The 288,358-nt window shown below is 40.5% G+C and overlaps 2 protein-coding genes across 5 annotated transcripts in view; both read right to left on the bottom strand.

Annotated features, from left to right (window-relative positions):
- The window catches only part of COL14A1 (collagen type XIV alpha 1 chain), a 232,589-nt gene extending 162,925 nt beyond the window's left edge, over nt 1–69,664 (bottom strand). For 2 of the 3 annotated variants that reach the window (XM_081214279.1, XM_081214277.1), the window contains exons 1-9: nt 69,243–69,663; nt 53,690–53,815; nt 43,705–43,821; nt 40,598–40,741; nt 36,425–36,514; nt 14,098–14,253; nt 13,065–13,184; nt 11,364–11,528; nt 8,880–9,041 (exon numbers count right to left, since the gene is read on the bottom strand). In XM_081214279.1, the coding sequence (XP_081070405.1) occupies nt 8,880–9,041; nt 11,364–11,528; nt 13,065–13,184; nt 14,098–14,253; nt 36,425–36,514; nt 40,598–40,741; nt 43,705–43,821; nt 53,690–53,777 (1,042 nt within the window). In that variant the 5' untranslated portion in view covers nt 53,778–53,815; nt 69,243–69,663. Of the gene's footprint in view, nt 1–8,879; nt 9,042–11,363; nt 11,529–13,064; nt 13,185–14,097; nt 14,254–36,424; nt 36,515–40,597; nt 40,742–43,704; nt 43,822–53,689; nt 53,816–69,242 lie in introns of all 3 variants that reach the window. The other variant, XM_081214278.1, reaches the window with a different exon arrangement.
- A 5,642-nt stretch (nt 69,665–75,306) lies between these two features.
- DEPTOR (DEP domain containing MTOR interacting protein) lies at nt 75,307–278,558 on the bottom strand. Of its 2 annotated transcripts, XM_081214281.1 has the most exons (10): nt 278,340–278,558; nt 240,043–240,221; nt 238,897–239,020; nt 208,358–208,536; nt 178,306–178,491; nt 176,171–176,305; nt 171,111–171,181; nt 168,990–169,094; nt 94,031–94,077; nt 75,307–75,456 (listed from the first exon to the last, which is right to left on the bottom strand). In XM_081214281.1, exons 1-10 carry the CDS (start codon nt 278,459–278,461, stop codon nt 75,450–75,452), a joined length of 1,155 nt encoding a protein of 384 aa, XP_081070407.1. In that variant the 5' UTR covers nt 278,462–278,558; the 3' UTR covers nt 75,307–75,449. The 2 variants fall into 2 exon arrangements, with proteins under 2 accessions (XP_081070407.1, XP_081070406.1); XM_081214280.1 differs by lacking the exons at nt 75,307–75,456; nt 94,031–94,077 and adding an exon at nt 125,400–127,951.
- Between the last annotated feature and the right edge of the window lie 9,800 nt (nt 278,559–288,358).

Genomic DNA, 288,358 nt, shown 5'->3' with positions numbered 1-288,358 from the left:
CTATGTAGAGAATCTCCAAAAATCTAGAGAAAAACTCCTAGAAATAATTAATAATTTCAAATAATAGGGTCAGCAGATACAAGGTAAACATACAAAAATATAATTATATCTGTATATACTAGCAATGAAAATGAGAACACCAAAATTAAAAATACAACTAAAATTTCTCAAAATAAAATTAAATACTAAATATAAGTAGAACAAAACCTATATAGAACTTGCATCCTAAAAATTACAAAATGCTGATGGAGAACTCAAAGAATATCTAAACAAATGGAGGGATTTGCCATGTTCATGGATTAGAAGAATCAACAGATTAAAGATGTGAATTATTCCTAAGTTGATATTTGATAATTGAAAATTGATTTAATGCAATTCCTATCAAAATTCCAATAAGACTTTTTGTAGAATAAAAATTATTCTAATATTTATATTAGATTATTATATAAATTAAATATAGAATATTATATAAATATTATTCTAACACTTAGATGGACGATAAGGAAGTATAATAGCAAAAACAATTTTGAAAAAGAATAATCAAACAGGAGAACTCAGTCTATCCAATCTTTTTTTTTGTTTTGTTTTGTTTTTTTGTTTTGTTTTTTTAAAGAAGATGTTGGGGGTAGGAGTTTCTATTAATTAATTTATTTATTTTTGCTGTGCTGCATCTTCGTTTCTGTGCGAGGGCTTTCTCTAGTTGTGGCAAGTGGGGGCCACTCTTCATAGCGGTGCACGGGCCTCTCACTGTCGTGGCCTCTCTTGTTGCAGAGCACAGGCTCCAGACACGCAGGCTCAGTAGTCATGGCTCATGGGCCTAGTTGCTCCACGGCATGTGGGATCCTCCCAGACCAGGGCTCGAACCCGTGTCCCCTGCATTAGCAGGCAGACTCTCAACCACTGCGCCACCAGGGAAGTCCCAGTCTATCCAATCTTAACACTTACTATATAGCTACAGTAAATCAAGACTGTATGACATTGCAAGGGGTTTAGACACATAGACCAAATGGAACAGAAAAGAGAACCAAGATATAAACACACACAAATGTCTCCAACTGATACACAACAAAGCTGCAAGGTAATTTCAATGGCAGAAATACAGCCTTTTAAGCAAGTAGTGCTGGAAGCTTAAACTAAACTTCAAATCCTTTGCAAAAAATTAACTCACATCATAGATTTAAATGTAAAATATAAAACTTTTGGGAAAAAAATAAAAAGGAAAATCCTTGGGAATCTAACACCAGGTAAAGAGTTCTTAGACTTGACATGAAAAGCACTAATCATAAAATGGAAAACAGATAAACTGGACTTCATCAAAATTTAAAACTTTTGTTCTGCAGAAGACCTTGCTAAAAAGATATGCAATAGATTGAGAGAAAATATTAACAAACCACATATCCAACAAAGGATTATTACCTAAAATATAAAGAATTCTCAAAGCTCAACAGTTAAAAACTAACACAAAAAACAACCCCCAAAAAAGTCCAGTTAGAAAATGGGCAGGGGGGGCACTTTCAAGATGGTGGAGGAGTAAGACGTGGAGATCATCTTCCTCCCCACAAATACATCAAAACTACATCTACACATGGAACAACTCCTACAGAACACTTATTGAAGGCTGGCAGAAGACCTCAGATTTCCCAAAACGTATCAGACGCCCTCAGGCGACCTACACACAGAGGTGGGGCAAATCCAAAGCTCAACCCCAGGAGCTACGCAAACAAAGAAGAGAAAGGGAAATTTCCCCCAGCAGCCTCAGGAGCAGTGGATAAAATCTCCACAATCAACCTGATGTACTATGTATCTGTGGAATACCTGAATAGACAATGAATCATCTGAAAATTAAGGCAGTGGACTTTGGGAGCAATTGTAGACTTGGGGTTTGCTTTCTGCATCTACTTTGTTTCTGGTTTTATGTTTATCGTAGTTTAGTATATACAGCTTATTATCAATGGTAGATTTGTTTAATGGTTTGGTTGCTCTCTTCCTTTAATTTTGTTATATATATATATATTTTTATTTTCCTTTTTCTCCTTTTGTGAGTGTGTATGTGTATGCTTCTTTCTGTGATTTTCTCTGTATAGCTTTGCTTTTGCCATTTGTCCCAGGGTTCTGACTATCATTTTTTCTTTTTTTTTTTCAGTATAGTCTTTAGCACTTGTTATCATTGGTGGATTAGTTTTTTGGTTTGGTTGCTCTTTTCATTCTTTCTCTCTTTTTTTATTATTTATTATTTTTTATTTTTAATAAAATTTTTCTATTTTAATAACTTTATTTTATGATTTTTTTCTTTATTTCTGTCTTTTTCTCCCTTTTCCTCTGAGCTGTGTGGCTAACAGGGTCTTGGTGCTCTGGACAGGTGTCAGGCCTGAGCCTCTGAGGTGGGGGGGCTGAGCTCAGGACACTGGTACAGCATAGACCTCCCAGCCCCTCGTAATATCAAATGGTGAAAGCTCTCCCAGAGATCTCCATCTCAACACTAACACTTAGCTTAATTCAATGACCAGCAAGCTACAGTTCTGGACACTGTATACCAAACAACTAGCAATACAGGAACACAACACAACCCATTAGCAGAGAGGCTGCTTAAAATAATAATAAATTCACAGACACCCTAAAACCCACCACTAAACAAATGAAGAGGTAATAGGCAGGGTACCTGAAAAAGAATTCTGAGTAATGATAGTAAAGATGATCCAAAATCTTGAAAATAGAACAGAGAAAATACAAAAAACGTATAACAAGGACTAGAAGAACTAAAGAGCAAACAGACAGTGATGAACAACAAAATAAATGAAACTAAAAATTTTCTAGAAGGAACCAATAGCAGAATAACTGAGGCAGAAGAAGGGATAAGTGATCTGGAAGAAAAAAGAGTGGAAATGACTACCGCAGAGCAGAATAAAGAAAAATGAATGAAAAGAATTGAGAACAGTCTCAGAGACCTCTGGGAAAATATTAAATGCACCAACATTTGAATTATAGGGATCCCAGCAGAAGAAGAGAAGAAAAAAGGGACTGAGAAAATATTTGAAGAGATTATAGTTGAAAACTTCCCTAACATGGGAAACAGTCAATAAATCCAAGGAGAAACACAACAAGACACATATTAATCAAACTATCAAAATTTAAATACAAAGAAGAAATCTTAAAAGCAGCAAGGGGAAAGCAGCAATTAACATAAAAGGAAATCCCCATAAGGTTAACAGCTGATCGTTCATCAGAAACTCTGCAAGCCAGAAGGGAGTGGCAGGAAATATTTAAAGTGATGAAAGGGAAAATGCTACAACCAAGATTACACTACCCAGCAAGGATTTCTTTCAGATTAGATGGAGAAATTAAAACCTTTACACAGAAGCAAAAGCTAAGAGAATTCAGAACCACCAAACTAGCATTAAAACAAATGCTAAAGAAACTTCTCTAGGCAGGAAACAAAAGAGAAGGACAAGACCTACAATAACAAACCCAAAACAATTAAGAAAATGTTATTAGGGACATACATATTGATAACTACCTTAAATGTAAATGGATTAAATGCTCCAACCAAAAGACATAGACTGGATGACTGGATACAAAAATAAGACCTATATATGCTGTCTACAAGAGACCCACTTCAGACCTAGGGACACATACAGACTGAAAGTGAGGGGATGGAAAAAGATAATCCATGCAAATGACAATCAAAAGAAAGCTGGAGTAGCAATTTTCATATCAGACAAAGTAGACTTTAAAATAAAGACTATTACAAGAGACAAAGAAGGACACTACATAATGATCAAGGGATCAATCCACGAAGAAGATATAACAATTGTAAATATTTATGCACCCAACATAGGAGCAACTCAATACATAAGGCAAATGCTAACAGCCATAAAAGGGGAGACTAACAGAACACAATCATAGTAGGGGATATTAACACCCCACTTTCACCAATGGACTGATTATCCAAATTGAAAAAAAATAAGGAAACACAAGCTTTAAATGATACATTAAACAAGATGAACTTAATTGATATTTATAGGTCATTCCACTCAAAAACAACAGAATACAATTTCTTCTCAACTGCTCATTGAACATTCTCCAGGATACATCATATCTTGGGCCACAAATCAAGCCTTGGTTAATTTAAGAAAATTGAAATCATATCAAGTATCTTTTCTGACCACAGCGCTATGAGATTAGATATCAATTACAGGGAAAAAATCTGTAAAAAATACAAACACATGGAGGCTAAACAATACACTACTGAATAACCAAGAGACCACTGAAGAAATCAAAGAATAAATCAAAAAATACCTAGAGACAAATGATAATGAAAACATGACTACCCAAAACCTACGGCATGCAGCAAAAGCGGTTCTAAGAAGGAAGTTTATAGCAATACTATCCCACCTCAAGAAACAAGAAACATCTCAAATAAACAACCTAACCTTATATAAAGCAATTATAGAAAGAAGAACAAAAACGCTCAAAGTTAGAAGAAGGAAAGAAATCATAAAGATCAGATCAGAAATAAAGGAAAAAGAAATGAAGGAAATGATAGCAAAGATCAATAAAACTAAAAGCTGGTTCTTTGAGAAGATAAACAAAATTGATAAACCATAGCCAGATTCATCAAGAAAAAAGGGAGAAGACTCTAATCAATAGAATTAGAAATGAAAAAGGAGAAGGAACAACTGACACTGTAGAAATACAAAGGACCATGAGAGATTACTACAAGCAACTATATGCCAATAATATGGACAACCTGGAAGAAATGGACAAATTCTTAGAAAAGCACAACCTTCCGAGACTGAAAAAGGAAGAAATAGCAAATATAAACAGACCAATCACAAGCACTGAAATTGAGACTGTGGTTAAAAATCTTCCAACAGACAAAAGCCCAGGACCAGATGGCTTAACAGGTGAATTCTATCAAACATTTAGAGAAGAGCTAACACCTATCCTTCTCAAACTCTTCCAAAATATAGCAGAGGGAGGAACACTCCCAAACTCATTCTACAAGGCCACCATCACCCTGATGCTAAAAGCAGACAAAGATGCAACAAAAAAAAGAAAGCTACAGGCCAATATCACTGATGAATATGGATGCAAAAATCCTCAACAAAATACTAGCAAACAGAACCCAACAGCACATTAAAAGGATCACACATCATGATTAAGTAGGGTGTATCCCAGGAATGCAAGGATTCTTCAAAATAAGCAAATCAATCAATGTGACACACCATATTAACAAATTGAAGGATAAAAACCATATGATCATCTCAATAGATGCAGAAAAAGCTTTAGACAAAATCAACACCCATTTATGATAAAAACCCTCCAGAAAGTAGGCAGAGAGGGAACTTACCTCAACATAATAAAGGCCATATATGACAAACCCACAGCCAACATCATTCTCAATGGTGAAAAACTGAAACCATTTACACTAAGATCAGGAACAAGACAAGGTTGCCCACTCTCACTACTATTATTCAACATAGTTTTGCAAGTTTTAACCAAAGCAATCAGAGAAGAAAAAGAAATAAAAGGAATCCAAATCAAAAATGAAGTAAAACTGTTACTGTTTGCAGATGACATGATACTATACATAGAGAATCCTAAAGATGTACCAGAAAACTACTAGAGCTAATCAATGAATTTGGCAAAGTAGCAGGATACAAAATTAATGCACAGAATTATCTTGCATTCCTATACACTAATGATGAAAAATCTGAAAGAGAAATTAAGGAAACACTCCCATTTACCACTGCAACAAAAGGAATAAAATACCGAGGAATAAACCTACCTAAGGAGAAAAAAAGATCTGTATGCAGAAAACTATAAGACACTGATTAAAGAAATTAAAGATGATACAAACAGATGGAGAGATATACCATGTTCTTGGATTGGAAGAATCAACATTGAGAAAATGACTATACTACCCAAAGCAATCTACAAATTCCATGCAATCCTTACCAAATCACCAATGGCATTTTTCACAGAACTAGAAAAATAAATTTCACAATTTGTATGGAAACACAAAAGACCCCGAATATCCAAAACAATCTTGAGAAAGAAAAACAGAGCTGAAGGAATCAGGATCCCTGACTTCAGACTATACTACAAAGCTACAGTAATCAATTACAAAGCTACAGTAATCAAGACAGTATGGTACTGGGTACAAACAGAAATATAGATCTATGGAACAGTATAGAAAGCCCAGAGATAAACTGATGTGCATGTGGTCACCTTATCTTTGATAAAAGAGGCAAGAATATACAATGGAGAAAAGACAGTCTCTTCCATAAGTGGTGCTGGGAAAACTGGACAACTAAATTAATTTCTAAACAGTGAAATTAGAATACTCCCTAACAGCATACACAAAAATAAACTCAAAATGGATTAAAGACCTAAATGTAAGGCCAGACACTATAAAATTTTTAGAGGAAAACATAGGCAGAACACTCTATGACATAAATCACAGCAAAATCCTTTTTGACCCACCTCCTAGAGTCATAGAAATAAAACCAAAAATATACAAATGGGACCTGATAAAACTTGAAAGCTTTTGCACAGCAAAGGAAACCATAAACAAGACGAAAAGACAACCTTCAGAATGGGAGAAAATATTTGCAAATGAAGCAAGTGACAAAGGATTAATCTCCAAAATATACAAGCAGCTCATGCAGCTCAATATCAAAAAAACAAACAACCCAATCCAAAAATGGGCAGAAGACCTAAATAGACATTTCTCCAAAGAAGATATACAGATTGCCAACAAACACATGAAAGGATGCTCAACATCACTAATCATTAGAGAAATGCAAATCAAAACCACAAGTGGTATCACCTCACACCGGTCAGAATGGCCATCTTCATAAAATCTACCAACAATAAATGCAGAAGAGGGTGTGGAGAAAAGGGAACCCTCCTGCACTGTTGGTGGGAAGGTAAATTGATACAGTCACTATGGAGAACAGTATGGAGGTTCCTCAAAAAACTAAAAATAGAACTACCATATGACCCAGTAATCCCAGTACTGGGCACACACCCTGAGAAAACCATAATTCAAAGAGTCATGCACCACCTTTTTCATTGAAGCAATACTTACAATAACCAGGACATGGAAGCAATGTAAGTGTCCATCGACAGATGAATGGTTAAAGAAGATGTGGCACATATATACAATGGAGTATTACTCAGCGTTAAAAAGAAGTGAAATTGAGTTATTTGTAGTGAGGTGGTTGGACCTTGAGTCTGTCATACAGAGTGAAGTAAGTCAGAAAGAGAAAAACAAATACTGTATGCTAACACATATATATGGAATCTAAAAAAAACCCAAAAAGGTTCTGAAGAACCTAGGTGTAGGACAGGAATAAAGACGCTGACATAGAGAATGGACTTGAGGACATGGAGAGGCGGAGAGGCAAGCTGGGACGAAGTGAGAGAGTGGCATGGACATATATACACTACCAAATGTAAAATAGATAGCTAGTGGGAAGCAGCCACATAGCACAGGGAGATCAGCTCAGTGCTTTGTGACCACCTAGAGGAGTGGGATAGGGTGGGAGGGAGGGAGATGCAAGAGGGAGGAGATATGGGGATATATGTATATGTATAGCTGATTCACTTTGTTATAAAGCAGAAACTAACACACCATGGTAAAGCAATTATACTTCAATAAAGATGTTAAAATAAATAAATAAAATTAAAATTAAAGAAAAGAAAATGGGCAAAAGATATGAACAGATGTTTCATCAAAGAGGATATGCAAATGCAAACAAGCATGTGAAAAGGTGTTCAACTTCGTTAGCTATCAGGAAAATGATAATTCATACCACAATAAGATAGCACTCTACACCTATCAGAATGACCAAAATAAAATATAGTAACAACAAATGTTGGTGACAATGCATAGAGACTGGATCACTTATATATTGCTGGTGGGAATGTAGAATGAGACAGCCACCCTGGAAAATTGTTTGACAGCCTCTTAATTAAAACTAAGCTACACATGCAATTACAATATGATGGAGCAGTTGCACTCCTGGGCATTATCCCAGAGAAATGAAAACTTATGTTCACAGAAGAACCTATACATGAATGTTCATAGCAGCCTTTTTTGGTAACAGCCAAAAAATGGAAAGAACGCAGATGTTTTTCAATGTGTGAATTGTTAAACGAAGTGTGCTACATCCATACCATGGAGTACAATGCAGCAATAAAAAAGAAAGAGCTACTGATACATGCAACTACTTTGACAAATCTCCAGGGAATAACCCTGAATGCAAAAAGCCAGTCCTCATAAGTTACATACTGTATAATTCCATTTATGTAACATTTCCAAAATGAAAAGTATTTAGAGATGGAGAACAGATTAGTGGTTGCCAGGGGTTAGGAAGATGTTGGGGGAGGGAAGGAATGTGGCTATAGAAGGATAACAGAAATGGTCCTTGTGGTGACGTGAATGTTCTGTATCTTGTCTGTATGAACGTCACTTTCCTGACTGTGATATTCCGCTGTAGTTATGTAATATGTTACCATTGAGGGAAACAGGTAAAGTATACATGATATCTTTCTACACTATTTCTTAAAAATTCATGTGAATGCTCAATGATCTCAAAATCCAACATTTAATTAAAAAACAAACATGATGGTCTAAATGCAACACCATGGAGTTATTATCTAGTAATTTAAAGTATCACTCCCTCCCACAAGCCCATGGAACCTACCAATATACTCCCTTTTCTACTCTGATGATCCCTGTCTTGAGAGCACAAAGGACTGTTTAGTAAGTCAATGTGAAAAATGATAAGAATTTTCATAATCCATGATAGATTGTTGCACAGAGTAATACGCATATGAGCAGAGCAACTGTGCTCTTTCATTCATTGTACCTTTGATCTCCCTGTCCTGTTCTTCCACCCTGGAGCAGAGAGTCCTCGTCAGACTCTCCACAACTGTGTGCATCAGGTCAAATTCGGCGACATTGTACACGTGAGTGTTGTCTGGTTCAGAGGCGATCTCCTGCAATTCATTTTCATCCGCGTTCTTCACCCCTGGCATTGAGGACAACAGGGAGGGTCATGACGGTCATGCCCCATTTGAAAAAGCAACTGCAGTGACCCCGACCTGCACCCATCAGTCTCCACCGCAACCAAAGCACCTGTACTTTAAAGAGGCACATCTCATGTCAGATTGTTTTTTAAATTCACTTTCAAAGTCATTTTTATTTTACTTTTTACTTTTTATTATTTTTTGGCCTCACCGCTCGGCATGTGGGATCTTAGTTTCCCAACCAAGGATTGAACCTGTACTCCCTGCAGTGGAAGGGCTCATCCTAACCACTGGACCACCAGGGAATTCCCTCAAAATCATTTTTAAAGGATTAAGTCTTAATTTTGTTCAGTACATCTTAAAGGAAGATGTATTGATGAAACTAACTTCTGTCTTTCATAAATATTGCAGAAGCAATAGTAATTAAACCAGTACTCTACACTATCCAAACTTCAGCTTTAAATTTTTATAAAATTAGTTTACTTAAATTGAGACAGAAAATCCTTGGCCCTCTTGGAATTTTCTAGTCTATCTTAGCCATGGATGCTAACAATTAGAGTGTGCTTACTATGCCCCAAGCACTTCAATGTTTTCTATATATTAACACATTTAATCTTCACAACCAATCCTATGAGTTTGGCATTACTGTTCCTCCCATTTTACAGATGACTAAGCTGATGCACAGAGAGGTTGATTCACTTGCTCAAGGAAGCACAACCAGTAAGTATACAGCTGGGGTTTCACCCAGGTAGTCTAGATCCAAAGTCATATGCGCTTAGCTACTATCTCAAGCTGCCTCTCAGAAGATTACACATTAAAATGAGTAAATATTTACCAGTGAAATTAGAAATAGAAAAAGGAAGGCACAGGATTGGGTTTCATGGGTGTAAAGGTAGATTTCTCTTCTCCAGGCTTCAGTAAACAAGGAGCATTTCTTTAAAAATCCCAGTCATTGCAATTATCTAAGGATGTTAACAAGAGGTACTATGGAAGCAAGGAAGAGAGATTACCTGGGGCAACATTAATTACTTCTTAGGTGCCCAGCTGTGCCATTTAATTTATCTGCCAACCTAACAGATTGAGTAACAAAGCATCGGTTGTTTCTGAACTATTTGCTTTAGGGGGTTATAAGATAATAAATACTACTGATTTCCAGGTAATTCCCAGAGAAAAAGTCCAAATCACACCTGAATGAGTTCACTTAAACTCATCCATTCATCATTAAGGAGGCCACAGAATGGAGAGTAAACACATAAATTAATCCCTTATTAGCGTAAGTCTTCTGCAGGGATTTTCTTTGTTGAACAAAAGGATAGCAAAATAAAAAATAAAAATTAAATCAATCTCTCTAATGTTCCTTGTCTGACGGACCTCTACAATAGATTTTAAAATGCATAGTTGGATCTGTGTCCACAATAGCAAAATAACAGTGCATGCTGAAGCAATGAGCTTAATGTCAATAATACTTTTCATGGCATTTAGTTAAAACCAACAAGTTTGGATCATTTAAGAATATTCTAGAGAAGATAAACCCCAAATCTCTCTTTCTCTCTCACCTTTCCAAACAAAACAGTCTGTTGTAAAGAGCACAGAAAAGTGAGGAAATGGTAATCATGACTTGGGTGGAATTTGTTTTGTAAGGATTTTGCCTTGTTCATATTTATGCTCCAGCACCCACCAAAATGCCTGCCACCCAGCAAAGAAGCAAATACTTCTCGAATGAAACATTCTATAAACCACATTTTGAGTAACAAATCTAGAAATCAGTCAGAGGAATTGTCTCTATTTTTTTTTGTCAGTCTCTACTAAATAGAAGGCCTTCTTATCACCAAAGAAAATGTAAATAATATAATCAAGAGTAAAATTGCATCAACTAAATATTTTGCAGTTATTTTGAATGTGTGCCATACATATTTCTCCCACAAACTGATACCTTATAAAAGGTTATTTTCAAAGAAAGAATACTGCATATCTACAATTCTTTGCTTTCTTAACTACAAGACCTTAATTCCTTGAAAATGATAAATTGGTTTCTCTCTACACTATCAGAGAAGAGATAGCTATAACGTGATACTAAAGAGAAAAGTCTTGACTAATTAAATGGTAATGAATATGTACCTAACCTCTGCTCTTTATGCTTTTCACAGCATTTTGTGTGTGGTATCTCACCTAGAGATCCTCACACCATAAGATCCATCAGTTCCATCACTTCCATTTTTAATGTAAGGAAGTGGGCTCAGATCAAATGACTTTGCATCATATATAGTTTTAAGTGGTTGTGTGTGTGTGTCCATTGTTGAAACAGGACCATAATTAACAAATACCTATGGCAAACAGTTCTACACCAGATTCACGAAGGTTTCTGGATGGTGGAATAATATCATCTTGGGATTTTCCGTCTGTGATTAAAATGCCAATTTTGGACACTCCAGTCCTTGCTCCCGCTTCTGGTTTAAAGCTGTTTTCAAAGACGTAGTTCAAAGCAAGACCTAGGAGGAAACAAGAAAAAGATAGATACAAACCAACCATCTCTAATAAAAAGCTTTCCAATTCTGCAAAATGTAACCACAAGATGAGTAACTTAGGAAGTTAAAAGAGTTTTTATTAGATGTGAACTTTCATCTTCATTTTTACAATAAACTATTCTTTGACAGATCCGACGAAAAACTAAAATCCACCAAAACAGAGGTAATAAAAAATAGTTGAATAGTGCATCATTTCAGAAACTAACATTCATAAAGAACATTGAATTCATATCAAATGTATATTGCCAGATATGTGTACAAGAAAATCTAAACCTTTATAATTAAGGATGAAGCAAGAATACCCACACAGAAGCAAATGTCCCACATATCACTACATTTTCAATTTTGTTCATGATGATCTAAAAAAACCCACAAATTCTCTTTCTCTGTTTTATGGAGGTAGAAGGGGCATGTCTAAAATGATAGTTGAACTCCTGCCTTTTGAGTGTGACACTTATCACCCAGAAAAAATAAATACCAAATATTGTTATAGGATTTGTGCTTAATAAACTTTTGTTGTATTAACAAAAAACTTGTTAGATTAAACCTCCAATTGGCAAAGCAATTATCAGGATTTCAGTGGTTTACTTAGAATTCAATGACAGCATCTCTGTTATTTAAACTGAGCATCCACATTGTGGGCCCACAGAAGGAAATGGCATGTATTAGGGTTAAAATCTGTGATAACCCTTTGTGGTTGGGTCATGGATAATTATAATCTAAATATTCTTACATTACAGTTGTTCCTTGGTATCCACAGGGGGATTGGTTCTAGGACCCCCTGTGACACCCAAATCCATGGATACTCATGTTCCTCATATAAAATGGAGTAGTATTTGCATACAACCAACGTGTATCCTCCCGGATACTTTAAGTCATCCCTAGATTACTTATAATACCTAATACAATGTAAATTGTCTGTAAATAGTTACCAGCATGCGACAATTTAAGTTTTGCTTTTGGGAAATTTCTGGAATTTTTTTCCAAATATTTCTGATCCCTGGTTGGTCAAATCTGGAGATGCTAAGGGCCGATTGTACTAATTTATCAAAAATATTGGTAAGCCAAAGCTCCATAAATATTTCCATGATAACTACTGATTGCAGAATAAAGGCAAAGAAAATATCTTCCTTGAAAATAGGTAGGAATGTGTTTTTATTTAACTGACAGCATGACTGGAGGAAAAACAGGTGAAGAGGAAGAAAAATGAACTGACAAAGGTTAAGACAGCTACTAAAGCCCGTCAGTGTCAGGGACTGCTCAGTTCTCTTCTAGTTCAACCAAGCCCTTCCTGGGACATTATATTCATATAGCAAAAGGGATGAGATGTCTAGGTTTTAACTCTTAATGCTAGGTTTGGGAAAAGAGCCATCTAAGAACTTTATATGCTAGTTTGGTTTAAAAATACTACGCTAAGACATGCAAAGTGGCAAAACAAGGTAATAAAACTATTCTTCAGCAAGATATGTTGCTAAAAATGTGGACTAAACAAAAACATACCTGTTAGTGTATTTCCTCCCTTGTATGGTAGATTTCGGACAGCTTCGATCACCTCATCTTTTGTGTTAAAAGCATTCAAGTGCCATTCTATTCTGGGGTCACCACTATACTGTGCAAGACCTGGAAAAGAAAGATGAGAAAGCCCACCCAAAAATGATGGGTTACTCAAAGATCTAGTGGACCATTCAAGAAACTAGAATGACGAAGGGCCCAATGTTTGCAACATTTTTTTCTCTGCTTATGTACTTTCAAAATGAGTTCTTGACATCAACTTAAGGAATTTTCAACATAGCTGGGGGCTGAAGGAATGTATATATTTTATAGCCATCTAGAAGTGAGCACCCAATCAAGTACTTAGCATTTTTTTAAAAGTCTGATCATGTTTGTAGATAAAAGGTCTAGATTTCTTTAATTTTTTTTTATTGAGGTAACATTGGTATATAACATTATACCAGCTTCATGTGTACAACATTATATTTTGACTTCTGTACACATTATAGTGTTTGTTTTTTGTTTTTATTCCCAAAGGAATGAGTTTTCTTTATGGCTATTTAGAAGGGAAACTAAGAGACTTTACAGATTAAAATGGATATGTTGCTCAATGATTTACACTTTTTTTTTTTTGCTTTTTATCTCAGCTAGAATTAATTTGGCAAAGATTATCTTGTACTATAAAACATTTTCCAGTTGTTAAACATTTCACTGGATTCAGCTGTGTTTTTTTAAATAAAAAGAAAACTTTTACCCAATAAATTCTTAAATGGCAACTTTAAAATTATTATTATTATTAAGCAGAGAAGATTTTGGCTTTCCAGAAAATTGAAATGTGTTCAATAATTAATTGAGTGATACTGTCATTAGCAAAAATTAGTAGAAATAAATATTTATTGATGCAAACTTGCCCTTTTGGGAATATCACTATTGTTAAACCTGTAATTCTGAAAACCATTTGGTAAAGAATCTGAAATTTCTTAAGAAGCTTCCTGGTGGTTTTACACTGGCAGCAGACTGCTGTTAATGGTAGAAGATGTACCAATTCGTGTCTTCTCAGAGCCCACGTCGAATGCTGTAACCAAGTTTTCCAAAAAAGACCGAATCAGTCTGAAGTTGAATCTTCCAATACTCCATGAGCCATCAACCAGGATTACAATATCAGCAATAGCTGGAGTTTGACAGAAAAATTTCACTTCTGCAAAGTACAGACCAAAAAGTATCTGTGTTACTGTTGGAACTTTTAAAAGAGTGAGTTTATTTGAAGTCTTTCAGATAATTTGGTGCTAAGAATACAATAAAGTTTCCATTAAAACAACCATATTTTTATAACCATTCTTTTAAATGCATTTTTACCAGGAAAAAAAATGTGGTAACAGCTGGCAGCGGAGCCAATGTTCTGGAAATAGCAAAACACTGGCAGGTTCACACCATCTTGGCAACTCAAGCCTTCTGCATATTTTAAAAAGTAGTGTCTGTGCAAAAGCATCCAGTTTTGGGTTTTAGTCTGTAGCTTCTTTCCAGGAAAGGTCTTAGCAACACCCGTGTAGGAGAGTCAACAGGGTTGGGAAGATAGCCAGGAAGCAGAGAAGCAGCTCTCCCATTCTGGTAAGTCTATGCTAGAGGAAGTCAGTCATAAGAGAAGAAAACATGGGCTTCCTGAATTCAAGGAAAAGGCAGGGCCGTGCATTTAATCTAAGAAAGGTACACAGACCTTTGCTAAAATAGGAAGGGTTTGTGGAAGAAGAAAATTGGAAAAGAGCCCAAGAATTTCCCCCAATTCAAATCTTTTTACATATTGTATCTATGTGACAGTAAGATTTTATCCCTAAAAGTCATTTAAGTAATTGATTTTTTAAATTAAGTTTCAGAATAAGGATCTAGAAAAGGATGCCTGGTGGCTGGAGTGGCACTACTGTAAGCTTTGCCCTCGGGGAAAGTCCTAGCCCACAGTGATTGCGGGCAAGATGTGAAGGGCAAACAGCTGGCTTTGCAATAAAGGGGGTGGGTCTGTGCTGGATGAGGTGAAAGCCACCACTTACATTCACACAGAGCCAGAATACTAAAATATTCTTAATGGGTTTAAGAATCCTTAAAAATGTCACAGTATTGTCAGCAGCTTTACCAGCAGTGCTTTTTACTGCAGTTTGTGCTTCCCAAAGGATGGCTTAACTTTGCTGAATTTTCATATTAGGACTGGAGATCAGGAATATTGTGTGTGTATATGTGTCCATGTCAACTTCTTGAAATGCCCAGTGAATCCCTACTTTGCTTTCTAACATTAAAATGACAATAAAACAGAATTTAAAATATAATTTATGTAGTGGAAAGCAAAATAAAGAAGTGTTCATAAATAAATTGAATATACTTTTTCCTGGGGGGGAAATAGTTGAACTACTATGTTTAATATATATCTCTGTACCTACTGGCCACATTTAGTTAAAACGATCTTGGATCTTGGTTTTTTTTCACATTCATGGAATACCTAGATCCTTTTACCAGATGGGGAAAAAATGTATTTGCCAAGGAAATACTCAGATACTCATTATGTAAGCTAAATAATACAGCTCAATCCAAAGTTTATATATTACATTTTTGGGCACTGAATCTCTCTTCTTTAATGACCAAATACAAAGCCACCACTAACTTAGGAGTCAGCCCTCTGTACCACACTAAAAAATTCTAAAACAGAACAATGCAAGAAGTTATGGGGTAGAAATTAGTTTGTGCTTTGGAAATAATCAGGGAAAATTAAAGTCTTAAGAAGCTTTAAGAATCTATTTCTCTCAATTTTTATGGGGAAACTTACCTGAAATGAAAAGTAGTTTTCTTTTTCTTCCAAAACTATTGGGGATATTATTTAACTTTTTAATTTTAAATTTTTTAATTGTTTGGATACACTGCAGACAGGGTCTTAGAAAGGGAGCAGTTTCTCTTTGCTTACTTAGAAGAGGGCTATGAAAACTGGTATTTTCCATTTTAAAATTGTTTCCAATAAAAATATTCTGTTAACTTAGCTCATTCGAGTCATTTTGACTTGGAGATAAAAATTCTAGATATCTCCAAAGTAAGACAGAAAATTAATTGAATAGAAATTAGAATACTGATAAATTTAGTGATATTAAATTTTTTTAAGTTGTTCATCAAAAGAAACCTTAAACAAAATAAAAAGATAAGTTATGACTGGAAGAAGACACGTACAATATAAAAAACTGAAAAAGAATCAGCATCAAGAATACATAAATACATAAAAAACCATGAATAGATACTTCACAGAATAGGAAATATATAATATGGTTAATAAATGAATGAAGAGACTGTTTAACTACATTGGTGATCACAATAATAAAAAAATCAAGATCATGATGAGGTACAATTGTATTCATTCAACTGGAAAAAACTAAATTTAATAGCATTTATGATTACTCCAAAGATAGTGAAATATTTAGGTATATACTTAAAATATGTGCAAGATCTGTGTGCTGCAAATTACATTACTGATAGAAGTCAAAGAAGACATAAATCAATGGAGAAGTCTACCATATTCATGGACAGGAAGACTGAACATAGTAGAGATGTCAATTATCCCCAAATTGATCTATAGGTTTAATGCAATTCCTATCAAAATCCAGAAAGGTTTTCTTAAGACATAGATAAGCTTATTCTAAAATTTATATGGGAAGGCATAGACCCCAGAATAGTTTTTTTAGAAGTCATGACAAAGAAGACTAACATGGAAGGAATCATTTTACTGGGTATTCACCCTACTTACTGTACATAAGTAATGGGTATTTCAGAGGGTTAGATACACCCATCAATGAAAAAGAATAGAAGAGCCAAAATAGACCCATACAAATATGCTCAACTATATGATTTTATATCTAAATATGATTTTAGACAAATGTTCAAAAGTACTTCAACAGATGGTGCGAGAGCAATTGGATATCCATGAAAGAAAGAAGAAAGAAAGAAAGAAAGAAAGAAAGAAAGAAAGAAAGAAAGAAAGGGAAAGAAAGAAACTTGACCTAAACCCTATACTTTATACCAAAATTAATTCAAAGTGGATCATAAACTTAAATGTAAAAAGTAAAATTATAAAGCTTTTAGGAAAAAAGTAGAAGAAAATCTTTGGAGTGTAGGTCTAGAAGAAGAGTTCTTGGAATCGACACCAAAAGTACAAACACATAAAAAGAAAGTTTGATAAACTGGACTTCATCAAAATAAAATACTTTTGCTATGTGAAAGCTCATATGAAGAAGACGAAAAGACAAGCTATAGACTGGGAGAAAGTATTTTCAAACCACACACTCAGCAAAGGATTAGTATCTAGGTTACATAAAGAACACTCAAAACTCACAATAAAACCAAACAATCCAATTAGAAAATGGGTAAAACCTGAACAAATATTTCATCATAGAAGGTATACAGATGGCAAATAAGCACATGAAAAGATATTCAACATCATTAACCATCAGGAAAATGCAAATTAAAAGCACAATGAGATTTCACTGTACACACCTATCAAAATGGCTAAAATAGAACATAGTGATAACAAATGCTGGCATGTATGTATAGAAACGGTGTCACTCACACTTTGCTCATGGGAATATAAAATGGTACAACCACTCTGAAAACAATTTGGCAGTTTCCTTAAAAAGTATACAAAAAATTACCATACAATCCAGCTATTACACTCTTGGACACTTATTCCAGAGAAGTGAAAGCTTACATTCAGACAAAAGACTGTATACAAATGTTCATAGCAATTTGATTCATAACAGCCAAAAACTGAAATTAGTCCAATTAATTACTTTAAATGAAATAAATTCTTTTTGCCGTCAATATTGTATTTAAAGTTAAACCAAAGGAGCAGAGGAAATGAATTCTTGAACTGTATTTTAATTCAGCTCTTGGCTTAACATGAACTTTATCTAAAATGCAATTCTGAAAATACAGGTAGTACAAAAAAAAAAAAAAAAACAAAGCTAGGCAGCTGACCACAATTGAAGGAAAGCACCCAATACGTGGGCTACATCACAAATAAAAGCAACATTCTGAATGTCACAGATTGAATCAGAAGGAACAATTCCCATTATGTAGTACACCAACTGTAGGTACAAGATAAGGAGGTCCAAAGAAACTAACAATTTCATATCTGAAAGTTATGTACATCATTAGATTAAACATTATGCCCTCTACACTTACCTACTGACTTAGTCCTCATAATAGTTCTATAAGAGAGGTATCATTATCAGTCCCATTTGTAGCCAAAATATATGATATACATGGGCTGTATGATTTGCCCAGAGTGCCACCCAGTGAAGAGGCAAAGCTTTGATTTGAACCCAGGTAATACATCTCCAAAATCTATGCTCTTAACCACAGGATATACTGACTTCAATAAGGTCCCTACATTACATCAAGTTAGAAAGCAGGGGGAAAAGTCTCTAATATGAGGCGGTGTTCCCCCAGCACTTGCCCCTGCTGTGTCCACAGGTAGTATGTGCCATTTGCAAGCATCACTGTCTAGATAACTTTTTTCCCTCCCAAATGTATGTACTTAGCACTTAAGTAGCCCACATGACGTGTCCCTTTTACTATAGTTTTACACCAATTTTACTGTGTTATTGACGTAATGAGAAAATTTTATGTTGAAAATACAAGTTAATTCAAGGAATCTGAATTAGTATAAATCAGTCTACACTAAACCTTTGTATATTAATTTCATATTAACTAATTTCCTGTATGAAATTTACTTATTAAAAATGTGTTTATTTAATATTTACTATATCCCAAGCACTCTTCTGGGCAACCGAGAATACAATTAAGTTCCTACCTTCCAGCTGCTTAAATTCTTAGTGAGAGGAAACAGACTAACAAAACAACATAATTTCAGATTTTTAAAAGAGTTTTATAGAAATAAACAGAACGATATAAAGAATAGTGATGTGGGGGGCCTTTGGAGGTGCTACTTTAGTTAGAATGGTATAAAATTACCATTTAAAGCCTTCTTTTTATATCATAGTATTCCTTTTGTTCTAATGGCATTCAAATTAAAGATGTAATTATAGTTAATAGAGAAATATTTATAATGTATTTATGGAGAAGGGTATTCACCAACTTAGTTAATTAAAATAGAAAAGGGATAATTGACAGAAGCAGCCTTTTTCTGCCAGGTAAACTCCTATTCATCCTTCAAAACCCAGGTTACACTCCACCAACTCCAAGAAGCTCTTCCAACAGTCCTCAGACGGGACTCATTATCTGTTCCTCTTTACTGTCTGTGCATTTGTACATGGTTTATTGTACTCAGAACACTGGGCTATTATAATTTGTTTCCATTTCTATCTCCCTGACTAGACAGAACTCTTTGAAAAGTGAGGGATTTGTGTCTTATGTTTTTATCCCCTTTGGCTGAGATCTCGGCCAATAGTACATCAATAAATAAAAAGTACATTGACTTGTCTTGTTAGAAAAGAATTCCTCTTTTCACATAATTCATACCTACAGCAGGGCACTAGAAAAATGAACCATGTTGGCTCAATTAAATGTGGTCTCTCCTCTTGCCCTGCCACCCTACCACACTGGAAAAGTGGATTACGGTTATTTAGGGATCAGGGAGATTGTATCAGGTTTGCCTGTCTTCGTCGATATTTTCCCAATGCCAGAGGCAAAGCTAAATGAAAGGGGAGCATATAATATTTTTACTCACATTATCTTAATATGCACTCAGAAAATCTCGTGATCATTTTCACCACAACTGGTCTGATACATTTAGTGGCTCTGAATTATTTTTCTCAGTGTCAGTAGCAAAATATCCAGCTAGGCCACTCATTAACCACGACATTTGCAGGAAAACTGTGGTCACAGAACAATTTCTCACTTAAGTCTCTGGTAAGGTTGAGTTCAGGTTTCCAAACTAAGAGCTTGCTTCCAAGATTGGCTTCAGCCACATCCCTGAAGATTTTTTTTTTTTTTTTTTTTTTTGCTGTACGCGGGCCTCTCACTGCTGTGGCCTCTCCCGTTGCGGAGCACAGGCTCCGGACACACAGGCTCCGCGGCCATGGCTCGCGGGCCCAGCCGCTGCGCGGCATGTGGGATCTTCCGGGATATGGGCACGAACCCGTGTCCCCTGCATCGGCAGGCGGACTCTCAACCACTGAGCCACCAGGGAAGCCCAGATTTTTTGTTTTTTAAGAGTTAACATCATTTTACATTTGCAAAGAGCTCAGTGGTTCTAAAAGGATTTTTCAGTACATTGGCATATTCTGATTCTTACAACATTCTTGTGGGGAGCCACGATTGTCCTCAATTTTCAGAAAATGAAATTGAGGTTCAGAGAGACAAGTGAACAGTTCAGGCAGAGCCAGGACAGGGCACTAGGTCTTGTAAAGGTTTGGTTGCCTCTTCCATCATACCATGCTACTAGCACCATAGAAGGTGTCCTCACCCATAATGCAACATGGATGGCCACTAGTTATCTGTCATATTAATGTTACAAGCTGTCCATCTATCAGAAGGGGAGGGTGTCCCTGGTGGCACAGTTGTTAAGAATCTGCCTGCCAATGCAGGGGACACGGGTTTGAGCCCTGATCTGGGAAGATCCCACATGCTGTGGAGCGACAAAGCCCGTATGCCACAACTACTGAGCCTGCGTTCTAGAGCCCGTGAGCCACAACTACTGAAGCCCACAGGCCTAGAACCCGTGCTCCACAACAGAGCCACCGCACTGCAACGAGGAGTAGCCCCCGCTCATTGAAACTAGAGAAAGCCCGTGCGCAGCAACAAAGACCCAACTCAGCCAAAAATAAATTATTTATTTTTTTTAAAAAAAGGAAGGGGAGCAGGGGGTTCATTTCAGTCGTGTTCAGAGTTGACATTAATCAGAGGGTGCTTAGTGTGCATTTAGCCCAGTCTTGCTGGAGATGTACATTTTAAAGCATCCCTGACAGATGACTATCCTACCTAAAACAGCACTCCCCATCACCCTCTTCCCTTATTCTGTTTTATTTTTCTTTGTAGAGCTTCTTACTTCCTAGAAATATACTAAATAGTGTGATGCTTAATTTTATATGTCAACTTGATTGGTCCATGAGGTTCGTAGACATTTGATCAAATATTATTCTTTGTTTGGGAGGGTGTTTCTGGATGAGATGAACATATGAATCCACAGACTGAGTAAAGCAGATTGCCTTCTCTAATGTAGTTAGTCCTCATTCAATTGATTGAAGATCTGAATAGAACAAAAAGAGAACTGCTCCTACCTGACTGCCTTGATTGGAACGTCAGACTCAAAACTGACACACTGGCTCTTCTTGGGTCTTGAGCCTGCCAGTTCTCAGATAGGAACCTACCCATCAGCTCTCCTGGGTCTCCAGCTTGCTGACTGCAGATCTTGGGATTTCTTAGCCCCCATAATCATGTGAGCCAATTCCTTATAATAAATCTTTTTCTATATTTATATATATCCTATTGGTTCTGCTTCTCTGAAGAACCCTGACTAACACATATAGTTATTTATTTATTGACTGCAGCATATACTTTTCATTGCTTCCTTTTTTTAAAAATAATAAAAAGATCTCCCATTTAGTGACTGCTTTTATCAGATGCTTTGCATATGTCTTTTCCATTTAAGCCTGATATTAATCCTATAAGACAGGTGTCCTTTTCACTCCATTGAAAAAGAAAGGTTAAGTAACTAGAACCTTTCTTTTTCAATAGAGTGAAAAAGACACCTATCTTACAGGATTAATAACTTGCCCATCATGACACACTAAGCAGGTAGAAAAGCTGGAATTCAAATCCAGGACTGACTCCAAAGGCTGAACCATTTAGCAATTGTGCTATTCAACTCCTATGACAGAAGAGAAGAAACGTATTTGAAAGGAAGGAAGCGAGAAAGGAAGGGAAGAAGGGATGGGGAAAGAAGGAGAGGGAGGGAGGGAGAGAAAGAAAGAAGGGAAGGAAAAGAAGAAGGAAGGAAGAAGGAGGGAAGGAGGGAGGGAATGAAGAAAGGAAGGAAGGGAGGGAGGGAGGGAGGAAGAAAGGAAAGATTGCTAAGCCTTGTCATTAAAGAAAGCATGAAATCAAAGACATACTTGTCTTATATCTTGGGGTGAATAACACCATGACAACTTGGAGGCACATGAAGCCCAATCCCTGAACCATAGTCAAAGGAACATTTCTTCTGTCACTCAGAGCTCTGCATCTTAAAAGTAAATGACAATCCTGTAAACATGACATTCATTACATTTCTCCTCTGCTCATAAACTGTAAGAGATTGGGAGAAGACATGACAGCTGTCTTCAAATACTTAAAGGGCTGTCATACAGAAGGGGGATTAGGAGTGTTCTGTATGCCCACAAGGAGACAGATTTCAACTCAACCCAAGAAAGAACTTTCTAACAGTCAAGATTTCCAGAGACCGCTGCCTTGAGAAATAGTGAGAGCTCTGTTGATGAAAGCAGATGCTCGTCAACATTTGATGATGTGGCTGAAGAGCCTCAACCTCTCAACTGGTCGAAATACATGGATCTTAAAGTTATCTTCCAACTCCAAATTTTAAGATTATTTCTTTCCTCCCCCACCTACCAAATTGAGCCTGAACTATTCATTGGGTTCTTCAAAGCTCTCCATAATTCAACTCCACTTCACCTGTCCATATTGAATTCTCACTTCATCCCAGTACAATTACTTTTCTTTCCCCCAACAACATTCTCAACTCTGAGACCTTTGTCTCAATTTTTATCCTCTCTGCCCCCCGCCATTTCTTCCTAACTAGCCTCTCCATACTCTACCTACCACAACTCCAGATACCGAGAACAGGTTTTATTTCCTTTGAAAATATACAGTCCTTTTAAAATACTTGTAGAGAAAGTCTGTCCTAAAATTTTATTTGTACAATGACTTGGTTATTATTTCCTGACTTTCATAAGTTCATGCTGACCCAAGAGAGGTTATTTTGCCTGACCACCTCTACTTAGACACAAAGCTTATTCAGGAGCTGGTATATTACATTCACATGTATTCTCAGCTCTGTATATAGTATTAGGTGATTTGGCTTTATGTTTACTTTAGTTGTTCATATGCACCCAACATAGGAGCAACTCAGTACATAAGGCAAATACTAACAGCCATAAAAGGGGAAATTGACAGCAACACCATAATACTAGGGGACTTTAACACCCCACTTTCACCAATGGACCGATCATCCAAAATGAATATAAATAAGGAAACACAAGCTTTAAATGATATATTAAACAAGATGGACTTAACTGATATTTATAGGACATTCCATCCAAAAACAACAGAATACACTTTCTTCTCAAGTGCTCATGAAACATTCTCAAGGATAGATCATATCTTGGGTCGCAAATCAAGCCATGGTAAATTTAAGAAAATTAAAATCATATCAAGTACCTTTTCCAGGCACAATGCTATGAGACTAGATATCAATTACAGGAAAAAATTTGTAAAAAATACAAACACATGGAGGCTAAACAATACACTACTAAATAACCAAGAGATCACTGAAGAAATCAAAGAAGAAATTTAAAAAATGCCTAGAAACAAAATGACAATGAAAACATGACAACTCAAACCTATGGGATGCAGCACAAGCTGTTCTAAGAGGGAAGTTTATAGCAATACAATCCTACCTCAAGTAACAAGAAACATCACAAATAAACAACCTAACCTTACACCTAAAGCAATTAGAGAAAGAAGAACAAAAAACTCCCAAAGTTAGCAGAAGGAAAGAAATCATAAAGATCAGATCTGAAATAAATGAAAAAGAAATGAAGGAAATGATAGCAAAGGTCAATAAAACTAAAAGCTGCTTCTTTGAGAAGATGAACAAAATTGATAACCCATTAGCCAGACTCATCAAGAAAAAAAAGGAGAAGACTCAAATCAACAGAAATAGAAATGAAAAAGGAGAAGTAACAACTGACACTACAGAAATACAAAAGATCATGAGAGATTACTACAAGCAACTCTATGCCAATAAAATGGACAACCTGGAAGAAATGAACAAATTCTTAGAAAAGCACAACCTTCCAAGACTGAACCAGGAAGAAATAGCAAATATAAACAGACCAATCACAAGCACTGAAATTGAAAATGTAATTAAAAATCTTCCAAAAAACAAAAGCCCAGGACCAGATGGCTTCACAGGCGAATTCTATCAAACATTTAGAGAAGACCTAAACCTATCCTTCCCAATCTCTTCCAAAATATAGCAGAGGGAGGAACACTCCCAAATTCATTCTATGAGGCCACCATCACCTTGATACCAAAACCAGACAAAGATGTCACAAAAAAAGAAAACTACAGGCCGATATCACTGATGAACATAGCTGCAAAAATCCTCAATAAAATACTAGCAAACAGAATCCAACAGAACATTAAAAGGACCATACACCATGATCAAGTGGGGTTTATCCCAGGAATGAAAGGTTTCTTCAATATACACAAACCAATCAATGTGATAAACTATATTCACAAATTGAAGGAGAAAAACAATATGATCATCTCAATAGATGCAGAGAAACGTTTCAACAACATTCAACACCCATTTATGATAAAAACCCTCCAGAAAGTGGGAATAGAGGGAAGATATGTCAACATAATAAAGGCCATATATGACAAACAACATTGTTCTCAATGGTGAAAAGTTGAAACCATTTCCACTAAGATCAGGAGCAAGACAAGGTTGCCCACTCTCACCATTATTATTCAACATAGTTTTGGAAGTTTTAGCCACAGCAATGAGAGAAGAAAAAGAAATAAAAGGAATCCAAATTGGAAAAGAAGAAGTAAAGCTGTCACTGCAGGTGACATGATACTCTACATAGAGAATCCTAAAAATGCTACCAGAAAACTACTAGAGCTAATCAATGAATTTGGTAGAGTAGCAGGATACAAAAGTAATGCACAGAAATCTCTTGCATTCCTATACACTAATGATGAAAAATCTGAAAGAGAAATTCAGGAAGCACTCCCATTTACCACTGCAACAAGAAGAATAAAATACCTAGGAATAAACCTACCTATGGAGACAAAAGACTTGTATGCAGAAAACTATAAGACACTGATGAAAAAAATTAAAGACAATACAAACACATTGAGAGATATACCATGTTCTTGGATTGGAAGAATCAACGTTGTGAAAATGAGTATACTACCCAAAGCAACCTACAGATGCCATGCAACCCCTACCAAATCACCAATGGAATTTTTCACAGAACTAGAAAAAAATTTTCACAGTTTGTATGGAAACACAAAAGACCCCGAATATTCAAAGCAATCTTGAGGAAGAAAAACGGAGCTGGAGGAATCAGGCTCCCTTATTTCATACTATACTACAAAGCTACAGTAATCAAGACTGTATGGTACTGCCACAAAAACAGAAATATAGATCAATTGAACAGGATAGAAAGCCCAGAGATAAATCCAGGTGCATATGGTCACCTTATCTTTGATAAAGGAGGCAAGAATATACAATGGAGTAAAGACAGCCTCTTCAATAAGTGGTACTGGGACAACTGGACAGCTACATGTAAAAGAATGAAATTAGAACACTACCTAACATCATACACAAAAATAAACTCAAAATGGATTAAAGACCTAAATATAAGGCCAGAAACTATAAAACTCTTAGAGGAAAACGTAGGCAGAACACTCTATGACAAAAATCACAGCAATATCCTTTTTGACCCACCTCCTACAGAAATGGAAATAAGAACAAAAATAAACAAATGGGACCTAAAGAAACTTAAAAGCTTTTGCATAGCAAAGGAAACCACAAACAAGCCGAAAAGACAACCCTCAGAATGGGAGACAATTTTTGCAAATGAAGCAAGTGACAAAGGATTAATCTCCAAAATATACAAGCAGCTCATGCAGCTCAATATCAAAAAAACAAACAATCTAATCCAAAAATGGGCAGAAGACCTAAATAGACATTTCTCCAAAGAAGATATACAGATTGCCAACAAACACATGAAAAGCTGCTTAACATCCCTAATCATTAGAGAAATCCAAATCAAAACTACAGTGAGGTATCACCTCACACCAGTTAGAATGGCCATCATCAAAAAATCTACAAACAATAAATGTTGGAGAGGGTAGTGGAGAAAATGGAACCCTCTTGCACTGTTGGTGGGAATGCAAATTGATACAGCCACTATGTATGGACAATATGGATAACAATATGGAAGTTCCTCAAAAACTAAAAATAGAACTACCATACGACCCAGCAATCCCACTACTGGGCATATACCCTGAGAAAACCATAATTCAAAAAGAGTCATGTACCATCTTATTCATTGAAGCACTATTTACAATAGCCAGGACATGGAAGCAACCTAAGTGTCCATCCACAGATGAATGGATAAAGAAGATGTGGCACATATATACAATGGGATATTACTCAGCCATAAAAAGAAATGAAATTGAATTATTTGTAGTGAGGTGGATGGTGTAGAGCCTGTCATACAGAGTGAAGTACATCAGAAAGAGAAAAACAAATACTGTACGCTTAAACATATATATGGGATCAAAAAAAATGTTTCTGAAGAACCTAGGTGCAGGACAGGAATAAAGACGCAGATGTAGAGAATGGACTTGAGGACACAGGGAGGGGGAAGGGTAAGCTGGGACGAACTGAGAGGGTGGCATGGACATATATACACTATCAAATGTAAAATAGAGAGCTATTGGGAAGCAGCTGCATAGCACAGGGAGATCAGCTCAGTGCTTTGTGACCAGCTAGAGGGGTGGGATAGGGAGCGTGGGAGGGAGACACAAGAGGGAGGAAATAAGGGGATATGTGTATACGTATAGCTGATTCACTTTGTTATACAGCAGAAACTAACACACCATTGTAAAACAATTATACTCCAATAAAGATGTTAAAAAAACATATAGGCTTATAAAACTTAAAATATATATAGATAAATAAAATAAAATGATAACTTCAGATATCTGAAAAAAATAAAAAAAACTAAAATGAGGACATTTGAAAACTTACTTAAGGAAGAGCTATATATTTTTTTTACCACTGGAAAATTCATGGGTTAAGAATGATAAAATTTGTTGGAGGCCAACAGAAGAGGTGTCAAAAATCCTTTAAAAATGTCTTATCAAGAGTGGTCAGAGGTAGCGGAAAGTCGGAGAAAACAGGCGGTCTATTGCTAGGAGAATCTCAGCCCCTTGCCCTCAGGGAAACCTTATAATTTTATGCACAGGTATCATGTACTTTGCAGGTGTTCAATGATTATTTTCTGAATGACTGATTCTGTTTCATGCTTTTCTGAGTTCCTGAAAACATGAATTTTAATGCTTTACATCACAGCAAAAACAGATATCTGCTTTCTGCTTTTTTATAATAAAAACATTCTTTTCATGAAAACAGTCTTTCTTAATCTTCTCTAAGGGAATGTGAACCTCTCTCCTTGAGTGTAAAACAAGCCAAATCCAAATATTCAACAAATAGTTATTGACAATGTAAGACACTCTGCTGCATTTGGTAGGCTAATATTTTCTCTTTGAAAAGAAGACACTAGAAAAAAAGAAAATAGAAAAAGAGGTGCAAACTGACATTCATCCCGTACCTGCTATGTTCCAGGTATGTCACAAACCTGATAGCATTTAATCTTCCCAAACCTGCGTACTCATTATGGCTATTATGCTCATTTTGCCAATGAAGAAACTGGAGCTTAGAGAGGTTTCTACGCCTTAGGTTGCCTAGGTAGGTAGGAAGCAAGGGAAGATTTCATTCCAAGGGATGTATGACCACAAAACCTGTGTGCTATATACTGAGCCACACTGACCTCAAGAAGTAACAAGGAAATTAAGGGAGAAAAAGGAAAGTTCAATAGGGGAAGAAAAAAGAATATTCTAACGAAAATGTTACTGTTTATCCTCTTAAACCTTGGACTGAAAAGCCACTCATATGATCTGATTTCTCCTCTGAGCATGGCTACTCAGACTCAGACCTACCATATGGTTAATGCCATGGGCTTGACAGACCACCTCTGCAGTTGCTTTGTGCTTCTAAGAAATGTTATGGAATGATTGGAGAGCAGAAGTGAGGAGAAACAGGGCCAAAATTACATTACCACTTCTGTTGGATCAGGGTTTCTCAACCATTTTTAGTAAATTAATAACTTGAATTAACATTACTTATTTAAAACAGTGCTTTTGCTTACTATGCCAAAGAATTGAAGAACAGACAACTACCCATAGCTAGATCTCCATCACTTAGAAATGGCTTCTACAAGTCTTTTGATTCCTCCTTCTTCCTGTTTTGTCTGTGGTCTCTCATCCTTCTCTTGTTTTGACTATTTCTATGACTTCAATAATATTGTTGTTTATTTTATAGTATTTATGTAATCATTTCATAATTGGAAATCATAGGATTCTGAGACCACCATATTTTTGTCTCATGACTCATAATCATGGTTTTACTTCTGTGTTTCAAAATTCTGGATTATAAACTCTTTCTGGCATTGCTTTATATGTGGTAATCTTTAGAATTAGGGCTGAGCATGTGTGCCTCAAAGGTGATTTTGTGTTTTCTTCTGCCAGGGACCCTACTTATACCAGCTTTGAGCAAGTTTAAAATTAATTTCTTGAATATTAGGACCCCAGAATATGTAAAGAGTATAAATGTGAATGCCTAATCTGTATGTGGTACAGGCCCATGGTTATAAATTCTCAAGGAGACATTTTTCCACTCGAGACACAGGCACAGACAGAGGGGCTTCCAAAAATTCTCCTTATGCTTATGAGCAGAGATTTTCTAGTTCACCCTACTGTTGCTGGTACACTATGTCAACTGTCTAGGTAATGATAATAATTATTATTATGAGAATAATGAGGAAGAGAAGAGGAGAATGAAATAGAAGGAGAAGATGAGGAAGAAAAAAAAAGAGGAGAAAGAGGAACACTTAACAGAGCATACTCTATGGGCCAGGCATCCTTCTAGATCCTTTAATGCATGAATTCCACCCACAACCTAACCCCAAAGTCCAGTTTATGACCAGAATCAATCCCTTCCCCCTTGTGTCTAAAAGTCAAGATCTAGCCAGAATTAACCTACAAAACCCATCCACTCACCTGTGCTTTAGCCAATATTTTGATTGCTGCATCCCCAGAATTAAAATTTTCTCCAGTCCCACCCTGGTCAAACTAAGCTCACAGTGCTGGGTTCAGCAAATTTAAGGCCCAGAATAACTAGTGGAAAAAGCAGTAAACTTTCAAATTGATCTCTTAATTGCAAGCCGAGAACTATAAAAGTATTATAGGAAGTAAGGAATTCCAGTAAGTGAAAATACACCTGGAGAATAATCATGTGCCCTGGCTATGCTCAACCATAACGATGTATACTTCAAACCTGACTCTTCCCCAAGAGAAGGCACCGGGTAAACACGTTGAGTCCCTGCTAGGCTATGTAAGTTTCATGAGGGTAGAATCCTGCCTACCATGATCACCAATTAATTCCCAGTGCCTAACTCAGTGTTCAGCACTGGAGGGTAATCACCAAATCTCTTCTATGCATTTACTGTTAAATCACTAACACAAAAGATTGGTCTTTGATGATATTAATTCATGCAAACTATACATTCTAATATTAATAGAAAATAACTATGTAGCACTGACTATCTTCTAGACACTATATGTATTAACTCATTTAATGTTAATTGGGAGAATTCGTGTTTCAGGTAGGGAAAAAAAAGCAAATGTGAGAGTATGAGAAGTAGAATCCTTTGAAGGCATATATGAGAGTACATCCTATGTAATTCTTATTGGAAATACCAAAATGGACAGCTGGCCTTAGAAAAGCAGTGAATTACTCAGTTCAGTGAGTAATTCTGTTCCAACATATTCAAAAGTTTTAAACATTCTAAAGCAAGGATTGGCAAACTTCTTCTGAAAAGGGCAAGACAGAAAATATTTCAGTCTTTGTAGGCCATCTGATCTCTGTTGTATCTGCTCAACTCTGATATTGTGCGAAAGTAGCTATAAATGGTATATAAAGAAATAAGCATAGCTGTGTTCCAATAAAACCCATTTACCCACTTAAGAAAACAGAGGACTGTATTGGCCCATGGGCCATAGTTTGCCAACCCTTAGAAAGAATAACTTAAGCTCATCTTATTTTTTCCTCCTAAAAATCAGAGCATTGGGACCCTCCCCTTACCTTCTCCCTGCAGAGAAAAATAATTCATTTAAAAAAACGCAAAGAGGGTCAGAGATCTTAATTTAAAAATCATTGAGGAAAAAACAAGGAAACCCTATGCGACTTTTTCCTTTCTATCTCATTATCTTTTTCAATCAAGTCCTGTATTCTTGTGCAAAACACCAAAAATAACTGGAGAAAGCTGTTTGGACAACACAGAAGAAATAGCAGCTACTGCAGATGTGCCAGTATTATGCTCCAAGGTCAACACCCCTTTTGTTTGGGAGTTGGATTTGGATTATTGAAGAAACACGTACAGTAGACAGCAAACAAGGAACTAACTGCACAGCAACTTCTGTTAACAGTCTTAGCTCTTTACATCTAAACTAAAATTCTAAAATATTTGAACTACGTCCAACTGTATCTGAGCCACTATCAATGTAGGCTCTTATACCAAAATACTGTAGATTGTAGGGAAAACAAAGAGCAGAGTTCAATGTGAATCATGGAAGTATCACATCTTGAAAGAAGGGCTATGGAAAGAAGTACATCAAGTGAATCGGTTTGCAGGGCAGAAATAGAGACACAGATGTAGAGAACAAACGTGTGGACACCAAGGGGGGAAAGTAGCGGAGTAGTGGTGGTAGTGGTGGTGGTGGGATGAACTGGGAGATTGGGATTGACATATATACACCAATATGTATAAAATGGATAACTAATAAGAACCTGCTGTATAAAAAATAAATAAAATAAAATTTAAAAATTCAAAAAAAAAAGTACATCAAGGCTTGGGTAGGGAAGACCTTTTTAAAATCTCCAGTGGGCCCCATTAACGCTCCCCCTCACTCTCCTGGTAGCCCTAATTCTGGCCTGAATTCTCACCATTGTTTACAACTTACTTCTTAAGACTCTTTGCTCATATCACCAGTGCCCTCAGAATCCTCTCTGATCCTTCATATACTTCATGGGAACCCTCACCTAAAAGAGGGAGCCACCTTTTATCTACAAAATTCCTGAAAGTTTTTGCCCTAACCCAGGTCTTCATCACTGCAATAAATATGTTGAAACAGCCCCTAGTGAAAGTGGCTCAGGAAAGGCCTCTCCATAAACATGTGTTTAGTGTGTAAAGCAAATGAACTGCTGAATGAAAGGTCCTTCTGCAGATGTCTGTGAGGATTTATCAGAACATATATTAACATTACTCTCACTTTTCACTGTTCTTTTCCCTGTGTTCAATTCACGTCACTCAAACCTATGTTTTAGAAGAGCAAGAGGAAGGTGCATCAGGGAAAAGAAAGGAGAACTAAGGACATTTTAGGAATATCTAGTTATAGCTAAATTCTGGGATCAAACTCTAATCCGTGGATGGAAGATAGGTTTCGCCTTGAGTGCCATTCTTTAAGCACTGCCTGGCAAAGAATGCTAAGCCAAAACTCAGCCGAGAACTTACACGTAAAATCCTCCATAAAAGTAGTTAGAAATTAAAAAAAAAAAAGACACAGGGAAAGTAAATCAGAAATTAATGAATTTGGTTATTTAAAGGTGGTGAGTAAAGCTGGGTGGAAGAAATAGCAGAAGTCATACTTCTTTTGAATATTACCCTTTTGTATACTTTTTTACTTTTGGAACCACATTAATGTTTTATGTACTCACAAATTAACCTGACTGTATTAAAAATGAATAACAAAACCACAGTGAACAGGGAAGAAAGAACTAACCCAAGATCCTTTTGAACACAGATATTTTATTATATACTTCACACTAAAGGCAAATATCGAACTCTAATCAACCGACTTTTTGCTAAGTGTATAAATTAGCAAGTTTGAAACTATTTCTATGATTGAGCATATAAGTAGGTGCATTTAAGATATCGGGAGCCATGTTACCCAACTCTTTTGAAGAGACAGTTGTAAATATGGAAAAAGAAATGCTAGAATAAACTCTGTGGTATGGATAGATGATAGATACAAGTTACAATAAGATAGAGGATAGAAAGATAGATAGGTAAATAGATAATGAACTGTGTGTGTGTGTGTGTGTGTGTGCATTCTCAGATAAGAGGGCCTAGAAACAATGACAACCCAGAAGCATAAACACATCTAGTAACCACATTTTGGTATCTAAATACCACTCTCCATGAAAAAAACCCAACTCCTTGAAGAAGTGGTTGATTTCAGGACAGGGCACAAAAACTACAAGAGGAGCCTGGAATGCAAGGTTTGTGTCAGAAAGTAAGGAAGAGCTTCAAGAATGATGGGGATATATTAAAAGGGCATAGGAGACACCTTGAAATAGCTCTCACTGAGCAGTTCTGGAAGAATTTGAGCATCAAAATACATGATAGTAATGGATTATAATCCATCACATGAAACAAAAATTCATAAAAATTATATAAATAAATAAATATGGAAGAAGGGAAAGATCTCCCTTACAGCAGAATGCTACCTAATAAATGTAGAATGAACAATGAAGTTAGAAAATTATCATTTCAGAAACATTATAGTAGTAACTGACTCAGGCAAGAATCATCAATGGATGTTAAAATAAGTGGGTAAAATGGTAATAAGAAAAACAATATTTACATAGTGTCATATGAATTTGTAACATTGACAAGCTTGAGCATCCCCAAACAAGAAATTAACATAAAATCGTTCCAATTTGGTAGCAACCAAGGGGCACCACTCTGGAGGTGCTGACTCCTAAACCATGCTGTGAAGAATTCCCACAAAAAAGCTCACAAATCAAAGTGACATGTCAAACAAGAAAACAAGCACCATGAATGAAAACCAGTAAAGAAAAGAAAAGAAAAATTTACCCCTAAAATACTTTAGATAATATAATTATTGGGTTCAGAATATAAACATGATTAAGACAGCAGAATAATTTTTTAAAAAACACTAAAATGGAACAATGTACCAGATAAATTGCTAGCAAAATTTTCAAAAAATCAAATATAATTTCTAGAAATAAAAGATTTACTCATTAAAAAGGACAGGCTAAAAAGCAGATTAGAAAGAGATGAAAGGGTAATTAGTATACTAATAGAAAGATAAAGGAAATTACCCAAAATGTCATTGATAAAATCAAAGAGGTAGAAAATTGCAAAAGTTAAGAGACATAGATCGTCAAAAAAGACTATCTATGATAATTATAATTTGAATACAGAGAGAGAAAGAGAGAAGAGAGAAAGACATAGGTAACTGAGAAAAAGAATATTTGAAGAGCTAAAGGTTGAGAATCAGTGAAAGTCATAAATGCTGATTCTGGGAGCACAAAGAGATCTATAACAAGACTTATTGTAGTGAAACAACAGAAAGCCAAAGAAAAAGAACAGAAAGCCTGAAAAGCATCCGGAAAGAAAAGAGAGATTACCTGAAAAGGAATAACGTTTAGATTGTCAACAGACTTGTCTTAAACAAGAGCCAAAAGAGAGTCAAATATCTTCTAAATGATTAGAGACAACAACTTTCAACCTGGTACCCAGCTAGTCTTTCAAAAGTGAGGGTGGGCTGCAGATATTTTTGTGTGAATAAAGTTAAGTTTACCACCACAGATCTTCTCTAAAGGAAACTGAACACATGCAGAAAATCTGAGATGCAAGGTGGATTAATGAGCAAAGAAATTTATAAACATGGGATGTTCTGGACAAACAATGACTGTTAAAATTATAATTACTATAAATATTACACCTTCATGAGGCAAAAACGTTAAAATTAATGTATTTGTTATGAATTATGTAAAATATAGAGGGTAGATAATTGAAGTTAAAGTACTATAAAATTTTGTATTGGTTGGGAAATGGTAAATATACTGATTAGTTTTAGAGTTTGGTTTTGTATGCACACTAAAAATTTAATTATAATCATACAAAAAACACAAAAGGATTAAATACCTGCTAGTTCAGTAGAGGGGAAAATGTATTTTTTAAAAAAGTGATCAATTTTAAGTAAATAAGGCATACAAGGGGAAAATGTAGCATAATAGGAAGTATAAAATAAATGGCAAATCCAAAATGTAAGTGGACTACAGACACCAATTAAAATACAGAGATTGTAAGAGATGATTTTTTAAAATCCAACTAAATGCTCTTTAAAGATTTACTCACCTTGAACCTGAGAACACAAATAGGGTGAAACTTAAAGGGCAGAGAATCAATATGTTATGTGACTATGAAGCAAAATAGTGTCTAAGTCAAATATTGAATTACTAAGAATAAAGAAAATTTTTACAAAATAAAAAGAATTATTCACTAGGACAATATAACAACTCTTATTTTACATGAACTTAGCCTCTAATTAAAGCAAAACTGCCAGAGTTACAAAGAGAAATGGACAAATCTCCCAGACACAGAGAATAAAATTTTTCTCAAGAACACATGCGATGGTTAAAAAAAAATTGACCACATTTAAACAATGTCTGAACAAATTTTTAAAAAAATATTGGTATCACAATGCAATTGTTAGACACCAACAACAAATACATATCTTTTTAAAAATCTCTGTATGTTTACAAATTAAATAATATATTTCTAAATAACTTGTGGATCAAAATAGAAAGCCTAGTAGAAATTAGAAATTATATAGCATGAACTACATAAAAATAAAACTACATATCAAAATCTATGTGATACAGCTAAAGCAGTACTTGGATATTTGTAGCCTTAATGCAAATAATAGAAAAGGAGAAATACTGAAAATTAATGAGATAAGCATTCAATTCAGGAAGTTAGAAAAAGAAAAACATAATAAGGAAAGAATATTATATATAAAAACATATAAAACAATAAGATACCATAGACAAGATGAACAAGGTTGAAGATATGCACACATTATAATTGAATAATTCAATATCTAGGTGTATATGCTAGAGAAATTCTACCACATGTACAGAAGGCAACATAAATAAAAATACTTATAGCAATTTTGTAATAGCAAAATAATGGGAACATCAGAGTAGAAGAGTTAAATATATTGGGTTATATTTATCCAAGGAATTCTACACAACAAAGATGAATAAATTACCTCACATAAGTCAACATGGATAACTCAAAAAATCTAATATTTTGTGAAAAAAAAGCAAGTTGCAAAGTATACATAGATTTTGATTAAATGTATAGAAAATTTAAGATATGAATTCATAATTAAAATATGGTTTCAGGATTCATATATTTATGTAGTAAAATGATAAAGACACATATTGGAATGATAAACACTGAATTCAAATACTGGCAGCCTCTTAGAAGGGGAGGAAAAGGAATATTCAGGGATATATAGAGAGTTCCAACTGTGCTGTTTTTATTTATCTTCTTAACTGGATAAAGTTGTTTATTACTTATTTTTATACTTTTTATATACCTGATATATTTAACAATAAATCATAATAATATAGTTAATATAAATATAAAACTATAAATTATTAGAAGAAATAGGAAAACTTTGAAACTGAGGATTTCAAATATTGGAAAGAGTGTACGTTTTAAGAATAAATTATTGAAAAAATTGTGTCAGTTTGGTAGACTATCAAAATTGTAAAATTTGCATATCCTTTAACCCTGCAATTTCATTTTTAGAGGTATGTAGTTTTTGCAATGTGTTCGTAAAGTTTTAAAATTAAACAGCGAGATGAAGAAGGAAGGAGATGAAGAAGGAAGAAAGGTTGGTAGGTCACAAGACTATGGGGGGCCTTGAAAGTCTTGATAAGGATCTGGACTCCATCCTAAGAGCAGTGGAAAGCCATTGAAGGGGTTTTAAGATGTGCGGGGGTCGGGGGGGTGGTACGTGGAGCATAGAGTCAGATGTGTTTTGCAAAGATCACTCTAACTTCTGGGCAGAGAATAAATTGAGATCTTGCTAAATAATACTGCACACCAGGAAAGAAAGGGGAGCTTAGCAGAGTATTGGCAATAGACATGGAAAGAAATGAACAGATTCTGTCAGTATTTCAATAGAAAATAAATTCACCAGAACTTAGTGATGTTATTAAATATGGAAAAGTAAGGGAGAGGGAAGTGTTGACAGTTACTATGTGTGAGGAAGGAAGGAGGGAATGAGGTGGGGCTGTGGGAGATTTTCATATTAGATCTGTACTCCTCTGATGGGACCAACGGCCAAGGATGTATGTATTGCCTGTGTTCTTAAGACAACTCAATCCCCCAAATAAGCAAATAAAAAAAAAAAAATCTGACCTTCTTCTGGTACAGATGGTTTATTCTCATTTCCTTTGTCCAAAACCTTGACTCGGGGTTTTGGTTCCTTTCTTTTTTCTAAATCCTTAACTGGAAAAAAAGTAAAAATACAGCAACATGTTAGGTTAAAGTCTAAAAGAAAATATTCAATGAATTTTTACTAAAACCCTTGCAAGTATTGAAAGTTTTAAGTAGAAATTAGCTCATGGTAGAATCTCATTTCAGAAGATTGGAGCTGCTATTTTTTTCAATTTTGTCATGGGAATGTGTGGAAATCACAGAATTACTTTGGTATTCACTATGGGCAGATGTATCAAATAAACTTAACCCTTCATAATTATTATAAAATCACAAGATTAGCCCCATTTCAGACATGAGGGAATGAAAGAACAACAGGCTAAGGAGCTAAGACTTATCTCATAAAACCAGAAAGTGTTGGCACAGGATTCAAGCCATGTCTTCAGATTTGTGGAAGGCCTGTGAGCTGGCCCCTGTTCTAGAAATATCTTAGCCATGAATATACTCATTTGGAGTTGGTCTATCTGCAATAGAAGATAAGGAACTCCACAATAATTTCCTTTCAAACTTAAAAAAAAAGTTTCCCTACTAATAAATAGTAGTATTTCTTTGTTACTTTCATTATGAAATATTCAGGGACCCAGAATGACCCTCGGTCCTTTAATACATTCATTCCTATGTACTCCAATAGCTTTACTTTTCACTCCACAGCAGCTTCCCTGCTATTGCTTGGCACCTGAAGTTGTCCTGAGTCATCGCTAAATGGCAGTGGTATCTGCACAAATAAAATACCCTGTGAAAAGGAGGAAGTGATCCCATGGCAAAATATTTCATTTAATTATTGCATTCACTTCATGGAAATCTGCAAACTTATTGGAGGGTTGGCTCTGTAGGGTAAGCAATGATTTCCTTTGAACAATCCTTCTTGCCTTCTTAGGGTATTATTCCATGAATCCTGTCTTTATCATCTCTTCCTCCTCTTCCTCTTCTTTTTACTGGCTTCCACCCCTTTGCTAAAAGGGTTTGAGACTTGCCATCTGCCAAGGCCGGGTTGCTCTAGTTCTATGATTCCTTTATACAAACCTTCCTTGGCTTTCTGGTACTTAGAGATTAAATTCCATGATTAAAAAAAATAATAAATACAAGATGCCTTAATCCTGCTATTTGCACTGATCTTCTCATTTTCTAAATCCATTTTTTAGACCACATCTTCTGACTTCTTTATAAGGCTTGGCCACTTTGGAACACCTCTTCCTTTAAATTCTTTTCTTTCTCAGTTTGTAAAAAAGCATTATCCCGGGTGTTCTCATATTCCTCTGACCCCTCCTTTACATTCTCATTCTTTGGATCATTTTTCTGATTCCATTCCTGAAACACAGTCATAAACTACATTTGCCTTGCACCCCTGTGCACCCTGCCTACAATTTTATCATCCCACAGTTTTAATTCTCACCCTTCCGTGGATAATTTCCAAATCTACATCTTCAACCCCACCCACACATAGACCATGGCCTCAAATTGCTTTCATTCTGTAAAAGAAAATAAGTCTGCAACTCTAGTGTGAGGAAAGTTGTGCTAAAAGTAGAAATAGATCTGGGAAAGAATAATTGTAGAGGTGGAGACTCTGGGAAACTTCACCAGGAAGGTGACATTTGGGCCAAACTTTAAAAAATTAGCAAGATTTTGCAGGCAGAGATTAGCAAAATATAGTTCCAAAGAGAAAAATAGTGGCCAAAAATTAAGTTTGCCAAAATAGGCCCAAAATCCATTCTACAGATGAACAAGAAAAACAAAAAACAAAAAAAACAGTCACTTTGAATTGGGCCACTAGGTCACATACAAGATGTAACATGTGTCATGCCAAGCTTCTGTCCTCCTCACACAGGAGGCAAAATCAATTAGAAAACAGACTGTCAAGAGTAAAGTGGTATTAATCATAACAACAAAAGCAACCATGCCCCTACTATGTGCTGACGTGAGTTAATCCACACAATAATAGGCACAAACCATCACCCCATTTGCCCATGAGGAAACTGAGGCTAGAAGTTAAGTTGCTTGGCCAAATACACACACCAGATTTGGAATCATAACAGTTCAGACATGCCTTTCTGTTTTCAAAATCCAAAGATTGTTCCTTATGTTTCCCTGTGTAGAAGATGGACTTTTGAAAAATTCAAATCCCTACACTAACTGCAAACCTATATCCACAGGATTTGTCTAGATCATTATTTTCCTGGATCCAAGCGTGAAAGGTTTCCAGGGAGGGGAGTACAGGCTTTAGCTCCATCTCACAGGGAGCAAAAACATAACTGAAATGCAACATGGAAAAGGAAACCATCCAAACAAAGTTATTTTAATTTCATTCCTATAAATTGTTATTTGGGAAGAACTAAGACCTCTATCCTGCCAATAAAAATAACGTAGCTAAAAAATATATATGCGTCCATATAATTTATCTAACTAACCAGTTGGACTGTTTCACTAAGATTATGTCAGCAGAGCTAAGCAAACTGAAAACAAATGCATTTCCTTTAAAATGTTTTGAGTAAATAGCTGTTGGCAAAGTTTTAAGGCTACCTGTGTTTCTTATGCTGCTAGTCAGTGGAATATTTGCAATAATCAGTCGCACAAAAGCTTAAGACTAAAGTGAAATGAATTGTTTCTCTTTGTCCTTTTTACTGCTTCTCACAAACTTTAAGGAAAGTTATTTCCCTTACTCATGTAGGAATGTCAGAGGCCAGAAACTGAAGCACAGCGCCAGTAAAATGAGACAGAAGGCTGATTTATATTGAAAATAACATAAAACCCTTTCCCAGAGCTTCCAGACACTGTGAATCTCAAAAGAATGTAACATTTAAAACATCTGTATGTCCTGCTGACAGGTGGATTCACCAAATGTTTCTTTGTTCAGAAGTTTCAAGAGGTAGCGGGTTAACAAAGTTTTTTTTTTTTTTAAGAAAAATCACAAAACGTGTCTCATAAAACATGACCTAGAAGAGAAAGATAAAAAGGAAGGGAGGGATAGAAAAATCCAGATAGAACATTGCTGTATATAGAGTTCTAGAACCCACAACTTCCCCGATTTGTGGATTAACCCTTTAAAAAGCTGTTATTTGAAATGATGTGTAGGATTTACTTCAAAATAATATGAGAGAGGGGAGTATGGGGTAAAAATGAAACAAGAGTGACCATGAATGGTTAATTGTTGAAGCAACTGATGGATATTTAGGGGTTTATTTTATGAATCTGCTGATTTTTAAAGTTATGTTTAAAATTGTCCTTAATAATGAGTTGGGTTTTTTAAAGAGTCTACCTTAAGAATGAAGTAACACAGAAAGATAACCAGGACAGACCTCTTCTGTTTGTATTCCTGATACACAAAACTCTGCCCTCCAATTAGATACATCACCTCCAGGAAGAGGGAGTTTCTGTAGTCTTTGGTCACTAGAATATAAGGTCCATGGGGGCAGGGATTTGTCATGTTCCCAGGGCCTAGAATAGGGCCTCACACTTAGTAGACATGCAATATACACTTGTTAAGTGAAAAAAAAAAAAGAATGAGTGAATGAATGAATATTTCCTGAAAGGCAAAAGAATCAGGGTCTTTGTGGACAACTTTTAAATTCAACATAAGGAAAAGCTTTCTAATGGAACAGCACAGACATGGATGGGGCTGCCTCAGAGCTTCCTCTCCTGCTTAGAATGTCTCTGTATGTCAAGCCTTTGCCCAACTTATTATTTGAGAACTGTATCAAATATGAAGACACTCCCATCCATTCGCTTCCTAGACCATTATGGAGGCAGAGAGAGTACCTCCCTTCACAGAATCCTGAAAGTATTTATTGAGCAGCTATTATGTGCTGGGTAGATGAGATGTCTGCATAAGGCTCAGTGGACAGTGTTAGGGAGAGCATTTGAGAACTAAAAGCTTTTTAAAGGATAAGTAGGAGCACCATGAAATGGGTAAGGGAAGGGACAGAGAATATTAGAGATAAAAGGAACTCATAGAAGATTATACTAAATATCTTTTAAGATCTTTTCAAATCTAAACAATCTAGGATTTTAACCTGTTATCGATACAATATTTACCACAGACTCAAACTCAGAGCTGGGACAGAGTCCCATGGCAGCACTTTATGATCTGTAAATACATACTTCTGAATTGACCTTGGGCTGGCTTGCTTTCTTTGTCTTTATTGTATGCAATAATTTGAACTGTGTAATTCTGGTCTGGCATAAGACCTTGAATAATCGCTTTAGTTGCAGTGTTCTGGAGATTCAATTGATTGGTTTTTCCACCTATAATAAAACAGAAAGATAAATCAGTTCTAAGAAGGGGGTTAACTGTGTACATTAAGAAATTTTATTAACCAGACTTTTATTAATCAAGACCAAATTTTATTAATCAAGACTTTAAAGGTGAAGACATTCAAAAATATGTATAATGCTATTACATAATACTAATTTTAGTACACTTTTCATTCTCATTTTCAGTTATACTCTTGCATTAGACAGTTGTCTAAATTAGATAAAAACACATTTGCAAAGATCTTTCATCATAACACACTGTTGCTTTTTTTTTTAACATCTTTATTGGAGTATAATTGCTTTACAATGGTGTGTTAGTTTCTGGTTTATAATGAAGTGAATCAGCTATACATATACATATATCCCCATATCTCTTCCCTCTTGTGTCTCCCTCCCTCTCACCCTCCATATCACACCCCTCTAGGTGGTCACAAAGCACCAAGCTGATCTCCCTGTGCTATGCGGCTGTTTCCCACTAGCTATCGGTTTTACATTTGGTAGTGTATATATGTCCATGCCACTCTCTCACTTTGTCCCAGCTTACCCTTCCCCTTCCCCATGTCCTCAAGTCCATTCTCTACATCTGCGTCTTTATTCCTGTCCTGCTCCTAGGTTCTTCATGACCTTTTTTTTTTTTTAGACTCCATATATATGTGTTAACGTACAGTATTTGTTTTTCTCTTTCTGACTTACTTCACTGTGTATGACAGACTCTAGGTCCATCCACCTCACTACAAATAACTCAATTTCGTTTCTTTTTATGGTTGAGTAATATTCCATTGTATATATGTGTCACATCTTTATCCATTCATCTGTGGATGGACACTTAGGTTGCTTCCATATCCTGGCTACTGTAAGTAGAGCTGCAATGAACATTGTGGTACATGACTCTTTTTGAATTATGGTTTTCTCAGGGTATATGCCCAGTAGTGGGATTGCTGGGTCGTATGGTAGTTCTATTTTTAGTTTTTTAAGGAACCTGCATACTGTTCTCCATAGTGGCTGTATCAATTTACATTCCCACCAACAGTGCAAGAGGGTTCCCTTTTCTCCACACCCTCTCCAGCATTTACTGTTTGTAGATTTTGTGTGTGTGTGTGTGGTATGTGGGCCTCTCAGTGTTGTGGCCTCTCCCATCGCAGAGCACAGGCTCCAGACGAGCAGGCTCAACAGCCATGGCTCACAGGCCCAGCCACTCAGCGGCATGTGGGATCTTCCTGGACTGGGGCACGAACCCATGTGCCCTGCACTGGCAGGCAGACTCTCAACCACTGTGCCACCAGGGAAGCCCTTCTTTGTAGATTTTTTGATGATGGCCATTCTGACTGGTGTGAGATGATATCTCATTGTAGTTTTGATTTGCATTTCTCTAATGATTAATGATGTTGAGCATCCTTTCATGTGTTTTTTAGCCATCTGTATATCTTCTTTGGAGAAATGTCTATTTAGGTCTTATGCCCATTTTTGGATTGGGTTGTTTGTTTTTTTGATATTGAGCTGCATGGGCTGCTTATAAATTTTGGAGATTAATCCTTTGTCTGTTGCTTCATTTGCACATATTTTCTCCCATTCTGAGGGTTGTCTCTTCGTCTTGTTTATGGTTTCCTTTGCTGTGCGAAAGCTTTTAAGTTTCATTAGGTCCCATTTGTTTTTATTTCCATTTCTCTAAGAGGTGGGTCAAAAAGGATCTTGCTGTGATTTATGTCATAGAGTGTTCTGCCTATGTTTTCTTCTAACAGTTTTATAGTGTCTGGCCTTACATTTAGGTCTTTAATCCATTTTGAGTTTATTTTTGTGTATGGTGTCAGGGAGTGCTCTAATTTCATTCTTTTACATGTAGCTGTCCAGTTTTCCCAGTACCACTTATTAAAGAGGCTGTCTTTTCTCCATTGTATATTCTTGCCTCCTTTAGCAAAAATAAGTTGACCATAGGTGCGTGGGTTTATCTCTGGGCTTTCTCTCCTGTTTCATTGATCTATATTTCTGTTTTTGTGACAGTACCATACTGTTCTGATTAATGTAGCTTTGTAGTATAGTCTGAAGTCAGGGAGCCTGATTCCTACAGCTCCATTTTTCTTTCTCAAGATTGCTTTGGCTATTTGGGGTCTTTTGTGTTTTCATACAAATTGTGAAATTTTTTGTTCTAGTTCTGTGAAAAATGCCACTGGTAGTTTGATAGGGATTGCATGGAATCTGTAGATTGCTTTGGGTAGTATAGTCATTTTCACAATGTTGATTCTTCCAATCCAAGAACATGATATATTTGTCCATCTGTTTGTATCATCTTTAGTTTCTTTCATCAGTGTCTTATAATTTTTGCATACAGGTCTTTTGTCTCCTTAGGTAGGTTTATTCCTAGGTATTTTATTCTTTTTGTTGCAGTTAAATGGGAGTGTTTCCTTAATTTCTCTTTCAGATATTTCATCATTAGTGAGTGTATAGGAATGCAAGAGATTTCTGTGCATTACTTTTGTATGCTGCTACTTCACCAAATTCATTGATTAGCTATAGTAGTTTTCTGGTAGCATCTTTAGGATTCTCTATGTATAGTATCATGTCATCTGCAAACAGTGACATCTTTACTTCTTTTTTCCCAATTTGGATTACTTTTATTTCTTTTTCTTCTCTGATTGCTGTGGCTAGGCCAAAACTTTGGAGGTAATTTTTAATTGTCAATAGACCAAAAGAACTGATACATTTTGAAACAGAGGTAGTGAGGTTTCTTGATAGTCTGAAAATTTTGCCTGAGGAAAACTATGGGGAGTCCAATAGTTATTCTTTAAATTTGGGGAACATCATTTTCTTGAGTAGAGGGTAAGATTTCAAGCTTCAAAGCTTAAATAAAACCAAAATCTTTCAAATGAACTTAAAGCAGCACTTAGCACAATACATTTTTAGTTCCCTGTGTGCAAAAAATTGCTAATACTCTAAAAAATACAGTTGAGTGTTTTTACCTGCAGCTGGAGTCACAAGAAGTTTGTATCCACCAAATTTCCCTCTCGGAGCCTTCCATGAAATCTGGATACTATCATGAGATAATACATTATATCTTAACCTTGTGGGTGGAGCCACTGAAAAGGAAAAACAAAAACTTTTTAATTTTGAAACTTTTAAACTTCCACTGTTAAGTTGAAAAGCCAAAGTAATGTAATCACAATATGCAAGACTTCATGTTCTTTCTACAGCTGCATTAATGAGTTGATCAGTTTGCAAAATAACACAAACCCAAAAGCATTTGTTTCTTACTCAGGAGATAAGCATTTGCCAAGTAGTACTGATCTTGTGACAAAGAACTATGACTTAGGGTTAGAATTTAATACCTTAGTCCAGCTTAATAATTGAAGCCAACCTTTAAAATGTTTTTATTATTTTATAAGGATGAATTTTTCTACTTGGAATACGTAAGCTTTTGTAATCTACTCTAGTGGGATCTGCTTTATGCCTTTAGGTTTTTCACTTTATTAACTGAGTACTTTTTATGATATGATAATTTAAGTTCATTACAGACATATTATAGTATTAAGATCTTCATTTAAAAACATTTTGAGAAAGAGATTGTAAAGGACCAAAATAAAATAATAATAATAATAATAAAAGATAATTGCTTTATAAACTTGGATTCATTCTTCACGTGTAGCTGATTTATACCTTTCAGAAAGACACACAGCACATGGTCATGAATCATCCTAGCATAATTAATCTTTCCCAATAGTTCACAAAATAGGTTGGTCTATATTACTTTTTGTGTAAGTCATTCAAACTTCAAAACATATTTTTGGAACTCTACAGGAATGCTCCAGAATTTCTAAAGAAATATTTTCATAAGAAGATTTTTACTATGTAATATATAAATTTGTTTGTCACAAAAGAAAATTTAATGCTTAACAGAAAAGTTAGCACTCATTACCCACTTTTATGCCTGGCCTTTCTTTCCCACTTTAGGACACAGAGTCTGGGGAAGGAAACAAACATTCTTTTTAGTATGTATGTAGCATAATATGGGGTTTGGACATTAGTTTGATTCCCATTTCTGTCACTTATTAGATGAATAAGCTTGAGCAAGTGATTGTTTCTTCCAAAGCCTTATCTTTAGAAAAGGTGACAGCAATACTTTCTGCACAGGATAAGTGAAAATGTTAAAGAAGATAACGGATATAATGCATTATGATAGGTGGCCAATAAATGTTTGTTCCCCTCCTCTTTTACTTCATCTAATGGATGATCTCAAAAGCTTATTTAATATTCACAAAAATACACTGCTATCCCAATTTTATATATAAGGGATACAAGGAGAAGCTAAGAGATTCATCCAAGTTCACATACTCGTGCACGACAATCTCTGACCTCAAACAAAATGCTCTGTTTCTTCGGGAGAAGATTTATATTAAGAAGTCACCCTTCACTTAGCTAGAAGAATGAGTAATTTAACACTACAAACTCTCCGCTCATCTGAAATCAGCGAGAACTGAAGGACACAATCTTAAGAGTAGTATTCTCTCTCTACTTGCCCTTTACTACCTCTTAGTAGAGAATGCTAGTCACACAAAACAAAAACACAAGCTTCCCATTCTCAATATGACATGAATGAAAGAGTCTACATTTCTCTGGCTTATGGGAAAATATGGATTTATCATAAGAACTGCTAAGTTGAACTAGAAAAGGAAGTTGGCTAAACCTAACATTTGGATGAACAGAGAAACTATTACTGTTTGGTTTCGACTGGAACTTGGGGAGAAAAATCTATTTATAGATAGGTTCTTATTACTTATGGAAGAAAATTAAAAATAAAAGTTTTTAAATGTTAAACAACACATCCAGTTTCTGAGCCAAATCTTGCCAGTGGGCTGGTAGACATCCTTGGTCAAGCTTATCGCAAGGTCCTCATTTTTGCGCCTTTTTAAAAAAACTGAGTACACAGTATAAAGGTTACTAAAGGCCTGACAGACGCTTCTGGTGTTTGTTTGTTTGTTTGTTTGTTTTCGGTACGCGGGCCTCTCACTGTTGTGGCCTCTCCCGTTGCGGAGCACAGGCTCCAGACGCACAGGCTCAGCGGCCATGACTCACGGGCCCAGCCGCTCCGCGGCATGTGGAATCTTCCCGGACCGCAGCACGAACCCGGGTCCCCTGAATCGGCAGGCGGACTCTCAACCACTGCGCCACCAGGAAAGCCCCTCTGGTGTGTATTTTTAAGCATTTCTAATGAGTTCTAGCTTTGTTTTAATTGAACTTAGTTTTTGAAATCTACTATTTGTATTACTGGGATCTGCATTTTTTTTTCTTTTTTTGGCCACACTTCACAGCTTGTGGGATCTTCCCCGGCCAGGGATTGAACGCAGGCCACCACAGTGAAAGCCCAGAATCCTAACCAGTAGGTCACCAGGGAAGTCTGGGATCTCCACTTTTATTTTTGATTTCTGCTAATTCTTATAAAGTATGTCAGGGGGTGGCAAACTACCACTCATGGGCCAAATCTGGCCCATTGTCTGCTTTTATAAATAAAGTTTTATTGGAACACAGCCATGCTGATTTGTTTACATATTGTCTGTGGCTTATTTCACACTGCAATGGCAAAGTTGAGTAGTTGTGATAGATACCGTATAGCCCACAATGCCTGGAATGTTTATTATCTGGCCTTTTGCAGAAAAAGTATGCTAACCTCTGAAATAAGTGTACAATATATATAAAGTGTGCAAAGTGACATTACTAGATAAACATGGTAATCCTGAAAAAATGGCAGTGTTGGTGCTGAAAGAGTCATTCATCAGTAGAGCAAGGAAGTCTAAATGTGATAAAGTGTTTAAGGAGTGCTAATGTCTAATGTTTGGAATTTAAGGCTGTAGAAAATTCAGATGCAAGAAACACCACGCTCTTCAAAGTGAGGCTCACTTGTTTGGAAAGGAATGAAACTTGACTCTTTGCATGGTCGCATAGTTTTAAAACACTTGGAGTTAATGACCATATTTCCAACTACTTCCTGCAACACATAGGGATCAGTTGGGAAGAAAAATTCTCTCTTGTTCTAAGCACTGGCTTTGTTATAATTTGTTACAGCAGCAATAGAGAATTAATACAGTCAGTATTAAAAGGTATACAGGAAACTAACTCTCTCCTCCTAATCAATCTAATGCACTTTACCTCTTAGTCTCTCCATGTAATTCTTAACTTTCCCTCTACAGAGAATGTGAACCTCCACTGGCCCAAATAACTGTTTATATCTGGATTATTCCAGTATTTTCTTTTCAAAACAAGTTATTAAATGAATTGGAACACAGAGAATGTAATGGTGTGTTGGCTGTAGGGAAAAAATATGTATAGCATGACAGAATGGTGGCACCAATAGCGTCTCAGAACTTCACAGTAAATCTATACTTGGTTCTAGCAGTGTTTGTTTTGGATGGTTACAAAAATGAACCACTAAAGATAAAGTAACTGTCACCTAAAAACTTCAAAGCATATACATTTGAGACTTTGCATAGGGGCTAGATTTCACTTTATAGAGGCCTCTGTGTTAACACATTTACCCATACTTTTTGCTGTTATTAGTAGTCAAATATATTTGGAAGTTTGAGAATATTTTCTTTACTGCTGTTTTCACCATCTTTGTAATAGATTATGAGATTATAACATTTTAAATTCTAAGCAAGATAAAAAGAACTCTCTAGCATATCCCAGAGTAAATTTCCCTCAAATTTTAATTTCTCCTATTTCTAAAACAATACTTTTAATACATTTACCAATACATTTAATTAAAAAATGACTGAGATAAAAAGTTAAGGTCTTCTGTTATTTGTTTGTGGTTTTTAAGACCACTTGGAAATATAATACAAATACTTCTCTGCTGTTTAAAGGTTTTTTGCTTAATAAATATAATAGTTTATTCCACCAGTATAGCACTCTAAACTATGTTTTGAAGGGGAAAACACTCTCACTGCCCATACTGCTCCATTTCTATCAGTCAGAGATTTTTGGCTGCAAATAAAAGAAACTTTCTCTGGCCAATTTAAGCAAAAAATGTATTTACTGGTAGATAATGAAGTAGGTCATATAATTATAGTAAAAGTTAAATAAGCTTTGAAAGTATAGGAATCTGGGAACACTCTGGGTAGAGTTTCTAGGAACTAGTGACCATTTTTTCTTAGGGCATGTCTTTGGAATGAAATGACTAGAGCTATTTTCCATCCTTCCATCACTGGACACAAGTTTCAGATTCTTGGGAGAGTTGGCCTGACTGGTTTGAGTCATTTTCTCACCCCTTAGCCCAGAGAGGAAGTCTGGTGGATACAGCAGCCAAGGCTCCATGTGGTGGGGGAGGGAGTGTTGTTCCTTGGAAGAAAACTAAGAGACTGTTAGAGAAGCAAGAGGCAGACTTCCCTGGTGGCGCAGTGGTTAAGAATCTGCCTGCCAATGCAGGGGACAGGGGTTCGAGGTCTTGTCCAGGAGACCCCACGTGCCACAGAGCAACTAAGACCATGCACCACAACTATGGAGCCGGTGCTCTAGAGCCCATGAGCCACAACTACTGAAGCCCACGTGCCTCGAGCCCGAGCTCCACAACAAGAGAAGCCTCCACAATGAGAAGCCCACGCACTGCAATGAAGAGTAGCCCCTGCTCACCGCAATTACAGAAAGCCCGCGTGCAGCAACAAAGACACAACTCAGCCAATAAATAAATAAATAAATTTATTTATTTATTTATTTAAAAATAAAGAGAAGTGAGAAGGGAGGTAATAGTGAGTAGGGAAGAACAGAAGATCTTCATTTCAGTGCTCCTTTGTAAAAAGTAGTGTTTCAAGAAATTAATAAGAGTATTCCATTAGAAAGATTTCAGATGAGCTGAACTGAAGTGAAAGAAAGGAAGGAAGGAAAGGAGGGCAGAAAATTAGTTGTTTAATATATATTCGTATGGTGAAATAAAATTTCTTAAGTACCTGGTAACAGTGAGTCTTTGACAGAAGACATAAACATTCTTTTTCTGCCTACAAGATTTGATTTCTATGAGAATGATTGCAGTGAAACTCTGAGTTTTTTAAATTTTATTTTATTTCTTTAACATCTTTATTGGAGTATAATTGCTTTACAATGGTGTGTTAGTTTCTGCTATATAACAAAGTGAATCAGCTATATATATACATACATCACCATATCTCTTCCCTCTTGCGTCTCCCTCTCACCCTGCCTAGACCACCCATCTAGGTGGACACAAAGCACCAAGCTGATCTCCCTGTGCTATGCAGCTGCTTCCACTAGTGATCTATTTTACATTTGGTAGTGTATATATGTCCATGCCACTCTCTCACTTCGTCCCAGCTTACCCTTCCCCCTCCCTGTGTCCTCAAGTCCATTCTCTATGTCTGTGTCTTTATTCCTGTCCTGCCCCTAGGTTCCTCAGAACCATTTTTTTTTTTTAGATTCCATGTATATATGTTAGCATATGGTATTTGTTTTTCTCTTTCTGACTTACTTCACTCTGTATTACAGACTCTAGGTCCATCCACCTCACTACAAATAACTCAATTTTGTTTCCTTTTATGGATGAGTAATATTCCATTGTATATATGTGCCACATCTTCCTTATCCATTCATCTGTCAATGGACACTTAGATTGCTTCCATGACCTGGCTATTGTAAATAGAACTGCAGTGAACATTGTGGTATGTGATTCTTTTTGAATTATGGTCTTCTCAAGATATATGTCCACTAGTGGGATGGTTGGGTCATATAGTAGTTCTATTTTTTGTTTTTTGAGGAACCTCCACACTGTTCTCCATAATGGCTGTATCAATTTACATTCCCCCCCAACTGGGCAAGAGGTTCCCCTTTCTCCACACCGTCTCCAGCATTTATTGGTTGTAGATTTTTTTAATATGGCCATTCTGACCAGTGTGAGGTGATACCTCATTGTAGTATTGATTTGCATTTCTCTATTGATTAGTGATGTTGAGCATCCTTTCATGTGTTTGTTGGCAATCTGTATATCTTCTTTGGAGAAATGTCTATTTAGGTCTTCTGCCCATTTTTAGATTGGGTTGTTTGCTTTTCTGATATTGAGCTGCATGAGCTGCTTGTATATTTTGGAGATTAATCCTTTGTCAGTTGCTTCATTTGCAAATATTTTCTCCCATTCTGAGGGATGTCTTTTCATCTGCTTTATGGTTTTCTTTGTTGTGCAAAAGCTTTTAAGTTTCATTAGGTCCCATTTGTTTATTTTTGTTTTTATTTCCATTTCTCTAAGAGGTGGGTCAAAAAGGATCTTGCTGTGATTTATGTCATAGAGTGTTCTGCCTATGTTTTCTTCTAACAGTTTTATAGTGTCTGGCCTTACATTTAGGTCTTTAATCCATTTTGACTTTAATTTTGTGTATCGTGTTTGGAGTGTTCTAACTTCATTCTTTTACATGTAGCTGTCCAGTTGTCCCAGTACCACTTATTAAAGAGGCTATCTTTTCTCCATTGTATATTCTTGCCTCCTTTATCAAAGATAAGGGGACCATATGCACGTGGGTTTACCTCTATGATTTCTCTCCTGTTCCATTGATCTATATTTCTGTTTTTGTGGCAGTACCATACTGTCTTGATTAATGTAGCTTTGTAGTAGAGTCTGAAGTTAGGGAGCCTGATTCCTACAGCTCCGTTTTTCTTTCTCAAGATTGCTTTGGCTATTTGGGGTCTTTCGTCTTTCCATAGAAATTGTGAAATTTTTTGTTCTAGTTCTGTGTAAAATGCCAGTGGTATTTTGATAGGGATTGCATGGAATCTGTAGATTGCTTTGGGTAGTATACTCATTTTCACAATGTTGATTCTTCCAATCCAAGAACATGGTATATCTCTCCATCTATTTGTATCATCTTCTATTTGTTTCATCAGTGTCTTATAGTTTTCTGCATACAGGTCTTTTGTCTCCATAGGTAGGTTTATTCCTAGGTATTTTATTCTTTTTGTTGCAGTGATAAATGGGAGTGTTTCCTTAATTTCTCTTTCAGATTTTTCATCATTAGTATATAGGAATGCAAGAGATTTCTGTGCATTACTTTTTTATCTTGCTACTTTACCAAATTCATTGATTAGCTCTAGTAGTTTTCTGATGCATCTTTAGGATTCTCTATATATAGTATCATGTCATCTGCAAACAGTGACAGTTTTACTTCTTCTTTTCCAATTTGGATTCCTTTTATTTCTTTTTCTTCTCTGACTGCTGTGGCTAAAATTTCCAAAACTATGTTGAATAATATTGGTGAGAGTGGGCAACCTTGTCTTGTTCCTGATCTTAGTGGAAATGGTTTCAGTTTTTCACCATTGAGAACAATGTTGGCTGTGGGTTTGTCATATATGGCCTTTATTATGTTGAGGTAAGTTCCCTCTATGTCCACTTTCTGGAGGGTTTTTATCATAAATCGGTGTTGAATTTTGTCGAAAATTTTTTCTCCATCTATTGAGATGATCGTATGGTTTTTATCCTTCAGTTTGTTAGTATGGTGTATCACGTTGATTGATTTGCGAATATTGAAGAATCCTTGCATTCCTGGGATAAACCCCACTTGATCATGGTGTATGATCCTTTTCATGTGCTGTTGGATTCTGTTTGCTAGTATTTTGTTGAGTATTTTTGCATCTATGTTCATCAGTGTTATTGGGCTGTAGTTTTCTTTTTTTGTGGCATCTTTGTCTGGTTTTGGTATCAGTGTAATGGTGGCCTCGTAGAATGAGTTTGGGAGTGAGAGAAGGAGAGAAGGATAGGTGTTTGAGAAGGATAGGTGTTAGCTCTTCTCTAAATGTTTGATAGAATTCACCTGTGAAGCCATCTGGTCCTGAGATTTTGTTTGTTGGAGATTTTTAAGCACAGTCTCAATTTCAGTGCTTGTGATTGGTCTGTTTATATTATCTATTTCTTCCTGGTTCAGTCTTGGAAGGTTGTGCTTTTCTAAGAATTTGTCCATTTCTTCCAGGTTGTCCATTTTATTGGCATATAGTTGCTTGTAATAATCTCTCATGATCCTATAAATTCTTTGAGTTTAAAGAGAATCTTCCCTCTCAAAAAATACAGCACAACAAAATAAAAATACCCCTGTACTTTCAGTAACAAGGTTAACCCTGCAGTCAAAGAATATAACAACTGGACCATCCTTGGTCTTCTTGCGAAATCCCCGTTTGGGATGTTCATATATTCACAAATGTTGTAATTGGCCATAACCCACATAGGAAGCCTGACTTTACTACACAAAAGATGAGTTTGTTGGCTCACTCTGGGTTCTTGATGTGTGCCAGAAATCAAGCTCTACACTTAATTTTTGTCTTTAAAGATTTTAACTGACACAAATTAACTTTTGAGTCAAGTCCATGCAAGCATTTATATTTATTACAGAGTTAAGTATATATATTGAAGCACCTCCTTTGTGCTTGCAAAAAGAAAAATCATGGTTCTGGTATTAAATATACACACATTTTTGTTCCATGAGATAAAAACAATTATTTCTCCACTGCACTTACAGTGTTTCTGTCAATCTCGCTGCCTTTGCTTTGGCACAAGTCCCAGTGCCTTCCATATAGGGAAAAAGGAGGTAACTTTGAAGTTCAAATCTGTGACCTCAGGCCTGTTTCTTTCTTAAGTAACATATCTTCTTTTCAGTGTTTTTCCCCTAAAGGCAAAAACCTAAAGGAAATATAAACTTTGTGTCTAACCAAGATTTTCTTTTAATGATTATAGAATATTTATGCATATCTAGGCAGTAGATGGGGTCCATTGATAAAAGAAAATGGTGGTATTGTTTTTTGCTAGTAGTTGTAATGGGACTGTAGTCATATAAACCATTTATATATATATTTTTTAAAGTTGAATATTGAAGGATTTGGTTGCTGCCTTTGCTACACACTTTATTTCCTCGAGTAGTTCAGTTGAAGCCAATGCCACTGTGGGTTCTAAAGCACCATCTGTGTTGTCTGGGCATGATCTGTGGTATCTGGGCATGGTCAATGTTATCTTCATTACTTCTCCTGGAGGTTTGAAAGTTTGGCCTATTGACTGAAAAGATGTTGTGGGCTATAAACTCAGACCACATTTAAAGAACAAAAGCCTGGATAGAAGGTGCTACAAATATTTCTAATCTTTAACCTAGGAATCCTGAATGTTGTTAACTTCTTTGCCCTCCTTGGATGTCAAGACACCTGGGGTGCAGATAGAATCAGTTGGCCCTTAGAACTGACCAGACTGAAGCCTCCATTCTGCTTCTTATGCTTTTCCACTCGATGCTTCCCAGGATGCCCACTTCCTGTCACCCAGGTATGAAGTGGCAGAAATATTTTGCTGACAGTCTTTTTTTTTTTTTTTTTTTTTTTGCGGTACGTGGGTGTCTCACTGCTGTGGCCTCTCTCATTGCGGAGCACAGGCTCCAGACGCACAGGCTCAGTGGCTATGGCTCACGGGCCCAGCTTTTCCGCAGCATGTGGGATCTTCCTGGACCAGGGCACGAACCCGTGTCCCCTGCATCGGCAGGCGGACTCTCAACCATTGTACCACCAGGGAAGCCCTGTTAACAGTCTTTTTAAGAGACAAGGCATGATCGAGATACATATATACACACCTTATAGGCCCTTATTAACAGAATTGATTTTGCAAATTTGACTTTGCTGATTAAATTTGTATGACATATTCAGAAGCACATTAAAAACGAGCTGTTTAACCAACTGCCACAAAATTAATATGCTCAGTCACTGGTGAGGTCATAACCTTCATCAAAGTTGTGGCACATTTCTACAATGTAAACAGTTAGTAAAACTGAGTAAAAGCCAACCTATGACCGTGCCTAAGCCAATATATGACCCTGACCAACCTATGACAGCTGAACCAGTGAAGCACTCTTAAGGTAAATAAAATAAAAAATGATAATCAGAACCAAAATGGCCAGACTCCCAGACCCTAATTATTATATTCAACTTTTCCATTACCTTGACCCTGGACATTCGTGCAAAAATAAGCAATTGCCAAAAAAGCTGGAAACAGCCAATGCTGAATCTTGCACTGAAAAATCTTCATTTTATTTCCTGCTTTTCACATGGGATGTAACAGTAGTCCTAGAAACAGAGAACACAGAGATATTTTGAGAACACTTAAAATAAATTATATGCAGTCATCTAAAACAAATAAGCCAACATGTATTAGTATTGTCAGGAAGTAGCTCATTCCTTAGGGCATTGTATACTTCACTCTAAAACGTACACTGATAAAAGAAAGATTTTTGAGAAGATGCTGTAAATGAAGAGAATTATTAGAAATATCTGGGCGAGAAATTCAGAAGGTATCCTGTGACTCTTTTATAAGGCAAAAATAGCACAATGAATTTCCCAGATGGATAAATTCCAAAAGTTGGCCTGAAATGAGCATTATAATCAGACAGTTACAACTCCCTTGCCAGTCATAAGTATAGATACACAGTACGATTCTTCTAGTGATCAAGGAGCATTTGAAAAACCACTTTGTGTGATTATTAAATCACCACTGAGCTTTCACTTCATTGGGCTGAATAACCCTTAATCTTTTCATCTTTGCTTATAATTTTTTTCTCCATATGTGTGAATCTAAAACTCTTCTAAGATCATCCTTTTCATTAGAGTATCAATAAAAGAAAAGCTCCAAGAAAAGGTGAAAGAAATGAAAAAGGGGGAAATTAAGGAAGGAAAAGAAGGAAGGAGGGAGGGTAGGAAGGAGGGAGGGAAAGAAGGGGGGGAAGTGTGAATGTTTGGGGTTAATTTAAAAGGCTAGTCTACAAGTGCTTGACTACAATTCTATTGCAAGCCATTACAGAGGAGAAATTCTGAGTCCTTACCTCAGAAATTAAGACATCTCAAAAGTTTTCTTCTATCCAGGGCATTTTTTGAAGTAGGTATGATTATAATATTGATTTACAGATAAGGAAAATGAGGCACAGAGAGTTTCCCCAAGTCACATAGATAGTGAGTTCAGGATTTCAGGATCCAGGATTTCAGCCCACACAGACAATCAGACATGGTAGAAGCATCTTAGGAAAATGCTTCTAAAGTATCACACTTCATATAACTTTCTTTCCACTTTAAAATATCTTTTCTCATTCTGATTACAAAAATAATGAGTTTAATCATAGAAAATTAGAAAATACAAGAAAGCACAGCAAAGAGTATGTGCAAATATTTGCTGATGACATAAATGTCCTGTTACAATATGCATGGCAATATCACAAATTATTTATTATCTAGCTTTATTTGGAAATTTAGATTGTTTCTAAATTTCCCTAATACATGTAACGCTGAAATGACCATCCTTATTCACATCTCTTTGAATACATGACTATTGATTTCTTTGGCTAAATTCCCAATTGTAGAACTGTTGGGTAAAACAAGATGTGTGTTTTAAAGGTTTTTAAAACATAGGTACATAATGCCTTATACTGATTTCCACTTCTATCAGCATCTTATATGAGTACCAAATCACATCACTTCCATCATCACAGGGGTTCATTGCTTTCAACATATCCTGACTTGATAGGTAAAATGTGATTATCACAATATCATCTTAATTTGTTTTTTTATAATCAGTAAAATGTAACATTTTGTGTTTGTTAGCTACTTACACTTTTTATAAAATACCTGTTCATATATTTCACCCATTTTCTCATTGATTTGTAAGAACTCTTTATATATTATTAATTTTAACATATATACTGCAGTATTTTTCAAGTTTGTTTTTGACCTTTCTATTTTGTTTTATTGGGTCAAGATTTTTTTTTTAATCAAGGCATCTGATTTGATCTTTTCCTTTATGGTTTCTGATTCAGTGTCATGGGTAAAATCATTTTTTCCATCTCAAGGTATATTTCTAGTTATCTTAATTTTTTAATTCCAGTTGTGAATGGAAACCTGGATTATTTTTTAATATAGAAAAGATAGTAATTTTTATCTATTTATTTTATAGTAGGCCACCATTCTGAACTCTTACTCTATATTTTTTCAATTTAATCTCTTGCATTTTCCAGGTTGACAACTGCAACCACCGTGTGTGTGTGTGTGTGTGTGTGTGTGTGTAATTATATAGGCCAGGAGTTTTAAAACCATTATTTTACAAGGAATGCCTCAAATATTTCATCATTAAGTATATTGCTAGTAGTTAGATTGAGATATATTGTCTCTTTCTGTTAAAAAATAAATTCTTGACTTTTTACTGGGCATTTTTTTTCAACCAGGAATGAATGCTGAATCTTGCCTTTTTGCTGTTTCATCTATGGAGATGTTCATGTTTTTCATCTATACCTCTTAGTGTAATTCATTACTTTCGTAGTGTCTAGTATTAATCTATCCTTGAAACACAGAAATAAATCCTGCCTGTTCATGGAAATTACTGTGGTTTTTTTTTAACTTTAATGTAATTATAATGGTTTTAGTTTTCAGCCAAGCCATTTTCAAATAGATGACAGAGTCATATTATTTCTTTCAAGAAGATTCTGTAACATTTGAGCTATTGGTTGCTTATGGTCTAATTAAACTCTTCAAACTGAAAGGATGGAAGCAGAATTGTTTGAAATAATAAAGACAGTAATAGAGCAAAAGAGTCCTTCTCTCTAACTCCTAAGGAACTAACCAAATGCAAGCACTCTTTGTTAAATGCTAATGATTTTTCAAATGTTTTAAACTGTAAAATACCTATGATTTTCTCTGTTATAGATATACGTCTGTGGTGGCAGAAAATAAAAGTAAATGAATTCAAGTTACCTATTTGCAAATTAAAAATGAATATAATTTATTGTAGGACTCAAAAATTGGATATTAATTCTTCTTGAGCAACAAGAGTGAGTACTATTCTAGGTGACATTTATCCCCAAATGGAAGAGTATGGGTTTTAAAAAATTATTATTACAGTGATATTGTATGCCACATTAAGTTTATCTAGTACTTTCATACTATTACCTCTTCAAGAACTTTGATATATCCAGATAAAACCCCTTCTGTAGCTTTGGATTATATCTAGTAGAGCTATCTTTTAGTTTCCAAAGCTTGGGAGGAGACTCTGACCCTTGTATGTTTTTTAAAGCATCAATATTGCTTATTTAATCCAAGTATTTTTAAAATTGCTATCATGTTACTTTTTCCCAATCCTGGCTGCTGTTCTTTTGAGAGATGCTACACTGGCACATTCTTTGAAACAACATATGTAATCTAGTGAAGCACATGTCAGCCAGGCTTTAGGCTGGAGCCAGTCTTGGGAAATATTTTTCAAACAATCCTGCTTCCATCCTTTCAGTTTGAAGAGTTTAATTAGAAAACTGCACTGAGTGAGTACTGGGTCCCATAAGAGTGAGTCCTACTATTCTCAGATTCTGTGAATAAAATGAGTAGGAGGATTAGTACAGCCTTCAGGTAGCAGCTATAGATGCTAAAACATCTGATGACCTACTTCAGTGAGCTTCCACATGTTAGAATCTGGTCTCTGCCATCCTTGGGGGCACCTGGGGCCTGGCCTTGCTAGCAATACCACACAGGGCTCTGAGGCTCAGCGATCATCTCTGGGTGAGGAAGTGTGAAGGCCACTGTAGATCTCAGTCAAGGCTAAGATAGTGATTTCTTTCTTTTCTATGTAAAATCATAGTTATCCTGCTTTCTTGGCTTCTTGTAACTCCCCCAAGGCCATTCATTGCTCTTGAGAGAGGATTCCTTTTTCAAGGACCCTCGCTCCTTCATGATCCAGTCCAGCACCATGTGGCTGTTCATCTTTTCATCCAGGGAATACTGGAAATAGTAGATGACTTCCTGTCAGGAATGCTTTGTTTCACAAAGGGCTTTTCGGCTTCCTTCCCAGTGCAATAGTTGGAAAATGGTCATCAGCTCTTGAAATAAACATGGTTGTCCCAGTGTTTAACTAACATGGAGTCATAGGCTTTGATGCAGATGCTGGAGTCATCAGCGCATCTAGTGTGCCTCTGATGCCGCAACTGTTTCCTGAATACTTTCCATAATGAATTATTTGGTGTGATCCTTCTAAAGGGCAGCTCACTGAAGGAGTTGACTGGGACAACTTCAGCAGCATCCCATCAGGCCTCAGCTCTACCTAAGCAGCACTGAAAATTGCCAAAACAGTGTCCCCCTGGGAGGGTCACATAACTCACAAAGGAAGGTCTAGGGGATGACATGGACCTGTAGACAACTGCAGCTTCACTTGGGAGTGCAACCCTTTGCTGCTGCTTGCTTTTCCAAAGTTCCTGTGACGCTGAGACAATATTGAAGTCTTCAGAGATGAGAGCCAGATCTCTCTGAGGCAAGAGCTGAGCAATGTAGTGTCTGAGGGATTTCAAGGTTATGTCCACCTTCAGTCTGCAATGTAAGCCTTCTGCAGAGTGCTCCCAGGCTTGAATTCTTGCAGTCCTGGACTGAGTCTGTGCAGCTCATTGACGCATTGGATTACCAAAGAATCCCTTTAACATCTGCCAATCGGACATTTTCCAGGGTCTAAAGACTCCTCAGGGCACCCTCCTCCTGGTCTAACTGATCTTTGCTGTATCTGCATATTATTGTTTTTATATCATGTCGACTTTGTATAGCTGCTTTTTTGGACCTATGTTAATAATCAAAATTGACTAAGAGTTTTCTTTTCTTAAAAGGTTTGGTGTCAAGATTATTCTAGCTTCATAAAAAAAAGTTAGAAAGGTTTCCATTTTTTCATTGTGCCATAATAGTTTAAGTAGCATGAGAATGATCTACTCTATGAAAGCCTATGAATAATTTGAGTGAGAAAATCATATGGGCCTATTCCCTTTCTGAAGCTAATTCCTACACAACTTTAAAAATATATTTTGTCTTATTTATAAATCTACTTAGCTTTTTTACTTCTTGGTTCTAGTTTGGATATTTTCCCATAAAGTTATTCTTTTAATTTTGATTTTCAAATTGATTAGCAGAGTTGTGTGATCTCTCAAACTACAATCTATCTTTTCTCGTTATAGCTCCATTATCAGTATTAAAGTGATGTGTTTCTGACTTTCTCTTTTCTCTCCAAAATAGATAAGCTATATATATTTGTCCAGATTGTAATTTTTTGAGAATAGTTTTTTTTATTTGCCAATATTATTTTTGATTTCTAATTTATTTAGTTCTGTATTTATCTTTGCTTTTCTGCTCTTTTTTTTAATATTTATTTAATTTATTTATTTATTTTGGCTGCGCCGGGTCTTTGTTGTGGCATGTGGGATCCTTTAGTTGCGACACGTGGGCTCATAGTTGCAGCATGTGGACTCTTAGTTGCATCATGCATGTGGGATCTAGTTCCCCAATGAGGGATGGAACTCGGGCCCCCTGCATTGGGAGTGTAGTCTTACCCACTGGACTACCAGAGAAGTCCTGCTCTTATGTTTTTAATTTTTGTTGTTCTTTTTGTTTATTTAATCCCTAATTAATGTAATATTCTTTATTTGAGGCCATAATTTTTCTCTGAATATGCTTTGGCAGCAACATACAAACTTTAATTTCCTTTTTAACCCAAGAGTTATTTCAGTGAATGTAGCAAAGCATAATTCTATGAATCTTCAAAACAATATGATTCAATATGATTCATGCACTTAAACTTATTCTGGTTTTATTCCAGAGTGATACAGTATATCCAGAGGAATAAATTAATTATATTCCTTCAAGCAATCATTCATAAAAAAATTTTTTTGGCAACCACTTTTTATAATATCCAGTGACGGTCTAGTGTGCAATTCTTTTGTATTGCCAATTAAAGGAAGATCCACATGCTTTGATAATCATAGAAATAATCAAGTTAAGATCCTATAAAAATATTAAAGAATGTATTCATTTGTATTTAGGAATCCAAAAAACATCTCCCCCAAACAGCCTACCATAGTTCCAAAATGCTAATTACTAAAGAATATTTTCTTAAATTAAGACTTTCACATACTGGAAGCCCCTTAAAATTCAATGGAATAGGCAACACATTGAGTGACTATTTTATATGTAATATATATGGCATTTTAGTCTGGATGAAGTTATTATTAATTTATTACAGATTAATAAACCAACTATTTGTCAGAGCACAGAAGAAATGGGACAAATGGAGAGTGAATTTAGATAAAATACAGGGGGAAAGGCCCTGAGGCATCTAGAGAACCCTAACCCCACCCAGGCAAGTAGAACAAGATCAGGTGGGTTATCCAAAGGAATGTGAATCACTCTTTTGCTCTTTTGTATACAGAAGGCTTGAATACAGGGGATTTGAAAAGATAGGGGAGTAGGCGTCAGCCCTATCATGATCAAGACTGTGATACCCAAAGAAAACCACAGAAGTAGAATCACTCTCTCAACTCAAACGAAATATTCTTTCTAAGATTTTGTTCCCCAAACATAACCACGGGTTTCATCCAGAACAGGGCAAAGGGAAGGAGAGGTAAGGAAACAATTTGTCTCTTTGGCATGCCCTTTAAGATCAGGGACTTTTATCAGATATCACAGAGTACTATGTTAACATAGTAGAGAAAGTCCTTTTACAAGCCACAGTCCGATAGTCTTTCTCTTTCTCATCAAAACACTGCAGTTCCTGTGTCCAGGTGTTTTGAAGCAATACTTAACATGCCACATTAGAAGTTAATCTGCATTTCACACAATTTAAATAAATAAATAAACAAACCGATGAATTAGTGCTACCCTAATCTTGGCAACATTTTTGAAAACTGTGTATTATTTATATGGAAAAAAAACTGTAGCCCTAGCGTATCTTTAAATTCTTCCTTTTTTGTTGTTTATTTTAAATTAAGATCAGTAATACCATATTGGGAGAAGTGGAATTTTCATTTTCCCAAGGTTTTCTGCCAAGTCTCTTTTTTGGACAGTAAAATAGGGACAAGAAAAAATCCCAATTCCTATTAAAGTGCCATGAGATATTTTAACATTTACCAAAATATCAAAGCCTAATTTGTTGAAACTTTGCCTAAAACCTTGCACAAATCAAATAACTTTGCCTTAATTTTTTTTTTTTTTTTTGGTTTAAAAACATGTTAGAAGTGGCTATCTAGCTCTAAGTTCGGAAGGTATAAACCCAATTTGGGGGAAGCTGATAATCTTTAGTACAAGTTTTCTCAGAACACTGTCATGAGATTATGTAATCAGTAACTTAAAACTATCCCCATTAGGACTAATTGACCCTTCCTCTACTTCATATGTTTGTTTTATTTAATCGCATTTATACAACTAAGTTTAACAAGGAGCAAAGCCCATTGTGCAAGCCAGTTTTATCAAAATCCCTTAAAATATTTATCCTAAAGTTTTTGTAAACTACTCATATAAACACACACACACACACACACACACACACACACACACACACACATACAGACTTACACACATATATACCCAAACCTTGGATAATGTTCTACTCAGTCAGTGCTAACATATAAAAAACCATAAACTTAAAAAAAATTGTTGCCAGCCAACTGGCACACCAGGCCCTGAGAGAGACTGATATTTGTAATATCAGAATCTTCATTCCAACAATCACTAATGAGAGTCCTACTATGTAACCAAAGCTCTCTACTCTAAGGGAGATACAAAATTTCATACCATATGATCCCTGCCTTCAGTCAACTCACAGTTTTATTGAAAAGAAGATTGCAAGCAAATATATTGCCAAGTTAAATGAAATAAGTATGAAATAGAACAAAGAGTTAGCAGAAACTGGAGGTATGAATAGAAAACTGGGAGCTAGGAAGACAGATCTGCCAATAATTTGCTAGGTGTCCTTGACTAACTAGTTTAACCACTCCATGACTTGATTTCTTTATCAGTAAAATGTGCAAGTGAACATCTGCCTTATAGGATGATTGTGATAATGTAAATAATGTACTTAGAAACTCAGGAAGCTCTCAAAAAATTCTAACTAGTAGCATGTTAGGAACAGGTTGAAAGGACACAAAGGAAAAGAGAATGATAATCATCAATGAATTTACTACTTGGGTAGATACTAAAGGAGGAAAAGACTCAAGAAGTCTTTATCAGGACTTCTCTGGTGGTCCAGTGGGTAAGAGTCCACGTTCCCAATGCAGGGGGCCCAGGTTCGATCCCTGGTCGGGGAACTAGATCCCACGTGCATGCTGCAACTAAGAAGTCCACATGCCGCAGCTAAGAAGTCCGCATGCCGCAACTAAGAGTCTGCAGGCCACAAGTAAGAGCCCGCATGCTACAACTAAAAGATCCTGCATGCCGCAACTAAACATGCCGCAATGAAGATCCGACGTGCCATAACTAAGACCCAGTGCAGCCAAAATAAATATTAAAAAAAAAGAACTCTTTATTTCCTCCATCTAATGAAGGTTGTGGGACTAACTTCATGTGGGCATAAAGGTTTAGGCAAAAACGGAAGATCCAAATAATGACAGAGGCACAATTATTTGCATGGGTGAACTACTTTAAACTTTTCTAATTACATCCCTATCCATTTTTTATCATTTTCCAGATGACAGCTCTATACAGGTTCAAAATAATCAACCATCTGAAGATCTGGAAGATTTGACTTAAGAGCAATTCATTGACTAAAAAGAAGACTTAGCAGTTTTACTTGACAAGCCCATGCAAAGAAGATTTGAAAGAAATGGGAATGATTAAGCATGATTTAAGCCTAGGAAAAATAAGAATCGGAGGCACATATTGGATGTCTTCAAATATTTGAAGGGCTTTAACATAGAAGATAAAACAAGATTATTTTGTGCAGCTTCTGCAAATAGTACTCGAATCAATGGACAGAGCCACAGAGATGCGGATTTGGATATAAAAATTCTCTAACAACTCGAATGCCTTCTTCACTTTTATTAGAAGTTCTGAGGCAGAAGCTGGCTAAGTTTTGCCCATGAGAGGTGTTATAGAAGAGATTCCTGGATTTGTGGGCAGGAGAACTGGACAAAATGACCTTTAACTCTGAACTCTTTCTGGACTCTACATTATTAATATTTTGATATCAATTTTATAGGAGAATTTTACAGTGAATTGATGATCTAGTTCATACGTATTTACAGATAAGAAAGCAAAGACTAAAAACAGGGCTAACGTCTTAGCCCAGTGTGTTGACATGTTTAGTACTCCTTATTTCATCTCTGTAGTGAAAATACCACCCTCCTTATACCCAGAATAACCAAAAGGGTCTTCAGGATTAGTTAATGAGGTCTGCTTAAAAACAAACCCTAGAGGAAGTCAGTGGTTATCACTCTTCTCTGTTAGCATCAGGACACAGGAGAAAACAACTCTAATTTAGAAATAAAGACCTAGTTGTGTTACTATTAGCTTGGTGACTAGCCTTTTTCCCCCTGTGCGAACTCCCCACTGTGCATGGCATTGTGATTAGAAATCAAGTGGAAAGCCACAACTGTATTAGCCTAAAGTGTCAAAGGGTCGAAGAGTTCAGGAATGCCAGAGACTGGAAATTGAGAAGGGGTGCGTCAGAAAAGAGTGAGCCACAAGTAGGGGGAATCAACTCTGCATAAAAACGCCTCTTGGGACTTCCCTGGTGGTCCAGTGCATAAGACTCCATGCTCCCAATGCAGGGAGCCCAGGGTTCAATCCTTGGTTGGGGAACTAGATCCCACATGCATACCACAACTAAGAGTCCACATGCTGCAACTAAGAAGCCTGCAAAGAAGCCCACATGCCGCAACTAGGAGGCCTGCATGCCACAACTAAAAGATCCCGCATGCCGCAACTAAAAGATCCTACAGCTGGCAATGAAAATCCCATGTGCTGCAACTAAGACCTGGCACAGCCTAAATAAATAAATAAATAAATAAATATTAAAAAAAAAGTCCCTCAAGTCCTGGACAATTCAGAATAAAGGGTCAATTAATCAAGAAAAGTTAACAATCATAAATGAGTACATGCTTAATAATAGAGTTTCAAAATAACAAAGCAAAAACTGATAGAATCAAAGAAAGAAATAATAAGCAAAGTTAGAGATGTTAACAATCCCCTCAGGAACTGATTGAACAACTAGACAAAATATCAGTAAGGATATAAAGATGTGAACCACTCTATCAACTAGTAATTGATATTTATTGAACACTACATCCAAAAACTGCAGAACATTCTTTTTAAAAAAAATTTCTTATAAAATCAGCCATATTCTGCATCCTAAAATGAGACAATAAATTCCAAAAGACTCAAAGTTTGCAGAGTATGTTTTCTGACAACAACAGAATTAAATTAGATATCAATCATAATAAAATATCTTTACAAATTCAAAATATTTGGAAATTAAACAGGATGCTTCTATTTAATCCATGGGTAAAAGGAGAAATCACAATGTAAATTTTAAAAATAGTTGTAAGGGAAAAAATATAAAAAGATAACACATGAAAATTTGTGGGATGCAACTAAAGGATTAGTGAGAAATATTTACATAAAAAAAGAAGGAATTTAAAAATCAATGATCTAATTTTCCACTTAAAGGAGCCAAAAAAAGAAGAGCAAATTAAAATCCTAATTAAGTTGGAAAAGGGATTAATAAAGACAAGCATAAAACCCAAAAATACATAAAATAAATATGAGTAAAAATTAACAAGGCCAAAATTTGCTTCTTTAAAATATTAATAAAATTGAAAAATCTTTAGAAAGAGTGATCAATCTCCAACAGACTGCATTGGCCTCTTGTCCCATTGTAACTCTCCAGCTAACTTCATGGCCCCAGTAACTTTACTTTCTGAGTCTTGGGTAACATAATACATCTAGATGGGCAGTTTGACCCATAATCAAAAAAGTTCAAAGTGCATGATAGTCAATCAATAAATATTGATTGATTTAATGATCAGTGATTGAATGACCAGAGCTGATGTGTACAGTTCACAGTTGACGCACTGCACAATTTGCAATCGGCCTAGGGCAAGTAATGCTTGAAATTAGCAGACACTCTCTCCAACTTGTATGAAAAACTGTTTTCCAGAGGAAAGTATACTGCTTTCTTCTCCCAATAGTATGGGTCTGCCCAGAGGTACCTTTTTCTAGTTCACAGAAAGACCCCATGTAGGATCATAGCAGCACAGTGAATGGCTCAAATGCAAGGGATATGTCTGCAGGTCACCCTCAGAAATGTAGCTGTTCAGTCTTAAACTAGGTTGCTGTAAGTCCTACATGACAGAAGGCAGAGCCACTCCAAAAGTATGGCAAACTGGAGACTTTCCTTGACTCAGGAATGTTCCATTACCCAGCATTTTTTTTTTTTTAAGGACTGACATAGCTTCTTGGTCAAAGAAATGAGAGTCGCTTTTAACTAAACTCTATCTACAAGCAGCATAAAGGGCAGCTGCACATCTCAGCATAAACATCTCACCCTTTAGGAAGGCTTCCCTGATCTTCCAAGTATGGGCCAGATGCTCCTTCTGTGTTTCCTACAGTAGTAATCTTTATTTTCCATTCTAAACCTACAGTAGAACATCATTTTTTGATATCGATTCAGTGTGCTCCCCTTTGCAAAAGCAGACAGAAAGCCATTGAGGAGGAAATCTTTATCCAGTAAAAGATCCCCTGAGTACCTCTAGTTATAGACACCACCTATGAAACTCAGAAGAACTCAACCAAGACTGGCCTCCCTCTGGATCAATTTTTATAAACAATCCAGGTTATGTCTGGGAGGAAAAAGACTAAACACTGCTCCCTAAAATTAAACGTTAGGGACCCTTGCCGGTGAGCTTCAACAAAGGCCCACTGGCAGAAAAGTTCTTCGAGAGCATTGATTTTAAAAAATTACCTTGAAGTATAAGATAAAAATTAAATTTTAAAAAATTACCTTGAAGAAATGTGGAGTCTAGACTCTAAGCCCCAACTTAAACAGACACTCAGTTCTCAGTATTTCCTGAGAATTTCCTGTGCCTTTCTAGTCACAATCCACTCAAAAAGCGGAGCAGAGAAAGAGAGAAGAGGAAACGTGGGAAGAAGAAAAAAAAAAGGTAGAAAGAAGGAAAAAGAAGCAGGAGACAAGAGAAACCAGTTTTGTCTTCCCGACTCTGTACTAAATCATTTTAGGCCTTAAAACATAAGGTAGCTATGTTATCCCTGTTTTCTAGAAGAGAAAACTGAGGCCCAGAGAGATTAAGGAACATGGGCAGGGGCACAGAACAAGCAAGTGTAGATTTCACCCACACCTCTCTGCCTTCCAGCCTCTGTTTCAGCTCCCAGACTTGTATGGCCTCAGTTGATGTCATCCATTTACAGTCACACACCCTTGAAGTGAAGGGTCACTTCACCCTTCCCCACCAAAGAAGCTGACGGAGAAATGGAGTCTGGGTTCAAATCTCATACAGACTTTTCTTAATCATGTATCTGGCACTTGCTGGCTTTGCAACCCCAGGTGAGGTAGTTTATATCCCCGAAGCTCAGTGATCTTACATCTAAAAGAAGGAGAATATTTACTTCCACAAGTAACTGGGGGCCTTAAACATGTTTCTGAAAAAGAAAAGGGCAGGTACCCAACAGGGACTCGAAACACATGTCAGCACTTCCTCGACTACATACACCCATCTCCCCACTAGAACAGGATAAGGCTTGGTCTTCACAAGGCTTGTTCTATATAGAAGAGTAACTGGGGCCCTGCCACTTTTTATTTAGTTAGTTACCAAAGAGGAGGAGAAACAAGAGGAGACTGTTTTCTTGCCATCTAGCACGATCAGGGGCAAATCTGTCAAAGAGGAAGTTTGTTTTTGTCCCTTTCCCTTAAACTTTCCTCTTCTCCCCTCCCCCACCCCACCCGTCCCGCTGTTCCTCTTGGTCATTTATCATCTGTTCTCTACAAATTGTCATAATCCCAGATAATTTGTTAGCTCAGTGGTGCTCAAACACCACCACCTCAGCCTGCAGCAATTCAGGAAGGCCCTTGTCCTTTAAAGGAACCTTGGGTTACACTCGACTGGCCTGGAAAACAGCAGTCATTTGGCTGAGTTTGGAGTAGAACGACAGCAAATGTGGCTCTAGAGTCACATAATTGCAAAGACTCTCAGCTTAAAACAGGCAAAAGATCTTTGTGTTTTACTAGCTGACACTAGGAAGTACTTAAGAGTCAAAGGGAGTGTACCCCAATGAGCCCTTTTTTGCTGTGCTGGGGCTTGTTCCGGTGCCCCTCAAATCATCCGAATTTGCTCAGCCCTTTCTTTAAGGCCAGCCCTGGCTGATTCCAAAAACCAAGACTTTCATGGAAGGCCCAGAGTTCTCTGAAATCCACAGCTGGACCATTAGCAGCAGGAAAAATGCCAAAGGACTCCTCCCATCAATCCTAAAGCCTGGGACCTGCCCAAAACTGCTCCAGGAATCCTGATGGGTTCCAAGGAATCCTTCCCAGGGAATTACTGAGAGGCCTCACCAGTGTGGTTCTTGTCCTTTCAAAGGGACCCCCAGGAGGTCAGGGATGTAGTGGAGGTTCAGGTCTGTCCTGGCTCAGGGCTCCCCAGGCAGAAGGAGGTGATGCCCAATGCTTAGTGAGAGAGTATCCTGTACATAATGGATAAACCTTGAAAACATTTTACTAGGTGAAAGAAGCCAGTCACAAAGGACCACACATATATCGTATGCTTCCATTTACATGAAATGTCAGCACAAAGTAGATGAGTGGTTGCCAAGGGTGTTGGGGGGGGCGAGGTTGGGAAGAAATGGGGAGTTTCTGCTAATAGGTACAGAATTTTTTTTTTTTTGGAGTGATAAAAATCTTCTAAAATTGACTGTGGTGATGGTTGCACAACTCCGTGAATATACTAAAAAACCACCGAATTGCACACGTGTGCAATTATATCTCAATAAAGCTGTTTCTTCAAAAAAATACTATCCCGAAGTCTATCTTACAGTAACCACACCCTTGGGACCAGGTTCAAAGGAAATCCATCCAAGCTGCTCTTCTGAAGCAACTCCAAATCCAAATGCTATCCATGCATTAATTCATTCACTCATTTTACATTTGCCAGTGAGTTCTCTGTGGGCAGAACTGGACGACCTTGTCAGAAACACACCACCAGCTCTCCCCACTGCATCCAGCTTAAGCCGGTTTGCTGGATGCGAGCAGGGCCTCTTTATCACATGCTGCAACCAGGAAGGGCCCCCCTTGACTCTCTGTAGCGGAGGAGCCCCGGAGCCTTTAAGAGGGGAGTTTCAGGAATACTCTTTCTCACTTCTGCTCCCCACAGAGCCACCAATGTCTTATCCGCATATTTCTTTGTTTCTGCCTCCTCCCACCCCCTTCTACTGCTGCAGGCAGCTGACTCTCCAAAATTTCCAGAAGGGAATCCAAAACTTCCAGAGGGAATGAGGCTCTCAGCTGTAGCTCCAGAAGTAGTTTTCGGGGGGTGGGGGGGGGAGGGGCAGACCCAGGCCGCTGTGAGAGCTGCACGCAAGCTCCATTTGCACAGTTGCCCTAAGGACAAGCCGAAAGCCTGAGCACAGTGCGCGACCCTGGGTCAATCCTGAACTTCGCGTGCCACAGGGCGGAGCCTCCCACAGAGGACCCAAGAACCCAGCTCCAGAATCAGAGTGCCCGTGTCCTTTACTTGCAGGCAGCGTTCAGACCCTTGCTTAGGACTAAGGCCACTCCAGCGGCACAACGCCGGCTCCTCTTGGCCGGGTCCTAACCCTGTCTTGACTGTGCGCTGTGCACGCTAAAGCCAAGCTCGGCCAGATGCACCTCCGCCCAGGCGCTGCGTACTAGAGCGCTTGAAGCCGCGGGCAGTTCAGAGGGATAAAAAGGGGCGGGTGGGGGGTGGGGGGGTTGGAAAAGCCAGGGCAGAGAAGACCCTCCAGCACCACAGTCTGGTGGTGCATCTGAAAGCTGCAACCTCCTGGGTCCAGACACCAAAGTAAAACGCGCGAAGCATCCGGGTTTCCTGGCGTGGACGAGCCATCACTACGTGGAAGAGCTATCACTACTGCCAACATCCTGCATCGAGGCACTGCGTTTGCCTGCTCCTCTTTTCGCGAGCACCTGGTCCCCAGCGCGGGTCACCCACGGGGATCTAGGTGAGTTGCGTACCCCATGATCTCCATCGACTGTTTTCCCAAGCGACCCTTAATACAATCTAAATAAAAACAGCGTGCTTTCTGTTTATATACAGCTCTCCAAAACAATCCCTAAGCCCCTTTCTCAATGGAATGGCCGCCCTTTACGAAGCCCCTTCTACTCGGAAATTCTGGAGTCTCCACTGTCTCGAAGTGGGGAAACCCGCTCTTTCCCGCCGAGCACTCACAGCGCCCAAGTACCAGGGGGACCTGAGAGCAACCCAGGGCATCTTACTGTCTGCATTTGCATCACGCAGTGCCACCAATCTCCCTGCCCAGTCACCCCTGCGAAGAGGCACACGGGTGCACCTTCCCATCGCACCTCAAACGTCCCCGGGCCATCCCAGGCGCGCGTGCAGAGAAGGTCCATGGAATTGCACGGCGTCTGCAGGTGGCTCGCCCTTCCCACTTTCCCTTCCTCAAGAATAGACTTTGCAAAGCCGACCCGAAAGAAGAGCGGAGAAAGATTGCAACTGACCTGTGCAGGAGAAGATTCCAGCCCAGGTAGGGGGCCTCTCCGTGCCTAGGGAAGATCCAAGTTCCGCCGCGAATTGGTTCTGGGCGGCGCACGGGTCTCGCGCGCTTCCCGCCGCGTGCCCCTTTCAATTAGCCTCTCTCCCTCTCCTCTACCCGCTTCTGCCCCCACTCCCGGCCGCTCAAAGCTGCCTCCTCCTCTCCAGAGCTTCCCTCCTGCTAGGCGCCCGGGATCAGATAAGAGGAAAGGAAGGCCCGCTGGCAGCCAATTATAGAGCGGAAGGTGGCTGCGGGGGGAGGTGGGAGGCAGGCCTAAGTCCCTAACGCACCCCCCCTTTCCCTCCTCCTCTTCTCCTCCAGCCCGGCCCCACAAGAGATGCTCTGAGGAGCCCGCCCAGCGCCGCAGGCGCGCCAGCCCCGACCTGGCGGCCGCCCCAGGTGCGGGCCGCAGCCGGGTGAACGGTGCCGGGATAGAGCGGCTTTTGCCCCTCCAGTCGCACCGAGGCTAGCGTGCGGCTGGCTGCTTTGCGAGGTCTGGAGCCCTCGCGGACGCAGGTGCTGTGTGTCCGCTTCCCCATTCCCTAAGACCAGCCTCGTCAGGGACCCCGCGCTCGGGAGACCGGTACCCGCTATAAAGGGGTAGCCTGCCTTGGGACTTCCCTGGCGGTCCAGTGGTTAAGACTCCGCGCTTCCACTGCAGGGGGCGCGGTTCGAGCCCTGGTCAGGGAACTAAGATACCACCAAAAAAAAAAAAAAAACACCCCAAAAAACCAAAAGAACAAGGGGTACCCTTCCTCCCTTCCTTCTTCTGAACCAGGGCTATAAAATGCCAAAGCAGAGATGCTCAAACTTTAATGTGCAGGAGAATCACCTGCGAAAGTTGAAAAAGACATTTTTGGTGTTTAAAAGGACGAATGTCGGCTGTGTCCGGTGGTTGGACTTCTTAAACTGCATATGCTCCCTCGCAGAGTTCCTGTTTCAACAGGTCCGGGCTGAGGCCAGGGACTCTGCATTGATTCAAACACCCTGGTGGTTCTGATACATGCAGGCCACCCTCCGAGAGGCTCTGCTTGAGCTGTGAAGCCCACGAGGCGCGCCAGAGCCCCGCGCCGGGTCTCCAGGGACTCGGCCCTGCGCGGTCATCCCCTGGGACCCCTTGGAAAGTCATCATCGTTACTCATTTTTTAACCTCACGAACAGCCTCCCTCCCGCGGCGTCTTTACAATCCAGCTTGTTGTGTGCCCACAAATGTTGGGAGCTGGGAGGTATAAAAACTAAGTGTTTATCAAGAAGCCACTTTTGTGAGAAAATACCCTCTCGCCTTGGAAAACTGCAGAGGGTATTTCACCACCGTTAAAGGCTGGTGATGGCGAAGAGAGAAAGGGCAGGCGGTGCTCTTAAAAGGTCCCCGAACCTGCTACCACCCTGCTCAGCCCAGAATACAGAAAGAGGGGCTGTGACCCATCCACCCCCTTTCAAGGGGGTCCTTCGGATATTCTAACCTTCCCAAGCCACCTCTTCTGCTTTCCCCGAATTTGCTGGTATTCGCATCCCTTTGTCCACGCTCTGAACTTCCCCGCTTGTCCTGCGATTGGAGTGCAAAAGGCCCTCTGCAGCTCCCACCGCCGCCCTGCGTCTGTCGGTCCCTTTCCGAACGGGCCTCAGGTCTGCCACAGGACAGGGCCCGAGCTAGGCGCCGTTTTGCTTCTGCGCTTCACAGAACGTGATTCTCCCGGGTCAGGCAGCCAGCGCGACTTTTTAGCAGACAGGGTCTAAATCCGAGGGTTCCATTCGCTGAGCTGCGAGCATGCGAGCGCCACCTGGTGTCTGTGACTGGGAGTTCGAGATAGGGCGGGAACTGGAAAGCTATCCATCCATCCTAGATTGACACGGAGGGACCAGAATTCCTGAAATTCAGTACTTATAGCTAGAGAAAACGACCACTTTAGTTAGATCTCCTTTCCTCGGCCCACCCCCAAACGAGAGTTAGGCTCCTTATACACAAGGAGCCTGACTCCTTGTGTACAAGAAGAGAGTCATTAATTATATCTCAGGGGATAGTCATGCAGATTAAATGACAGATGTGTTTATGGACCTAATCATACTAAATAATAAATGGCAACTATATCACCCAAATTAGGACTTTATCTCCCTTCTGCCCAAGGCATACGGCTCTCCTCTCTTCAGTAGCCCCTTACGGATAACTCTTGCAATCTGTCTCAACAGAGATGCTTTGACATTTTGGATAGGTCGGCATGACTGTCCCAGACATTGTAGAACATTTATTATTCCTGATTCCATCACCAAATTCCAGTAGCACCCTCCCCATCTCCTAGCCATGTGAAAACCAAAATTACCACCACACATTTCCTTATACACTCAGCAACAAACCATTAACTCTTTGCAGTTCTACTCCAACCCCTCTGTAATAGCCAGCTATGATTTTTCCTCAGCCTATCCATTCCCCCTTCCTTTGGTTACAGAAGGTTCATACTGATAATAATGTGCTATACCTATAAGCAGTAACCATGGCCCAGGATCCTGGCTCCACGTCCACACCCCCTCTTCCATGCTGACCCCCGGGACTCCTAGTATTTGCCCTCATCTTGCAACAGCACAGCTGGTAACGAAAGGTTAACTCCCAACAAATCAGAGAAACTTCAGGATCCTGCCCCCAGTCAAGGGCTGAAGTATCTTCTCACTGATTGATGTCCCTGCCATACCAGCTGTCAAATACGTTATTCTCGCCTTAGAGTAACAAAGACCTGACTTATTTTAGGAAAGTGCCTCCACTCCATTGGATGCAGCTGTGGCTGGGCTGTCCTTCGGAATGCTCTGTTCTCCTCTAGCCGAGTGTGGGCAGGAACCCGCAACTAGGCCAACCACACACTCTCTCCCTCAAATGTGAGTATAACGCAGTGGGACACAAGAGGAGGAAAAAAGTGCTAAATTTTTATCTCGATTCATCCTAGCAGTGAGGCCTGCAGTAACAATAAATAGCTCCTTAAATCTAGACATCCTGCAGAAACACACCAATACAGCTGTACCGGCTGTTAAAATATTGAAATACTTCCCTGCCAGTTGGTAAACAGCTGCCTCCCCACCACCCTGTATGTCCTCCCCACCATCCCCTTCCTGGGATCACTACGCCAGCTTTCCCTTTGATGCAGCAGCTCAAGAGGTAACCCCTGTGCTATGGTCTGAATGTTTGTGTCTCCCTAAAAGTCACATGTTGAAATCCTGACTCTCAAAGGTGATAGTTGTAGGAGGCGGGGCCTTGGGAGTTGCTTGCAACTCTTGAGGGTGGAACGCTTATCATGAACGCTTATCAGGAATTAGCATTCTTGCCTAGAGAGATCCCTCGCCCTTTCTCACTACAATGAGAAGTCCGGGACCCGCAAGCGAGCCTTCCCTCAGCCATGCTGGCAATTGCCTGAGCTTGGACTTCCAGCCTCCAGAACTGTGAGAAATATATTTCTGTCCTTTATAAGCTACCCAGACTGTGGAATTTTGTCACAGCATGGATTGAGACACCGTGTATCAGCTGAGTGCCGCTAGGTCTCTGTGTGGCTACTGGTATCCATTCCGATTTGCCTGTGCCATCTTGTTGTTTTATTGTTTGAATATCAGCCCTGCCCAGAGCTCCACAGTATCTTTGGCTCCTGGCCTTCCTGAAGCTTTTGTCTCAGTTCTGTAAGCTACCCTATTTTTGCCAAATCTGATTTCTTTTTCTGCTAACTGAAGAACTCCAAGTCCATCTTCATTTTACCAAACCTGAAGCTGCGATAAAAGACATGAGAGAGTTTGTCAAACTTACCTGGGGGATTAATGGCAAAGTCAACACTAGAATTCAAATGTTTTAACTCCCAGGCCAGAGCTTTCCCCACTAGAGTGCACTGACCCCTTTCCAAACAATACTAGAGATACAGCTTACGCTTGTATAGGATTTTCACTTTACAAAGAGCATCCAAGTACATCATCCCATTTTAATTATATCAGCTCTGCAAGGTAAGACTCATTCCAGAGGTTGAAATCATATTGTCTTATAATGTCCTTCGTGGTGCTGGAATCCCCTCTTTGTCTCACAATCACCTTTCATGTTCTTGAACCAGTGAGTAAGACATTCCACATCTTCTGGGCTCCATGGCGCAGATCAAAGTCAGGACTTTAAAAGCAACCAAGGGCTTCCCTGGTGGCGCAGTGGTTGAGAGTCCGCCTGCCGATGCAGGGGACACGGGGTCGTGCCCCGGTCCGGGAAGATCCCACATGCCGAGGAGCGGCTGGGCCCGTGAGCCATGGCCGCTGAGCCTGCGGGTCCGGAGCCTGTGCTCTGCAACGGGAGAGGCCGCAACGGTGAGAGGCCCGCGTACCGCAAAAAAAAAGAAGCAGCCAAGTTTCGCATGTGTGACAGGAACCTGTCAGTGTATGCATGTTGCATAAATAGGTCCTGTTCATAACATAATAGGGCTGGAGCAGGCCTAAGAGGTTTTATATATATATATATAAATATATATATATGGTAAATATATATATATATATGGTAACCCCTTAAACCCCTTATATATGGTAACCCCTTAACCCCATAAATATATATATATATGGTAACCCCTTCACTTTACAAATGAAGAAACTGAGATCCCATGCATTAAATCCCCAGAAAGAATCAGTGGCAGATATTACTAGATTCAGTATCATCTGACAATAAGCCAAGACTCTTTCCAATAATAATAATAATAATAACATAGAAGAAGAAGAACCTTTACTGATAGTCATTTGGATACCAAACTTTTGTGAAAGCCCACGTGGACACTTAATTTTTTTATAACATTTTACTAAAATAATTTATATATGTAATTTTAAACAATACTAAAAATGTGTTAAAAAATATTACTTCTGCTCACCAGAAGTAATCACCTTTGACTCTTTTAGCAGTTTTTTTTCTGACATTTTCAAATCTCCATATTTCTCAATATAATGTATGTACTGCTATGAGTTTAATAATCAATTTTACACATCATTTCTATATTTCCCGTTATGGTACAAGAGGATGTAGCTCTTTCAGGCTGCCATCCCTTTTCTCCCCTTTTATCTTCCCAATATGATGTTTACCTCCACATTCAGTGTTTCCATTCCTATGCTTTGCAAATATTCACATAAAAGCATCATAACGTATTATGATCATTTTCCTTCTACTTTTAGGTTTTCTCTGAAGTTAATAATTGTCTTGTTTTTTCCTTTGCTTTGTTTTTTGCTTATTGCTAATCTTTCCAACTACTTCCAATAACGTCTCAGTGCAATGTCCAAAAGTCACCGATATCAGGTAAAAATATTTTTAAACACCGCTTCTTCTCCAGGCAGGCTTTCCTTTAAACCTGCTGCTCAGTTGTCATCCTGGCCTTTGTTTTCTACCAAACTTGGAATTCCTTCTGTCCTTCTCCAAGATTGGCTTCCCTATTTCCGGGATATCATGCCTTCCTCTTTCTTAGTACATTCCCTTGTTTGGGTTGATACTTTCTCCAGGAGTTTTCTCTAGTTAAAAGGTGGTTCCACAGCAGCAGGCATGGTGCTGACAGCTCCAAACAGCTTGTCTCCTGAGTCTTGCTGCTTCCATCTGGATGGCTGCCCTTTACAGCTGGATTATGAATTATTTACACCACAGTCATTATTCTGGGGGTTCTCTCCTCTGCTGGATACTCTGTTCTCAATTTTGCACATCTTCTTAGATTGAATTTTACTCCCTCTTTTTTGTTGTCCTAATTTTTTCTTTCCGTTTTATTGAGATATAATTGACATACAGCACTGTATAAATTTAAGGCATACACCATCATGATTTGACTTATATATGTCATGAAGTGATTACCACAATAAGTTTAGTGAATATCCATCATCTCATATAGATAATGAGATGATGATGAATATTCCCTCATTCTGAGGAAGGACATCCTCTAATGGTATCCTAAGACAAGGGCATGGGGGGCAGGAAATCGATACATTTTTGAGACCTTGTATGTCTCTATGCTCAAATTTCATTACTAGTTTGGCTATGCATAGAATTCTAGCTTAGAAACTATTCTCCTTCAAAAATTTAAAGGTATTGCTCCCTAATTTCTTACCTCCAGTATTGTTTTTGTGATGAAGAAGCCATTCTTGATTTTTGGTGAAGTCCATCGCAGGCAGAATTGCCTTTCCCTCCTTTGAGCTCTTACAGTAATTATTGTCTACTTTTGCAAAGAACAAAAAAGCATAGATTACTTTGAGAAGGCTCTTTTATTGCTGTCAACTCTGGTTACTATATATATATATATATATATATTTTTTTTTTTTTTGCGGTACGCGGGCCTCTCACTGTTGTGGCCTCTCCCATTGCAGAGCACAGGCTCCAGACGCGCAGGCTCAGCGGCCATGGCTCACGGGCCCAGCCGCTCCGCGGCATGTGGGATCTTCCCGGACCGGGGCACGAACCCGCGTCCCCTGTATCGGCAGGCGCACTCTCAACCACTGCGCCATCAGGGAAGCCCCTGGTTAATATCGGATACATTTCTTTCCTACCTGCCCAGGGTAGAATGCAAGCTTCCTGGGAGGCAATATAATAGTGGTTAAGAGCATGGATTCTGGCACAGAGTTCTGGCACGATTACTAACCTTGGACAAGTTAATGAACCTCTTTTTTCCGTTTCCTAATTTGTAAAATGGGAATGGTAAAGGTACCTACCTCATGGGCATGTTGTGACTATTAAATGAATTAATTCATCCAATCTGATTAACCTATTAAGCCCTTAGAAGAGTATCAGGAACCCAGTAGGTTCTCACTGTTAGCTGATGGTAACTGTACCCTCCACTCTTTTTATTCCATCCTTTGTATAACAAAGTCCTAATATAAATGTGTGCATTTAAAATTTACTCATATAGGGCTTCCCTGGTGGCTCAGTGGTTGAGAGTCCGCCTGCCGATGCAGGGGACACGGGCTCGTGCCCCGGTCCGGGAGGATCCCACATGCCGCGGAGCGGCTGGGCCCGTGAGCCATGGCCACTGAGCCTGCACGTTCGGAGCCTGTGCTCCGCAACGGGAGAGGCCACGACAGTGAGAGGCCCGCGTACCGCATAAATAAATAAATAAATAAATAAATAAATAAATAAAATTTACTCATATAAAATGATATAGATAAAATATACCAGAAATTAACTATATAAGCATTTGCACAAAAGTGAATCCGAAATGTTCAGAAAATAATGAGGCAAAGATATGAATTTTTGGTTAATTTGTAAAATATGTATTTTTTTCTTGTCTCAATCAAAAGTGAACATCAATGAGCAGTGTTGGTGCACGATTCTGGTAGAACTTTAATAGCTTTAACATTTGCACTTGTAGAAGTACTCGGGTTAATACAGCTCTCCAAAGTCTATAATCTTATGCTGTATTGCTGTCCTGAATTATTTTTTCTGAGTATCAGATTTGCCATTATTTGAAGGTGAAGGATCAACACCCTTATGAAGCCCATCAATGGGATTAATCAGCAGCCTAGTGCCTTGACTGTAGTAGGGATTTGACAAAGTCTGGTCAATTTAAATTTATTTCAACAAGAATCAGAAGGGGGTGGGACTTCCCTGGTGGCACAGTGGTTAAGATTCCATGCTCCCAAAGCAGGGGGGTCTGAGTTCGATCCCTGGTCAGGGAACTAGATCCCACATGCATGCCACAACTAAGGAGCCTACCTACCACAACTAAGACTCCAGGCAACCAAATTAAAAAAAAAAAAAAAAGAATCAGAAGTGGGGGGGTTCCAACTGTCTGAAGAAGCCTTTCTGCTTTGGTTCTTCTTTGTAAAAATCAATTATAAGGCTTCTTCAGAGAAGCAGATGTGCCAATATCAACCCCCTGCATATGGCCTTACTCATAATAGGGGCTGGATAAGTGTTTGCTACATTGAATTGAATACAATTCATCAGTTATGCCTCCTCAATTCTTCCCATGTGGCTATCATCAGTTTTAAGTCATCCACCTAAATCCATATGTGTAGCACATGCTGGCTATGTGATTAAGGTAACAGAATCTCCAGAGCCATCCATTTAGTCAGCAGTCCATATTCATTCAGTCAGCAAATACTTATTCAAGCAGGAACTTCTTGGAACTTACTCATGGAGAGAGAGACAGAAAACATCATTGACAAGTGATAGAAAGAAGAATAAGACAAGGAGGTGGAAGAGGACTAACTGCTGTTTTAGGTGGGGAGGTCAGGGATGAGTCCCCGGAGACGACATTTGAGCAGAGACTGAATGAGGGCAGAGAACCAGTGGTGGAACTCACTGGAGGAAGGGGAGGGAGAACCAAAAATGCAAAGTCTCTGAGGACAGAGGAACTGCAAAGAGGCCTGTGAGGCATAAGAGAAATGAGCAAGATGGGCACAGTGAGGGATGAGATCAGAGAAGTCTCTGGGTCCAGATATGGTGAAGCCTTCAGGCAAAGACTTTGGATTTTACTCTGCTTGAGAAGGGGAATTGGAAACACAAGAGGGATCTGGTCAGATTTCACTTCCAGAAGAATCGTTCAAACATCCAGTTCTGTCTTTCTCATTCGCTTCCCTCATCCGAAAATCTTGTTGTTGTTGTTGTTTTAATAGATCTTTGCTGGAGTATAACTGCTTTACAATACTGTGTGAAAATCTTGTTTTTGACGGGGAGAAGAAGAAGAATTTTTATGGGATAGCCATTTTGCTTTCCAAACTTCCTGAAATAAACTATCATGCAAGATCTTCACCACACAACTCTGGTTATAGAAAGAACACACAGTATCATCCATTTAGAAAAATAAATGGAAGCATGAAGAAATCAAATAAGAAAAAGGTTTCTCGTAGTTCATGGCAGATTCCCAGGAAGCATTACCTCTTGAGGATGGGGTTTGACTTGCTGCATATTTAATTCGCTTGATCTCCTCAAACACCATGAAACGCTTCTATTTAGAAACCCAGAGGAGGGTACAGGAACATAAAGGTTAGATATATTCCTTGCTTTGAGGAGGTACCTGCACAGGGACCCTGTCTTAAACTGGGGGAGACATCCTGACAAACCTTCAGCTTATTCCAAACCTCCTGTGCAGTGAACTTGCCAAGTCTGATCTGTCAGCAGTTGTGATAATGAAGAAATTTATGACAACCTGTGATGATAGAATTGAACACGATTTCAAAATCTTTTCTTAACAACACAGGACAAAAATGCATTTTCATCTAAGAGGTTTCAAATCAATGATCAAAATAAACTATCCATCTGATCTTTGAAAGAAGTAGATTTACTCCTGGTATACAATGTATATTCATTTGTAACACTGTAAGAGCTTTCAGTAATTTTATTTAGTACTTAAACTCAAACACATAGAGAGGAAGTAAAAATTCTGGTGGTGAGGCTCTGAAATTCTGTTAACTCGAAATATTTTTCAGAAAGGAGTTCCCTTAAAAATTTTTAAAATAAATTTATTTATTTATTTTTGGCTGCGTTGGGTCTTTGTGGCTGGGCGCTCGGGCTTTCTCTAGTTGTGGTGAGCAGGGGCTACTCTTCATTGCTGTGCGTGGGCTTCTCATTGCGGTGGCTTCTCTTGTTGCAGAGCATGGGTTCTAGGTATGCGGGCTTCAGTAGTTGTAGCACGCAGGCTCAGTAGTTGTGGCTTGCAGGCTCTAGAGCGCAGGCTCAGTACTTGTGGCGCGTGGGCTTAGTTGCTCCGTGGCATGTGGGATCTTCCAGGACCAGGGCTCGAACCCGTGTCCCCGGCATTGGCAGGCAGATTCTTAACCACTGCGCCACCAGGGAAGCCCTCCTTTAAATTTTATGAATATATTTTATACATTTGAACTTCGCAATTAAAATGACTGTTGGTCATCCCCAGGTCTGCGGGGCTATCTGAAAGAAAACAGTTGACTTGGCTGACCTTCCACAGTTTTCCCTTTTTTCCTTATTTTATGATTCATGAAAGTGGAACTTTCCTGGAGTTTCAAGTGTATTCTTTTTGTTTTCCCAAACTTTGTCATTGTATGACAGCCGCTGCTTTTATGTACAGTTGGTCTTGTTGGAATGGCACTTTCTTGCACGCTTGCCCAGAAAAGGGTCTGTTATAGTGTCCCTGGAGCTCATGGTCTACTGATTTCCATACTAAATTTCTCTCTGTACACTTTTCTAGTCAATTCTAGAAAGACCCATTAACAAGATAGATTCTAAAAGAGTTGAAAGCTGTAAGATTCTTCATCTGGAGTTAGTTAAATGAGGTAGTAGGGGAAAAAAATGGTAAATCATTCCAGCCAGGAAACATTCATACAAAATGATAGACTCATCCACTGGAAAGCGTTTGGGGAATTAGCTCCTCTATTTTATGCTTCCAGGGAAGACATTATCTAAGTCATTTCACCTCCTCAAACTCCTTCAAACTTTTGGAAGATTCCAGTGAAGGAGAACTACCCTCGTCTGCTCCCTTTCTACCAACAGCCTCACTTGGGGCAAAGTCTTTCATTCCTAGAGACCAAATAGCTCTACAGAAGATAGGAGCCTATACCCTAGTGATTTTGCCCATAGGACAAAAAAATGTGTGTGTGTGTGTGTGTGTGTGTGTGTGTGTAAAGAGAGAGGGAGAGAGAGAGAGGCTTTAAATCAAAGCTGATAAATTATTAAAGATATTCAAAGGGCTTTGAAAAACCTAACACCATTCCTATTAGTTTTGAAATATTTCCATTCAGATTTATATAATTTTAAAAATAGTTTTAAAAAATATTTTTATCTAAATAATTCATGTTCATTATGAAAAATTACAAAAGGAAAAATAAAAGAAAAAAGAATCACCCAATATTCAACCTCCTAGAAACAACCACTGTAATAGCCACTAGGTTTAAAACTATTTCCTCTGTACATAGGGACCTCTGTGAATATTTTATGACGAGCTCATACCTTTTACAATTTGCAACTTTTTCTTCTTACTGACCATCACACCACCATCTTTCCATGTGTATAAATAGTTATATACATAATAATTTTAGTTAATTTTAAATGTATTGAATGTTTGAAAAATCACCTTAAACCTCCAAGGCCAATAGAGGTGAGACAGCCTACATATTCTTAACAAATTTCCATTAAAAAAACACAAAACTATACAACGTATTTATATAAAAGCTCTTAAAATACATTGTTAAACCAGTAAGAAAATTTTTTTTAATCCTTAGAAAGCAAAAATTAATAAAAGGCAGGAATCCAGAGGTGAGTAAGCACATAAGCATGCTTTGTCCTTGAGCATCTGCCAACCCCTGGAATCTGGTCTATTTTGGCAGACTTTCAAGCTCAAGGGTAGAGCCCCTAAAGAGAGAACTCTTCTAGGAGACCCTCACATAAAGCTGGGAACCTAAATGACTATTTCATCAATGAAAAGGAGATCCAGAAATAAACCCACTCTCAGAAGCAGACAGTAAAGAGTTGTTTGGCTTTTTTTTTTTTTTTTAATCTTGGAACTGGGTGAATGAGTGGGGAGAGATATTGCCTGAGAAATTGTAGCTCTAAAACAGCCCTCACCAGGTTTATGGCCTGAATTCACACTATCCGTGTGAATTAAGAAGCCCCAAGTCTAACTGTGGAAAACAGTATGGAAGTTCCTCAGAAAACTAAAAATAGAATTACCATATAACCCAGCAATCCCACTCCTGGGCATATATCCAGACAAAACTATAATTCAAAAAGATACATGCACCCCTATGTTCATAGCAGCACTATTCACAATAGCCAAGACATGGAAACAACCTAAAGGTCCATCAACAGATGAATAGATAAAGAAGATGTGGTACATATATACAATGGAATACTACTCAGCCATAAAATAGAATAAAATAATGCCATTTGTAGCAACATGGATGCAACTAGAGATTATCATACTAAGTGAAGTAAATCAGAAAGAGAAAGACAAATGCCATATGATATCACTTATATGTGGAATCTAAAATATGACACAAATGAACCGGTCTGTGAAACAGAAACAGAATCACGAACATAGAGGACAGACTGGTAGTTGCCAAGGGGAAGGAGGTTGGGGGAGGGATGGAGTGGGAAGTTGGGATTAGCAGATGTAAGCTTTTAGATATAGAATGGATAAACAACAAGATCCTACTGTATAGCACAGAGAACTATATCCAATATCCTATGATAAACCATAATGGAAAAGAATATTAAAAATGTATATATTCTATCATATATATTGTTATATATAACTGAACCACTGCTGTACAGCAGAGATTAACACAACATTGTAAATCAGCTACACTTCAATATAAAAATATTAAAACTGAAAAAAAAGCCTCAAGGCTAAGAATTGTTTTGAATTCGTCATATATTGATATTGTCCTTAAACATCTAGCAGAAGCAAATGGGGTCCTTTCTGGAGGAACTCACTCTAAATGGAGGCCTCAAATAATTTCACAGATAGAATTCCAAGGAATATGAATACATGGTCGAAAAAAATTGCAAAACACATAGGGAATAATAGGCCATGAGCAACAGCCAGCAGAAGTAAAATGAAGATGATAGAACTAGATCTGCAAAGACTTTAGATAGTGAAACTAATAAGCTAAGTTATTTTTAAATGCTTAAAAAGCAAAAGATGTAGTTAAGAATGAGTACTAAAGCACATACAATTTTAAAGATAGCAAGGTATAAAATTAACTTACAAAATTAATATCCTTCATATACACAAAATAATGGAAGAGTGAATCCCATTTACAGTAGCAAAACAAAAACCAAGATAAAATACTTAGAAATAAACTTAACATGAAATTTGGAAAATCTACATGAGGAAATGCTAAAACACTCCTGGAAGACGTATAAGTTTAAATGGACAAGCATCCCTTGTTCTTGAATAAAATGACTCAACATCATAAAGCTGTCAGTTTTTCATAAGTTAATTTAATAAATGTTTCATAAAGCCTCTGTAAAAATACCAGAAAAGCTTTTATCTTAAAATGAGATGTTAATATTAAAAATCACATGAAAAATAAACATGCAAGAATACCCAGGGAAACACCAAAAAAGAAGCGCCATTGAGGGACAGGGAGAGGCAGAAATCTCTATCAGACCATCAAATATATCAGAAAACCATTTTAAGTGCAAGGATGTGGGAATAATTCATGAATAGACACATGAATCAGAGAAATAGACTAGAAAGTACAAATATATATGGAAATGTAATGAGTGATAAAGTTGACATCTCCGATCACTGGACCAAAATTGGACCAAAATAACTGGAAAACCATTTAGAAAGAGATAAAATTGTATCCCCAACTCACACTGTACAAAAGGAAAAAACAACAATAACACAACAAATAGATAAGAACTCTAACTATAAAAATGAAGCCATGAAAATACTAGAAGAAAACAGGTGGGTTCCTTGGAAACCTGTAAAGAAAGACTTTCTAAATACATCTAAAAATTCACAACAAAAGAAAAGATTCATGAATTCAACTAGATAAAAATTAAAATATTTTTAAAGAAGCTTTGCATGGCACAAAACTCTATAAGCAAAGTCAAAAGGCAAATTACAAAGTGGAAGAAAATACTTAACAGCATATATTGCCGATAAGAACTAATATCACTAATGTGTAAAGAACTCTTAACACCAAGGTGAAATTGATCAAACCCCATTAGATAAATGGGCAAAAACCATGAAGCAGAAAGTAGCCCCCTGAAAAGATATAAATGTTCCTTATACTCATGAAAAGCTCTTCAGCGTCACTCATAATTAAATTCAAATTAAAAGGAGAAACACCGGGCTTCCCTGGTGGTGCAGTGGTTGAGAGTCCGCCTGCGGATGAAGGGGACACGGGTTCGTGCCCCGGTCCGGGAAGATCCCACATGCCGCGGAGTGGCTGGGCCCGTGAGCCATGGCCGCTGAGCCTGCGCGTCCGGAGCCTGTGCTCCGCAACGGGAGAGGTCACAACAGGGAGAGGCCCGCGTACTGCAAAAAAAAAAAAAAAAAAAAAAAAAAAAAAAAGGAGAAACACCATTTCTTATCAGAGTGGTGAAAATTAATAATTATGATATATTCTGTTGGCAAAGCTATAGGGTAACTACTATTCTTATACATTGCTGACCAATGTATAAGAATACTAGTGTGTGCAAAATGGTACACTCTCTATCCAGACATCGTGTTACAAAGACTGTTTCATTCTTACAACTATATTTATCTCCTAATGGTTCTGCTTCTTTGCACCCTGACTGATACAGAAGGCTCCACTAAGGAAGTAACACTTGAACTAAACCTTAAAGTCTAATGAGTTGGATTTCTCATGTAAAATTTGATAAGTTTGAAAATGTAAACCAATTGCCTCTCCTATCTTGTAACTGTTTTTTTTTTTCCTGCAATGTTGCCTTACAGAGATACCTCTAAGAAGATAAGCTCCCCTGTAACGCTACTGCCATTGGTCACGTTTTATCCATAAAAAGCTAACTGCCCTGTGCTTTCTGGTTATACTTGTACATCTCAACAGCTGTACCAATTAATGTCAGTTCACAATATTTATATCTAAGATGTATCAAAATTGTTTCCTGAGCTCATTTTAATTGTATAACATACAGATTAAAAATTTTGCATTTTGGGGGACAAAAGGAGGACTCTAGACCAGCTGTCTATCTTAGGTTCTCCAGTTGGGGCCCTAACAAAAACCAGATTAACAAGAAAAAAACAAACAGAAGTTTACTAACATGGGCATTGTGCATACACATGGGAATACCCAGTGATGAGTAACTCAAAGGAATGGTTAGAACTTGGTCTTATAGAGCATCTTACCAAAAGAACAATACATTTTTATAGAAGTGATAAAACAAAGAAAAAAGACTTTGAGCTTCTAGGGGTGGCAAACTGTGGGAAGAGAAATATATGAGGCAACTAACTCACGGTAGGTAAATGGTTAGTTTAGCAAGGTTTGTTAGGCAGATTCCTATGGTGCCACCTCGTGAGCTCACAAGGGACTAGAGTTGCCTCTGGTGATTAGCTTCTGCTCTTTATGGAAAAGAGGAGCAGGGAGGGACCCCTTTATAAATTTATATTCTGCTCTTAAGCGAATAAGGGAAAGGCAGGGAGTTTTTCTTGTACCTGCTTCTTCTCATTTGCCTTCAGTTCAAAAGCATCTTTTATCCCAAAGTGGCATATTTGGGGAAGGCATATTCTGCTACCCTTCAGGGAAATGACCAGACATTGTCTTTCACCAAATAATTCCTCAGCAAAAGGGGATGTTATAGACTACAGCAGAACAACAACGGCAGTGCTGTGAATCTCAACAGGTTGCATATAAAGGTTAGAGGGGAGAGGACGGCTAGGAACGTATATGAAAACTAGTTCTGAGAGAGAAGACCTTCAAAATTTGTGTACTCTTTGACTCAGGAAATACAGTAATTACACTTGTAGAAATTATCCTAAGGAATTATCATGGCTATATGTGATGTTTAAATGACAATCATAACAGCAAAACAAATAACTTATATTTTATATGCATGAAAAAAAAATCTGGAAGAATATATACCAAGGTGTAAACCACAGATTTCCATGAGTGGTGAGATAATGTAAATGTTCTTCTTTTGTTTCTCTCTGTTGTTAATGTTCTCTATAATTATTATGCCTTTCTTTTATAATTTTTACAGAGGTTTTTATTTTTTTTTAATTTGTGGGTGGGTCTTTTCTAGTTTGAAAGCATTTAAAAATGTTCTCTGCTCCAAGAGTAGAAGTTAAAATTCCAGGGAAGAAGAATCTAGTGGTAAACACAAGGGTTGTGGAAACATTAAGAACTTGAGTCTCCTTCCCATCCTCAGACTATCTGGTTTGATGTTAAGCTAGGTCTTTTCCACCCCCACTTCTGTCATGAAATGATTCCTACTGTGTCATGCAGACGGCTGCTAAAGGCCGAGTGAATCTATGCTTGGGCAGTGAGCCCGGAAAAATGGAGGGTACTGCCAAAAGGGAGTTCAGATTCCTCCCCAGTTTAATTGTTTTCCATTTCACCATGACTAGATGATCTCCTGGTCTTCTCCTGCCCAAGAATGTCCCTAAAAACTTGGATGCTTTGTCTGGTCTCAGGAATGAATCATCCGGAAAGAAATGATTCTGAGAATAAACATTTTCTGTACCAAAGATATGTCAGAATCTGAGTCAACTACTAGCCCAAGTCCCTCAACAACCTTAAGATTCTCCCAGGTGTAGAGAGAGTGAGAAAGATGCCGTGATGGATGATATGTAAGAACCAGGTGCAAAGGTCTGTGGGGTCCAGCCCATCATGGGTAGAAGTATGTTTGGAACACAGCCTCTAAGAAATGCATTTCAGTGATGTTTTGTAAGCATTAAGAGACATGGTCTTACTCATGAAAAGAAAATTCAGGAGACTCTCAATGTTTTCTACAATACCCTCCATTGAAGAGCAGCAAGAAAGCAAGCAGATTAGACTTAAATTCTTACAAAAATTATAGTTGGGTAAATAATTTGAACCTACATGTCTTTGACTCCAGAAACATTTTGTTCTGTTTTTTAAACCATGTGATACGGTCACCAAATATATCAGTGTTTTAAAAACCTTTTTCACCGCAATGAAAAAAAAATTACATCACACACACATACACTCTAACACACATTTACAAAGAAAAGCTTCACAAAGCAATACATACTTTTACTATGTGTAAGTAGATCATTTCTATTCTATCCTATTCTTTTTTTTAAGATTATCTTTTCTTTTCTTTTCTTTTGGCGCTGGTTTCAACCCACTCAATATATTTCACAACCCAATGATGGATCAAAACCTACCTACATCACTTACACAAGCTGCTTCAAGCAATTTTTTCCGCAAAATTAGCTCTTAAATTTTCATGGTTTTATTTTCTACACCATTACCACAAAAAGACAAGAGAGTTTGTTTTATGTTTAAACACATTTTTAATAAGCTCCTCATTCAGACAAAACCTTCTCAACCTTTTCAATTAAGTATTCTGTCTTTAGTTGCTTGGGTAGAATCCTTTTTGCATGAATAATACAGGCATTGCATGTCCAAGTCATTAATATTGTAGTGCTATCGGAAGCAAGTTCTCCAGGTAATTCTATATAAAGTGGGTTAGAATAACAGCATGCTCCTAAAATAAAGCACCCTACTTACTGTGTGATCTTAAAGAAGTTATCTAACTTCTCTGGGTGATGGTTAATTCATCTGCAAGATAATGTCATTTTATTGGACTATTGGGAGGTTTGTATTAAATAATCCAGTGAAAGGGCTTGACTCAGGGCCAGACACAACATAGGTTCATTTTGAGACATGAGCTAGTATTATTTTAAATAAATCCCTTGTGTTAGACAAGGTTCTCTAGGGAATAGAGCCTGAAGCAAGCATTAAGATCCTAATACTGTTTTGGAGTGAAAGCCCTCCTTCCTGCTCTACATTTGCCATTCTCTCTCACACACACACCTGTATGTTCTTCCCACCATCCTATTTAACCTGGCTATACACAACTGGACAATTTCTGGCTACAATCATGATGCCTAAGCCATCCCAAGCTCATCACATCCTGGCACACATCAAAGAAATTGATAAAGGTAAGTGGTGGTGTAGCTAGCTGCACCACCATCAGTGCCACCATTAATCCAGCCTTGAAGTAACAGTAAAGATGTCTCTTGAATTTCTAAGCTCATGAGAGAGACAATTTTTACAAAAATTCCAGGAGGTGAGTGGAGTCAGCCTGACCTGACACAGCTACTCCTTGAGAGAAGCAATTAGACCTGCGGACAAGGCCACATGTCCTTGGTGACAGTGGGTTACTATATTGGAACAAAGTAGATCTTGAAGAGAAGACCTAGTGAAATGGTGGGAATCTAGGGTCCAATCTATAAGACGCTGTTAAACATCATGAAACTTCAGGTGTGATTGGATTTGTGTGTCTGAAAGAGAAGCTTCCAGTCAGAACTGTCACAGATTGGAGTGGATGAAGGAGAAGTAACTGCTAAATATAATTCGGGATCCTGGATAGGATCCTGGAACACAAAAAGGGCAACAGTTGAAAAACTGATGATATTGGAATAAGGTCGACATTTTAGTTAATAGCATAGTAACGATTTTAATTTCCTGGTTTTGATAATCATACTATGGTTAGGTAAGGTGTTAACATAAAAAGAAGGTTATTTTGAGTCAGCTCTACCATTGAGAACCAACTAGAAAAGCTGGAATTAATTACTGAGGTGTAATTTGTATGCAGCAAAATGCACAAACTTAAGGATAGAGTTCAATGTATTTTTTTCTTTGATTTTTTAAAAATAAAAGTATAGTTGATTTACAATGTGGTGTTAGTTTCAGGTGTACAGCAAAATGATTCAGTCATATATATTCTTTTTCAGATTCTTTTCCATTATAGGTTATTATAAGATACTGAATATATTTCCCTGTGGTATACAGTAGGTCCTCGTTGTTTATCTTTTTATATGTAGTAGTGTATATCTGTTAATCCCAAACTCCTAATTTATCCCTCCCCTTTCCTTTCCCCTTTGGTAACCATAGATTACCACATGTTTTCTATGTTTGTGAGTCTTTTTCTGTTTTATACATTCATTTGTATCATTTTTTTTTAGATTCTACATATAAGTTGTATCATATGGTATTTGTCTTTCTCTGACTTACTTCACTTAGCATGAAAATCTCTAGGTCCATCCATGTTGCTGCAAATGGCAATATTTCATTCTTTTTTATGGCTGAGTAATATTCCTTTGTGTGTGTGTGTGTGTGTGTGTGTGTGTGTGTGTGTGTGTGTGTGTGTGTATCTCACATCTTCTTTATCCATTCATCTGTTGATGGACATTTAGGTTGCTTCCAAGTCTTGGCAATTGTAAATAATGCTGCTATGTACATTGGGGTACATGTATCTTTTTGAATTAGAGTTTTCATTTTTTCTGGATATATGCCCAAGAGTGGGATTGCTGGGTCATATGGTAATTCTATTTTTAGTTTTGTAAGGAACCTCCATACTATTCTCCATAGTGGCTGTACCAATTTACATTCCCACCAACAGTGTAGGAGGGTTCCCCTTTCACCACAACCTCTCCAGGATTTGTTATTTGTAGACTTTTTGATGATGGCCATTCTGACCGGTGTGAGATGATACCTCATTGTAGTTCTGATTTCCATTTCTCTAATGATTAGCAATGTTGAGCATTTTTTCACGTGCCTGTTGTATGTATGCCTTCTTTGGAGAAATGTCTGTTTAGGTCTTCTGCCCATTTTTTGATCGGGTTGCTTTTTTTTTTTGATATGGAGCTGCACGAGCTGTTTGTATATTTTGGAGATTAAGCCCTTGTTTGTCACATCATTTGCAAATATTTTCTCCTAGTCCACTAGGTTGTCTTTTCATTTTGTTTATAATTTTCCTTGCTGTGCAAAAACTTCTAAGTTTGAGTAGGTCCCATTTGTTTATGTTTGCTTTTATTTCTTTTGCCTTGGGAGACTGATCTAAGAAAGAATTACTTCGATTTATGTCAGCAAATGTTTTGCCTATGTTCTCTTCTAGGAGTTTTATGGTGTCATGTCTTATACTTAAGTCTTTAAGCCGTTTTGAGTTTATTTTTGTGTATGATGTCTCAATGTATTCTTACATATGTAATATATAAAATGTGACATCACCCTACACATCCAACCCAGATCAAGATATAGACTGCTTCCCTCACCCTCACCTCATGAACATATGGTACTAGAAGTCAAGACAGTGGTTACCTTTGGAAAGAAAGGACAGAGTAGTGATCAGGAGGGGGACCTAGGGAGCCTTCTGGGGCTCTGGTAATGTTCCATTTCCTGACTCCGGTTTTGGTTATAGGTGTCGGGTTCATTTTTTGATAATTTACCGAGCTGTACACTTATGGTTTGTGCATTTTGTATAATTCTGTTAGAACATTTATTTTAAAAATATAATTTGTACTGAATCTGACTGAGGGAACTGCACAGTGGAAGTCATTTTAAAGTCCTTAAGTGCTCCTAGGCACTGGAATTTGTTTGGACAATGTTTTCCACAATTTCCCAAAAACAAAGACAATATGCCCCCATGGGACAGATGGGCTATAACACGATTCTTCATCTGAGTGTCTTCAGCATTCCAAATAAGAAAGGATGACAGATTTAATGGAATGGGATTGGCATTTACAAGGGAACTTTTTTTAACTTTAGAATTTTTTTAAATTTATTTTTATTCATTTATCTTTGGCTGCGTTGGGTCTTCGCGGCTGCCTGTGGGCTTTCTCTAGTTGCGGCGAGCGGGCGCTACTCTTCGTTGCGGTGCGCGGGCTTCTCATTGTGGTGGCTTCTCTTTTTGCAGAGCACGGGCTGTAAGTTCACTGGCTTCGGTAGTTGTGCCACGCAGGCTCAGTAGTCATGGCTCACGGTCTCTATAGCACAGGCTCAGTAGTTGTGGTGCACAGGCTTAGTTGCTCCACAGCATGTGGGATCTTCCCGGACCAGGGCTCGAACCCGTGTTCCCTGCACTGGCAGGCAGATTCTTAATCACTGCGCCACCAGGGAGGTCCCAAGGGAACTTCTTTTAATTTATTTTTTAAACCAAGTATCAGGAATATTTGATTCAGTGGGAATTGAGCATAACAGATCAATTTTTTTTTTTTTAGAGGAGAAATTTTTTTAAATTAATTTATTTATTTTTGGCTGTGTTGGGTCTTCATTTCTGTGCGAGGTCTTTCTCTAGTTGCGGCGAGCGGGGGCCACTCTTCATCGCGGTGCACGGGCCTCTCACTATTGCGGCCTCTCTTGTTGCGGAGCACAGGCTCCAGACGCGCAGGCTCAGTAGTTATGGCTCACGGGCCCAGTTGCTCTGCGGCATGTGGGATTTTCCCGGACCAGGGCTCGAACCCGTGTCCCCTGCATTGGCAGGCAGATTCTCAACCACTGCGCCACCAGGGAAGCCCAGATCAATTTTTAAATGAAGGATTTTAATCAATTTAAAACGAAGACTTTATTTAAATTTTGTAAAACTAGATGAACCCCGAGAAAACACAAGGGGGCAGCATTCCATAACATTATAAATGAAGAATGCTGAAGGAGTGTTTTTTTGTTTTTTGGTTTTTTTTAGTAACAATATAAATATTGAGAATGGTCCTTAAAGAGAGCATCTTATCAAAGGAGTAAACGAAAGGTCAGAGAGATTATTACGGGAGTTGCTTTAAATTCCCTGAAATCAGAGAGGTCAAGAATGGCAAAACAAGGACCACAGCTTATGTTTCCCAACTGCAGATTGAGTAGTTTTTCCACTCTGTATCGTCTCAAATGGTCTCCTGGATGAAAGAGCACTTGCTGTGTGCTGGAAATGGTTAACTTTTCACCAAAAGACCCTTGGATAAGATCTCCATTTACTGTGGACATGGATTAGGGTGTAGGTGCCTGACACCTGTTACTGAAGATGAGTAGTTTCATCTGAGTGAAACATGAATCAATTTGCAGAGCAGAAATATGCTTCTAATTTAATATGTGCTGATCTTCAATATAAAGGAGGCCTTGAGGGAATGGTTAGATGGTGATAGTTTTAAAAATGTGGTTTGGAAATGTTAGCGCCGTGCATTGTAATTTCGCCCTTGAATTATGTTTTATTGCACTCTCTCGCCTCTGAGAAGGAGCCATTATTAAGCCTCAGGGTGATAGAGTGTATTTGACCTCTTTAGAAAGACAATAAAATCAGGCTTTATGGGGAGAGATAATGAGGGTTTGCAGTAGCTTTTAGCTGTGGAGTCTTTTTACTACATCAAGGTTAAGCCTAGTGGACTAATTCACAGGGTTCTTCCTAGTATAGAAAAGCCACCCTTTCTGCCCATGACAGCTGGGACACAAGACTTCCTGCTCCTTGGGAATTCCCTGGTTGTCCTGTGGTTAGGAGTCTGCACTTTCACTGCCAATGGCCCAGGCTCGATCCCCTGGTTGGGGAACTAAGATCCCGAAAGCCACATGGGTGTGGAAGGGCCAAAAAGAAAAAACAAAGACTTCTTGCTCCATGTTTCAAGGTGGTTGCAATGTCAGGGAAATAAGAAAAGCTCACCTCTTGTAACTGATGGGATTGTGGGAAGAAGAAAGTGAGAATGGACCAAATGAGGAAACTAAAGTCCAAAGAGGTTATTCAGTGAGTCACTTTAAGTTCTCTTAAATCACAGAGGTCAGAGAAGAAGGATGGAGAATGCAGTGCTCAGAGTGTGTCCTAATTTCCCCTCTCCAGGAGAAAGCCTAAAACCTGGAGAAGAAAGCCAATAGGAAGATTTCTACCTTCCTAATCAGTTAAGACTCTGAAAAGTGACAGCCACTTCTGGCAACCTGGTGGTTGGTGCAGTTAGTAGGCGGAGGCCTTGACTTTGAGGTTCTCCAGGCAGCTCTCAGTCCAAGGGCCCAGGAGTCCCTGAAGCTCCAAGAGACCTTGGAAGGCAGCAGAACCTGCAAACCTACCCAATGCCCTGTGGCAGAGGATGAGGCTGCCACGGGGCAGAGCCTGACAGTGGATGGGCAATGGATAGGCAGGCCCAGAGGGCTTAGGTGGGAGATATGGCAGAAACTCAGGTGATCTGTTGGGCCAGACAGAGCCAAAGTGAGACTAAGACAGCCAAGGAAGAACCCAGACCCTAGCCAGGCCGAGAGAAAGCAGTTTACAAACTGCAACAGCTACAGCCTGTTAAAGGCTGACGATATTGAAATGTTATCCCACTTGGGTCAAACTCTTATTCCATCACAAGCAAGACAGCTGTGCTCCCTCCCTTTCCTGAGGCTGCATATCAGCCTAGCTCTCCTTTGCTATTTGATTCATTAACAATCCCTGTATGTCCTTATTTCTCTAGGGACCTGATACCAAGTCCCCGTGGTACTGAAGCAGAAAACATCTTGACCGGCATTGAACTTAAAAAAAATCTCTCTTGGTTAATTCCCAGCAGGTACACCCCGAACATTTTCCCAAGCATTCCCAAGCTTCTGCACCCCAAAACATTTTCACTTCTCAAGGGGACATGCCTTCCGTATCTGGCATGCTACCTGGGAAGTCAAAAGGAAGCCGTTGGTCTCCCCAGTTTTGGAAGTCTTAGCCCTGGGGAACAGCCATCCAGTCCTAGCTCACTCACCTAGGATGCATCAGGCTTTCATGCTAATAGGATTTTCATCTACCTGTCCACGCACAACCTGGACATTCTCTCACATGCTCCAATTGGCAGTAACTATGCAGTTAGGCCCTTACTCCGAGACCCTCGCCATTGCTCTGAGGAACTTCAACAGAGATAATGATGCTCCAAGAATAAATAGGGGTCAAGGGGTTGCCAGGAACACCCCTCATGAAACTCTCTTTCTGCCAGGCAGTGGGAGTAAAGATGGCTGCAGGTCTAAGGTTCGGCAGTATCTCCCTCCACTGGCCTGGGCAAGGATTCAAGAGAATTCGTGGAGTCCATGGAAGGACAAGAGGTTTACTGTTAGTTAATTAGTTAGCTAGATTTATGGATGGTAACTTGGCCACACCCCCAGGTCCAAATTCCATCTCTGCCACTTACTGTGTGACTTTGGAAAAGTTGCATAACCTCTCTGTCCTCAGCGGCATTCTTATTTGTAAAATGAAATTAATAACAATACCTGCATTGGAGGGTTGTTGCAAGCCTTAAATGAGACAATGAGGCATTCCATGCAAAGTATATAGTGTCTGACTCATAGAAGGATGATAAATGTTACTTATTATTATTGGCTTAATGGCTTTAGTTTGCTTAAAGAGATAAAGTTTAAATAACTCTGAAAATCAACACATTTCCATAACCAGATAGTACTGATCGATGCAAAATCATCTTTATGTTTCCTGGTATAGATTCTAAACTCTAACCTAGTAAATAACCACACCTGGATGTAATTAACATGATCCATTCTACCCTTGTCTCCAGAAACAATTATCATCATGTTCTTGGGTAAATCATCTGAGTAAGGCTGTCCTTATGAGCAAGGCTGAAGTGGCAAGTGAAAAGAACACTGAATGGCAAATTTGCAACCTTCAGAATAGGCAGCGGCGCCGCTCCACCAGCTTCGGACTCTTTCAATCAGGATTTATTAACGTGTGGGTCGAGGGGAGCATGGGGCCTGCAGAGGTGTTTTGTTGGGGCAGTGATTTTGTTCTATGTTGTTTTCAAACAACTACAGATGTGAGCTGAATGCTTTAGGAGGAGCATGCCTTCTACACTAGTGGTAGCCTCACCGTTCACTCTTGTCTTAGGCTGTGCCTCTCCACACCTGTCCATCACCCACCTGTCAGTCGGGCATTTGAGGGGAGTATCTCTTGAATAAAAAAAAAGTCTATGGGCTTCCCTGGTGGCGCAGTGGTTGAGAGTCCGCCTGCCGATGCAGGGGACACGGGTTCGTGCCCCGGTCCGGGAAGATCCCACGGATCTCTGCCCAGCGGAGCGGCTGGGCCCGTGAGCCATGGCCGCTGAGCCTGCGCGTCCGGTGCCTGTGCTCCGCAACGGGAGAGGCCACAACAGTGAGAGACCCGCGTACCGCAAAAACAAACAAACAAACAAAAAAGTCTATGGACCAGGACCTACCTGAATTTCTGTTATGGGGCTTCTCATCGCAGAAAGACCCTGCTGCATCTTCTCTCGAAAACACAGAATCCACACCCAAGTCCGAGACCCACCCTTCCCTCTCGCTCTCTTCACAGTTTACGTCCAACTCTCCACCCAGTTTGTGGGCTGGATTCTGCCGAAGGGAGGGGGCTCTGTTAATCTTTTCAATGCGTCTCACCTTTTTAATAGGAGACAAATTACTTACCTGTTTTCACGTGTTTTAAATGATGTGACTCTTGGCTCGGTCTTGTCCTAAATAAACAGCAAAACGTCAGGCAGATCCAAGCATTCAGATACCTTCTGACTCACTGGGAAGCTGTGAGCACAAAGACAACCCCAGGCTATAGGCTGGGTGGGAGAAGCTTCCAGATTTTTAGGACTCCTTTTCTTGCTTTCATGTTTTTTCATACAGAGCAGGAGCTCTCAGTGACACCATTTTTAATTCCTGTAAAGTCAGGTCAAGTTCCTTGATACTGAACTGTTATATTTACAGAGTATTTAGACATTTTTTTTCTATCTTTACACACCTATGTTCCACTATATTTTCCCAATTTAGGAATTCCACTTATTGTCTCAAAAATTGTCATTTAGGGCTTCCCTGGTGGCGCAGTGGTTGAGAGTCCGCCTGCCGATGCAGGGGACACGGGTTCGTGCCCCGGTCCGGGAAGATCCCACATGCCGCGGAGCGGCTGGACCCGTGAGCCATGGCCGCTGGGCCTGTGCGTCCGGAGCCTGTGCTCCTCAACGGGAGAGGCCACAACAGTGAGAGGCCCACATACCGAAAAAAAAAAAAAAAAAATTGTCATTTGTTTTGTTGGGTTTTTTGGTTTGTTTTTGGCATTTCAGTCAGAAGGAGTGAACGATCCTAAAGAGAACTAGAGGAGCAGACAAGTACTGGTCTAAGTACTGTGATGACTGTCTTTTATCAACTGTCACACTTTGGTGGTGTCCCTACCACAGCTTCACAAAGCCTTGTTTCCTTCATGTGGAAATACAGTCGAGGAATATTTTTTAATCTATCACTAGCTGATAAGAGCTTTGGTTACCCTGTAGAGCCAGAGGGAAAAAGCCCTACAAGGCACATTCTATAAGGGAGACTGCTTCTCTGGCCAAGGCCACCATGTTGCACAACTCTGAGGGATACCATTCCTCAGAGTTTGTGTGAATGGGTCCCCTACAGCTGTGCACTATGCAACCATGCATTGGCCTTTATGCATTGGCCCTATAAAGCATCGTTTTACCTATTTTGTATCTGAATATATCTATATTAAATAGGTAAGGCCTGTCCTTTTCATATATCTAATTATGATCATCCCTAGAGGGTTTCTTTAACTCAGGGCTTAAGAAACAACAGTTTAATTTGTTGGGACAGACTTACTTATACAAACTAATGATTTTAGCAGTTCCTTGGTGAGGGCTAATTGGTATTCTCTGGCAGAATACCATTACATAGTAACTGGAGTTTGAGCCATATAATTATAGAATGTTAATTGTAGAATGTAAATAATTCTCATTCTAGGGTGTGGGTTCAGTCTGTTCCCTACAAATTCAGTTGTTGTTTCATAATGTCCGAGGTACTGGGGGTTTCCTAACCATAACATCCATTATCCAAGTGGTGGCTTTTCTTTGTTTGCTAAATACTGCAGCACTCTGGATACCTGCTCAGTTCAATCACTGGGGGTCTGCACCTCTTCTGCCAGATCAGTAATCTGCTCCTGCTGTATCAGTGGATGTGATTAGAGTGATTAGAGTTTGCTTCCTGTGATGAGAAGAGAGCCTAATTGTGTTAAAATAAAGCAATGTTTTGTTTTGTTTTCTCTTTAAGCAGAAACATGGACACTATGACATTTCCTGTGTAAAACCAGTAAAATAACCTCTGATTGGCTAAAATTAGGATTTACTCTTAACTGTTTCACTTCCAACTGGATATAAGCCAGTCCTTTTTTCTTTCTTTCTTTCTTTTTTTCTTTTTTTTTTTTTTTGGCTGCGTCAGGTCTTAGTTGCAGCACGTGGGTTCTTCTTTGAGGCATGTGGGATCTTTCATTGCAGCACGGGCTCTTCGTTGTGGTGCGCAGGCTTCTCTCTAGTTGTGGGGCACGGGTTTTCTCTCTCTAGTTGTGGCGCGCGGGCTCCAGAGCGTGTGGGCTCTGTAGTTTGCGGCACTCAGGCTCTCTCGTTGAGGCACGCGAGCTCAGTAGTTGTGGCGCATGGGCCCAGTTGCCCCACAGCATGTGGAATCTTAGTTCCCTGACCAGGGATCGAAGTCGTGTCCCCTGCACCGGAAGGCAGACTCTTCACCACTGGACCACTGGGGAAGTCCCTAAGCCAGTGTTTTTGAAGTTTAAAATTGCAATCCATAGGTGAATTTGAAATCAATTTATTAGATTGTGACTAGCATTTAAAAAAAATAGAATATAATAGAGTATGATAGAATGCAATTAAATTGAAAAAACAAACATCAGCATGCATCATACATAGTGTGGGTACATTTATCAGTCAGGGTTCTCCAGAGTAACAGAACCAATAGGATATGTGTATAAAGGTAATTATTTAAAGGAATTAGCTCACCTGATCAAGGAGGCTAGTATGTCCAAAATCTGCAGGGTGGGCCCACAGGCTGGAGACCCAAGAAGAGTCAATGTTACATTTCAAGTCCAAAAGCTGTCTGATGGCAAAATTCCTTCTTGCTCAGGGGATGGTCAGTCTTTTGTTCTATTCAGACCTTCAACTGATTGGACGAGGCCCACCCATATCATGGAGAGCAATCTGCTTTACTCAAAGTCCACTGATTTAAATGTAAATATCATCCTAAAACACCCTCACAAAAACATCCAGAATAATGCTTCAACAAATATTTGGGCACCGTGGTGACCCAGGCAAGCCGACACATTAGATTAACCATCATGGAACCTATTTGTGGGAGTCAGTCATTCATGCTGTGCACCAGATATTTTTGGTTCTTTCCCCAGGCACATGGTGGAATTGCACTGAAGTTAGGTATGGCCAAAGAAATGTGAGCAGAAATGAGGCCTGCCAGGCTGAGTGGAAGTTTTAAGTGCCATTGTGGGATTCACCATGGTCTCTTTCCCTCTGCCATTAAGACCAGTGACCTATTTACAGAACAGAAACAGACTCACAGACTTAGAAAACAAACTTATGGTTACTAAAGGGGAAGGGTAGGGGGAAGGGATAGACTGGGGGTTTGGGACTGACATGTACACACTGCTATATTTAAAATAGATGACCAACAAGGTCCTACTGTATAGCACAGGGAACTCTGCTCAATATTCTGTAATAACCTGAATGGGAAAAGAATTTGAAAAAGAATAGAAAAATGAAAAGGAAAAAGGAAATGAATAGATATGTGTGTATGTATACTGAATCACTTTGCTGTACACCTGAAACTAATACAACATTGTTAATCAACTATAGTCCAATATAAAATAAAAATTAAAAAATAAAATAAAATAAAAAGGAAAAAAATTAAAAACTGGTGACCTCTGACATGGAGGCTGCTCCATCAGCCTGAGTCCTGGAAGGACAAGGTGGAGCTGTGTCCCCAACCACCTTGTGAGCCAGAACAAAACGCTGGCTGCTTTGAGATTTGGAGATTGTGTATTACTGCAGCAAAATGTGGTGGATCTGGCAGTTTCAGTATGCTCTGTAAAACTTATATTTCAATTGTGTGTGTGTGTGTATATGCTGAGTCATGATGCAAAATGAATCTCTTACTGTACATTATAATCAAGAAGTTTGCTAGCCAATGACACAGATTGCAGTTTTACCTTATATCATCTCTCGGTAAAAACATTAGCACTGGAAGGACCCGGAAAAATCATCTAGTTCCATGCTCTCATTTTAGAGATGAGAATTCAGAGGCCGAAAGAAGTCAAGTCATTTATCTGAGGTCACAAGGTGAGCAAGGACTAGGACTCAAGCACATGTTAGACTTCAAGCCGGTGCTTTACCACAAAACCCTGCTTTGGGGCTGATCTTGCGAAAGTGCTTTGAAAACTACAAAACCTCATAAAAATGTCAAGTAATGAAATTATCACAAGAACTAGTCAAGTAAGTTGGTAAAAGGCCTAGGCTTTGTCAAACCTGGTTTCAAATGCCGGCTCTGCCACTTATGAGCTATATAACCTTGGGGACATTATTTAATTTCTTTGAACCTCTGTTTCCTTATGTGTAAAATGACAATAATATTATGTATGTCCTATTTTCCTGATGAGTAAATGAGATAATAAATGCAAAGGTCCTAGCACAATGCACATCTCATAGTAAGTGCTAATAAGTTATTGATATCTGTAGTAAATATAATGCCAAAGAATTTGGTTTGGAATAACCACGACAAAAAAAGCGATTCCTGGCCTTGGAAAGAGCCGGGGTTTAGTACAGAACAAGGTTTCTCAACTGTAGTACTATTAAAATTTGGAGTCAGATGATTGTTGTGAGGGCTGTCCTGTGCACTGTAGGGTGCCTAGCAGCATCCAGGGATGCTACCCACTAGATGCTCCAAGTATGTTTCCAGGCATTGATGAATGTCCCCTGGGGGCAAAATCAATCCCAGTTGAGAACCACTGTTGTAGAAACTGTGCTTAGAGTTTTTCAATGAATTCTTCCTATTAAACAACAAAAACATAAAAGAAGGTTAAACACTTTGAGAGAAAGGAGTCTGAGCTTCCCTATTCTTATATTTTATTGATGTTACCTACTTAATGTCTATGTGACCTATTGGAATAAATGCTCCATGAAGGTGCTGTGTCTGTCTTGTGTCCCACAGTGTCTCTAGGGTGCACATCACCCAGCACATAGCAGATGCACAAAAAAGGATATATGTATATGTATAGTTGATTCACTTTGCTATAAAGCAGAAACTAACACACCATTGTAAAGCAATTATACTCCAATAGAGATGTTAAGAAAAAAAAAGTATCACTGAATCAATGAATGAAAGTAATTTTTTTCTGCAGTCCTTATCTAGTAACTAACAGGCACAAGGTTCCTGCAGGATCAATAGGGTGGACTAGGTTTGTGGAAAGTATCCATTTTCTTCACCCCAACTCTAAAATATAAAGGTTCCTGAAGAGAACCTATTCTTAACCAAACAATTAAGGTCTTCACCAGAGCACAGGTCCTCAGATAGCGGTATGAAAAGGGCAAAACAGGGTTCCAGTTTTTAGGGTGAGCCACCAGGACCCAAGAATCAGCATGAGGAACCCCTTTAGGTCAAACTGATAGAAAAGCAAGATCCAGAGTAGCTTCAAAAGTCCCCAGGGCAGGTAAGGACTGGTCTGACGTCAGAGCTGGGGTGTGGAGAGGGCTGATTTGTAGACAGGTAGAAAGAGGATGCAAAGTCACAGTAGATCTGACTCTGGCCCCGTCCTACTGTTTGAGGTTGTGGACTGCTCCCCAGGAACAGAGCTGCCTAGAAAATGATGTTTTTGTGTTCTCGGTCACTCTGCCCTTGTTATTTCTCACATGTGGTGGTTGAGTGAACCTGAAAAAAAGCGTGCACCCACTCTTCTGCTCTAAAACCGTGCTACCCACTTAATGATCTCGTGACTCTGCCTGGATATACAAGTCTAACAATAACCATTCTGTTTCATTCTAACCTCTGTTTGGATGCCATCCGGGAACCACAGCCTTTTCTAACTATTCTGGCAATCGTGAATAACATTTCTTATGTATTCAGAGTCTTATCAGTTGAGTGGACTCCTGTGATTCTTGCTGGCACCCACCCAAAGCCACTACTTTGGCTTCCCTGCATCCCCACAGCTGGACCCCATCTGTGTCCATGGCTTCCTGGACGCCACCTCAATCTACGTTTCTCCACATGAGTCTATGGCTTTGCTGCTGTGGATGAATCTCATTTCTACTTCCCTTTTCCAGCAACTTTGAAGCCCGTGTTTATCACGTCCTGCATATTTTCCTGCATGCTTTGTCCTTGGACAAAATACCATTCCTCTTTCCCTATATATCAGAGATGATCTCTGTAGGGTTTACCAACAGCCAACAGTAAAGAAAGAATTGTCTTGATAACCCAACAGAAAATGGGCAAAGACTTGAACGTTCTCAAAGGAGAATATCCAAATGACCAAGAAACATATGAAAATGTGCTCAGCTTCACTGGCCTCCAGAGAAATACTCACCACCCCAATGGCTCAGGATGGAAAACACCAAGTATTGGTTTTAATGTTCATGGTCTGCAAGTGGCAGTATAACTTGGTACAGCCACTTTGGAAAACTGTTTGGTAATATCTACTAAAACTAAGTATTTTAAATTCCCCACAGCACTGAGCATTCATGCCCTGCCAAAGACCTATTCTAGAATGTTCTTTGCAGTGCTGTTCATAACTGCCTCAAACTGGCACTACCCAAGTGCCCATCAGCCACAGAGTAGAAAAATAAATGGCATTATCTTGTCACAGTGGAAGACTATATAGCAACAGGAATGAATTATGTAGAACCTCGTGCAACACCATGAGTGAATCTCACAAAATGTTGAGCAATAGAAACCTGACACAAAAAGAGTATACACTATATGACACCATTTCAATAGAACCCTAAAAGAGACAAATCTATGCTATTGGAAGTGATAATAATGGTGACCCTTAGTGATGGGAAGAGAGCATGTGGGATGGCTCTCTCTTTTTTTTTTTTTTACTTTTTTTAATTGAAGTATAGTTGATTTACAAGGTTGTGTTAATTTCTGCTGTACAGCAAAGAGACTCAGTTATACGTATATACATTCTTTTTAAAAGACTTTTCCACTATGGTTTATCCCAGGACATTGAATATAGTTCCCTGTGCTATATAGTAGAACCTGTTTGTCCACCCAGGATGTTTCTTGATTTGGGTGCCAGTTATACAAGTGTGCTCATTTTGTAAAAATTCATCAAGTTGTACAGTTATGGTCAATGCACTTATCTGTATCTGTGTTTTACGTTATCAGGGGTCAGGTTATCTGGAAACAAACTCCAAGATGGAAAGTTTATTGGCTAGGCGCTCTCAGGAACAATATCTGTGAGAGTCAAGACTTGACTGAGCAGGGAGAGCCGGTGACTGGGAAAGCCATCCTTGGCCAGTCCCACAGGGAGTTCTGGAATTAGGATGGTCCTTCAGAGACATCAAATTGGGAGTGCAAGAGTCAGGCCTTTATACACTCAAACTAACCACATATTCTCTTTTGAGAAGTGTCCCTTCAAGTCTTTGGGAATTTTCTATTCAGTAAGTCAGTCCTTTCTTTTTTTGTTTTTCTTTTGCCGCACCCCGTGGCATGTGGGATCTTAGCTCCCTGACTAAGGATCAAACCCATACCCCCTGCAGTGGAAGCAGAGTCTTAATCACTGGACCACCAGGGAAGTCCCATCAGTCCTTTCTTTAAAGATATGGACTGTCTCTGGGCTTCCCTGGTGGCGCAGTGGTTGCGAGTCCGCCTGCCGATGCAGGGGACGTGGGTTCGTGCCCCGGTCCGGGAGGATCCCACATGCCGCGGAGCAGCTGGGCCCGTGAGCCATGGCCGCTGGGCCTGCGCATCTGGAGCCTGTGCTCTGCAACGGGAGAGGCCACAGTGGTGAGAGGCCCGCGTGCCGCAAGAAAAAAAAACATATGGACTGTCTCCAAGGAAAGGGCCATGACCTTGGATGAGGCAGCTCTCTCTCTCTCTCTCTTTTTTTTCTTGCCCTTTAAAATTTTTGTCTTTGGTGAGAACATTTAAGTTCTGCTCTCTTAGCAAATTTCGATTATACAATACAGTGTTATTAATTATAGTTACCAGGTTATACATGAGATCCTCAGACCTTATTCATTTCTTTTTTTTTTTGGCCACGCCTCGGCATGTGGGATCTTAGTTCCCTGACCAGGGATCGAATCCCCACCCCCTGCAGTGGAAGCACAGAGTCTTAACCACTGGACCGCCAGGGCAGTCCCAGACCTTATTCATCTTATAACTGAAAGCTTGTACTGTTGTACCAACCTCTTAATATTTTCCCATCCCCAACCCCTGGTAACCACTTTTCTACTCATACTGTCTAGCTGGACCAGAAAGGGGCTCAGCTGAGGGTTACTGGCCACCTGCACTCCCAGCAGCTGGGCGATTGAGGGCCTCAGTCTGGAAGGGGTCTGCAGCAACCCCTCCATATTTGAATTAAAAATTGAAAAAGAAATAGTCTGTCTTGAACAGTGAATAAAGAGAGATGAAACATTTGAAAAAAACAAATGAACAAAATGGGACCACCAGTATGTACACTGACCGTTGACCAGCACTGAAATGATTATAACAACTATCAATTTGTTTCATTACCCTGAACTCTGGAACAAGCTGAGCTATGACATATTTCATTAGCTACTTCTCCTGAACCAGATGTCCATGCTTGTTTGTTTATTCACATACTGTTTAGTTCCAAGAATTTCCTGTGACTGACCCAGATACTTTAAGCTCAGCAGGAGAGAATTCACCTATTAATAGCCCATGTGGAATCTCCCATTTAGAATGTGGAGTCCCAACAAGTGTGTCCAGCTTCCAGCGTTTTCAGCCTTACTGACTGGTTCCAAAGGGCAGGGCTTACTGGCAACCTTCCTGCTGTTCAGCACTGTGGCAAGGGTAGCGCCATCCGCTCCAACGGGGCTTGGGCTGAGCCCTTGGTTATTTATTAGAGTTCAGGCTGCAGTTTTCTGGAAGGCACAGGGGGACCTTGGGGTGAAGCGCTCTCTCCAGTAAACACATCGTTCCTCACTGTGGTGAGGGATCCATTGCGAAAGAGTGTCCCATTGGGCCTCGCTCTCCACCCAGCCGCTGTGCCGAGTGCCTTCTTTGGGTGGGAGCCCACAGTCACCCAGGCAGCCTTTCACACACTTATCCACTCCTTTTTTTTTCCCCAGGGAAGGGCTGGGCAGGGAGAAAGCAGACTGCTGCTGAGTTTTAGCCACCATGCGATCCTCTGCAAAGTGGAGAGGACCATCCCAGGGTGGCAGAAGGTAGCGTCTCTGTTCCAAGTTTTATCACAAACAGTGGTGCTTTCCAACAACAAGCTGAAACAGGAGCCAGTGGCGGTAGATTTGGGAGCTTAGCCAAGCGGCGATGGAAGGGAAGTCTGCCTCTAGCGTCCTCTTTCTGAACCCTTTTCTAGGGAGTCCTCGCCTGTCTTTCTGTTCCCAGCTCCCCCTTTAAACTCAGGGTGCCCAATGCCCTTATGGTTCTGCCAAAGACTTTTTGGGGGTAAGTTCACTTCATTTGAGAGGTTCTAGAGGCTCATAGGAACACCAAGCCCTGAGGCCTTCCATATCTCTAATGGACTGTTATATACTAGACTCCAAAGGGATAGAGCAATCCACTTTGTGAAAGTGGATTGTAAAGAGTTTCCTGGGTAAATGGGTTAATGGTTGCTCCAGCATTCGGACAGCTATTCGTATAATGTGTATTTTATCCAATAGCTGTGTTTTTCGTTCCCATACTGCCAGTGGATTTGACAGCAGGCGCTCTGTAGGAGTCTGTCACAGTGGATATATGTGGTTTTGTCCCTCAGAAGAACTCTTCTCTTTGGGGAAATGCTGCTTTAAACTACTGGGCCTATTGATGAATGGTACTCCTATGTCATCAACACAAGAAGGGCATATGGTCCAAGGTGAACCAATGGTAGGACTGTATCCTTTTTTTTTCCTCTAAATTTTATTTATTTATTTATTTATTTATTTATCTTTGCTGTGCTGGGTCTTCGTTTCTGTGCGAGGGCTTTCTGTAGTTGCGGTGAGCAGGGGCCACTCTTCATCGCAGTGCGTGGACCTCTCACTATCACGGCCTCTCTTGTTGCGGAGCACAGGCTCCAGACGCGCAGGCTCAGTAGTCGTGGCTCACAGGCCCAGTTGCTCCGCATGTGGGATCCTCCCAGACCAGGGCTCGAACCCATGTCTGCTGCATTGGCAGGCAGATTCTCAACCACTGCACCACCAGGGAAGCCCAGGAATGTATCCTTTTGCTCACAAAGATTGGTCCAGGGGTTATCAGGTGACACAGGCCAGGCTGCTTGAAATTCTGGGGCAGGTTATTTTATACTGGAGCAGATGGAAAAGCATCTTTTCTCCTCTGACTGGTAATCTGTAAGAATTTGAGCCTGGACCTTCTGGCAGTGTGCCCCCTGCTACAAACACTTATGCAAATAGAGCCCACACAAGAGAAGTAGAAAGTAGAGAAAAATTACTGTTACACAAAGGGAGAGATCCCTGGCAGCCTTTTAGGTTTTTTTATTCTGATTTCCTTACATGAAGATTCATTCCAGTTTGCCTAAGGCACGCCCAGTTTACATCTGTTATCCCAGCTTAATCATTAACATCTCCCTCTTTCGTTCTCAGAAGTGTTCCAGGTGGGTGATAAATTATATAATCACTGCTCCTATCACAATGTGGTTAATAAAGCAATAAAGTCCTTTTTCCCCTTAAGCTAGTTCAAGCTGGTTTTCTGTCATTTGCAAACAAAAAACATCCTAACTGACCTACCATTCATTTCTAAATTAATCAGGAAATCTGATTTGCTAAACTCCTAAACTTGATTGTTTCTACTTACTTGAACTCTTTGGCAGATACCTGATTCTATATCTGGTTCTTGGTCTCCACCTGTTCTGTGGAATTGACACCCTGTGCTCTTCCAAGCTTACCCAACCACCTTGTCCTGATTCTGAGTGCCTTTACTCCACACTTCACCAAAGGTCAGCATAGCCCACAGATTTCATCAGAAGGCTCTGGGACCAGGCTTAGAGAAGAAAAGAACCAGGGTAGGTTTGAGGGACCACCTGGGTTCATGAAATTCAACTGTGTTTCCCATTCATGTGTTATTCTGCTCAAAGTTCAAAGTCCTGGAAGAGAGTGTTGATTTAATTTGGGTTTGGGGCCCATTCTTTCACTAGGAGAAACTAGGGCACCATGATAGACATCTTATCATAACTATACAAACTGAGGGAGAGGCAATTCACCTCCAGGATATAGGTGTTGTTAGCAAAAAAAAAAAAAAGGGAATGAGTGCCAGGAGACCAAAAGCATATTCAACAATGTGTATTTAATAATGCTATTGGGTAGTTTTGCCAGCTATTAGTATGTCTATACCAGTGAGAGCTAAGTGAGCTCTTAAAATACAGGTGCCTGGTGCTCAGAAAAATTGGAGATGAGGTGGTTAATCTTTCTGGAAAAACCATGAACCCCAAATCTGACTATCCTAAGTGATAATGGAGCTAGTCTTCATATACTGTGCATTTCTGTAATCCATGATCATGACACAGAAATGCTAGCTGGCATTTGTAGGGATTTTTGGAGGGTTCCTGCTGTTCTCATTCTCTTGCCTCAAATCCTGTCCAACAGGCCTGTCCCCTTGGCCAGCATTACATGAAATTCAGTCTCCAGGTTGAGCCCCTCTTCCTGATTCTGTCCTTCTACACTCAGTCCTGTTACCCTCTTTTGTCTTCTGGCCTTGTAGTACATTTCCCTTCTTATGGCACATCTCACCATTCTGAACTTTCAGCACTGCCTCTTTAGCTTTGCATTTTGGTTCTCTCTTTCTCCACTGTTCTTGACCTATTAAAGCCCTGGGCTAACACATCATTTGATCTAGTTTGACCTCTGAGACCTTGTACTTTATCACTGACTCTTGCAGGAGGCACCTTGACTGGTTCATCCCCAACTGATGTAGGATGGAGTAAGGAAAAATACCAGTCCTAGAGTCAGACACACCTGATTCAAGTCTCAGTTCTGCCATTATTGTCATTATGCAAACCTGGAATCTAACCTCCCAGCAGAATGATGCTCTATAGCTTTCCTAAAACTCCACATACAATTTTGCAGATTTGTTTCATGTGTGAATATTTACTTCTGCCTTACTTGGTTATGAACTGTTTTCAAATAACTAATTTAGAGAAAAATTGTTTCCCTTCTCTTCCACATCATTGTATTAGTCAGAGTAAGATGATCTATGCTACAATAATGAATAAGCCCTCGAATCTCAGTGGCTTAAACAAAGTTTGTATTCTCTCACATCATAGCCTGATGTGAATCTGAATGCTGTTCTCCGTAGATGACTCAGGGATCCAGGCTCTTTCCATCATGTGGCTCCTGTATTGCAGAATCCTTCTCTTCTAGCTCCATATAAGGGGCAGAGAAGACACATAAGATTTCACAGGATATTCTATAGCCAGCCTTGGAAGTGGCATCCATAACTTCTACCCACATACCATAGGCCAGAACTGAGTTACCCTGTCCCTCCCAGATGCAAGGCAGGCTGGATAATATAGACTTTCTATGTGCCCAGGAAGAGGAAGCAGGGTTGGTGTCAAGCACCTAGTTAGCCTACCACAATCACATTTCCCAGCTGGTATGTATTGAAAATAAAACCACATGATGTTATCATATAATTATTATAGTAAGTATAATGATATTAAGCCAAGCATATAATATATGCCAAGCATATAATAAGTTCTTTATATGAATTTTTTTAAATTAATTAATTTATATATATATATATATTTTATTTTTGGCTGCATTGGGTCTTCATTGCTGTGTGCAGGCTTTCTCTTGTGGCGAGCTGGGGCTACTCTTCATTGCAGTGCATGGGCTTCTCATTGCGGTGGTTTCTCTTGCTGCAGAGCATGGGCTCTAGATGCATGGGCTTCAGTAGTTGTGGCACACGGGCCCAGTAGTTGTGGCTCACGGGCTCTAGAGTGCAGGCTCAGTAGTTGTGGTGCACGGGCTTAGTTGCTCCACGGCATGTGGGATCCTCCTGGACCAGGGCTGGAACCCGTGTCCCCTGCATGGGCAGGCGGATTCTTAACCACTGCGCCACCAGGGAAGTCCCTACATGAATTATTTAATTCTCACAACAACCTCATGAGTGTTACAAGGATTAAACAAGATAAATGTTGTGGAAATGCCTGGTGCCAGGAATTATTCATCTCATTTGTTGGTGCATTTCACATTCCACAGGGCAACTGCCCAAGTTAGGATATTAAAATAGACCCTAGTACTGTCTTTAATGTCTATGTTTGGAAATGAATCATTTTGTTATGGAGCTCCATGATAGGGATGTGAGGTATACCAAAAGGAGTCTGCTCAGGTCTTTAGTGATAAGACATAACAACCGTATAAATAGAATTAATACGAAGCAGACAGTTACAGGGAATAAGGATGAGTCTGCTTGAATTCTGTGATTTAATTTAACTGGGGTTGATTTGCAAAGACATGACCTTGGTTCTATGTCTTGTTTGTCATCCAGAATGGACCCACCAATAGACATAGCCTCTCCACATAGATTCTCCAGGGCTTCTACTATTACGTAGTTTTGCACCCAGACTCATGTTTATGCTTGCCCCATCCCAGCCACCATCCCACAGATAGACTTCAGCATTCAGTAACTGCTGGAAGAGCCTGCTAGAGGCTGATAAGGAGAAATAACAGATTTTATATCAAAATGGGGAAGGAAAGATTAAAAGAGAGAGAAAGTCAGTTGGTGGTCAAGGAAACAGAAGGCAAGGAGGAGCGAAAGGAAATAGCCTTGCACCCAACTCACAATCAGCATAACTTTTTTAAAAAGGAAGCTTTCCTTGAAATTAGTCTAGAGTCTGGACACTAACCATAAAGAAACTTTTCACCAAGAAAGAAGAGTACTGAATGAGAAGCTGTGCACGCACTATTTTTATTTTTTTGCAGTAGGATTCCCTTTGGGGTGGCAGGGGTTAGACTCCAGCAGGCAAATGAGAGGCAGTCTCTGTTCCTACAGGGGGAGGTCTCGGCCCTTACAGAACCCTACAATTGTCTGGCCCCGTCAGACTCGCCTGACACAGCAATGCTTGCTTTGTTTCTGGACTTGCTCTTTTTCATATGAAGAGGTTGACATCATCCAAAGGCATCTGCCATATAGTTGATGCAAACAGAAGCCATTTCCAAGGAGTAAGAAGAGGGTACTTCAGCCCTTGGCTGGGCGGGTGTGTGTGCATTCTGCTCTTGCTTCACAGGGCTGGGAGCTGAATTCAGGAAGCCCCCTAACAATTACGTGCATTGTGTTAAAAAACCATAAATACACATCACCATTGAGTTTTTCTCATTCTAGGCACTAATGATCTTGGATTATTAACAGTCCCTTTCTCCACTGAGAAAATCTGTCATAGTCAGTAACTTAGCTAGGATGTTGAGGTAGTCTTCCAGAATCAGATGACATGTTCCTATTTCTAAGTGAAAACTTCAACACACTCTTCTTGACTTCTAATTCATGTAAGAAAAGCACAACAGATCCCAGAATGAAGAATTTGTCAGAAACGAAAAGATAGCACAACTCTCACAACCTGCATTAAGATGAAAGTTTCATTTCCTTCACATCTGTGTGTGTGTGTGTGTGTGCACATTCATGCGTGAGTGATAAGTCTAGCTATATCACAAAGCCCTGGCCTTATAACCTAGTTGTTCTCATGATGGAGGTTGTAGGGGAGGGAGAAGATCAAAAGTAAAGGTGGGGCTTCCCTGGTGGCGCAGTGGTTGAGAGTCCGCCTGCCGATCCAGGGGACGCGGGTTCGTGTCCCAGTCCGGGAAGATCCCCCACATGCAGTGGAGCGGCTGGGCCCATGAGCCATAGCCGCTGGGCCTGCGCGTCCAGAGCCTGTGCTCCGCAACGGGAGAGGCCACAACAGTGAGAGGCCCGCATACCGCAAAAAAACAAAAACAAAAGTAAAGGTGGAGTTGATAAAACATTGTGACATGCATTAAAAAATGGTTATTCGGGACAATGTGCAGAAAGTAAATAAAACACTTAGTAATGCGCATAAAATACTTAACATGGGCATAGCACTGAGTGGACATTCAATAACTGTCACTATTATCATTTTTTAATTAATTAATTAATTAATTTTTGGCTGCGTTGGGTCTTCATTGCTGTGCGTGGGCTTTCTCTAGTTGTGGCGAGCGGGGGCTACTCTTCGTTGCGGTGCGCGGGCTTCTCATTGCAGTGGCTTCTCTTATTGCAGAGCACGGGCTCTAGGTGCGTGGGCTTCAGCAGCTGTGGCATGCGGGCTCAGTAGTTGTATCACTATTATCATTGAAAAACTCTTTCTAGAAGCCTGGAGTCCTAGGGATTTGCCTTCATTCCTTTTATGGTGGGTCTGTGACCTAAATGTCTGTCCTTATAAAGAAGGAATTCTGGAGATACACAGACATACAGACACACAGACACACAGACACACACAATCGAATCCTACTCAGCCATAAAAAGAATAAAATTTTGCCATGTGCAACAACATGGATGGACTCAGAGGGCATTATGCTAAGTAAAATAAGTCAGAAAAAGACAAATACTATATAATATCACTTACATGTGGAATCTAAAAAATACAGCAAACCAGTAAATATAACAAAACAGAAGCAGACTCATAGAGAACAAACTAGTGGTTACCAGTGGGGAGAGGGAAGCAGGGAGGGACAAGCTAGGGGCAGGGGATTACAAAAAAAAGAAGTTCCCTTTGTCTCTCCTCTGTCCTTGCTGTAAGTTCACTTTCTTTTCTCTAAGCTTCGAGAAAGATGCCAGACTGAAGGTCTCCTGTGCTCCAGTAGATGTCAGTCTGGCCTTATGGGAGGACCTAGGGAAAACTAAGATACATGCAAGCCTGCTTCCAGGAATGAATGAAAAGGGGGGTGGAGTGCCTTTCACAGGCCATCTAAGAAATAAGGCAGGAAAGAGGAGGCAACAGCAAGACTTCGAAGCCCACTTCCATCTCAGGAGAGTATGTTGTAAATTTGAGATTTTTACAAACACAAACTTTTATTTAACAAACATTAATTGAGAGGTTACCGTGTGCTGGGGACCTTCTTAGGTCCTGGAGATAGAGGATTTGTTGATGTGGTTCCTATCCTCTAGGGCCCCCAAGTTACTTTTTTTTTTTTTTTGGCTGTGTTGGGTCTTCGTTTCTCTAGTTGTGGCAAGTGGGGGCCACTCTTCATCGCGATGCGCGGGCCTCTCACTATCGTGGCCTCTCTTGTTGCGGAGCACAGGCTCCAGACGCGCAGGCTCAGTAGTTGTGGCTCACGGGCCCAGTTGCTCTGCGGCATGTGGGATCTTCCCAGACCAGGGCTCGAACCCGTGGCCCCTGCATTAGCAGGCAGATTCTCAACTACTGCGCCACCAGGGAAGCCCCCCAAGTTACTTTTTAATTGCCCATCTGTAGTGATTAGCACTTACCATGGCAATAGGAGGCCATCTATTATTATGTGTTGAATGAATGAAATGAAATGCATGCATGAGAACAAAAGTGTCTGAGTGTTTGCTTGCAGAAGAGCATCTTGGAAAAATAGCCACCCCCCCCCCACAGTTTTGTAACAAAGGAAACCCTAAGGATGAACCAGATGATACGTAGTGATGTTGAGAAGAAAGAGGAAAAGAGGGGTGACCCCTGATGTCTGCAGGAGCAAAGTCAGGTGAAACAGCAGCCACCAGGGAAGAGGAATGAGCCCTGGATCATCACTGCTCAGGAGTGCAATGATGCGTGTGGACCCCACAGCAACATCAAGGAAGTGGAGTCCTCTCAAGGAGCGAGTTCTGGCTCTCAATGGTTCTCTGCTACTACGAGCATGTGTGATCTTGGATCCTTGGGCCACCCGGGCGGCCACTGGAGCCAGATACCATCAGTAGTCAGTGACTGGTTCCAATTCTGATCCACCACTTGGCTGGTGTGTGGCCTTGTGCCACCAACTTCACCTCCCTAGAGAGCTCCTTGCCTATAAAATGAGGATTTTTACCAGAACCTACCTTATGGAGTTGTGTGAGGATTAAATTAGATCATCCCTAGAAAACAATAGACTAGCTGGTATATATTGAGAGTGCAATAAACATTAGCTATTATTGTTTATTGTTATTCTTATTAATTTTTCTAGGACTGTTTCTCCATTCATAGAATGACTGAATAAACCAGCAAATGTACAAAGTCTCTTACCAATGTAAAAAGAGATGATTCTGATTTCATACTTTTGTTTCCATTTATACACTAATGTGGAAGTGTGGAGTATGGGACAAGCTAATTCTCTTCAGCAAGAAGGAAAGCAAAGACCATGGACTGGTAAGGAGAGAAGTAAGTGAGTGGATTACCGGCTGGTGATAACAAACAAAAAGATGGTATAGTGCCTCCTCCTCATTCCCCTTCTTTTTTTTTTTCCTTTCTTTGGCTGTGCCACGTGGCTTGTGGGGTCGACCAGGGATCGAACCGTGTCCCTGGAAATGTGGAGTCCTAACCACTGGGCCGCCAGGGAATTCCCCTCATTCTGTTTCAAGCAAGGAAAGCACTAGAAATAGTTTTTTACATCCAATGTAGCTCCGATTTGCTGAAAGAAAATCCGAAAAAAACAGGGGTTCTTTGTCTCACACAAACTGGCTGGTCTGACATGCGCAGACTCGTCTTCCTTAGAGCTCACAGCATTTGTTTCCTTCCTTTTCCTGCTATGAAACACCAGACCTGGGAGTCTCTCTGCTTAATCATGAATGAACCTTCATGTTCCCGAGTCACATGGTCCATGGGTTTCCCAGGCTCAAGAATAAGGGCAAGTATTCTACTTCTTCACATTTCACGGTGGCAGGAACATCCAGAACTTTTAAAATCTGGACTCCTCTCAGAGTCTTGGCTACATTCACATACACATTTTCAAAGTTAGGGTAACAGAACAAATGCCCTTCTTCTCTCTTCCTTTCTCCTCCTCACTGGCTTATCCACCGAAGTCCCATCCACTCAGGTTGGATCTCAAGACGTGTCACTAGCCACCTTCATAAAGTTTATATTATGAATTGGCCTTTGTGGACCCAGACATTTCAGACTTCAGGAAGAAATGAGTTTAATGTTTAACCCCAAGGGAACAAAGGGAATTTAGAAGATGCTACGGGGTCCCAAGAGGCAAAGAAAGAAAGTCAGAATGACAGGCAAAGGAAAAGAGTTGTCAAATCCCAGATGTAAGGACAGGAGACACTTCACCAAGTTCCTCACAGAGCACTCCATTATTTTGCTCAGTACCTTCATCAGATGTACAAGGCAAGCAGCAACCTGTGTCTCCACTCCCTGCCTGCAGAAAGCTTGTGCCAACAGAAGCACAAGGTGGTGATTTTTGCTTACATAATTCTGGCATGAATCCTAAACCTCTAGACCTGGGAAGCTGCCCACGAAAGACAGATGGACAAATGGAATGATGTCTCAATTAAGGTGTGCTCAGGAAAAGAACTTCCTTTATAATCAAAACTAAGTCTCCAATATACCCTGAGAGATAGTGTTTGCCAAGGAATGTGGGGCACAACAATTGATGACTTTTATTGCATTCTTAATAGGATCTTAAAGTGCCAGAAGGGAATTCTCTGGCAGTCCAGTGGTTAGGACTCCAGTGCTTTCACTGCCAGGCCCAGGCTTAATCCCTAGTCAAGGAACTAAGATCCCCACAAACCACCAATATACAAACAAACAAAACCAGGAAGGGAGCAAATGCAGAAACAAGGGAGGAGCAGTCAAGCAACAACAGTGTAGCCTTGGGGCAGGGTCCTGGTTCTTCCTCAAGAAATATACATCACAATATCATTGAGTTCTTCTGCAGGAACTAAGGTCCCCACCCAGGTGGTAACTTCAGGCTGAGCCCAAGATTCCTGGAGTGCCACCCAGTTATCTCACCACCAACCAATCAGAAGAAAGCCACACACTCTGCAGCCCTCACCTAAATTATGCCTATAAAAACTTATAGCTGAAAACCATTGGGGAGTCCAGGGTTTTAGAGCAGGAGCCACCCGTCCTCCTTGTATTGGCACTGTTAAAATAAATGCTGTCCTTTCCTTCACCATAACCTGGTGTCAGTAGATTGGCTTTACTGTGCCCAGGAAAGCAAACCTGAGTTTGGTTCAGTAACATATTGTCGGTGATGAAGACATATATGTACAGACAATATATAAAGGCAATAGTATGGATTCGTGTGGGTCTTTCAAGGTATCAGATAATCAGCATGGTATAGTACTAAAAATGATAACAATAGCTATCATTAGTTGTTTTTGGAGTACTTAACTACTTGCCAGGCACTATACCAAGACCTTTAAATGTATTAATTCATTAATCTTCATAAGAGCCTTATGAGATTGTTATTTCTCAAAAATGAGAAACCCAAAGCACAGAGAGATGTACTGAAAAGAGCACTGACTGAGCATTTTGGGGGCCTGAAGTCCAGTCCCAGGTAAAAGTAAGTTGGCATGAGTTTAGGGAAAAGTCTAGCTTCTCCAGAGTGCATTTTCTTTTCCATTTAGTACACAAACAAGAGAAACATCCAATTATTGATTATTTAGTATGGATCAGGCACAAGAGTGAGCATTTTACATGCACTATCTCATTTAATTTTCATAGTTAAATGGGGTGGGTACTGGTATCCTTATTTTACAGACAAGGAAATTGATGTCTCAGAGGTGAGTAACTGGATGTGCTCCTAAGTGCTACAGCTGGAATCTGAATCCAGGCCTGTATGTATCCAGAGCCCATGCTCTTAACCCACACAACCTTTCCAGCTTCAGTACCTTTAGACTTGCTTCCTTTACCTGTAGTCTTTCTTTAAGGCTGTGTCAATCCCATCCTTTAGGCATTAACTCAAAACATCAAGTTTGTAGAAGCTTTTCCTCAAGGCTGTTGCACTGCATAACTCCAGGGGGCGCTGTCCACATGGACCATCATGTGAGAGGTGCCCCACTGAAAATGAGTAATATGGCAGCTGTTTTCACTAACCACCACATGAAATCCTGTTCATTCTCTATCACCCCATCTGGTTTCATTTACCTCTTAGGACTTACCCCCATCTAAAATGAATTATTTTATTTATATAATTATTTTCTATGTCTCTGTGATGTTGTGATTCATAATAAGACATATTTGGTCTTTGTCCCATTTCTGGCACAGAACTCCTAAAACCTTTGGAATTTCCTAAGTGATGAGAGCAATAAAGGTGTCTTGTGTTATGTTAATTAGGTGACTTTCCACACACACCTAAAGGTGGTTGCCAGAAAAGCCAACCATGTGATTAGAGGGTTGGAACTTTGAATTCCACCTCCCTGACCTCTGGGGAGGGGAAAGGGACAGGAGGTTGAATTGACTGCCAATGGCCAAAGATTTAATTAATCATGCCAGTGTAATGAAACCTCCATTTAAAAAATCAAAAGGTTGGCTCTTGAAGATGGTGGAGTACAAGGATATGCACTCACTCCCTCTGGCGAGAGCACCAGAATCACAACTAACTGCTGAACAATCATCAACAGAAAGACACTGGAACTCATCAGAAAAGATACCCCACATCCAAAGACAAAGGAGAAGCCACAATGAGACGGTAGGAGTGGCGCAATCACAATAAAATCAAATCCCATGACTGCAGGGTGGGTGACTCACAAACTGGAGAACACGTATACCACAGAAGTTCACCTACTGGATTGAAGGTTCTGAGCCCCAGGTCAGGCTTCCCAACCTGGGGGTCTGGCAATGGAAGGAGGAATTCCCAGAGAATCAGACTTTGAAGGCTAGCAGGATTTGATTGTAGGACTTTGACAGGACTGGGGGAAACAGAGACTCCACTCTTGGAGGGCACACACAAAGTAGTGTGTGCATCAGGACCCAGGGGAATGAGCAGTGACCCCATAGGAGACTGAACCAGAACTAACTGCTAGCGTTGGAGGTCCTCCTGCAGAGACGGGGGGTGGCTGTGGCTCACCGTGGTAACAAGGACACTGGCAGCAGATGTTCTGGCAAGTACTCCTTGGAGTGAGCCCTCCCAGAGTCCAACATTAGTCCCACCAAAGAGCCAGGTAGGCTCCAGTGCTGGGTCGTCTCAAGCCAAACAAACACCAGGGAGGGAACCCAACCCCACCCATCAGCAGACAAGTGGATTAAAGTTTTACTGAGCTCTGCCCACCAGAGCAACACCCAGCTCTACCCACCACCAGTCCCTCTCATCAGAAAGCTTGCAAATGCCTCTTAGATAGCCTCATTGACTAGAGGGCAGACAGCAGAAGTAAGAAGAACTACAACTCTGGAACATGTGGAAGGAAAACCACATTCACAAAAAGATAGACAAAAGGAAAAGGCAGAGGACTTTGTACCAGATGAAGGAACAAGATAAAACCCCAGAAAAACAACTAAATGAAGAAGAGATAGGCAACCTTCCAGAAAAAGAATTCAGAATAATGATAGTGAAGATGATCCAGGACTTCGGAAAAAGAATAGAAGCAAAGATCAAGAAGGTGCAAGAAATGTTTAAAAAGACCTAGAAGAATTAAAGAACAAACAAACAGAGACGAACGATACAATAACTGAAAGGAAAAATACACTAGAAGGAATCAATAGCAGAATAACTGAGGCAGAAGAATGGATAAGTGACATGGGAGACAGAATGGTGGAATTCAATGCTGTGGAACAGAATAAAGAAAAAAGAATGAAAAGAAATGAAGACAGCTTAAGAGACCTCTGGGACAACATTAAATGCACCAACATTCACATTATAGGGGTCCCAGAAGGAGAAGAGAGAGAGGAAAGACCCGAGAAAATATTTGAAAAGATTATAGTCAAAAACTTCCCTAACATGGGAAAGGAAATAGTCACCCAAGTCCAGGAAGGGCAGAGAGTCCCAGGCAGGATAAACCCAAGGAAAAACACTCTGAGACACATAGTAATCAAATTGACAAAAATTAAAGACAAAGAAAATTTATTGAAAGCAACAAAGGAAAAACAACAAATAGCATACAAGGGAACTCCCAGAAGGTTAACAGCTGATTTCTTAGCAGACACTACAAGCCAGAAGGGAGTGGCACGTTATATTTAAAGTGATGAAAGGAAGAACCTACAACCCAGATTACTCTACCCAGCAAGGATCTCATTCATATTTCACAGAAAAATCAAAAGCTTTACAGACTAGCAAAAGCTAAGAGAATTCAGCACCACAAAACCAGCTCTACAAGAAACACTAAAGGAACTTCTCTAAGTGGGAAACACAAGAGAAGAAAAGGACCTACAAAAACAAACCCATAATAATTAAGAAAATGGTAATAGGAACATACATATTGATAATTACCTTAAACGTGAATGGATTAAATGCTCCAACCAAAAGACACAGGCTTGCTGAATGGATACAAAAAGAAGACCCATATATATGCTGTCAACAAGAGACCCATTTCAGACCTAGGGACACATACAGACTGAAAGTGAGGGGATGGAAAAAGATATTCCATGCAAATGGAAATCAAAAGAAAGCTGGAGTAGCAATACTCATATCAGACAAAATAGACTCTAAAATAAAGAATGTTGCAAGAGACAAGGAAGGACACTACATAATGATCAAGGGATCAATCCAAGAAGAAGACATAACAATTATAAATATATATGCACTCAACATAGGAGCACCTCAATACATAAGGCAACTGCTGACAGCTATAAAAGAGGAAATTGACAGTAACACAATAAGAGTGGGGGACTTTAACACCTCACTTACACCAATGGACAGATCATCCAGACAGAAAATCAATAAGGAAACACAAGCTTTAAATGACACAATAGACCAGATAGATTTAATTGATATTTATAAGACATTCCATCCAAAAACAGCAGATTACACTTCTTCTCAAGTGCACAAAGAACATTCTCCAGGATAGATCACATCTTGGGTCACAAATCAAGCCTCAGTAAATTTAAGAAAATTGAAACTATATCAAGCATCTTTTCTTACCACAATGCTATGAGATTAGAAATCAATTACAGGGAAAAAAACATAAAAAACACAAACACATGGAGGCTAAACAATACATTACTAAATAACCAAGAGATCACTGAAGAAACCAAAGAGGAAATCAGAAAATACCTAGAGACAAATGACAATGAAAGCACAACGATCCAAAACCTATGGGATGCAGTAAAAGCAGTTCCAAGAGGGAAGTTTATAGCAATACAAGCCTACCTTAAGAAACAAGAAAAATCTCAAATAAACAATCTAACCTTACACATAAAGGAACTAGAGAAAGAAGAACAAACAAAACCCAAAGTTAGTAAAAGGAAAGAAATCATAAAGAGCAGAGCAGAAATAAATGAGATAGAAACAAAGAAGACAGTAGCAAAGATTAATAAAACTAAAAGCTGGTTCTTTAAGAAGATAAACAAAACTGATAAACCTTTAGCCAGACTCATCAAAAAAAAAGAGGGGGAGGACTTAAATCAGTAAACTTAGAAATGAAAAAGGAGAAGTTACGACGGACACTGCAGAAATACAAAGCATCATAAGAGACTACTACAAGCAATTCTATGACAATAAAATGGACAACCTGAAAGAAATGGACAAATTCTTAGAAAGATATAACCTTCCAAGACTGAACGAGAAAGAAATAGAAAATATGAACAGACCAATCACAAATAATGAAATTGAAACTGGGATTAAAAATCTTCCAACAAACAAAAGTCCAGGACCAGATGGCTTCACAGGTGAATTCTACCAAACATTTAGAGAAGAGCTAACACCCATCCATCTCAAACTCTTCCAAAAATTGCAGAGGAAGGAACACTCCCAAACTCATTCTATGAGGCCACCATCACCCTGATACCAAAACCAGACAAAGATACTACAAAAAAAGAAAATTACAGACCAATATCACTGATGAATATAGATGCAAAAATCCTCAACAAAATACTACCAAACAGAATCCAACAACACATTAAAAGGATCATACACCATGATCAAGTGGGATTTATCCCAGGGATGCAAGGATTCTTCAGTGTACACAAATCAATCAATGTGATAAACCATATTAACAAGTTGAAGGAGAAAAACCACAGGATCATCTCAATAGATGCAGAAATAGCTTTTGACAAAATTCAACACCGATTTATGATAAAAACTCTCCAGAAAGTGGGCATAGAGGGAACCTACCTCAACATAATAAAGGCCATATACAACGAACCCACAGCAAACGTCATTCTCAATGGTGGAAAACTGAAAGTATTTCCTCTAAGATCAGGAACAAGACAAGGATGTCCACTCATACCACTATTATTCAACATAGTTTTGCAAGTCCTAGCCATGGCAGAGAAGAAAAATAAATAAAAGGAATACAAATTGGAAAAGAAGAAGTAAAACTGTCACTGTTTGCAGGTGACATTATACTATAGGTAGAGAATGCTAAAGATGCACCAGAAAACTACTAGAGCTAATCGATGAATTTGGTAAAGTAGCAGGATACAAAATTAATGCACAGAGATCTCTTGCATTCCTATACACTAATGATGAAAAATCTGAAAGAGAAATTAAGGAAACACTCCCATTTACCACTGCAACAAAAAGAATAAAATACCTAGGAATAAACCTACCTAAGGAGACAAAAGACCTGTATGCAGAAAATTATACGACAGTGATGAAATAAATTAAAGATGATACAAACAGAGGGAGAGATATACCACGTTCTTGGACTGGAAGAATCAACATTGTAAAAATGACTATACTACCCAAAGCAATCTACAGATTCAATGCAATCGCTATCAAACTACCAATGGCATATTTCACAGAACTAGAACAAAAAATTTCACAATTTGTATGGAAACACAAAAGACCTGGAATAGCCAAAGCAATCTTGAGAAAGAAAAATGGAGCTGGAGGAATCAGGCTCCTTGACTTCAGACTATACTAGAAAGCTACAGTAATCAAGACAATATGGTACTGTCACAAAAAACAGAAATATAGATAAATGGAACAGGATAGAAAGCCCAGAGATAAACCCACGCACCTATGGTCAACTAATCTATAACAAAGGAGGCAAGGATACACAATGGAGAAAAGATAGTCTCTTCAATAAGTGGTACTGGGAAAACTGGACAGCTACATGTAAAAGAATGAAATTAGAACATTCCCTAACACCATACACAAAAATAAACTCAAAATGGATTAGATACCTAAATGTAAGAGCAGACACTATAAAACTCTTAGAGGAAAACACAGGAAGAACACTATTTGACATAAATCACAGCAAGATGTTTTTTGATCCACCTCCTAGAGTAATGGAAATAAAAATGAAAATAAACAAATGGGACCTAATGAAACTTAAAAGCTTTTGTAAAGCAAAGGAAATGACAAACAAGAAGAAAAGACAACCCTCAGAATGGAAGAAAATATTTGCAAACGAATCAAAAAACAAAGGATTAATCTCCAAAATATATAAAGAGCTCATGCCACTCAATATTAAAAAAACAAACAACCCAATCCAAAAATGGGCAGAAGACCTAAATAGACATTTCTCCAAAGAAGACATACAGATGGCCAAGAAGCACATGAAAAGCTGCTCAACATCACTAATTATTAGAGAAATGCAAATCAAAACTACAATGAGGTATCACCTCACACCAGTTAGAATGGGCATCATCAGAAAATGTACAAACAACAAATGTTGGAGAGGGTGTGGAGAAAAGGGAACCCTCTTGCACTGTTGGTGGGAATGTAAATTGATACAGCCACTATGGAGAACAGTATGGAGGTTCCTCAAAAAACTAAAAATAGAATTACCATATAACCCAGCAATCCCACTACTGGGCATATACTTGAAGAAAACCATAATTCAAAAAGACACATGCACCCCAGTGTTCATTGCAGCAGTACTTACAATAGCCAGGTCATGGAAACAACCTAAATGCCCACTGACAGACGAATGGATAAAGGTGTGGTACATATATACAATGGAATATTACTCAGTCATAAAAAGGAACGAAATTGGGTCATTTGTAGAGACGCGGATGGATCTAGAGACTGTCATACAGAGTGAAGTCAGAAAGAGAAAAACAAATATCATATATTAACACATATATGTGGAACCTAGAAAAATGGTACAGATGAACCGGTTTGCAGGGCAGAAATAGAGACACAGATGTAGAGAACAAATGTATGGACACCAAGGGGGGAAACTGGTGGGGTTGTTGGTGGTGGTGGGATGAATTGGGAGATTCGGATTGACTTATATATACTAATATGTATAAAATAGATAACTAATAAGAACCTGTTGTGTAAAAGAATAAATAAAATTCAAAAATTAAAATAATAAATGAAATAAAATAAATAAAAAATTAAAAGATTGGGGTTGGGAAAGCTTTGGGGTTGTTGAACACATGGAGATTTAGGGAGAGTGGCATGTTCTGAGAGGGCATGGAAGCTTCATGCCCTTTCCCCATACCATTCCCTGTGCATCTCTTCCATCTCTCCCTTCCTGAGTTATATCCTTTTATAATAAAGCAGTAATCTAATAAGTAAAACATGTCTCTGCTTTCTGTGAGCCGCTCTAGCAAATTAGTCAAACACAAGGAAAGGGTCATGAGAACCTCTGATCCATTCAATCAGAAGCACAGGTGATAACCTGGGCTTGCATTTGGCAGCTGAAGTGAAGTGGAGGGGCAGTCCTGTAGGTCTGAACCCTTAAACTGTGGAATCTAATGCTGTACCCGGGTAGATAGTGTCAGAATTAGGTTGAATTATAGGACACCTTGTTGGTGCTGGAGCATCGCTTGGTGGTGGTGGAGGAAACCCCCACAATGGAACTGGGTGCAGAACTCCTTTTAGTCCCCCAAGAATATATAAACTTCATAAGGACTGGGACCTTTCTTATTTACTGCTGTTTGGGAAAGATTTAGTGGCAGGCCTATAGTAGGTGCTTAATCAATTCTTTGTTGGGTGTTTTTGAAGATGTTACATGGCTTCCAGTAATCCTTGTCTCATCAAAATCACAGAGTTGTTGTAGGGTAAAACGTTTCAAAGACATCCTGTGCGTAAAGAAGACATTGATATACTAAGTTAGGATCACAAACGACTTCTTACATTTTTTGTGCTTTAAACTTTATGAACTTTACAGCAAATTAGAATTCTCAATATCATTGACCAAATAAACATTTGACAAAAATTAAGAAGTTTCAGAATATAGGCGTTGGAGAAGATACTGATCAACATATACCGCTTTTATATTTCAGATGGGCAACTACATTGGTTCAACCACTTTGCAAACTAGTTACATGTGATCTTGTAGAGTTAGTATTCACATTTCCTATGACTCAGAAATTCTTGTGGATACCTAAGAGAAACTCCTACACTTGTACCCAGGAGATGATATCAGAATGTTCCTAGTAATCCTACTTATGACAACAACAATGGAAACAACCCAAATGCCCATGGTCAAGAAAACAGACAATTTTTGCTCTGGAAATATATGAAGCTGTAAAAAATGAATTAATTACAACTACATATAAAAATCTAGAAGAATCTTAGTAATATAATCTTGAATGAAAACAAGCAAGGCCCAGAAGTTTATATAAAACTTGATGTTCTTCTAATAAAGTTCATTTTTTAAAAAAACCTAAACAATGATTAAGAACAAAAAGAACAGTGGGGAACTCCCTGGCAGTCCAGTGGTTAAGACTCAATGCTTTCACTGCTGCACAGCCAAAAAAAAAAAAAAAAAAAGAACAAGAGAATGAATGGTAAACTCAACATTTGCCATTGTGCTTTCCTTGGGTAAGGAAAAGTGGGGGACAGGATTGGGAAGGAGACAACAGTTTAAATATAAGTTGTTGTCAGTGTTCTGGTTCTGGGGTTGGATGGTGGTTTGTGATATTGAAACACCCGTATCAACCTAGGATTTCATATTCCCACCTCTCCATGGAGAGAAGTCTTCTAGGAGACAGGCCTAGAGGTGACTCCTGAAGGATGAGCTGAATCCAGGGTCTGGTCTACTCGGTTTTATACTTCCAGGGCCTATATATACTGTCCAGCAAAACACAGGTCCTCAGTGAGGTTTCTTGAATGAATGAAAGCACAAGTGAATAAATGAATAAATGAGAGAAAAATGTAAAGTCCTTTTGTTTAATATTGCGTGTAGTCTGAATAACCACTCACCTCCATACTTCTACCCTACACATACTGAATTGTGCAACTGATTTCCTAATTAGTTGAAAAAAACCAAAAAGCAAAAAAATAACATTCTCTCAAAATCGTAAACAACAACATAGCATATTTCCATATAGACTATTCCCTAACACTCATCAGTAACTGTGTAGTGAGGAAATGATTTCAAATCAAATACACTACAGAAAAAGCTTTTTAATGCACTTTTTTTTTCCAGGCAAAAGAGCTTCAGAAAATATCCATCATTAAGTAGTTTTACAGATGGCACTTTTGGCTACATTAGAGAATTAGATATGAGTCCCATGTGTTTTCTCTGATAAGTTAGCAGTAGATCAGCTTTACAATGCAACCCTTTCTTAGGATAAAATAATAGCTAATTTGTTCTAAAAGACAGAAAAAGCTGGAACCCTAAAGTCATTGTTTTAAAAATTTAACATTTATTTTATGCTGTACTGTCTATTTTCATATTATAATTTTAAGTATTTTGTTATAATTTTTAAGAAATGGAGAAAATAAATTTCAACCTAATTTTAAAATAAACATATATATTAAGTACATATATTAATGCATTTGACAATACCATATACTAACTTTGATGATGAACTTCCTTTTGGTACACTGCAGATTTGTCCTTTTGGTATTCAACTGAGGACAAACATATTACACCTGAAATTCTGCCTTAAATGAGTAAAACCATGGTCAATGACACCAACAGAGTCCAACCAATTTGCAAAACTGAAATGTTCTAGAGTTATTCTGATCATGTATAACCAAAATGAAACAGGATTAATATTCAATGGGAGAGAATAGTCAACATCATTCAAGTAGATCATAAAAGCAGATTATTTTCACAACATATTTGAAAGTAATGAGTATTTGGAAATGTGAGACTCAGTTCTGGCCTGAAGGCAATGATTTTTTTTTTTGCGGTACGCGGGCCTCTCACTGTTGTGGCCTCTCCCATTTCAGAGCACAGGCTCCGGACGCGCAGGCTCAGCGGCCATGGCTCACGGGCCCAGCCGCTCCGCGGCATGTGGGATCTTCCCAGACCAGGGCACGAACCCGTGTCCCCTGCATCAGCAGGTGGACTCTCAACCACTGTGCCACCAGGGAAGCCCTGAAAGCAATGATTTTTAAATTATTAATTGCTACCACTCCAATGCATTCACCTTTTATAAGGTAGTGTGAAGTTGATCATATCTAATCTACTCAAACATGGATATCTTCTTCATGTTACCAACCATTTCTCAACTAGAAATGTATCCATTTATACAATTATTTATCAGAGATTAATAAGAAAACATCAGATAATAGAACCAACCCAAAAGGCAGCTGCATTTTTCTCTCTACAGCAGAATTAACCAACATGGCTTTCAAATCCTATGCTAAAGAATTAACGAAAAATGATCTCTGTCTCTATCACAAAAACACAGACACATTACACAAACACCTGAAAAACCAAAAGTGTTTTCTCTAGGATAAAAGTAAGCCATTTCAGGGATTCTCCATGAGTGAACTCTCACACACAATACACCAATAGACACAGACACACACATACATAGGAAATAAAAGCTCTTAGAAATACTGCTTACTGTTAATTTAGAATCATTCTTGGTGTTACATTTAGGAATGGAGTTTCTAAATTTTAAAGCTGTTCAACTGTCAAAATATCACCAAAAATATTTATTTATTTATTTATTTATATTTATTTATTTTTTATGGTATGCGGGTCTCTCACTGTTGTGGCCTCTCCCGTTGCGGAGCACAGGCTCCGGACGCGCAGGCTCAGCGGCCATGGCCCACGGGCCCAGCCGCTCCACGGCATGTGGGATCTTCCCGGACCGGGGCACGAACCCATGTCCCCTGCATCGTCAGGTGGACTCTCAATCACTGCACCACCAGGAAAGCCCAAAATATTTATTTTTTAATGATATGATTTAACAACTCAAGGCCTGAGTTAATTAAAGAATGTATTCTTCACCTGCACAGGTACATGGCACAACTGCATTTTATGAATAATCCAAAGCCAAAGGCCTATTTTCACTGCATTACCCTCCACTGCAGGAGGCTATATAAGAACATAGGATTGGAGGGCGGGAGGCTGGCGTTTGGCCCAGTCTCTGGCCCCAACAAGCCTCATGAGTATCGGCATGTCACCTGACCACTCCACACCTCAGCAAAATGCAAAGAATAAAAACCGTGCTCTCCGTGGTTCCATGCAGCACTATTATTTCAGGATTTTTCTGACTCTAGTTTTCATTAGGCATGGGGCTTTATTCACAACTGTTGTACGTCTACCCAGTGGTTGGTCAGTAATTTACATCTGGATAGCTGAAGCCTTTCAGTAACTAGGTAAGTTTTTGGTCCTTTATTCAAAACAATAGTGAGTACCTAGTCTTAGTGGGTTAAAAATGGCCAGATTTTTTGCAGCTCCTCCCATCAAAAGGAAGAGTCTGTTTCCCAGACTCTTGATTCTGGGCTAGCTTTGTGACTTGCTTTTGGCCAACAAAATGCTGTGGAGGTGACACTGTGTGACTTCCAAGCAAGTCCACAAAAGGTCTTGCAGTTTCCATGCTCCCCCTCTTTGATCTCATGAGGCCTAACAAGAAGGCCTGGGCTAGTAATGGGGAAAGGCCACGTGAAGTGAACTGAGGCACACCAGCCAACAGCCCCAGCCAACAGTGAGATATATGCACAAAGCTATCCACAATCAGCCAGCCCCCAATCGACACGCTCCTTGACCACAGATGTTTGTTTGAACCCAACCTGGAGCACATCAAGCTGTGGCTGGTCATCCTAGCAGAGCTTTGCCCAAAAGGCCAACCCACAGCATCATGAGCAAATAAGTAGTGTTTTGAGGTATGTTTTGGGTTGATTCACTTGACAGCAATGGATAGCTGACATACTGCTCTGTGTTAGGAACTGTGCTAGGTGAAGGGGCGACCTGGGCAGCAAGACACAGTTCCTGTTCTGCAGATGCTTAGAGTGCAGTTAGGGAGACAGACGTGTAATGGGACAATTTCAAAGGAAATGTCATCAGTGCTGTCATCACAAGAGGGTGGCGTATAGGGGTCCATGGGAATTTAGAGAAGGGCATCAATCCCAGAACCAGATTGCTGGCAAAGACTTCTCAGAGGTCATATCTAAGAATACCTAAGGGGAATTAAAAAGACAGATTTTTCCAGGCAAAGAAGGAGAAAGAATAATATTCTAGGGAGGAGAAACTGCATGGGCAAAGGCTGCAGGGAGCTAGACCGGGGCCCTTTTGGGACTGGAGCTTTCACTTTAACTACAGGGTGAGGATACCAGGGGTGGGCTGGGACTATAGCTAAGGTGAAGCTCTCTTGGCCTTAAATAGAATTCTCTGGCATTTGCACTTTAAGAGTGATGGGAGTCAAAGGAGGAATCAGGTCCATCCTCCCTTCCTGCTTTTCTTCCCTTCCTCCCTCTCCCTCCCTCCTTCCCTCCCTCCCTCCCTCCCTTCCTTCCTCCCTCCCTCCTTCCCTCCCTCCCTTCCTGCTTTTCTTCCCTTCCTCCCTCCCTCCCTCCTTCCCTCCCTCCCTCCTTCCTTCCTTCCTTCCTCCCTCCCTTCCCTCCCTTCATCCATCCTTCCTTCCTTCCTTCTTCCTTCCCTCCCTCCCTCCTTCCCTCCTTCCTTCACCTTAGTGTTCATTTGAGCAAAGATATCAATGCCACTCTCTGAATCAATGAAATTTCACAGGCAGGAGGCTGTGTGAAGTCAATAAAGGCAGATGCTTCTCTGGTGCTTAGTCTGGCTGAAGGGAAGTGGTATTATGCCAAGGTCCAAGACAATGGGCATTGGGGCATGCATAAAAAGGACAGGTAGCAGCAAGAAGATGCCACGCCCAAAAGGCATTCCTCCTTCTTTTATCAGTTAATGAATACATGCAGACAGGAGGCATTTAGGACTTATCTTTTTTTTTTTTTTTTTTTTTGCAGTAGGCAGGCCTCTCACTGCTGTGGCCTCTCCCATCGTGGAGCACAGGCTCCGGATGTGCAGGTTCAGTGGCCATGGTTCACGGGCCCAGCCACTCTGCGGCATCTGGGATCTTCCCGGACCGGGGCACAAACCCGCGTCCCCTACATCGGCAGGCGGACTCTCAACCACTGCGCCACCAGGGAAGCCCTAGGACTTATATTTTAAAGATGTTATACATTTTTTTAAAGCCTAATGGTAAGGCTTCCCACTTACTAGTTGTGTGGCCTTGGGTATATGACTAACCTTTTTATGAGTCCGTTTCCTCAGTTGTAAAATGGAGATGATGACAACACTGACCTCACAGGTCAGTAAGGATAGGCAATGTATAGTTTTAGCACAGCACTGGGTACAGGATAAGCCCTCAACGGAAGGTCCCTACATGCGGAAAGGCTGGGGAATGTAGGAGAGGGAGTAACATGGGCTTTAGCATTAGATAAACTTGTGTTTGAATCCAGGCTCTATCACTTAGTAGCTCTTGCAACTGTGTGAACTTGAGACCATTTTAAAACTTGCTCAGACTTGGTTTTCAAGTGTGAAAAATGGGAGGCATAATACCAACCTTGCTGGGTTGTGATGAGTATGAAAAGAGAGAACGTATGTAAAGTGCCACAGCGCACAGCCTGGCACAGAGTTTAAATGCACATACACACGGAGATGATAACATTTCTCAAATGTAGATCGACAGTATTAATGCTAGCCATCCTATATTACTTCAAAGTCCTATCCTCTGACTAAAGCTACAGATCAGAAAAGTTGGACTACCAGAAACATATATATGTGGTATCTTTAACACAGTATGTCCATTCCACCAGTACCATTACATTATAACCTATCACCAAAAAATGGCCAAGGTACAACATTCAAATTTTGTTACTACAGGATAAGAAAGTAACCTTGTCGTTCAGAATGTATTATATGAAAATAAGAGGAATTGAGCATTCCCTGATTCCCTAATTTGGCACGTTGAGCTTCCTCTATACAGCAAGCCCCAAAATGCATTCTCTTTGAGACCAAAAAAAGAAACACGCATATATACAAGTGAGCTGAAGAGTTACAACACAAGAAGTTTCTTTTGGTGAAAAATAATCCTGCCAAATAAGCAACATGTCATGTCCTTAGAATATGTCACACTAGAAAGCTAGTGAAAATTCAGGCCAATAAGGCAATTTAGTTTCAAGTTTTATCATATATGGGCCAAGTTCTAGAATACTTCACTTAAAAGGGGACAACTTCAAAGTGAAATCTTGCCAGAGGCGTGATTTTGAATGACATGTGTATATACAAACTTGTCTGTTTCGACATTCAACATACTCAGGTTTATTTCTAGAAAGCTGCTGTTGCTGACTGATAGGCTCAGAAAGAGAAAACACAGCACATAGTTTTAAGTAGTTATCTCCCTATCTACCCCACCCATACCATCGTAAGGTTTTTGGTTTTTGACCAACGCCATAACTGAAAACACATGTTAAGTGAAAAGTTGATACTAAAGGCAGGAATTAAGAAAAAGTCAAAAATTTGATGGCTTTTAAGCACTGAATGATATAGAACCTTCAAAATGCTAATTAACAAGTACTATTCCTTTGGATGTTGTTTTAATTTGAAATTTGGTGAAGTCTAGATCCTCTAATAAACAGTTCCATGCTCATTTGGTGACAGTACAACTTCAAGTCTGTAAAAACTACTTTATTGACTCCTGTGAAGGGGATTTTAGCACATTGCTGTCTTGGCAAGAGAAGCATTTCAACAACTTTCTGCAAACTAAGATATAAAACAATGGATGAGAACTGCAAATGGAAATTGAGTGAGGCAATGCTACTATGTAAAAAAAATTTCTGTTTCTCAAACTTTTTCTACGCTGACGTAAGTCGTTTTTTTTTTAAAAAAAGATGTATTACCCGGTTCTTCCACATTCAACAGGGAAACAGTGTGTGAAACTCATAAGATGTGTATGTACGGAGAAAAGATCTGTATGTCCAAAGCCATCCAGGTATACAGAAGTCTTGTCATTGCAGAGCTTTGTGTTGTTCTGCCTTTGATCCTCCGCAGGCCACGGGATGGGCTGGGAGGGCTGCCCTCTCAGCACTCTAACTCCTCCATGACCTCCATCACAATCGTCCGTGGGCCCGTCAGAATCAGGTTGCTCACCGTCCGGTAGTCAACGTGCAGTACGTTAAGCCCATTTACAGAGACGACGAACTGACAGACCTAAAGGAAGGACAAAGAAAAAGCATCTCTTGAATTCCCTAGCGGTCCAGTGGTTAGGACTCCCCGCTTCCATCTGCAGCAACATGGAAGGACCTAGAGATTCTCCTACTGAGTCAAGTAAGTCAGACAGAGGAAGACAAGTATCATGAGATATCGCTTATATGTGGAATCTAAAAAAAAGGGCCTACAATATGGCACGGAGAACTCTACTCAGTACTCTGTAATGACCTATACGGGGGAAAGAATCTAAAAAAAGAGTTGATATATGTATATGTATAACTGATTCACTTTGCCGTACAGCAGAAACTAACACAACATTGTAAATCAACTATACTCCAATAAAAATGAAAAAAAAATAAACTATGCAAATTAAAAGAAAAAAAAGCATCTCTTAGAGCTCCTGGTTTTTCATAGACCTAGAATAAAGACATTGTGTATCTTTAACAGGTAACTTCCTACATTGGTACCCAAGTGTACCCAGTCAGCAACTGCAATTTAACAATTTCCAAGAAACTATACTTTTCCTGGAAGGCAGTATAATACAAAAAGCATTTGGTTTAGCGTTTTACCAACTTGGGTTTAAATCCTAACTCAGCAAACTTATTAGCTTAAGCTAGGTACTTAAATTCCTGAGCTTCATTTCCCTCAGCTCTAAGATAGGGATGATTAATAATCATAATATCTACCTTATAAGATTGTTTTAAGAATTAAATGAGGTCAAGGACATAAAGCTTCTACTCCAGTGCTCTGAACCTATGGGGTACTCAATACTTTGTCATAATCACAGTGTTTGTGGCTGTTACTATTCATTTGGACTCAGTTTATAGCGAGATTCTATGTCCTCGTGTTCCCCAGTCTTCTTTTATACCTATTATTCCTGCATGATTATTAATAGTTTCTCCTTTCACCTGCCATGGTGTCCCAGTTGAGATGATAAATTCCACACATTTCCCTATTTCCCATCCTTACGAAAATGGATGAGGCCAACAAAGGTCAGCTTTTAAACTAAGTGAGTATGAGTTTACCTGTGATAGGACAGATAATTACAATAAAAAATTTAAAAAGCATTATTCAGTAACGAGCGGCCACTTTGGATGTGTCATACTGAACATAATACTGACCACAGCTACTGCCTCAAACGGAGGGGCTTCTCTTGAGGTTGGTGGTGGCATCAGGTGCTGGGTACTTTCCATTTAGCTGACACGGATTAACAGATGGTATATCTGTTGTGTGTCTGAACAGTGCACACTGGACAGGAATGATTTGTTTATGCCACTCAAATAGAAAAATGGAGAGATACACAGATCTCCAGCTTTCGGTGATAAGTACTTCTAATCAGCAAAACAGAATCAAACAGAATATAAATCTGTAAGGTGCTTGGCATATAGTAGGCACTGGTGGTGAGCTGAATGATACCCCCAACCCCCAAAGATGTCCATGTCCTAATCCTCAGAACCTGTGAATATATTAGTTGACATGGCGACAAGGAATTAAGGTTGCAGATGGAACTGGACTGCTAATCAGCTGATTTTAACATAGGAATTATCCAGGGGGGCCCAATGTAATCACAAGGGTACTTATAAGAAGGAGACAAAAAAGTCAAAGGCAGAATTAGGAGATGTGACCACAGAAGCAAGACTGATGTGAGGAAGCGGCTAGGAGCTGAGGGATGCAGGTGGTCTCTAGAAGTTGAAAAAGGTAAGGAAATGGATTCTCCCCTCAGAGCCTACAGAAGGAATGCAGACCTACTGATACCTTTATTTTAGACCCTTTACTCCAGAACTGTAAGATAATAAATTTGCGTTGTTTTAAGTTACCAAGTTTGTTAATTTGTTACAGCAGCAATAGGAGATGAATAAAATAATCAATACATATCCATTGTTGAATGAACTGAATGAATAATGTATTAAGCAAAAAAAGCACAATTAGGATTGAGCCTGAAGGATTTCTGGCTTCTTATAAATTATTTCTTCATTTACTGGGAAAATAAGAAAATAAAAAGAGGGACTTCTCTGATGGCACAGGGGTTAAGAATACACCTGCCAACGCAGGAGACATGATCCCTGGCCTGGGAAGATCCCACATGCTGCAGAGCAACTGAGCCCATGTGCCACAACTCCTGAGCCTGTGCTCGAGAGCTTGCGAGCCACAACTACTGAGCCCGCGTGCTGCAACTACTGAAGCCCATGCGCCTAGAGCCCGTGCTCCGCAACAAGAGAAGCCACCGCAATGAGAAGCCCTCGCACCACAACGAAGAGTAGCCCCAACTCGCCGCAACTAGAGAAAGCCCACGTGCAGCAACGAAGACCCAACACAGCCAAAGATTAAAATTAATTAATTAATTAACTAAAGAAAAAAAAGAAGACAAAGGGGAAGGGACAGAAGTTGGGGCGGGGGGAAGGAGATGGCTGAGGTTGATTAAGTTAATGGAGTTGTTTTCATGGCTGTTAGCTTCGAGCTCTAACCCGCCCCCTTCCTTGAGGGAACATAAGCTGCAGCTGTGGAGAAGTGTTATCCTTATCTTATAGAAAACCACCAGAAAAGAAAAACAAGAACCCACCAGAACTGGTTAGAACCAGCCAAATCCAAGATGGCAGAAGACCTGACCTTCAGGAGACCCTGAACCTCATTATACGCTCATTGTAATATGTTAGCATGCTAAAGGACACACCCACCAATACCATGACAGTTGACAATTGCCATGACAACAACCAGTGGAATCCATATTAGGACTGAAAAGGGATGTTGCCCCAGTTCTAAGCAAACTACACGCCTGTTCTCGGAGAAGTAATGAATTCCCTCCCCCAACCCCTCCCCTCTATATCAGAGGTATCCCAGCCCAAGTCTGGTGAGAAGGTGATTTGCAAACTAAGTTCCCGATTCTCCATTCTCTGGCCTCTGAATAAAGCTTGTGCTGTTTCTGTCTCAGCGTCGGTTTTGTTATTGGCTGTGGAATCCAAATGGACAAAGAACCTTCCCTGCAGAGGCAGGGGGTTCTGGACAGGGCCAGGGCCCAAGTCGGGGTCCGTCCAACCAGTTCGGTAACAATGTGTCCCATATCTGTGTTCTCATCATCATACTTCTTTAAGTGTAATGTCTTAAGAATTAAGGTGCACACCTGCTCCCAATTATTTATTAATAAATTAATTTAGTGTTGACAACACAAAGAATGTGAAAATACTAAAACACTTGAAAATCACTGTTTCCTTTTACTGTTCTCTGAGTGGGTAATATCAATAGAAACTCAGATACCATATTAACAAATATAACAAATATGAAATAGAACTAATATGAAATATAAATTACATGTTATATTTTAAATGTAAGTATGAAATAAAATACATAAAATACTGTATTAAGTCTAAAGATATCTATACCTATTACTTAGATAAACCAAAAGTGGAACTTATTAAAAGGGCAGCTGTGTATCTGTGGAAAAGATGAAGGATTTGGAATCCAATGATATGTATTTAAGTCCTAGGCTCCTTTGCTGGATGATCTTTTTTTTTTTTGGCCTCATAGCTTGTGGGAATTTTAGTTCCCCGACTAGGAATCGAACCCAGTCCCTTGGCAGTGACAGCGAGGAGTCCTAATCACTGGACTGCCAGGGAATTCCCTGAATTATCTTAATAAAGTCATTTGCCTCTATGCCTCAATGACATCATCTACAAAAGAGAGGTAAAAATGCTTATCCTCACAGGTTCAAATTAATGAACTGAAAACCTTTTTGCAAATACCAAGCCCTACACCAATACTAGCTTCAATGAACTTCTTTCCCTTTAAAAATACCCACTTTTTTCAAGGTCACAAGCAAAACAAAATGGAAAGTGGATAGTGGAAAGCACAGTGGTTATTTACTCAATAAACACTCACTGTTGTCATAAGCCTCAATATTTTCCACTCCCCAACTTTAAAATACTATGGTGTCGGGCTTCCCTGGTGGTGCAGTGGTTGAGGGTCCGCCTGCCGATGCAGGGGACACGGGTTCGTGCCCCGGTCCGGGAAGATCCCACATGCCGCAAAGTGGCTCGGCCCGTGAGCCATGTCCACTGAGCCTGCACGTCCGGAGCCTGTGCTCCACAACGGGAGAGGCCACAACAGTGAGAGGCCCGCATACCGCAAAAAAAAAAAAAAAATACTATGGTGTCATTCTCCATAAGGAGACCGACCTCTGTTTTTCTTTTCCTGTTCCCACAAATCTGTCACCGTGAATTGAGGACACTTTTTTTTTTTTTTTTCCCGTCAGAGCACATCTTGTACAGAATCAGCAGTTCTCAACCATGGTTGAAGTCATAGTCAGAATCAAGGTCACGCATCATTCAGGTCAGAATTCATCCTGAAACAGGCTACAAGTGTAATTTGCAGGACAATTCAGCATGAATTCAATGTAGACATTTGCTGGTGTTTTGTGTTTTCTACTCTAGCATGCTCTTGAGCCAAAGAATGAGAGGAATTCCACCCCCACCCAACCCAGAGTGTTGACTTTAGACCCTTCTTTTAGGTCCTTCTTTTCTCCAAAGGGATGAACAGCCTTTTTGTGTTGCCCAAGGAGAGCGCAGAAGTTGCCTGGTAAGCTCACACTCTAGCTAACCCTTCATAGGCTCCCAAAGATGAGACATGTCTCTGCATCACTCAGGGATCACCTGCAGCATTTAGTCTCGACCAGAATTGTATTCTCCCTCTCCCACATGGTGTTGGTTTCAACTGACCAACATTTAAAAATTAGAAAATTTTCACATAAAAATCTGGATTCTGGCTTCTCTGGAACAATCTGAAGATCTAACAATACCAGGCCTGGATGGCCACTTGACAATGGCTCCATAGGGGCTGCCCCTTCTAGATGGGCACACATTCTCTCATTTGCCGTGGTCCTCACCACTTCCTATTTTTCTTACACCTAGCTGAGAGACATTTGAGTCTGTGATCCCTGATCTGGGGCCATCAGAGAGAGAGCTTAAGAGAGGAAGGCTTTGGTGCTTCAAAATTAATGGACCCCAAATGTTTAACAACTGATGAAAGGGGAAATAAAATTTGGTATATCCATACAATGGAATATTATTCAGCAATAAAATGGAACCAACTACATGTTAAGACATGGCTAAACCTGGAAAACATTCTGCTAAGTGAAAGAAGCCAGTCCCAGCTCTGACTCAGCCAGGTGATCACAAGGTAAACAATAGATACACTTACAACCATTCTGTTTTTCACTTTCAATACAGTATTCCATAAATTATAAGAGATAGTCAACACTCTTTATTACAAAACAGGATTTGTGTTAGATGATTTTGCCCAGCTGTAGGCTAATATAAGTGTTCTGAGCATGTTTAAAATAAGATAGACTGGGCGCAGTGGTTGAGAGTCCGCCTGCTGATGCAGGGGACACGGGTTCGTGCCCTGGTCCAGGAAGATCCCACATGCCACGGAGTGGCTGGGCCCGTGGGCCATGCCACTGAGCCTGCGCATCCGGAGCCTGTGCTCCACAACGGGAGAGGCCACAACAGTGAGAGGCCCGCGTACCAAAAAAAAAATAAAACTAAAAATAAAATAAAATAAAATAAGACTAAGCTATGATGTTCCCCATGTTAAGTGTATTAAATGCATTTTTGACTTACAGATATTTTCAATTTACAATGGGTTTATCAGGATGGAACCCCATCATAGGTCATCTAGTTCTCTAGACCTGACTTTGAATCTCTTACATTCTTGATATCCTTCTAATCAATTTCTTTTTCTTTCTTTCTTTTCTTTTTAATGATAGCTGGTTTCTGTCATTGGCAAACCATGCTCATCAATACAATCCTTAAGGACAAACTGAATATCGGAGAGGTTAAGTTATTTGCTCAAGGGCACACAACTAAGTGCCTCATCTGGAATTTGAACTCCATGACTCTACAGCCTGACATAAATACAAATTTATAAAGTACAATATTCAAGTTCTGAGGAATGTAGAGAATAGTGGAAAACAAGTGTTTTCTCTCTTGGCTTTAACTGTTAATTAAACAGTCTGGGTTCACTCAAATACCTTGTGATGTTGATGTTTAGGCTCTTCCAACTTCATTAAGAAGGTTTTTACTCAGTTATGGTTGGGCTGCTTTTTGTGTCACTTAAAATCCTCAAAAATATGTAAATTTGGACATTTATTTCCATTTTTTTTCCTTGAATGACACAAGAAAAAAAAAGGTCTTTCAAACACTTATCATGCTTATATTCAAGGTAGTAATTTTAGGGTCAGGCTGTTGGAAAGACGTCATCTCTCCCTAAGTGGTCCCAACAACTGCTGTGGTTCCAGCAGTTCCAATATCCTGTTACTAAAAATGTGCAAAATGATCTAGAAATGCAGGTATTACTATGTAATGTATTCAATTTTAATGGACTTTGAATTAGCATCTATGGTACACTATGTTCTGAAAATCAACACACAAGCAACAACAGGAAGCACATGGCCTGGGGGAAAATTATTTCTCTACTATATTAAAAAGCACAAACACACAGAACATGTGATGAACTCTGAATAGACCTACTTTAGATACCTATTACCTCCTATCTGGGGTGGGGGACTTAGATGCCACCCAGAGTGGGTAATGAGAATTTGAGTGAGGTTGTGATGCTTTTCTTCTGCTTATAATTATCTTTCTCAGATTTGTTCTCAAAGGTTTGAATGCAATTACCTCATGTCCCCAGTTCACTGAAAAGAGCTGTCATGAGCTCCTATAGCTGCTCTGATCTCATCTCCTACAAAAAGGAGGGTACCTTCACTTTAGAAAGAAGAGATGTAGAGGACATTATCCTTAATGAAAGGGAAGAACCCAGCCTTCATAAGTCATGGGTAAGTGATGTCTCTGAGCATCCGGGCAGTGAAGAAAAGGCCTAAAAACCAGAGCAGGTCCAGTAAGAGTTAACAAGAAGAGGGAGTCAGGACTCATACGTTTCAGGGTGTGACCGCGTTGGGATAAACACCTAGGCTGAACTCCAGGCTTCTTCCTGATAAAGGAGCCAGAGCGACTAAATAATCTTGCCTCTAATTCCTCTCCCTGAGCCAGTGCTGGCAGATGTACACTAACCCTCTGAACAGACTGAGCGCCTGTGGGATGATGCAATTGCACATGAGTTCTTGTATGGCTGGAGTTCCCTCACAACCATTTGATTGTTTCAACCAAAGTGGGAGTGAGATTGAGGAGAAACACTACACCTATGATTACCTAAGTGTCTTCTCACTGCCATGGAAATCTGTATTCACCAACATCCCTGAAATGGCTGCACTCATGTGAAAGCTACTCTAGCTTTTCTCTATTTTTTTTTTTTTCTTTCTGATCTTGAAGGACAAAGAAGGATTGGAAGGTAAGGCTGCTTCAGGCTTTCCCTGAAAATAATAAAACATTTAGCAAGACAGAGACCAAGGCAGATAAAATTTCAGAGACAGAAAGAGTCATATGGAGAAAAAAGATAGACCCAGACAGATACAGAAAATAATCAGGAAGGGCTGAGTCCTGGTGAGTAGGAGACGGAAGCTTGTCCAATCAAATGATACAGAAAGCAGAACCAAGATATTAAGGGCAAGTTAATACTTAAATTCTTAATCAAGTAGAACCCTCAGATGTATTCTAGAGATCACCCTAATCAAGCTCCCACTAAAAGCAGAACTCTCCTCTACAAATCCCTGCCAGGCAACCAACCTATCTTACTTGGATGCTACATATGACAGGAAATGCACTAATTAATGAGGAAGCTTATTTTGAGCCAGTTACATGTTAGAAGTTTCAGCTACACATTCAGTCAACATTATTTAAACCATTTTCACTGTTCAGTGCCTAAGTGAAAAGCATATCCAAATATAAAACAGTGGCTCTCGAACTGTAGTGCAAATATAAGTAAACTTTGAGGGCTTGTTGAAAATGTGAATTCTCAGATCTTACCCAAGACCTACCAAATACGACTTTTCAGGGGGTGGGCCCCAAGAATCTGCACTTTCATTAAGCATATCAGGTGATTCTGCTACAGCACAATGTTGAGAAACCAATGCTATAAAGTATCCACCAGAATTTTTTGTACCAAAAGTTAGTTTATGTGCTCATCCCATTCCTGTTAGTATTGTGATAATACATTCTATGGTTTGAGAATTAACCACCTCAAATACAAGAAGGGGGCTGACATTTCAGATTTTATTATAATTATTACTTGCCTGAAGTCTATTTCGTTTTTAGAGCCAAATTTTGCTATCTTCTAGACTTTAAAATTAGTAATAACAATGTATAAAATGTTTAAGTTTAGAACTATTATCTGACATAATATCCAAATTGCTCAAAATGCAATACCCCAAATAACCAAACCTGCTGCCATATTACCACACATATTTTTAAAGCCATGTGTGAGCCACCAATGTCAACTGTTAATGTGGCAAACACAGCCCACAACCAGACCTGCTGATAATGAAGCTTGAGGCTTTTTGACAGCCAAAGTATCCAAAGTAAAAGAAGACGGAGGGTGAACCAGATTAACAAAAGTCGTGAGTAGATTAAGAAATATTTGAAAGCTGCTGAAGTTTAGAAAGGAAAAATGTGTATTTTGATTGTTCCTATTTCTTTAAACCTTGCTCCAAATCATACACCATGGCTTTTATAATCTGACATCAAAGGCTGTGTAAGCAACAGCATAAATACTTAAATAGAGAACTATCTTTTTATGGATGATTTTTAATTTCTTTTCTTTGTTATCCACCCTGGGAAAGCCTAGCCATTTGATCCATATACCTGGACCACTTCTCAGGTTACAACTTGCCAGTCAGCATGGGCAGTGCTCTAATTGCTAACAGGACCACCTAATATTTTTCCAAAGTTCTTTACATGTGTAATCTCATTTAAAATTCCCAACATACCCTATGAGGCAGGTATGATTATTGTTATTATTATTTACAAATCACAATCGAGGGTACAGAGAAATAAAGTAACTGGCCCAAGTTCACAAAGCTAGTAAGTGGCGGAGCCCAGATTTTGACTCCAAACTTTTATACTTAAGCCCTAGGCTACCTTGCCTCCTAAGTAATAGATAATCAGCTCCCCTAAAATTGGCACTGACACCACATGGATAAACACCTCAGTATGGTATCTAAGCACCTCTCACACACAATGAAGTTTCTTAAGAACACTGCATTTGATTTTTCCTTCTATGATCCTTGAAAAATGGAATAATGCTCACTTCATCATCAGCATTATCAGGGAAGAAAACAATGGAGAATAGTAAGGGGGCATTTTTTTACTTTTAAGAATAACTCAGGGGCTTCCCTGGTGGCGCAGTGGTTGAGAGTCTGCCTGCCGATGCAGGGGACACAGGTTCGTGCCCCGGTCCGGGAAGATCCCACATGCCGCGGAGTGGCTGGGCCCGTGAGCCATGGCTGCTGAGCCTGCGCTTCTGGAGCCTGTGCTCCGCAACGGGAGAGACCACAACAGTGAGAGGCCCGCGTACTGCAAAAAAAAAAAAAAAAAAGAATAGCTCAGGCTCCGGGCTTCCCTGGTGGCGCAGTGGTTGAGAGTCCGCCTGCCAGTGCAGGGGACATGGGTTCGTGCCCTGGTCCTGGAGGATCCCACATGCCGCGGAGCATCTAAGCCCGTGTGTGCCACAGCTGCTGAGCTTGCGCTCTGGAGCCTGCGAGCCATGGCAGCTGAGACCGCGTGTCACAACTACTGAAGCCCAAGCGCCTAGAGCCCGTGCTCTGCAACAAGAGAGGCCGCTGTAATGAGAAGCCCATGCACTGCAACGAAGACCCAATGCAGCCAAAAATTAATTAAATAAATAAATAAATTTTAAAAAAAGAATAACTCAAGCTAATCTTTACATCTGGGCTAGACCTGGCAGGTCTTATTATCCTCAACCAAAGTTTAAAAACCATGTTTATTTATAACTCTTCTGCTAGAGTGAGGTGAATGTTAATGATTCCTGAATGAAGATTTTAAAGGTTCCAGGAGGAAGGACATAACACAAATAGAGGATTGTATAATTACTCTTGGTAACAATGCTTCATATAATTCAGCCAGCAAACTCCCCCAAGGCACACCATTTGTCATGGTGATTACATCACCTAATCTGTGCCTTTAACTGGCATTACCAATTCCACTCACATTCCCATTTTGCTGTTGCAATCTTTGCTTCACAATAGAAACAGGACAGCAGAAGATTCAATATACCATCTGTCTTCTGTAGGTGGGTGAGAAAGTTGGTATCAGGTGATCAACACAGCATGGGTGTTGCCAAGTTCAATGTGAGGCACCCTTCACTTATCTATAAAGCTTGGCTTATTCACAGCAAAAACAGACTTCCTAAAAAGTGTATCTCCGGGGATACACTCATTCTCTCCTTCCTTCCTGCCTCCCCAGTGAGGATCTCCCCAAGGGTAAATGAAGCATAGAGCAATGGAGAAAGCACTGGATTAGGAGTCAGGAGAGAAATTCTAGTCTCAGCTCTGCACCCAAACAGCTGAATCATTTTGAACATGCTGTTTGACTTCTCCAAGCGTTAGTTCGTCATCTGATCAACTGGGCTGCCAATAAATGTATATTTATTAGAGACTTTAAAGCACCTTTCAGCTCTAAAATTCAATGAGAAAAAAATAACTTCTATTAATTAGTGATTGAACAACACTTACTATTTTTTTTTTTTTTTTGCAGTATGTGGGCCTCTCACTGTTGTGGCCTCTTCTCCTGTGGAGCACAGGCCCCGGACGCGCAGGCCCAGTGGCCATGGCTCACGGGCCCAGCCGCTCCATGGCATGTGGGATCTTCCTGGACCGGGGCATGAACCCGTGTCCCCTGCATCGGCAGGCGGACTCTCAACCACTGTGCCACCAGGGAAGCCCAACACTTACTATTAATAACTGGTTACTTAGGTGCCAAGAACTAGGTCAGGAGTTTGCTTACATTACATTTGCAAAGGAGACATTATTTTTAGATATGTAAACTGAAGTTCAGAAGAGTACAAATGAAGAAGTGTAAGATGAATCTCTTCAGGCACTTAAGTGTTTTCGATATGTAAATAACAACAACAAAGGTCTAAAAGACATATTATAAAGCTACGGTCTATTATTATAGTCTATAAGATGGTGGTAGTGTTAGTATTAGTATAGGTATATAGACCAACACAACAGAATCAAAAGTCCAGAAACTGGACCCCTACATGTGGGCTTATGACAAAGTCAGCATTGAAGAAAAGGACACTTTATAATGTACAAGGTTCAATCCATCAGGAAGATACAAAAATTATAAACATATATACCTAACAAGTACATATACCAAGCACAAACACGAAATGTACATGCCAAACAAAAAAAGCCCCCAAATATATGAAGCCAAATGCACAGAATTCAAAGGATAGACAATTCAATAATAGTTGGAGACTATTCTGCTCCACCTTCAATAAAGGATAGAACAATTACTCTAGTTAAATGTAACATATACGCATAACTTATGACCTAGCAATTTCACTCCTAGATATGTACCCAATATGATGACTGCAATATGATAAATTTATATAAATTTCAGAAGTAGACAACTAATCTATGGTCTTAGAATTCCTAGGTAGTAGTTGCACTAGTAATTTACTTTGTAATATAGTTTGAGATGTGCATGAATAATCTGTACATTTTTTATATAGTGCAATAAAAAATTTTAACTCTCACTTTTATAATTTACTAGTTATGTGACTTTAGCCAAGTTCCAAATTCTCTGAGTTATACTTTACTCATCTGCAAAACGGGGCGCGTGTTTATTATGAGGATCAAGTCTGATTAAGTACTAAGCCCAGTGTTTAATACCAGTGAATGTTAAATAAATATTTGTTTTTCTCTTCTGTCCCTCTTCCTGTGTAATCTCTCCCTCCAAAAGAGCCCAATGGATGCAGATTGTTGAAAGGGAGACAAACCATTGCACGGGTCCACATCCAGGAAGCCAGTTTGGGTTCTGGCTTGGGAAATGGAAATAGATGTCAAGGTGCAGTTATTCATTCAGATAAGAAATTTTAAATAAACATACTTATTTTAAATGGATAAATTTAAATGGAGGATAAATTAGGAGGTTGGGATTAACATATACACACTACTATATATAAAATAGATACCAAAATAGACTTACTATATAGCACAAGGAACTCTACTCAATATTTTGTAATAACCTATAAGGAAAGAGAATCACTGCACTGTATTCCTGAAACTAACATGCTATTGTAAATCAACTATACTTCAATAAAAAAATTAAAAAAACCTTTTTTTTGTTGTTGTTTTTTTGGCTATGTGGCATGCGGGATGAGGGATCTTAGCTCCCTAACCAGGGATCGAACCCGTGCCCCCTGCAGTGGAAGCACAGTCTTAACCACTGGACCACCACAGAAATCCCAAAAGAAAATTTTTTTAAAAGAAAAATTTAAAAAAACCCATAAAAATAAAAAAACAATACAGGGTGATAAGAGAGAATTTTTCCCAATCCAAGAGAACCCCATAAGGATAGAGCATCCAGGAGCCACAGTAAATAATCAGCATAATCTTAAAGTAAACAGAGCAGTGGAATTCAGTTAAAGAATCTCTGCTCCTGTCCCTAAGATATTCACTTTAACAAAGCTGCTTCAGAACTGAAGTAGTTGTAGAGTGTAGCTAGACTCATGGATGGTCCTTGAACAAAATATTAGACAGAGACATAAGCTGAGTCACGATTTGTTAGTTACATCTATGGAATGAGTTTCTTTCATCCATAGAATGCTTTATGTTTACCCACACAGTCAGATTCAGCAAGGGATACCACTTAGGAGTTTTGGACATTCCTGGAGTAAATAAGTTGTGTGTGTGTGCTTATTGCACAACAGCCCTGACAGCAGAACACTGTTCTTTGGGGGGGAAAAAAAAGAAAGAAAATTTGCAGCTGTATGTTCAGTTCCATAAATCTCTCCACCAAATATGCAACTGGCTAGAGAGTGACTGGTGTGGGAGGAGGCAGAGATGCAGTTCTTGGATAAACACAGGATTTGCTCTCCAGAGAATTACCGTCTTCCTCTAAACTTTATGCATTTTAAGCATGCTATGTGGCTATGTGGTGTCCCCAAAGAACAGACTGCACAATTAGCCTTGAAGGAAAGCCAACTGTGTGTAAGAATGACTTTCTTTCACAACACAACAGCGGCAACAACAAAAAGCAACTCTAAAGAATTTTTGTTGCAAATTGAGAAATCAAAGTGCCTGCTGGTTTCAAACAGAATCTGCTCGCTCCCAGCCCAAGTCGACCAAAGGTCTGTTTCAGATCCAGGCTCAGCCTTGGTCCACTTTGCTCAGTCGGGGGTGGTGGTGGCGTCATGTCAGTCATGGGGAGGGGGGATTGTGGTGCACTTAAAGGAGGGGGCGATAGGAGGAACTCGGGTTCAGTCCAGAGAACTTGGATTCCCAAAGTTAGGATGAACGTTTGCCTTCCTGGCGATTCTCTCTAGGGACGTGTGTTAGACTGAATAGAGGATTTGTAGCCTACCCTGGTGGTTCTGTCACCTTCCTACGAGCAGTTCATGATTGCACTGGGACTGCGTCCAAGGTCTGCTTGTGCTAAGGACAGACAGCATGCTCTTGATCTGGTGCTTTCCCGAGGTTCTAAGAAGTGGTCAGGCACCGAAGAGAAGCAGCACAGGCACATTATAACCACAGGTTCCTTGGACTTCCTTTACTACTGAAGGAATCTGTTACCTGGGAGCCTTTATACCACAGGAGATATGCAAATTATCACTCCTACCCATTCCACACAGACTTGGCTGCCCCTTGTGGATACAGGAAGTTCCTTAGAATTGCCCGTATTTGCAGACTGGGGCTTCCAACAGCAGGAGACATGCTCTGACCACATGTATTAAACTCCCACAGGAGTGACAGCCAAAAGGAAAAAGGCTCCAGAAGGTCAGACTTCCTCCCTGACCCCAAATTCTTTCCTCCACAAGAAACTTTCACTCAATTAGCAGTTTGCCCTTAGAATGTTTATTATTAGCCATTTGACACCCAGAAATTATTATGCTTTTTTTCTGGATTATACTAAAATGTAATATTAATATACCCAAGATTTTCTCTTTTTAAAAAATTAATTAATTTATTTTTGGCTTAGTCAGGTCTTAGTTGCGGCACATGGGATCTTTCATTGCGGCGTGCGGGCTTCTCTCTAGCTGTGGTGCGCGGGCTCTGGAGCTCGCAAGCTCAGAAGTTGTAGCACACGGGCTCTCCAGTTATGGTGCAGGGGCTTAGTTGCGCCGTGGCATGTGGGATCTTAGTTCCCCAACCAGGGATCGAACCCGCGTCCCCTGCATTGGAAGGCAGATTCTTAACCACTGGACCACCAGGGAAGTCCCTCCAAGATTTTCAAAGATAGATTACTTAACGAGATACAGAACACATTAAGGTTATTCATCAGACAAAAAACTGTATTATAACTGTTTTCACAAATGCAATGCATTTTTTATATATTATTTTAATCGTTAGAGGAGACTTGTGTATTGATGACACTTTCTAGCTTTGAAAAGTGAGCCAAAGTCTCGTTTCCTTTATTTTACCTCCAAGGTGGTGCTGCTCTGATCTGGGCTAAGAACAAAATGTGTGTGTGTGTGTGTGTGTGTGTTTGTGTGTACATACTTTGCAGAGATACATAGGCCACCATCTACTTGGTAGTGTTTTGGTGGGAAAAGTAAAAGGATTATAAATAGGTCTGAGCATGGAGCAACCTCCTTTGGGGCGTGATATCTGGACCAAGAAACTCAGACATCCTTTGCGAAGGCTAATGGGAACTGAGTGTTCCCAAGGTGGGTAGCCAAGCCTGTGGTTTCTGCTGTAGAACCCCTTCCTTATTCTACCAGTACCTGGTGCTCTATTCAGGACCAAGCAATCTGTGGGCCAAGAAATGGAGCTGCCAACCAGGCTCCTCAGGACTGTCTCAGTTCAAGAACTTGTGCTGAAGGATCAAGAGAGTTCCACACTGACTTGGCTAAAGGCTGGAAGAATAAAGCCTTCTTTTTTTTTAAAATATTGATTTATTTATTTAGGCTGTGCCAGGTCTTAGTTGCAGCACGCGGGATCTTCATTACGGCATGCAGGATCTTAGTTGCGGCATGCATGTGGGATCTAGTTCCCTGACCAGGGATTAAACCCGGGCCCCCTGCATTGGGAGCGTGGAGTGTTACCCACTGGACCACCAGGGAAGCCCCTGGAGGAGTAAAGCCTTCTATCTCTCAACTCCCACAGTCTAGCAATAAACAGAGGGCATGGCCCAGTGTGTCATATTCTGAATCATGTCAACTTTAGAAGCCTCTCACACCAGTCCCAGAGAACGTGTGGAGTTGAAGACTGGGTTTCCCTCCAGTATCTCCATTCCTAGAGAAACACCTAACCCCTGGCAGAGTTGATTACGTATTTCGCCAAGATCAGCCAGATGGAGAAACTCAGGACCAGAAAAGTAAACTAATATCAACAGATTTGAAGAGCACCATGATATAATGGAAAGGTCAAGGGCCCTGGAGCCAGACAGACCTGGGCTAATCTGGCTTTTGGTTCTGTCATTTAGTTGTACAACCAGAGGCTCTGATTCAAACTGTCAGCCTCAACTGTAAAATACAGCGAATCTCCAGCTCAGAGGGTTGTGACAAAGATGAGAGGAGATGATACATATTAAACAACGAGTATAGCACCCAGCCTGGTACCCAACAAAAACTGGCTCCTTCCTTCCGCCATCCCTATAGAACATACCAGACATTGCTACATTAAGCAGTCTACCCTCTAGGTCAGCTCTCATGCCTGTGAATGTTTACTTCTAATGCTAATCCACTGCATTCTTAGCCAGGACCAAACTCTTTTTGCTAAGCCTGTATGCAAGAAAGTGATTATAGGCTAACCCTGAAAAGCTGACTTCCATTCTGGGCATTCAAAAATGCTTCCAGGAACATTTTCCAGATGGCCGTATTCAGCCTGGTCATATTTCTTCTGTCTTTTACAAAGCAGCCAAAATAAGCCAGGTTGTGTATACAACTCTAGTTTGCCAGAACCAGTTCTTTTTAGAACTTTGGAGAGAAAAGACCAAACTGAAGACTCCTATCTTAAACATTTCATCCTTTTTGGGTCCCTGCCTCAAGGAACCAGAAGGAACAAGACAGAGATAGTTTCTGCTTACAGAGACAACAGTGAAAGCAATCTCATCCTAGACGTATGTAACACAATTCCATATACAGTAGCGTGTACAAGGTACCGTACCCAAGGAAAGATCTACCCCTTTTTCAGGGCATCCTCACTCTCCTTTACTGGCTGCATCTCATATTCATTCTCCCCATCCCTTCCTCATACTTGTACCGAGGACATTTTGTGGGTCAGTTAGTAGGAAGAACATGAACATAAATAAGAGGGTAGAGCTCTGTGGTGTCAACTTGGCCAAACTAGAACTACATTTCCCAGATTCCCTTCCCAGGGCAGTTTCACAGTGGAGTTGGCCACAGAAGAAATTAGCATAATATCTGGAAGGTGGAAATGAAAGCAAACGTTACTCAAGGCTGCCATGGCTAAATGCAGTGAGAGGCCAACCTGGAGGTGCCGTAGAGTTCCAGCCTGTCCTTGCTCTGTGCTGCTCCAGACCCAGTTCTTCTCCCCACTGACAGCCCTGCCAAACAAGTGTGGCTTCAAGCCCCCCACCAGCCAATGAGCTCATAGCTTTCCAGAGATTTCTTCACCAGCTTCCCTGATAATCCCACTCCAGAACCTTCAGGAAAGGAAGTGGAAGTCACCCAACCAGGAATAAAGATTTGGAAACCATAAACAACTGAGGGGTTTGCTGAGTGTCCAGGGAATATGAAATGAGTAGTAGAAAAAAGAAGTTATTAATATACATGCAGAGATGTTAAGGGATTACAACTTGTTCTCAGTTGCCCTTGAGGTGAGAGGTAAATGCAGAAGGGCTGGCAGTTTCCAGCTTGTCCTGGCTCCTCCCCAACTCTGTATCTATCTCTTCCTCCCAACTGCCAGCCCTGCCAACAAGAAGGACTCTCACACCCACCACCAGATCCTCTAAAAGAAGTGTAAAAAAGGAACTAGTCACCCAGGCTAGAGACAGAGGACGAAAGAGCCAGAACTCGAGTTATACTGATGGAAATCTAAGGGAGGCATAAAAATGGAAACTGCATAGACAGTGCTGAAAGAGTTGAGGATGGAGTCTGAGGATTAACAGGAGAAGCAAGTTTTTTTTTTTTAACATCTTTATTGGAGTATAATTGCTGTACAATGGTGTGTTAGTTTCTGCTTTATAACAAAGTGAATCAGTTATACATATACATATATCTCCATATCTCCTCCCTCTTGCATCTCCCTCCCTCCCACCCTCCCTATCCCACCCCTCTAGGTGGTCACAAGGCACCGAGCTGAGGGAGAAGCAAGTTTAAGGCAAAGATGAGCAGGGACTTGGACACATTGCCATGCTGATGAGACATGCTGGCACTGGTGTCCGGGGTGACATGGAATGTGGCCTGGAGCTCTGAGATAGTTTGTGGTGAAAAGTCCACGTTGGGAGTCTATGACATTGAGGTGATGGGGGAAGCAGTCAGGGATGGACATGGAATCCTTACTGCAAAATGGAACACCTAATTATAGACAAACATGTAATTTTTTTCCAGCTATTTCTCTCTGTATATATCCTATTTCCACAAGATCAGAAGCTCTTAGAGAGGATGACTTTGGACTCTCCACAGCATCTGAGATGCATAAGTCGTGCCCCACACATGGACCCACAGCACTGGATTCCAGCTTACACAGACGTGAGTACCCTGTGGTCCTCTGCCTCAGCTGACCTAGCCAAGGTGGGAGACAGTCATGCCACCTCTGGGCCTACAAAGAAATGCTCTGTGCCTTGTCCTGATTATTCTGGCTCTGGGAAGTGGAACCTGATCTCATCAACCCCAGCTGTGGGTACAGGCAGGCGGCTGCCCCGCGCAGAACACAGCATAGTTGGGGCACTGTGGTCCTACTGTGGTAAAAGGGCTGGTCACACATGGCCCCGGACAGAGGCAGCTTTCTCCTCCAAGACGCAGAGGGGCTCTGGGGGCCCTCCTTAAGCAGATGGCTGCCTTTCCCTGCCCCCGGAAAGAGAGCCCCATTTAAAAGCCTGCTCTGGGAACTCTTCATCCCTCAGCGCAAACGGTAGCCAGATCTGGGTGGCTACAGGTCTAGTATGAAGCAAAGGGGCGGGGGAAGTAAACATTTTCTCTTCAGCGGAGAAACATCCATGTTTTAAACTGAAATACCCAAGGCACATTTGAATTAATAAAAACTTAACCTCCTTAAACCAGCCTTAAACTTGCCTTGGGACAGTAGGCAGTATATTTTCCTTCTCTTTTAAAAAGCTTCTGTTGTTCAAAGAGAACAGGACACAGTGGAACCTTCCCAGGCTACAAGACCACAGCTGTCCACTGGCAGCCTCATCATCCAACGGGGCTGAAACTCCATCTGAAACCCCATCCCTCTGTACGGGACACGCGACAAGAGCTGTGTCTCATGCTGGCCGTTAGGGGAAGCCGGGTTTCTTGAATGCCATGTGGTGTGGCTGCAGTGATTCAAAGCAGCTGAGATGAGCACAGGAGCAAGATGGGCTCAAGCACTGTGTTACTGGGCTTTGGGGGCTGCTGCACTGCATGTTTTGCACCAGGAGAATACTGACATCAACTGGAGCTCAGCTATTTCTAAACATGCTTGTAACTGATACACTGCAAGGAAACACCTCAATGCCAAAAGCACACCATCCAAATGCCTTTGCAATATCTTTCAAAGACAAGCCATGGAACACCACCTTCTGTGTGAACCTGAGGCATGAAAACCAGCACAGCCTCTCATCCAACAACCAGAAGGAATGATGCAGCACTGAACCCATCTTTTTAAGAGGTCGGGGGGGCTTCCCTGGCAGTCCAGTGGTTAAGAATCTGCACTTCCACAGGTTCAATCCATGGTCGGGGAACTAGGATCCTGCAAGCCTTGTGGTGTGGCCAAAAAATAATAATAATAATCACTTTGGACTTCCCCGGTGGTGCAGTGGTTAAGAATCTGCCTGCCAAGGCAGGGGACACGGGTTCGAGCCCTGGTCCGGGAAGATCCCACATGGTGTGGAGCAACTAAGCCCATGTGCCACAACTACTGAGCCTGAAATCTAGAGCCTGCAAGCCACAACTACTGAACCCATGTGCCACAACTGCTGAAGCCCGCATGCTCTAGAGCCTGCGTGCCGCAACTACGGAAGCTCGTGCACTCTAGGGCCCGTGTGCTGCAACTACTGAAGCCCACACGCTCTAGGGCCCGCGTGCCGCAACTACCGAAGCCCACGTGCCCTAGGGCCTGTATGCTGCAACTACTGAGCTGCGTGCTGCAACTGCTGAAGCCCATGCGCCTAGAGCCCGTGCTCCGCAACAAGAGGAGCCACCGCAATGAGAAGCCCATGCCGCGCACTGCAACAAAGAGTAGCCCCTGCTCGCTGCAACTAGAGAAAGCCTGCGTGCAGCAACGAAGACCCAGTGCAGCCAAAAATAAATTAAAAATTTTTTTAAATGTTCAAAAAAATAAAAAATAAAAAAATAAGAGGTCTGGGATGGTATTCCTTACTCTTGGCTGCTGCACATTTAAATCACCTGGGAGTTTCTGAAAAGTACTGATGTCTGAGCCTCACCCCAGACCAACACCTTTGGGTATTTTGTAGGCGTTTCCCAGGTGATTCTGAGGGATAGTGAAGGTTGAGAAACACTGGTCTGGGCATTCGTTCAAGGACCTTCATGTTCTTGCTTATGCTTATTTTAAACAAGAGGATTAGACAACAGCCCAGTACCCCCAAAATGTAATTCACGGCATGAGAAGAGCTGGAACTCACTCTTCACTTGGCCCTGAACAACTTACTTGGGTCTTTGATTTTCTTACATGTAAAATGGAGTTAACAGGACTTATTCAGCTCTGTATCAGGAAGTTGTGAGAAATGTAATATTCTCTGACACATGTTTTACCAAAGCAAGGCATCTTCATTATTACTATTAAAAACAGTTGAACATAATATGAACTCAAACCAGCCCATATCATATTAATCACTGAAATGAATATGATGGTAGGGGTGGGGTAGAGAAGGGATGGAAATAATATAAACTTGGTGTCCCCTGGGCCAGGCATTAAAGCTGATATATTACACACATACAGTTTCACAGCATGGCCAGGAGTGCTCAGACCCCAGTTCTGCTTATCTTCCTTAACCCTGAATAAGTCATTTCACTTCTGTGGGCTTTACCTTTTTTACCTGTAAAATGAGATTAGACTGGGAGATTTTTATCCTGGGGTCCAAAGATAAGTTTTAGATGATCCACGAACAGCATTAAACTGTGTGCAAGTGTAGTTCTCTCTCTCTCTCTCTCTCTCTCTCTCTCACACACACACACACACACACACACACACACGCACCCTTTTTTCCTAGGAAGAGTGCCCATAGCTGTCACTGGATTCTCAAAGAGGCACATGACTCCTAAATAATGGGGTCATCATTATGACCTAAATAATGTTAAGAACCCGTGGAATCTTTTTAACTCTAAGTTTCTGATTACCGGTAGTGGAAAGAACACTACTATTGGTGTTGGAAATTCAACAGACATTTTTATATGGGTGCATTTCAAACACATTTATAAATCTACCCAATGAAAAATCCTGGATAACAGCCAAGAATAAAATCTAGCCAATAACCGTTAAACATTGTCAATGGCTTCTTTCACCTCCCAGAAGTCAAACTAGTTTTGACGGGCAAAATCTATACTGGCCTAGAGAGGTCCTGTGGGGATCAGAGCGTGCTAGGTCCCTGCCAATCTGGAGGTCTTCTGTAGATGCTGCACTCTGGTTGCACAGTAGGACTGGTGGAAAGAGTATGTATGTGCATGGGGGCTGAAGGATAAATGAAGCAGAAAGTGAAGTCTTAGGGCAAAGGGGGACAAGTCTAAAGATAGGACTAAGCCAGAATGAGAACTTGAACCAGTGTCAGACAAAACACAGAATGAAGAAAAACCCTGAGTGGAACAAGGTATCTGACGATGCTTAGTACGGATGTTGCTTGAGGCTGTCTATGATCACACCGTCAGGATCTACACTTGGTATCCCGAGACACTAAGATTCATGCTTTCAGGCTTCCGACCAACAGAAAATATTCATTCAGGAGCCCAGCTTAAATGCTGAGTATCATATTACAGCTAAGGATACACAGATTTGGGCTGCTCAAATCCTGGGATACAGAAAGCTCAGAGATAAGGACATGCTCTTGCTAGTTTTCAAAGCTCAATCCTTTACTTTTAAACATGTTATGGATTTGAATTTCTTAACTCACAAGAATGCCACCTATCAGTGTCATATTCTTGGAGGACATAGCTATACAAGAGCCAATACAGAGCAGACCCAAATGCAACATTATCCTTCAGTCCACAGGATCATCTAAATCCCTACGATATATTAAGAGCATTTTTGGCTTATATCTTCTCTTGATATAATCAGTTCCACACATTTACAATAATGGTTCCAAAGCACAAAATCTAGAGCCAGGCATATCTGAATTCATATATGTCTTAACCTTAGGCAAAGTTCTTAACACTTCTGCACCTCATTTTTTTCCATTTGTAAAAATGGAGACAACACCTATGTCCAGAATTGTTATTATCAATGATCAGAGATAATGCACCTAGCACAGTGCCCAGCGTGTAATATCACTCAACAAATGTTGCTTTAATTGGTCTTAGAACTGTTTTCACTACTTCTCCATTAAATCTACTGAAAGGATCGGACATGTGCCCCAAAATGTTACATGGGAAAACCCTTTTTATACAACTATATTCAATGCCATCTGCCTCCTTATCTTAAATAATATATTGTCTGGACATCCATGGACAAGCTCAAATTCTTTTAAAAAACAAAAATGGGTACCAACTTTGTACAAGGCAAGATGCTAGCGATTTTCATATGAATTATATGCTTGCTGCTGGTCTGCAGTATATTTTATATTTGTCTGTCTCTCTTAGAATATAATGATAGAGCTTTGGGGATCAACTTCCAATTATTTAAGATGAATAAATGGAATCAATTAATTGAGATTTTTAAAAATAGTGAGCACCTATTAAGTGTCATGTGGTGTGGTAGGTGCTAGAGTGAAATTCCACTGGCTACCTGCTACTCTAACAAGCCATTTTACTCTAGTAAAGCAGAGATAGTGCCTAGACTTGAGTCTCCACTGTCTCTACTCACCAAAGTCAATTTATTGACTCAACAAACATTCATTGAGCACGTAGTTAAAAAAGAAAAAGGATTAGAGGGATTTCCCTGGTGGTGCAGTGCTTAAGACTCTGGGCTCCCAATGCAGGGGGCCTGGTCAGGGAACTAGATCCCACATGCATGCCGCAACTAAGAGTTCACATGCCACAACTAAGGAGCCAGGAAGCCGCAACTAAGGAGCACATGTGCCGTAAATAAAGAGCAGGCGAGCTGCAACTAAGAAGCCCGCCTGCCACAACTAAGACCTGACACGACCAAATAAATAAATATTTTTTTAAAAAAGGAAAAAGGATTAGATACTATCCCTGCCCTCATAGAGCCTATGTCTTAGAGAGGTTCAAAGAAAATAAATACATATCTATGAAGAAAACAGACATGAAGGTATAAAGGAGAGAAGTGAGTGGCTCTGGTAGATACTGTAGGTTTGATTCGACTCACCTCATCCCATCCACTCTTTCTCTCGCCCTGTGAAAGTTGGAAAATAAAATATTCAAATTCCCAGCCCCTTTGAAGTGACCACACAACACAATTCCAGCCAATGAAATGTGGTCAGAAATGCTATGCAGACTTCCCATCCTAACTAAAAAGGATACTGTAAGGTGAGGTGTGAAAGATAAGGAGCCATGAGAAGAGAATTCCAGGTGGAGGAAACAGCAAGTGCAAATGCCTCCCGGAGAGAAAGCAATCACTGGTTTGAGGAACTAAAAGGTGGTAATGGAGGCGAGCAAAGAGGAAGGAGGCAAGGAGAGAAGATTTGAAAGACAGGTAGAGGTCAGATCACTGTGGGGCTGTGAGTCCAAGGTAACACTTTTAGATTTTACCCTAATTGCAAAGTGAAACCAACAAAGGCTCTCAAGCAGGGGAATGGCAGACCCGATTGTCTTCTTCAGTTGCTAGGTGGGGAATGGATTATAAGGCTACAAGAGTAGTTGTAAGGAGCCCAGTTAGAGCCACAGTAGTCCTGGTGAGAGAGGACAGTGCTTTGGATTTGGGAAAATAAAGAAAAACAGGTACATTTGGGATACATTTTGGAAGCATCTTGAATTGGAGGGAAAAGAGAAAAGGAAGCATGACTTCTAGGTCTCTGGCCCCAGCACCTGGGTGGATGGTAGTGATATTTACTGAGACAGAAGAGACTGGAGGAGCAACAGGAATGTGCAAAACAAAGCATTCAATCAACTCAACATCCATAATTCCCGTTCCAGTGACCTGACCTCTGCCAAACTAATGTTTTCTCATCTTGCTCCCATCATTTCACTTTCTCTCATAGGCTCTCCTCTGAGAATTGTAAGTTGTAACTGTAATACCAACAATATTTGACTTTATCTGGCAGAAAAAAAAAATGATGGGTGAAATTAAGAGACTGAAGCTAAAGGCAAAATGGCAGACTCAGCATATGACTCTGTAGTCTTCAGTGTGGAATTCTCAAAATGAATGAAATATGCAAACTTACAAAAATGTGTGTCTGAGACCTCAAGTCTTGCAGCCAGTAGTGTTCCTGCCAAACACACATATTACAGTTTATAATTAAATACTTGAGTGAATAATTAATATCTGCTTCATCACTCGACTTGAAGCTCCACAAGGGCAGGAGTCTCACTTGCTTTGCCCACCAGCAGACCCCACAGGGTACCATATGCAGTAGGCACTCAATAAATATTAGTTGAAGGATGTTTGTACAGGTCTTTCTGGTCAATGACAGAAACTCTTAGTTGTCCTCCAAGATCCATTGTCCCCACTCTCTTTACTAATAGAAGCTCCTTTTTTTTTTTCTGGACACAGTCGCTATATTAGTTTCCTAGGGCTACCATGACAAATACCAAAAACAGGGTGGATTAAAACAACATAAATCCATTGTCTCATAGTTCTGGAGGCTAGGAGTATGAAATTAAGGTATCAGTGGGCCATACTCTTTCTGATGGCTCTAGGGGAGAATCCTTCCCTGTACCTTCCAGCTTCTGATGTTGGCTGGCAATCTTTGGCATTCCTTGGCTTGTAGATGCATCTCTCCAGTCATATGGCCATCTTCTCCATGTACACCTTCACATTACCTTTATTCTGTGTGGATCTGTCTCTATGTCCAAATATACTCTTTTTATAAGTGTACCAGTCAGATTGGATTAAGTCCTAATGACCTCATCTTAACTTGATTACCTCTGTTAAGACCCTATTTCCAGATAAGGTCACATTCTCAGGTACTGGGGGTTAGGACTTCAATATATCTTTTTGGGACCAGTATACAACTGAACCCATAAGAGTCACCCAGAATAAACTCAACATTTCCCAGATTCCCTTGCAGCTAAGTGTGGCCATGTGTGGTTACATTCTAGTCAATGGAATATAAACAGAAGTAGTGTGTGTAACTTTCAGGAAGTAAACCTAATGGCTAGAGTTACAGCAGCCATCCTAGACCATTAAGTGGCCTTGTGAATGGAAACCGAGCAAAGTGAAAACACAAAAAGTGGGAAATCAGAGACCTCAGAGACATATCTCAGCCTTGAACTGACTTTTTTCCAGCTTTTACATGGCAAAGAAATACTAGTCTAGGGACTTCCCTGGTGGCACAGTGGTTAAGAATCTGCCTGCCAATGCAGGAGACATGGGTTCGAGCCCTGGTCTGGGAAGATCCCACATGCCGCGGAGCAACTAAGCGCATGTGCCACAACTACTGAGCCTGTGCCCCTAGAGCCCATGCTCTGAACAAGATAAGCCACCACAATAAGTCCGTGCACTGCATGGAAGAGTAGCCACCACTCGCTGCAACTGGAGAAAGCCCATGCACAGCAACGAAGATCCAATGCAGCTCAAAATAAAGAAATAAATAAATTAAAAAAAAGAAATACTAATCTTAACCACTGTTCATGAAGATTTTACTTCGTTCATAAAGGAAGCTAATTGTAACTGATATATAGCCTTAACCTGTGGAATCTTCTGTAAGTCACACACAAGTGGAGACAGTAAAGACACTACTATATTTATCTTTACTTCCCATGATACTTGGATTGTTTATGGATAAATCCAGGAGTACAGCTTTGGAAAGAGATGTCCTACCTGGGTTGGGACATCTTTGAATTTCTTCCAGATACAGGTCAGCCTTGGGGAGGTCCCTGACTTTATACCTGGAGACAGTCTTGGGGTAACTGGTTTTGTGGAGTCTTTCAGAGGGCTGACAGGATTTGGTGCTCACTAATTATTTAGTTGTGACCCAGAAAAATAAAGCTACCACCTAATCTATGAAGACCCGAGGGCCCCAGGGCTGTCCATTTCTCAGTACTTTCCCTTCTTCCTGTCTCCAGGGATCCAGCATAAAGAAAGCCAGTATTAGGTCCCATAGCAGATCTACTTAGGAACAGCTCAGGATTATACCAAGTTATTTCTAACACTTCCCATGTCTTTGCTTTGTAAAAGATTCCTTTATCTACAGTTCTGATTAAAAGTGTTTAGTTTCACCTCAGTGTTAAAAAGCTTAGCAAGATGTGAAAACAAACCCACTGATATGTGTACAGCAGTCAGTAGGGCTGAAATTTGATGTAATGCCAATAATCACTCATTTTCAGATGCACCTTTTAACAACTCTGAAATCGGGTCACATCTTATGATCAATGCACCTTATATTTGATGAAATACGTTAGCTGATGCTCACTAAATGGTACTATGTGACAGGCAAGGGGCTTGATACTTCATACACATTTCCTTATCTATCCTCACAGTCGTGCCATGAAGCAATTAACACTGCCATTTTAAGATGAGAAACAGAGATTTAGCATTTCTAAGAAAGTGATAGAATTGTAATGGCATGCTGCAATATGGCAGAAACATATGATTACATAGATTCTGCTTCCCATGATATCCCATTTTGGCTACTGTTTTGTTACTCTGCGTTTTGTGTTTGTAAATATAAATTTATTTAAGCAAGAGTCAGCCAGAAGACCAACACAAAGATTCTAACAAGCAATATAATACATGACACCTACAAATACTTATTGTTTATTATGAGCCAGATACTGCGCTAGGACACATTTCATTTAATTGTAACTATTATAAGTGCCATTTTAAAGGTGAAGAATTTAAGGGGAGAGGGCAAATAGGGGTAGGGGATTGAGAGGTACAAACTATTATGTATAAAATACGTAAGCTACAGGAATCTATTGTATAACACAGGGAATATAGCCAATTTTATAATAACTATAAATGGAGAATAACCTTTAAAAATTGTTAATCACTATGTTGTACACCTGAAACGTAAATAATATTGTCCATCAACGATACATCAATTTAAAAAAAGAAGGTGAGGGCTTCCCTGGTGGCGCAGTGGTTGGGAGTCCACCTGCCGATTCAGGGGACATGGGTTCGTGCCCCAGTCCGGGAAGATCCCACATGCCGCAGAGCGGCTAGGCCCGTGAGCCATGGCCACTGAGCCTGCGCGTTCGGAGCCTGTGCTCCGCAACGGGAGAGGCCACAACAGTGAGAGTCTCGCGCACCGAAAAAAAAAAAAAAGAAGGTGAAGAATTTGAGGCCTAGAGTTTAAACAGTTATCCTGGGTCCTATGAAAGTGGTGAAGTTGGGCCTCAAACATCTGGTGTCTGACACCCAAGCCTGGGCTCTTTATGACATGACCTGGTGCCAAACACAAACGAGAAACTTAAGCCCTCGGTGAATGTGGGATGGGCCACAAGTAAAGGGAATGTGATGGGTCAGATGAAAGGAAGAAGAATGGCCAGGAGAAGTCAGACATGACTTCTGGGAATTTTCTGGGAGATTTTATTAAAATTAATTTTTATTGGAGTATAGTTGCTTTACAATGTTGTGTTAGTTTCTTGCTGCACAGGAAGGTGAATCAGTCATACGTATACATACATCCACTCTTTCTTTGATTTCCTTCCCATTTAGGTCACCACAGAGCACTGAGTAGAGTTCCCTGTGCTATACAGTAGGTTCTCATTAGTTATCTATTTTATACATAGTTGTGTATATATGTCAGTTTCTGGGAGATATCTGAAAGTGCTAGTGGGTGAAATCCGTCAGAAAGGACCTTGCAGCCTCAGTATGCAGCAGAGTGTGGCTTTCTAGACAAGCTTAGGAGCAGAAACATGGGGGAAGTGGGAGGACTGGGCAGAATTCTCAGGTCACAAGGCAAATGGCAGCTTAGAGTGGAAAGGCTGGCGCTCAGGGAATCTGAGAAGGATTTCCAGGATTGAAGAAATGCTCAGACTTATTCCACAAGCTGGGAACACCTCTTCAAGATGTATTCCTTGCCGTCACGCTGCGGGGAAGGAAGGGTAACCCACCTCCCTCACCAGCCCTGTGAGGAGGACTCCACATATGTCCTCATTTACCAGATGAGAAAAAGGCCCAGAGAAAAGAAATAATGCGCCAAACATCACAGAGCCATGAGGAGGGGAGCCAGGATTCTGTCTGACTCTAAGTCTAAAGTAATTTCTGGTGACAGAACTCATAACAGTGGTTGCCTCTGGTGGGAGGGGACTGACTGGAAAGAGGCAGGAGGGAACTTTCTGGAGTACGGGAAATGTTCTATGTGCTGATTGGCAGTTACACAGGTGCATACGTTTGACAAAACCTATTAAACTATATACTTAAAAGCTGTGTTGGGAATTCCCTGGTGGTCCAGTGGTGAGGACTCCGCACTTTCAGTGGTGAGGACTCCGCGCTTTCAGTGGTGAGGGCGCAGGTTTGATCCCTGGTCAGGGAAATAAGATCCCGCAAGCTGCGCGGTGCAGCCAAAATAAATAAATGAATAAATAAATAAAATTTAAAAAGCTGTGTATTCTGTCGTACGAAAATTATGATTCAATTCAAAGCACAATTTTATAAATCTCTTAAGCTTTCCTCCCCTAACTTGTGCATTTTCATTGGGGGTGACCTAGGTAGTTTTTTTCCTACCTCTTGGCATATGAAAAAACAATCTTCCTCTTTTTATGTATAAAACATATACGCACATATACGCACATACATATAGTCCATAAACAGGTATATAGTTATCTGTGGTATCCACATTTCATGGGGGAGAGATGAGTAAGGAAAAAAAAACTGTCTTGAAAAGGCTCCTTAAGGGAAAGATAATAAAAAACAGGTTGAGAAACACTGCTCTAACTCACTGCTACCTCTCCTTCCAAAATTTTCTTTACACTGCAGTCAAGTCTTAGCTGTCATTCTTTTCTTCCAAGGAACTATGTTCCATTCTGGGTTTCTTCTATATGGAATAAACCCTGTGTGTGTGTGTGTGTGCGCGCACACCTGCACACACTACAACCATGTGCATGCATACATACACAGATACACTTAGGTTTACTTGATTTCTATTCATTCTTTTGGTCTCACCTCAAGCATTCCTCCCTCGGGGAAGTTTCCCTCTCATCCCTCCCACTGTTCTACACAAATGAGAAGCACTGGTCCTTTTCTTCACAGCTCTCATCTCTGTTTATAATTATACACTTCAGAGTGGAATTATGTGATGAATGTCTCTCTCCCGCTTTAGACCTTAAATCCCATGAAGGCCTAACATGATGTCTGGCTCATGGTAGGTGGTCAAGAAATACTAAGTGGAGCTTCCCTGGTGGCGCAGTGGTTGGGAGTCCGTCTGCCGATGCAGGGGACACGGGTTCGTGCCCCGGTCTGGGAAGATCCCACATGCCGCGGAGCAGCTGGGCCCATGAGCCATGGCCACTGAGCCTGCGTGTCCGGAGCCTGTGCTCCGCAACGGGAGAGGCCAAAACAGTGACAGGCCCGCGTACTGCAAAAAAAAAAAAAAAAAAAAAAAAAAGAAGAAGAAGAAATACTAAGTGAACAAAGAACTGTGCAGAGTTGCCCTGTCTTCTCCAGGGCTGCCAGCGCTTGACATGAGGGATGGTTCACCGCCAAGGAAGGGCATGGAGCAGAAAATAGGTCTGAGCTAAGGCCCTGAGAAGTGGCCTCTCGTGCTGGTAGGGTCCCCCACAGAGAGAGTGGTCATCTCTCTCCGCCCACCATGCCCAATGATGAGCAAAGGAACACTGACCCTTCCACTTCCTGTTGACTGAGAAACTGACAACTCCGCTAGAATAAGACATAGCACAGTGCGTCAGACAACCCTTTTTATCCACACATATGACTTTTCTGAACTCAGTTGGAAAGGAACTACTTTTAAAATATCACAGTATGCAATTTTTTTCACATGTGTTGATTATCATCCCACCATTTGCTACTTCAGTGCCCAAACTGTCCTGGCTAAATGAATTAGGGACTTGGGATGGTTTGCCCAACCTGGCCTCTTCTGGTTCAGGAGGAAAATTCCATGGAATATACAGGTTTGTGGACATGGGGAGGAAAGATCAAAAAGCAGGATTTTGACATTTTCTTCTAAATGAGAAATGGGAATTTTTGAAAGGAGAAAAAAAGAACACAATGGCCACTAATTCCTTACTCTGACTCAGATGGTTTTGTCTCCATATAAACATACAAAGAAACAAACAAACAGGGCAAAAAGGTCCCATACGTCCACATCCATCAATTCATCACAGCAGGAAACAAGAAAAGAAGCCAGGAGTCTTGAAATCCCTCTGAGAGTTGGCATAGGGTTGCGTGAACTTGAATACTGTTTCTCACAGGATTTAATTATTACCACCAGAAAAAAATAAACTTTCCAGAAAAGAGCAAGGATATCTTTTGTTTCTTATTTGTAAATATGGCTCAAATTCCTTCACAGTCTGAAGGCTGAATGGTTTGCTCTGGTAAGTGTTTGATTAAACTAACAGAAGTGGATTTTTTGTTACATCTTTCACTTGGATGACCCTGCAAGATCTAGCCCTGACCTAGGTGAGGGGCTGCTGCCAAGAATAAACATCATTTATTTGATCTTCTTCAAGCCAAGGCAGGTGAACGTCTGACCACCGCAACAATTCATCTTGAATTTAATACAAATTCTCCACGCAAGAGACATGAAAGGTCATGCAGCCAATAGCAGTTCACAAAGGGTTTAAGGTTTTATTGGACTATATCATCTATTGGGCTCTGCCTCGTGGGTTTGTATTTTTTGAAGTAATGCAATAGGAAGCATTATGAGGACGTTGGGGTGGAGAGACCAGGTTCTAACCTAGCTCTAACATTTACAAGCTGGGTGACCTTGGGAAAAGGATTAACTGGGTCTCAGTTTCCTCATTTGCAAGGTAGGGAGAACATGACCCCCCCCCCTTCAAAAGGTATAAGAACAATAAAAGAGATAATGTGTGTGAAATGCATGGGAACACAATGCAGGTGTTCAATGAGTGAATTCCTTAGCCTTTCTATAGAAGCACCGATTCACTGGATCATTCAACAGATTTGCTTCCAGTGCTTACTAAATGCCGGGAATTGTGCTGAGTACTGGGAATATAGTAGTTAAGACAGACAACAAGGTCCGTACATTTATGGAGCTACTGGAGACAGATAAATAATAAATGTTAAGTACTATTATCTGATTCTGATAAATGTTATGTCTTGAAAAAATAAGACAGGGTAATATGATAAAGAGTAACTGGAGGAAGACAGGGTATTTAAGAAAGTCTTCCCTGAAAAATTGACATTGAATCTGAGACTTGAATGACAACAATGGAACCAGTCATTCAGCCTGAGGCCAATGGAGTTGCAAGCAAAAGAGGGTTAAAGATAATGTTCTAATCAAAAGGGCCCAGATCATGTTCTTTGAGGGCCATAGAAGGTGTCTGGAATTTATTTTCATTGTCATGGGAAGCCAATAAGGTTTTAACAATCAGAGTCAAGTAATTAGATTTACTTGAGGGGAAGACCTAGGCACACTCATGATGTATCTGTGAAATGTAAAAATTCTGCCCTGACTAGAGTGGAAGATAGCTACTAGAGGATCAGGGAAAATGAAGTTATGATAGAGAATGCGACCCAGAAATGGGTTTAGACTTGATGTGATAAAATCAGAAAAGAGGATGTCATTAAAGGTTGCGACATGAAGCCAAGTGTAAGTGATATTCATTAGACTGTAGCCAGTAGACTACTCTGGGGAAGGAACTTTATTCCTTTTCAAAGCAGATGAAAAGAGGTAAGAAATAGAAGTATTCCTCCTGGAATTATTTCTTCCTTCAGGATTTTAGTATTTAGCTGCTGATATGAAGTGGACTCATGTACAGAAAGGGGCTAGCATGGTGCAAGGTCAGGCATACAGAAGACACTCAATAAATTATTGGTTTTTTCTCTTCTTTCCTCCTTTCCCCATTGTGTTGAAATGAACCAGAAGTTACTGGTATGGAATTGCTAAAGGATGAGTGAAGGGTGGCCAAAGGGAAAATATACAGAACAACCTCTTTCAGATGAAAATGCATTGCATGGGTTGACTCAACCTTGACGGGTCCTGTATTTCATGTTCCATTCTAGAGTTGCAATGCCAAGGAAAGGTCTTCTAAGCCAGAGGTTTACAGATTTCATTTTTTAGGTAAAAGAACCTTCAAAATAAAAATAACTCCAAATTAAAAAATGGTGGATCAAGTAAGAATTCTAATGATACTACTGCTGTTGTTCTCTAGGCCATAAGGGGGTGGAGAGGAATATGAAATAATATAGAAACTTATCAGCAAAGTGTAATTAATTGTTCTCTTTTGTTTGTTCATCTTGATTGAGACAAAACTGAAAAGTAAGATTATAGTTTCGGGCCTCTGGTAACATCTGTTCCCTTTTTGGTCTCTGGGGACAAATACGCTATTACTGCATGAGAAGGAGAAGGTAATTGGCAGGAAAGAAGGGAAATGGACTAGAGTAAAAATAAAATCTTCAAACAAGCTGGAGATGCTGCAAAAGTCTTTTGACCAAAACACTTAAAACTCAATTCCATTTACAACTGAAGTCAAGGTGGAACCTTCCCTGGCCTACATCTCAGCAATCCCCTCCTGCAAGCTAGCTGCTTGACCCACCCCCAGCAGCCTGGGTCAGCTATGAGGAGGTTGTGAGTATGAAGAGTTCTGGGAATTGGGGCTAGATCACAAGACTTCTCCATCCCATCCATAAAAGGATTTGGGTGGATCTTATCACTCTCCCTAAGGACACATTTTCTCTGGAGTTCTTCCAGAACTTCTAGAGAAGGAAATTTTAATACAGGCGTGACAGCCTCCCCTCGTCATGGGGGAAGGGTTCCCTTTAAACCAGGCAAAGAGCTCTTCTCTGGGTCTGGAAAGGTCGAGAAACGTTAAGAGGGGAATATGAAACTCAGTCTCTTCACTCTGGGGCCTGACCTGTCCACACACTGGTGACCCACTTCTTAAAATTTTCCAAGCCTCATTAAGAGGTAAAATAAAAGTGAGAAATGGGACAAGCCTCTTAGATAGCCTCATCCACCAGAAGCAGAAGAACTACAGTTCTGCAGCCTGTGGAAGGAAAACCACATTCACAGAAAGATAGACAAAAAGAAAAGGCAGAGGATTTTGTAGCAGATGAAGGAACAAGATAACCCCCCAGAAAAACAACTAAATGAAGTAGAGATAGGCAACCTTCCAGAAAAAGAATTCAGAATAATGATAGTGAAGATGATCCAGAACCTTGTTAAAAGAATGGAGGCAAAGATCAAGAAGATGCAAGAAATGCTTAACAAAGACCTAGAAGAATTAAAGAACAAACAAACAGAGATGAACAATACAATAACTGAAATGAAAAATACACTAGAAGGAATCAATAGCAGAATAACTGAGGCAGAAGAACGGATAAGTCACTTGGGAGACAGAATGGTGGAATTCACTGCTGTGGAACAGAATAAAGAAAAAAGAATGAAAAGAAATGAAGGCAGCCTAAGAGACCTCTGGGACAACATTAAATGCACCAACATTCACATTATAGGGGTCCCAGAAGGAGGAGAGAGAGAAAGGACCCAAGAAAATATATGAAGAGATTAGAGTCAAAAACTTCCTTAACATGGGAAAAGAAATAGCCACTCAAATCCAGGAAGCACAGAGAATCCCAGGCAGGATAAACCCAAGGAGAAACACGCCAAGACACATAGTAATCAAATTGATAAAAATTAAAGACAAAGAAAAATTATTGAAAGCAACAAGCGAAAAATGACAACATACAAGGGAACTCCCGCAAGGTTAAAAGCTGATTTCTCAGCAGACACTCTACAAGCCAGAAGGGAGTGGCACAATATATTTAAAGTGATGAAAAGGAAAAGACTACAACCAACATTACTCTACCCGGCAAGGATCTCAATCAGATGTGATGGAAAAATCAAAAGCTTCACAGACAAGCAAAAGCTAAGAGAATTCAGCACCACCAAACCAGCTCTACAACAAATGCTAAAGGAACTTCTCTAAGTGGGAAACACAAGAGAAGAAAAGGACCTACAAAAACAAACCCAAAACAATTAAGACAATGGTCATAGGAACACATATATTGATAATTACCTTAAACGTGAATGGATTAAATGCTCCAACCAAAAGACACAGGCTTGCTGAATGGATACAAAAACAAGAAGACCCATATATATGCTGTCAACAAGAGACCCATTTCAGACCTAAGGACACATACAGACTGAAAGTGAGGGGATAGAAAAAGATATTCCATGCAAATGGAAATCAAAAGAAAGCTACAGTAACAATACTTATATCAGACAAACTAGACTTTAAAATAAAGAATGTTGCAAGAGACAAGGAAAGACACTACATAATGATCAAGGGGTCAATCCAAGAAGAAGATATAACAATTATAAATATATACGCACCCAACCTAGGAGCACCTCAATACATAAGGCAACTGCTAACAGCTATAAAAGAGGAAATCGACAGTAACACAATAAGACTGGGGGACTTTAACACCTCACTTACACCAATGGACAGATCACAGCGACAGAAAATTAATAAGGAAAAACAAGCCTTAAATGACACAATAGACCAGATAGACTTAATTGATATTTATGGGACATTCCATCCAAAAACAGCAGATTACACTTTCTTCTCAAGTGCACATGGGACATTCTCCAGGATAGAACACATCTTGGGTCACAAATCAAGCCTTGGTAAATTTAAGAAAATTGAAATCATATCAAGCATCTTTTCTGACCACAATGCTATGAGATTAGAAATCAATTACAGGGGAAAAAACGTAAAAAACACAAACACATGGAGGATAAAGAATATGTTACTAAATAACCAAGAGATTGCTGAAGAAATCAAAGAGGAAATAAAAAATAGGTAGAGACAAATGACAATGAAAACACGATGATCCAAAACCTACGGGATGCAGCAAAAGCAGTTCCAAGAGTGAAGTTTATAGCAATACAAGTCTACCTCAAGAAACAAGAAAAATCTCAAATAAACAATCTAACCTTACACCTAAAGGAACTAGAGAAAGAAGAACAAACAAAACCCAAAGTTAGCAGAAGGAAAGAAATCAGAAAGATCAGAGCAGAAATAAATGAGATAGCAACAAAGAAAACAACAGCAAAGATCAATAAAACTAAAAGCTCGTTCTTTGAGAAGAAAAACAAAATTGATAAACCTTTAGCCAGACTCATCAAGAAAAAGAGGGAGAGGACTCAAATTAATAAAGTTACAAATGAAAAAGGAGAAGTTACAATGGACCACACAAATACAAAGCATCATAAGGGACTACTACAAGCAACTCTAAGCCAATAAAACGGACAACCTGGGAGAAATGGACAAATTCTTAGAAAGATATAACCTTCCAAGGCTGAACAAGGAAGAAGTAGAAAATATGAACAGACCAATCACAAGTAATGAAATTGAAACTGTGATTAAAAATCTTCCAACAAACAAAAGTCTGGACCAGATGGCTTCACAGGTGAGTTCTATCAAACATTTAGAGAAGAGCTAACACCCATCCATCTCAAACACTTCCAAAAAATTGCAGAGGAAGTAATACTCCCAAACTCATTCTATGAGGCCACCATCACCCTGATACCAAAACCAGACAAAGATACTACAAAAAAAGAAAATTACAGACCAATATCACTGATGAATATAGATGCAAAAATCCTCAACAAAATACTAGCAAAGAGAATCCAACAACACATTAAAAGGATCATACACCATGATCAAGTGGGATTTATCCCAGGGATGCAAGGGATTCTTCAATATATGCAAATCAATCAACGTGATACACCATATTAACAAATTGAAGAATAAAAACCATATGACCATCTCAATAGATGCAGAAAAAGCTTTTGACAAAATTCAACACTGATTTATGATAAAAACTCTCCGTAAAGTGGGCATAGAGGGAAGCTACCTCAACATAATAAAGGCCATATACAACAAACCCACAGCAAACATCATTCTCAATGGTGAAAAATTGAAAGTATTTCCTCAAAGATCAGAAACAAGACAAGGATGTCCACTCTTGCCACTGTTATTCATCATAGTTTTGGAAGTCCTAGCCATGGCAATCAGAGAAGAAAAATAAATAAAAGGAATACAAATTGGAAAAGAAGTAAAACTGTTACTGTTTGCAGATGATATACTATACATAGAGAATCCTAAAGATGCCACCAGAAAACTACTAGAGCTAATCAATGAATTTGGTAAAGTTGCAGGACAGAAAATTAATGCACAGAAATCTCCTGCATTCCTATACACTAACAACGAAAGATCAGAGAGAGAAATTAAGGAAACAATCCCGTTCACCACTGCAACCAAAAGAATAATATACCTAGGAATAAACCTACCTAAGGAGGTCAAAGACCTGTACTCAAAAAACTATAAGACACTGATGAAAGAAATCAAAGATGACACAAACAGATGGAGAGATATACCATGTTCTTGCATTGGAAGAATCAATATTGTGAAAATGACTATACTACCCAAAGCAATCTACAGATTCAATGCAATCCCTATCAAATTACCAATGGCATTTTTTACAGAACTAGGACAAAAAATCTTAAAATTTGTATGGAAACACAAAAGACCCCGCATAGCCGAAGAGTCTTGAGGGGAAAAAACAGAGCTGGTGAATTAGACTCCCTGACTTCAGACTATACTACAGTAATCAAGACAATATGGTACTGGCACAAAAACAGAAACATAGATCAATGGAACAGGATTGAAAGCCCAGAGATAAACCCACGCACCTATGGTCAACTAATCTATGACAAAGGAGGCAAGGATATACAGTGGAGAAAAGACAGTCTCTTTAATAAGTGGTGATGGGAAAACTGGACAGCTACATATGAAGGAATGAAATTAGAACACTCCCTGACACCATACACACAAAAAAACCTCAAAATGGATTAGAGACCTAAATGTAAGACCGGACGTTATACAACTCTTAGAGGAAAACACAGGAAGAACACTCTTTGACATAAATCACAGCAAGATCTTTTTTGATCCACCTCTTAGAGTAATGGAAATAAAAACAAAAATAAACAAATGGGACCTAATGAAACTTAAAAGCTTTTGCAAAGCAAAGGAAACTACAAACAAGAGGAAAAGACAACCCTCAGAATGGGAGAAAATATTTGCAAACGAATCAACCAACAAAGGATTAATCTCCAAAATATATAATCAGCTCATGTAGCTCAATATTAAAAAACAAACAAAAAATGGGCAGAAGACTTGAATGGACATTTCTCCAAAGAATACATACAGATGGCCAAGAGGCACATGAACAGCTGCTCAACATCACTAATTATTAGAGAAAGGCAAGTCAAAACCACAATGAGGTATCACCTCACACCAGTTAGACTGGGCATCATCAGAAAATCTACAAAAAATAAATGCTGAAGAGGGTGTGGAGAAAAGGGAACCCTCTTGCACTGTTGGTGGGAAGGTAAATTGATACAGCCACTATGGAGAACAGTATGGAGGTTCCTTCAAAAACTAAAAATAGAATTACCATATGACCCAGCAATCCCACTACTGGGCATATACCCAGAGAATACCATAATTCAAAAAGACACATGCACCCCAATGTTCATTGCAGCACTATTTACAATAGCCAGGTCATGGAAGCAACCTAAATGCCCATCGACAGACAAATGGATAAAGAAGTTGTGGTACATATATACAATGGAATATTGCTCAGCCATAAAAAGGAACGAAATTGGGTCATTTGTAGAGATGTGGATGGATCTACAGACTGTCATACAGAGTGAAGTAAGTCAGAAAGATATAAACAAATATAGTATATTAACACATATATGTGGAACCTAGAAAAATGGTACAGATGAACTGGTTTGCAGTGTAGAAATAGAGACACAGATGTAGAGAACAAATGTATGGACACCAAGAGGGGAAAGCGGCGGGGGGTGGGGGGGTGGGATGAATTGGGAGACTGGGATTGACATATATACACAATATGTATAAAATGGATAACTAATAAGTACCTGCTGTATAAAAAAATAAATAAAATAGAATTCAAAAATTTAAAAAAAAAGCGAGAAATGGTAAACATACAAAAACTAGTTACAAAACGATTTCTGTTTTGGCAAGGAAAGCAGTGAAATTAAGCAGCCACAGTAAAAGTAGAAAAATTCCGCTGGATGGAAAGGTCACAAAGGCCCAGATGTAAAGCTTTGTCTACATTGGAAAGTAGGAGAAAACGAGGGCTGAGACCTGAGACGTGAGCCTGGTCTTCCACGTAGACACTGCCATGGAAGGCAAAGTGGGATGCCTTTCACTGTCCTGGGTCAGCTCTTGCCAGTCAGAGGTGCTAAAAGGAGGCTTCTGACCAGATGGGAAATTTCTACCACCCCGACCAAGCAGGTTGATCACTGCCCAGGTCACCAGATCCTTCCCCAGGACAGGCTCTTGTACGGTCACCCCCGCTGCGCACCCCCATCCCCCCAGCTGAGCTCCACACAACCAGACACGCTGCCCTGAAGTTCAAGAGCAGCAGCAACGTGACAGGTTGGTGGTAACAAGCCTTCAGGATTGGGTTATACCAGCGGTCCCTGACCTTTCTGGCACCAGGGACCGGTTTCGTGGAAGACAATTTTTCCCTGGACCGGGGCGGGGGTGGTAACACTAGCGATGGGGAGCGGCAGATGAAGCTCCGCATACTCACCAGCCGCTCACCTCCTGCCGTGTGGCCCGGTTCCTAAGAGGCCACGGACCAGTACCGGTCTGTGGCCCGGGAGTTGGGAACCCCTGGGTTATACAAAGGGCTTTTTATATAAGTTATTCTATAACAAATACATATGGTAAATATACGAAAGAATTCATTCAGTGTTTTTTATAACAAAGTAATGGATTTAAATGAACATACACAAGTAAATTACATGGAAGAGCATGGTATTCCCTGTCATTTTCATTTAACCAATAGTATAATTCAAAAATATCTCAATACAGTCATTCTAATACAGAATTTGATCAAAAGCAGGTTTTTAGAACAGGGCTATATTTTAAGATTTCATTTCAGTGATAAATGTTGTGTTAGATAATTTAAACAGATTTTTTTCCCCAGCTGGATTTCCCAGCATTTTTAGTATGCTAATGTGCTTTTTGTAGATTTCCAAGAGGGGAATAAACTGTGCAGCAGTTGAAAACTGTTTTGATCACAGAACCTCAGGACAGGATATTTTGCTGGACCAGAGAGCTGTATAATACAATTTTGGAAACGCTGTTCTACTGAATTCTGTACTGCCCTACAACATATGAAAACCATTGTACAACCCCCTGAGAAACTAAGAATATAAACCGTATGAAGTGTTAGCTTCTGAAATTGACAAAAGTGTATCAGGTTACCCATCTATCAGGGTAGGTACATTCAGAAGTTAACTAAGAAATCAACTGACAATGTCTAGAACAGTTATGCATGTTAATCAATAAAGATGGACTAAAATCAATGAAATACACCTGGCTAAGCAAAACAAGGTCTTTAGCTGCAATGTAAATCCATTGCTTTCCCCAAAGGAAGTATGCTTCAAGCCCCATGTGAGTGAGTGCACGCTCCGAACCAAAGCACGCTGCCAGAAATAATTTATACTGAGGTACTTTACTGTGGGAATAAAATATAAAACTCTTACCACAGCCAAGAGTTCCATTAGAAAATGAAAAATTCAGCTTCAGCGCAGATACAAATGCTCCTGGCCAACTTTCCTGCTCTGGGTTTGTTTGGTGCTGTGCCCACTGCAATACTGAGGATGTAGGAAGGGCCTCTAATACAGATGGACTTAGCCAACGAGGCTTCTGTAACTTACCCAGAGCACAAGACACAGCAAGCCTGTGCCTCCCTGTATGAAGGAGGTGTTCAAATCAGGGGGCAGAGTCAATCCTGAATCCTACCAGCATCCATTACCCAGACTGGCCGTAATCTCTGCTCTGTGCTCCCTTGAGCTGCTCTCGGCTGCCCATCTCTCTTTTCTAGTAGGTAAACCATTGCCAGAGGGTAAGTGCTGGAAACCAGAGCTGTGGAGATCCAAACCATGTCATTGCTTCACTGGTTTACTGCTCTAGGAAAAGGACTGAGGGGAGAGGATGAAAGTATTGAAGAAATAAAGGGGGGAATTATATGTGGCTTTCAAGCCTTCTGCATCCTCCCATGGCCCCAGATAATCAAGAGATAAATACCCTCTGTGAAATGTTTTACAGATGACAGAACAAAACTGTGCTAGATAAAGGTGGTTTTTTTTTTTTTTCTGCGGTACGCGGGCCCCTCACCGCTGTGGCCTCTCCGGTTGCGGAGCACAGGGTCCGGACGCGCAGGCTCCGGACGCGCAGGCTCAGCGGCCATGGCTCACGGGTCGAGCCGCTCCGCGGCATGCGGGATCCTCCCAGACCGGGGCACGAACCCGTGTCCCCCGCATCGGCAGGCGGACTGTCAACCACTGCGCCACCAGGGAAGCCCGATAAAGGTGTTTTGAAGCAGAAAACCAGTGCTCTCAATATCCTCTTATACCATATTTCTTTACAAATAAAAACAATGTGTATAGATATACTTATACGTATATATATATATATGTATACATACATAGAAGAAGTCTGGAAGAATATAAATCAAAATGTTAACAGTGATACACTTTAATGTATGTCAATTATACTTCAAAAGAGCTGCTTAAAAATGTAAAGAGTGGTTATCTCTAAGCTAGGAAAGATTATAGGCAGTTATCATTTTTTTTTCTGCCTGTGTGTATTTTCCAAATTTTCTTGACTCTATATTCATTACTTTAATACTAAAAATGTGTAAAAATTATTTTCAAAAATCTTACACAATTCACTCAGTTTCTTGATGTTTGTGTAGTTCTTTGTACTTTATCAAATGTTTTGACATATTTAATCTATAAAACAGCAGAATGAAATACGATTATCATTTCAGAGAGGAGGAAACAGGCTCTGAGATGTTGCAGAACTTGTTCAAAGAGCTAGTAAGTAGTAAAAACCAATAAAATAATCCAGATCTCCTCTTCCAAACTCCACAACTTTTGTTCTCTTTTTCTCACTATTTACTGTTTCTTGTGTCTTGGCTGCTTAAACACCACAAGTATATACTTTGAACAAAAGCAGTACAATTACTGTATAAGATTTAAGCAAAAAGAAACTTTTTTTCAAATTCAGTATTGGTTCAGGAGAGAAATGTAAAATACCGAGGGAGGTTTGGAGACCAAGAAGGCAATAGTCCGAGCGATAGAAAAACTTATCCTTGTAGTTGCTACCTCATACACTCTTGGCTTCATTTCACCCCCATTCAGAAAGGGAAAAGGAAATGACAAAAATGGGACCAAAACACGCAGGGAGAGAAAGTACAGATGGCACCAAACAATGAAATAAAGCGAGAAGTATTTAGACACTGCTGTACTGGAGGTACCTTCATTCCTGCAGCGGCTGCTGGGCCACTGGGATCCACGGCCTGGATGTGGCATGGCTTACTGCCTCGCACCACAAAGCCCCAGCCTACTGCGTCACCAACAATCTAGAGAGGAAAACCACAATTAGCCATCAGCAGACGGTCCCTGGCAGTGTGCCTGCCCTTCCAAGACAGAGAAAAGCCAAGACTAAAGACATGCCATGAGATACCTCTTCTCCACTTCATCTCTACCCTGTCAGGGGAACGGGACTCTTTTATCACAAACACAGGCTTATATCTCTGTGCAGAAAACATGGTCAAGAAACACCTGTTTGGCAGAAAGAAGCTTCTTCTGTGAGGTCACTACTCAGTAAATAACTGGCAGAAGGCCTCTTTCTTAGGCTGCTATGCAGTTGAATATCAGACTCAAATGGAAAGTCTGAAGATCTAAAATAGTAGGGTTGAAATTTCCCTCCAGATCCAATTTCTCTTCCCCTGCATCCAAAGGATACTTTCCTGATGATCTTGCTATGTCACTGAACTTTAAAAAATTTTTTTTATTGGAGTATAGTTGCTTTACAATCATTGAACTTTAAAGTAACCATTTCAATTACTAATGGGGGGAAACCATGAAGAGTCTTGGCTCTCTTGAAACACAACTTTCTGTACCAAGAAAAGATAGTGAAAAAGGACATAAAGTTCACAATTTACAAATTGACTCTGGTCCAAAAGTTGTTTGAAACTGGAGGGTGACTTTCCTTATAGAATCATAATTAGAATTGCCAGTTACATTCTCTGGGTGGCTCCCAGACATGTCTCTAATACATACCCCAACTGAAATAGAGATGACAGCCATTCACCGTCAATTACTAGCAATGCTGGCATTGATATTTAAAACCAAAAAGAAATACAAAAAAATACAACCCAATGTCTCTTGAATGCTGGAGACTGAGGAAAAGTAGGGAAGCAACTGAAGTTTTTGTGACCATTCTCAGAAAGACTTTTAGGGCAGGTTTTAGTGTCGATGAACTCTTATTAGTTTTTGCTTGTCTGAGGAGTTCTTTATTAGGTACTTCATTGGCTTTAGGGTTTGCTGCTATTAGTTCATTGTACCTGATTGCACTTCCAAATGTGCAGTTTACCTTTTCCCTGATACAGACATATTACCAGTGCTTTTTTCATATTGATTGGCTAGGACTGGACCCATCCTGTTTTAATTCCTTAGTGCTCAGAACGTGAAGCAGTCCTCAACAAATGTTCGTAGCACAAATGAGTGTGGAAAGCTTTTTCCCCACCCTGGGGTATTAAAACAAAAATTAGAAGACTACAGGAAAGATGAGAAGTATTTTAAAGAAGACGTCAATGTACATGTGAGGAGACAAAGAGACAGAGGCAAGTCGACAGGAAGTGGGTGAGGGGATGTCAAGCAGAGAACATGGATTCTGTTTGAAGAAGACCAGTGGGGGACTTCCCTAGTGGTCCAGCGGTTAAGACACCGTACTTCCACTGCAGGAGGCATGGGTCCGATCCCTGGTCAGGGAAGTTCCACAGGCCTCAGGGTGCGGCCAAAAAAAAAGAAAATAAAAGAATACCAGTGGGACCCTAGGAGTAGAAGGAAGGCTGAAGGACCTTCAAGAAAGGGCAGGTGGTCAGGAGGTGCTCACAGGTACGCAGTGCGCCCAAATCAGGTGCTTGTATAACTCAAGGCACGATAACATTGTCAAAAAAGTCATTCCTTATGGTAGAACAATCTATGCCATAGTTTTCTCTAAAGACTTCCCTCATGTCTTACATAATTTTTAGAATTAACTATAATGCAAAAGGGATTATTAGCATGATTTGTTCTACCATCTGCCTTTGAATCTGTCATTATATTAGAATAAGTACATAATAGAAATCTTTTTTTTAAGGACACATCAAAAGGAATTTTAAATGCTGTATTAATAATAAATTATGTCAAGTCCTAATGCATTTTAGTGCCTAAAGGTCAAGAAAGTCTACGATTATAATCATGCTCAAAACAAAAGGGAAATTGGGAGAAGCTTTTCAGTTCCGTCCCTAAGCTACATATGCACACACTGCCATGTTGACATGGCCCAGACAAACGAGCAGCACGGGAGAAAAACCAAATGATGAGCCTACCGTGAATGTCTTCCTTGCATACGGAGCCCCGGGAGTCAGGAGTTCCTCAGAAGTGACGGGTCTTTTTAACACTGTAAGACAGACGCAGTGTCAAGGTACAGACCCTCTGAGCCCTCTGTTCTTTCATTCAGCAGATATTTACTGAATGCCTCATGTGTGACACCAGTGACCAAAAGTGGCAAAGACCCCTGCCTCCCAGTTTATATTCTAGCTGCCCAGAGGCAGAAAGTATTAGCAAACATAAATAACCCTAAACCTAACTTACAGAGCTACAGAAAGCAGAGATGGGAGCAGGGGAAGGGGAAGCAAGAGTGCCAGGGGTGGGGTAAGGAGCGGCTTGACCTTTTTCTATAAAGGAAAAGACCACATTTTCTAGTTCCTGAATTTCTTTCTCTTAGACCTTGATGTGCATTCAACATGTCAAAATTAAGAGAAATCCTTAAAGATGTTAAAAAAAAAAAAGAGAGAAATCCTGACTCTGGCCGTCTGATAACCGTTTCCACCCCATACAAACCCCTCCCCCATCATACCATACACGCCCCATTCACCAAAGCCGCACGGATTTCCTTATTAATACCCCAGATTGCACGTACGCACTGCCTTTTGCCTTGAATCATAACACTGGGGAATTCTTCTGCATAATTAACATGTGCTAGGCGCTATGTTAGGCGCTTTAAATATATTCTATTATTTAATCATCACAAGAACTAATGGGTTCATTTCATCCTTATCCCTATTCTATTCGGGAGGAAACAGAAGCTGAGAAAAGTTAAATAGCTTCCGTCCAAGGCCTCAGAGTCAACGGGAAGTAGAATTAAGATTTAAACTCGGGGGCTTCCCTGGTGGTGCAGTGGTTGAGAGTCCGCCTGCCGATGCAGGGGACACGGGTTCATGCCCCGGTCCGGGAAGATCCCACATGCCGCGGAGCGGCTGGGCCCGTGAGCCATGGCCGCTGAGCCTGCGCATCTGGAGCCTGTGCTCCGCAAGGGGAGAGGCCACAACAGTGAGAGGCCCGTGTACAGCACAAAAAAAAGAAAAAAAGATTTAAACTCGGGCTTCCCTGGTAGTGCAGTGGTTGAGAGTCCGCCTGCCGATTCAGGGGACACGGGTTCGTGCCCCGGTCTGGGAATATCCCACATGCCGTGGAGTGGCTGGGCCCGTGAGCCATGGCCGCTGAGCCTGCGCGTCCGGTGCCTGTGCTCCGCAACGGGAGAGGCCACAACAGTGAGAGGCCCGCGTACCGCAAAAAAAAAAATTTAAATTCAAGCATTTGGTGCCACTGCCTGTACTCAGAAGAAAGGGCACAGAAGCTTCAAAACGTCACTGTGTGTTGTGTTCCTAAGACAACTGTCCCCATCAGATCACTGCTGTGGTCTTCCAAGATGGCAAAGATTGCAGTCGATTCCTGACTTGTGACTGCCTAAACACCCACCAAAAATGAACATCCCCCTCCATCCTGTGCTAAGAACTGGACAAGGGACTGCCATGGCCACCCAGAGCAGCCAGTGGGTTGGGGGACAGGGACCATCCTATCCCAGTTATAGAGACATCATGAACTTGAGTCCACAAAGAAACTGAAAGGATCAGGGCTAGGAGCCTAACCTGGTGAAGTGCCAGCCTCCAATTCCCTTTGCTGGTGGCCTTCAGAGGTCAGATGCCAGTCCTGGAACAAGTGTGCAGCAGAAAATAAAAGGCAGCCTGGGGGTGAGGCCTGGAGGATCCACCAGGCAGCTGGGCCCTAATAAGCACCTTCTCAGTCAAAGGCAACGAAGTGCTTCTTGTTGAGATGACACATGGCTGGGATTGTTACTTTTGCTTTCAGAAAGCTCATAAAAGAGAACATGAATTTATGCTTCCTCCAAGGAGGGAGAAGGTTGACTACCAAGAACAAAAGCTCTCAGCAAATGGTCAGGAAGTAAGAGAAGGGGTCCATGATTGAGGATTCTGACCTTTTTATTCCCTGTCACTCAACTGCCTCCAGGCCCCTACCCACACAATCTCCTCTGGGGTTTATGAACGTGGATGTAGGAATCACACTGTACTTGTGATATTTGACAATATCAACCATTTATTTTTATTATACTTTTTCTCTATTTTTATTGAGATATAATTGACATATAACATTATATTAGTTTCAGGTTACAACATAATGGTGCATATATTATGAAATGATCAACTAGTCCAGTTGACATCATCACCTCACATAGCTACAAACTTTTCTTTTTCTTGAAATGAGAGCTTTTAAGATCTATTCTCTAAGCAACTTTCAAATATACAGCACAGTATTATTAACCATAGTCACCTTGCTGTATATCACATTCCCCAGGACTTACCTATAAACTGGAAATTTGTACCTTTTGACCCCTTTCACCCATCTGGTCCACCCAACCACCAACCCCTGCCCACCGACCAACCCCCCTCTGCCAATCACCAATTTGTTCTCTGTATATATGAGTTTTTTGTTAGATTCCACATACAAGTGAGATCATATGACATTTTGTCATTCTTTGCCTGACTTATTTCACTTAGCACAACGCCCTCAAGGTTCATTCATTTTGTTGCAAATGGCAGGATTTCCTTCATTTTTATGGCTGAATAATACTCTGTTGTGTATGTGTGTATATGTATGTGTATGTGTGTGTATATGTGTGTGTGTATTTATATACATACAAAAAAAGTACCATATTTCCTTTATCCATTCATCCATTGATGAGCACTTAGGTTGTTTCCATGTCTTGGCTATTATAAATAATGCTGCAATAAACATGGGGGTACAGAGAGCTTTTCAAATTAGTGTTTTCATTTCCTTTCGATAAATATTCAGAAGTGAAATTGCTAGATCATATGGTAGTTCTACTTTTAATTCTTTTTTAAGGAACCTCCATACTGTTTCCCATAGTGGCTGCACCAATTTACATTCCCGCCAACGGTGCAAGAGGGTTCCCTTTTCTCCACAGCCTCTCCAGCATTTGTTATATGTGTTCTTTTTGATGATAGCCATTCTGACAGGGATGAGGTGATATCTCATTGTGGTTTTGAATCACACTATATTGTAATATGTGGCAACAGTAGTGATCATTTAATACACTTTCTCTCTTATGTTAAAAAATGTAGAAACTTTGAAACCTAGGGAATTATTTCTAGCTTTCTCTTTTCATATCCTTGGGAACTTATTTACTCACCACAATGATACTGATTATGTTACTTTCCGTAGCACTTTCTTTATCTGAATTAGCGCATTTATATACAGTGTTAAAAAATATATCCTGATGGATATCTAATGATTAATTTTAAACGCCTTACTGTGAAGCCTGCTTACCTGCTTGAGAGGAAAAAAATCACAGATGAGCTCCCTGCATCTTGGGAACCCTCTTAGAGTAAAAGAGAAGCTTGTCAGAATACAGGTAAGAGGTAGGATTTATGAACCACAAAGAAGTCCTGACAGCTTTGGTCCTTAGAAACCCAAAAAAGGCAACCTGACCTTTCTTTTCTGCCTGCATATCAGTAATATTTTCCCTTTGAGTCAAGGGGGTAAGGAGAAAGAGGAAACAATGTAAACCTACCTCAGGGAAGATGAATGTGTAATTTAAGCAATTAACACTTTGTTCATCTTCTACTCTGGTAAGCAATCAAAAACATGTAAAATGGCTTTAGCACAACTAACCCTTTCCTGAAATTGAACTCTTTTGATTCTAACCTGGAGGTATCAGATTTCTACCAGGGCTTCAAACATGCTATTTCTAACAATATAGTTCTTCTCATTCTACCTTATCAGCAGTGCTCTATTAATTGAAAAACCTGGTAATATATGGGTGCTGGAAGATTTTCCAGCCAGAGACAGTGTGGAAGCAAGTTTCTTCATTCACTTGCAGGTTACAACTTTATTCTTAGAGCTAACCCTCCAGAAGACAGCAAAAAAAGAAGAAAAAAAAGTTAGATTAAGAAAAAACCTAGACAACAGCATTAGATGACTGTTTTCTCTTAAAGCCCTTTAACAACCTCTATTTGTCCTTATTCTCATGAGTGCATTTTTTTTTTCCTCAAAGAGAGGATGTGCTCACTGAGGGATGGGGTCATGACCTCTCATCTTTGTATCCCCAACATCTGGTAATAAGGAAACAGCATGAACAAAGGAACAAAAGTGTCTTCCCTGAAGGTGAGACACTGAACTGAGGGTGGACAGGGCACTAAACAAGTGGAGTGGAAGGTGTTTTCAAGCCCATGGTTATCATGATGGGCCATGCAAGCTAATCCTGGAAAGGAGGTGGGTAAGCACAGTGAGAAGGTGGTGGTATCGATGGGTTACAGGTTCCTGTGGGGCTTGAAGAACTGATTAGATCTAAGTACAAGTTCATTAACAATCTTTGTGCCTAGGGTTTTTTTTTCTGGAATGTACAAGCCATGGAGGTTGATGAGTAGAGTTTGAAACCACAAGGCACCAAGAGTCCACTGCAGGGACGGCTACGTTTGCAGAGATCCAAGCTTCTTCCTTAGGGGTGCAGAGACCCAACAGATCTTTGCATCAGTTGCAATCTGGGGCAGCGCTACCTCCCCTGCTGTTTGCTGCTCGAACCTTCCTTCAGGACTGCGTATTTCCTGCCACTTCTGGGACTGCTAGCAGCAGACAGCCCTCAGACAGCCAGCGTTCTCAACTGTCCTTGGAACTCTCTCTCCAAAGAGAGCCGCCTTTCCCCAGGTCACGCCCTCCTCCCAGGGGCAGCCAACATCCAATGGTTGATCAAGGTGAGGGTATAAAAGCCTGGCCACCTCACCCCAAGTCAGGACAACTCTCAAAAGACCATCCCAACTCCAGAGCTCCACCTGGGGCGAGCGGCAGGCTTCATGGAGACTGCATCGCAGCCCAGTTCTCCCTCGGCCCAAACCCACGTCCTTCCCTTCCATCCATGGGGTGCTGCTCCCCAAGAGCACAGTGTAACAAGATGCTCCCAGGCTAGTCTCCCTCTGCCTGAGAATTCCACTTCCCAGGGAGCCCCGCCTGCACACAGGCCCAAGTCCCCCACAGTCACAGTCAGAAACGGGGCAGCTCATCAGCCACTCACCAGACTTGGGGTTGCAGAGCACGGGGGGGCTGCTGCTGGGTGGGGGGCTGCCGCTGAAGTAGCCGCTGCCGCCGCAGCTGCTCATGCTGCTCCTCCGCATGGCAGATACGATCTTGACCTCCTTGCTGGGGCTGACTGTGGGCCGGGAACACACAGAGTCACCGACGGTGATGGTCTTGGTTCCCCAGAGCATGCACGCAGGCTTTCCCCTGCCAGGTATAGTGAGGCAGGTCACGTGTGCCGGAAGAAAGCACTCTGGCCTTGGCATCGGAAAAGCAAGGGTTTGAGTGGCACCTCTGCCCCTGACGAATAGCACAGCCTGGGGCCGTTCCCTTCGGTTTTCTAAACGTACAGTTTCCCCAACTGTAAAGTGGGAATAATGCCATCTCATGGGACTGGTGCAAGGAGTGGATTATATATTGAAAAGTACTCGGTTACATAAAACATTATTTTAAGAACTACCGAGTCCACGCTAAGCATCCCTGAAAGGATGTAAATTAAGTGCTGGCGAGACACTTAATGAATTAACGGTGATGGTAAGTGCCTCTGGGTTGAAGATTAAATCTTTAATCTCCCAGAGCCACAGAAGAAGGAGATGAAAACACAGAGCACAGCTTCGGGCTTTGAAGGCGTCTGTGAGGCAGCAGCTTCAGTGATACGATCTCGTTCTCTCCACTGTGGACGTGGCTGGCTCTCAACGAGGGAAAGAGAGCGAGGCATGCGATCCAATGAGAGAAACCATGGAGGGTGCTCCGCTCAGTGCTGGCACATGGGAAGCACAAGATCAATGCTGGCTTTTATGGTGACCATGGTTACTGTGTCCTCCTCCTCCTCATCACTTGTTCACGTCTACGGGGCCCACTGAGAAACAGGCGAACCTTAGCGCCAGCGAAGACGTGAACGGTTCCTCTGCATCTGCAGGAGACTGCAGCCTGAGCGACACACAACTGGTGCGCATCTAAGCACAGGCCTAGGCTCCTGACCCTTGGCTAGTGTTTGCTTTCCTGGAGTGGCTCTTGGCTCCTTCTCTGCTCCATCCCAGCTGTGTCTGAGGAATCTGGGATGTAGAAGGTTGGGTAGGAGCCAGTATAATATAAGCACTGGGATAAGACAGACCTGGTGCCAGACCCAGCCCTGTCCATCACTTTCTAGCTGTGTGACCTTGGGTAAGCCACTGAACTTCTCCATGCCTCAGTTTCTTCACCTGTAAAATGGAGATAAGAAAAGTCTTTCCTTGAAGAGTAACAGTGAGAATTAAATGAGAAAATGTATGCAACTAAGCTTGGATCTGTGCCAAGGGCACAGAAAGTTCTCAATACCTCTAGTCGTAAGGGTTCTCACGGTCCGCTCCTATTCATAACCAAGACACATTTTCGTTTTGCTCTGGGTTTCGGGTGAAGCCCATAACTTCCAACCTTAGGCCAATCAGTTTCTCAAGTCAATGTCAAGTTTTCAGAGGAGTTGAAGATATCCTGTTAAGCACCTCACCCACTTACACAGAATGACACATCAAGTTAACCTTTTCCGGGTGAATGGTTTTATTTTATATTATTTTATTTTTTGTTTAAATGGGGTTATCTTTGTGAACATCAGTCATCATTTCTGTCCAGGTTAATTGTCAATATGGGACAGTCTGACCTAACATATAATGTCCCAGGCTGCTGTGCTTTCTGAGCACCTGTGTCTACCTTTCATAGTTTTAATTTGTTCTGTGTGATGGATTGATAATCAGTTGCCTTTTAGTTGTATATGCCCTAAGAAGACTTTATTCATCCTTAAAATATATAGCTTCTCAATGCTGTGACTTAGAAAACTGGATAATTAATGATATGTAAGGATTGTTTGTAAATGAAAAGTAAATAAGGTAGGAGTGAGAGCTTGAGTAGTCTTCTCTAATTCAAATACATAGTGTTATAAAACAGACTTCTTAGCATGTATGTTGGCTGCACAGGAACAATCTGGTTGTATGTGTGTATGGTTTCTTTTCGGGGGGAGTAATAAATAAATAAATAAATTTTTGGTTATAAATAAATACAAATTTGCTGGAGAACAGAATTTCACAAAGGTGAGTTACAACTATGCTATTTCTCAAAAGACAGATATATATGATCAAACAAACAAGGGAACTGACATACCTGACATAAAACTGGTAGATTTCCGATTGTCATGGCTCTGCTTCCTCAGGCAGAAGGGGCTGTCATGAGTTTCCTGGGAGGAGGGGGATTTTTCATTGAGCAGCTCCATCAGTCTTCGCCTCCGCCGGAAGTTCATTCTGAACTGGTAGAGAAGATTGCTGTCCACAAACGGGTGCTTGTTGGACACTGGGGAGAAGAAACAATAGATGAGGGCCGCCTGGTCACTAAGCACTGTAGCCAGGAGACTCCAGCCAACAGGAGCAAAAGTCTTGAGAAAGGGTCTGGTTCTACAGATGTCCCAGGAGCCTGCAGTCCACACATGGTCCCAGATTCTTTCCACGTGTCATGCATTTTAAAACTTTGCTAACCAATTCCTCTGGGGGATCTCTGCCTGATGTCACCCCAATCTAAGCTATACTCCTCCTGGTATTGTCCTGGCTCCTACTTTACCTCCATCTGAGCACTTGTCACACACGCTCTCATTGCCCCTCAACTTCTCTGCCTTTCCCACTAAACTCTAGGCTCTTTGGGGCAGCGATCGTGGCTTCATTTAGTCATGTGTCCACTGGGCCCAGCACAGTGCTTGTCCCAGAGCAACACGGTCATTCATTTTTAAACGTTTTATCTTGTGATAATGATAGACTCATGGAGAGTTGCAAAATAATATAGAGACCACATAGTATATGATTCCATTCATATGAAATATCCAGAACAAGGAAATCTATAGACGCAGAGTAGACTGGGTGGTTGCCAGGGGCTGGAGGGGATCTAGGGGGTTGGGGATGTTAACTAAAGTGTGAGATTCCTTTTTGAGGTGATAAAAATGGTCTAAAATTGACTGTGGTGATGATTGCATATACCTGTGAATATACTAAAAACCAATGAATGGTATGCTTTAATATGAGTGAATCGTATGGTATGTGAACTATATCTCACCAAAGCTGCCGAAAAAATCAACAGCAACAAGAAATAGTAGAGAGTCCCCGTGTACTCTTCACCCAGATTCCCCCAATCGTTTCCTCTTACAGAAATAACTAAAGTACAATATCAGAAAAAGACATTGACATTAGTACAATCTATAGACCTTATTCAGATTTCACCAGTTTTTACGTGCACTCATTTGTGTGTGTGTGTGTGTGTGTGTGTATTTTTAGGCAATTTTATCACATGTATAGATCTCTGTAACCACCACCACACTCAAAGCACAGGACTGTTCCATCATGACAAAGGGACTCCCTCATGCTAACCCCTGATAGCCTCCCACTCCAAATCCTTAATGTCTGGCAACCACTAGTATGTTCTCCACCTCTGCAATGTTACCATTTAGAGAACTTTATAGAAATGGAATCAAACATTATGTAGCTGTTTAAGATTGATGCTAAATGAATGAATGGCTATCCAGATAAAGGCTGGTTACTTCCCAAGGAAAATCTACACTTTTGAGCACCTAATCATGCCAGGCCATCAACTCAAAATCAATAATAACAATAGCTAACCTTCATACAGCATTTTCTATGAATTCAGCATTATTTTAAATGCTTTATTTGTATTAATTACTTTAATTTTAACAACAGCCTGGGGTAGAGTTACTGTTACTTTCTTCCTTATTTTTTGATGAAGAAACTGAAGCCCAGAGATATGAGTAAGACCCAAAGAAGACACAGTAAATGGCAGAGGTAGAAATATAACTACAGTATCTGACTCCAGAGTTCAAGTTCCAAATTACTACTCTCAACTGCCTCTCTGAAAAACAATTCCTGTGCTTCTTTAGGTTCTCATAAAGAACTGAAATAATGTTACATAACACTGCTAATGTATGGCTACCAGGCTAAACTTACATCCAATTCTACATTACCATTTATACCTCGGGGATCTATTGTGGTCTATTCGCAACTTTATATTTTGAGTTCTAATCACGGAGTTGTGAAACAGACAAGACATCAGGCTCCAAAAGCCATGTTCCTAGGTCATTTTGTCTCTGGAAAGTAACCAGGAGCCCTGCAAACTGGCCAGCGTCATGCTGAAGTCTCAACTCCCCAGAATTCAAAACAACCGAATAGACTTTACCAAAAAAAAAATCTAATTAGCACGTGAGAGGCTCAACCTCATTAGCTAATATGGAAATGCAAATTAAAATCACAATGAGATGCCACTTCACACCCACTAGAATCACTAAAATAAAGAGAATGACGGCATCAAATGTTGGTGAGGATATGGAGCAACTGGAACTCTCATTTTGCAGGCAGGAATATAAAATGGTAAAAACAGGTTGGAGAGTAGTCTGACAGATCTTATAAAGTTATATACATATCTACCCTATGTCCCCACAATTCTTAGGGACCCACCCACAACAAATGAAAACATATATCGCCCAAAATGTTCATTGCAGCCTTATTCATAATAGCCAAAAACTGGGGACAACCTATCCATCAACAGGAGAATGGATAAGTAAATTGTAGATACAATGAAACACTACTTGACAATAAAAAGGAATGAGCTGCTGACACATAAAACAATGTGGATTAATATAAAAAGCATTAAGTTGAGTGAGAAAAGCCAGACACAAAAAACATACACTGAGTGACTTAATTTACATGAGGTTCAAGAATAGAGGAAATTCACATATAATGATAGAAATCAGAAAGGGGAAGGGGAGAGGATTGACTGGAAAGGAGTAGGAGGAAACTTTCTGGGGTGATGAAAATGTTCTATATCTTGTTTTTACATGAATATATACATTGTCAAAATGCACCAAACTAAACATTTAATATGTATATTTCATTGTAGGTTAAGTATATGTATGTTAATAAAAAGGAAACAAACAACAACAACAAATCTTATAAATGGACTGGGAGACTAGGAACAACAGAGTCTTAACAGGGACTTCCCTGGTGGTCCAGTGGTAAAGAACCTGCCTTCCAATGCAGGGGGCACAGGTTCGATCCCTGGTCAGGGAACTAAGAGCCCACATACTGCGGGCAACTGAGTCCGTGCACCACAGATACAGAGCCCACGTGCCCTGGAGCCCGTGGGCCACAACTAGAAAGAAGGCCATGCACCTCAATGAAGACCCCGCATTCCGCAACTAAGACCTGACACAGACAAAAAAAATAAATTAATTAAAAACAAAAACAAAAAATAGAGCTTAACACTGTAAACCCACATTGCCAATATAAGATGTTATATAATGTTAATGCCCAAATAATCATTTGGCTATTAACCACTGGGCATATGGTCAGTCTCAGAAAGGAGTGGTCCTATTATAGTATAATTCACCCACTTAATGTGCATAGTTCTCTATATATTCTAGTCTATAATATATTCACAGAGTTGTGTGTCCCATCATCACAATCAATTTTAAAACATTTCCATCACCCCCAAAAGAAACCCAACACTCCTTAGCTATCACTTCCAATCTGCCCATAACCCCTAGGCAACCCCTAGGCAAGCAGTAATCAACTTTCTGTCTCTGTAGATTTGTCTATGTTGGGCATTTCATATAAATAGAGTCATGTAAGACATGGTCCATTGTGACTTGCTTCTTTCACTTGGCATAACGTTTACAAGGTTTATCCATGTAATGCCAGGTATCGGTATTTCACTACTTTTTACTGCCAAATAATATTCCATTGTATGGACATACTATATTTTGTTTATCCATGAATCAGTTGATGGACACTTGAGTTGTTTTCACTTCCTGGTTATAATGAATAATGTTATTAACATTCATATACAAATTTTTGTGTGGACATATGTATTGATTTCTCTTAGGTTTACAACTAGGAGTAGAATGGCAGGATCATATGGTAACCCTATATTGTATGCCAGATTCTTCTCCAAAGAGGATGCCCCATTTTACATTCCCACCAACAGAGGAGGGGGTCCTAATTGTTCCACATCCTTAGCAACCCTTGTTATTCTCTATCTCTTTTATTACACTTGTCCTAATGGCTGTATAGTGGTATCTTATTGTGCTTTTGACTTGCATTTCCATGATGGCTAATAACGTTGAACATGTTTTTATGTGCTTATTGTCTATGTGCCTATGTTCTTTGGAGAACTGTCTATCCAAATCCTTTGTCTATTTTTAATTGGATTGTCTTTAAAAAAAAAGATTTATTTTTTAAAGTAGTTTTAGGTTCACGGCAAAACTGAGCAGAAAGTGCAGAGTTCTCATGTACTCTCTGCCCCCCGACACACAACTTGGCTCTACCATCAATTGTCAAGAAAGGAACAGATGTTACAACTGATGAATGTATACTGATACATCATTATTATCCAAAGTCCATAGTTTACATTAGGGTTCACCTTGATATTGAACATTCCACAGATTTCATTCAATGTATCTACCATTATATTGGGTTGGCCAAAAAAGGTCACTCAGGTTTTTTCTGTGAGACGTTATGGTATATAGTATCATACAGACTATTTTTGCTGTTCAAAAAATCCTCTGTGTTCTACCTATTCATCTCTCCTTCCCCCCAACCCATGGCAACCACTGATCTCTTTACTGTCTCCATAGTTTTGTCTTTTCCAGAAGGTCATATAGTTGTAGGCTTTTAATATTGGCTTCTTTCTCTTAGTGATATGCATTTAAGGTTCCCCTAAGTGTTTACATGGCTTGATAGTTCTTTTTGTACTGAATAATATTCCATTGTCTGGATGTATAACAGTTTATCCATTCACCTACTGAAGGACACACTGGTTGCTTCTAAGTTATGACAATCATGAATAAAGCTGCTATAAACATCCATGTGCAGGTTTTTGTGTGGACATAAGTTTTCAACTCCTTTGGGTAGATACCAAGGAACATGATTGCTGGATCATATGGTAAGAGTATGCTTACCATACTGCCAAAATCCCTTGCAAAGTGACTGTACCATTTTCTATTCCCACCAGCAATGAATGAGAGTTCCTGTTGCTCCACAACCTTGCCTGCATTTGGCATTGTCAGTGTTTTGGATTTTGGCCATTCTAATAGGTGTGTAATGGTATCTTGTTGTTTCAGTTTGGAATTCCCTAATCACATAGGATGTTGAGCATTTTTTCATATGTTTATTTGCCATCTGTATATTTTCTGTCAGAAGGTGTCTGCTCAGGTCCTTGGTCCGTTTTTAAAACCAGGTTGTTTTATTATTGTTGATTTTTAAGAGTTCTTTGTATATTTTGGGCTAATGGTGTTTTTCAGATATGCCTTTTGCAAATATTTTCAAGTCTGAGGCTTGTCTCCTCATTTTCTTCATGGGTTGTCTTTTTATTATTAAGTTGTAATTGTTCTTTATGTATTCTAGATATAAGCCCTTTATCAGGTATATTATTCACAAATATTTTATCACATTCTGTAAGCTGTCTTTTCATTTTCTTGATGGTATCCTCTAAAATACAAAAATTTGGGGGGACTTCCCTGGTGGTCCAGTGGTGACTTCCCTGCTGGTCCAGTGGTTAAGACTCCACGCTCCCGATGTGGGGGGCCTGGGTTCAATCCCTGGTTAGGGAACTGGATCCCACATGCCACAACTAAGAGCCTGCATGCCCCAACCTAAAGGTCCTGCATGGCACAACGAAGATCCCGCATGCCGCAACTAAGATCTGGCACAGCCAAATAAATAAATAAATAAATATTAAAATAGAAAAGATTTTAATTCTGATGATGTTCAGTTTGTTTTTTACTTTGTTGCTTGTCATGTTACTTTTTTGTTAGTTTTGGTGTCATGTCTAAGAAACTATAATGTCTTTTAAAGGAACAATTTTAAAAACAGTACCTCACATAAACATGAAGAATAGTGGGCTCTGGATGAATTGACAAACCTTCATAAATATATGTCCATGCACGGATGCCTTATCCATGTTATTTATTTAGGGCTGAAATGAGGGAGATGAAATGAAAATTGGGATGGAAGAATTTATTAGCACCTTTAAATCTATTTCCAATTTGTAAAATACCTTACATTTCTAATCAAAAAAGTTTTGCATGTCCACATTTAAAAACTGAAAAATATAAAAAGTTTTCATGCCTTTAAAAAAAAACAGAATTATCTATCTATGTATCTATGTTGAGCAAAAACAAGGCTGGCAAATACCAAATTTGATGGAGAGGAATATTCTCCACCTTTTGTTCAGTACTTAAATACTGACTCATTGTTATTCATTTATACTGTGAATACCTAGAGGCCAATCATCTGCTCTAAGAGCTAGAAATACTAAGAGAAATTATATAACAAAATCTTACCCTCAATAAGCTTATAGTCTGGGACTTCCCTGGCAGTCCAGCAGTTAAGACTCTGTACTTCCACTACAAGGAGCATGGGTTTGATCCCTGGTCAGGGAACTAAGATCCTGCAGGCCGCATGGCAGCCAAAATAATAATAATAATAATAATAATAATAATAATGACAATAATAAAAATAAAATAAAACCGCTTCATTAAAAAAAAGCTTATAGTCTAGCAAAGGCAATAAAACATGCTCACATATAACAAAAGTACAAGATGGAAATTCCAACAATCTTAAGGAAATTATATATAAAGTGCTATGGAAATTCAAAGGAGAGATTATTTTCAGCCTGTGAGTGAAACAAGATTCATTAAAAATCGACATTATCTAAAAAATACACACATATATGAAGCTTATTTGGGAACACGGAAGAAAAACCCAAATCAACAATCAAATCCAAAGAGTTAGAATATACATGTTCAACATAGCTTAACAACAAAGACCCTTAGGTAGAAAGGATGGCTCAGCGTTCTCTTTCTCTCTTACTTTTTTCACCTTCACTTGAAGAAAGTGAGGAAATATGCCCAGTTACCTAGTGGCAGAGGCAGCATTAGCACCATGCTCTCTGACACCAAGTCCAAAGAGTCTTCCATTACTCTGTGACATATCTCAGGTGGTCAAATGTTGAGTTTTTTTTTTTTTTTAATTTATTTTATTTATTTATTTGGCTGCGTTGGGTCTTCGTTTCTGTGCGAGGGCTTTCTCTAGTTGCGGCGAGCAGGGGCCACTCTTCATCGCGCTGCGCGGGCCTCTCCTGTTGCGGAGCACAGGCTCCAGACGCGCAGGCTCAGTAGTTGTGGCTCACGGGCCCAGTCGCTCCACGGCACGTGGGATCCTCCCAGACCAGGGCTTGAACCCGTGTCCCCTGCATTGGCAGGCAGATTCTCAACCACTGCGCCACCAGGGAAGCCCCCAAATGTTGAGTTTTATGTTGACTTCTGTGGTGGGTGGGCTGTCATCTCAGCCCACCAGGGTTTAATAAAAGCCTGAGTATCTACTGGTTGCCATCTCTAACCTACTCTGCTGAAGTCTGTTATAATTATGCTAGTAGCTCACTTACTATATGCCACTGTACTACCTTTACAAATATTATACAATACCGTCCCCACGATCACTCTGTAAGTGATTGACAGTATAAGAATTGAGACTGAAGTTACTTCAGTAACTTCCCCAAGGCCACACAACTTTGGCTTCTGATCCAAAAGCAACATGCTTACTTAGAAACACAGGCCACAAGAGATTGGAAAAGACTCTAAAGTTATAGTAAAATGTTACTTTAGCCAACACTCAACTTCCATGTTCGTCACAGAGTACATTTTTATTTTCTTTCTGTCACCCATACACCTAGCGATCGGCAGTCTTTTTGTGACACTTACCACACTGTAGTGTGATATGGGTTTATTTGCTTGGGGGAGCACATCTCTTTCCCCAACTAAGTCACTCTGCTTGAGAGCCCGGGCTGTGTCTTAAGCATTGTGGCATCCTCAAACCCTAGACTACATGTTTGGGTCAGAGTAGGTGCTCTGTAAATGGCTAGAAGTGAATTGTCCATGGTGGGTAGACAAAGGGATACGGAGCACATCCAGAATACAGCTAACTCTGAACTATCTAGCCGCTACTTATGTAGCAACCAGTCAATCTGTGGGCTCATGGTATGTCATGAAGAGTGTGCTGGGCCATGGGGAAATTGCAACATTAAGGACAATGCATTTAGGTTTTCCTAAAAATAAGTATATTCCATTTAAAGGCTTTCATTTATTCTAAAATTATATCATCACAACTTCTTTGTTGTTCATTCACCCGCCCATTTATTCAACTAACGTTTATTGAGTCAGGATGACTATATGCCAGGTACTTTTCTTGCCCAGTGTTTTATGAAATTATGGTAAAAACAGAAGTTCTTTTTTCTAAGTATTCATTCTTGGCAAAAAATTTTTTTGGACTGTGAAATTCAAAAATTCTATAAACCACTAGGAAAATAATCTAATACAATGTACTAAGAATCACATTAACCCTTTTATCAATAATGTTTACTGGTTCAACAGCCTTCTTGGGTATTTCACAAACAGAATCACATCCCTTCTAGGTCAACACCAGCAAATGCAATCTAGGGCTGCGACTGTATATATCATCCACATTTGCTAATGAATAACTCTTCTGGTTACATAAATATCAGAGTCTCAGAAATGTGGGTCCCTATCAAGAGAGTACACCCTGCCAAAATTTAACTTAATGATTCATATAGGTGTTTCACAATCTTTAAATGGTGATAAACTATTCACTTCAGCTAAATGAATGATGTCGACCACAAAGACAAACACATCTAATTCAGTGAAAATTCTGCATGTTCTCAGTAAATAATACATTCTTGCATTCAGGAGATGCTAAATGCATCTTGAACCAAAAGATAAGCCAATTACACTTTGATATGATATCCACAAATACCAGCTCTTTCAATAGTCAAATTTTTACATAAATTTAGTACATCACTACATTCAGTAATACTATAATATGGGACTTCCCTGGTGGTGCAGTGGTTAAGAATCCACCTGCCAATGTAGGGGACATGGGTTCGATCCCTGGTCCAGGAAGATCCCACATGCCGCAGAGGAACTAAGCCCGTGCACCACAACTACTGAGCCTGAGCTCTAGAGCCTGTGAGTCACAACTACTGAAGGCGGTGCCCCCTAAAGCCAGTGCTCTGCAACAAGAGAAGCCACTGCAATGAGAAGCCCGTGCAGCAACGAAGACCCAATGCAGCCAAAATAAATAAATAAATAAAATATAAATAAATTTTTAAAAATGCTATAATACAGGGCTTCCCTGGTGGCTCAGTGGTTGAGAGTCCACCTGCCGATGCAGGGGACGCGGGTTCGTGCCCCAGTCCGGGAGAATCCCACATGCCTCAGAGTGGCTGGGCCCACGAGCCATGGCCGCTGAGCCTGTGCATCCGGAGCCTGTGCTCCACAACAGGAGAGGCCACAACAGTGAGAGGCCCGCGTACCGCAAAAAAAAAAAAAAAAAAAAAAGCTATAATACAATTTTATAGATAAGTTATTTATTTCTGGCAACCTGTTCTGAGTTTAGGGTGATTTTTTAAATCCTCAAGGTGACTTTGGCAACAGTATCTTAAATTATAACCTGAAAATACATGGTACTGTATATACCCTTATTAACACCTATTGTTTTGTCTTTGTACAGTGAATTACACAAAACATTGGCTTTGGTATAAATAAATTCAGAAAAGCATTGTGAATCTAAACGAATTCCGTAACAGATAAAAGTACTTTAAAAATATTTTTAATTGAAGTGGAAATTTGACTACTAAGTTAACCTCCTCAGGCTTTGACTACTGAGTCAGAGATTAATTCACCCCCATTCCCCACCTCCCCAGCATGGTACCACCTCTATCTTAAAGGGTACACATACCATCTAAGATAAGATACAGGGAGTAAGTTTAAATAGGCTTTAATCATCACATTCTCTTTCCAGTAGTGTACATGACCTTAAACATGACCAAATCAGGGAAAACCAGGACTGGATGAGAGTGTAGACTATCCATGTAAAGCGTAATGTCAAGCAGATTGTAAGAAGTCAATAAATTGCACTTTTGGGGCTTCCCTGGTGGTGCAGTGGTTAAGAATCCACCTGCCAGTGCAGGGGACACAGGTTCGAACCCTGGCCCGCGAAGATTCCACAAACTGCGGAGCAACTAAGCTCCTGCACCACAACTACTGAGCCTGCACTCTAGAGCCTGCAAGCCACAACTACTGAGCCCGCATGCCACAACTACTAAAGCCTGCGCTCTAGAGCCCGTGAGCCACAACTACTGAGCCTGTGTGCCACAACTACTGAAGCCCGCGCGTCTAGAGCCTGTGCTCCACAACAAGAGAAGCCCGCGCACTGCAATGAAGAGTAGCCCCTGCTCACCGCAGCTAGAGAAAGCCTGCACGCAGCAACGAAGACCCAACACGGCCAAAAATAAATAAATAAACAAACAAACAAACAAATAAATGAATGAATGAATATACATGAAAAATAAATAAACAAGAACATTCAATTTAAAAAATTGTACTTTTGTTATTTTACAACCAATGTTGTTGTCTTTACTGTGACCATCATTTGCTGATGATATACTGCCATGTGACTTATGGGAATTCAATTTTATGAGACACTACATTTAATGCCCCACTTCAATTTTCAAGGACTTATTTGGGTGTTAGGGCCTCGGGAGCAGCCACATGAAGGTCTCCATGTGTTCATCCTCCAGCTGTGTGTCTGGCACATATGGAGTCAAATTCTTCTCTCAGAAGAGAGAAGTGACAATTGCATGTGTTACTTGCATTGTTTTCAATGAATTATTTGGCTTTTAAAAGGATTCTTTATTTTTTACCCTCTCATTAAAAGTTTAATAACATGAACAGAGTTTCATACATTTGCTTTGTTTGTGAGTGTAGCCCTAGGTATAACAAAGATAATCGTAGCTACAAAAGCTAAGAGTGCAGGTAGACAGCCATATTATAGCATCAATCAATCACACGTGACATCATTCATTTATTCAACCAAGTACCTAGTAAGTGTCATGCAGGATTCCAGCTATCTATCCTAGCATGCTGATTGGAATATGACATCTTCGACTGCTCATCCTTTCAAGCTCATCAATACCAAAGTCTTCTAAAAGAGACATTGTTTCATACAAGAAGTAAGCAGTTAAGTTGGGATTTTTCTGAAAACTCTCTTAATGCTAAATAACTTTTAGAAAACAGTATCATGTAATGAAAAGCAAAGGTTCTAGAGTCAGAAAAGCTCGGTTTTACTCCCAGTTCTACCACCTTTATGAGCTGAATGATTAGGGCAACTTATTAAATTTAAGCCTCTAAATTTTTGCATAGTTTTGTTGTGAAGAAGAAATGGGATAATTTACATAAGAGATTTGAAATGGTATCTGACATATAGTGTTTTAAGTGTTCTTCTTCTCAGATTCCTAAAGACTGACTTTAGCTTTTGGTCACTTACGTTCTTGCACAGAACCCATTTCTTCCGTCTTTTCTGCCCTTCTTTTAAGAACACTTTGCCCAGCTCCCACGAGCAGTTCTGTCATCTCTCACTTGAGAAACATATGAAATCTTAACCAGATGTCCAGTTCAAGTTTGGCAAGTATCCCACTGGAAAATAATTAAATCTCAGAAGTCAAAGAAAAGCGAGAAATAAAGGAGTGAGTTAAGACACAGGAAGTTTTAAGAATTAGTTTAAGAAAGCCAAAGATTTCTTTTGTTTAGCCATAAGTTACATATGTACAGTCTCAAGAAACAAAAATGGCTAAAGGGCATATGGTTTATATTCCAGAGAGAGAGATGCACTGAGTCTTTCTACACTTTAACATGACACTCTCCAAATGAAATGCAAAAATCATTTGCTACATAAGCAAGTTGCTCTTTATTAAACACAGAAAAAATACCCTAAGAGCTAAGGGGAAAAAAATTAAAGAGAAGGAAAGAAAAATCAAGGAGAACAGTGACTGGTGTCTCTAAATCTTGAGGTCATTCCAATTCTTCACTTCTTAGATCCCAGTGCTGTACAGGACCTATATTTTAGAGTAAATGTTGTGACATATATAATTTAAAAATTTTCATTCTTTACTCCTTGAGAATATATATATTTTTTAAGATGGGCACATCACCATTGTTTGCAGCTACACAAATTTGGAACCAAAATTGATGTCTAGCAATAGAGGAATAGTTGACTGAATTGCTCCTGGAGAAGATTAATCTCTAAGCAGGAGGAAGTAAGGAGAGACAATGTCCAACTCAGTATCTACTGTTCTAGTCATGCTTTTCTCACAGCTGTAACTGAAAACTGACAACTTCTCACTCATCTAATTTATAATTTCTGGGACTTTCCAAGCATTCTCTTTTTATTGGTGGAATTCTCTAGGGGCTTGGCTTGGCTTAGTATTAAGTGAGACATAAAACAAGAGGAAAAGCAGAAATAGCCAGAAAGCTGAAGCAATGTAAATACAAGACAATCTTATTGCTTAGGGAAATGGGGGCTTTAGAAGCACTAAACTCCCCATGTTGATATTTGGTAAAAGAAAACAGATCCCTATTCACTGTATGCCTTCACTTTTTTAAAAAATAATTTATGTATTTAGTTTTGGCTGCGTTGGGTCTTCGTTGCTGCACACGGGCTTTCTCTAGCTGTGGCGAGCGGGGGCTACTCTTTGTTGCGGTGTGTGGGCTTCTCATTGCGGTGGCTTCTCTTGTTGTGGAGCACAGGCTCTAGGTGCTTCAGTAGTTGAGACATGCGGGCTCAGTAGTTGTGGCTCACGGGCTCTAGAGTGCAGGCTCAGTAGTTGTGGCACACGGGCTTAGTTGCTCCGTGGCATGTGGGATCTTCCCGGACCAGGGCTTGAACCCATGTCCCCTACATTGGCAGGCAGATTCCTAACTACTGCGCCACCAGGGAAGTCTGCCTTCACTTTTCAGAAAGCATGAGGGGAACGTCATGGAGTCTACCAAAATAGTAAAGTGACATAGTTCAGATATATTCTTTTGGTGGATGATGTGGCTACATTTTTTTCTTATAAATTATTAGGATGAGTTAGCAAAGAAAGGAATTTTTAAAAGCTGATTATCTGAAAGAAGGAGAATTGGCTTCTATTCCATTCACACATATGTTCTAAGGATGAATATAAAAACTTATCATCTTGGGCTTCCCTGGTGGCGCAGTGGTTGAGAGTCTGCCTGCTAATGCAGGGGACACGGGTTCGAGCCCTGCTCTGGGAGGATCCCACATGCCGCGGAGCGACTGGGCCCGTGAGCCACAACTACTGAGCCTGCGCGTCTGGAGCCTGTGCTCCGCAATAGGAGAGGCCGCGATAGTGAGAGGCCCGCGCACCGCGATGAAGAGTGGCCCCCGCTTGCCCCAACTAGAGAAAGCCCTCGCACAGAAACGAAGACCCAACACAGCAAAAATAAATAAATTAATTAATAAACTCCTACCCCCAACATCTTCTTAAAAAAAAAAAAGAGGTATAAATTCTATGCACAATAAATAAGTTACAAGGATATATTGTACAGCACAGGGAATACGGCCAACATTTAAAAAAAAAAAAAAACTTATCATCTTAAGCCCTGTAAGTTCCACTGAATATAAGACATTTCAGGCTACTTATCTAGCTGGAGAGAGGAAGGTCACATACCTTCATCCATCCTTGAAATGTTTGCTGGCAGATGACATAACACAACAGACATCATGAAATAAGTAACTGAATCCGGCAGTGTGATAAGAAAGTAAGAAGGTGAGGAAAGGGGAGGGGGAAAGAATATGTGTACATCAACTGTCCCCTGAATGGCACTTCATCAGAACTTTTAAAAACTTTTAGAATTTAGAAGAGTCAAAAGAGGGCTTAGACAGGGGAATAAGGATAATGACTATTATAATGGGGAAGAAAAAAGACCAGCAAAGTATGAGGCTGAGGGGGCTGTGACTAGTCCTGCAAGTTGGTGTCAAAGCTAAAAGGTCTTCAAGGTCACCTTCCAGGCAGAAGACCCTCCCTGGCTGTGATTAACATCGTTATCATCAGAACATCGCACAGCAGCAAAGGTGGGCACGGCTCACCACGTCACCCAGTGTGCGATGGTGGGTGAAGGATCTTTCTGGGCCATCAAGGATGTCACCCCATCCTACCACTGGCTCCATTTCCTCTTGTTTTCTTTTTTATATCCTACTGATCCTTATAGCTCCTCCTGAAAGGACATTAGCACCTACAGACATTGCTTAAGAGGACTGACAAACTTTAAGGATTAAGAGGTGGCAGACCTAGTCCTCAGACATTTGCATTAATAAAAGGCAAATAAATTCTGCCTATGAAACTGCTGCACCTTCCCTGCCAACAAAAGCTTTCAGTTGTTTCACACGTCCAGGTATGGATTTGCACTCTTTTGCCTCCCTGCTCCTGCTAGATCACAGTCCTACAGAGTCCAAGCATTTTATGTCACTTAGTATGCTGCATATTTAAAAAATTGTCAAAACTAAAAATATAAATATTATGCTTTTTAAATCATGTGTCTATTGGAAAATATGAATTGAGCATTAATTACAACAGAAGATGAAAACTATTCTTTCAAGAAAATCTAAACTGTACTTAAAGCCATAACTACCCATCTCAAACCATCCTAAAGGGATGCAGGAGTTGAAAGAGCTCTGTTTTCCAAAGCAGCACAAGTCCTTGATTCGAGAAGGTTAGGCAATTATGTTTAAGTGTCTATGCCACACAAGGACAGTTAGGTGCCTGGGATACAAAACTCTTCAAAAGGCGATACCAACAGTCAGTCAGAGAACTAAAATAATTACTTCCTGAGTACTGACAATATTAAGAAGAGGATATGAAAGCAGGAAATTGATTTTAGGGCATAAAGTTCTATGAATTGAAATTACTAAAACAAAACACTTCACATACACAAAGTTAGAACCCAATTACACTTATTTAATTGGCTGAAGGGAGGAAAGGAGATGGAAAAGAGGAAAAAGGATCCAAGTAACTTCAGTAAGATTGCAGAAAAGACGAAAATCAAAACATGACATTGTGATTGTACAGGTTTCTGCTGCTTCTGTGTCTTACTGCTAGAAAAGTAAAGGTAATAAACAGATGGAAGGTCAAATTATATTTTATTCTTTTCTATGCATCTTTAAATAACAGCTGGGTGCATTCCAAAGCCTAGAACCTCATGTTGTTAGTGATAAAATTCAGAACAAAGAGTATGTTTTTCAAAACTGAGGTTGCTTTTCAGAGACTAATTCATATTGTAAGTGCAGAGAGGTCTGAAAACAAATTTACTTTGTCTGGCAAAAGGAATCCTTCATATGCATAATTCAATGAAAGAAATCTGTAACTCTGTTCTAGAGCCTTTGGAATTGTTGGCATAAATCCAAGGGCCTTCAGTGTTGATTTATTTTTAAAAGTATATATTCAGCATAGAGTATGTATAAGATATTAAGACCAGCAATGGATGAGGCCATTAAACGTCTATTCATCTCTATCCACCAAGGCATCTGATGATGATATATTGATGATAACAATAATAAGAGTAGCAATCAGCTAACATTTACTAAGTGGTACACATGGCATGATTATATCAGTCAGTTCTCAAAGCAGCAGAGAGAGCTATTATAATTATTCGTATTTTACAGATGAGATTACACAAGGTCAACTTGCCCAAGGTCCCGTAGTCATTAACTGGAAGATCCAAGACAGAAGCATTGACAGATTAACTCTGAAACCCCATCCCTTAATCTCCTCACTAGACTATCTCCCATTCCACAATAATGACAAATAAGGAGGCAGATGAGCTTACAAACACCAGAAAGCAGTCTGCTTTTTCCTCATTTATTCCTGTCGCCAGGTAACAGAAGACAATTTGGCTGGGCATGTTTTCTACAAAATTCTTCACCAGGGTAAAATGTTGATTACCTTGGAATTGCTTATTAAAAGGACAAAGCGACAGCATGGGAAACACCCCTCTGCCTACAGATGGTCTTGGGTTGAACACTGGCTTCACTCTTTACTAAGTTACTTAATGCCCCTGAACTTCAATTTTATTCATCTGTAAAATGAGTTGAAGAGGTAATGAAACAACATAGGTAAAAGGCTTATTAGAGTTTCTGGTACATAGAAGCATTCAATTCATGTTAGCCATGTGTGGGCTTCCAATTGAGGGCCCACCCAGGTGTCAGTGCCCAAAGGATACGTTTCTAATCCTTTTCAGACTTCACCTATGTAAGCAAAGCTTCTGGCAGCAACTCTAGGTGGTCTGTGGGAAAAGAAGGCATCCTACCTAAACCAGATAAATTCAGCATGGCCAACAACGTAGAGAAGGACATCCAATGTGATGCTGGAGGTATCAGAATAAATCCTACTCAAAACCACTGGCTGTGAAAGCCCACCAAAGCCTTATTCCCAGATGACATCTGCTTACCATTCCCAGAAAGGTTACCATATAACCTGTGGGTGCTTTAGCGTACAGTAATGTATCAGGTATTCCATATGAGACCGGAGAGACTAGGACCCTTGAAGGAGGAAGAAGCAGACGTTCAGAAAAGGAGGATGTCAGTGGTGAGATTTAGTAGCTTTAAAAAAAAAAAGTCTCCATATATTTCTATATTATTTATACTTGTACTCATCTTAAACAAAAAAGGAAAATAGGAAACACCTCACCTACTTTTTTTCCCAGTAAACTTTGTGTTTTAAAAAAATTTTAGATTTATAAAAAAAGCTGTAAAGATTGTACAGACAGTTCCCATATATCCTTCACCCAGCACCCCCTGATGTTAATATAACCATGATATAAACTAAGACAAAACTAGGTCAAAACTAAGACATTAACACTTGTACATCCACCTGCTTTAAATCTAGCTTAGAGCTACCAGGAGCTCAGTGTGAGGACAGAGGAAACAAACTGTTCCTTGGAAGCCCATGTTTCAGAGGGAAGGTCACTTAGTTACTTAATGAAAAAGACACTTGTCCTTGTGGCTGACAATGTTAGCTGCTTGTCCAAAACCCATTTTCCCTTTCTTCCTCCTTTATTATTTGTACAGGGCAGCAGTGTGCCTGGCTAACAGCATTAGATTCACTGATTGCCATCCGGAGAATGAGTCCATGTTGACACAGATCTGGCCCATGTAATGTCAGTAGAAATCTCTGGGAAAGGTGACTCTTCCTAAATAAAGAGGAACCTTTCTGTTCAAGCAGGCATTACTACATTTTCTCTTATTTGTAGCAAAACACAATTCTGTTATTGTTCCAAACTCAGGTCTGGACACAGAAATCAAAGGCTTAAAAAACAAACACTCTGTTTATCTGCAGCCCACACCTTGTAACAAACTATGCTTTACTCAGAAGCCAAGACCGATTAGACAGAAAGTCTTAACAGGCAGAAGATATGCCTTCCAGCAACTCGGCTCTGATTCCCTGGTGACAGAAGTGGTTATGGACAGTCCCTGGGTCTCAGTGTTTCCATCTGCAGAAAATAAATTACAATAACTTCTTTTAACCAAAGCAAGTGAAATTAATAAATATATGGGAAGCCACAGCTCTCTGGAAGACAGGGTTGCAATGATGCCTGTGCACCATGAATAAATAATATTGTTCTGCTGTCGGCAAAAATCCAAAGGATCCCAGGACAAAGACTAGGAATTTAAGAAAGTGCTCCTGAATTTGGGTTCATATACTGGATAAGCCCATTCTGAGCAAAAAGAGAACTGCTGAGTTCAGATCCAGTCCAAATGGTCTTAGTCAACAATTTCTGACTTGTGGAAATATTAAAAATATTTAATCAAAGGAAATATTTTAAAAATCAGAGAAAAAAGAAAACATGACTGTGAAATCACTGAGCTAAAGAAGAGAGAAGAGGGACTTCCCTGGCAATCCAGTGGTTAAGACACCTCACTTCCACTGCAGGAGGCACAGGTTCAATCCCTGGTCGGGGAACTAAGATCCCACGTGCCGCACAGCAAAAAATAGGAAAAAAAGTAAAAAAGAGAGAGAGAGAGAAGAATTGTTGCCATTCCAGAAACTTGTGTGGCTGGCACCCAGGTTTACTTGGGTGTCCAAACTGGTACAGCAAAATAGAGATACCAAGGTGCTTCCTCAACACAAACTTATAGGCATTTCAGCTGTCAGGGAACAGAGATCTCAACAAAGATCTCTGAGCTAAGGGGCTGAAAAATGGAATACACACTCACCGGGATACCACCATACTCTGTGCTGGTTTCAAAAAGGTCTAGAGCTTTGCTCTCCAGAATGGCTGACAAGCACCAAAAATGTGGCAAGGAGCTATAAGTGTAAAATACACACTGGATTTGGAAGATTGAATATGAAAAAAAGAACATAAAATAGCTGATTGCTATTTTCCATATTGATTATATTTTGAAATAACATTTTGGAGATGAGTTAAATATGTATTATTAAGGTTAATTTCACCTGTTCCATTTTACTTTCACTGTGGCTATTAGAAAATTTAAAATTACATATATGGATTGTATTTGTGGCTTTCATCCTATTTCCATGGAAAATAGGATCAGTCTAGAGGCTGGTACCTCATAGGAACAGATCAGCTACCCAACAAACAAGTTCATCCCTTTAAGTGTAGCACTTTGAGAGCCATTTGTCCTAGAAGATAATTCTTATCCTGAGCTCTTGACAGCCAAGTGGTGAAAAGTTGTTGGTACTGCTGTCTGCTTCCCCCCCCACACACACTATCTCCCTATCCTATTTCCTTCATTTTGATGAGGAAGTACATTATGTTCCCACTTGACAGGAATCCTTGCTTGAGGTTAAGCTCCCAGCAACTGTGGAAGAGGACTTCAGAGAGACAGGAGTGGTTTTGCCAGTGGCCAAAACCAATACCCAGAGCCCCTTCTTTGGCCTGGTGGCTTTGGCCATTTCCAATCAGACTGAAACCTAGGCCACAGCTAAGGGAGTGGCTAAAATAAAATGGAAGGAATATAGACTCTGATGTGCACGCCTTCCTCGGGTGGAAGGAGGAGAGGGGCTGGGCTCCTTGTTGGGTCAAATGTCATTACTGGGACAGATAGAAAGAAAGTGAAGGGGACCTTTTCAAAATAAAGCTAGATAAAGTGTTAGAGACTTTAAAACGTTATGTCAGTTTAAAAATAATATATATAAGCAATTTTACAAAAAATTACTCTCCATTTTAGATTAAAATTGCTTATGATATTAATAAAAGTATTTTTCCAACTGTAATAAGGATATATGTGTGTGTGTGTGTGTGTGTGTGTGTGTGTAATCCCTTAAATTTTAACTTAATACTGTTCTATAGTCACATTGATCAGAGTTTACATACGGTCAATTGTTTTTTTTTTTACAATTTTTTAATTCATTTAAAAAATTTTTAAATTTATTTATTTATATTTTTGGCTGCATCGGGTCTTCGTTGTTGCACGCGGGCTTTCTCTAGTTGCGGCGAGCGGGGGCTACCCTTCGCTGATGTGCGAGTGTTTCTCATTGCTGTGGCTTCTCTTGCTGTGGAGCACAGGCTCTAGGTGCGCGGGCTTCAGTAGTTGTGGCTCACGGGCTTAGGTGCTCTGTGGCAAGTGGGATCTTCCAGGACCAGGGATCGAACCTGTGTCCCCAGCATTGGCAGGCAGATTCTTAACCACTGTGCCACCAGAAGTCCTGTTTTGCTTTTTACTTGAAGTACAGTTGATTTACAATATTGTGTTAGTTTCAGGTGTACAGCAAAGTGATTCAGTTACACATTTTTTTTTCAGATTCTTTTCCATTATAGGTTATTACAAGATATAGTTTTCTGTGCTATACAGAAAATCTTTATTGCTTATCTATTTTATGTATTTATATTGGTATGTATCTGTTAATCCCACATTCCTAATTTATCCTTTACCCTCCCTACCTCTTCCCCCTTTGGTAACCACAAGTCTGTTCTCTGTATTTGTGAGTCTGTTTCTTTTCTGTAAAGAATTTCATATGTATTGCTTTTTAGATTCCACATATAAGTGATATCACATAATTTTTGTTTTTCTCTGACTTCCTTCACTTAGTATGATAATCTCTGGGTCCAACTATGTTGCTGTAAATGGCAATATTCCATCCTTTTTTATGACTGAGTAATATTCCAGTGTGTGTGTGCGTGCGCACGCACACACGTGTGTGTGTGTGTGTGTACTACATCTTCTTTATCCATTCATCTGTCAGTGGACACTTAGGTTGCTTCCATGTCCTGGCTATTGTAAATAGTGCTGCTATGAACATCAGTGTGCATGTATCTTTTCAAATTACAGTCTTCCTCTTTTCTGGGTATATGCTCAGGAGTGGGATTGCTGGATCATATGCTAACTCTATTTTTAGTTATTTTTTTAATATATAAATTTATTTATTTATTTTTGTCTGTGTTGGATCTTCGTTTCTGTGCGAGGGCTTTCTCTAGTTGCAGCGAGCGGGGGCCACTCTTCATCGCAGTGCACGGGCCTCTCTTGTTGCGGAGCACAGGCTCCAGATGCGCAGGCTCAGTAGTTGTGGCTCACGGGCCCAGTTGCTCCGCGGCATGTGGGATCTTCCCAAACCAGGGCTCGAACCCATGCCCCCTGAACTGGCAGGCAGATTCTCAACCACTGCACCACCAGGGAAGTCCTATTTTTAGTTTTTTAAGGATCCTCCATACTGTTCTCCATAGTGGCTGCACCAATTTACATTCCTACCAACAGTGTAGGAGGGTTCCCTTTTCTCCACACCCTCTCCAGCATTTATTTGTAGACTTTTTGGTGATGGCCATTCTGACCAGTGTGAGGTGACACCTCACTGTAGTTTTACATATGGTCAGTTTTATACCTAATAATCACTCCATGGTATCAACAGACTTCAGCTTGTTGATCCATTTCTGTCAGAAGAGGGGAGGAGGGAGCAGGGCGGAGGCAGATAGAAAGAAGGAGCGTCTACAAAGGACTACAGGCCAGAACACAAAAGACAACCCAGTCACACTGCCTGAGACAAACGTATCAGCTAAGAAAAACGGAGTTAAAGTGAGTGGCTAAGACTCGAGAGCCCTAAGTGGCGGGTGGGAGATTTTCTAGAGGAAGAACTAAGAGAGACCTCAGTGTGGCAAAGATGAAACGGCCATGAGAATAACCCTCATAACTGCTCAAGGAGAGCCTGGGTCCCACACAGGAATCCCTGCCCGGACTCCCAGCCTCCCAGCTGAGAAAGGAGCTCCCTCAAGATTGACAGAGGGTCAGAGCTAGAAAAAAGAGAATGGAGGCAGTTTGTCCTTAAAGGAGAACCTCTTAACTTTTTGCCCCCCGCCCCCGCTCCCAATCTCCCCTTGAGGGCTGTGGTCAAGCTCACGTCCATCAGTAACCAGGAGTGAACACCACCGTGCTCCTTGACCAGGAGGAGAGGGAAGGGGCACATCAGAATCAGCAGTCTGAACTGTCCATTCCACCCAGGAGATCCTGACATATTGTTCTTTTAATAAACTTGAGACCCCAGCCTCCATATCTCTCCAAAAATGACCACCAAAACCCAGCTGAGTCCTTAAATTACCATGTACGGCCAGGAGACTGCATACTTTCATAAACTTCAACTGCACAGAGATTGTGTGCATGTGTTTTAAGGCTTCCTTGTGCCGCTTTAACAAGGTCACATTTGGGCAAACTGAAGACCAGGTACTGCAGCGGCCACTGGCCCACAAGCTGTCAGAAGCAAGGCAGGAGTCGGTAGGGGCCCAGGCTACAGAGCCACAGTCTGTATCTAGAGGATCAGTTTCTGGATACCTGACAAAAGCTATACTGATGTCAACTAAGGAAAGAAGTATTTACAGTTATGACACTGTTCACAAAAGACCTCTATTTTTTGCACATAACACCCTTCTTTTGGAAGATTACATAAGATGAGGCATCTCTCACTCCTTTCATACTTTCTAAAAGTCAAGGCTTTGTGTAGCTACAGACCTGTTTTCCTTCAACAAAACCAATACTATATTGTGTGCCAAAGTATTAGCCCGTGACTTTACCAAGGAAACCTGTTTCCTTCTGTTTGCATTGTAACAGCATGCTGGCTGTGTCCGTTTTTCTTCCTGCTTTGGATTCAGCTATTAAAAAAAGTAAAACAGAGCCAAAGCCTATCAGAGGGCACAGTAGGAAAATTCCCAGAAATTTTAAATTGAGAAAGGAAAAAGTTACAGTAGATAACAGCTGCTGATAAAGATGACACTTGAAATATTAATTATTGAAAGCAGATTGAGGAAATATCCTACCCGATCTTTATTTTCTTCTATTCAGAGTATAAAATTTAGGAGCTAAGAATGATTATGCTCATGGCAAATGCTTAAATATTGTCATCTAAAGCAACAGGGAAAATAATATCAAGTGAATTGATTTGGGGGGAGGATTAAATGAACTAAGAGCAGTAAAGGACAGCTTGTCTGTTGCTTTCGCCTGCTCAGCCTGCCTTGTGGTAACAGAAGTTGCAAAAAAATTTTTTTTTTTCTTTGGGTGGAACAATGACCCACCACCACTTGGTTAGTCTGTCAGTCAAAGGGCCCTGCCTATCCAGGGGGCAAGAGGCGGGCATGTAACCCAGACTCAGCCAATCAGAGTTGTTCTCTAGAGTTTAGTGTCTGGAGAGAGGGACAGCATAGGCAGAAAATAGCTAGCACTGGTTTCTTAGCTGTAGGTGTCTGAGAGGGATTGCCCTGCATCGCTAGTTCCTGGCAACTGGATCCCCAAGAGCTGCTCCAGGTCTTCTCCAGGCAGCTTGGCTTTCCAGTGCTTTAACTATTAGTTAGCTCTGCCATATAGTTGAAGCAAATGATGATTGAGGCTGCTTATATTCAAAGAGCTCTAGCTGGTGTAAACACCCAACTCTGTGCCTGGCAAATGGCAAATCCTCACCAAGTGGTCACTACTGTCATTCATTCACTCTACACGTTTTTTACTGAATAGCTAATATATAAGTGCCAAGCCATGGGGCATACAGAGACAAGAAAACAAATCCTTTTTTTTTTTTTGGCTGCACGGAGCAGCATGCAGGATCTAGATCCCAAACCAGGGACTGTACCAGTGCCCCCCTGCCATTGAAGCATGGAGTCTTCACCAATGGACCACCAGGAAGTTCCCAGAAAACAAATTATCTGTCTTCAAAGAGCTTATATTCCAGCTCAGGGTAAAGAAACACTAAGATACTGGGTACCACCTGTAATGGAAAAATCTTCATTTTGTTGGTGGCAAGGAGTTACCAAAAGCAAAAGCAGGAGAGGATAGGCTTGATAGGGAAGAAGAAAGGGCAGGCAAGCAAGGGTAGGGTGCCATTGACAAAGACTCTCTCCTTTCCAGACTTTAGTCAGGTTTCTCTGAGCTCTCATTTCCATTTAAAAAAAATATTTTTATTTATTTATTTGGCTGCTTGGGTCTTAGTTGCGGCATGCGGGATCTTTCGTTGCAGCGCGCGGGCTCTTCCTTGAGGTGTGTAGGCTTCTCTCCAGTTGTGGCGCTGGGGCTCTAGAGTGCACGGGCTCAGTAGTCGCAGAGCACGGGCTAGTTGCCCCTTGGCATGTGGGATCTTAGTTCCCCGACCAGGGTGGAACCCAAGTTCCCTGCATTGGAAGGCAGATTCTTAACCACTGGACCGCCAGGGAAGTCCCTGAGCCCTCATTTCTACTAGGCCTTGACATTGGCCCCTATCCTGTGGTAACAGAACTTTCAAAAAAAAAATTTTTTTTTTGGTGGAAGAATGCTCCTCCCCGACTTGGCGAGTCTATCAGTCAAAGGGCCCTGCTCATCCAGGGTCAAGAGGTAGGCATGTGACTCAGCCAGATTTGACCTACCCAGCCCAGCCTTAGCAAAGAATCCTGCTAAGTCAGGATCCCCCAAATCGTGATATCTGATCACTCTTATTATTTTATCAAGTTCCTCATCCTCCATCTTTGACGACGTCTAAGTCCCTGGCCTCAAAATCCCCCTGCCCTTGGTGTCTCCCATTAATAAATTTCCATCCACTGACCCCCTCACCCTGTTCCATGGCTATAAATCCCCACTTGTCCTTGCTGTTCTTGGAGTTGAGCCCCATCTCCCTCCCCTGCTACAATACTCCTATTGCACTAGGCTTAAAGTCTTCTTTACCATTTTAACAAGTGTCAGAATAACTTTTTTCTGTAATATCATATGGTCTTGGGCAAGTTGCAAACTCCTCAATCATCAGTGCCTTTTTTCTTCCTTCCTCCCATCCTTCCTTCCCCCCATCCTTCCTTCCCTCCCTCTCTTTTTCTTTGGCTAGGCTATTCCAGGCTGGGCTGAACTCTGTCAAGTGCTCTTAATTACTGAGAAGATGGGGTTAATTCCTGCCTGGATCTGGCATCTAACTTCCTTTGCAGAAGATCCCAAATTCTCTCTTCATGGCTACCAGGGAGAATGTCTCAGCTACTGCCTTCCACTGGAGAATGGGATCACCAAAACTACCCTCGAGCAGCTGGGAGGATTAAAAATATAATACATGGAAAACTGCTTTGTGTGTTGCAAAATTTATATAAATATATTTTTCAAAAACAAAAGAAAAAGAAAGAGGGCTTGATGAAGTGTTGAAATTGTTAAAGTGCTCTGACTAAATCTTTAAAAGAGGAAATTATATGCCTGGACACAGCAGCAGTAGCCTGATTATCCAGGGTCAGCTGCTGCAGCTGTGAGCAATTTACCCACATGACTCTGCTGTCTGTTACCCTCCATTTAAGGAAAAGATAGCTGGAGAGCAGCTCAGCAGTTGAGGGAGATATTTACGTGAGTCAAGAAATGTGTTCATTGCGTTTGCAAAGGTCACACAAAAATCTCAAGGTACTCGGTCATTGTTTGCGAAAAAGGAATCTTGTAATATTTTATGAGCTAACAATGATTATAGTTGCAATATCTGACAGGCTGTGTGAGCTGATGCAATAAAAGTTGAGAATTTTTTTCCTAGTCTAGTGAAGCTTATAATTAGTATCCAATCTTCTTTACTGATTAAGAGCCAGATATTCTTGATGTGAATCTTGAATCTACCATTTACTAGCTCTTGTCTTCAGCAAGTTACTTAACCTCATTTCAAGAATGAGAATTATTATACCTAACTCATAGAGTTATTTAAAGGAGTAAATGAGTAAATGAGTAGAGTGATTAGAACAGTGTCTGGCATATAGTAGGGACTCTGTACATTTTAACTATTATTTAGAATTGATCAGATCAAGTACAATAGCTGGCATTTGAGGGCCATAAGAGGTAGATTCTGCTAAAAGCTTTTGCCCACCTTTATCGTTTAATTCTCACAGCAGCTCTGTACAGGAAAGAGTTACCATAGCAGCCTTGAAACAGAAAAGCCTGCTTGTGGGGCTGGCCCGTGGCTAGCTTCTGGGAACTTGGCTTTTGAAAGGTTCTCTGAGTTACCGTCTGATAAGCAACTTTGCTTTACCCGGGACACTGAATTCTGCTGTACCAGCCTGCCCAGGTTGTTTGCACAAACACTGCCGTTAATGGAGAATACGTGCTTTCCTTCTGAGAGTCTGGAAGGCAGGGAGTGTGGCTGCCTGGGCAGGCAGAGTATACCTCTATGAGCAGCCCCCAATAAAAACCTTGCCCTCCGAGTTTCAAGTGGGTTTCCCTGGGCAGAGATATCGTACACGTGTTACTGCATGTCCCTGCTGGAAGAAGGAACCAGTTCTGCCTGGCCTTGGAAGGGAGAACAGAGGAATCCTGCACCTGGATTTCTCCAGACAACACCCAATGTGTCTTTTTCCCTTGCTGATCCTTCTCGGTGTCTTGTTAAGATTAAAAAATCTTAGCCACGAGTCCAATCCTATGTTGAGTCTTTCTAGTACATGTGGGTAGTCCTAGGATTTCAGAAACCAAAACCAAAAACCCAACGAACCAACCAAACATAACTCTCAAAGGTATATAATATGACTTTAATTTAATAAATGTTAAAACCCGAGGAATGGAAGAGTTGAGATGTCGACAAGGTCACACAGTAGGTGAAGGAGCTGGGATGTAAATCCTGCCTGTTTCCCTCCAAAGACCATGTTCATTCCACAGTGCCGGGCAGCCACACCCAATTACATACATCCTGGACCAACAGAAACTCCTTTCTAAGGCACAATGCCTAGTAGCTACCGGTTAGCTATGCAACCTTGGAAAAATATCTTAAAGGCTTTGAATTCAAGAATTCTTCACTGTAAAACTGTAATAATGATAATAATATCATTATATATATATATACACACACACTCACACATATACATTTGCATGCAAGTTAATCACTCAGCTAACAAGTTCTGTCTTGATTATAGAGCACCATTAACCATTCACAAATGAAGCTGGTTAGGATTTCATAAGTGGGCTTGAGTTTTATGCCTACTAGTTTCAAGCTAGGGAACCACTTTTATCCAGCAACCTTTTGCTCAAAGCCTAGAGGCTGACTTTCTTTAATGTTTAACTTATGAAATTAATTATTAGCTGGACAATTCAGAGCTCTGCTTAAGATACTAGCTGGTATTTATCATTAACTCTAACGTACACATATGTGGTGGCCATGTTTTCATAAGTCAAAGTTAGAATCTGTGATCTAGCAATGAGTTGCTGTGCTGGGAAACTGGAACTCCCTTGGAAACTCTGACTCTGTGCATAGAGAATATTCAATCCTCCTAAAACCATGGACAACAAATTTCCGTGGATAAGATTTGCTAACAATAATTCCTTATTTTATCCTTTACATCACAACGTTATGGCATTTATGTTTACAGCATTATAAAATTACACTGTAGGGGCTTCCCTGGTGGTGCAGTGGTTAAGAATCCGCCTGCCAACGCAGGGGACACGGGTTCAAGCCCTGGTCCGGGAAGATCCCACATGCCGCGGAGCAATTACGCCTGTGAGTCACAACTACTGAGCCTGCGCTCTAGAGCACACGTGCCACAACCACTGAAGCCCGTGTGCCTAGAGGCTGTGCTCCGCAACAAGAGAAGCCACCGCAATGAGAAGCCCGCGCAGCACAACGAAGAGTAGCCCCCGCTCGCCACAACTAGAGAAAGCCCGCACAGCAACGAAGACCCAACACAGCCAAAAAAATAATAATAATTGCACTGTAATTGAGGTATAATTACTCACTCTTTGGAAATCATTTGGAAACAATTTGTGGCATCCTCTATCTTCTCTCTGAAGTCGAGATGTACATTATCAGTCAGTAAACGGTAGTATAAAATTCTGGTTTTCTCTAGAGTTTGGTATCACCAAGTTTTCTGTCTGGGGCAAAGATGACAGCATTAACTCTAATCCAAACACACAATTTTTCATGGTGGAAAGCCCCAGTCACTCCAACCAATTCTGAGTTCACACTAATTAGTGATAATATCCATTTGGACATTACCACCTGAGTGGCCTCATACAAATTACTTAACCTATTGGTGCCTTGGTCTCCTTATCTGTAAAATGGAGATAATAAAAATACCTGCCCTGTAATTAATGGTTACTATTTTGTACACTTAAAAAAATTTTGTTAAGAGAGTTGATCTCATATTAGGTGTTCTTACCACAATAAGATAAATTTAACAACAACAAAAATTAGAATATCTGACTCAAAGAGTTTAAGAGGTTTCAATAAGTTAATGTGTAAAATCTCTAGGACAGTGCCTGGCACATGGTATAAAATAAATAACCAATAAATAAAATATATCCTACAACTTCAATTGCTCTCTAATTGCTTCTATATCCATTTTATAATCTCTACAAGACTATAAGCTGTTTAAGGCAAGGAACCATACTGGCATTTTACAATTCTATCCACCTTCCAAACCTTCCAAACCTCAATCAATAGCCCAGCAGGAAACATATCAGACCATCAATAAACAGTTGTGAGTGTTATTGAGGCAACATCAGTTAGGAGAAAACACCCCAAAATATACTGAGTGGCTTGAGTGCCTTGCAAACCAATGCTTCTAGATCAGGGGCTTTTCAAAATATTTGACCACAATGCAGAGTACTAATTTTTATGTTACAAATCAGTGCACACATGACTATGGCCATATTTTATATAGTGTATATCTAACTGAAATAAACGTTTTGCAAAACAATCCTTGACCGTATTACATAAACTATGCTCTGAAATTTTCTATTCTAGTTAAATCCAATCCACTGCATCTCAAACTTTTAAAGTGCATTCGAATCACTCGGGGTTATGCTAAAATGTAGATCAGATTCAGTAGGATCAGAGATTCTGCATTTCTATCATGTTCCCAGGTGACACTGTGGGTCCATGGACCATGCTTTTTTTTTTTTTTTTTTTTTTTGTGGTACGCAGGCCTCTCACTGTTGTGGCCTCTCCTGTTGCGGAGCACAGGCTCCAGACGCACAGGCTCAGTGGCCATGGCTCACGGGCCCAGCCGCGCCGTGGCATGTGGGATCTTCCTGGACCAGGGCACAAACCCATGTCCCCTGCATCGGCAGGTGGACTCTCAACCACTGCGCCACCAGGGAAGCCCCATGGACCACACTTTGAGTACTAAGAGTCTAGTCTATGAAAAAAAAATTTTTTCTTAGTAGTTCTTTTTTTAAAAAAAATTTATTGAAGTATGGTTGATTTACAATGCTGTATTAATTTCTGCTGTACAGCAAAGTGACAGTTATTTATACATTCTTTTTCATATTCTTTTCCATTATGGTTTATCACAGGATATTGAATATAGTTCCCTGTGCTAAAAAAAATGTTTTTAATGCCGGGGGAATGACTCCCTAAACTAATTTCACTAAACCCACTAAAGGGTTGCAATCTGCAGTTTGGAAAACACTGCTCCCAATAATTTCAAGAGTTTCTTTCAAATAATTCCATTATTATCTCCCTAACACTGGGATAGAAATTCTAGGCCTGTGTAGAAGTGGAGGTAGGAGAGTTTACAGTAAGAATGATTCAAGTTATTACCTTTCATATTGACTCCTAGGCTGAAATGCTTATCTGGTTCCCAGCCCTTTCCTCACTGTTCTAAGCCTACACCTTACAGCTATATTAGTAAACTGACTGAGCACTTATTAAGAGCAAGGCACTGAGCCAAGTGCTTTATATCTACCTCCTGTACTCCTAAAACCAACCTATGCAGGTATGCCCATTTTACAGATGAGAGAAGGTAAGTAGCTAATCACTGCTGGAGTTGGGATTCCAGAGCCTATGTTCTTGCAATAGCCAGCCTCATAAGAACTGAGATGGCTCCAGTGATCCTTGCCTTCTGGTTATCACACTCATAGTCCTCTCTCATACTCAATAGGACTAACCTGGTAACCAATAGAGTATTGAAGAAACAACAGTGTGTGACTCCCAATGCTCAGTTAAAAGACACTGTAGCTTCTGTCTTGCATTCTCTTGGATCACTCCCTCTGCAAGAAGCCAGGTTGCCATGTCATGAGAATTCTCAGGCAGCCTTATGAAGAAGTCCATAGAGCAATGGACAGAAGCTTCCTGCCAACAGCCAGCACCAGCACTTCTATGGTAGGCACAGAAGTGAGCCACTGTGGAAGCAAATACTCCAGGCTATCAAGCCTTCAGATGACTGTAACCCCAGCCAATGTCTTGACCGCAACCTCATAAGAGACCTCCAAGCCAAACCACCCACTAAGCTTCTCCCAAATTCCTGAGCCACAAAAACTATGTGAGATCATAAAGATTTATTATTATTTTATACCATTAAGTTTTAGAGTAATTTCTTATGTAGCAATAGATAACTAATAGAGTTCCTGAACAGTACACTACATTGCATTATGATTCAGCTCTAAAAAGAAAAGTGAAAATCTGAAGGCCTTTTGGATACTTCTTCAGTGTGGCAGCTTGAACCATGGTTCAACAAATTTTCATTCTCCCAATGCGACCAACGTTGCAAGAGCCATCTACTTCCCATCCAGACTTGACCAGATGACCTGCTATAGCCAGCTGGACATGAAGCTGTAATGTTAAATCACACCCAAGCAGAAGTTTCTGGAGACACTGCAAGAATCTGCCTGCCTTCTCTAGCTTCTCCCCTCATCTGTCAAAACAATATAGTCCAGAGAGTGGATGCTCCTTTACTCTGAGTCCCAGAATGAGAAGGCATGAAACACATGGCTGAATGAGACCCCCAGTGTGGAGACAAGCCAAGCTGAGCCCAAGCAGAGGCACAGTCGACTTACAGAGCCACGATTGAGAAATAAAAGCCTGTAGTTGTAGCACAAGATTTTAGGGTTTAGCAAAAGCTGACCCATACACTCACCGTGCTGTATGATGCTGTGCTCCATAAGCCGGTGGCAAAGCTGTTCCGCCTCTTTCCTTGTGGTGGCCTCACCCTCCTGAACCAGCCAATCCAGGAATTCAGACGCCATGAAGGTACGCTCATACTTGACCCCTTCCTCTTCCCTGGGCTGCAGGAGTGTGTTTTCAGGGCTCATCAGCCTGGAGGAAGAAAGTGAAAAAAATAAATAAATAAATAAAGCTACACTTACCAGTGGGGAGAGGGAAGAGAGGAGGGGAAAGATAGGGTTGGGGGTTAAGAGGTACAAACCACCATGTAAAAAATAAACAAGTGGGCTTCCTGGGTGGCGCAGTGGTTGAGAGTCCGCCTGCCGAGGCAGGGGACACGGGTTCGTGCCCTGGTCCGGGAAGATGCCACATGCCGCGGAGCGGCTGGGCCCGTGAGCCATGGCCACTGAGCCTGCTCATCCAGAGCCTGTGCTCCACAACAGGAGAGGCCACAACAGTGAGAGGCCCACGTACCACAAAAAACAAAAACAAAAACGACAACAAAAAATAAACAAGCTACAAGGATATATTGTCCAGCACAGGGTATATAGACAATATTTTATAATAACTTTAAATAGAGTATAATCTATAAAAATTTGGAATCACTATGGTGTATACTTAAAACTAATATTGTAAGTCAACTAATACTTCAATTTAAAAAGAAAGAAAGAAAGAAAGAAAAAGAAACCTACACAAAAGGAAAATTACTCATTTGAAATCCTACATCCTAGGCTTCTGTGAAATAACACCACAAGGTTGTCAGACAGACAGATGTGGCTGTCATGTGCTGCCCCAAATGCAATTGTCAAGAGAAGGATCTGCTTCAGAAGTGAATAAGATGCATTTTTTCCTGGTGATTAGAAAAAATCTGAAAAAGCAATCCAAAACTCTAGCTTTAGCAAACCGTATTCAGTTTAGCTATCTTGAAAGGGAGTTCCTGACCAAACCCCACCCTAGTTTTCTAAGAAACTCTCGTATTTCTTCCCTAAAGGCATTTTTCCTTTTCCCAAGTCATTGGGCTAATAAGAAGACTACTTGCTATGGACTGAATGTTTGTGTCTTCCCAAAATTCACGTAGTTGTCAGGGGAACCACTGATTGAAACCACCCACCCTAGCCAGGCTGGATAGTAGCCACTTGCATGAGTCACCTTACAACAGGAGATCCTGGTAAGGAATGTGGAACTAACAAGCTACCACCAACTGGAAGAATTCAGGAAAGGTCAGAAGGAGAGAGGAGACGCCAGTCCATATGTCCTCCCAACCTCTCAGAATCCTCCTCACTGGAATCCATCTTGGCCGAGTGATGCAAGCGCCACCAGGAAGGACCCTGAGTCAGAATGACTGGCCAGAGACAACCCAGAAACTAACCCCATTCCCATAAAACCCGAAACTGGGAGCCACATGGCAGAGCAGTTCTCCTGGGTTCCCTGACCCTCCTGCTCTCCCCCCGGGCGCCCCTTCCCAATACAGTCTCTTGCTTTGTCAGCACGTGTGTCTCCTCGGACAATTCATTTCCTAGGGTTAGACGAGAGCCCGCTCTCGGGCCCTGGAAGGGGTCCCTTCCTGCAACACAAGGACTAGGGGTGGGAAAGATCTTGGGATATGTGAGGGTGTGAAAGGCAATAGGTGTGCCCTGACATAATGGGAGGGTTGGTAGGGAACAGGTCAGCAGATCCTTATGGGCCCCACTGAGGATTCTATTCTAAGTGCAATGGAAAATAATTGAGAAGTCTCAAGCAGAAGTATGACAGGGTCTGATTTAAGAGTTCAGTATATTGGCAACAATTACATAGTATGCTCTAAATGTATTTCCATGTAAAAGACATCTGATATGAGAGGGTCCACCTATTAGGCTCTCTAGGGCCCTAGAAGGGGCCCCCCTTTCTGCAACATATTGAAACACTAAAGACCAATATGATAGAATTTGGAGATGGGGCTTTTGAAAGGTGATTATTTCATGAGGGTGGAGCCCTACTGGGGAGGAAGAAGTTTTCCTCTACCCTTTTAGGTTCTTCTGGCTGGTCTAAGAAGTAGATTGACATAAGACTGATTAACAGGAGAAAATCATACAAAAGTTTAATAACATGTACAGGGGAGAGACCCAGGGAAACTGAGTAACTCACCAAAATGGCCAAAACCCTCACTTTATTTTTTTAGCATCTTTATTGGAGTATAATTGCTTTACAATGGTGTGTTAGTTTCTGTTGTATAACAAAGTGAATCAGCTATATGTATACATATATCCCCATATTCCCTCCCTCTTGCATCTCCCTCCCACTCTCCCTATCCCACCCCTCTAGGTGGTCACAAAGCACCGAGCTGATGTCCCTGTGCTATGCAGCTGCTTCCCACTAGCTACTTTACATTTGGTAGTGTACATATGTCCATGACACCCTCTCACTTCCTCCCAGGTTAGCCTTCCCCCTCCCCGTGTCCTCAAGTCCATTCCCTACATCTGTGTCTTTATTCCTGTCCTGCCCCTAGGTTCTTCAGAACGATTTTTTTAAATTTTAGATTCCATATATATGTGTTAGCATATGGTATTTGTTTTTCTCTTTCTGACTTACTTCACTCTGTATGACAGACTCTAAGTCCATTCACCTCACTACAAACAACTCAATTTCATTTCTTTTTATGGCTGAGTAATATTCCATTGTATATATGCACCACATCTTCTTTATCCATTCATCTGTCAATGGACACTTAGGTTGCTTCCATGTCCTGGCTATTGTAAATAGAGCTGCAATGAACATTGTGGTACATGACTCTTTTTGAATTATGGTTTTCTCCAGGTATATGCCCAGTAGTGGGATTGCTGGTTCGTATGGTAGTTCTATTTTTAGTTTTTTAAGGAACCTCCATACTGTTCTCCATAGTGGCTGTATCAATTTACATTCCCACCAACAGTGCAAGAGGGTTCCCTTTTCTCCACACCCTCTCCAGCATTTACTGTTTGTAGATTTTTTGATGATGGCCATTCTGACTGGTGTGAGGTGATACCTCATTGTAGTTATGATTTGCATTTCTCTAACGATTAGCGATGTTGAGCATCCTTTCATGTGTTTGATGGCAATCTGTATATCTTCTTTGGAGCAATGTCTGCTTAGGTCTTCTGCCCATTTTTGGTTAGGGTTGTTTTTTTGATATTGAGCTGCATGGGCTGCTTGTAAATTTCAGATATTAATCCTTTGTCCATTGCTTCGTTTGCAAATATTTTCTCCCATTCTGAGGGTTGTCTTTTCGTCTTGTTTAAGGTTTCCTTCGCTGTGCAAAAGCTTTGAAGTTTCATTAGGTCCCATTTGTTTATTTTTGTTTTTATTTCCATTTCTCCAGGAGGCGGGTCAAAAAGGATATTGCTGTGATTTATGTCATAGAGTCAAAACCCTCACTTTAAATACTACCTTCAGCTAAAGACAAAAGAGGATGTTGGGGTAGTGGTTCAGGACTTCAAAGGGGAGGAAGGCAATTCACATGGAGATGTAAAGGCAACTGTTTGGTAAATAAATGTTTGTTGTGTCATGCAGAGACAATGGGACACAGAGGGGAATTTTAACAAACAGACTTTGCCAGGTTTCTCCTTGCCTACACACCTAGCTCATTCTATAGTTATCTATGTTGATAGCTCCCTTCCTGGAACAGGTCCTCTATCTAAAATTTTTTAGGTCACAGGTCAAAGGTTCTTCCAGAGTCTTTTGGGCCTTGATTGTTTTCAGCTCGAAGTAATCCACACACCAAAGAGACATTTTGGGGTGGCAAACTTTGTTCCCCTACAGACCCGTGATGAGATTACTGTCCTTATAAGAAGGGACAGAGAGAACTTGCTTCCTCTCTCTTGTGATGATAATACAATGAGCAGACCTCTGCAAACTAAGGTGCCTTCCCATACACCAGGTCTGCTGGCACCTTGATCTTGGACTTCCCAGCCTCCAGACTGTGAGAAATGAGGGTCTATCGTATAAGCCATCCAGTCTATAGTATTTTTGTTAAAGCAGCCTGAACTAAGACAACTACATAAGTCACTCCTTTACAACCCCCCTAGCCCCACGTATCCTGTCTCACACCTACCTTCCCATGCACTCTTCACTCCTCTAGCTTCTGCCTTTACTACTAGGGGCACAAGCATTCTCCCTTGTGTCCATATACGATAGATATCTTGTAGGTCCCCCATGTGGTTGACATTAATAGCATCAGGTGCTATTGAGCACTCCCCTCAGTTAGAAGGACGTCACACACTGTACTGGTTTCTCTCCGTCCCTGCCTTTTCTCAGTGACCACTGTGGGTTACCGCCACCTCATCTCCATGGATTTTAAAGGCTTGAGTCCCTTGAGATTCAGTTCCCCAAATATCTCTCTTCTCTCGTCTCTCAGGCAAGTTCTTATATCCCCATGGCTTCAATTACCATCCATGCCCCAAGGATTCTCAGATTTCTACCCTTAGACCAGGGCTTTATTCCCAACCCCAGACTTTTGTATCCACATGGACATCCAAAAGACACCTCAAAATCAACAAGCCCAAAACTGAGTTCAGGTTCTTCCCTCCAAACCTGAGGTCCTGTGCCTGTGAGTGCTCCCACCATGCAGCCTGAAAACAAGGTTTCATCCATGACGTCTTCATCTTCCTCAACCCAGTCTATCAGTCTGAACTGTGGTTTTTACCTCCCAGATAGCTCTCATATATGTCTAAGTCTTCCCATCTTTGGCACTGCCACTGCCTTGGCCCAAAATACCAACACCTTTAACCTAGACAATTACATTGGTTTCTTAATTGGACTATACTATGCACCCACTCTTGTTCTCAACCCAACTTCAAGCACCCAAGCCCAGACACAGCAATTAAAATGATCTTTTAAAAATTTGAACCTGAAAATGTCCTGCCCCTGTTGAAGATGCACTTTAATGGCTTCTCATTGCTTTTAGGCTAAAGACCAAAACCCTTTATATGGCCTATAATGCATGCATGGCCCTGACCCCATCCCCTTTGGAACATTCTCACCTCTGGCCCCTGTGTGCTCCAGAGATGCTAGGCTTCTTTCAGTTCAAACATATTATGCCCATCTACCACAGGGCCTTTGAATATGTCATTCCCAAACCTGGAACATTCCTCCTCACTTCTCTGGACTATTCCTCTACTCCTCAAGCCTACTTAACTCCTTATCCTTTGCATTTCAATCATTAACAGATCTCCATTGCTCCCTATACAGTCTACGTAATTATCAGATTAAAGACTACCTTCCCTACTCAAATATAAGCTCCAACAGGATAGATAGAGTCCACGTTTGTCCACAAAACCTTGTACAATGAAAACAGAACCTCATAAAATGTCACAATCATTGATTGTATCATCTTCCTTTAGAACTGTTCCTGATGAGTTCTTGTCTTCTATATGAAAGTTCATTTCTCTCTTTTAAAAACCTTCAGGTCTTCTCAAACTAACAATAGTATGCAACACAAACTGTACCATTTCATTCTAGAGCAGGAAGAAACCTTAGAGATTATTACAATATAACCCCCGCTTCATCCATATGAGAAAAATGTAATTCTATCCAAAGCAGAAAAAGTGGATGACAGCATTCCGTGTTGCGGGGAGGAAACTTGCTCAGGGTCATACAAATGAGATCACTTTACACATGTTTATAAATCATATCATTTGTGGGTAATTGAACCTGCGTACCTCAGTGTCCACTCATATGGTGTTCATTTTCAGTGCTTTCAGACTTAGAGCCCAATCCTGCTGTGGAAAGAATATTCAGCTAGGAATTTGAAGATTTAAGTTTTATTCAGAATGGGTCACTTGGTAGCTGTGAGATGAAAAGCAAGCCACTTTTCTTTTTTTAACCTTCCTTTTTCTCAAGAGTGTAATGATAGCTTCACTCATCTGTTGTGAGAACGATAGGGTGAGTGTGAATGAAACAACTTAACAAACTTAACTAATCATGGTGCGTTCCTCAGGGCGTGATGAATTTGTGCCAGTAGCTACATGGGGACTCCTCTGGAGTGGGACACCTCCAGAATCTTCAGAGTTCTACTAGCTGGAAGCCATGAAAGGAGCACAGCCTTGGGAAGTAGGACACCTGGGACTCAAATACAACTCTGCCACAAACTAATGACATGATTTTTCACTACTTCAAGTGTCCCCAAACTCATATTAAATGAGGAAGATAATACATGTTCTACTGCCTTCGCTGGATTGCTATCATTAAAAACTTTTGTTAGAAAGTTCTAAGAACGTAAGTGTATGCTTTTATATTTAAGAGTATTTACACTAAACTGATAAGAACAGATACCATACTTGATCTTAGCCAGAAGTCCAAGAAGTAATTAAGAGTATTTATAAAAGCTTTTAGCATATAACTGAACTTATTAAAAACCTTATTCAGCTTGTAACAGAACTCACTTTAAAATCTTATTGGCAGGGGAGTGATAAATTAGGAATTTGGGATTAACATATACACTCTACTATATATAAAATAGGTAAACAACAAGGACCTATTGTATAGCACAGGGAACTATACACAATATCTTGTAATAACCTATAATGGAAAAGAATCTGAAAAAGAATATGTGTATATATATATATATATATACACATATATGTATATATATATACACACATATATATATCTATATATATATACACATACATATATATATATACATGTATGACTGAATCACTTTGCTGTACACTTGAAACCAACATAGCACTGTAAATTAACTATACTTCAATTAAACAAATTAAATCTGCAAAAAAATATTATTTAGACCTCTTCCTAAGTAAACCCTCTTCTGTACTTTAATCCATCCTTAGAAATAGCTACTAGGCTGCTTTCAGAGGCTTAGTAGCAGCTGAGTTGGTATGAGCCATAAGAATTATACTTAATATAATAATGACCAGGCCCTTCTTAGAAGATGGAAGGGACAACTGCCACATATACCTCAACACAAGGGGCAGAATCCTCATGTCCCATAGGAGATTATGTGCCATGACGGCCGCAACAGCTCCTGATGCTTCTTTCCAACTGACTTCACTGCTTCTCCCATCAAGAGGTTGAGTATTTCCCCTTCCCTTGAACCTGGGCTGCCTTTGTGAATTCCACTGCCCAGCCAAATGCAACAGAAGCAACATTATTTGACTCTCAAGGCAAGGCTTTAGGAGGCCTTGCAACTTCCACCATTGCCCCCTTGGAATGCCATACTGAGACCGTGGTGTAAGGAAGCAAGGGTAGCCTGTTGGAGGTGAAGGGGTCACAGGCCCTGGTGATAGCCCGCACCAACTCTCAGACATGAGAATGAGGCCATCTTGGACATTCCAGCTCAGCTGACCCTCCAGCAACCGTATGAATGAGCTCAGGTGAAACCAGTACAGGAATCGCCTTGCAAGCCACAGAATCAGGAGAAATAATATATCACTGTTGTTTTAAACTAGTCAGTTTTAAGGCAATTTGTTTTGTAGGAATAGGTAACTAGAATATATTCATATCAATGAGAAATGGCAAAAAAGATGTGAAACCCAAAAAGAGGAACATGTCACATCAGTTGGAAATATTGAAAGAACAGTGAATGAATACTGGAAGGTCCTGGAAATAAACTGTATAAAATAAAGCCACATGGAGTTAGACCTGGGAGCCTGCATCAGTGATAGGAATCTAGAAAACAAAATGCCTAAATAAGGAATACTACCCTTTCCTCATTTCTTTTCACCCTCAAATAAGGTATTTTATTTTATTTTATTTATTATTATTATTATTTTTGGTCGCTCCGAGCAGCATGTGAGATCTTAGTTCCACGACCAAGGATGGAACCCGCTCCCCCTGCATTGGAAGCGCAGAGTCTTAACCACTGGACCGCCAGGGAAGCCCCCAAATAAGGTATTTTAGAGTGAAGACGAGCTTCCTCAGTTTTCCAGTTTTAGATGTTATTTCTCTAAGAAATCTCCCATCCCACAAATCTAGACCACGTGCCACTTCTAAGGGCTCCCAGAGTCCCTGAAAGGCCTTCTCAGAGCCCTGGAGAAATGGCCTGCTCACGTAACTATAAGCTTTTTGAGACCAGGATCCCTGTCTATGTGGCTGACAGATGCTTCCTAGTACAGTAGGTCCTAGAAAAGTATTGGCTGAATGATAAATGAAGATCATTTCTCTGCATTCCCCTGCTACACATCATTATCCAAGAGTATATAAAAAATGACCCCCTTAGAATTCCCTGGTGGTCCAGTGATTAGGACTCCATGTGTCCACTGCAGGAGGCATGAGTTCGATCCCTGGTCAGGGAGCTAAGATCCTACGTGCTGCAGAGTGGCCAAAAAAAAAACAAAAAAACAAAAAAAAAAGGCCCCCTTAGAATGACCCTGTGTGGAGACACGAGGTGAATCAAGAGTTTCTGCCCTACTGATAACTCCATTTAAGATACAGACACAAATGCCTGGCCTTCACTTCTGTTGTCAAACCACTCTGTCCCGTCCAGCTTAGTAATTTTCCTTTCAGGGTGTGGGGAGGACAAGTGGATAGGGGTTTATTTGTGTCACTTCTTGAAACCAGAAAAATGACCTGCCAGCCCTCTAGAGCTCCTGCTAAGTAACTCCTGGCCTCTGGACAAATGGCTGGTTAGCTGCTGCCGCCAATGTGAGCTTTAGACAAGAGACCAGTTGGCAGGCCTGCCTGGATCGGCTCAGCTAGCTATTTAAAACATGCTCCACAACCCTTAGCTCTTCCTTATTTCATTTTCCCTTAAAATCAAGCATAATACTCTTCCTATCCAGATTCCTCTCCTTAGGACAAAGGCTTGCCTGGGATTGATTTTAGTTTCAATATGTAGTCACAGTGTTAAAACAATAATTTGACTCACTACTTGGTCCAATGATCTCTTGCTATGTAACAAGTTGCCCCAAAACTTGGTGGCTTAAAACAACCACCATTTATGGGAATGTATTTAAATTGGTGCAGCCAGTATGGAAAACAGTAAGGAGGTCCCTCAAAAGACTAAAAAGAGAATTGCCATAAGATCCAGGAATCCCACTCCTGGGCATATATTCAGACAAAAGTATAATTGAAAAAGATACATGCACCCTTATGTTTTTAATTTTTTTTTTTTTGGCCACACTGCGCAGCATGTGGGGTCCTACTTCCCCAACCACGGATCGAACCTCATGCCCTGCAGTGGAAGCACAGAGTCCTAACCACTAAACCGCCAGGGAAGTCCCACCCCTATGTTCTTAGCAGCACTATTTACAATAGCCAAGACAAGGAAACAATCTAAATGTCCAGTGACAGATGAATGGATAAAGAAGATGTGGTACGTATATATGCAATGGAATACTACCCAGCCATAAAAAAGAATGAAATAGGGGCTTCCCTGGTGGCACAGTGGTTGAGAGTCCACCTGCTGATGCAGGGGACATGGGATCGTGTCCCGGTCCAGGAGGATCTCACATGCCACAGAGCGGCTGGGCCCGTGAGCCATGGCCACTGAGCCTGTGCGTCCGGAGCCTGTGCTCCACAACGGGAGAGGCCACAACAGTGAGAGGCCCACGCACTGCAAAAAAAAAAAAAAAAAAAAAAAGAATGAAATAACATTTGCAGCAACATGGATGGACCTAGAGATCATTATACTAAGTGAAGTAAGTCAGAAAGAGAAAGACAAATACCTTATGATATCACTTTTATGTGGAATCTAAAATATGACACAAATGAACTTATTTACAAAACAGAAACAGACTTCACAGACATAGAGAACAGACTTGTGGTTGCCAAGGGTAGGGGAGGCTGTGTGGAAGGGATGGATTGGGAGTTTGGGATGAGCAGGTGCAAACTATTATATGTTTGTATAACTGAATCACTTTGCTTTACATCAGAAACTAATACAATGCTGTAAATCAACTATAATTTAATAAAACAAATTATTAAAAAAAGCCCAACCACCATTTAATCATATCTTAGTATTCTGTGGGTTGCCTGGGGCTGAACTGGGCAGTTCCTCCATCACCTTTGCTTGGGATCACTCATGCAATTGCAGGCAGACAGTGGGCCAGGGCTGGATGTCTGGCCCTGCGGTGCTCCTAAGTCAGTACAGCCTTTCCTTCCCATGAGACAGCCTGGACATTGAGATACAGAGCTCAAGAGGAAAGAAGCAGATGCTGCCAGAATTTTTTTTACACTTTTATTAGCATATATTAAGATATTAATAATAATAATAGTACAATATTATTAATATATATCCACTTACCAGATAACTAACCCACTTAACATGTAAAATGCAATGGTTTTCAGTATATATATCGAGTTGTACAACCATCACTACCATCCATGTTAAAATACTTTATCACCCCAAAGGAAATGCTGTACCATTAATAATCATCCCCCACTTCCCCATTCCCCCTGCCCTAGGCAAACACTAATCTACCTCCTACATCTATGAATCTGCCTCTTACAGACAGTTCATATAAATAGAGTCATACAATATGTGGTCCTGTGTGACTGGTTTCTTTCATTTAGTATAATGTTTTCAACATTCATCATGTTGCAGCATGTATTGGTACTTCATTGCTTTTCATTGTCAAATAATATTCCACTGTATGAATATTCCACATTGGGTTTATCCATTCATCAGCTGATGGGCATTTGCGTTGATTCCTTTAGGTTATTATGAATAATGTTACTTTGAAAATTTATATACAAATTTTTTATGTGGACATATGTTTTTTTACTCTTGGATATATACCAAGAAGTAGAATTGTTGGGTTATATGGTAACTCTTTTTAACCTTTTGCGAAAATGCCAGACCATTTTCTAAAGTGGCTGTGCCACTTTACATTCCTACCAGTACAGTATGAGAGTTCTAATTTCCCCACATCCTTGCCAGCATTTGTCATCTGTTCTTTGTTATTAGGATCCTCCTGGTGTATGTGAAGAGGTATGTGAGTGTGCTTTTGATTTGCATTTCCCTGATGATTAATGATACTGAGCATGTTTTTATGTGTTTATTGTCCATTTATATATCTTCTTTGGAGAAATGTCTATTCTGATCCTTTGTGCATTGTAAAACTAGATTACTTGTCTTTTTATTATTGAACTTTAAGTGTTCTTTATATATTCTTTGATGTAAGTCCTTAATCAGAAATATGATTTGCAGATATTTTTTTTCCCATTCTATGGGCTGCTTTCTCACTTTCTTGACGGTACTGTTTCTAGCCCCAAAGTTTTTAACTTTTATGTAGCCCAATTTATCCATTTTTCTCTTTTGCTGCTTGTGGTTTCGGTGTCACATGTCAGAAACACTGCCTGACACAAGCCCATGAAAATTTACTCTTATGTTGTCTTCTAAGAGTTTCAAAGTTTTAGTTCTCACATTTAGCTCTATAATCCACTTTGAGTTAAATTTTCTAGAAGGCATGAGGTAAGGGTCAAACTCTGTTTGCTTGTATGCAGCTATCCAGTTATCCCAGCATCATTTGTTGAAAAGACTATTCATCCTCCATTGAATTATCTTTTTGACTCTTATCAAAAACCAATCAACCATGCCAGGCCTTCTTAAACTGCTTAGGCTCAGAAGTCACAGAATGTCAATTGCCCTGAATTATACTTGTTTAAAAGCATGAAATTAAAGACAAATGTAGCTTCAATTCCTAACTCTGCATACCTGTTAGCTACATGACTCTCCTTCCTATCTGCAGTGAAAACTGCAGATAATGACAGTGTCTACTTGGGGAGCTGCTGTGCAGTTTAAGTGTGATAATGCACGAAATGCTTCAATCGTGGTGTTGAATACACCTTAAACACTGAATACATTTTAACCATAATGATGATGATAATGATTATGATGATAAACATTTTCTAGATGGAGCCATAAGATCAAACCCCTTTCTTTATGGCAAAATGAATTAAGATTCTGTGTATATTTCTATAGATAATAATAACAATTCCATTTTAATTAGTAATGAGAAATGGGGATGATGCTCCGAAAGTCTTATTTTTATAGAACAAATCTTCAGTCAAAATGGTCCTGTGTGGGCCTATAATCATGACATAAAGCCACACACCTTATAAGGTGTTAGGCATTAACAATATTCGTCTCCTGGAAGTACTCACCAGATTTTGATTGTGCATGTGACTGAGTACAACCTTTCCTGGATATATATCTGAGTCATATTTCCCAGACTCACTCTAACCCAGGGGAAAGGCAGCATCACAATAGAAGGAACTGCTACATTTAGGAGCCAGTACAGGAATAGAAAGAAGCTGATAGCAATCTCCTTGTGCATTGAAAAAAAATTCGAAGGAACTGAGAAGGCCCTATATAACGTGGGAACATATGTGAATAGTATACAAGGGCACAAGCTAGGGAGGAAGCCAAAATGACCCATGGGCTATTAGGCCGGAAAGATGCTTTAGAACTTAAAGAGCTTTAAAAAAAAAAAAAAGTGTTAGTGTAATGATAAATTATTTTGAAAAGCAAAACATAAAATTATATATATAATAACCATTAAAAATTAAAAATTCATTCATCCAAATATTAAAAGAGTTACTTACCCCTGGGGGCAGTTTCTGAATGATTTTTCTTTTCACCTTAATAGAATTCTCTATTACTCAAATTATTCCCCAGAGAGAGTATACTATGTTTATAACTGGGAAAAACGTTATCAATAAAGAAGTTATATTAAGGTTAAGTTTATATTTAACCAGATGACTTGTCCCTGACAAAATGCTTATATTAATGCCCAATATAATAAAGTTGCTCCCAATGTACAAATTATATATTTAGATGTATGCTTCCAAAATACAGTTTGAATGTGTAACACTGACTCATGTGATTAGGAAGAAAGTATGAATTATGGCGAAATGCTTATATGAGCATTGATATTTTTGAATACTATGCTATTATAATGCTATGCTATTATCTGTAGAATAGATGTGACAGGCATAAATTGATACAGTTTTCATAATAATTTGGTTAGGAACTAGTAAACAGAGAACTGTTTGGTTAATATTTGTCAGTAAAACTATTATATATTAAAAAAGGTGAGGGAAAGGGAAGAAAAACAGCATTTTACGCTCTTTGCCAACAAATACCTTTCAACTTCCTTCAGCTGTCTTCCTATTATACACTGAACAGAACATACTCTTTCTCATCTTTTTTCCTTACTCACGTTCTTCCCTCACATCCTCCCTCCTCCCCTTCCCTGGAGAAATCCAAACTATTCTTCAAAAAAAAAAAAAAAGGCACTCCTTGTACAGTGGTGCAGGTTGTTCACTGCACAAGGGAACCTCGCTTCAGCGACAAATGAAGTCTAAAATCCAGTGCCCACTCCTCAGGAGCAGTCCCTGTGGAGGAGAGGTACTGTAGGAGCCTGAAGGAAAGGGCAAAAGGGCATCTGTTTCTCATTCGCACGAAGGTGCTAAGTGAGATAGTGGGGTTCTGCTTTGAAGGGCTAAAGTACTAACCTCTCTTTGAAAATATCCCAACTAAAAAGCAGTTCATACAGATCTCTCCTTTTTTTGAACTCTGAGCCAGTACCATAGTTTTGTATATATTCTCTCAATTTTTAACACGCTATTTTTACCCCTTCAGCTAAACTAGAAGCTTCTGAAGGACAGACACCATGCCTTCAATGCTGGTGAAAACCCAGCCCTGGGAGGCAGTATAAATTGGGTGCTTAACAAATATTTGTCAATCAACTGACTGGAAACTAAGAATACCACAAACAACAGTAATGGAGAGTGTTATTTGTCTTTGAAGTTAAAATCCCTTCCTCTTTGCTTGCTATTTTAGATTTGCTGGAAAAAAAGCAAGAACTTTTTTAGTGCTGGTTTTATGCTCTGAAGAGACTGATATGCTGGAACCTAAGTTGTAATTTTCACATTGCCCACAGTTTTTAGTGTTGTGCTAAACATTTTCAGCTTTTTAGTGTGGTTGTATTAAACATTTCAGCTGCTGTTACTGAACTTGAATCAGCTTTAGATAGAAGCTGAGTGTGGATTCCAAGGCCATGGCTGTCCTAAAAGGCTACATTCAGCTATGGTTTCATAACCATAAAATTACACAAGAAGGAGAGAAACCAAGCACTTCTACACTGAATTCAAAACAATTCAAACCGCTGTGAACCCTTTCAAACAACTGTCAAGGGAAGCTGGGTTCTCAAACATATTATAAAGGCTCCTTTTAAGGGAATGGTTATTATTTATTTTGGATGCTTCCATAATTATTAGAAAATAGAAGGATTTGCTGCCAAAAACAAAGGGAAAAAAGGAGGTAAATAAAGAAGGTTAGGAGGGGTAAGATGAAGTAATTAAGAAAAATTAAAGATAACACCAACAAGGGAAAATAAAATGAACATATTTTAAAGAGGTAAGAAAAAATGATAAAAAACTGAACACAGTGACAAGTAGGGACTACTTTTCTGCAGGTTAACAGGCTAGGTGACAGAAGGACCACTTTATCCTGCATATTTGTGGAAGTTACATGAAGAAGAATGGGAAACAGTCTTTCCTCTTTTTCTTCAACCAAGGTCTTACATTGTACAATCCTAAGACTCCCTCTCTTAAACCAGATTTAAAAATCTTAAACCAGATTTAAAAAATGTATCAAAATGCTTTGATACATCTATGGCCAACTGATTTTAACAAGGGTGCCAAGGCCATCTAATGGGGGAGATAATAGTCTTTTCAACAAATGGTTCTGGGATAATTAGAGAACCACATGTAAAAGAATGAAGTTGGACCCTTACCTCAAACCCTATACAACAAATAACTCATAATATATTAAAGACCTAAATGTAAGAGCTCAAGCCATAAAACTTTGACAAGAAAACATAAGGATAAATCTTCGTGACCTTGAATTTGACAAAAGATTCCTAGATATGACACCAAAAGCACAAGAAAAAAAAGGAAAAATAGATAAATTAAACTACATTAAAATGTAAAACTTTTATGCTTCAAAGACACCAGCAAGAAAGTGAAAAGACAACTCAATGAATGGGAGAAAAGGCAAATCATATGTCTGATAATGGATTTGCATCTGGAATATATAAAGAACACTTAAATAAGAAGACAACCCAATTTAGAAGTGGACAAATGATCTCAATAGATCAAAGAAGATATACAAACGGCCAATAAGCACATGGAAAGATACTAAGCATCGTCAGTCATCAAGGAACTGCAAATCAAAACCACACTGAGGGGCTTCCCTGGTGGCGCAGTGGTTGAGAGTCCGCCTGCCGATGCAGGGGACACGGGTTCGTGCCCCGGTCTGGGAGGGTCCCACATGCCAATCACACAAGACCATAAAAGAGGCCAATCACACAAGACCATAAATTATATCATTCCATGCACATGAAATGTTCAAAACAGAGAAACCTATGGAGACAGAAAGTAAATTAGTGATTGCTTAGGGACGAATGGCGAAATAGAGAGTGACAGCTAAGAGGTACAGGGTTTCTTTTGGAGGTGACAAAAATGTTTTAAAATTCTGGTGATGGTTGCAAATGTCTGTGAATATACTAAAAAGTATTAAATTGTACACTTTAAATGGGTCAATTGTGTGGTATTGACCCAATTATATCTCAATAAAGCTATTAAAATATCACTACTTTGGACATTTCATTTATTCATTCATTAATTCAATAAATATTTACTGAGCATCTTCTCTATCCTAGGAGATGCAGAAATGAAAAGACATGGACTTTGTCCTTAACTTGCTTACCATCCAGTGGGACACAAACATTAAAAACCTATGGGTGGGGGCCTCCCTGGTGGCGCAGTGGTTGAGAGCCCGCCTGCCAATGCAGGGGACACGGGTTCGTGCCCCAGTCCGGGAGGATCCCACATGTCGCGGAGTGGCTGGGTCCGTGAGCCATGGCTGCTGGGCCTGCGCATCCGGAGCCTGTGCTCCGCAACGGGAGAGGCCACAACAGTGAGAGGCCCGCGTACCACAAAAAAAAAAAAAACCTATGGGTGGGGCTTCCCCGGTGGCGCAGTGGTTGAGAGTCTGCCTGCCGATGCAGGGGACGCGGGTTCGTGCCCCGGTCCGGGAGGATCCCACATGCCGCAGAGCGGCTGGGCCCGTGAGCCATGGCCGCTGAGCCTGCGCGTCCAGAGCCTGTGCTCCGCAATGGGAGAGGCCACAACAGTGAGAGGCCCGTGTACCGCAAAACAAAACAAAACAAAAAAACCTATGGGTGGGACTTCCCTGGTGTTCCAGTGGTTAAGACTCCGTGCTACCAATGCAGGGGGCCCAGGTTAGATCCCTGGTCAGGGAACTAGAGCCCGCATGCATGCTGCAACAAAGATCCCACGTGCCACAACCAAGATCTGGCACAGCCAAATAAATAAATAAATAAAATATTAAAAAAAAAAACTATGGGCAGGGTAGATAAATATTACGATAGAGTTATAAGTATATATAGAATGAAAGGAAAGTAAGGAAGAAAATACCCAAGTCTACCAGAGTCTCTTAAGGTCAACTCCTGTTTGACAAAACAGGAGTTGATCTTAAGAGACAGTAAGAGGGGGACTTCCCTGGTCGCGCAGTGGTTAAGAATCTGCCTGCCAATGCAGGGGACACAGGTTCGAGCCCTGGTCTGGGAAGATCTCACATGCCGTGGAGCAACTAAGCCCATGTGCCACAACTACTGAGCCTGCAGGCCACAACTACTGAAGCCCATGAGCCTAGAGCCTCTGTTCCACAACAAGAGAAGCCACCACGATGAGAAGCCCGGGCACCACAACCAAGAGACGCCCCCGCTCGATGCAACTAGAGAAAGCCCGTGTGCAGCAACGAAGACCCAACGCAGCCAAAAATAAATAAATAAAAATAAATTTTGAAAAAGTTAAAAAAAAGAGAGACTGTGAGAGGATCCAGGATCAAGGAGAAGCAAGTACAGATACACAGTATGAGGAGAGATCAGGACAGGCAGTTCAATGTTAAGTAGCAGCACGATGTGGGGGGGGCGGTGGGAGTAGGTGGCAAAGCAGAAGGAGATAAGCATGGGCAATGGGATGCCATTAGGCCAGAAAGGTTCTGATCCTACAGGTGACAGAGTGGATGCATTCTGAGCTCAGGATTGTCAGTGAAGATAACAAAGATGACAGCATAGTGACCCTTCCCTGTGATGGTCACCCTTTCACTTTCCATTATGACAGTTGTGCTTTCAGCCCAACAAATGTATCAGCACTTACTGGATACCCCACCCTGCACTGGTCACTAGAACACAAAGAATAAGTCAGAGTTCCTACTCTGGAAGACCAGGAGGAAGCAAAGTTACCAGACTTCCTGAAAGGTTGAAACTGCTCTCGTACACTCTGGTCTCACCCATCTGCTAGAAACCGGCAGGGAGTCATCGGTGGCAAAGGACCAATCACTAACCTCAGTCTAGGAACAATGGGATAAAGAAACCCTCGGCAAGCTGGAGCCACCGGTGTGCATGGAGATGCTAACAGCCTCTCGGCCACCTCTCAGCATGCACTAGAGGGAAGGGCATGGTCTGAAGAGTGAAATGTGATGGCAAGGAGAGACTTCCCAGTCTTTTTGAATCTATCTGTCCTAGCGCAGGTAGGACATACTGATATAACGAACACAAAACAATATCCCTGTGCCACGCAAAAGCAATCTGGGACTCATCTGGATGATTTTCTTCTCCTCTCCTCTTTCCCATCAGTACAAACAGTTCCAGGGTGACAGTGGCAAGGGGAGGGAGTCCTAGGTTTCAATCTCTGAACTGTGATTTCCAAGCTGGGGTTGGGCTCTGAGTTTCTTCTCTTATGTAATGAAGGTAATAATGCTTACCTCAGTGGGGTTGTGAAAATTAGAGGTAATCTGTGTAAAGCATCTGGTGTATTGTCTGGCACAAAGCAGCAGTGAACAAATGATACACACACACACACACACACACACACACCCCCCTGAGAGTTGACCCTTATCAACTCTTTTTTTTTTTTTTTGGCCTCTCACTGTTGGGGCCTCTCCCGCTGTGGAACACAAGCTCCGGATGCGCAGGCTCAGCGGCCATGGCTCATGGGCCCAGCTGCCCCGCGGCATGTGGGATCTTCCCAGACCGGGGCACGAACCCGTGTCCCCTGCATCGGCAGGCGGACTCTCAACCACTGTGCCACCAGGGAAGCCCCGACCCTTATCAACTCTTATCAATCCTCGTCAGGTTGGATGATAGTCCCAACCAGTCAGGAGAACCAATTCCAAGCACCCGGGGAGAGGAGGTGACAGGTGAAACATAGAAAAACCAAAGTTTAATTACTTACAAGGAAATTTTATACTCTAGAGAATGCTAACACTGAGGCGAAAGTTAATTTTATTTAGGAGATTGAATCATGGTAGAATACAGAGGACAATTTTATAAAAAATATCATTTGGGGGCTTCCCTGGTGGCGCAGTGGTTGAGGGTCCGCCTGCCGACGCAGGGGACACGGGTTCGTGCCCCGGTCTGGGAGGATCCCACATGCCGCGGAGTGGCTGGGCCCGGGAGCCATGGCCGCTGAGCCTGCGCGTCCGGAGCCTGTGCTCCGCAACGGGAGAGGCCACAATAGTGAGAGGCCTGTGTACCGAAAAAATATATATATATATCATTTGGGTCGTTGTTCCATAAGTGTGTTCAGTTTGTGAAACTGATAGAGCTGCACACTTATGATATGTGTGCTGCATATAATGATATACTATACTTCAGTACATTTAAATTTATAGTTAAAGTTTGACTACATATTTAACTTTAATAAAGTTAATAAAGATGTTATCTGGATTTTCTTTCTTTCTGGTCTGAAAGACTCTTTTGTTAGGGGCTCTAAAATTAATAAATGCTTTCTGTAGATTTGGTAGAACAAGGCCATTGTTTACACTCCCCAGCTCTGCGTGAAGAGACTGTGATTAAGCAAGGATGTTTTTGTTTAGCAAACAAAGCAAGAAAAACAACATAGCAACTACAGCAAGTGCCCTGCACACGAACCTTCAAGCTGCGAACTTTCAAAGACGTGAACGTGTGTTCCATCAACGTCAGGCGTGAGTGAGATTGCAGCTTGCCCTCCGTCTCCTATTGCTGAGGATCCTTCAGCTCTACCATCTCCCACCTCCTCTCCCTCCTCCAGTCAGTAACTCTTCTTGCCTGTTCACTCAATGCCAGCTGTTGTACCGTACTACTGTACTTTTCAAGGTACTGCACTGTAAGATTAAAAATGTTTTCTTTATTTTGTGTGTGTGTTTGTTTTTTAAGTATTAGTAGTGTGAAAAGTATTATAAACCTATTACAGTACAGTACTATATAGCCGATTGTGTTAGTTGGGTACCTAGGCTAACTTTGCTGGACTTACGAACGTGCTCTCGGGACAGAACTCGTTTGTATATGCAGGGGACTTATTGTATACCTCTTGGAATCATCTCTGCATTAAAAGACAAAGCCGCCTACCCAAGGAGCCTCCACACAAAGCTTCTAATAATGGAGGAATAACCTCCAACTTTAAAAACCCCAACGAGTCAAGCCTTCCCCTGGTATCACTCCTAGAAGGTCTACTTTTATTTTGCTCCAATAAGTGTCTCTCCTCCCAGGAGGTCCTTCCTTCTCTCCTGCTCCCTGTGTGTTCTTCTTCCCCTTTGTTGCAGAATGTTTGGCCTCACCTCACCCTGCCCCACCCACCTTAGATCCACTCACTCTAGAATCTCAACACTTAAAAACACACAAGAGCCATTTCCTCTAGAAACGACTCTGAGTTCTTCATCTCTTCCAGATGGAATAAACTGACACTTGATGTGAACTAGAGTTGTTGGGTTCAAAGCATACTGGAGAGAGACATTATGCCATTTCTACAGGTTCACTCAACTGGAGGCTTAAAGCATGTCACTTAGCCCACCTCAAATTTGCTTTCCTTCCCTGTAAATTGATGGGGAAAATCTCTCCCTCTTATAAGTACAGGAAGAATTAAACAAAATAATATGTGGAAAATATTTAGAATGATGCCTAATGCACAGAAGTCCTCAGGAAATGATGACTATGACTATTATTCTTACGCTTTGAATGTTTGTGATCAGAACCTACAATGAGTAAATATGAACAGAGTGATCTTAGAATAGCAAATATCTACTCCTGGTTTTCGTCCGATTTGCACATTCCAAGGTTAGGAAAGAAAGGGGCTGCCCACTGACTTCTTTCCTAAGTAAGGATGACCATGCGTCCATTTATCTATTCATCTCTTCAACAAACATTTATTCGGTATATGCTATGTACTGGACATTGAGGCTCTAAAGTTGTGTGTGACCTCAAGGTCCATGACCTCAAAGAGCTTCTAGTCAAGCTAGAGAGACTGAAACATCAAGCACAGTCACCTTGGAGAAATGTGGTTGCCGGGCTAGAACTCAGGTTGATGAGGGTCAGAAAGGGAGCCAAAGAAATTCATTATAATCCAACCATACTCCATACTCATACAACAGTGAGAGTATCCTGTGCTAATTCCAACCATCACATCATGCATGGTACACACTCAGAAAAAAACAGAAAGAGCAAGTGACTTTTCCATTGGTAGAGTGTGGGCAATTCCTCATGCCTGTCCATTCATGGAGATAGGAGACAACTCATTTCAGATCCCAGGTGGGTCTCACAGGCTCTGTCAGTCAGGGTCCCCTAGCAGGAAACTACAAAAATGTACAAGTGGGCTAATAAGAGGTAGTCTAGCATAAAAGAACTACTAAAGCTATGGGCAGGGTTAAGGGAAACTAAAGGAGATGGCAAAGGTCCAGACTAGCAGGCTGTGATCATTAACAACTCCAGGCCTCAGGATTATGGAGAGAGGGCAGTTTCCAGAGCCTAAAGGGGATAGATGTTAAGAAGAGGGCTGCCTGATGGGACCTGTGGCCTTCAATAGCAGGCAGTAAGCAGAAAAATAAGTACTCTGACCTTATCTCCTCCCTTCTACCTACTTCCTGCTAGTGCCTCCCACTGACCCAGCCAATGGCAATGGAGCCTGTTGACTCAGGCCATGTAAGTCAGCCTCCTGGGGCACACGAAAGGTGGGAAAAGGGTAGAGAATGATCTGGAGGACAAACAGAAATGTCCTGTGTACAGGCTGGGCATCTGACCATGCAGAATCGAATTCTTGCATATAAAGGCACGTGTTTTTTGTTTTTTTTTTTATGCAACCTGGGTCACACGAGGATACTTTCGACGATGTGCATTTTTCCTCACATATTGGAAACACAACACGTCCTGTATGAGGTGAGACTCGGCTGAACTTTATCTCATTTAGTCTTCATGACAAGTTTGCGAGCTATGTCTGTTCTTCCAATTTTATGGATGAAAACAAGACTCAGACAGGTTGAATGTCTTGATAAGTGGAGAAGAACTCTGACACACGCTTCTCCACCCGCAGAAATCTTAAATGGTTTTTCCATTCTACCAAGTTGAAAACTAACTACGGAGACTGATTGGCAAAATCGATGTTACAGAGACTTGGTTCGTCACCCTGCAATTACACAAGATCAGGAAAACTTGGCAGAAATGCCCGGCAATGAATCCCTGTCGAGGAATCACGTCTGCTGTTGAAGCAACAACTTGTGTCTACCTCTAAACCAAGTCATTTCTGAATAATCAACCAGAGCTAGAAATCTGTACATGACAATCTAGGGCTGATGACTTCTGACAAGCACAGCTGGCCTGCTGCCTGTACTGTATGTTAACAAAGCTCTAATATTATTGCCATATATTTATTATATGGAGGGAAAGTGTGGCATTGCCAAGAAGTAGTAAAGAATGATGTGATTTCCAAAACCAGACTCAAGGACTTAGGAGAAACCAGGAGACGAACACTTTTTTCAGGTCCATTTATTTATGTGTTCATTTATTTATTCATTTATTTATTTTTTGGCCACACCACGTGGCATGCGGGATCTTGGTTCCCTGACCAGGGATCGAACCCGTGCCTCCTGCACTGGGAGCGCAAAGTCCATTTCAGGCCCATTTAAAAATCTATAAGCTGCATATTGTTTAATATTGTTTAGTGGTATTCATTCCTGCTACAGCCTCCTTGGATAGAAGCTGCAGAAACTTTGTGAATTAGAAGCTGCAGACTGAAAAGGAGTTACATGCGGGCTTATGTGCTCTGGAGCTGGAGACCAGGGTTTGAAATGCTCCCCCAACACCCCACCGCTGATTTCTGGCTATGTGAAGGTAGGCAAGTTCCTTTACCACTCTAGCCTCGATTTCCTTATTTGCCAAAGGGAGAATCACATTTTTTATCTCATTGGTGTAGGACGAGGCTTTAATAAGAAAACACATGTAAAGGGCATGGTATCTAATAAGCACCAATAATGTCCTGTGATTGCTCCTTTCATCAATATCATCAGCATCTTCAGGCCTCCTCCACTGTCCCTTCAACTCCTCTCACCATCTTTTCAAGAATGTCTGCATAATGAACAGACCTGGAAGATAAAGATACTTCCTCCATCTGGGTCAGAAAGCAGGTTTGCTTGAAGACCATTTCAAAAGGTTCCTCGAGCCTGGGGCTCCTCTTCTGTAACCCAACCCTGGCAGGTGTCATCTGCACCTCATTGTGCTGTTCTTTGGGAACTAAGCCTTGGAGGAACTGTCAAAAAAATGATGATGCTCTGGCTACTGCCACTGCCGAGAGCAACAAATTGTTCTTTGTCCCCCAACCTGGGGGTCTCCTACCTGCATCCATGAAATGGTGGCAGGCAAACCCGTTAGCTTGCAAGTAAGATAAAATCTCAAGACTCATGACAGTTCTCAACGTGAGTTACACAGTATCAAAACTCATGCCTTGTCACCCAGACTAAATAGTTGCAAAAGGTAACAACTTTTTTGTTGTTGTTGTTGTTTTTGCAGTACGTGGGCCTCTCACTGCTGTGGCCTCTCCCGTTGAGGAGCACAGGCTCTGGACGCGCAGGTTCAGCGGCCATGGCTCACGGGCCCAGCCGCTCCGCGGCATGTGGCATCTTCCTGGACCGGGGCACGAACCCGTGTCCCCTGCATCGGCAGGCGGACTCTCAACCATTGTGCCACCAGGGAAGCCCGCAAAAGGTAATAACTTTTATTCTACTTGCACTGCAATTTTAGGACACCCTTCAAATCATCCAAGAAGGAAACATTTACTCCAAGATTCCGTGAAACCACTAATTAACTAGGAAGCACAAGCAAACTGTGAAAAGCTGTATATAACATATTAGAAAGTATTTTTATTACAGTTTGCAAAATAATTAAGATATACTTTGAACATAAAACTTGAATCAATTTGCAGAACTCAGGATCCCGGTTTGGAAAGCACTTTTATACTGCAAATGCAATAAGAGACAAAAATTTGGAGGCTTTTTTTTTTTTTTTTAAACTCCAGCTCCATGTTTTCAGGTTACACCAGCCATTAAGCCTCTTTCTAGCTCAGGTGCCCCATCTCTGCAATGGGATTAATTGTGCCTACTGGGTGTAACTCAGAGTTGTACAGAGCATCAAGCAGGTTAATGGACAAGATGCTTTGTAAACTCTAAAAAGGCAAGACAAAGTACACCTCTGACTCCTGTCGCTTACCATGAAAAGCAAGCTCTCTTTAGCTTTTTCATGGTACCAGCTCAGCAGCTTGTAGCAATCACAGCATGTAGAATCCTTTGTTCATTCAACAAATATTTATTGTGCCAGCCTCTGGGAGGGAACAGGAAAAAGATCCCAGGGGTATATGGTAGAGAAACCTCTGATAAGATAAAATACACAAAAGGGCTGTTCCCCTTTGTATATAGTTCTCCCCTTATATTTCTCTTCAGTTCTATGAAATAGAGAATATAAAGAAAGCAGTGGGAACTCAAAGAGATCTAATGGTATACAGGCACTTTAATTCTTCAACCAGGTATACACTCCTAAGCAGAAGAAATAGACTGCTGGTGGCTGGAGAGAGAAACTCCTGATAATAAGAAAACTAAGACCCTTTGGATGAAAAACTAAACTAATGCCCTTATGAACCAGACCTGGAAGGGATTGAACTCCATATTAAGACTGTGTTAAATTAAAATTGAGAAGTCACGGGGGGGAAGGGATAAATTAGGAGGTTGGGATTAACATATACACACTACTATATACAAAATAGATAATCAACAAGGACCTACTGTATAGCACAGGGAACTCTACTCAATATTCTGTAGTGACCTAAATGGGAAAAGAATCTGAAGAAGAATGGATGTATGTATATGTATAACTGAATCACTTTGTTGTACACCTGAAACTAACACAACATTGTAAATCAACTATACCCCAATATAAAATAAAAAAACAGATTAAAAAAATGAATAATAAAATTGAGAAGTCTCCTCTACGTCTGAAGATGAAATCAAGGTTAGTTTAAAATGTGCGTTTCAACTATTAGTTTTAGTAAGGATGGTCCAAATTGCACCCCAAACTCATATTCTCTTTTATAGCTACTTCTATTTATCAGTATATAGAACACTCGGTAATCCAGAGTTCAACTTTTTTCTTAAAGAGATCTGCTGTGCCCACTGATGCAAAGATAATCAAGTTTTGTACTTTGGAACATGCAACCGAAACACCTTCTACCTTCCGAAGGCAACGTACACAGATTCAATGTTGTTCCTTAAAGACACTGATGGTTTTTGTCCTTTCAGAGCTTTTACTGGAAAACTAAAAACTGCACTGTTTGAGAGCATGTGAGTTCTGTTCATGTGCTGTGTGTCGGGGGTATCTGTGCTCATGCAGAATTAACGGGGGAGCTGGAAGGCCCACCCGGGGAGATGCCGTGCCTTGGTCCCTGGACCTTCAGTCCACAACTGGCCACAGTGAAGGTCTGAGGAAGCCTGTTGATGAAAGCGCCTTGTGCCCTGCGTGGGCTTAGATGAAGTCCTCAAAACAACAGAGTGTGGGCACGGATCCAGGGGCAGACACCCTCTTTCTCACACTCCCCTCAAGCCGGCAGCAGGGCATGACTCCTATTCTAGGGGAGGCCCCGTCCCACATGCTTAAACTAATCAGTCCATGTAATCCCCACAAGTCCGTGAGGTTGATACAATCAGTATCTCCATTTACTACATGGGCAAATGGAGGCAAAGAGAGGGAAGGCCAAGGCACAGAACCAGGATTCACACCCAGGAAGCCTGGCTCCTGGGTCCTTAACTGCTATGCTAGGCTGTATCTTAAAATACTATCATAAAACAAGAAAAACAACTGTCATTTATTTATATTATGATTTACCAGTCTAATAGCAGCAGCTCAGATTTCGTGGGCTCTCAACTCTATGCCAAGCACTGTACAGACTGGATTTCATTTAATCCTTCCAACAGCCTTTCCAAGTGGGTCCCCCACTTATCTCCATTGAAGACTACAGGTCAGGGGCTTCCCTGGTGGCGCAGTAGTTGAGAGTCCGCCTGCCGATGCAGGGAACGCGGGTTCGTGCCCCAGTCCGGGAAGATCCCACATGCCGCAGAGTGGCTGGGCCCATGAGCCGTGGCCGCTGAGCCTGCGCGTCCGGAGCCTGTGCTCCACAACGGGAGAGGCCACAAGAGTGAGAGGCCCGCATACCACAAAAAAAAAAAAAAAAAAAAAAAAAAAGACTACAGGTAAGAGAGGTTCAAAGCCCACTCAAGGTCACAGAGTGAGCAAGTTGTGAGGCTGGGATTGAAGACCAGGACTGTGCAACTCCAAAACCCACACGCTCTGCCACTTGCTGTGAGAGAGAGGCCTCATGTCACCAGCTCCCCTACAATGCTCCTCACACTGGGACAACTTGAAAAAGTCAGCTTCTGCCCCTTAACTAGCATTCGTTGGAGTACCTCTGAGTTAAGGTAACGGAAGTGACGTAGACACTAAAAGGCAACACACAGAGTCACTGACTTTTAGCCCTGAGACGCAGATTTGTCCTGCAAAATAGCAGACTGAGAAACACCACCAGGGGTTAGAAAGCCAAGGTGCCCCCAAATCAGTATGTCTCAGCAAAACCCCAGCCAGAAACCACCAAGTTTCACAAAGGCCTATAAATAACACAGAACAAACAAGCCAGAGGAGAGCAAAAAGGAAATACTGACAATAGAACCAGGCCCTCAGGGCTGGATGGGAGGCTGGGGAAAGCACGGCCTGCACACCTGTCACCCTGGGTTCAGGCATCTCCTGTCCCCCTCGAACTGTAGCACCAGGACGCAGAAGTGACTTAACTGCTCTGGATCCCAGATTCCCCTCCTTCTGGGACAATAACGTAATGCCCCATCTATGTTATATAATTATCTACTATGTTATCACTATTATCATTACGGTTATTATTTACTACTCTATTATTACTCTGTTCAGGAGGTTCAGATAAAATAATCTAATGGCAGTGTTTTGAGCAGCTTAATGTACAAATAAAAGTCCCTGTTTTTTTTTATCATATTTACAGAACACCACATAGATTTACCATGAAGGAGGATCATTTTACTCCCCTTTTCCAAAGTCTACTTTAAAATCCTGGAATATTTTCAGTAAATTTTTATAGCAAATCTCATACCCAGATATTCACAAACTCCATGTTACATTTTTGAAGTAAACACTGGTTTCATTCATTTAATCTCCATTGAAGTCAACAGAAGAGATTTATTAATAGCCTAGCAACAATAAGTTTGGGCTCTAGGTTCAAATCCCAGCTGTTTGTTTTTTTTTTTTTTAAATGAATGAGGTGACCTTGGGTAAGACACTGAACCTCTCCTTGCAACTTTTTTCTCATCCATAAAATGGGAACAATGAAAGCATCTAACTAGGGGTTGTTATGATGATTAAATAAAATAGATTAGTCAGGATGTCTGATATATAGGTAGCAATCAACAAATATTATCTATTGTTATTACCTTAAAAGGAAAACAACTAAAGGAATATATCTTTCGTAAGACTCTCTTTCACTAATATTAGAGATATCCTAAACAAGGGTTCCAGCTAAAATAATAGAAGGGGAAAAAAGTCAGTTCTAAAATAAATAAAGTCCTTGAAAAGATGAGCTATGAACAAAATCAGCTATTCATTTCTTAATGTTATTTTTTAAGTATCCAAGACTTACAAAATAATAGTACATGCTGAGATTCATGGAAAAAAATGGCCAGAGAAACAAGGAAAATGCATTAAAAAACAGATAAGTGTATGTACCAAACAAAATTGATCCAACAGGTAAACTGACCTATCAATTCCAAAGGCCCTTAAGTTTGTTCCATGCGTGTTCTAGCAACCAAAAGTAGGGGCCAAGATTTGCGAGGTGGCAGTTAGGTCATGCAAGTTAAGTACTTATTAAATTACTTCTCCTAGTGCTAATTTTACAAGCAGTTTGAAGAAATAACTTTACTTGGAATTGAGACACTGAACACTAATGACTAGGAAGCCACTGCACACAGGAAAAGTACAGCAAAAAAAAAAAAAAGTACAGCAAAAAAACAAAAGTACAGATCAACTCGTCCAGGGATCAGAAAGTTTAGTCATCCTTTTCAGCAAATATTTACCATCGACAATTGGCTGGGAACACGTGAAACCATAAGAAATACAAAGAAGGATAAAGCAGTCTCTCCCCTTAAGTTTCTTAGTCTAATGCCGTAAACAAAACGAGATGAAAGTTTAACACAGTTCTTTCATGGCGTAAACACACAGTAGCAGCACCTAACTCAGTCTTAAGGGGACGCGGAAGGATTCTCAGAAAAGGTGGTATTGAACACGAAGCCAGGAAGTGTCAGAGTGAGGTAGAGAAAGGGCTGAGTGTGGCAGGAAGAGTCTTCTAGACAGAGGGAACAGCAGATGCAAAATGTACATCAGATCACCACTTTACCACTCCTTACTGTCTGATGGCCTCCCATCACACTTAAAATAACATTTTTGATATCATGGCGGTAAGGGCCCTTCACGAATTGGTCCCAACTCATCTCCTACCCGCCCCCTTACTTCTGGCCCTCTGGACACACTGGCCTCCTTGCTGTCCTAAACTACATAGAGCATATTCCCACCCGAAGCTTTTACCCTTGCTGTGTCCTCTGCCTTGGACGCTGTTCCACCACATACACACAAGGCTCACTTTATTCAAATGCCACCTCTTCAGGGACGTCTTCCCTGTCCCCCCGTCTAAAATAACCTCATCACCTTCAGTGAGTCTATTTCTCCTTCTATACTGAAAATCACCCATACTAAACTACATTCCTCTTCACGTGCTATCCCTTTAATGTCTGCCTCTTCAACTAGAATGCAAGGACTTCCCTGGTGGCACAGTGGTTAAGAATCCGCCTGCCAAAGCAGGGGACATGGGTTCGATCCCTGGTCTGGGAAGATCCCACATGCCGCAGAGCAACTAAGCCCGTGTGCCACAACTACGGAGGCCACATGCTGCAACTACTAAAGCCTGTGTGCCTAGAGCCCACGCTCCGCAACAAGAGAAGCCACCGCAATGAAGAGAAGCCTGTGTGCCGTAGTGAAGAGAAGCCCGTGCGCCACAACAAAGAGTAGCCCCTGCTCGTTGCAACTACAGAAAGCCCACACACAGCAAGGAAGACCCAGCGCAGCAAACAACAACAACATACTAGAATGCAAGGTCCATGAGGCGGAGGTTTTGTCTATCTCTGGTCCAGGGCACATTTCCAGTATATAACTATAACTGTGCCTGGCAGGTGGTGAGGGCTCAATAAATATTTGTTGAATAATTAATGAATTAATAAATGCCCTGAAGGCAGAGAGGAGACTTGGATGGTCTAGAGACACAGTTTAGTGTGAATGGCACGTAGGATGTATGGGGAGAAGCAACAGAAGGTAGGGCTGGAGTAAGTATTTTCTAGAGGGTATGAACAACTTTTTTCAACTTTTCTTATCATATCCATCCCATTAGTAAGAATAGTTCTCTAGGGACTTCCCTGGCGGTCTAGCGGTTAAGACTTCACCTTGCAATGCAAGGGGATGTGGGTTCGATCCCTGGTCGGGGAGCTAAGATCCCACATGCCCCGGGGGCCCAAAAACCAAAACAAAAAACAGAAGCAATATTGTAACAAATTCAATAAAGACTTTAAAAATGGACCACATCAAAAAATCTTTAAAAAAAAAAAAAAAGAATAGTTCTCTTTCAGACGTTTCAATTATTGCTAATCCCTGCTCCCATGAAGTGTTTACCCAGATCCCAAGAGATAATCTGTAGCTAGAGAAGAGTATTACAGAATCCCCTGGCTTCCTTCCATGGAAATGACATGTATGTTTTTGACAACATAAATTCTTATAGTTTGAAGAGACCATCAGAGTAATTTAAATACTTAACATCCGCTAGAATTTTCCAAAAGGAACTAAGAAAGTAAATGAAAGCGGCAACAAAACATACATACATACTCAAGCAAACAAATGGAGGTGTTGATGGATCCCTTCCATTCAAATTCATGTGAGTCAGGGAGATGAGGGATTTTCTATACTTTGATATAGAAAGCAAGGAATAAGAGAACTGGGAGAGCTAGTACATATTGGGCATTAATTGGTTGGCCAATGCCAGCTCCAGAAACCGAAGTGAACAGAACTGGCACAGAGGTAGAACACAGGACAGACAGAATCGAGGATAGTCATCAGTGTCATATTAATATCTGAAATGGCTATCCTCCATGGGGTCTGACAACATAGCAGAGTTACTGAACCAACTATTTAAGTACTTGACACAATTTATTCTTTTAATTCCCAGGACAGCACTAAACAACTAGGAGGGAGGGGCTATCACCCACTCCCATGTCATAAAAGAGGACACTGAGGTTTACAAAGGTAAGGTAACGGGGCTAGAACTCACACCCTGTCTGGCTCTTAACCATCCGCTACTTAATCCGACCACCCAGGTGCAGCTCCCTCACGCACCATCCCACTTATAGAGTAGGCTCTTTTATGTTATAAATACATGTTTTGAAAGGCAGTCAGAGTTAAGGAAAGGGTGCCACTGCCCCTGCACTCCTTTCTCAAATGGTTGCCCTTAAAAACAACAAGGAAGGTAGGGTGAGAAAGGGACCACGGAAACAGCAGATCAGCTCAGAGACAAACCAACTGGGAGATTCAATGTCCACTAACCAAAATACTCCTGGGCCACAGTATATTCATCTGTTACAAAGAGCCGAGAGATTATTCCTCTTCCACCACCCTGCTATCTGAAGTTCTCTCACTATTCATCTCTTGACCTGAACCTGAACTTCCCCTGTACTTGACACTGCTTCTCTAGCCATTTAAAAGATTAAACTTCTAAGTTATATACTAGAAGATACTTAAAATACTTAAAAGAGAACTGGCAACTGCATCACTTGATGGCAAACATTAAGTGCCAACCTTTTGTTTTCACTTCTGGAGTTTTGTTAAATAGACTTAAATGTAGAAATACTATTTAAATAAATTCTTTATTAAGAATCTTATGAAATCAACTTAATTTCTGGTAAAGAGAAAAGCAAGTGAGTGATAGAGTTTTCTCATATTAAAAGGCACAGTTATGTAACCATTCCACATGGAAGAGCCAGGCTGAAGTCAAAATGATAAAAGACTGAAATAGTCCTGCTTCTCTCTACAAGACTACAGCACATACTTCTCATACAGCCTCTGTCCTCTCATGAAGGCCTTCACTTCGTTGTCCAGTGGGAAGGTGCCATCATCCTTTCTAAAGCGATAGAAGAGTTTGACATCCTTGAATTCCTTATGCTCATCACACACTGAAAGACAATATACACAGAGAGGCAAATAAGAAAAAAAAAAAACCCTCTTATTTAATTACTCAAATGAAGGAAGATGCTAATTAAGATTTGTTTTATTACCTAATTTCTCAAGCACATGACTCTACGATGTAATACACAGTAAACTATTTAGCACAGTACCTGGCACAGAAAAGTGCTCAGTTTTATTAGCTATCATCATCATCATCTGTTAAAAGAGTCACAAAATTCAATTCATCATTCTTTCTACAAACTCTTCTTGAGCATGATATTGGGGTAGGCATCAGCCTCGAAGAATGTGAAATCTAGCGAGATTCAAGGAAATGTCGACATGTAATTAAAATATGGCGTGATCAGGCTATGAAAGAGCTGAGGAGATATTCAGTGGGAACCTAAAGGAGCACCCAGCACCCCAGCTTTGGGAAATGTACACGTCTCTGAAGAGTTTGAATGTAAGTGGAGACCTGGAGAATGAGTAGAAAACAAGCAGAAATGCAGACGGAGGGCATTCCAGCCCAAGAGAATAACAGCATGCGAAGGTCTTGGCCAGGATTAGAGATTTCAAGGAGACACGTTCGTGAATGTTCACTGAACCACTGAGAGTAACAGCAAAAACTTGGAAACAACTTAAATGTCTGTGAGTAGAACGGATAAAGGTGTGATGGCACGCACTGCAGCGAAAATGAGCAAACAAGATACACTATCAACATGAGTGAATCCAACAAACAGCAAATGGATCAAGCTGCACAAGAATAAGCATGCCTCTCTATAATGACTTAAAACATTTAAAACAATATGTTACATTGTTAAGAGATGCATCTACAGAAAGGAAAAAATATAAAGAAGTCCAAGGAAATAAAGCCAAATGCGTCTTGGAAGAAGGAAGGGAATGTAATTGGGGAGAGGTATACAAGAGACAAAGTAAGATGTTTATTTCTTAAATGGGTGGGTTCACATCTGAAACAGAAGATCCAGTCCTTTGTTTCGTCTCGAGTTACCTTGACAGTCGCCACCTCACTCACCGTGATGGATAATGCCCCGGTCTGCTAATTTCTGCATGAGTTTAATTGCCGTCTCTCTGTCAGAAGCCTCTTTGTGTTCAATCAGCCAGTCAATCAGTTCTTTCGCAACAAAACAGTTTGGGTAGGTTTTGAGATGATGTCGCCTATCTTTAATAACCTTTTCTTCATGCAGCCTGAGCCTGGAAAGAAAATTTGGCAATCAGTTGAGGAATTTTGACAACACATTATCATTAAGCCAATCCCAGAGAACAGGACAAAATGGAAGCCTGCGATGCATCAGAGTGCCGTCCCAATACCTTTATGTCAGTGGGTGATTTCCACACTGTCAGAGCCCAGAGGCCCCAGGAAGTGATTCCACCCACAGACCTAGAGATGATACAGGTAAAGGGGAGGGAAACCCAACCACGGACAACCTAGAACTCTCCTGTCACTCAGGAGACTGAGAAAAGCTTTCTCACCCCTACTCTGTCTCCACTAGTGGGCTTATGGTTTCAACCAACTAACAAACAAGACTCTAGAAACTTGCTGAAATGAGGTACTTCCTCTTCATCACAGACTGCTCAGGATCCACCATATTTGAATTCATTCAGTCACATAACAAATACGAATGAGTGTCTACCACCTGCCCATCAGACACTTGCAAGCATTAGAGACATACATTGGAAAATGGGCAAGATCCTTGCCCTTGCTGGCCTTGTTTTCCTAGGGGCAACAGCTAATCCTTTTGTGAGGCTCTTTACATGGATTAAATCACCTAATGCTCAAAACAACCTCATCAGAAGTCATTATTACTTAATGCTCAAAACAACCTCATCAGAAGTCATTATTACTATCTCCATTTTTTTTTTTAACAGCAAAGAGAACTGAGGATTCAGAGAGATTAGGTGACTTGTCACACAGCTAACAAATAGTGAAAGTGAGATTTGAACCCCGATGGGCTCACTTTAGAGTCGGGCTTTCCAACTGCCACATCATGTTGCCTCTCCCTAGGAAGGGATAACTGAAGAATCCAGAAGAGATGGATAAAAGCTGTTGGACAGGGCTTCCCTGGTGGCGCAGTGGTTGAGAGTCCGCCTGCCGATGCAGGGGACACGGGTTCGTGCCCCGGTCCGGGAGGATCCCACATGCCACGGAGCGGCTGGGCCCGTGAGCCACAACTACTGAGCCTGCGCGTCCGGAGCCTGTGCTCCGCAACGGGAGAGGCCACAACAGGGAGAGGCTCACGTACCGCAAAAAAAATAAATAAATAAATAAATAATAAAGATAGCATTTGAGCCCTTACTATGTGCCAGGCACAGTTTTGACTGCTTTATTGGCATTAACCCTCATGACAATTCCCCGAGGCTGGTAATATTAAAGCCACAAATGATACCAAAGTAGAGTTGTAATTATTAATAGAAAATAAATGAGCCCTAATAAAAAAAAAAAAAGAAAAAAAAAACACATTCACATCGGTGTGCTAAAGTCATCACATGAATCTCTCTAATTAATTCAGGGACAAAGACACTGAGTAATTTGTTTAACATGCTCAAAGTGGCAGAATGCAAAACATTAATTTTTAGACGGGATGTCTGTCAGGAATCTACGAATAATGAAGACCAATTTATTTAGAAATTGAAATGTGGAATAAGCTACCATATAATTTGGTGGAGGAGGAATATGTTATGAGCCAAGAGACAAGTTTCAGCTCCTGTAAATTTTCCAACTTAAAAAAAATGTATTAGGTAATGTTTAACTTTACTACAGAATAGAACCTTTCAGTTACTATCCTGTCAACCCTGAGCGTGGTGCTAATTCTTAAGCATACTTGATTCCCTCTGATTCCCGCCCTGCACAGTAAGAAGAAGCACTGGTCACTACCCCTGCAGCCCCACAAGGACCTGGTATATTTCCGTGTTTAGAAAACTGAGCAGAAATATGATGGAGGGGAAATAACTTTGAATCTGGGAGATAGCATAGAACTTGATCTTTTTAGACATGCTACCAGGGGTTAAAAATGTTCAGTAACTGTGCTACCATCTGTTTTTCTTTGATAGTCAGAGACACAAAATTCTAAAAATGAGCATTAAAAATTATATATTCCAGAAAAGCTATCCCAATAAAGAGGTAAGAATTTTCATACTCTAAATAACCAAGTGTTTTGCCTAGCACTGTGGGTACTTAATAAATATTTGGTGAACAAATAAATATACAGGGGGACTAAGAGAAATGACACCCCTTTCTAAAAGGTAGGGAGGCTTCTCACTAAAAAAGGGGGAGTTCCCACCCCACAAGTGAGTAAACATCTAATATCATGGAATTCATCTTTTGTAAAATAACTATTTATATGCTTTCACTTCTAGGGCAATCAATTTCCAAAGTTTTATTCCCTGTTGTGTGGATGTAAATGTGGTTTGTTTGTTTGTTTGCTTGTTTTGGCTGCGCTGTGTGGCTGTGGGATCTTAGTTTCCCGACCAGGGACTCAGCAGTGAAAGCGTGGAGTCCTAACCACTGTACCACCGGGGAATTCCTATGTATATGTGTTTTTTTTTAAAAAAAAGCATTTCCGTTTAGTTGAACTCAAGTTACTGCTTACAAATTTCCACAATATTTAATACACTAATATGCATGGAGATCACCAAGAAGGATAGGCAATATTTCAAAGTCTTGTGGAAAAACAGAAATTTTGCGTATAGTTGAGCCTCTCATGGAATAGCATTCTCTAGAAAGACTCTGTAAGATACTGAACCGGGGCTGAAAGCCATACTTTTAAACATAGTGTGTTGTCTGGACACGTCAGTCAGTCACCTTGTCTGCCATGCTCAACAGCCCCTTCGATTCAAAACTGCCTTCCACACCTTATCCACACCAGGCAGGGTTCAAACACCCCATGCCTGTTTTCTTTGCACAGGGCGGCACCTGCCTGGAAGAGCCCTTGACTTAAAGAGGCCCCTGCACACACCCACCAGCAGCTCAATGAGGGCACCAAGGCCACAAGTTTCTACCCAACTCAAGTGACAGTAATTAGCTAAGCCTAGCAGAATGGCTCCATCCAAGATTTAAACTAGAGCTGAAGTTTTCAAACCCTATTTGTGCTGGGACACTTTCTTCAAGTGGAACTTACCTAGGAGTCAATGTAGAAAACAGAGCAATGAGGAGTGCCCTGGCTAAAAGCGGGTAGGGCTCCCAGGTCCAGGATGTTTCCTGGTTTTCCCATTTGGTTCTCCCATGTATACCCTCCACATCCCCCAGACCATCTACATGGAGTTTTTAGAACACAGGTGAAAAATCCTCAGTATTACAAGACACTGAGGAAACTGGGCAACCAGGAAGGAGGGCGGGGGTGAGGCAGGCCAGCTCCAGGAAGCCAGAGGGCAGGAGAAAGAGCCCTGAAGCCACAAATGGGAGACAGCAAGAGACACCTGACACTGGAACGCCTTGGTTCATTAGAGTTTTCCAGTTCTTCTTCCAAGCTACATACACTCTAATAATAATCAGAACAGGACCAATCCTTTCAGGTGGCTGTAAAAGCCTTGACTACTTGTATCCAAAATAACTTCACCTACCCAGGCTCTAGGGAGGCCTTCACCTTGACCCCAGCCCGCCTCCCAAGCTTCCTCGCCCTCTCTCACCTCCAATCACAAGCGTGCCTGTCTCATAGTCTGGATGTCCTGGATTCTTCTCCATCACCCTCCATGCCCCTGCTCAAGGCAGAGACCCCTCTGCTTAGAATGCTCCCTCCTCCTGCAATAATTAGAAAAAAATTCTACTTGCTCTTCAGCTTAAAAGGTACCTGCTCGTGAACATTTTCTCAGCCTTCCAAAGGCAGAAAACAACCTTCACCCCTCTGCTGTCTAAAATACTAGTGGCTATTTTACAGCCACTAGTAAAGAATTCATCCCACTGTATTACAACTAGACGAAGCGAAGGATGCTAAGGGAGAGTTGCTTATCTGATTTTGCAATTCTAGTGCTTAGCACATAGTAGGGGATAGATACTCATTGATCTGAAAAATCAGGTAGTGCATGCCATGTCCTCAGCCTTGAGGTGCATATGGCAGAAGAGTCTTCTGAATAGCATATTGCAAATCGATCCACATTGAACCCCTGGGAAAAATAATCACCTCTGTTTTAGCTACATTTTCGACACCACTGGCTAAGGAATTTAAGTACGAAAACCACCTTCCCATCATTCATTCCAGACAGCTGGTTCACAGGCTTTAGAGTCAAGGTGATTCTGTAATATTCTATTCATGGCCAGCGAACCAGCTGCTGAAATTGCATCCGACAATTTCCTCTTCCAGCCCTAGGAGAACAAACACTACTGAGTGCAGGGTGTTAATAATCCTTAAGAAATTACTGTCCATAGGAAAAGAAATGCAGAAATTGTTTTTCAAAAAACAGCTGGTAGAAAACTGCAGCAGGTTGCAGGACTCAGGGAACAAAAGGGGGACAGAAACCACACATTCTCATTTAAAAACAGCGTCATAAATCTCAGCTGAAGTAAACAGTTTAATTAAAAAACACAGCATGCTGAACAGTGGGGCTGACAGTGTGAGCCTTGTGATTTGGGCAACAGCACTGACATAGATGTGCTTTAAACCAAAGCTATTGTCCCTTCCAGATGTTCAGCAACAGCCAATATCTGTCCCTGGGGGTCAGAGAACTTACAGAAAATCACTCTAAATCACCTACCCTTGAAAGGCCCCGAATCTAAAAGGATGAGAAAAAAGATAGGAACAAATGAAACCTAACACACTGCATTTCCTTTTTGTTTGGATTTATTTTATAATTAAAAATTCAAATTATCAAACTAATGCATGCTCCTGGTAGATTAAAAAACTTCAAATAAGTATAATCCAAAGCTGGGTAACTGGTGATGAACTGATACTTGTTGAAGCTAGGAGATGGGTGCATGGGAGTTTGCTGCACTATTGTATTTATTACTTTGGGATGGGTTTGAAATTTTCCTTGACCCCCACTTTTCAAAGGAACCCAGTATGAATAGTTGCTTATGTATTCTTGCAAAAATCTATTATGTCCATGTGTATGGTTATACATGTATACTTTTAAGTGAAAGGATCGTAATAGACATTTCAAGTAGTTTTGCTTCAAGAAGATGCTTGAATTCTCTCAGCCTGAAGAGAACAACAGAACAATACAGGCAGTGGTAGGAAGGAGAGTGCAGAAGTGGTTAATATAACCAGAGTACATGTGATTCTGGAGGGCCAGAAGGAATTGGTCTCAGACTGAGCGCGTGCGCGCACACACACGCGCACACGCACACACACACACACACTATGCAGAAAGCTTCAGTAACCACCTTCTATAGTTTTAATGTCAAATGTTCCATTAGTAAGACTCCTTTTCAGGAGGGTAGTAAGCAATGGCTCTATGAATCAGGAACAAAGTCCGAGTCATAAGTTCTACACAGGGCCCTTCCAGGGCTCACATCAAGTCAGTACAAAGCAAAGTCCCATGTACGCTGTGTGTCTTGTCACCCCAATGAATTGAGATGGTAAACACACCCAGGAAGGAAGCATGCTTGATTCCAAGTCTCATATATCACGCGCTGTATTTGAAATCATGATGAAGGAGCATTAGGAAAAATAATAACAGTAATACTTTACATCTGAACAGAACCGAACTCTATCAGAACTGAGCCTAACAATATCCCAGTCAATCAGGCAGGCCTTGTCATACTCATGTGACAGATAAGGAAGCAGGCTCAGAAAAATTACAGTGATGTACTCAACTCACATTTTTAATAAAGAGTAGGGTTAGGATTTGAACCCAGATCTTCTGATTTCTATGTTTAGAGAGCTTTCCATGCCATCAAACTTTAAATAGAAGCACCTGTCTTCTGCCTATTTTATGCTCATATAGGCTAAGAAGGAGAAAACATTCTAGTTATGCTAAAGTGCCATGGTAAGGTGAAAATGCATGCAATTTATACATCACACTGATACTACCACATAAATACAGATGGGGATCACAGAAGCGCCTACAAGAGCAGTCATCACGTCATCTTCATATTTGCACTGAGCCAATGTTGTATAATTAAGATGACACTCCTGGTGGGGGGGGTGCGGTGGACATGGACATGGTAAGTTACACCATCCCAGAGAGTCAGCATCAGTTCATGTGGAACATATAACAAACACTTTTCAATGACATGCGCATAAAAGCTCATGAGGCCCTTTAAAATCCATCATCTCATCCTTAAGATAAGATGTAAATACAGGGTCAAGACAGGAAGGTCCCTAAGTCAGCCTTCCTTATGTCATTAGACCTGAGATGTTCACTGATTTTTTCCTCCACGTGTGCTTTTTTCTAGGAGGTGTCCATTTCCAAGGAATAAAGAACAGTAGCATCGACCTCCAGCTCGGATCTCTCCCTCTGATGAGTCAGAAGAAAGGTGCTCGTCCCGCTTACAAAGCGCCTTCCCAAGAAGCGCCCAGATTTTTTTCCAAACAGGTCATTATTTGTTTACGTACTGTATCTAGCAGAATCAGGCCTCTAACTGCCATTTTACAGGTGAAGAAACAAGCCCAGAAAGGTTCGTGGAACACACTGAGGACACAGAGTGACTCACAGGACCAGTACTGGTTACTGAGTCAACCGAGCCTTGCTGTCTTGGTAAAGGACCAGGCAGCACTCGTACTGCTCGGGGGCCGCTTCTGGTTCTGGTCCCCTGGCCCCATCGTACCCCTCTGTAATGAGAGGATGCTGCATCCTGACTCCTTCTTCCCGAAACAAAGAGGTTTCCTCTTCACTTAGAATAGTAGTTCTTAAACTGGGGCAAACTTTATGTCCCTCCCTTACCCCTGTTCTCCAAGATCCAGCACAGGGCCAATAAATGGTACTATTCAGGTGGCAGCAAGTGGGGAATAAGAAAGTATAGCTTTCAGGGAGGAATAGAGACTCCTCCCTGAAAGCTGTAGTTAAGCTATAGTTGCATTAGTTAGCAAATTCCCTCCCTGCCCTCCTCATTGGCTATTCATCATTCACTAATAGCCAAGCTGTGAAACCAGACTGACTGGGGTTCAAATCCAAGCAACATCCATTACTCACTGTATAACTTTGGACAAAGCATTCAACTTCTCAGTGCCTCAACTTTCTCATCTATAAAATGGGAATAGTAATGTATGTCTCATACTGTGAGGATTAGATGAGAGACTATGTAAAGTGCTTGGCACATAGTAGGCTCTTGATAAATGTCAACTCTTACTGCTATTATTATTATTATTATTATTATATAATATATAATTGTCAGATTTTGCCAGAAGTACCATCAAGATGCCACTAAATATGCATTTCAGTTGCTTTTTAGAACAAATGCAGTCCTCAGTTGCTGACCATTGTTTTCCAGTATGGATGCAGAACTTTGCACTAAATTTCCTTAATGTCTCTGGGAGTGCATCTCAGAACAATCAGCGGGGGTTAGCAACTACTGGAGAGATGTGGCTGTTCTTCTTTGTTAAGTACCTTCTTCTTGGGTAAAGACAGAGAGAACCAAAGGTGAGAGAGTGTTCAGTCACTCCCTGAAAACACACCAAGGTTTTGCTTCCTGTGGGGTTTGCTAGAACCAATCCCACCTCTTCTGAAGTGTCAACCAAACTGATAACTAAAATCACTGAATTGTTTTAACTGGAAAGAACCTTCCAGCCATCTAGTTCAAGCCCTCCCCAACATCACCATTTTACAGATGGGGAAACAGAGAAATTAGGTAACCTGCCTATGTTTTCCTAGCTGGAACTTCAACCTTGGCCTCCTGACTCTGACCTGATCTGTTGAACTCCACTGCAGGACAGCCTGGAAACAGGCTGCTGCTAATCTAGCACTTTATCAAGGAATACTTTTTTATTTTTATTTTTTGGTACGTGGGCCTCTCACTGTTGTGGCCTCTCCCGTTGCGGAGCACAGGCTCCGGACGCGCAGGCTCAGCGGCCATGGCTCACAGGCCCAGCCGCTCGGCGGCATGTGGGATCTTCCCGGACCGGGGCACGAACCCGTGTCCCCTGCATCGGCAGGCGGACCCCCAACCACTGCGCCACCAGGGAAGCCCAAGGAGTACTTTTATCACTGATGAAAGAGCTGGCCTGGACCCTGTCTGCAATAGCCTTGCGAGTCATCTTTGGTTAACACCCAGGCCACATGGCACTCTTAAAAAAGACACCGCATTCCAACAAAATATTTAATGTTAGAAACTGCAAACTTCTTTACTGAGAAAAAAAAGTCTCAGAGACAATTTTATTTTATTTTTTACTTTAAGTTTTTTTGATGTGGACCATTTTTAAAGTCTTTATTGAATTTGTTACAATATTGTTTCTGTTTTATGTTTTGGTTTTTTGACCACAAGGCATGTAGGATCTTAGCTCCCCGACCAGGGATGGAACCCACACCCCATGCATTGGAAGGTGAAGTCTTAACCATTGGACCGCCAGGGAAGTCCCTCAGAGCCAATTTTAGAGAAAGAATAATACACAGAAAAATTAAGTATAAAAGATCATGAGAGGGCTTCCCTGGTGGTGCAGTGGTTGAGAGTCCGCCAGCCGATGCAGGGGACGTGGGTTCGTGCCCCGGTCTGGGAAGATCCCACATGTCATGGAGCAGCTGGGCCTGTGAGCCATGGCCACTGAGCCTGCGCGTCCGGAGCCTGTGCTCCGCAATGGGAGAGGCCACAACAGTGAGAGGCCTGTGTACCTCAAAAAGAAAAAAAGAAAAAAGATCATGAGATAATAACTAAAATATTGCTCAGTTTACGTCCTCAACTCCCCGCCCCCAGTGGAATGTGAAAAATACAAGCCAGGTGATGTGCAGACTGAGGCAGAGATTCAAGTTAGAGAAGGTGAGAGCAGGGATGCCAAGGACAACCTGCATTAAGATCACCTGGAGGCCTTGCTGAACCAGAAGGTTGGGCCTCACCTCCAAAGTTTCTAACTTAGTAGGTCTGGAGGTCAGTCCAAGAATCAGCATTTCTAACGAAAGCCCAGGTGATGCCGAGGCTGCTCATTTGGGAGCACACTTTGTGAACCACTGGGTTGGAGTGAAACAGAACCAACACTGTGCTATGGGCTAAAAAGAAGAAAAGGGTGATGGGAGGAGGCAGGGAGGAGAGTGGCCTATGAGCCGAGCACTAATAAAGCAGATCTGGGGGGACAGGGGGGCAGGGTGTGGTCAAGGTAGGACCTACTTTCAAGGGGTATATTTCCAGGCCCTGGAGTGCCTTCCCTGGGGAATCAGGAACCTGTGAATCTATGGGCTCACCCGTGTCAAAACCTTAAAAGGCTGACAAGTGAACTAACTCCGGGGCCAGCCTTACCATGTGATCTTTAGGGTCCCTCCTTGCTTTAACTGGGTCTCCCCACCTGCTCACTGATGCTTGTTCCCCTTTGAGAATGAGCACAATCTCCCACCCAATAATAAGGTATGAAAGTCTTTTTTTTTTTTTCAAGACGGGTCTTTGGCCGAGGAACAAGTGACAAGCTCACGCACATGAAATGTAATCAGCTAAGCAGCAAGGATAAATGACAGTATTGACTCTGTTCCCGTTTTGATTGGAAGGGAGTTTTAAAACAGGAAGGTGCACGATTTCAAAGGAAGAAGAGGAAAGAGCTGGTCCCGCCGGTGGGGAATGATGCCCGACGCAGAAGCTGGGTTCGGAAAGCGGGCTTCACCCTCGTCCCAGCGCAGGTGGACCCACAGAAGCCAGGTGCTGTGCTGACTCTGGGAGAAGTCAGGCTACCTGAACCATAGTGCACAGTCTCTGTCTAGGAAGCATGACCTGGAGGAGGGCCCTTACGACTTAGGACCTCAATTTCCTAATCCGGAATATGAGAAGCCAACCACATTTATCTAAACTCTCTTTCAGCTCTAACTTCTCTGTTTTAATTTTTTTTTTTAATTTTATTTTTTGGGGGTAGGTGGGCCTCTCACTGTCGTGGCCTCTCCCGTTGTGGAGCACAGGCTCCGGACGCGCAGGCTCAGCAGCCATGGCTCACGGGCCCAGCCGCTCCGCGGCATGTGGGATCCTCCTGGACCGGGGCACGAACCCGTGTCCCCTGCATCGGCAGGCGGACTCTCAACCACCGGGCCACCAGGGAAGCCCCTAACTTCTCTGTTTTTTTATGGACATTCCAAAGAGCCTCCAGGGTAAATCCTCACTTACTAGATCAAAATAGAACAGGTCATTTGGGGCACATTTTGTACTAAAAAGATCAGCCACTAACCACAGGCCAGGGAGCACGAAAGAGCAAATTTCATTTCCTTCGGGCTTCCAAGCAAGGATGAACATATCAGAGCAAATCCTGTGCTAAGCATGCTGTCCAAACACCGTCTAGGGTTACCATCATCTATTTTCAGCTCACAGGACAGATGCTGAAGCTGCCCAAGTGCTACAGGCTTTGGGTGTGTGGGTCTATAACAGGGAATAGAAAAGGTTTCTTCGGGGTTAAAAATATTCCAAGAGTCCTCAAAAGTGTTATCGGGGACATCCGTGGCTATAGTGGAGGCTGCTTTCAGCTAAGGGGCTTGTGAAAGATTTCTCAACCAATATTCATTTATTGAGCTCCAACTGCATACCAGGCATAGCTTAAACAACTGCTCAGAGTGGTGGGTTAGTTTCTATAACTGAAACAGGTGTTGTTTCTTCAAAATGAAAATGCTGTGTCCTCTGTGTATAGGACACACACACACACACCAAAGTCTCCATAATACTCCAAATTCAGTTAAAACTGAATCTATCCAACATTGTTTTCCTTTTCCTCTATTTCCTCTGTTTTAGCAAATGCATCACCTTCTTTTCTGCCTGTCCCTAGACTTACGCTCTTCCCTTTTCAGTATATACTCCGCCTCTTTTCCTATCCATCTGTTAAAGTCTAGCTTAACTCAACCTTCTTCCATGTCTTCTCACAACCAACCAGATATGATGTGGTTTCCTGACACCTCTATGATATATTTTCTACAAATGCCCATGTTTACCCATATATTATTTTGTATTACTTTACTCTTATTTGCATTAATTCTCTTTCTCCAACTATAGTACAAATTGTATGAGGAAAGAACTATCTCCTTCTTTCGTATTTCCCAAGTGTCTAGGACAAGGCTAATGGTAAATGATACTCAGTATAAGAGTCTGGGTTTTCATGTTTGTTTTCAGCTGGACATGGAGAAATTTGACCACAGAACAGAATATAAAATTGAGTCTCTAGTCTTGGGCCCTTTGGTGGCTGTAGAGCCACTCTGGTTGCTCTTACTGGGCAGTACTTCAAAGTGTTTCTCCATTGCCTTTCCATTAATATGAAGGAGTACTTGGACCATCTGTGGGTGTTTGGTTTCCCCGGGAAAAGAAATGTTAAGTAATTCTTCCTTCAGGAAGAGCCCACGCCATTCTCCACAGAATGAGTATACAGCAGGGGTCTGGCTTTAGCTCAGGGTCTGTCTGCTGTCAGGATCCAGGTGGGTCTGGGCAGGTACAGCTCAGGCCAGTGGCTGGGGCCCTCCAGGAGTCCACGGGCAGCTCGGCGGAGGAGCTAGACCCCCAGAGAGGAGGAAAGTGGGGAGATGGCCACAGTGCCTGGCAGCCCCAAGGACAAGGAAGCAAATCTGAAGGTCCTGCGTTCACTCAAGTTCTGTGACGCCAAGGGCCAGAAGCAGCTCTGCTGTGGGGAAAAGGTGACAAAGCACAGGCATAAAAAAAGGGAATACTGAGAGTCACAGGTGCCGTGATGCAAACACACACACACAAATATTAGGGGACAAAAAAAGGTCATGGACTTTCATGACAAAAAAAGGTCATGAAAGGCTGTTGAGAAACATCCAACCTCTCAAAAAGAAGCATCTTGGGAGGTTAACTGTCCCTTATAAATACTCAATACACTTCCATCCAAATCTTTAGGTCACCTTTTGCACTCCGTGGGGACCCCTAATACACTTGCTATTATGATTTTTTTTTCATGACTAACAGAATGCAAGTAAAAGGAAACCCTGGGAGAAACTCAAAAAGCCTGATAATCTGTATTTCACTTATGACTATGAAGAAAGCAAAAGAGGTTTATCAGGGCTACATAATAAAATGCTATTCCTGATATCACCTTCAGGAAAATCTTCACAGACTCAACAGTCAGACACAGCTAGTGAGAAAAGTTCCTGGAAATCTAGGTATTGGCTTATTCAATAGGTTTACATTTTCCCTTTCTTAACATAGTGACCCTTGCAGGTACTCGATACACTTACAGTTAAATTTTCAGGCTACTTGTGTACCGCTGTGGTCGCTGAATACACCTGGTGTATGTTTCTTTGTATTTAACAAGGCTTTAGTACATATAACCTTATGTACCTAGACCCACACTTATCTGGATTCCAGGTTACTCAAACTGTTTGAGGATCAGAGAGAAGAGGGGCCAAAGCAGAAGCAAAAACCATCAACAACAGCCAAGAAGGAATTATGTTGCCTGTGAGAGAAAGGCTCTGGGTGGTAATTCTCGAATATGCAGTTTTCTCTGTGTCTGAGTCGCCATGGGGTTCTACATGATAATAAAGCCATGTGCTTATTAGCACATTATGGCTTATAAATGACTTCCATACTCTTCACCTCATTTGATTTTGCAAACAGCCATGTGAGGTAGTTAGGGGAGAGGTGATTAACCCCTATCTACAGATGAGAAGAAGGTTTACTCTGGTGGTCGGAATTGGCCACTAATAAGTTTACAAGTGGAGAAGCCACATATTGCATCTAGAAGTTAAGATATCTCATCTACCAAGACTCCACACTTGTAAGGATATATCCAATCTCATTCATTAATAAGAATATTTCTGCATGGCTGTAGCTGGTTATGTTAGTGGTTGTATCTGCAGTGTTATTTACATATTTATGTTTTTCAAGGGTCCTCCATTACTTTATAAGCACCCCAAAGACTCCATCTTCTCTACAACTCTCTATTTTGCTATGGTGGATAGGCAGCTATTTAAACCCCATTGATGATTATATAAATAATCTGAAAACTTACCAAACCCTAGGGTAAGCTCAAATATTAACATGGCTCCAAACACCTGTGGCTACTTATGAACTACAGCACTCATTAAACCAAAGACAGTACCTTCTAAAGATAGCTAGATACCTAAAGATCTAGTTGGCTCTCAGCCACATTCTCCTGACAGCTGTCATTTGAACTGCAGTGGCATTTCCACAACTAAAACGTCACACTATTAATTAGACTATCCGAGGCAAGGTAGCAAAGCTACCAAAAGTAGACTGTTTGGAAATCACTAAGATTCTAGAGCAGCTTGGAAAGGCCTTTCCTAATTTAAAGTCACCATGCTACTGCATTTGTTTCCAATATCTTTCCATCCCAGTACTTGTCTTATTGTGTGCTAGGAAGCAAAGCCAACATAACAAACTCTCACTCTAGGTACCAAGAAGCACATGATACTTGTGTTCTGTGAATTGGTGGTTTTTAAAGGAGGCCCTCGCATCTATTTAAGTCTAGGGTCTGTTCCACAGGGACTCTGATTTACATCATAATTACACCTGTCCTGCAGAGTGTCTGATAAGTTAAACTATCTGGTTTTTTCCTTGAGAAACCTTACAATGTCCTGCAAATCAGTCTCCATTTATCAGATTTGTAACTTTCCCACTGAATACATAATGAAGGGACAAATATGAGATTTGATTGGATTGCTATTTGATTCAATAAAAACTCTTTTCCACAAAAAAGAATCTTTCTTCCTCTAGTCTTTCTGTTTTTCTTTATTTTTTATTTGCTGCAATGACCACACTATCTAGTTCTCTAAATCTCTGAACATTTAACACAAAGAAAGGAGAAGCTCCTACCCAAACCAAACTCAACCCGTGAAACTTTCCACAATGAATCTGCACTAATGACTAAAGTCCGGGCATCACACTGGATGTACAATTACCTCTTTACATGTGCTTGCAGTGTGGCTATCAGAGCTGAGAATAAATTCTGCTTGTTTTTGTAATATATCACTACGTTTGAGTCCTATCTTGTACTAGATCCGTTGAACTTTTACTTAATATTAAGTTTATTCTGAATTTCTTGAATACATGAGCTGAAGGTCAGGAGGTGACCATTAGAATGAAAAGAAAGGTGAACATCCTGGGTTAAAAACATATAGTGAAAAAATCAAATCCAGACCCCCGCCACACTCAACACACACAAAACATGGTGGACACAAATCTGCAATCATTTCAATGCTCCCACTTTTCTTTCCTCCCTCCCTCCACACCTCTACCCATAAACACACACATTCTCTCTCATCATCATTCCCTGCCAAACTAGTTCCTCTTCCCCAACATCTGATTTCTAGGAATGATTCCCCACATATTCCAGCCACCCAGGCAATAGTCTTAGGCACCCTGGATGAAGAGCTCCCATTTCTGTGTCTTTGCCCATGGCATTCCCAGTGCCAGGAATTCCGTCTTCTTCCCTTCCACTTCTATAAAACCTACTCATCTTTCCTCACGTCCCATGAAGCCATCTCCTTCTTTTCTAGGTCACAGGGAGTTCTCCTTTTTAAAACTGTTGCTTTAATTCTCCAGGGTTCTTCACAATATTTTGTTCAATTACCCTCCATTTATTCATGGATTCCTATTCTATTTCTCCACCTAAAAAGTCATCTTCTTGGGGGCAGGAATCTTGCTGTTTACTTCTTGATATCTCTTCCAGTAGAAACAAAAGCTGCCCCACAGGCTCTTGATAAATATTTGTAGGCTGATTAACTAAAGATAAAACATTATCAGCAGGCATGTGTATAAGAAATTTCTCTGGGAGGAAAAGATAAGAAAGGGTATATCTAGGTTTCTCTTTCAACATGCAGATGAAATCTATATTCTATATATACCTACAAGTATATAATCTTTTTTTTTTAAATTGAAGTATAGTTGATTTACAATGTTGTGTTAGTTTCTGGTGTACAACGAAGTGATTCAGTTATACATATATATACCCATTCTTTTTCATATTCTTTTCCATTATGGTTTATTACAGGATATTGAATATAGTTGCCTGTGCTATACAGCAGGACCTTGTTGTTCATCTATTTTATATACAGTAGTTTGTATCTGCTAATCCTAAACTCCTAATGTATCCCTCCCCCACCCTGTAATCTTAACTAATCTATAATAAAATGTTAACTGCGCTTTTTAAAAAGTTCACATACACTGCCTTAAGTCTTGTTTATATTCATCTAACAATTGCAAGGCCTGTGAAAGACCTTCTGTTTTGTTTGTTGCCATGTGAAAAAGACAGTTCTGTGGCTAGAACATCATAGACCCTTATTCTCACAAGTCAAACAGAAAAATATGCTTTTGATGTTGCTATCATTATCCATAAGAGCCATGGTGGGAGGAAGAATGGCCCTCCTTTTCTCTGCCGCTTATACAAGGGCTATTTACCATTTTGATAGGTCTTTCATCAGTGCCAAGTGCTTCACAATATCACTTTTATTAGTCACTCACCATAAGCGCCACATGATCTGCAGGAACATTATTGCCCCCTGCTGAACAGCGCAAATGCCCTCATGAGACACAGAGAAATGCTGTGAGGGTCTTGCCCTCCCTAAGATAAACAGTGGGAGTCAGAGCTTGAACTCAAAGCCCTGGTGTTCTGCTTCGGGACTTGGGAAAATCCACAAAGGTCTTCCTTCAGTAAAGCCGGGGAGCATTTGTCCTATCAGCTCATCACTTTAGGCTTACCCTCCAGCAATACTGAAAAATCAACTCAATCCAACAAATACTTGCTGGATGCCTAGTAATGCAAGAAACAGTGCTAGACATGGGAGAAACTGCAGTGAATCTGACAGACCTGGCCTCCCTCGTGGAGCTGAGGGTCTAGACAGTGGCTTACAAAGGAGGAACCTAAGACCATCCTTTGGGGTGGGGCTAGAAAATATCAGAATGTCTATATTTCTTTTATCTCGCCTTTAAAGGGACTTTTGTTTGTTTGTTTTGGCCACGCCAGGTGGCATACTGGATCTTAATTCACGCCCTCAGGCAGTGGAAGCACGGAGTCCTAACCACTGGACCTCCAGGGAAGTCCCTAAAGGGATCTTTTAACTTTCTATTTTGTGAGTGTGCTTATGATATACACAATGCGTCAGTACAGTATTACCTGTGTATAACAGGTAATATGCTTATACTGGGGGAATCTACGCTCAAAGTGTTTGCACAGACATGGATGGGCAAGCAAGGCATTTGAAAACCAATGGACTGCAGGACTATGTGGACTTCCCTGAACACGCTATGACATTTCACATATTCAAGTCTTTCTTCTTGCTATTTTCACTGTCTAAAAAGCACCTCCTCCTCTTACTGTTCTCCTTCCTGAGTAAACTCCTGCAAAACCCAGCTCAGCTGTCACTTGCTCGGGAAGGCCTTCAGAAGCAGAGCCATTCTACCCGCGGCTCCCGTTGTACCTTGGACATCCCTCTACCACAGAAATTATCACGCTGCATTGTAATTGTCCACATTTCTCTCTCTGGCACTAACTGGCTGGAATCTCTGGTCTGTGAGCTCCTTGAGGACAGGGGTCCTGTGGTTTACCTTTTGTTCTCAAAGGCTAGCCCCGGTGCTTGTCCCATAAGGGACTCTCACTATGCGTACGAGAAATTTATTCACTTTTTTTTTTCTTTTTTGGGACTTCCCCGGTGGTCCGGTGGTTAGGACTCTGCGCTTCCACTGTAGGGGGTGCGGGGTCCAATCCCTGATTGGGGAACTGATATCCCGCATGCTGCACAGCCAAAAAAAAAAAAAAAGAAAGAAAAGAAAACGAACAACAAACACAAGAAAACAATTTTTTTTCCTTTTAATTGTGTGGAGGTGAGGAAGTGTGTTTATACCCAAGGTATTAGACTACAACCCCTGACTCCCCAGTGAAGTAGAAAATTTAGAGATGGGCTATGAGAAAGTGATGCATTTAAAATTTACCAGTGAGGGCTGGCCAGTTTCAATCCTGAATTAAAGGCAGAGACTAAGTACTGCTAAAGCTGGGAAGAACAAACCAGAAATGCAGAGAGATGCTGAGTTCAGACGGAACAGTCTGGCAGAGATGCCTGTGCGACTGAGAGGAAAGGAACTCAGGACTGCGTCACAAGGCTCATGTTCTGCCTCAGCTCTACATACACTAACGACCTAACTGCCTTGGGGCCACTTGGTCTCCAGAGAAGGAGATCATCTTGATTCCTCATAAATACTTCAGAGTTGACATGATGAAAGTAGAGGTAGAGAGGAACCAAGATGGTCAGTTCCATCCTTACTCTGGTACCAAGTCAGATGGCCAATCAAGAGTCATTTAAAAGGCTGGATTCGATAGATTATCACTAAGGTCCCAACAGCCTAAAGTTCAACCACTTGATTATGCTGATGACATGGAGATGGTATGTCAATCAACCATGTTATGATCGATCCTTTGGGAAGACCTTCACTAAGGTGTGACTTAGAGCAACTACGTTAGTTTTCTGGACCTTGCCCAGTCAACAAACATTAATTGAACATCTAGTATCCATCAGAAACTGTAAGTAACAAGTAAACAAGATATATATTGACTCTACCTTCATGGAGCATGCATTTTTGTAACTTCACTTTCCTTGTCTCTAACACGTAAAGCTTCTTTCATGTCTAATAACCCTGAAATGTGATGATTCAGTGTGAACTCCAAAGCAGCATGGCCCTCAAGACTCACTCTCCAATTGATTTTTTTAAATTCCATTCGCACGCATCAGAACCACAGAACTTACTATTAGCTGTAAAATAATCCCTGTTCAATTTAAGAGATATGCATTCTAAGATTTCAAACATATTTCTTTATCTTACCTCTTACCACGGAACACAACTTCAGTTACCCTTGTTGGGGCATCAGCACTACAAAGCTGGATGTGGGATTTGGAATCAAAAATCTTAAATCTGAGTTCTGCCCCCATCACTTAGTAACTGTGTGTCCTTGGCCAAGTCACTTAATCTCTCTGAGCTGCATTTATTTTTGTCACTTAGCAAATTTTTATTCCATGTACCCAAGTATGACAGAACTTCAGGAAAGTACTTCCCCTCAATCAGAATAATCACTCAGGATAACCAACAAGGGCCTGCTGCATAGCACAGGGAACTATACTCAATAGTTTATAACAAGCTATAAGGGAAAAGAATCTGAAGAGGAATAAATCTATGCATATGTGTGTGTGTGTGTATGTATCTGAATCACTGTTCCTACACACCTGAAACTAACACAACATCATAAATCAACTACACTTCAATTAAATAAAAAAAAAGAACCACTGATTCCTCTTAGCTCACAGGCTAAGGATCAACAGAATGTTAAGAATCAATAGAATGATACATATAAAATCTCTTTCAAAAATAAAAGATGCTGTTTAAATGTTAGCTGGTGTTTGTAACTGGTATCACAAATACTCATCACAAAACAAAGATAAACTGTTATAGAATTGCTATTATGGAATTTTTGAATATATTCATCTCACCCAGCAAGTGTTCTGTGATTTTACAGACCAAAGGCTCCCAGTATGACCTCCACCCGTTTTTTCTGAAGGTATCTGAGCCATGAACTAATAGGTTCTGTGGATCCACGAGGCTGTAATTATCGTATCTTTCTAATAGTCTCTGTGAAAGCTAAAACTATTAATATGTTTGTGTGTCATCTTACCTGCAACTGCATAATCAGCTGACTCTAAAGTGGGATTTTTATGTTTGTGCCTAAATATTTAGCAATTTTAACAGCGCACTGAAGTGACAGACTGAAGATATAAAGAGATCAAAAAATGTTAACTGGGGCTTCCCTGGTGGCGCAGTGGTTGAGAGTCCGCCTGCCGATGCAGGGGACACGGGTTCGTGCCCCGGTCAGGGAAGATCCCACATGCCGCAGAGCGGCTGGGCCCGTGAGCCATGGCCGCGGAGCCTGTGTGTCCGGAGCCTGTGCTCCGCAACGGGAGAGGCCACAGCAGTGAGAGGCCCGCGCACAGCAAAAAAAAAAAAAAAAAAAAAAAAAAAAAAAGTTAACTGGCTCACGACAGAACGGCCGAAGGGCCCTTGTCCATGGACACTCTGCTTCTTATCCCCAACGTCAACTCTAAAGCATAGAGAAGTTCAATTCCTAAAACCTCAGTGTGCCTATTTGTTAAGGAGGAAAAAGAAGAATGAAATTTCATGACTTGAAAACTTTCCATAAAGGATCAATCAACAAGCATTTATTTATATTCTACCCGATTCCTAGAACAGAGGAGATGCCACGAGAGTTACAAAAACAGAACAACATTCAGCCCTCTATATAACAAATGTGGTTACAAGTCAAACACTTTTATGTAGTAAAGCTCATACAAATGTGAGGGATTCTAAGATGATTCTTCTATCCCAAGCAGAATTAGTCTTTGTTGACACTTTGTAACAGACAATATTTTACATAAATATCCCTGACTCTTTGCTTTTAGCACAAAAGAAAAAAGAAAGAAAAAAGAAAAGGTTAAAAAAAATGAGTGTAATAAGTATCTGTGATTTTTGTCACGTAGTATGCATATGTCTCATTCCTGGTACTAATTTCTGTGTCAGTGATGGTTATGAGAAACCGAAACTAATTCTGGCTAGCTTAAGCAAAAAGGGATTTTACTGAAAGGATATAGAGGCTCTTACAAATTTGAGAGAAGGCTGAAGAAGCAAGCTTAGAAACTGCAGGAACTGTGTTCCTCTGAGAATATGCTTAAGACTCTCACTAAGGAAGCACGGGGGGCTGCCAGACGGATTTCTAATTAGATAGGCAAGAAATTTCCTGGTGACTTTTTTTTTTGGCCGTATCGCCCAGCATGCCGGATCTCAATTCCCTGACCAGGGATCAAACCTGCGCCCCCTGCAGTGGAAGCACAGAGTCTTAACCAGTGGACCGCCAGGGAAGGTCTTAAGACCTTCTAGAAGATGGAGACTGCAAGATCTTGAAATAGGCTAGCAAATTTCTCTGAGCTATATAGTGATTCAGGGAGTACAAACTGCTGTTGTTTCATAACAGAGTTGTGATTTTTTTTAAAGGTTTTACAAAGCAAAACCCATTCCAATTGCTGACCACAAAAGACTTGTCTCTGAAAGAAGATACTATATTGAACTGAGATTCTTGACTAACAATTTAAATATATACAGATTTCTGCACAGATTTCAAGCATTAACTTCTATAAGCTTATGTTGAGTGTCTAAATGAATGTGTGCATGCCTTCTTACCCAACTGATAGACAACTATTCCCACTAACAGGAGATATGGAAATGAATGAAAAGAGCAGGTAATTCCTTCTTTATTCAGTTCCTAGATTAGGTCCTGAGACCAAGAATAAGAATTAACAGGGGTGAGAAGAGTTGTAAGTGGTTAAAGTGCAAACCAGCTAAGTAATAACTGTAATTTTTAGTGTAATTTCTTGTCTAGTGATGTGAAGAAGCCTGGAAACATACACACGCACAAGCAGCTACTCAACGTGGGACAAAATGAAGAAAGCATTAAATCACAGGAAAAGGAAAAATTAAAGAATAAATGTGACCTTATACCTACAACACTATTTTGATATCTATAGTGGCTGACAGAGGGTTTTGGGTGAAGGAAAAACGAAGATGGGAGAAAATAAAGTCAGCATTTCACATCTGGTTAAAACAGCAACATGTAGTCTTGACATGGTTTTCACCAAAAGGAATATGGGCTTTGGCAACACTGCACAGAGAACATTAGGCTACAGTTAAGTATACATTATTAATGTCATCTTCTGTCAGTGCAACAGGTATCAGGCATGCATGCTGGGGAAAAATAATTAGAAAACAAACAGTTTAAGATTCTATATGGCTAATTAAGTAAAGTCTTTACTTTTTTCTCTCAGGATACTTGAAAATTCTAGCATTATGCCTAAATATCCTGATATCTTAGAAAATTTTTATACTTATTCTGTTTTGAATCCAAAATTCCCCAACCCTGAGAGTTCTGCATTCTTCTAATCCTAAAATCAACACCTAGACTACAGGACTTATTTTCCTGCAAATCTAAAGACTTGGTGTGAAAAATTCAATTATAATCATAAAATGATTGCCTTACACATTCCTACAAAGGAAACAAGAGGATCTTGAACTAAATGCCCAGTGCTTATTTGGCTATTTCACCTTATTTGGCTATTTCAATGTACACTCTTTGAGGACAATGAGTCAAAAGCTCTATATTAGAGTCTATTTTACGGATCTACAGTTAACTAAGTTAAAAATTTATTCTAGCTCTAAACAGAAACTGAGCAATACCTTGAAAAGCTCCAAAATAACATTTGGACCTTTTTTTTTTTTTGCTGTACGTGGGCCTCTCACTGTTGCGGCCTCTCCCGTTGTGAAGCACAGGCTCCGCATGCGCAGGCTCAGCGGCCATGGCTCATGGGCCCAGCTGCTCCGCGGCATGTGGGGTCTTCCTGGACTGGGACATGAACCCGTGCCCCCTGCATCGGCAGGCGGACTCTCAACCACTGCGCCACCAGGGAAGCCCTGGAACATTTTTTAATGTTCCTTGCATGAGATCCTACTGACTAATCTATTCCTCACACGCAAAACGTAAGTCTGAGGATACGCATCTTTCATGTTGCTGAGAAGCGGCAATAAATGTTTCCTTCTAGAACCTAAAATATGACCCGCTGGACTCACATTCCAGAACTTCTAATTTAGTTAATCCATAGGTGAAGAGTATTTACTATTATCTTCAAGTAAAACACACAAGTTAATCTGACACTCTGCATGTATACACGCACATCAGTATGCTTCCTGGTAATCAGCCATACATAGCAGTGTAAATAGCCTATTAGTCACACAACTAACCCAAGTTTTTGTAGCTTTTAAATAACTCTTAATACGTTTTTAAATATATTAATGGTGCTATTCATCTTTTTCATATATGTAAGTTTACTTTTTGCCCAACACAGAATAAATACTCAGAGACAAGAGTCCAGGCTCCATGTCCATAGTAGTTGAGGAGTTCTTTGCTTCTGACCTCCAGGCTCCAATGGCTTAGAGCTGAGCACAGCTGTATGCTCAACGTGTACACGCTAAGAGCATGACTTGTGCAGGACACTGTGAAGCTGCAAAGCCCATCTCTTCTATTTGCTGGTCTTGTGATCCTGGACAAGTTTCTTAATTTCTCTAAGACTTTGTGTGCCCATCTCTAAAATGGGACTAATGATACTCACTCAAGGATTAAATGGTACAATTCATGTAAAATACTTATCACGCTACTTGGCATACAGTAAGTGTGCCAAGTTTATTATAAATAAATACTGTTTATTATAATTATTATTATTCACTGAGAAGGCTAAAAGAAAATCAGAGTAACACCAATCCAGTGAATATCGCAACAAATTACATAGCTATAAAACTTAGAACCTACTGCCAAGGGATGATTTATCCATCTATCTTGGCAGAAGGAAGCGTGGTGCTAAGCTATTAAGAACAAGGCCAGAGGTTAAAAGACATAACCTAGTTTGACCTTTGAACTAAATACCCTCATTTATAAAATAAGGTAAAGTTTAAAGTCCTCATTTCAAAACTTCAGAGTAAGTCAAAATGCACTTGTAGCGTTGAAATACGGTATGCCTCTTCCTGGATTTTAGACACAGAAGTTCTGGACCTAAGAATGAGGAAGGTGCCATACCTTGCCTCGGAGAGTGCACAGAACTGCCAGCTGCTGGGGGGGACACAGCAAGATCTGTGACCTTAGAGGCCCAGCTTGACTTCACAGGCAGCGAGCTGGCTGGGACTGGAAGCCTGGTCTTTCCCCAGCAGGAGGGGCTGCACCCAAACCCAGCTTCCCCTAGGATTGGTGGCCGCCTTTCCCCAGCAGGAGGGGCTGTAACTTCGAACAAGCCCCGGAGGTCTCCAGGTGCTGATGCGTCTGGCATTTCCCAGCTCAGACACTTAGGCGCCTGAGTTCACATTATTTGTAACCCAGAGATAAGGCCATGCTCATGCTTGCATTGTAGGAAGGTTGTGTAGCCGGGGGTCAGGGTCCCTCCCATGGAACAGAAACACACTGTATGTCAGGCAGCTTCATGCTTATGCCCAACTCTGTGGAATAATGAGAGAATGGAGGACCACATATCCCTTCTTGCTGACCCTTTGCGTTGATGGGTCCCCAGTAAATATGTTCTTTAATCCACACCATAAACCATGGTATTCACCTTCACCCTCCCTCACTACACAAGAAGGACAAAAATGGAAAGGGTGGTAGGTGCCCTGATGTAGGTCTGTACAAGGCACTGGAAGGCTCAAAACCAGAGAAGCACCCATTCTTTTTGCTGTACACGGGCCTCTCGCCGCTGCGGCCTCTCCCGTTGCGGAGCACAGGCTCCAGACGCACAGGCTCAGCGGCCATGGCTCACTGGCCCAGCTGCTCCGTGGCATGTGTGATCCTCCTGGACCGGGGCATGAACCCGTGTCCCCTGCATTGGCAGGCGGACTCTCTGCACCACCAGGGAAGCCCACACCCATTCTTTTAAGTCACTAGAATAAGTTCAGCAATGAGAGCTGGACTTCCCTTTTAGAAGGTGTTACCTTTTGCTGACACCTCCCATTCCTAAGTCTAAAGGGCTAAAGGAGTCAGGCCTGCAATCACCTTGACCCTCTTCCAGGAGAATCATCAAACTGGTTGCAGGGGCTCTTAGAGAAGAAAACATCTGCCCTGTGAAAACACATACTTCGCTTGAACAATCCTTCTCGTATGGGAGGTGGTGCAGGTCACACAGATAAGATACGATTCTCAAGGCCTTATGGTGAAATACTGAAATATCTGCATTCCAGTAAATGCAGTTTTAAGTGACACACTGAGTATCTCAGATTTAACCTTTGAACACGTCTCTGAATAGACTACCAAATAGTTTTCAATAAGTGTTTTTTCTGTGTTACCTATTGTACTATAATCTCCATGAAGGCCTATCTCCCAGAATTCCCCAAGCAATATAATTTAGTATCTACTGCTATGCTCTATCAAGAACATTTTTGACTACAAAGTAAAACAAATTGTCATATTTTATTATAGATGGGTGTTCTTTTAAGGAATGCCAGGCTACATTTCAGTAGAAAAAATTTTTTTTCGCATAAGCCACCAATAAGGACTACCATGATTTCCCCAAATGTATATTAGATTCCATAATTATGATTGCAGCGCTAAGGGTGGCCTATCCCCTCACCACCCACACATGTAGACGCTCAAAAAGAAGTGACTGAGTCCTGGCCACTAGAAGTTTTCTCTGGCAGAGGCTAGAAGGTCAGCTGAGGAGCATTAGTTGGGTAGGCACAACATCAAAGGACTGAAAATGTCCAGATAATCCCCCAATTCTCACAGGCTTCATACTCCTCCCTGAATAAACATTCTTTCAGAACTGCTGACAAATAGCCAAACCAACTTCCTCTCCTTCTCTGTGTTCCCCTTTCAGAAATGAAATTATCTAGCAGCAAAATAACCACCCAAAGTGGAGCTGCAGGAAGACAACTGAAGAGATTCCCTCTGGTTCATTAAGCTTTTAAATAATCAACTGGTTTTGTCCCTTGTTAAACAAAATGGCCTGACAAACCCTGATGCATTGGAATTGTGGTTTCTAAGGAATTCCTGGCCCTAACCACTGCACCTCCACTTGAGGTATCATAATTGTAAATTATGATAAAGTCCTGAATAATCAGACTCTGCTCTTCTTGGCTTAAAGCCCCGATTACTGCCAAGTCAGCAAATGTTGAACATGTAGACAAATGCATTGGCTCCAAGCCCAGCTTCTCAGCTTTCATGGGTGCTTCTCAATGGGTTTAACTGGAGCTTCTCTCTTTTGTAGCCAACACAGGCATAAGAAAAAGTCACAATTTTATATCACAGTTTCTTGTCAGGACTTGAGGACAAAAGGTTTATTGCATTTGTACACACACCACCCATTTTGAAGAATAAAAGGCTAAATTCATGCAGTATTCTCCAAGAATAAAATCATAAGAATAAATTTGGATTTATTCCTATTCGTTATCTTTATGGTAAGATGCGGTACAAAATCAGTGCCAAAGTTGCCATTGTAAAGTCAATGCGATGGTGCAATGAGATATAAGCTTAAATCTTACTAACAGTGGTGAAAAATCTGCCTTCTTGATAATCGAAGGTAGCTCCTATTTCCAATTTCTGGAGAAGGGAGGGAAAACATTGACAAAATATATTAAAACACATGACCTGAAAGACCTTTCTTAGTTGAGTTATGTAAGTGAAGAACATTTTGCAACTTCCTCAGAAAGTCTGCATCTTAATGATTCCTAAAGCAGCCTGCTTAAACAAAGAGATAACTTTTATACAGCTTTGGCTGGGAGTCTTTCTGGGTGGAGGTGTTACTTGGAAAGACATCAAAACCCAAGTGATGCAAAAATCATTCTTTGCAATTTGAACCTGAGCCACCTGCCATTTTAGTCATCTGTTGAGAGTTCTATTTTACTTCTATTACTGAGCAAACCCTGAACACCAGAGGCATCTCTTCCATTTCAAAGGGTAGTGAGGGGTGAAAGGGGAGGGAGGGAGCATATGGGTGATGAACAGGTGACCATCATGATGGGGAAGTTTACAGGGAAAATTACTTTGAAAGCAGTAGGGTCCAGGATGTATGCCAATGTCTCCTAACCTCTCCCACATTGTATCTTCTCTGTGGCTTTTCTGTGAGCACTTTCTTCTTCTCTGTATAAGCTCCCCCCCTGCAACTTTAAGTTATTTCTCCTAAAATTTGGCCTTAATTACACCGTACCCTGTACAATTTTTTTCCCACTGGTTTCTCATCATTGAGCCCAAATTATCATTTGTGGAGGACACTGGGCTTATCTCTGCAACACCCAATGAACCCTTCACCAGAGTATAGCAGCTATGATCCTACCTGTGCCTCTAAGGAGGAGGCGGGGGGCTGCTGCTTGACTTAAGGCAGTCAGGGTAATACCAGCCTTTTTGCCACAATATTGCAGATGGGTAAGCCTAGGACAACCAGCGAAGGACTCTGCTCTGCTTTAATATCTTGTGAGTCTGTAAGTCAAGATGATCCAAAAACATGAAAGCTCAAGACTGCTGTAGATGGTTGATGGCAGCCGGTCCTCTCTTTTCAGTCTGACTGGTGCTAGTGGCCATCATATGACTGCAAAAGAAGCCTTCATGGAGGCAAAGTTAATGCACAGAGAAAGGTAGAATCAAGAGAACTTAAGAGAAATAGACCTGGAATCCTGATCAAACCTCATGTGAAGTCTACATATCTCTGAAATTTAACATTACATAAGCCAAGAAATCCCCTTTATTGTTTAAACCACTCTACATGTCGCCCTTTATATACTGCCACCATATATTATTTAAATGCATACGTCTTTTTCCCCCTCTCTACGTGGCTTAGGCTGTGACCTGAAGGCAAGAAGGAAGGGCCTTACTGCTTGCTAGTTTACAGAGTTGTTTCCATAGTTGTCTGCACCTAGTAGGAATTCTGAGAGGCCTGGATTCAAAATTAAGCTCCCATACTTACTACTTATGTGACTGGTCAAACTGCTCATGCCTTAGCTTCTTCCATTTAAAAATAGGGATGACAGAATTATTATCAGAATTCAATAAAACAATATACATGCAAGCTCACAGAACAGGACCTGACATTTTGTTATTATTATTGTTTAGTAAATGCCTGAACCGTCCAACTGTCCTTCACTTTACAATCCACATATAAAAACACAAACCCTGATCACCCTCCTCTACAATGATTATCATCATCTCTCACTCTTTTGTACCAAATTTCCCTACAAGTTATGAGAAGATCTTTGTACTGTACCAAACTACTGCCCCATGCTTGTTAGAGAAGAGTAACATATTCAGGGCAACCCAGAACCTGAAGACCCGCTTCTGGCCAGGTTTCCCATGATATAAGCTGTTTATCATCTCTCAGACTCATGTCCTAGGTCTCTGGCCTATGTCTTTCTTTTGTCATTGATCCCTCTTGCCCTTCAGGAATTTCTGAGTCACTGATCTCCCCTGTGCTAGATGCATGGCTTCCATTCCTAAGTGTCCTTCTCTGCCATAAATGCATCTTCGACACTCCCCCGTCCTTAGCTTTTCGATAATTTCTTTTCCATTTCTCTCAATTTTTATACTTACTGAATTATACTGCATCATTAACATATGAATTTATTAAATTATTTTATTATGTATCCATATTTTAAAACAAATTTATTATGCAAAGATATACGAGGCATGAAATTCATGTAATATACGTTACTTGCCCTTTCCCACCCTGGCATCCTTGTAGATTCTACTCCCCTAAGGGATCCACCCCTTCATGAAATTAATTTTGCTTCAGGACAAATACAAATGGAACAAAGGACTCTTGCCTTAAGCAAGTCCAGAAATGTTAACTTAAGATTAATAGCCTTTTTATTATTTTGCACTTGGTTTATTTCACGATTTGGAAATCTTAAACCATAAAAGTGAAAATAAAGTTTCTGATCCACAGTAGGCCAAAAGCGTGCTTGAAACTCTGAGAGATACAAGTGATGACAGAGGGAAGTCTGGAAAATGAAGGTCCTCCTCTTGTCCCCAGCACCTAACCCAGTGTCTGTCATCTAGATGGACTTTGGAAATTATTCATAGAACTAGTGATGAGACACTGAGAGGACTCCTGCCTGGATATGGCAGGACAGCAGAGCCCTTCATGCTGCTGTTGAAACAGGTTTTGGCTTCAAAAAGTAAAATCCAGGGGCTTCCCTGGTGGCGCAGTGGTTGAGAGTCCACCTGCCGATGCAGGGGACACAGGTTCGTGACCCAGTCTGGGAAGATCCCACATGCCGTGGAGCAGCTGGGCCCATGAGCCATGGCCACTGAGCCTGCGTGTCTGGAGCCTGTGCTCCACAATGGGAGAGGCCACAACAGTGAGAGGCCCGCGTAGCGCAAAAAAAAAAAAAAAAAAAAAAAAGGTAAAATCCAACCTTTCCTTCAGCTTTGCAGCACTTCTGCTGAGTCCTGGAAAGGAAAGGGAGGTAAGGACTCCATAGGTGACAATTCTATAGCAGAGTATCATAATTCTAAGGATACAGTATTATTTCAGAAGAAATATAATTATGTATGCACATGGTATCAGTTGGTTATTCACATCTCCTGGATTTCCAGTTACGGGAGTGAATACATTGTTTGAGTCGATTTTCTGTTTCTTGCAGCCAAAAGCATTCAAAGATATCCAGATAGGGGTTTGGGTTTCACAGATATATGTCTTAGTCAGTACTCATCAAATGGTGCATTTCATTATACATAAGTTTTATCTCTTAAAAAAAAAAAGAACCTTGTAGCAACATGAATGGTCCTAGAGAATATCATAGTAAGTGAAGTCAGTCAGAGAAAGACAAATAACGTATGATATCACTTATACATAGAATCTAAAAAAATGATACAAACTTACTTACAAAACAGAAATAGACTCAGACATAGAAAAAAACATGGTTACCAAAGGGGAAGGTGGGGAAGAGCGATAAATTAGGAATTTGGAATTAACAGATACACACTACTATATATAAAATAGATAGTTAAGGACCTACTGTATAGCACAGAGAACTATAATCAGTATCTTGTATCACGTGCTAAAGCAAGCACAGTGGAATGTTAGTTGTGGAATCCAAGCGGTGGAGAAAAGGGCATTCACTGTAGAATTCTTTACACTTTTCTGTATGTTTGAAATCTTTTGTAATAAAATGTTGGAGGAAAAAGCTCTAGTTCACTCTTGTTCCTTATATTTGAATGTCCTTAAATACTCTGTGATAACTTTTGGCCCTTGTAAGTATGGTAGTAGGATAAGTGTACTTTATCATGGCAACTAAGGTCTATTCATCCTCTCTCATGAGGACAGGTTATACCCACTGTTAGGTTTGACTATCAGAGTCTACAAAACAGTCATTAATAAAGTAAATTCTTTTTGTCCCCAATATTTATTTATTAATAAACACTTATAACACTAACTGCCTGGCATAGTTCTAAGTGCTATACAAATATCAACATATCATTCTAAGACCAATTTACTGAAGTCTATTTTCATCACCACTTTACAGACTAAGAAACTAAGACACAGATTCATGAAATAACTAACCCAAGGTCATCCAGCTGGTAAATAACAGAATCAGGGTTTAAGCCGAGGCATTCTGATTCCAGTCTATACACTCTTCAGGCCTGTACTTTCAATCCAATATAATCAACATGTGATCCTTTTCAGCAACTTCATCTGTGATCTCTGGTTATTTCAAGAAAACCTTAGAAACCACAAATAAGTCATGCTATTTGGTACAGACCAGTAATGAGCAAATTTTTAAAAATGTATTAATAGTTATCTTTTTATCACTTCATCTGTTGTATCTGTGTTGTGTATGTGCGTGCTTCATTTATTGTTTTATCTTTAATAAACTTATTTTAGAACAGCTTCAGATTTAGAGAAAAATCATAACCCTTCTACAATCCAAAAGTTCACGCTTTACTGGACTCAGTATATGTGCCTGAAAATAGTGTGCAAACCATATAAAAAGAATTGCATCTTTTTTTTTTTTTTTTTTTTTTTTGCTATACGTGGGCCTCTCACTGTTGTGGCCTCTCCCGTTGCGGAGCACAGGCTCCGGATGCGCAGGCTCAGCGGCCATGGCTCACGGTCCCAGCAGCTCCACGGCATGTAGGATCTTCCCGGACCGGGGCACGAGCCCCTGTCCCCTGCATCGGCAGGTGGACTCTCAACCACTGCGCCACCAGGGAAGCCCAAGAATTGCATTTTAAACAGAAAACTAACGCAGGATCCTCAACAGAAAATGTGCTAAATCCTTTTTTAAGATGGAAAAAAACAATCCTTTCTTAACATATCCTTTTTGTAAATTTGCACATTTATACACTGGTTGTTCTTAAACCAGTACCTCGTTATATATCTCTACACTATCCCCCTCCCAATCACCCTTGTTTTTTTTTTTTGTTTGTTTGTTTTGTGGACACACCACTCATAGTGTATTCCTCCAGAATTTTATAACTTGTTAGAAAATGGCCAACTTCACACATAATAAAAGCACAGGGACTAAGCTAACTGTAATGAAAACAGGATAGCATGAAATGAGGCTTCCTCTCTTAACGAGAGAACGTTCATTCTGATCTTCTTTTGTTTCTCACACTTTAAGTCATGATCAGAGAAGCTACTGGGCACTCTGTACCAGGACTGGTCCTTCTGAAGCCTACCTGATCTGCCACAAAGCACAAGGTTCGGTTCTCTGGGGCTGTAACAGTTTCACCACCCAAAGGAGAGCCTCACAGAGCTGGATGATCAAAATAAGGCCAGGACCTAAGTGGGTGCTGAGCCACAGTTTACTTCAATGAAAGGAGCCTCTGGGTAAATATCAGAATCAGAAATCTGTAGGTACAAGTGTTGCAGGGAGACAGTGTCATCAGGATTAAAACAAATAACAAACACATACCACCACCAACAAGAAAATCACCAGAAGCAGCTAAAGGTTCCAAGTGGAAAGATTTGAGCCTTTCTCTGATGACACTAGCTGCTATCTACCTCCTCTGCAGCTGCCATGAGCTTCCCCCAGCTGGAGGCTCTGGCATTTGTCCCCTCTTGCCACACCCTAGCAACAGCTGTTATCAGAAAACTGCACAGACGAAAGGATATCTTGTCCCCCACTCCCAGGTGTGTTTTCTTTCTCCATCTCGCCTCTCCTACTCAACCTTAAAAATATTTGAAAAGCTACAGAAAAGTGACTCTTTGTGCAGATGAGAGTATATTCCTGTTCTCTCTGAACTCTTCCAGTTTGGGGCCATCCCAGCCCTGATGAAAATAGTTCCTGTTGCCCCTGCTGGCACTGCCACGGGAACAGCTGTTTACAAGCAGGCTGTCTGATCCGCTAAGCTCTCTCCCCGTACTCCGTCTCCACTGGTGTTCCCCCAGCATCTAATAATCCATAAAAACAGTCACTGACATAAGCTTCCAAATTTGGTTAAAGCTGATAATACAGGGACAAGGATCCCAGATCTGGGACCCATCTCTCCTTGGTAGATAATGAGGAAGAGAGAAAAGTGTGATGACTTACTAGGTAGAAAGAGGGTTGATGATTGTTTCCTTTGTCTCTTCCTAATCACTAAACTCATAGACACCAACAATTTAAGAGCTGCCACCTAATAAAGGGACGTGAGTTCCTGATCCAAATAAATACTAGAAATTCTAGGACAGGAGAACAATCATCCATCACCTCTCATTCTCTTCATTTGAGGTGTGTTTATTTAATAACTTATTTTCAGGTTTATTGATTCCAAAGTCGACAGAAGCCAGAACCTAAATATCAGCATTGGCCTTTTAGAAAAGTAATCACAAACATATTACTCAGAAACAATTAACACTGCACTCATTTCAAAAACAGGTTTACGTAAGAATAAGTGCATGAAGGTGTAAAATAATTCCACAATCATGTATTGAGCACTTACTAAGTGTCTTCCATTTGCATGAGGGTTTTGGCAAGTGACAAAGTACTTTCCCAGTCTCTCTCTCCAGGGGAGAAAGGAGTCTTTACTGAGCTTGCTATGTGCCAGGACTGTGCCTGCTGTCCCCACATCCAATGTGTGAAGCAGAAAAGATGTTCATAGGAACAGGGTCTGTATATGAGAAAAGCCTCTGGTGTAAAGGCAGCTCATCACTCTACACGAGGCTTGTCTGCACTGACTCCAAATACAGTCATTTGCCATTTCCTAAAGCTCTCCCTTTTTCATCTGAACAGGTGGTAATTTACCAAGGCCAGGATATCCTCTCTGCTTATTAGAAGAATAAAAGCATATTCCTCCTGCTTGGATTCCTACATTTCAGTAGCAGCATCTGGGCAGTAGCTTTCCCTCTATTCCCTTTGGTTACAATGTCTAGTAGAGCTAGGCTTCCATATTAACGGACACCAGTAGGGGCTACCCCCTAAGACATTCTCTAAGCCAATTTTGAAGTTCCTTAAGTTCAAAGTGCAATAAAACAAACTACAGTTGACCCTTGAACAACTGGGATTTGAACTGCTCAGGTCCACTTATACTTGGATTTTTTCAATATAAATACTACAGTACTACATATTTCATGTTTGGTTGGATCTGTGGATGGGGAACCAGGGATACAGAGAACGTCTGACTATAAAGTCATACTCGGATCTTCAACTGTGCAGAGGGCGGGTGCCGTAACCCGCGCATTGTTCAGGGGTCAGCTGTATTTCTCCTTGTTCTGTTCTGTATCTCTAAATTCCGTATCTCATATTTACTTTATTGTAGATTGGCCTTTGGTTCCAGAAGCTGATTTTTACCTTCTATCTGCATACTGCATTAACATTGGCAAAGCAAATTCAGAAAAGCAACTCAATACTGATTTAACATGTTTTTATGAAAAAGGCAACAGCAAGGCTGTAGGAGTCTGGAAAGGCAGTCTGGTGTAGCAAAAAGGCAATACATCAAACAATTTGAAAGAACTGCAATTTCCTACAACTTAGCTAAAACTCATTGCCTCGTAAATTGCTTTTAGGGACCCAGCTTTAATGACTGGATAAGGCTGTTGTAATTAGCATATTTAGTCTAGGTAGATGAGCATAACCGAAAAGCTTGAGGTGTTTTCTCTCTTAATTAAGCATCCCTCATTACGTTCTTAATTCTCCCCCTACCCCACTCCCATCCTCACAGCTGGCAAAACAGTGAACTGTAATTTATCTTCCCATTAAAATGATTACAAATTCAGAATGAGTTCAAATTAAGTTTTCAAAACCATATGGCAAGGGAGACCCACTTTAAAAGTTCTATCTCGTCAAAACATAAACACTTCTAGAAATTAATTAGCTTTTTCCCGACAGAAGGGAAAAATCATTTGTCTACTTGCTTGTTTGCAAAAGTTCTCATACCAGAATATCATAGTCTTATATATATGATTCTGTTGTACATTGGTCTTACCCTGACACTTCTTTTTTTTTTTTTTTTTTTTGAGGTATGCGGGCCTCTCACTGTTGTGGCCTCTCCCGTTGCGGAGCACAGGCTCCAGATGCGCAGGCTCAGCGGCCGTGGCTCACGGGCCCAGCCGCTCCGCGGCATGTGGGATCTTCCCGGTCCGGGGCACGAACCCGTGTCCCCTGCATCGGCAGGCGGACTCTCAACCACTGCGCCACCAGGGAAGCCCACCCTGACACTTCTTAACCCTCTAAATTGTAATCTAGCATTTTGCTTAAGAGCAAGAACTCTTAGCTCTAGCGCTTTCTGGCTGAAAACTCTATGGCCAGTTAGCTTACATACTTCATTCCTCAGTTTTCCCATCTGTAAAATGAGGCTAACAAGTATATCTTCTACACAGAGTAGCTTATAAAGCTTAAAGGCATATATATGCTTTTGATAATATATATTAATATATATATATATTTCTAATGATATATATAAGCACTTGGAAGAGTCTTCGGCAGGTAATATATGCCATATAAGTATTATTGTTATTATTATCATGCCTACCATTACCACAGAGAGAACAGTGATATTCATTGGCCTTCTTTATTTAAATGCTCTATTACAAACCACTTTCTTGCTAAGTATCTCTGGGCTTAATCTATAGAAGAAACATAAGGTGGATTTTGGATGCTGTAATTAGAATGTCAGTTATGATTGCATGACAAATTTCAAGATAAAAGATTTATACATAAAACATAAAAATAATGATTTAAAAAGTCATCGTATGAAACCTCAGTAATACGAATGATTTTTATATGGTTAATTATCTTCAAATCAGGAATGTTCTGAGACAATTTTCTGGACTATTTATGGTATATTTTCTCTGTGCTGTATCAAGAATAATACCATAAAAAGATATATGTAAAATATCAGTCCCATCTGGTGTGGCAGTAATGTGTTATCAAGTTAATGATAAATATCATCGCATTCTTTGGCCAATCCAAAAAGAAAACATAAAGTTTATTTTTAAAGTTTTAATATTTTGTCTTTCATCACTCTAATGTGTCATCCAAATGCATTTTTGTAGTAGTTTTATTGATATAATTCACACACCACATAATTCACCCATTTACTGTCTATAATTCAATGGTTTTTCAGCATATCCACAGAGTTATGATATCATCACCACAATCAAGTTTAGAACATTTTCATCATCCCCAAAAGAAACTCTCCACCCATCAGCAATCACCCTCCATTCCCCCTCCCCACTGCCACTGGCAATCACTTTCTGTCTCCACAGATTTGCCTATTCTGGACATTTCACATAAATGGAATCATATTGGGTTGGCCAAAAAGTTGTTCGGGTTTTTCCGTAACATGGAGAACCCGAATGAACTTTTTGGCCAACCTCCTAATACATGTCTTTTTGTGTCTGCCTTCTTTCACTTAGTATCATGTTTTCAAGGTGCATCCATGTTGTAGCATATATCAGTACTTTATTCCTTTTTATTGCTGAATAATACTCCCTTGTATGAAAAGACCACACATTATTTACCCATTCATCAGTTGGTGGGCACTTGAGCTGTTTCTGGTTTTGGCTATTACATAAAATGCTGCTGTGAAAATTTGTGTACAAATTTTTATGTAGACATATGTTTTTGTTTCTCTTGAATACATACTTAGGAGTAAAATCGCTGGGTCACATGGTAATTCTATGTTTAGTCTTTGAGGAAATACCAGAATGATTTCCAAAGTGGCTGCATCATTTTACCTTTCCACCAGCAGTGTGTAAGGGTTCCAATTTCCCCGCATCCTTGCCAACAGTTCTCATTATCTGTCTTTTTGATTATAGCCATCCTGGGGATGTGAAGTGGTATCCAAATGCAGTTTTAAGATACAAAAATACTCAGATACATTGAGCAAGGAAGTAAAATCTTTTACGACAAGGGAAAGCACAAAGAGATTAGGAAAAGGATCCTGCAGTCAGGCTGGAGAAGAAAGCAGGAGATGTTTTTAAATGTTACTCAATTTCATATCCTTATGCAACCAGCTGCCCTTACCAAAGTGTCAGGATTACGGAGCCAACCCCCAATTTCACATCTGGAGCTTATAATAATCATAGCAACAACTACTCTTGATTTATTGATTTATTTTACAAAGTTTCTTCCCACGTTATACTCCATTTGCTCCAACACCACAGATCTTACGTGGGAGGATATTATTATTCCCATTCTGCAGGCATAGTCGCTGAGGCCCAGAGTGGCTAACTGGCTTGCCCAAGCAAAAGTAGTTCAAAATAGTGGGCTTCCCTGGTGGTGCAGTGGTTGAGAGTCCGCCTGCCGATGCAGGGGACACGGGTTCGTGCCCCAGTCCAGGAAGATCCCACATGCCACGGAGTGGCTGGGCCCATGAGCCATGGCCGCTGGGCCTGCGCATCCGGAGCCTGTGCTCCACAACGGGAGAGGCCACAACAGTGAGAGGCCCGCGTACCGCAAAAAAAAAAAAAAAAAAAAAAAAAAGTAGTTCAAAATAAATACATACATCCATATATACATCCATAAATAAATATTAAATTAATAAAATTCACAGAGCTGGACCTGGAAGCCAAACTTTGTATTTCAAATCCCAATCCTGGTGTCTCCTTTCCTTACCACCTTCATTCACTTCATCTTTGATGACCCAGAAAGCAATGGAAAGGAAAGAGAAGGCAGAGAGAAGCAATTGTCTGTGTGTCTGTGAGTGTGTGAGTGAGTGTGTGTGTAGCAATTAGAGGCAGTAGGCCTGGACATCACAAAGTCCCCACAATCAGCCAGTGAGAAAGCAGTTAGGGATGTGAAAACATGTTGTGACAGTGACAGCCAGGAGGGCTGCATCCCTACTCCTTTATGAGAGGTTCTTCCGGTAACCAAGAAGCTAGGGGCATACATGGCCACTTAAATCCCTAAATTCTGAATATTACATTATCTGTATTTACAATAGTATATTTAATTATATACACTAGTTATTCAAATATTCGAGTAATTACTATGTACTCTGTACTCAGCACGGTGCAAAGATGGTAGAGATTTTTAAAAAGCAACGATGACAGTTTCCCAAAGTAAAATTAAGTAACTAACATTTACTAAGCCTTTTACATGTAGCATCTCCTCGTTTAATCCTCACAAAATTCCTGCAAGAGAAGTAAAACGGAGGCACAGAGAAGTTAAGTAAATTGTCCACAAGTCACAGGACTAATAAATGGTGGAGACAGAAATAAGAACCCAGGCAGCCTGTGTTCTTAACCACCAACCAATCCTTTCTGCTAGATCTTGCTCAGCTGGAAGTCACGTGTGGTGACACACAGAGACCAATAACACTCGTTAATTCCAACAACCATTTGTTGAATGCTCTTCAATACATGAAGCCCAGGGGAAAACTCTCACAACAACCCTATGAAGTGCTATCTTCGTTGCCTTTCTACAGATGAGGAAACAGGCTCAGAGAAGTGAATTAACTTGTCCAAAGTCACAGAACTATAATAGCTAAGGCTGGCATGGTGCATACTATATCCCAGGCACTGATCTAAGCACTAACTCATCTAATAATCCTCATCACGATACAGAGGTAGGCTCCATTATTACCCATCATTCTTAGTTAAGTAACTTGTCCAAGGTCGCACAGTAGTAAGCAGCAAACCCAGATTCACTCTGGTTTTAAAGTCCTCCTCAAAACAACTTAACAATGTTAACTCTTGGCAACAAAGTGGCTGAGCAGAAACTCAAACCCAGGTCTATGTCACCCGACTGCGAGACAGCCCTCTATCTCCTTACCGACACACTAAGGCTACCCCTCAAACTTGCTGCCGTGCAGTGGGGTGCCTGGGAAGAGGAGAAGTGCTCTGGGGACCTCCCCAACCAAGGAAGAGGTATTTAAGCATCTCGAAGGAGAAAGTGCTTTCTGTACAAACAGAGGCACCCTGCAGTTTATTATTTTAAAGGAAGTGAAACGTACCCAATTGAGGAGCAGATAAATTATTAAAGTGTTTCAAGGTGAATCAGAAAAGCTTTATTTTGATTTTTTCAGTTAGAAAATCTCTTGATGGAAAAGAAGCTTTTATTCCCTTTAATTCTGACTATACATTAAAAAATCATCAAGGGATAGAAATGCGCAATTTGCCTCTTGTAACTTTAAGCTCAATTAATTCTGACCTCCAAAATTTACTTTCTCAATCTAAGGGCAGCAAGCAGGGTGGTTACCAAACCTTTAGGGGTCGTTGCAAGAGTCTCTCTCCTTCGGGTCCTGAAACACAGCATTTTAGAAACCAAAATGAGCCTGGAGATTCAGGCCAAGAACTAGAAGTAAGAGGCAAGCGCACCGTTCCGGTGGGACAGGGGCCGGCATGCAAGTTTTGACTCAACCACTGTAAAGCCAAGAGGTTTTTCCCCCTGGCAAACTGATTAATGACCACAAGACGGGCAGCTGCGGAACCGGTCATACCATAAGGAGAATTCTCAAACATGAATCCAAGAAGGACCAGGATGGGATGGGAATGATAAAGTGGGCGGGAGGGGGGCCCGAATCTGGGGGTAACTGCCTGTCCTGGACGCAGTGACACACATCAAGTCCCAATTCTTGCAGCAGCCGGGGGCCAATGGACCCTGCTGCCCAAAATGTGCGCGCTGGGGGAGCTGGCAGCAGGGCAGCGGGACAAGGTGCCTCCACGCCCCCTTGCGGACCCAAATGACTGATGAGTACGTGCCAATTAAGTGATAAGTACAGTGTTTGAGAAATGTTCTCAGTTTAGCCCCCACCACAACCGTTCAAGGAAGTTGCCGTGATCAGCCCCATTTTACAGATGAAAATACTGAGGCTCAGGGGAGTGACGCCAGACTTGCAAGCCAAAAGTAAAACCTTAAGTGAAGGGGATCTGGTCTGGCTCCTTTTATCTAGGAGTAAAGGGGCTGGGGTTGGGGCCGGAGGGGGGCCCTTCACCCGCTCCTCTCGTTCTCTGAGCGGAAGAGGAGCTAGCTGTCAGCCGGGAGGCCTGGCAGCTCCCGGGTGCCCGGGCAGAGAGGGCGCGCGCGGTCGGCAGCAACGCGTCTGCGGGGCGCAGGGCTGCAGCAGCTGGGCGAGGGCGCAGCGAGCACCGCGCGCCCACCCGCGTCCGCCTCAGTAGCCCCGCGCCAGTCCGGAGTCCTCAGGGCGCCGGGCTGCAGCAGCTAAGCGGGGGCGCGGCGCGGACGGTCGACGCGTCCGCAGGCGTCCCGGAGCGCCGCGCGAGTCGCTAGCCACGAGCCACGGCGCGCGCGCGCGCGCGCGACTGCCACGGACACTGGCTGGCAGTGCCACCTCAAGCCTCCCCCGGCACTGCCCCTCATCTTACCGTAGCTGCTCTCCGGTGACCAGGACCTCAGCCATGCGCTCCAGCTCCCTTTGCTGCGCCCCGCCACTCCCGCTGGTGCTGCTGTCGCTGCCACCGCTGCCAGCGCTGTTGCCCTCCTCCATGGTCGGGGCTGCGCCGCTACCTCTGTCTTCGCCGTCCGCCGCGGGTTCGGGTATTAAATCCGCCTGCCCTCACTGAGGCCTCCACCGCCATCTTTGTTAGGGGCCGTCCCGTAGTTCAGACGCGATTGGCTGGAGAGGGAATCCCTTGTGGGTAGGCTGAAGCGCTCGGCGAGTCCGCCCCAGTAACTCCAGCTTGGGGGCGTGGCTGGAGCCCCGCGTGGTCGGGGGCGGGGCCGAGAGAGGAAAATATCAACATCTGGGCGGGGGGCGGTTCTGAGCTAATTGTGCTGTTTGAGGTCGAGTTCGCTGTGGACGTTTTCCTTTACCCACAAAGCTCATGCTGTGGGATCCTGGGGACGGGCGGGGAGGTTACTAGACAAGTGTGGAGGCATTTTTATTATACTGTCCGTGTCCCAAATTGCCAGAGTGAAAATAATAATTTAGCTAAATAGTGAACAATGAAGTCTGTACATGTCATTGCAGGGCTTTAAGAAATTAAAGCAACCTCCTCACCAAAGACAGCTTACTTACCTTTCGGTGTAGTCAATACAGAACGCTGGCCTGGGAATCAGACAGACCTGGGATCCAGCTCCACACCTATAATTTTGTAACTAAATGTGCTTAATCCCCAGTTTCTTCCCTCACAAAATAAAAATAATTGTGGCTATCATCTGTTGACAATCTGCTGCATTAAAGATGCTTCAGGTAGTTGTTACTGTCTTTAACTGCAACAAATTATAAAATTAGTATTGTCCTCTTACTCAGGAAGCAGTTCTGGAGAGATGGGGTAACTTGATCCAAATTCTGCATAAAGTAGGAAAATCGTTTAACAGAAGTAGAGGTCCCAGAGATAACGAGATTAACTGGCTGTTGCTCATGTTTTAATTCTGTAATCATTACATAGACTATCAAAAGTTTGCATGGGCTTCAAGCTCAAAAATGAAGTTTCTATCCTGATTCTGTCATTTACCAACTTTGCAAACTTATGCTAGTTACTTAACTTTTCTGGGCCTCAATTTCCTATCGATAAAACAGGAATAATTCCTACTTTATATGGATGTTGTGTGGCTTAAATGAAATAACATTACGTAAAATTTCCAAGTACATGCTATGTATTCAATACATGTTCTCTTTAATATCATTACTGCTTTTAATACGAAGAAGAAGAGAAAGGAAAAAAAGAAGAAATTCTTGCCAGATACTTTCCATTATGAGTTTTTGATGCTAGACAAAACACTTTTCCTCAAGTTAACTCTAAAGAATTTTTTATTATTAATAGGCCTTCAGAATGAAGAAAAGAGAAGTGCAGACCTAGCCCCACTAAATCTCTCTTTGATTTAATGGTTTTAAGCTTTTCAAAAGTGCAAAATGAAAAAAAATTACCTATTCCTAATTATCCATTGTTCAAGCAACATTTAGTTTTATCCAAAAGCTCTATCTACATATTGTAAATTGTATCACTATTATGATTGTCTTCTGGTTTTTCTCCCTTTAAATCTAGTCATGTGTGGTTTGAATTCAGACAGATTCCTTTACCTGAAAAATAAAAATGAAAAATGTTTTTTTTGTAAAATCCTTTCTTGTTTAATAGTTTCTGATAAAAAGTTCAAGATCAAAAACGTTTATCATACAAGTTTATGATAAAAAAAACTATTAAAAAAAGCACCTTAACATACGGGGAAAAAAATCAAGTCAGTAACATACCTGATACCAGTACTCCAGTGAGAGATAGTGCAGAATTTATTTTTCATGCTTGATGAGAAGGTTTTGTGAGTGTGTGTGTGTGTGTGTGTGTATAGATGTGAACAGGAAATGGGGAATTGGCATGCTATTATTGTTTTAACCTTTCTTTTGACATATGAGACACACCATGTTCCATTGGGTTAGAAGACAGACCCTTTTTCCTAACTTAGGGAAACGTTAGTGAACTGACTCTTAAGGACATGTGAGCATAAATGCCAAGACTCTGAGCTCTGGAGCAACTGGTCCCAGAATAAAGTGTGATCTATAGGTATTGCTAGATGAGAGAAGGGTGCTGAAATGGCAATTAATCCAAGATCTTCAAAGGGCTAAAAATTCCAGCAGATCTTGGTTTGACTCCTGGCTCCATTGGAGAAAGTTCATTATATTTTCTATGTTTTTTCCCTTCTTTGTAAAGTTGGGATCATACCACCAATCCCATTGGGTTGTTGGGAGGATTAAATAAAATTGAATAAGCCCACTTGCCATAGGTAGAAACTATTAAATGTGAGGCTTCTCCTCCAGCGCACCCTACTCACCTGCTTCATGCCTTCTGGATGTTTTGGTGTTCTGGAGCCAGTGCTTCTCAAATTTCTAGTAGATAAGGATCAAATGTGTGTGCATGTGTGCTTGCACAGGCATGTGCGTATGTATGTTTTCAATCCACTGAAGACTGACACTATGGTAAAATACAGTAAAAAAGAAATTAAAAAAAACATACAAAGCACAAGCCCCAATTTTTTATTGTGTGGTCAACAGATAGAAAATTGTCAAATTGCTATAAACATTTATAAATGATTTCTCTCAATATCTGTATGTCTCAGTGTCTCTCAATACAGGTAATGGTTACCAGCTGGCCGACCACGCTTTGAATAGTTCTGGAAGAGGGTGAGCAGCAATGTGAGAAGATGAACTTGATTAAAACCTGTGAAAGAATACTGTCAAATATGAAGCTTAATAGCATGTTAGCTATCATTACTGTTATTGCCTCTTCGTATATACCTGTATTATTCCCACCTGATCTTAAAGACAACTCAAACCCCACCTTCTCTGTGCTATCTCCTTGCACTCCCCAAAGTGGTGTGTTGCTCTTGTCTACACATTCTCATAGTACTTGAAGACGTACGTTATTCTTAACCATTAATGGAAGTCTGGAATCTCCAGCTGCCACAATTTTTATTCTCCTTCTGTGAATGGAAGCAGATTGATGGTTTAGCAACATCCTGTCCAGATATTTCTGTTGATCATTTAAGAAGGGAACTTGTCTTTAAAAATTAAACGTAAAGATAGAGAAAATTAAGTATTCATGTGTTCATTACTTGCACTCATTTTCAATATTTTTGTCACTTTTTGTAGTGATAGAAATAAAACATTACAAATAAATTTGAGGTCCTCCAGTCCCAGCCCTGCTCACTCCCAAGTTCTTAATGCTGTAAAGGTGTCAAAAATACTGAATCTTTGGTATATGCTGCCACCTAGTGGTCAATTTTGCAATGACACTAACTGATACTGGGTCTCCTGCAGGAAAAGGGCCACGCTCAGGAAGGCTTGGGGAAATTTGGATGGGGTTGGGGAGGAGGGTGTAGTTTGTCTCCTTATTGGGCGTGTTCCTGGCTTTTAGTGAGCATGGACTAGGGATACTAGGTATTCTCATTTTCTTGAGACAACACCTCACAAAGAAGAAATGAATTTTCCTAAATCCTGAATGTCTTTCCTATGTCCTGTGGGATCTTCAAGGGTAAGAAAAACATGTTTGCAGTGAACTGAGCTTTAACCTAATTTGGTTTTACATAGAAACACAAGATATTTTTAAATTTTTAAAATGTAATCTTGAATTGTCCATGGATGCAATTATTGCGTACATCAAGAAAAATTTGTACTTTGTTCTGTTCAGAACTTTACCAAAAAAGATTCATCATTGTATAAAATTGCTTCACCCACCATTTGTGTGGTACCATGAGAACAGCACACCTTTTTCAGTGCATTTGTTAGATATTGCATGCCTGTGTGTGTATTTGCATAGGAATATATTAAGCCAAATTGTAAAATACCAAATATAAAAAAGAAGTGATGGCAATATTCAGTTAAATATTGTCTTAATTCTGTTATTCTAAAATTATTCATTAGTTATAAATATCTGATGACCACACTAGGCCTTCTACTAGAGTCATTTGAATATTAAAATACACATTATTTTGTTATATGTGATTTTCCTTTTCTATTTCTTCCCTATATTTCAGCACAAGGGCATCATATTGATTTTCTTTTAAATAATGCACCTAGAAAGCTTATGTTCTCTATGAATTTAATGACAAGAAAATAAAGTGAGCATCACATACTATCTATTATTTTTAAAGGGGACATTGAGTTAGATGGGATTGAGAATTTTTTAATGGAATAATAATGTTATATTTATTGAGCTCTTTCTCTGTGACTGGCCATGCTCAAAGGGTTATACATGTGTTAAACAATTATTCCTCAAAATAACTTTGTGAGTTGGCCACATTTTTCCTTTCTTTCTTTCTTTCTCTTTCTTTTTTTTTTTGTTTCTTTCTTTTTTGTTGTTGTTGTTGTTGAAGTATTGTTAATTTACAATATTGTGTTAGTTTCTGGTGTACAGCAAAGTGATTCAGTTATACATGTGTATATTCTTTTTCCTATTCTTTTCCATTATAGTTTGTTACAAGATATTGAATATAGCTCCCTGTGCTATACAGTAGGACCTTGTTGTTTATCTATTTTGTGTATAGTATCAATAGTTTGTGTCTGCTAATCCCAAACTCCTAATTTATCCCTCCCCCAATTCCCCTTTGGTAACCATAAATTCTTATTCTCTGTCTGTGATCTGTTTCTGTTTTGTAAACAAATTCATTTGTATCACTTCTGTTTTGTTGGCTGTGCTGTGCAGCTTGTGGGATCTCAGTTCCCCAACGAGGGATCTAACCCAGGCCCTCAGCAGTGAGAGCACAGAGTCCTAACCGCTGGACCACCAGGGAATTCCCTGTAACACCTTTTAGATTCCACGTATAAGTGATATCATATGATATTTGCCTTTCTCTATCTGACTGACTTCACTTAGTACGATAATCTCTAGGTCCATCCATGTTGCTGCAAATGACATTATTTCATTCTTTCTTATGGCTGAGTAGTATTCCATTGTACATATATATATATATATATATATATATATATATATATATACACACCATGTCTTCTTTATCCATGATTGCTTCCATGCCTTGGCTATTGTAAATAGTGCTGCTATGAACATTCGGGTGCATGTATCTTTTTGAATTAGAGTTTTCTCTGGATATATATTGTAGTTTGTATCTGCTAATCCCAAACTTCTAATTTATCCCTCCCCCTCCTTCCCTTTTGGTAATAATAAGTTTGTTTTCTATGTCTATGAGTCTGTTTCTATTTTGTAAATAAGCTCATTTGTAAACTTTTTAAATTGCGGAGTAATATTTCATTGTATATATACACCACATCTTCTTTATTCATTCATCTGTTGATGGACACTTAGGTTGCTTCCAAGTCTAGGCAATTATAAATAATGCTGCTATGAACATTGGGGTGCGTTTATCTTTTTGAATTATGTTTTTCTCCAGATATATGCCCAAGAGTGGGATTGCTGGATCATATGGTAAGTCTATTTTTAGTTTTTTAAGGAACCTCCATATTGATTTCCACAGTGGCTGCACCAATTTACATTCCCACCAACAGTGTAGGAGGGTTCCTTTTTCAAGGATGTATATTTTAATCCCTACGATAATTACTAAAATATTGCAAAGAGAAAGGGCTAAAAGATCAACTGGTAAATTATAATGACATTCTTTTTTAAAAATTCAAGTAATCCACAGGAGGGCAGAAAAGGAAGGAAAGAATAGAAAAAGGTGGAGAAAAAAAAACAAATAAAAAAGTGGTAAATTCACTAGGAAAGACCAGGTGCTAGGCCACAAAACAAGTCTCAATAAAATTAAAATAATTGAAATCATATAGAGTATGTTCTCCATGTATAAGCCATACCATAATGATATTAAGTTAAAAATTAATAAATATCTAGGAAATCACAAATATCTGGAAGTACAGTCTACTCCTAAACAATTCATGAGTCAAAGAAGTAATCACAAAGAAAATTAGAAAATATTTCAAACTGTGTGATAATGAAAGATAACTTTTCAAAATTTGTGTGATACAGCTAAAGCAGGGCTTTGATAAAAATGTATAAACACATTTTAAGTGTTTATATTAGAAAAAAAGAAAGATCTAAAATCAATGATAAGAACCTAGTAAAAGAAGAGTAAAGCAAACCCCAAGTAAATAGAAGTTAATATCTCATAAATATTCCTTCTCTTTTTTCCAGTGGGCATAAGGAAACTTTTTGGGGTACTGAGAATGTTCTGCATTTTGATTGTGGTGGTGGTGTCACCAGTGTATAAATTTGTTAAATCCTTAAATTTTACAATTTAAATGCATGCAATTTATTTTACTTAAATCGTACCTCAATAAAGTTGATTTAAAAACAAAGGAGTCCTGAGGCAGAAGTGCCTCCTGTAAATTTAGGGAACAGCAGGGGCACCTGGGTGAGGGGGTGGGGAGGGGATGAGGATTGTATACGGTCTTATGGGCCTTGATAAGGACTTTGAGGCTGTAGACACAGAAAAATTAAGATCAATAAGACAAGGAGCATTGCTCACCACCCAGCTCTATAAGGGTAAAGTCATAACCCACTGCCATTGACCACTGCCAGCGCACCCTGAAAGGAATTCAGGATGAAAAACAAGATGAGGCATTCTATGCTTTGGATGAGGAGGCCCTTAGATAGATGCATATCTCAGTAAGAATTTCAATGATGCTAGATTATTGCATCTTCCCATACACAGAAAAGCAGTAAAATCATTAACTTGAGATATCTATTCTTTGTCAGCAGCAGTCATCTTTTACCAAGATGTATGGTTGACTGCACATATTTCCTAGCCAAAAATCATGTATAAACTGGTTTTTCCCCTACCTCTTCAGAGTTGCGTGGTTGTCTCCCAGGCTCTAGTCCTCATTAAGATCCTGAATAAAACTGAAATTCACAACTCTTTCATTGTGTATTTTTCTTTAAGTTGTCAGAATTTATTCTGAAAGTGATCAGAATCCTTTGGTGGATTTTGAACAGAGGAATGCTGTGATCTGACTTATGTTATTGCAAGGACTGCAGAAGATAATGTATACAGGATACACACCTGAGTGCTCGACTCAGTAAATGTTTACTAGATATTTCTTCTCTTTTCTAAGGCAATGGAGAACAAAACAGCAAAGCAGGCTACTCTGTGAAACATGAAACACTACCACCATCTAGTGGGGAAAATCCTGTTCTATAAGCAAAGCCTAAAAAGTTTAATTAATAAAGGATATGAAGTTAAAATCTAAACTACTGTATTTCCCACAGGATGAAATAAATCTTGCTGTGAATCAGCACTTCCTTACCTGAAGTGATTTTAAGTAAATACAAAGTAATGTGGTTTCCAAGACACTATTCTGTTTTTCCTACCATGTGCAATTCTTTCCTCCAGGGAGGTGTTTCTTTCAAGGCTTCCACCTCCACTGTTTGGTGAGATTTCATCTTTAGTCCAGTTTTTAGTTGTACCTAACACTCTTGCTGGGTGATCTTGTTACCAAACCAAACTTGGGTCTGCTTGCCTGATGTGCAGCAGAGCCAATCTACTGACACCAGGTTGTGGTGAGGAAAAGTGAAACCGAGCAGGATCCTGTGGGACTCCTGGGCACAGAAGCCTTTCAAACAGTTGCTAATCAGGGAAGGGAAAGGATGCAGAGACAAGGGAGGAGCAGCCAAGAAACAATAGTGCAGCTTTGGGGCAGGGTCCTGGTTCCCCTTCAAGGGAATACACACAACAATATCTTTGAGCTCTTTTATAGAACTAAAACCCCCAACAAATGGAAGATGTTAGCATTCTTCATTCCAGAGAAGGTCACAGTTTGATATCCTCGAGAAGCTCATCAGAACAACTGAGGCCAGATTAAAGGAGTGCAGGCCCTGCAGACACCCTGATCCTTACCAGCAACTCCGCCCTCGAACCACTGCTATAAAACTCCTCACCAAATCCTCCCAGGTTGGGACACACAGTTTTTCAGGGCAAGAGCCCACTGTGTCCCCCTTTGCCTGGCAAAGCAATAATGCTATTCTTTTCTACCTCACCCAAAACTCTGTCTCTGAGATTCTATTTGGCACCAGTGCACAGAGGCCAAGTTTTCATCAAAAGTACAGCTTTATTGCAAGGTGCTCAACATGGGGCTAAACAAGGATAACAGGTAGTTCATGCTCAAATGACCAAACTCCCTGACGGCTTTTCAGGAAATGGTTTTTAAAGACAGTGGGAGGAAGAGAGTCATAGGCTGTGTAATCAGCTCACATACAACTCTTCTGATTGGGTGGTGGCAGGGTAACTGGGTGGTATTTCAGGAATCAACATCATCAACCTTCTTGTTCCGACTGGTCTGGGGTCTATGTGCTGGTGGTCAGCAGTTAACTTCTTCCACCTGATGGGGGATTTAGTATCGGCAAAACAACTCAAGGATATGGTTCAGGATATTATCTGTAGCCCTTGAGGAGGAACTAAAGGTCCTTGATTTTGTTTTATGGCTAAACTATTATTATTATTTTGTCTTGCCTGACTGTTTTCCTTTGTTTCTGTATTATCTCACTTCTCTGATTAAGTTTGCTCTTTGGAACTAGGGAAAGGCCTAGAAGGCTAAAGTTCATCTATAAATGAAAAGAGGGGATGGGGGGGTCTGTCCTTGGAAAGGTCCCACAGGGTCCTGCTCAGCTCCCATCTCATTCACAGGCACCCTTGTAATTACCATATATGTGCATTTAAAAGCTTTATCTTTTAGCTCCTGGCCAAACCTTTTTTCATACTCCAAGTTCTAGATCCTCACATGTATATTCTCATAGCAACTCAATCTCCAAGTATCAAATCCAGAACTCATCTGACTCCAAACCTATTCCTACCCTTCCTACAATATGTTGTAAATGAGGGGATGCAGTTGCTCATGCAGGAATCTAGAATTCATCCTTCATTCTTTTCCCTCTCTTACTCTCCGTGTCTAATCAAGTAGCCACTGTTGTCCTTTCAATCTCAAAAATTATTTCTCAAGCCCAGCCACCCTCATCAATCATTTAAGATCTTACTAGTCTCCTACACTTGTCTCCCTTCAATCTGTGCCAGGAACTCTTTTTCTCCCTTTTTCCTCCCTTCCTCACTCATGTATGATTTATTACCTGTCCATTGAAGTTATTTGCCTGTATGTCAGGGGTTTTTTTGTTTGTTTGCCGCACCATGAGGCATGCAGTATCTCAGTTCCCTGACCAGGGATTGAACCCGTGCCCCCTGCAGTGGAAGTGCAGAGTCTTAACCACTGGACTGCCAGGAAAGTCTCCATACGTCAGGTTTTGTAATACTGAGGAAAAATATTTTAAATATATTTTATTACACATGTTTAATGCATGTATATGCTCTCAGTGTTAAAATTTATACAGTAAAGAAAAACCAGAAATCCTTTTTGATGTCCCCCTGCACTCCCCTCCTTAGAGGTAAACATTATCACAACTCATTCATTTATTCACTCATTCAAATGTTCAGCAAATATATATGAAGATCCATTATGTGCTGGGCACTCTGCTTAATGATGACTGAAAACATATCCTAGTGAAGTTTATAGCTTACAGTCTTAGAGAAAAAAAAAAAAAAAACAACAAACCAAACAAAAAAACCCCACATTAAGTAATTACACAAATGTAAAATTACAACTTACTTAAAATCTAGGCATGAGAGGTACCTGTTGCCATGAGATATATATTTGACAGGCTTGACCTGATCAGGGAGGTCAGAGAAAGATTTCTGAGAAGTGACTATTGACCCAGAGTTGAATGATCCAGTGTAGTAGCCACTAGCCACCTGTGATTATTTAAATTTAAATTAATTAAATTAAGTAAAAATTAAAATTCAGGGACTTCCCTTGTGGTTCAGTGGGTAAGACTCCGAGCTCCCAATGCAGGGGGCCTGAGTTCGATCCCTGGTCGGGGAACTAGATCCCACATGCATGCTGCAACTAAGGGCCTGCATGCCACAACTAAAGATCCTGCAT

Source organism: Mesoplodon bidens (assembly GCF_964165515.1).
Source record: "Mesoplodon bidens genome assembly, chromosome: 16".
Lineage (NCBI taxonomy): Eukaryota > Metazoa > Chordata > Mammalia > Artiodactyla > Ziphiidae > Mesoplodon > Mesoplodon bidens.
The sequence above is the reverse complement of the archived record's forward strand: the minus strand, read 5'-3'. Positions and strand labels throughout refer to the sequence as shown.

Coding starts and splice junctions, on each gene's coding strand:
- DEPTOR (XM_081214280.1), bottom strand. CDS start 278,461: ATGGAGGAGGGCAACAGCGCTGGCAGCGGTGGCAGCGACAGCAGCACC. Junction 239,021..240,042: donor CCGGGGCATTATCCATCACG/GTGAGTGAGGTG, acceptor ATTGTCTTTCAG/TGTGTGATGAGCATAAGGAA. Junction 169,095..171,110: donor ATGCAAGGAAGACATTCACG/GTAGGCTCATCA, acceptor TTTCCTCTCTAG/ATTGTTGGTGACGCAGTAGG.